Source organism: Squalius cephalus (assembly GCF_949319135.1).
Source record: "Squalius cephalus genome assembly, chromosome: 3".
Lineage (NCBI taxonomy): Eukaryota > Metazoa > Chordata > Actinopteri > Cypriniformes > Leuciscidae > Squalius > Squalius cephalus.
Window position 1 is genome coordinate 49,638,936 of NC_137124.1, and position 288,358 is coordinate 49,927,293.

General features: G+C 37.9%; 1 protein-coding gene and 3 long non-coding RNA genes across 4 annotated transcripts; 2 read left to right on the plus strand and 2 right to left on the minus strand.

Moving 5' to 3' along the window:
* Positions 1 to 23,210: 23,210 nt before the first annotated feature.
* Positions 23,211 to 232,046, minus strand: LOC307155611 (phospholipid-transporting ATPase ABCA1). The gene is made up of 49 exons (XM_079866407.1): positions 231,967 to 232,046; positions 212,505 to 212,598; positions 211,834 to 211,975; positions 208,675 to 208,802; positions 204,248 to 204,375; positions 203,064 to 203,258; positions 197,233 to 197,319; positions 192,112 to 192,325; positions 175,994 to 176,133; positions 173,795 to 173,911; positions 156,027 to 156,224; positions 153,136 to 153,344; positions 147,528 to 147,704; positions 142,503 to 142,725; positions 137,998 to 138,219; positions 133,750 to 133,954; positions 132,832 to 132,948; positions 132,581 to 132,752; positions 126,441 to 126,572; positions 121,860 to 121,999; positions 121,607 to 121,744; positions 111,488 to 111,690; positions 110,724 to 110,787; positions 110,428 to 110,630; positions 109,627 to 109,675; positions 107,557 to 107,664; positions 107,352 to 107,384; positions 104,422 to 104,561; positions 101,129 to 101,256; positions 100,512 to 100,610; positions 100,234 to 100,426; positions 90,785 to 90,879; positions 90,593 to 90,698; positions 76,070 to 76,144; positions 74,353 to 74,522; positions 71,527 to 71,704; positions 70,078 to 70,193; positions 69,844 to 69,988; positions 61,022 to 61,145; positions 60,807 to 60,936; positions 58,701 to 58,821; positions 56,513 to 56,575; positions 55,966 to 56,072; positions 53,127 to 53,268; positions 46,609 to 46,743; positions 36,962 to 37,065; positions 35,236 to 35,328; positions 25,082 to 25,325; positions 23,211 to 23,364 (listed from the first exon to the last, which is right to left on the minus strand). Exons 1-49 carry the CDS (start codon positions 232,030 to 232,032, stop codon positions 23,266 to 23,268), a joined length of 6,711 nt encoding a protein of 2,236 aa, XP_079722533.1. The 5' UTR covers positions 232,033 to 232,046; the 3' UTR covers positions 23,211 to 23,265.
* LOC307155616 lies at positions 162,107 to 163,554 on the plus strand. The gene is made up of 4 exons (XR_013820535.1): positions 162,107 to 162,294; positions 162,549 to 162,606; positions 162,862 to 162,980; positions 163,319 to 163,554. It is a non-coding gene; the product is annotated as an uncharacterized lncRNA (long non-coding RNA).
* On the plus strand, positions 205,204 to 212,598 carry LOC307155627. The gene is made up of 3 exons (XR_013820545.1): positions 205,204 to 205,238; positions 208,700 to 208,812; positions 212,523 to 212,598. It is a non-coding gene; the product is annotated as an uncharacterized lncRNA (long non-coding RNA).
* Positions 232,047 to 278,067: 46,021 nt separating the features above from the next.
* LOC307155722 lies at positions 278,068 to 278,907 on the minus strand. Its single transcript, XR_013820557.1, has 3 exons — positions 278,535 to 278,907; positions 278,189 to 278,247; positions 278,068 to 278,096 (listed from the first exon to the last, which is right to left on the minus strand). It is a non-coding gene; the product is annotated as an uncharacterized lncRNA (long non-coding RNA).
* Between the last annotated feature and the right edge of the window lie 9,451 nt (positions 278,908 to 288,358).

Genomic DNA, 288,358 nt, shown 5'->3' on the forward strand with positions numbered 1-288,358 from the left:
TATGTGTAGAACAGCTTTCTCAAGCAGTTTGTGATGCATTTTGGAAACAGGAGATGAGCCCCTGGTCTAATGCGCCACCTGGCTTGAGAAACCCGTTCTCAAAGACTTTTATAGTCATTATTTGGGTAGCACACATATTCTGATTGCCTTCGGCAGAATTCAAATGAGCCATTTTAATCTAGATTAATCTAGATTAATTTCAAAATTAATCTAGATTAATCTAGATTAAAAAAATTAATCTATGCCCACCTCTAATATATATATATATATATATATATGCACACACACACACACACACACACACACACACACACACACACACACACACACACACATATTACCATGTGGGCTCCATACACCTGGGCTCTTGACAATAGAAGAAATACTGAAAATGCAAGACCCCAAGGTTCCTGAATATTATTTGACAAACTTAATGCATCAACACTGCATTTGAATATAATTATATTCTGATAATTGTACATGAAAACATGAAATCTCTGTGTAGAGGGCATTTACAAAAATCATACACTTTTTTGGGATTCTCTTCTAATTAAAGCTACAATACGTACGAATTTTGTAATAAAATTCCCAAAAGTTCCCAAAGATTTTTAATTTCAGAGAAATTCCAATTTTGAATAATGGCTCGTCCCTGACTCCCGGTTCACTTGTCGCCTGTCAATGAAGTCATATCCGCGTTGTCCCTGGTTTCCGCTTGTACTGCCATAGTAACCATGGCGACAGACGTGGACAACTGCGTTACGTCTATAGTGCACGCTTGCGCTGTTGTTGTTTCGTTCAAACATTATGGACCATGGCAAGCAGACTTTGGGACAAAAGGAGAACTAAAACGAGGATCAATATTAGTGTGGCGTTTTCGAGATGCCGAGAGCTCCACGTCCGTGACAAACTTCGACTTGACAGAGACGCCACTCTTGTATGTACTTTATTAGACAGGTGAGCAAATGTACATAAAACTAATCAATGTTATATAGCTCAACATAATATATATAATATATATATATCTACAGTCTTTCTTTATATCCAACAATTACGCGTCCCACAAGGATTACTGCACACTGCGCTACCTTAATCGATAACATATTCACAAATATTCAGAATACTAATATATCAAGTGGATTGCTGGTTAATGATATCAGCGATCACTTACCAATTTTTATATCCTATGAAAAAAGAATAAAAACGAAAAAGATAAGTAAAACAATAACAAAGAAAATCAGACTAAGATCAGAACAGTCAATAAATACTCTTAACCAAAGCCTGTCCAAACAAAATTAGCCGCGTTTCCACTGTCGGGCCAGGGCCGGGCCAGGGCTTTAAACGGGCCGTGCCGGGCTAATAGCCTCGGGCCAATAGCACCGGGCCTGCGTTTCCACTGTCGGGCCAGAAGCTCCACAGCGCTTCACTAAAACACGCCCGTAACACGCCTCTCTGGAACAACGTCACACTAACCTATCCTTTCACCAACAAATGGAAGTTTTATCAGAAAACTAATCAGAAATCACTGGAAACAGCGTTGAAAACAAACACGATAAAAGCGGCCGTTTGCTAGCATTTTTTTTGTTTGTTTACTTGAATATTAAAAACCCATGCATCGATGTTTTACCACAGATTTACAATAAAAAGTGATACATTGATAATAATGAATTAATTTATGTCAAAATTGCACATTAGTCACTCAGAAATAAATTACCGTTAGGTCTATTTCACAAAAGAAAGAGGACACACTTACTTTTTCAGTCGCGTCTGTTTCTTTATCATATTTACATCACATTTAGAAAAAAATGATAATTTCTACAACTTTATGCCACGACCTGAGGAGCTTTAGCAATCTCTCGACTCCCATACAGATATTTCAGTCAGAGAAACAGAGGAAGCTCCCGAAAAAAAAGTTACTTTATTTTATGATAGTCCGGTTTAAAGAGACGAGACGTAGGCTATGACAGATAAAATAAAAACATGACTGTCATAGCCTTTAATGTTGGTCTGATTTCTTCAAGCGTTCGCTATGTTTTTTTTTATATGCGTATCTTCAAGCGTTTACTATGTTTACTATGGTAACGGTTAGCGCGCATAGTCTTTTGCATCACAAACAGAAGGCATTCAAACATGAACGCGAGTTAAATTATTTTATTTTTAAGTCTTTAATGCTGACAGAATCATCCGGCGCTGGTAAACTCCTCCTCTGTTGGTAACCACTCCTCTAGCCCGAGCTGGCCCGCTTTGGCCCAAGGTATTCGACGGGCCAGAAATCCTGGCCGTTGGCCTCGAGTAAGCCCCGATCCAGCCCCGGAAGTGACAGTGGAAACGCGACTGGCCCTGGCACGCACTAGCACGGCCCGGCCCTGGCCCGACAGTGGAAACGCGGCTATTGGGATGATGTTCTTGGAGAAAATGATGTAAACAAAGCATACTATAGTTTTGTTAATACATTTAATAACTTATATGATCAACACTGCCCTGTAAAAACGTATACAGATGAATAAAACAAGTCCATGGATGACAAAGGGATTGTTAAATGCGTGTAAAAAAAAAACAACCTTATATAAAAATTTTATACGGAAAAGGACGAAAGAATCGGAAGTAAAATATAAAAAGTACAAAAATAAATTAATAAGTATTATAAAAACTTGTAAGAAACTGTACTACAGAAATCTGATTGAGAAAAATAAAAATAATATGTGACCAGATCCGGCGAAATGAGTCGGAAGTCGCAACGTTCCATTTTAAGATATGGGCCGATTATGTGGGAAAACAATGAAATAATAGATTTAAAAAAAAAAAATTTTTTTTTGCTAAATCCAAAGAACAGACATCCAAAAGTAATCTCCTAAAGTTTCGTAGTCCAGATAATTGAGTAAAGGTATTTAAATGACTATTAAAGTTTACAAAGTTTTACTAAATTCGCTGAAAATGAATATTGCTTTTCTCAACTCCTCTCGTCACCTCTGAGCATTTCCCGGGAATCCCCTCAAACGTCTCTGCTCTCCAAATATGGTGTTTCACGTTGTATAGAACCAATCAAAGAGCTTAGAAATGTACACAAACGCTGATCATTTGTCAATGGGAAGCCCCGTTTCGACTGACCGGCACGCGATTGGTCGAGCCATCCTCCTGTCAGACTCGTAGCGCTATGTGTAAACAAGCTAGCAGATCTCCTCAGAAAGATTAAATATTATTAATTTGAGAAATGTCGCTGTCAAAAGAGAGCAAAGTCTATGGTACTCTTTGAGCTAGACAGTTTCAGAAAATAAAAACATTTCTACAAACAGTTTTTTAGTATCAGTTGGTTTCTCAATCTGTCTAGAAACCTTCCCTTAAGTTGGCTGTGATGATTTGGATTGAATAATATATATATTTTGCCATTTTTACCTGACAGTCCAAGAAAACAGTCATTTCCATCACATAGCAAAACATGTGTTTTGAAGAGAAAATAATAAAATATATTCTGTTATAAATATATTTGATTAAATAGCACACAAATCTCTGATCAAATTTGTAATTAATTTATTTTTCAGAAATGTAATTGTAAAGATTTTACAATGTTTACACTAAAAAACACCTAAAACTAGATCACTCGAACATTTCATTTACTTGTCATAGCTCAAAATCATGTATTTCTCAAAGTGTATACACATATCTTACCCCTAACTGCACAATTATCAACACCACTGAATATAGTTGTTTTGATTGTATGTTTTTTATATGTTTTACTTTAAAATATGTGTTGTGGTGGAAATGACATGGCGTGGCGGAAGAGACAGTGTGTGGCGGAAATGACATAGGCAACTTCCAATTAAAAACTATTTTTCTACTGCTCTATGTGGTGAACCAGAGCAAATCAATAAGCAACAGCATTAGTGAACAAACAAATATAATCAATATTTTTAAATGAAAATCCAAAAAAAACAAAAACATAAATATGTGTTAAAAATCAGCAAATAATTTCTTCACTGCTTACATGCTGAACTAGAGCAAACTAAAGCAAACCCTTTATGTCATCATTGCCTTAATATAACCTTAATATAACCAGTTGAATATAATGTTGAATAACAGATAAAATAGGCAATATTTTGAAATGAACACCTTGTTGCTTTTTCTTCAGGTATCTTTATCTGTCCTTCTTGAGGGGCTCTGCATATTTAAGTGGATCTGATTTTATTCTTTCTCTATATGATCTTGACCTCTGTGCTGTGGTATTGCTTGCCATCTTAAAGAAAGAGCCAAGACATCATGTCAAACTTATCTATTGTTCTCTTATTTACCAACAATATTGTAACAATAATAAATAATAAAATATTTCCTTACTACCTTAACTTAACCTTTTCATGCATGAATTATGATAACCTCAGTCAGGATTTTTTTCCTATGTGTTTTTATTGCTCTTAGGGCATGAAAAACAAGATTTGAATTGTTTTTTTGGGTTTTTTTTTTAACACATTTTTCAAAGAGATTTTCAGATGTCCACTTGAGTGGACAGCATGCCTTTATAGTTTAAACTGAAGAGATACTGTGTTAAACATACCGTAATACAATAATCAAACAGATAACGTATGTGTATTTAACAAACTAATCAATAAAATTATATCAAATCATGTGAAAACTATAAAATATATACAAAAAATATAAATGTGAAATATTGCAAAGGCAATTGAACTTCATACAAGTTGCACTTCGCGTGTCTTTTATATCAGACAGAGGTGGACACTTTTTGAGTATCTGTACTTTACTTGAGTATTATTTTTTGTACTTTGTACTTTAACTTCGCTACATTTGAAAGACAAATATCATACTTTTTACTCCACTACAATTTTGTCAAGGTCCTTGAGTAGAAAGTAACATCAGTCAGGGATGATTTTGGTTGCAGGGTTGCATTTTGGTTGGAAATGAAAGTCGGGTTGACATCAGAACCCTGCATCTTATTAACATCAGAACCCGACGTCAGATTGACGATGGATATTAATTGAAAATAAAAGACGCGTTGACGTCAGAACCCGACTGATGTTGGTTTCTGACGTCAACCCGATTTTCATTTTCAACCACAATACAATGTCTATCCAACGTTGGAGATCAATGTCAATCTGACATTGGATTCTGACATACACCTGATTTTCATTTTCAATGCTGGGTTTGGTCTTCTAAATGCAAATTTTGTCACTTTTTTGGAGCACACTAGCTTATAGATAACAGTAAGGCTAACATATTCATACTAAAAGCCAAAAAAAAATTAAATAGGGCACTATTTGAGGGAACAGCCATTTGGGTGTCGGAAACCATTGTGGACATTATTGAGCGATCAATCTCACATTCAATCCCACTACTGGAACTGTGTTCTAGAAATAAATTTGATATTGATATGAGGGTAGCATAGATTTAGAGGCATACGGTCCTTTAAGTATTACATACAACAATAAAACAATGCATTGACATTTACTTTTTACTTTTGATACTTAAGTACTTTTAAAAACGAGTACTTTTGTATTTTACTTAAGTAAAAATAGGTCTTTACAACTTTTACTTGTAACGGAGTAATATTTGACCAGTATCTATACTTTCACTCAAGTAAGGAAGTTGTGTACTTCGTCCACCTCTGATATCAGAACATGAGGACGTGATTCCATCAGAGATCTCTACAAGGTACAACTGTGGAAACCACTCAGATGCTCCCTCCAGTGTACCAGAGTATGGAGATTTACCCTTATTAGCTGATAATTCTGATTATGTTCAAGACGGACCGACCTGATCTCACAGGAAAATGTACAAATTCTACGAGGTGGCTAATTCGTACGAATTCATACGACTTCAATTGTACCTCAATCGTACGATTTTTGCAAAACCGTACATATTTTACAAATTGAATTATACGAATTCATACGAATGACCTACCCCTGACCCTGCGCCTAAACCTACCCATCACGTGGGTTTAGATAAATTAGCCACCTTTTTATAATTTGTACAAATTCGTACGAATAGGTCGTGAGATAGTGTTAGATGAAAACATTTCTAGCATAGCCCTCCTCTGAGAAAACCTAGCGATACGTTTTTATCAATCTCATCTTGAATGAGCAGGGTTGGGGGTAACGTATTACAAGTAACATGCATAATGCATTCAGATTACTTTTTGATGTTACAAGTAATGTATTACAAGTAACATGCATTACAAAATCAGATTACCTTATGATGTTAAGAGTAAAGAAAAGCATTACAATAATGTGCATTACGTAATCAGATTACTTTTTGATCTAACAAGTAAAGTAATGCATTACAAGTCACATACATTATTTAATCACATAACTTTTTTGATGTCAATGAAAATTACATTCTAATAATACAAATACATTTATTTACAGTCAAAAAAAGCCACTGCATGTATTTTGTATTTTCAAAAACAATATTCGCAGTATAAGTATGAATTGTAGCTGAAATATAGCCATTGATGCATGAGGTTCACTAGTGGACAGATGATTAATCAGATTTTTCTCTCAATCTAAAATCAAAACTTGGAAAAGTTTACTGTGATATGACTCATTAGATATTGCTTGATGCTGCAATATTTTTTTTACCTACAAGAGTCTCCTAGGATAGAAGGAAAGGGTGGATATTACGGAGCAACTTGGCATTTCTGACTGACCATTGGCAATCTTGGTTTGGAGGGGGAAAAAATCGAAACACAAAGGCTTGCCACTTGGTTGCAATGTATAGGATGATGCACCAGGGACCAATGAAGAGGCTTGATGTGCAACTAAGCCATCAAAACCCGTGCAAATTCAAGAAAATGTTAGCTGTCCACTGTAGTGACCACTATGCATGAAAGGGTTAATTAATTATATGTTTTTTTATATTAAAGTTTTAGTATTATAGCCCAAATAATTTGCTGTTTAGCACGAACAATGTCATTTCCACCACAACCTGTCTTTACCACCACAATGAACACCGTGGTGGAAATGACTGTGGTGGAAATGACATTTCCCCCCTTTTCTCTCTAAAATATCTCTCTAAAATATCATGCTAATATTAATTTTAGAGTTAGCATTAAATATACACAAATTACACATTATTAAATTAAATTAATCTAGTTATTTGTACGTCCATGTGAAATATGAGCCGTTTGGAAATGACGACTAATAAACATACTCTCAGTTTTAGTCATATTTACCTTGATTTTTCTTCTTTTCATTACCCACTAAAGAGGTCACCCTTTCACCCAGCCGTGTGTTCCACTGTGGAGTTTCTGTTGCTATGATTACTAAGTATACAACCCTAAAACAATGATCCCAGGATTCTATTTTGTACAGTGTGGTGGAAATGACAGTGAACCCAAGGGACAAGGGTTCTACTTATGAAAAATATAGGAAAATGTGAATAAATATTGCAATATATATTATGTATAATTGAATTAGACATTATTTTATCATTTGTACTTGAAATCTACATTATTTAAATATTTAATTTAGAATTAAGCGAGGTTGAAGGTATAAAGTCTGGCTTAGGGACAGAGGGAAAACAGTAAAAACCTTGCATAAAATGACTCATATTATATAATAAAAAAAATGATTGAGCCATGATACATTTTTTATAAGTTCCCCTTTGGGTGAAGTAAGTGTGGCAAAAACAAAAAAGAAGAAATGTTTTTTAGTTTTTATTATTTCATCCAGGGACAAGAAAAGTACCATAGTTAAAGAATCACCCATGCGTATCTTCAAGCGTTTACTATGTTTACTATGGTAACGGTTAGCGCGCATAGTCTTTTGCATCACAAACAGAAGGCATTCAAACATGAACGCGAGTTAAATTATTTTATTTTTAAGTCTTTAATGCTGACAGAATCATCCGGCGCTGGTAAACTCCTCCTCTGTTGGTAACCACTCCTCTAGCCCGAGCTGGCCCGCTTTGGCCCAAGGTATTCGACGGGCCAGAAATCCTGGCCGTTGGCCTCGAGTAAGCCCCGATCCAGCCCCGGAAGTGACAGTGGAAACGCGACTGGCCCTGGCACGCACTAGCACGGCCCGGCCCTGGCCCGACAGTGGAAACGCGGCTATTGGGATGATGTTCTTGGAGAAAATGATGTAAACAAAGCATACTATAGTTTTGTTAATACATTTAATAACTTATATGATCAACACTGCCCTGTAAAAACGTATACAGATGAATAAAACAAGTCCATGGATGACAAAGGGATTGTTAAATGCGTGTAAAAAAAAACAACCTTATATAAAAATTTTATACGGAAAAGGACGAAAGAATCGGAAGTAAAATATAAAAAGTACAAAAATAAATTAATAAGTATTATAAAAACTTGTAAGAAACTGTACTACAGAAATCTGATTGAGAAAAATAAAAATAATAAAGGTCTTTGGGGAGTATTGAATAATGTAATAAATAAAGATTATAAATATGCCACGTTTCCTGATTACATGATAAAAATGACCAAAAAGTAACAAATATGGATAAACTTGTTAACGCATTCAATGATTTTTTTGTTAACATCGGCCCAGAACTTGCATCAAAGATTGCCACCACAGATTATAATTATGCTGGCTGCACAAATAAAATTGTACACTCAATGTTTCTGACTGCAACAAATGAGAATGAAATCATCAAGATAGTCAATGATTGTAAAAATAAAAAGTCTACAGATTGGAATGACCTTGATATGGCCATAATCAAGAAAGTAATATGTAATATAGCAACACCTCTAACCTATATCTGCAACACATCTTTTCTAAATGGAGAAGTTCCTCAGCTCATGAAAATCGCAAAGGTCATTCCAATTTACAAAAACGGGGATAGTCATCAGTTCACAAACTATCGACCTATTTCTATACTTTCTCAATTATCAAAAATATTGGAAAAACTTTTTGTTGCACGCCTGAATGGCTTTATTAGTAGCCATAGCTTACTTCACGATAGTCAATACAGTTTTAGAAAAAATAGGTCAACTGCTCATGCATTAATTGATCTAATAGAATATATAAGTGGCAAAATTGACAGCAAAGTGTACTCGGTGGGTATATTCATTGATCTCCAAAAAGCGTTCGATACTATAGACCATGAAATACTTTTACAGAAACTACAACAAAATGGGATAAGGGGTCTTGCATATAACTGGGTGAAGTCTTACTTAACTGATAGACAGCAATTTGTACAGGTAGGTGAGCAAAGGTCAAGATGGAGGAGCATTACTTGTGGAGTCCCCCAGGGTTCGGTATTGGGACCAATATTGTTCCTGTTGTACATTAATGATCTATGCTATGTATCGCCTAAACTTAAATTTATATTATTTGCCGACGACACCACAATCTTATACTCAGGCAAAAATCTTCAGCTAATTGTGAATGAGATCACAGTGGAGTTAGAAAAACTTAAAAGATGGTTCAATCAAAACAAATTATCACTAAATATAATGAAAACAAAAGTGATGTTATTTGGTAAACGTAAGGAGGATGTACAGTTTCAAATCAAAATTAACAAAGTTGAAATAGAAAGAGTAAAAGAGTATAAATTCTTAGGAGTGATTCTTAGACACAATATTAGCTGGAGACCACAAATAAACAGCATACGTACTAAATTAGCAAAAAATATTGCTATTATGGGCAGGTGTAGATATCTATTGGACCAACAAGCTCTCCTTATCTTGTACTATTTGCTTATACTACCTTACCTCAGTTACTGCACGGAGATTTGGGGAAATACCTACAGTAGCCATCTAGAGACTGTATTTAAACTACAAAAAAAAAAGCTATTAGGATAGTGCACAACGTTGATTTCAGGGACCATACCAACACACTGTTTATAAAATCTAACCTTCTAAAACTTGAAGATTTAATAAAACTAAAAGTGCTTTTAATTGTATTTAAAGCTAGAGCTAACCAACTTCCTAGCAACATCCAACAATTATTTACCAACAGAGAAGGCGGATATAATTTGCGGGGAACGCTTAATTTTAAGGTGCAGTGTGTTCGTACTACCCTCAGGAGCCAATGTGTCACTCGAAGAGGTGTGAACTTATGGAATGACTGTAAATGAGCTGTAAATTTTCATCAATTCAAAAAACAATTTAAGATAAGTATCTTAAGGCAATATGTCAAATGTAATCACTAAGCAGGATTTCTGTCACTATCTATTAAAATGAGTATAATATATCATATCGTGCTGATACAGCTATTGTCACCAATGTCTCCACATGATCTGTCATAATTAAAATGAGGAAATTGAGTTAAAATAATGCTGTTTATTACCATTGTCATTACTATCGCGACACACAATAGACAAAAGAGAATTAGGGAAGACGAGACATGGACCCGTCGGGTGAAGGGCTCCCTCCTCCAGACTGGCTCATGAAACATCGTCTTTTTAAATGCATCACACAACAAAGGTTATAAACATCGCCCGTTAAGACAATTATTTAGGGTAGCTGGGCGGGCCTGCTGGACGGGGCTGAGATCCACTTCCAACGAGCCCATGCCCTGGCTTCTTAATGCACAACACAAGACAGGGTACACATCATCATCATCATCAAAATGAATGCTGTAAATGTACACCCAGTTGCTATGGAGATGGTAATGATAACAAGGTAATAACAAGACAAAATATGTATAAGAAAAAGTTCTTCTACACAATACTGTTAATAATGTGATACTATTGAATCTAATACTTGCATTATAGAATTGATAAAAATTATAATGAACATATGGTTAACCAAAATTACTATAATAATAATAATAATAATAATTGAAAGAAGTGAATAATGTGGAGACTGGTCATGTCAGTTGTGCCAGTTATGATTGGTTTTTGTTAACAGTGGGTGGACATTTTCTAGTAGTATACAGGATTCTGTATTAATGTTATCCTTCACGACATAATGCCTTATGGAAGAACTTATTAATGCAGATGTAGTCATGCTGCTTGTACAATAGATGTATCCTGTAACTCAAACATTGTACAGTTATCTCTATAAGCTTGTGACAATATTCATTGGATGTGGAATGTAGCTACAAGCTCTAACCATTTCAAATGCTGCAATTTGTAACGTCCATATTACTGATTGGTTGGAAATGTAACTCATAAACAGGTGCACACTCGTGGTGGTGTGTGCCTGGGTATGAAAATTATATACTTGAATTTTGCACATTTTACAGTAACCTTATCAATGTAATATATATTGTTAAATGCAGTGTTATTTATTGAGTACAATTGGGAATACAAATGTGAAATCCATGGGTACTGAGAGTATTGTACATAGGGGTAGGCGCATATAAGCTTCCTTGCTTCAGCCTACTCCTTTTGAGCTTCCATTACTGTGTAAGTTTATGACTTCTGTAACAACCAAGATTGTGAATAGCTCAAATAAACTAAACTAAAAAAAAAAAAAAAAAAAAATTAAAAGTTAGAATATTATCAGCAGTATGTTATTCTAATGTTGATCTAGCTTACTGCTAGTCTCATACAGACAAACTAACACATACAGTAGAATAACATTATAACACACTCAAATGCACTTTAGTGTGATAGTGTGAAAAATGTGTAATTTTTTAGTGTGAAAAAATTACACATTGTAGCTTTATATAAGATTTTTTATAAGATATATATATTAATTCTTTCTCATTCACTTGTGAAACATTCACACCCCTCTGGCAAATTTTTATTGTATTGCATTCCCCTGAGAGACTTCACTCACAAAAGGATTAAAATAGTTTCCCCTCTCATTTCATATTATTCCCATCCCATGCAATTTTATTAATCTCTTCTAGTCGAGACTTGAGTGCTTTTACATAAAAGAGAACTTTTTCTCACTAATGGGTAAGTTAAATGCAACCTCAACATTTAACATCAGTTTACAGGAGCTACAAACATTCTTTGTGCAATTATAGGCCTGTGTGAGTGACTTCACAAAGGCTCTTCTTGATGGCATACACCACAGGCATATACAGTTTTTTTTTTTATTTTAATTTTTATTTACAGAGTAAAAAGGTACTACATTACAGGAATAAACCAGCTCCTAGTTAGGGCCCGAGCACCGATGGTGTGAGGACCCTCTTGGAATTGCTCTGTTTATTAGGGCCCAAGCCCTGAAAGGGCGAAGGCCCTATTGTTTTCGGTAGGATTATTTATTATTATTATTATTATTCTTATTTTTCTGTCAACCTTTCGGGCACTTTTGAGACCCTTAACGAGCTCGAAAACTCTTGAAACTTTGCACACGGGTCAGAACCCGTGGCCATCAGGGCTGGGCTGAAGCTGGTACCCGGGCGTGGCAGGGTGGCTCGACAGCGCCCCCTTGAACGGGGTCCGAAAACTTGGTCCATAAATCAGACACGCTTGCATGTAATAATATGAAACTCGGTACACATATAGATCTCATCGGGCCGAACAACTTTCGTACTTTTACTTTTTACGCCAGCCCAACAGGAAGTCGGCTATTATGGGTTGTTTTGAAACGCATGCTGTGGAATTTAATGTACTCCTCCTAGAGAATTCATCCAATCGCCTCCAAACTCGGTCAGCATGAAGTCAAGACATTGAGGATGCTAAATTGCGGACGGATTTTTGATATCTCGAACGGTTTGGCCGTGGCAAGGAAACGAATTTATGGCGAATAAGGGACACAGGAAGTGTGTTATAACTTCAGCATACATTATCTGATCTTGATGAAACTTCAGCAGTGTGTTCGTTTTCAGAGGCCGAACACAAGGATGTGATTATTGTGAGTCAAAGTTATAGTGCCACCAACTGGCAGAAGAAAGTGTGTCACTTTCAAAATGCTTTGAAATCCCCCTCTTATATTTACCCGATTTGCTTCAAACTTTATGTGTATGATGTAGACACACGGCAGATGTAGACCTGTGAAAGGATTATTGATATCTTAGATACTGTTGCCATGGCAACGCATCAAACTTTAATATTCTTTTTTGATGCTTTTGAGACTCTTAACATACTTGAAATTGCATGAAACTCGACAGACACATCACACTTATTATCCAGTAGACATGGGCAAAGTTTCAGAAACGGGCGTGGTGAGGGGCTCAGTAGCGCCACCTTTAGTCAAAAATGGGGGCTTAGTTTTACCTAGAATCACAAAACTTGGTATGTATATTGTTCTTATCGAGCCGGACAACTTTCTAATTTACACTTATTAGCTCAAAGCAACAGAAAGTCAGATATTTTGGTTTGAATGTGATTTTTTGGAGAAATTTCTCTCTCTCTCTGTCCCTGAGTGTGTGAGGGGTGGGGGTGATTTGTCAGTTGAGTGAGATTTACTTTTTCATTTGTTTTTCAAGGTTTCTGGGGCTTTTGGGTCCCTAAACGTGCTCGAAAACTCTTGAAACTTTGCACACAGGTCAGAACCCGCGGCCATCAGGGCGGGGCTGAATCTGGTAGCCGGGCGTGGCAGGGGGGCTCAGCAGCGCCCCCTTGAACGGGGTTCTAAAACTTGGTCCATATATCAAACACGCTTGCATGAATTAATTTGAAACTCGGTACACATATAGATCTCATCGGGCCGAACAACTTTCGTGCTCTAAGTTTTACGCCAGCCCAACAGGAAGTCGGCTATTTAGGGTTGTTTGGAAACGCTTGCTGTGGAATTTAATGTACTCCTCCTAGGAAATACATCGATTCGCCTCCAAAGTCGGTCAGCGTGAAGTCAAGACATTGATGATGCTAAATTGCGGACGGATTTTTGATATCTCGAACGGTTTGGCTGTGGCGAGGAAACGAATTAATGGCGAGAAAAGAGAAACACGAAGTGTTATAACTAATGCATACATTAACTGATCTTGATGAAACTTCAGCAGTTTGTTCATGGTAAGAGGCCGATCAGATGGATGTAACTATTGTGTGTCAAAGTTATAGCGCCACCAACTGGCAGCAGGAAATGTGTCACTTTCAAAATGCTTTTGACAAAAGTTGGGGGGGTTGTTTTACCTACAGTAGCACAACTCAGTACGTATGTTGATCTCATCGACCCGGACAACTTTCTAATTTAAAGTCATTAACTCCGACCATCAGGAAGTCAGATATTTTGGTTTGAATGTGGATTTTTTGCAAAATCAGCCTCCAAAAGGCACTAAAAGCCTCAAATCTTCTAAAAATGTAATTTTATACCATTTATTTCTATATAAAAGTATACAAATATCACAACTAAACCCATTTTATTCTGTTTTTAAAAAGAATTTTATTCTAATTTTATTCTAAATTTTAAAACAGTAAAGTAAAAAATAAAATTCAAGTCATACATAGGGCTATACTGCCCTCTTGTGTCCAAAAGGACATCAAAATAATATATAAAACTTTTTACCAGCTAGGCCAATAATGTATTTAAATATACATTTATTAGGTATGTGTCTGAGGATATTTTCCCACCGGTTAATCGACGTGTGTGACACGAGCGGGTGCTTTTGTATCGCTAATATAAAAGTGAAAGAAAAATACGGACGTCCGCACGGACATTTATAATGGTGCACACACAAATCACACACACGTTGGAAAGAATTATGCTTTTAAACAACACTAAACCGCCATTAGATGTCGCCAAGTGACCGTCTTAATGAGCGAGTCATTGATTCATTCGTTCAAATGATTCGTAATCCATAACATACAGATCCATAAACATGGATCCATAAACATCCAATCCATAAACATAAACAGATGTTTATGGATTGATCATTCAATCTTTGAGTCAACCAATTCGTTCAAAATGCTGAATCATTCAGTTATGAGAAAACACGTTCCTGTGAGATGCGTTCTTCTGTGATCTTTGTTTAACTATTTCCGCTGCTGAAACAGAACAAAAACAGTCAATATTGCATCTAAAATGTAAATGACTTCATTTTAACTGTTAATAACCTGTTGTATGAAATCAATATCACAGTTTCAATAGTGATTGTATTCAGGAAAAGTTAGGTACGGAGAGCGAGCGATTTCAACGAAATCAGAACTAAACCCATTTTATTCTTTTATTATTATTATTATTCAATTTAAGAATTATGTTTGAGTTTAAAAAAAGCCAGAATGTTTTAGTCCAAAAAATAAATAAATCATGCCATGGATTGCTTGAAATTAAATTTTTTTATTATATTTATTTTTTCGTTTTGGCTTTGTTTATAGTTTATTTTTAAGTTTTTATTCTTGTTCCGTTCTGAATATCATTACATTTAAAGGATTTGTTGTGGAATATTTTGAGTGTATCATAAAATCAGAATAATTCTCTCGATTTAGTGATCCCCTACTTATTATTTTATTTTATTTTTTTCTTTGTTCTAATTAGGTCAGGCAAGTAAAATTATCTGTGTCTTGTCCCTTAAATTTATTTATTTATATATATATATATATATATATATATATATGTATGTATGTGTGTGTGTGTATATATATATATATATATATATATATATATATGTGTGTGTGTGTGTGTATATATATATATATATATATATATATATATATATATATATAAATATAAATATAGCTGCGAGCAGCGATTACGGGCCAAAGCCGCCGGCACCGCCACCCTGGCACCAGGATTGCGGTGCCACCGGCTTGGGCCCGTAATCGCTGCTCGCAGCTATATTTAGGGCCCGAGCACCGATGGTGAGAGGACCCTATTGTTTTTGCTCCGTTTATTATTATTCTTCTTCTCCAAAGTGAATCGCTTTTTAGAGGGCCTAAACATGCTCGAAAACTCATGAAACTTTGCACACGCTTCAGAAGTGGTGAAAATTTACGTGTGATATGGTTTTCAGAATTGGGGGGGGCAAATTCGGTAAATTATTGCCCCCACATTTTGCCCCGGCTCCTGGTTTCACGTACAGGTATGAAATTTGGTACATACATGTAATGACCCAATACCTACAGAAAAGTCTCTTGGAGCATAGCCCTAAACACAACAGGAAGTGAGCTATTTTGAACTTCCTCCTGGATTTTGGGCATTTTTCGTAATTTCCTGATGTTGTACTTTAACGAACTCCTCCTACAGATTTGATCCGATACTCTTCAAATTTGGTGAGTGTAATCTTAAGGCCTTTGTGACGTTAAATTGCGAAGATCTAGAGTTTTCGTCGAAGGGTGTGCCCTCGGCGGCCTGACAAACATCTATCTATAAATTACAGGAACGTCTGTCTGTCTGTCTGTCTGTGTGTGTGTGTGTCTGTTCCTCGCATATCTCTCGAACCGTTAGTCCGATTGATTTCAAACTCGACAGGTGTCTCGCCACGGGCACGAGTAAGTGCAGTGCCAAGTTTGACATTGTTTGGATGAGAAATGCAAAAGATATCGTTAAATATATCATTTTTAGAAGGTTGTGGTTTAAAAATAAACATTCTGACATTAGAGAGTTGTATCGGTCAAAGAAGCCCCAAGAAGGCTGTGGTTTAAAAATAAACATTCTGACATAAACACTCAGTCAGCTACACTGTTTACTTCTGAATATTATAGTTTGGTTCCCGAACGTGATAAATCCATCTATCTATAAATTACAGAAACGTCCGTCTGTCTGTCTGTGTGTTATTCGCATATCTCTCGAATGTGAGATAACCACTAAATGTGTGAAAACCACTATTTTCTGTTTCAAACTTTCACATAGAATCTTTAGGTTATAACAACATTGAAAATCAAAATCTGGATTTGAATTTTTTAAGATTTATTATAAAAACGGATTATTTTTTCCCAAAAATGCAATAAATTCATGACTTTTTTTTTTTTTTTCAAAATGCTATTAATCCATTGAATCAATATAAAGTTATTTTTGATCATATTGCCATCGCAAGAAATATCTCCTGAACTTTTTTGACGGCGATCAGCTCACAAAAACTGATTTTGCACGGGCACTTTGCACTGCTCCCTGAATCGAGGTGCTTATTCATTTGTGGATGTAAACTGAATCTGTATGTCAGCTATGCTGTTAGTGTTTACTTCTGAATATTATATTTCATTCTGGTGCGCTTAACGTTGTCGCTACTGTGTAATAATAGCCTATGCTATTCACCAACTAAACATATCCTATTCAATGCGTTCACAGTCTCTTTCACGGGCATCATTTGTAGTTGCCTATTCACAAACTGTTTGCTCAAGCATAGCGTTTTCTCGGAGTTCACTGTGTGCTTTTTACCATGCACAAATAAAAATGTCACTGAACTTTTGCTGTGTAATTGTAACAATGAGCACACACCAAACCAACAATTACTAAAAACACACACAAAAACTGATTTTGCACGGGCATTTTTTGCACTAGTTCACCCAATTTCGGCCTTTTGGTGATATATGCATGATCAGATAAGTTCAATATTAATGTTGCTTGCAGTTCTGATGTTGCTAGGCAACCACAGACAGCCTGCAGTAACTCAGGCATACAATTTTCAATCTGCCACAAACTTCACATGTTTGATAAGACTCCTGTCCTGAACACATGCCAATGCTCATTATGATTATAGCAATAGCACCACCTGCTGGTAGCAGGAAGTGTGGCAAATACAAAACGTGCTCGAAAAATCATGAAACTTTGCACACGCTTCAGAAGTGGTGACAATTTACGTGTGATGTGGTTTTAAAAATTGGGTGGGGCAAAATGGCTTACTTATTGCCCCTACATTTTGCCCCGGCTCGACGTTTCACGTACAGGTATGAAATTTGGTACACACATGTAAAGACCCAATACCTACAAAAAAGTCTCTTGGAGCATAGCCCTAAACACAACAGGAAGTCAGTTATTTTGAACTTCCTGTCAGATTTTGGGCAGTTTTTGCCATTTCCTGATGTTGTACTTTAACAAACTCCTCCTACAGTTTTGATCTGATCCTCTTCAAATTTGGTGAGTGTAATCTTAAGGCCTTTCCTAAAGGTGCCGGGTGGCGGTGGCAGGGGTGCGAGGGCCCTTTTCATCGCTGCTTGCAGCTTTAATTATTATTATTATTATTATTCTCCGCATTGAATTGCATTTTTGAGGGCCTAAACATGCGCGAAAACTCACGAAACTTTGCACACGCGTCAGAACTGGCGAAAATTTACATCTGATATAGGTTTCAGAATTGGACGGGGCAAAATGGCTCGATAGCGCCACCTATAAAAGTTCAACGGAGTGCGCCTCCTGCAACGTTCCACGTACGTGCACGAAATTCGGTACATACGTGTAATGACCTAATACCTACAAAAAAGTCTCTTGGAGCATAGCCCTAAACACAACAGGAAGTCAGCCATTTTGAACTTCCTCTCAGATTTTTGTGCAGTTTTTGCCATTTTCAGGCCTCGTACTTTAACGAACTCCTCCTACAGTTTTAATCTGATCATCTTCAAATTTGGTGAGTGTAATCTTAAGGCCTTTGCGACGTTAAATTGCGAAGATCTTGAGTTTTCGTCGAAGGGCGGGTCCTCGGCGGCCTTACAAATTTCGATGTTTCGCCATGAAACAGGAAGTTGCTGTAACTCAGGCATGGAATGTCCAATCTCCCCCAAACTTCACACGTTTGATAAGAGTTCTGTCCTGAACACATGGCCATGCTCATATTCAGTTATAGTCATAGCGCCACCTGCTGGCAACAGGAAGTGACATGTTTAACACTGTTATGGACTCCTAATAACATATAAAAAAGTGCCAGCAAGTGCGAAACATGCTAACAACATACTAGAAGCATGCTAAAACATGCTAGCAAACTCTTAGCTAAGTGCTAAAGCATGCTATTATTGCAATTAAATAGGAATTTGCTGTAACTCAGGCATGGAATGTCCAATCTGCCCCAAACTTCACACTTTTGATAAGCGTTCTGTCCTGAACACATCTACATGATAATATTCAGTTATAGTAATAGCGCCACCTACTGGCAACAGGAAGTGTCATGTTTAACACGTTGATGCCATTCTAGCAACATGTTAAAAATGCCATTGAGGTCTAAACATGCTAGAAACATGTTAAAACATGCTAGCAATACTTAGCTAAGTGCTAAAGCATGCTAATTCAATGAAACAGGATGTTGTTGTTACTCAAGAAGGCAATGTCCAATATGCGCCAAACTTCACACTTTTAATAAACGTTCTGTCCTGAACACATGACCATGCTCATATTCAGTTACAGTCATAGTGCCACCTGCTGGCAACAGGAAGTGACATGTTAAACACTGTTGTGGACATATAAAAACATATAAAAAAAGTGCCAGCAAGTGCTAAACATGCTAACAACATACTAGAAACATGCTAAAACATGCTAGCAAACACTTAGCTAAGTGCTAAAGCATGCTATTGCTGCAATTAAATAGGAATTTGCTGTAACACAGGCATGGAATGTCCAATCTGCCCCAAACTTCACACGTTTGATAAGAGTCATGGCCTGAACACATCTACATGAGAATATTCAGTTATAGTAATAGCGCCACCTGCTGTCAACAGGAAGTGACATGTTTAACACTGTTGTGGTCTCCTAATAACATATATAAAAGAGCCAGCAAGTGCTAAACAGGTTAGCAACATACTAGAAACATGCTAGCAAACACTTAGCTAAGTGATAAAGCATGCTATTACTGCAATTAAATAGGAATTTGCTGTAACTCAGGCATGGAACGTCCAATCTGCCCCAAACTTCACATGTTTGATAAGAATCATGGCCTGAACGCATGCCTATGCTCAAATTCAGTTATAGTAATAGCGCCACCTACTGGCAACAGGAAGTGACATGTTTAACACGTTGATGCCGTTCTAGCAACACGTTAAAAATGCCATTGAGTTCTAAACATGCTAGAAACATATTAAAACATGCTAGCAATACTTAGCTAAGTGCTAAAGCATGCTAATTCAATGAAACAGGACTTTGTTGTTACTCAAGAAGGCAATGTACAATCTACCCCAAACGTCACACGTTTGATAAGAGTTATCTCTTGAACACATGTCCATGCTCATATTTAGTTATAGTCATAGCGCCACCTGCTGGCAACAGGAAGTGACGTTTAACACTGTTCTTGACTCCTAATAACATATAAAAAAATGCCAGTAGGTGCTAAACATCCTACCAACATACTAGAGACATGCTAAAACATAATAGCAAACACTTAGCTAAGTGCTAAAGAATGATATTACTGCAATTAAATATGAATTTGCTGTAACTCAGGCATGGAATGTCCAATCTGCCCCAAACTTCACACTTTTGATAAGCGTTCTGTCCTGAACACATGACCATGCTTATATTCAGTTACAGTCATAGCGCCACCTGCTGGCAACAGGAAGTGACATGTTTAACACTGTTGTGGACTCCTAATAACATATAAAAAAGTGCCAGCAAGTGTTAAACATGCTAACAACATACTAGAAACATGCTAAAACATGCTAGCAAACTCTTAGCCAAGTGCTAAAGCATGCTATTATTGCAATTAAATAGGAATTTGCTGTAACTCAGGCATGGAATGTCCAATCTGCCCCAAACTTCACACTTTTGATAAGAGTCATGGCCTGAACACATCTACATGAGAATGTTCAGTTATAGTAATAGCGCCACCAACTGGCAACAGGAAGTGACATGTTTAACACGTTGATGCCGTTCTAGCAACATGTTAAAACATGCTAACAATGCTTAGCTAAGTTCTAAAGAATGCTAATTCAATGAAACATGACTTTGTTGTTACTCAAGAAGGCAATGTCCAATTTGCACCAAACTTCACATGTTTGATAAGAGTTCTGTCCTGAACACACATCCATGCTCATATTCAGTTATAGTCATAACGCCACCTACTGGCAACAGAAACTGACATGGTTAACACAGTAATGCAGTACTAACCACATAATTATTGTGTACTAAGCATGCTAGAAACAGACTGAACATGCTAGCAACACTTAGCTGAGTCATGAAGCATGCTATTATCACCATTATACAAAACATTTTGTAACTGACTTTGACATACTCTTACTATATATACCTCCTTAAATGTACATTTCCCAACCATGCTCTGCCTTCCTAAAGCCACCGAGTGTTGATGGCACGGGTGCGAGGGCCCTTTCATCGCTGCTTGCAGCTTTAATTGGAAGTTGTAATAGTGTGGAACTTCAATGAAATGATGTTCAAGAACAACAGTGAGAAATGGAGAGAAACAGCTGAAGTGAGTGTCTTTGGATATGACTGCAGTCGGAAAGGTTGGATCTGTGAAATGAAACTCGGAGGCTCTGCAGAGTGTGCAAATGTTTAATGCATGTCAGTGCATAAAGCAGTAAGAACACAGATCTTAGCAGCAGACTCATAGGATCATATGAATGCAGAATAAATGGCATGATTAAGAGCGGATAAGTGCTGAGATCTTCTGTGTGTTTGAGGTAAAAAAAAATTCCTGTTGCATTTTATGTTGCATATATCACAGCCCTCTCTGTCCTACAAAAAGAGTGTTTCCTACAGACACATCAAACAATCAATCCTAACCACAGGTACATGTACCCTTAAAGGACAAAACTGATTTTGATAATTGCTTGTACAAACCGGTGACACTTTACAATACGGTTCCATTTGGTAACATTAGTTAACTACATTAGTTAACATGAACTCACAATGAGAAATACTTCTAAAGAATTTATTAATCTCAGTTAATGTTGATTTGGTAACACTTTATAATAAGTATAGTGTAATAAAGTTCTTACAAATCATTTGCAAACTATTTATAGTTAATCAATAGTTTATAAACTTTAGTTAAAAGTTCAAAACATTAATAGACTATATAGAAATAGTGAGTTCTTCATTCATTGTTCCTGTAATTAATGCTTTGTTAACAACTTATTAACAGTAAATAGTTCTCACTTCAGATTAGATCAGGGAAAATGACATTAAGTGCTTTAAACCAACCTTTATTAGAGATTAATTGCATTCATATTCAGTGTTTCTTAAAATGTTTACAAATACATAAAGCACACACACATTGGGTTTCCATGTTTAATAGGGACTTTCCATAGAAATGTTTTATACTGTATATTCTTCCCCCTAAACCAACTCCTAATCCTGACACTTTGTTAGTTACAGTGACAATGAATGAATAACTCAATATTTGTATATAGTTTATTAATGTATTTAAGTACAGTTTATAAACTATTAATTAACTATTTTCAAATGATTTGTAAATACTTTATTACACTATACTTAATATAAAGTGTTACCGTTAATTTAAGCATTTACTAATACATTATTAAAATCAAAAGTTGTATCTGTTAATATTATTTAATGGACCAGCTACTGTAGCATGAACTAACAATGAACAGTTGTGTTGTATTTTTTTTAACTAATGTTTAGATAACTAACACTTAAGATTGGGGTCCAATTATCACTATTAACTATGATTTTTGCCTCAATAAGCTCCAAATGACTAATTATACATTTTAGTAAGGTAGTTGTTAAGTTTAGGTATTGCGTAGGATTAAGATATGTAGAATATGGTCATGAAGAATAAGACATTAATATGTGCTTTATAAGTACTAATAAACAGCCAATATCCTAGTAATATCATGCTAATAAGCAATAGTTAAAATTGAGAATTGAACCCCTAAACTAAAGTGTTAATTGAACCCCTAAACTAAAGTGTTACCAGAAATACTTAAGCAAATGTGTTGCTTAATGCATTAACTAATGGGACCTTATTGTAAAGTGTTACCTACAAATCTATAAAACAGAAAATATGACTTACAGTATAAAATAAATATACTTGAGCCTTACTGACGTGGTAGTATGGGTACATAAGACTTAAAAGGTTGGGAAATGCTGCTCTAAAGTGCATGACATTTTATCCTGAGATACAAAAGAAAAAAATCAATGCATATGGTCTTTCAATAAGTATAACTGACAACTAGAAAATAAGTTGACAATAAAGCTGAAATTTCTCTCCGTTCTTCCTCTAATAAACCCCAAAATCACCAAAAAACAAACTAAAAAAACTGTGTGAATTATTAGTTCTTTAGTATATTGCAACAGTACACAATGCAATTTTACATATATAATCTCGTAGCATATGACAAAAATATAATGTTTGTGGAAATACGTCATTCAGTCTTATCAGTAAAAATATGGAGTATTTAATGTTACGTAGTGCAAATTAAGCAGATATTTCATTATAAATTCTTTGGATAAAAATATTGCATAAAAACGACCCCTGAGTTTTTCTGAAGGTTTTCTCTCTATTTTTGGAGAGTTTTCTCTGTTTTAAACTAAATCATCAAATCTTGATGGCCTACATGATGTAAAATGAAAAAAATAACCGTGATAAAGTGCCTGTAACGGCTGATTTCTGCTGATTGATGTTTGATTCATGTTGCTGATGTTTGCATTTCATCACTCAGATCCACAACGTTCTCAAACACACCGTCCTCTTCATCACGCTGCTGCCGCGCAAAATTCACAAAAACCTTAGAGAAACAGAGAGAAACGTATCAAATGAGTTAGATTCAATATTTAAATGTCATGATCTCAGTGTCCTTATGGTAGGGTTATTATCGTAAACTAAAACAAACTATTAATACATTAAAACAACATTTCTATAAATTGAAATGAAGCTGGAATAAAATAAAATATAAATATTAGTGGAAAAACTAAAATTTGAAATGTTGCCAAGTTTAATCACCAAAATTATTAACTGGAAACAAATAAGAACTACAGTATAACTAAAATGGAAATAAAATAAAATTAGACCTTTCAGTCTTTTTCTGCTGTGACATTTCTACCCAATACAAATAGTGGCTTGATCTATCTGACATCATAGCATCATTTCTTTCAAATGCATTGCTTTTAATGTACTACAACGGAATCAATTCTGTGCAGTGAAAGTCACTGAGAATTTTGTTTTTGTTTCATTTAGCAGCCATACTGGCTGGTGAGAGAAACCCTGCTAGTAACCCATCAAGGGTCGTACTGCCATCGTCCTCAGCGTCAGTTCATTATGTCTCAGTTGCCAGCAATATTGGCATGTGATTCATTCTCAAAAGATGTCGGATGGCAGTAAGGGACCTGCTGCATATGAAAACCACGGAAGAAATGCACTCGGATAGATAAGGAAGTGTTAGGGATCATAATCAGAGTTATAAAGATTGACGTTAATGGATAGTCTGGACTTCCAGGGTCTAGAGTGTGTTTTCTGGATATACTAGCCGTTACTACCAGAAACAAACAGTATGAGCAGAAACTGCAGATAATATCTAAGATAAAGTGAAGCATTTTCACACTGACAGGACGGCCAAATGATGATTTACTGGAGTCGACGAGCGTTTACTGTAATGTGTGTGGTGAGTCTGAGGACGGCAGATCAAGGAGTTGAAGAGAAGCTGGAGGCCCGGGAAAAGAGATGTCAAGTGTGTCAGTCAAATACACACATGCTTAGTACTTTCCCGAAAAGGAAAAAAAAAAAAAAACCTGCAATTTCATATATATTTTTGATAACCAAACAGTTTAAATGATAAATGACTTCTATTGTGTGTTTTCAACAGAAAAAATAAAGTTATACAGGACAGGTTTGGAATGACATAAGGCAGACCATCCAGTTTTTCCAAAATCCACAAAATTATAATAATTCGCCATTTCACCACAAAATAATAACACAAGTGAAAAGGTCTCACAAAAAAAAAAAAAAAAAAAAAAAGATAATTTATCCAATTGAATTATTCCTAATTTATTGAAAGTTGTAATGGATTATTTTCATGAGGATACAGATGTCAGTGAGGGGTCTGTGTGAAACACTTTCTCAACCGGCCGTCTCATATATAAGTTCCAAGAACCGGCCGAAGCAATAAAAAAACGCAGTATACCACAAAAGAGAACTCAATTCGGTACTGACATACTGACTGATGTCAGACTGGCTGCAGATTTAGGCTTATTGCGCTTGAACGGTCAAATACACGCATGATTATGTAAAAATGTCTATCTTGGCAGTTATATCTTGAGTGAACAAATAAAAAAAAAAACTAAAGTAGAATCATTATGATATGATTCCCATCCTTACTTGCAGCTACTTTATATTATTAAAGAAGAATGTTGAATGACACGTGCATGCCTGTATTTTCTTTTTTGTGTGATTTTTTTGTCATGTTTAAATCAGAGATCTAATCCTCATACGTCAGATGTGTGTTTTACCTGGTCCAGTGTGGTCTGTGACACAGAGTAATCCTCCACCTGCAGCATCTGCTGGTGTTTGGTGAGCTGGCTGAAGATGTGCGCAAGGGTTCCCTCTCCCTGCGGTATCTGATACTGCAGTGTGTTGTGATGTTTCTCTTTCAAAGTGCTGCCAGGAAACGTGTCCCGCACAAATGTCTCCACCACGCACATGTCGGCCTGATCGGCACACACACGAACGATCAGTGTGTAACCTTCCCCGAACCTGCAACACACACGAGCATGGAGTCAAAGCATTAACTTTATTCACAACATGGAATCAAATAACATAGTATCCATCACAAATCATTTCATGCAGGTTCAACAAGATTGCCACAAACTTCAAAGAAAAAAAACGTTCCTGGGATGTGCCTGCACAAGGTCTGATAAAACAGGACTATTTTTTTATACTTTTACTTTCTGTATGGATGCAATGTGTTCAGCGCTGAACTCTCACACTTCTGACTTTTATTCTCGAAATTCTAAGTTACCATCTAGCAATTATGACATTTATTCACAAAATTCAAACTTTACATTTTGCAATTATGACTTTTTTCCTCAGAACTGCGAGTTGATCCTTTAATCCATAAAACTAGGCTTCCTTTAAAAGAAAAATAAGTCAGAATTGTGAGATATCGTCAGAATTGCAAGCTGATGGCTCAATATTGTGAGAAATAAATAATTGTAATAAACTCACAATTTTTGCGAGATATTAACTCAAAATGACGAAAAATAAAAAGAATTGTGAGATAAGAAGTTTCAACTCAGAGAAAAAAATTCAGAATTACAAAATGCTAATTCAGAATTGTGAGAAATAGTCGCAATTACTCTTTTTTTTTATTTTGTGGCCTAAACTGACTCCCATTTATGGCTTCAGAAGACATGTAGACAGCATAATTTGAGAATAATTTAAGAATATAACATAAACTTACAGTAGTTCTACAGAAGTTGTACTTCTTTAGTTCACATTTACTTAAAAAATGGCATCTTTTTTCAACATCCCTCCTTTTCCATTGCATAAAACAAATAGTCATATGGGTTTGCACGCGTTACACAGGCTCCTCTAACGCAGCAGAGAGAAACAGCGTCTACATTTTCATCCTTCAAAACAGTGAATCTGTGAAAAGTAGATGCAGATTTATAGTCTGTGTAAAGTGTGCAGCAGTAGATTGTTGCAAATTGTCGCTGGCCTTATAAAAACTTCCTCCGCTCTTAACATCACTGACGTACATTAGAAGCACTCTAGTGCTTTCATCCTTCTTGTTAAAGAACAGACACACAAATGTGTGAGATCAATACACACGCAGACAGACTGTGTGAATTGTATGAAAAACTCACTCACTAAGCACGGTGACTCTAGTAATGGAGCGATTTGATTGGTGACTGACAGGCTTACAGGTGCTTTTATTGGACAGCTGTTTAATTGTGTTTGTTTTGGAGCTGATGAAGGTGTAGAGGTGTGTTTGTGTGTGTGTGTGGGTTTACTCTAGGGTTTGCGTTTATGAACACACTCAGCATCAATATGATTTTATCGGAGTAACCACTCGCTCTCAAAATAATAAAATAAAAGCACACTATAATAATGGCCGGTGTGTGTGTATGTCTGTGTTTGTGGGGAGCGAAGTGTGTATATGTGAAGAGAAGTTTTTGGCCATTTTTAGTGAGATTCCTTAATGCTCACTTGGCCGATTACGGGAAGTGAACATCATATATCACCCCAAAAGAAGAAATTTAGCCATCAGTCATTGCACACATGACATGTACTACACAACATCACGTAGGGAAAGACCTTTTTTGGACTAATACATATTGCATATTACACTAATAGGGGTGTAACGATTCATCAACTACATCGATGTATCGATTTATATTCCTATGATCCAACTACATCGATCTGTGCACGGCAAGTTGGCCTTCCGGACGACATATATCGAACTAACATCGTTTTAAAAGGTAATGACTCGTTGCATTGGATTTAAGCACGTCAGACTTTATATGGATGTTTTTTCTTAGCACTTTTAATGATAAAGGCGTTAAACGTTACTCGATTCAGTCTGCCTATCTGTGACGTCGCCGCCATGCGTGACACGCCAGCAGCAGCGCTAAGACAACAAGCAGCGCAAAGTCTCTCACCTCAGAAAAACGGACTTTCCTGTCCTCTCAGCCGCTATACTGCAGTAGTGCGCACTCTTCAATTGCACGCGCAAATGAGCCGGCGCGCGCTGTATCACTTCAATAAAGCGCAAAAGAAATATGAGCATGCAACGTCATGAATTAGTAAGTTAAGAAATAAAAGTAAAATACCAATAAATCACGTTATTGGTACGTCGTGTGTTGCTATTTATCAGGAGCAGTTTCCATGTTTCTTTACCAGTTCTTCTAAGTATTGTGTATCACCATGGTAGCCTAATTGTTGTTTGTTTCCATAACAAAATGCCACTTACTGGTTATTTTGTATATTTTTATATGACTGTGGTGGCTCATACCAAGATTGTATTAACAAAAACTAGTTTGGGACTGATATTTAATAGCTTAACCTCGCAGTGCCTACTGTTTATCAGAATTTGACATATTCGTACAATTTTTTTTTGTATGTTAAGTAAAGGGGGACAGAACTTGTGTGTCAACAATTTTTGTGTAAACAATGTATTAATAGGCCTATATAATTCCTAAAAAGGTGGGTCGCGGCTTGATGACCATGGGGAAATGTGGGTCCCATGGCCAAACTATTCAAAACATCATTCAATGTTGTGATAATCGTAATTAATAATCACAATTACAATTTCAAGGGAATAATCGACAATTATATTTTTTGTCATAATTGTGCAGTCCTACTTTATTCAAATAAAATGTGAATGCATTTGACATTACTTGTTGTTTACTTGTTTGTTTATATCCATAATTAATTGATACCTGATTCCCTAGTCACTGAATCGTTTCGGATCGTATCGTTCTAAATGAACCAATATCATCCTTGAATCATATCGACAGCCACGAATTGCGATACGAATAGAATCGTTGTTAAAACGAATTGTTACACCCCTATACGCTAATTTATTTTAATAATAAACAAACAGTCATTTATCATTAAATAAACCACTTTGAGTATGACAATCTGCATTACTAAAATATATAAGTTAAAAAAAAATCGAATTAATGTATATATAGTTATTCTTCAATTATGGGCTCTTTCTAAATATATGAAATCTTGATATGAAATATATGAAATCTTGATATATGAAATCTTGATGAATAAACATATAATTCATTACTGTCTCTGCCTTGATCAACATTCAAGTGAATTTTGATTAAATGTTCAATGGTATTTTTGATATGTGTTTTGGTAATAATAACTTTTTTGGACACATTTTTTTTAAATCAAAATATTCTCAAAATCAGCTCTCAAAATCTTATCTTTAAACTATATTTACACATCCGTTCAAAGGTCTGGGGACAGTAAGATTTGAAAGAAATTAATATTCTTATTTTAAGCAAAGACACGACATTTAAGCAAAGACACGGCAAAAGACATTTATAATGTCCAGTTTCAAATAAATTCTGTTGTTTTAAACCTTCTATTCATCAAATAATTCTGAACAAAATGATGATTTCCACAAAAATATGAAGCAGCACTGGTTTCAACATTGATAATAAAGGAATGTTTCTTGAGCAGCAAATCAGCATATTAGAATGATTTCTGAAGGATCATGTGTCACTGAGGACTGGACTAATGATGCTGAAAATTCAGCTTTACATCACGGAAAAATTACATTTTAAAATCTATTCAGGGTTTTTTTTTTTTTTTTTCTGTTTTTTTTCTGTTTTTTTTCTTTACTATGAATTTTGCTCTGTTCTCTGTTTTCTTTGGTTCCTTCCTGCTTCTGGTTAGTCTCATTGGTTAGTTATGTCAGCTATGTCTCATTATGTTAATTAGATTGATCTGTATATAAACCCTGTGTTTAATTATTGGTCTGTTCTCATCTTATTATGTTTGGTTGTTCTGTTCCAATGGTTCAAAACAGTGATTATTTTGTTTTGATTAATAAAGAGAAGACTGCTGCAATTAAATCATGCACTTTTGTCTCATTTTGCTGCAACCAGACGTGACAGCAATAATATTTCACAATATTACTGTTTTTACTGCATTTGGAGCCTTGGCGAGAACAAGAGATTTTACAAAAAGATATTACCAACCCCAAATTTTGAACTTTACACTATACCTGTATGTGTAGTAGAATAACATTCACCTTTTCGACAAACTAATAGATACGATTTTGACTTGCTAACAAAACAAGTTTGTATTTTTTTTTTAATAAAATGAAACATTCTCGAAATCAGCTCTGTCATCTCATCTTCAAACTGGCCCTGTATTTGTTTTTGTTTTTTTAATGATGGTGGGAAGAGCAAGACGAGCATAACTCATCCACTTACAACACCTACAGCACACTCACTATAAAGAGGAATCAACATTAAAATGTCAGTGGAGACAAAGACAAAGTTATCCTCACTTTACTGTATCAATCATGTGAAGAGTGGAGACAATAAAGATCAGCACTTAAACAGCAGCACTGACACCAACAACACGGATTGCTTTAGGAAAATACACGTAGCAAATATTCTAGTGGTCGAGTGATATGAATTTTTTATGGTTGATGTTGTAAGACTGATGCCAAACTGTCTGGACCAAGAGAGGACTACTCTCCGAGAAAACAATGGAAATTAACATTTGAACTCTCTCTTGCAAAATTAGCATCCCCATCCAAGGCACAATCACACTGTGTCAATCACCTCAGTATTGTCTTACATTCTACATCTACATTTCCTTCCCTTCGCCTCCTCTTCCCCCATCTCTTCTCTCCACATGCTGAGATCACCTGAAATTCACCCACAAATCTAGTGTATACCTCAGTGCGACTGGCACAATGGTCTCATCCCCACAGAAGTAAAGCAAAAAGTAAGAGATTCTAAAAGTTTAGAGATATCTTGCTTACAGAGGAGGGTGGATTCTCTGCCAAGGTTTTCATGCAAATTACCTTTTGTCCCCAAAAGGTGTAAACTACCCATCAATTAATGGAAATTCCTATTGTAAGTTCCCGTCTCACTTAGATGTTTTGTCTTGGTCTTGAAGTATTTAAAGAAATGTTGCAAGAGGCTCAAGGTGATTTGTCGGCAGATCCGCCCATAATGCTGAGTGTCCTTCAGACACTGGTTTTGCATCTGGTTCAAGTGTACTTAGACTATAAAGTCTAATAAAGGGAATTTCCATTCAGGACAACAGAATGTTGCTCGACTAACCTAAATAGGGTGAGCCTTAACTCTGTTTATTGTAATATTACTCTAACTAAGTGTACATGGGAAACCATGGCATGACCAAACCAAAGCTAAAATCAGAGAAAGAAATGTTGGTCAGCTTACATCTGTAGTAGTGGCCATGACCTCTGACTAGAGAGAGTGTTACTTTCATTCAAGTGTATACAGGTCTATGGGAACGAAACAAAATACTTTCAGAGAGAGCAAGCATGAGTGCGCGTATAGTCAATTACCCCTGCCCAGTGACCAAGACTGGTGAATTTGTGATCGTGGAATCTGTGGTAAATGGCCGGCGCGAGAAGCAACATTGGTTTCCAAATGAACAAGTGTAATTTCAACAAAGTTAAATAGAATAATGAAGTGTCTAGATAAATTATCATCTAAATTACCAATTACCAATAACTAAGGTTGCGATAAAATGGAGTCAGATAGAAGTAAATTGGAATTAAACTACTTTGCCATGCTGAAAAGAAAGAACGCGCAGTACTCCTTCACCTGCTTATCGGAAACTGTTGTTGGCCTTACAACCAATATCGTGGCTAATATAAAATTACACTTACATGAACTAACAATAGAAAATACTTCTAAAGCATTTATTAATCTTAGTTAGTGTTAATTTCAACATTTACTAATACATCATTAAAACCAAAAGTTTTGTTTGTTAATATTATTTAATGAACCTGAGTTAACATAAACTAAAAATGTACAGTAGCAGTTGCATTTTTATTAACTAATGTTAACAAAGATTAACAAACACTGTAACAAATGTATTGTTCATTGTTAGTTAATGAGTTAATAACTAACGTTTACTAATGGGACCTTATTGTAAATGTAAGTGTAATTTGTAAGTTTAATGATTAATTAGAAGTTAATATATTGTAGTCTATACATTGTTAGTATAAAAACCATTACGCCTGTGGAGAGTCATATGTTGCACAACATATGGCAACATATAATGTGTGTGTTTAATGTATTTGTAAACATTTTAAGGAACACTGAATATGAATTCAAGTAATGTCTAATAAAGGTTGGTTTGAAGCACTTAATTAATGACATTTTCCCATTTTCAAGTGAGAACTATTTACTCATAATAACCAATTAACATTTCCTTTTCTATGAGCTAATTAAACAATATTAATTGTGTTAATTACAGTGACAAATAATAAAGAACTCACTATTTGTATATAGCCTATTCATGTATTAATGTAGATAATAACTTTGAATTAACTATAAACTAATCAATTGTTAATGATTTGTAAGTAATTTATAACTGTATACTTGTTATAAAGTTGTTACCCATTTTTTTTTAAATAATAATAATAATAATAATTTGAACTTTGATTAAAAAAATATCAGCCCATGCATAATATAAAAATGCCAAATATCATGATATTATCGCCCTTGGCAATAATATATCCAGAGAAATGTATTCCTAAATGCTGTTCATGTCAAATTCATCCAGTTATATTTATTTACTAAAGCACATCATGCACTGAAAACCTTCAATGTGTGCAACTCAAGCGTTGTCTGTGTTTGACAACATGAAGTGAAGTGTGTTTCCTGCTGAGTGTGTAGAGAGAAGTGAACACTGTGACCCGCGAACGCAGCGTGAGTGACGGCGTCCTACAGATGGCAGCAGAAACACGCCACAGGAGGAAGAACACGATGAAGAAAGGGAAAGCGACAGAACAGGGGAAGGACTAAATAAAGAATGGCTGCAGACGGAGTGAGAATCGTTGGCTGATGGAGAGGTGTAGATCTTGTCCCACTGCTTTGCTCCATTAGACGGCACGGAAAGAAAAGATAAAGGAGAGAGAGGGAGGAGGTCGATCAAGGGAGCAGCTCTTAATTGCCTTTTCACTCATTAATGCCCACACCTCCACAATCATTAATTACAACAAAGAGAGCGAGAGAACAGCTAAATTCAGACACATAATAAATGTAAGGCCTGAATTATGTTGGTATTTTAACTTTTGAATGATTCATTTAATAAGTATGAAAATGTATTATGAATATTAATATTATCAGGACAGTTTGTGCAGCAAAATGTTTGTGGTCAGTAAGATTTGCAATGTTTTTGAAAGAAGTCTCTTCTGTTTACCAAGGCAGCATTTATTTCAGTGGTTCTCAAACTTTTCCAGCGTAAGGCCCCCTTTGTGTAGGGTGCATCGCTTTGGGGCCCCCCCAAATACATTACATGACACAAAACAGCCTCAAACTTACAATTTTAATTAAAGTAAAAGCATATTAAATTATTATAATTAAATTATGTTAGTTGGTAGCCTTATTTCTCTAATGTTTGATTACACAATGCATGATAAATTTCATAAAATGGAACAAATTGTCATGAAACTGTTTTGACAGTTAGAAATGGTATTGCGTTGAAACTGATGCTTTCAGAAATTTTTGTTTTGGAAAAATGCAACAAAATGACAGTGAAGGTGGTATTTATTTTTTTATTTTTTACCACCGCTGTGGTAAAGGGCCAACCACCGACGGTTATGCATAAAAGTGCATTAAAAAAGAACAATAGGCAAAGTCCTTGAACATGGAAAGACATAGAAATAACATGAAATTTTGGAAGCAAGCCAAGTTTAATTATATTTGCCCACAAAGATAAATGTTTCGTCATATCCTGCTCTGCGCTTTGAGAAGACTGTGGGACACGAGCAGGACAGAACCCTTCAAGCACAAATTGTGTTAAAATGTACGAAACTAACGAGATACAGTGTTTTTCTCTTTTGCCATAGTAAAGGATGCAAATACAGGGATTAAAAGTGAATGAAAGAAAGTAACATTTATAATCCCATCCAAAAAGAGACGTGACTTAGGATTTGAGAAAAAAAAACAAGAGATTCCATGTCCAGAGGAACAGAATAGGTTACTGTTAGTTTGTGGAATATTGCAAAACAGAATACACAGCCCTTAACAAAAATAATTCATATTTAACATTAATTTACCATTCACAGTAAATGCAGATGAACATTTAATTGACATATTTTTGTACTACCATCCCTAGTCAAGGGACTACCATCATTGCACTATTTTGAAAAGGTTACTTTTTTTAAGTTTTAATAATTTTGTATTTTATACTGATGTGTGCCTGATGTACAAAACTATTCATAATCTTGCTCCACCCCCTCTTCAGGGATGCGTGACCCATAACGGAAGTGCAGGTAGGACTAGAGCATCTGCCAGGGGAGATTTGGTACCGCAGTACAGAAAAACAGCCTTTGGGCAAAAAGCTTTTTCAGTTAGAGTAGTGCGGTTGTGGAATTCCTTACCTACAGACATTCGAAGCCTCGATAGCTTCTCAATTTTTAAAAATAAGCTTAAGTACTGGCTCCTATCACAACAGATCTGCAACCACTTATGACTATGTTGTACATTATGTCATGGTTCTGCCTTCTTGTCCTTGATTTTCCCTAGTCTTGAGGCAGGATCATGACAGACCCATGTTTTGTGTACAAGCACATGGCCATTTGTTTGGGCCATGTGCTTGTGTTGTCTCGTTACTTAACCCCACCCCCTTGTTATCCTCGTTTTGTCATTATTGCTTTACCTGTGTCACCTGTTATGTTATCATTAGTCTCCCTATTTAGTCCCCTTGTGTTTGCTGTCCTGTGCCGGTTCATTATTACACATTATGATTCATTGTGAAACCTTGTTGAGCTCTGTGAGTACTCTGTCAAGATTATCGTCTTAAGAAAGTTCTGATTTTGAATTAGCTGTTTGTTTATCGTCTAGTTATATGTCAAGTCATAGTCTAGTGTAGTCACTCCTTGTCTTGTCCATGTTTTGCCCCCTCGTGGGTTTTGTTTTCCCCATTATTGTCATCAATAAACCTTGTGTGTAGTGCATTCTGTCTGCGCTTGGGTTCATCTCTGCATCCTCATAACACATTATCTGTTTTATATTCTGGTTTTAAATTTTATATTCCTGGACCTGTATGTATTGTGATGTTTTATGTGGTGTATATGTAATGTATGTTGTTTTATTTGTTTACCTGCCCAGGGACAGCAGATGTAAACTAGCTATTAGCTAATTCTGGTGCAATTACTTTTAATTGTGCATTGTCCCTGGAAAAATAAACAATAAAATGAAAATTAAATTTTTAATTCAATTCTTAAAAAAAATGTTCAAGAACTTTTGTCTAGAACTCCCTCCCTCTCTCTCTCTCTCTCTCTCTCTCTCTCTCTCTCTCTCTCTCTCTCTCTCTCTCTCTCTCTCTCTCTCTCTCTCTCTCTCTCTCTCTCTCTCTCTCTCTCTCTCTCTCTCTCTCTCTCTCTCTCTCTCTCTCTCTCTCTCTCTCTCTCTCACACACACACACCTCACACATTTTGTAAGTCCAGATGTATTTACCTTAAATTATTTTTAATTTTTTTTATTAACAAATATTAAACTAATTATTTAAAACTATGTTTTAAGTGCAATTCAAAGTTTGTCAATTCAAATGCACAAAATCAAAAGGGAGCCTTAATTTCTCAAATTCAGAATTTTGGCCAACCTGACACGCGCACACGCACACACACTGGGTTTCCATGTTTTATGGGGACATTCCATAGGCATAATGATTTTGTATACTATTCTGTCCCCCTACACTACCACATACCCATAAACCCATCACAAAAAACTTTGTTATTTTAGATTTTCAAAAAAGATAATTCTGTATGATTTATTAGCTGTCTTCTCATGGGGACCAAAAATATTTGCCCACAAGGTCAACATTTACTGGTATTAGCATTACTATACTTGTGGGGACATTTGGTCCCCATAACGTAGGGAATACCAGGACCACACACAGACACACACACCACCCCCCTCACCTGCTCTTAAGGTGCTGGATGCTGCCCAGGCATTTGAACTGTCCGTTCACCATGATGGCCATACGCGTGCAGAGCGCTTCACACTCCTCCATACTGAAAGCAGACAGACACACACATATTTCAACACATGGCAGCATTAGGAAAGGTTTCCACTGACTGTTTTCATCTAAATCTGGCCGTTCCTCAGCATGAATCTCTGGAGAAACACCATCAAAGCATCAGAAACCCCAGAGCTCAGGATTCGCTTCCAACCAGATTCAAATGAGACTCATTATGAAGCACATGAAAGCCTTTCACCTGCACAGCCAGCCAATGAGACAGAGTCAGAAAAACAAACTGATTTGCTGCCAAATCGTGGGACAAGCGTACATTAGCTCAATCTCTAAACTGTCATATTGCCAGGGAGCGACACATTGCATCAATTAGCGAAAGATGTGACCTTCCCTTTACATACAAACATATCAGTAACTGACATAATAAAGGTTCACATATGAGACGGAAGTCATACATGCTCTGTACATTAGACATGAAGATCTGAACTTTATGAAATATGCTCATAAGTAATGTTTATTAAAAAGTTAGACCAGGAACAAGCTAGAGCGGAGGTGAAATGCACAGAAGAGGATTTTAATTAGTTTTGTGTTATATAATATTGTGTGCGATTTACATGTATGTATTAATATGTATATGTAATTTACAATAACGTTTGATTATATGATTTATCTGTTTTTAATTCATGTTGGCTAAACTGAGAACTAAATTTAGATTAATGTCATATCCAAATAACTAGGTAAGAGATTTGACATATTTAAAAAAGGGAATTAATATTACATAATAATGAAAATATACAGTGTTTTGTTATCCCATAGCAAACCGTTGGTAGAAGTAAACTCTTTTTATATAATCAATATGACACAAGTAGGATTGCGATATGGCTCAGCCGTAGGTAATCCCAGCCGTGCTGATATAGAGCCATATCGCACGACTACAAGAGTGATATTGCGTTTATACAACAGTTTGACGGCACTGTCAAGTGTGGAAGTGTGGAAATAAATAAGAAACAACGGGGTGTATTAAAAACCCCTCTTGTGTGTGGAGCTACTTCCTTTTGCTACAGATTCAAATCTCCAGTTGACAGTTTAACAGTTGAGCCCAAGACTCCGTAACTAATTCGAAAATGTCACTTTAGAACTTAGAACAAAGGAACACTGAGTTGCTTTATTGAAGCTATTATATTATTTCTTATTCCATGGTTTATCTGAATACTTGATTCTGATTGGCTGGAAGTGTGCAATAAAACAGACGCCTGCATTGACGGGCACTTGTGTGAGGGGGTTATGAGACATTAGTTTAAAAGAATACAAAGACATTTTATCGGTCATAACTTCAGGAGACACTGGACAAATTTGAAACTTGTATCTACCACATGGGGTTCGTGCAAGCTATCAAATGAAGTATACTTTGATAGGCTTTGATAGGATACTTTGGGCTTAAAGGTGTGTTCTGTACCTATTTAACCACATTCCGACAATTGTATACCTAGTAAGCTGACTTTGAAAAAAAAAAAACTTTTGGGGACATCCTCATTTGTAAAAAAATGCTAAAAATAATATATAATAATATAAAAATGCAGGAAGATTTCATGTTATAGTTGCTGCATTTAAAACCAACAGCAGTCTATGGAACAGCCCATTTAGACAGCTGAGTAAAGGTGTATGCTAGTTACCTGTGTGAGGTGAGAATTACAGATCTCCCCTCCTTGATCACACTGAGGATACAGTCCCACAAAAAACGGCGGGCCTTGGGGTCCATACCTGTGGTGGGTTCATCCTGCACACACACGCACACACACACATGACAATGTAGTCAGTGAAACAGTATGCATTATGCAGTGAGAAAGATTTCAAACAGCAGTTTACTACAGTGCAGTGCTGTCACATGACCTTATTATGTTGCATATTTAAAGTCAAGTCACATTGATGGGTAACACTTTACAATAAGGTTTCATTTGTTAACATTAGTTAACTACATTAGTTAACATGAACTAACAATGAACAATACTATACAGCAGTTATTACTCTTAGTTAATGCACATTTTTAATTGTAATAACATGTACTTACTATATAATCCAGGGTTAGGGTTTGGTTTTGGGTTAGTTTCATGTAATTATGCACAATTTATGGTTTTTACTACAGTAAGTACATATAACGAGTAACAAAGACACTGTAAAATAAAGTGTTACCAAAATGTGCATATTATACACAGAACATAATAAGATAAGCGTGTTAGTATGCAATTCCAAACAAGATGTACATTGGATAACGTAGAAATGGATAACGTGACCTTAGACCCTGAATCAGAGAATCATTACATGACGACATCCCTCCGTCCTCTGCAGTGATTCAGAGCGGGACGGACACGCTGCGAGCACCTGCCTCATAATTCCGCCTTTAATTAGCATCCGCAGAGAGTGAATCAGGAGTTATTCTGCAGGTTATGAACGTGGATTACTTCATATGAGCCTCCGTCAGGCAGAATGAGATTTTAATGCCAGCAAACAGAGGCGCCAGTATGAGGTGCGGAATGTAAAATCTCGCTTGGAAATACATTAAAAATGTCCCAAGAGTGACCTGGAGTGCTGTGTTCTTTTCTTCTTTAATCTTTTCTATCGTTATTCCTCTATTCATTTTATCTTTAATCCTCAAGGACGTTCTCTCCCGTCTGTGTGCGTGTGAGTGTTTATTCTGTGGATAAAACGGTCCCTAGAAGTGAGCTATATTTGAAAGAAAAATGTCCTTTCAGAGACAAGGTAAAAATGAATAACGAACTTCATACAGCTCAAATCATAGTTTCATTAATGTTTTTGGTCACAATTTACAATAGGTTCCATTTGTTAACATTAGGTAACGCATTAGAAGATGAACAAACAATGAAAATACTTCTAAAGCATTTATTAATCTTGTAAATTTTAGCAGACTTGATATTATTTAAGGTCAAGGTCAAAAGTTTATTTACATAGCACCTTTAGACAACACGAATGTTGACTAAAGTGCTTCACAAGAAGAGCAAAATACACACATAGTAAAACAGAACATATCAAAATTCCAACCAAAAAACAAAAAAAATTAAAACAGAAAAATGTATAATAAGCAAAAGATAGTCATAACCTGGTACATCACAAAAACTGCAACCCTATAAGTTGCAGTTTAATGTTAATTTTAACATGTACCAATACATTATTAAACTCAGTTAATATTAATACTGCTGAGCTAGCATGAACAGTCGTATTTGTATTAACTGATGTTAACAAAGATTAATAAACACTGTAACAAATGTATTTCTCATTGTTAATATTAGTTACAGTAATACATCAACTAATATTAACTAATGGGACCTTATTGAAAAGTGTTACAAAGTTTTCTTCTAGGTGTAGAGTTATGGGTGAGAATAGTTTCAAATCCACAAATAAATGTATGGTGCCTCAAGAAAACAAAATGAGATTTGCATATATATAATGAGGTTTACTTTTGTGGAACCACATGCACTTATTATTATTTATAGACCTTATGTACTGTAGCGCTGCACTCATTGTGTTCTGTCTTCCAGCTAGTATTTCCACAGCATGAAGAAAAGATCTTACAGATTTATGAATAAACAGCTTGTTTTAAAATCTCCCCGGTCTACTGGTATTTGTTATGACATCCACTTCAAACATTGCAATGTTTTCGTTAATTCGTTAACTCTGCAATAAGTAAATCCACCAGTGTTACTCCAAGTTACTCTTCGACAGTGAAGCCATAGAAATATACAGAGAATATATAGAGGTACATAAGGTCTATAGATTCTGAAATGTTCCTGCACATTCATTCATAAACGGAAAGGCTCCACCCACTTTCTCCTCCAGCCAATCAGAACAGAGCTTTGCGCTAATACCCACATGACTCTGACAATATAAAGCGACAGGAGAGTTTGGAACTTCAAATCAGACTGAATATCAAGGTTTGTTTTGTTTACAGTCTGCTGTTAGATGTGTTTGCACTGTTAGCACTTACACACGCCAGAATCTGTAAATTCTCTGGAGTCATATAATCATTTCTGTGGGTGTGAATAAACATTAATCGGTGTCAACAAACAAACTAGAGAAACTGAATAGGTATCATATCTTGATAATGGCTGAAGCTTTTATTATTGTACTATGCAGCATTAAAACAGGCTGAAAGATTTTTGTTTGTTTTTTAGTTTGTATTCTTTTTATTTGTTAACAAGATGTCAGCGAAATTACATTTCTCAGGATGTTGGAAAAAGTCTATCGTAAATACACTGCAAACTGTTTTATTCTTTCTGTATGATTTCTGCTCTACTGTGCATCACATCACTAGAATATATAATCAGCCCATTAGAGAGAATGATCATTGTGCTGCTATATGTCATCTGTGTCTTTAATTCCTGTCTAATAATAGCTAAAGGTGAAACCTGAAATAGAAAGACATTTATGTCCTTTGTTGAAGACAGAACATATAATTATTTTAGAGTGGGAAAAATAAAAAGACTGACACTGGGTGTTAAACAGACCACTTGTGTAGTTATCACTGTGCCATTTATTATGCTTTTATGCATTCATAGCATAAAATCCTGTATGACATGCAGCCGTACTGAAAGCAAAATGAGCTGCACATTAGCTGAAGCCCAGGCTATGTCTGAAATCGCCCCCTATACCCTTAAATAGGACACTTTAGATCTAATATTGTCACATGGTATCAATGCTGATGCTGTTGAAATTCTGCAGCAGAGCGATGACATCTCAGGTCATTATCTAGTTTTGTGTATACTCCATTTAGCCAAGGCAGCAAAGCCAACTACCTGTTACAAATATGGTAGAACTATCACTTATACCACTAAAAATTGCTTTAGAAATAATCTTCCTGATCGGTTTAATCTCCTCAGCATCCCAGATAGCTTAGAACTCAATTTTGCAACAGAAACTATTGACTCCAGTGCATTAGACACAGTTGCTCCTTTGCGCTTACATAAGATTAAATAAAATAGTCCAATGCCGTGGTAAAACGAGCACACTCCGGCCCTTAAGAATGCAGCCCCAAAAATGTAATGCAATTGGAAGTAAACAAAACATTGGGATTTTTTTGCATACAGAAAGGCCTTAAAAACCGCAAGTTCTGCTTATTTTTTGACTTTCTTAGAAGAAAACAAACACAACCCTAGGTATTTATTTGATACAGTGGCTAAATTAACAAGAAATAAAGCTTCAACTTATGACGCTTCCAAACAACACAGCAGTAATGACTTTATGAACTTCTTCACTTGCAAGATTGATAATATTAAAAAGAAAATTATAACCATGCAACCGTCTACCACAGTATCACATCAGACAGTGCATTGTAGTGTCCATGAGGAAAAATTCCATTCATTCATTGCTATAGGAGAGGAAGAATTATCTTAACTCATTGAATCATCTAAATCAACAACATGTACATGTAAGTTAGACCCTATACTGACTAAGCTACTGAAAGAGATGCTTTCAGAGGTCATAGATCCTTTTCTTAAACTCATTAATTCATCTTTGTCATTAGGATATGTACCTAAAACTTTTAAGCTGGCTAGTATTAAACCTCTTATTAAAAAACGCAACTTGATCCTAGAGAATTAGTCAATTACAGGCCTATCTCGAATCTACCCTTTCTGTCAAAAATACTAAAAAAGGTAGTATCCTCACATCTATGTTCTATTTTAGAAAAAATAAATGATATCAGTGAGAATTTCTAGTCAGAATTTAGACCATATAATAGTACTGAGACTGCTCTTATTAGAGTTACAAATTATTTGCTCTTATCATCTGATCTTGGTTGTTTCTCTCTATTAGTGTTATTGGATCTTAATGCTGCATTTGACACTATCGACCACAACATTCTTTTGACTTGAAAATTATGTTGGCATTTGTGGAATTGCATTGGCATGGTTTAAATCATACTTATCTGACCGGTATCAGTTTGTAGCAGTGTATGAACAGGAGTCATACCGATCGCAAGTTCAGTATGGAGTACCTCAAGGCTCAGTACTAGAACTGTTGCTTTTCACCCAGTACATGCAGCAATATGATATATCATTAGCAAGCATGGTGTTAGTATTCACTGTTATGCTGATGAAACTCAGCTCTATATTTCTACACGCCCCGACGAAACATACCAATTCACAAAATTAACGGAATGCATAGCTGATATAAAAAAATGGATGACTAGTATTTTCCTATTACTTAATTCTGAGAAAAAAAAAAAAAAAAAAGAGTTTCAAAACCTCCCATATGTAATAACCTAGAATACTATCAAACACTTTTTAAAGTCTTTTTTGTCAGTTAGGAACCTGGGAATGCTCTTTGATACCAATCTTTCATTTAAAAGCCACATTTCTAGCATCTGTAAAACCGCATTCTTCCATCTTAAAAATATATCTAAACTACGAAATATACTCTCAATGACAATTGCGGAACAGTTAGTCCATGCGTTCATGACCTCAAGGCTAGATTATTGTAATGCTCTACTGGGTGGTTGCCCTGCACGCTTAATAAACAGACTCCAGCTGGTCCAAAACGCAGCAGCCAACGAGTTCTTACTAGAACCAAGAATACCCCTTTTCCACCAACAAGAACCGGGTGCTGGTTCAGAGCCAGAGCCAGAGCTGGTTCAGAGTTGGTTCGACTGACGAGCTTACTAAGAACCATATTGCCTTTCCACCGGCTAGAGAGCCACAACAGAGCCAGATCTTACGTCACTGTATACGTCTCATGTTGCCCAGCAACCGCTAGTGCGGTAGCGCCAAACACAAACACGCCAGGCTTGTTCGAGATGCATCGGCTTCTCGCAGATCGATCGCCGCATGACATCAGAGCACTGCGATAGCGATCTAAAAGCACAAGGAGTCTATGCTCTCCAAACACTCCCGCAGCTCCGATCGCTCCGATGCATCTCGAACAAGCCATCAACAATAACGGACGTTGCAATACTATGGATGCTCATGGGTTTGCAAAAATACATCGGAATCCAACGCGTTCGTGCAGATCGCCGTAACTTACATAGACGGATATTATAATCGAGCTGCTATTAGCTCGACTAGCTGCTATTTAAAAATGGCGGTCACAAGTTTCTATTCGTCTTGTTGGTCACGGTAACCCCGCCCCCAGCCCCTGACGCAAGCGGTTCTTTCTTGGCTCCGTTCTAGACCCTGCAATGATTTGGTGCTACTTAAGAACCAGTTTTACTGGTTCGGAGCTGGTGCTTTGGCGGTGGAAAAACAAAGAACCGATTTGAAACTAGGCTCTGGCTCCGAACCAGCACCAGCTCTGCCTTGGTGGAAAAGGGGTAGAAGTATGACCATATTAGCCCGGTTCTGTCAACACTGCATTGGCTCCCTATTAAACATTGTATACATTTTTAAATCTATCTAATTACTTACAGCACTAATATAGCACTAAATGGTTTAGCTCCCCAGTATTTGAGCGAACTCTTAACACATTATAGTCCTTCACGTCTATTGCGATCTAAAAATTCTGGCCAGTGGATAATACCTAGAATATCAAAATCAACTGCAGGTGGTAGATCCTTTTCGTATTTAGCACCTAAACTTTGGAACAGTCTTCCTAGCATTGTTCGAGAAGCAGACACACTCTGTCAGCTTAAATCTATACTGAAAAGACATCTCTTTAACCTGGAATACACATAGCACATTATCAATTTCTATTATTCAAATCAGTTATATTAAGTGATTGTTAGGCTGCATAAACTAGGTCAGCTGGAACCGGGAACACGTCCTATAACACCTGATATACTTGTTACATCATACGAAGAATGGCATCTTTGCTCTCTGTTTATTCCAAGGTAGTGTTGTCAAAAGTACCGACTTCGGTACCAAGTCGGTACTGAAATTTAAAAAATGTGACGCTTTGAGCGCTGTTGAGCGGAATTGTAAACACCTCTGATTGCCCATTGTACTCATCGAATATGTCTGTGATTGGCTACAATGATCAGCGCTTCAAATACATGTTGTAAATATACATCAATGACGCTCTTCACCGAGCGCTTACACAGATACACACGGGCACATTTGAAAACAGCCGTCTATCAGCGGACCGGTTCGCTGATAGACGTCTGCTTGTGCTTTCAAACGCTCCCGCTCCCGTTTTTTAAAACACTTTCAAACACTTCTGTGTGCTCTCAAACACTCCCGTGCATTGATCATTTGTAGCCAATCACAGACATATCCGATGAGCGCATGAACACATTGGCCAATCAGAGGGGTTTACGATTTCCGCTCAACAGCGCTCAAAGCGTCACATTTAAAAAATTTCAGTACCGAGTTGGTACAGAAGTCTGTACTTTTGACAACACTATTCCAAGGTTTACTGAAGTCAGCCGGATCCGGGCCGTATCCAGATCAGATGGAGGACCTGCGCTTAGACACGACCACAACGCATCCCTGAAGTGTAGTGGTGTAATGTAACGAAGTAATAATACTTTGTTACAGTACTTAATTTTTTTTTTGGGAGAATCTGTACTTTACTTGAGTTTTTATGTTACTTTCAACTTTCACTTTTACTCCACTACCTTTCCTAAATACAATTTATACTTTTACTTCAATACATTTCCCCACATCATATTCGTTCCATACTACAAAATAAAGTAGGAAGAACACAGACTGCAAGCAAGCATGTTCTGTGTGTGCGACTGCTTTCAAACGCCTGTGGCGTGCAAGGGTTTCTATTTCCAACATGTTTTTGTAGCGTTGAGGATTGTAGCCAATCACAGGCATCTCTGTTAAAAGCAATGGCCAATCAGAGGTGATTACTGTAGGTAAGTCAGAATCCACTCTGAACAAGTTTTTTTTTTTAACGCAAGTTCACTGGCTGCTTTCTACACAATCTTAAATCCTCTCATTATAACACCAAAGCGTAGGCACGATGTAAATAAGAGAGTCGTTGTGCAGTGTGTAGCTAGATTCATTGATTATAACAAGGAATTTTCGCATGATTGAGTAAGCTCTTTGCCTGCTTTCTGTATATAAATAGGCTAAATCCATAATCCATTCACAATTTGAAGACAAGTTTCGGTTGTCATGCTTTCAAGAGGACCAATGTCCACGTATACTGCAAAGTCTCAGGAGTGAGTGACAAACACATTTAATTATGCGAGTGAATCCGCTAAATTTTTCCACGAGTTCCGCTCAACGGTTAGAGAATACCCAAAATGCACTGTGAGGGTCGTGTCGAATGAATTCCCACAAAATAAATTTTGTCTGTTTCCCTTGTATCTATACACAATCATTCAAAAGTTTGGGGTCAGCAAAAAAATGTTTTTTTTTTTTTTGTTATAAAGAAAGAAAATCTTACCGACCCCAAATTTTTTGAATGGCAGTGTATCTACTTAGTTATACTCCCATGTTAGTCTGTAAGTTTCTGAGTCAGCCTGTTTTCTGACTGTGAGTCAGATTCTGATTCTGAAACACTCACCTGCTTTATTGATTTGTGTTGGAGGCTTTACTCCTTTGAACCGATCTGTCTGAATTCTTCTGTTTGATTTCGGTCTCTGCGGCTCAGACTGAGTTTTCTTTTTGGGATTTTCACTTTCAAATAAATCTCATCTCATTGTCTTCCCATATTTTTCTAGTCATGCCAAGCTCCTAAATATATTTTTGGGTAGAAATTAAAAAATCTTTATCCAATAAATCCTAAAATATTTTATCAGGTAGAAATTGTGAGAAAATATATATTTAAAAATACTTATTCAGTAAATCCCAAACAAATGGAAAAATATTTTCAAGTGGCCCAAGGCTGATTGAGACTGGTCAGTACCGGGATGGGAGACCTCCTGGAAAAACCAAGTTGCTGCTGGAAGAGTTGTTAGTGAGGTCAGCAGGGGTGCTCATCCTGTGGTCTGTGTGGGTCCTAATGCCCCAGTAAAGTGACGGGGACACTATACTGTAACAACCACCGTCCTTCAAATGAGACGTTAAACAGAGGTCTTGACTCTCTGTGGTCAATAAAAATCCCATGGCACTTCTCGTAAAGAGTAGTAGTGTAACCCTGATGTCTTGGGTCAAATTCCTTGCATTTGCCCAGATCAATCATGGTGTCCAAATAAACCCCATTCACTGAATTGGCTTGATCACTCTCTCTCCTCTCTCCACCTAGCTGGTGTGTGGTGAGCGCATTGGTGCAATTGTGGCTGCCATCATCCAAGTGGATGTTACACACTGGTGGTGGTTGAGGAGTAGGGTAGTAATGATATTCAAAACGAACCATAAAACCGCCCAGCCCTAGCCCAATGTTGAGGTTGACCTCACTTTACCTTATGTCACAAAACGAATTTCTCTTCCTTGACATTTGATTAAATAGTAATTGGGGTGTAACAGTACACATATTAGTCCCGCAAATTTTCATGTGTCTTTCAGTGTCCACGGCTTGGTAGTCAGCTAAATATATGCACTATATTAGCCTATATATTCATTTTATTTTACTTAACCTGTTAGTGATGTTTTGATTATTTAATGTATGTTTAAAATATCTGTCATTGAAAATGACAGCCAGTGTGTAAATTATTGTATTTCAACAACGAATTGGAGTAAAAACATATAATTAAATCTATAAGTTAGTTAATGCAAAAACTGCCTTATGTGCAGCTTACATGTTTGCATACAATTTGTTATTTGAGTGTTGATTATTATTTCTAAAAATAAATAGCAACTTAATTTAGGATAACAGTTTGGGCTCCCTATATATTTTACAGCATTAGCAGAGATAATATTTTTTATCCTTAAGAAACTTTAAATTATAACTGAATTAATTTAAAGAAAGAGACACAATTTGTTCAGTAAACCACTGTTTAAAAATAAAAAAAGAAATTTTATGTTTAGTTTTCTCTCCCCTGCTGTACCAAACCATACTGAACCGTGACGTCAAACCCGAACCGGCAGTTTTGTATACCGTTACACCCCTATTGAGGTGAGACCCCCGATATGATTGTAAAGCACTTTGGGTGTACAGTAGTACATAAGAAAAGCATTTATATAATGTATAAAAAATATAAAAAGTATTGTGTATCCATTGGCACAACGATACTCAATTCTGTAGACACTGTACATTTACACAGATTCACAATCAAAAAATAGAAAGATTGAACACAAGAACACATCCCAGCTTCTATTGAGCTTCTATTGTAGCTTATGCTGGATGTGTGTATTTGAGCGCAGACAGAAATAAAGACACGTTTATCGACTTGCTCAGATGAATCGGTGCTGATTGTCTGAATTTTGATGGGACGGTGAAGTGATCTGGAGTGCCAGGTGTGTGTGTGATGAGCGTGTCTTACCAGGAAGACCAGAGGAGGGCAGCCAATCAGAGCCATGGCAGTGGAGAGTTTGCGCTTGTTGCCGCCGCTGTACGTTCCTGCAGATTTCTCTGAGTATTTCACAAGGCCGAGCTTCTGAACACCCCACTCAGCCACCTTGAAAGAGAGAGAATATCACTGCATATACATCCATTCAAATAAACATCCACCCATTCAACACTAAAACTAAGATGAAACTATTGATTTAAAACCCAAAATAACATAAAATAAAATAAAACCAACATATGGCAATATGTGACACGATACTGATACAACGTTAACGATGTATGAAACAAAACGAAATAACCAATTGCTGAAACCAACTAAAACTATAATGAAATTAAAGGATCATTTTTTTGATATTATATTTTTTTCTCGCAATTGTGACTTGTGAGAATTGCAAGAAAAAAGTCAGAATTCTTTTTTTTTTTCTCGCATTTGCTACTCAATTTCTCTGTAACACTTTATAATAAGTATACAGTAATAAAGTACTTACAAATCATTTGGAAACTATTAGTTTATAGTTAATTCAAGGTTTACATATTGTAGTTTCTACATTGTTAATATATTAAGGTGGGATCAGTAGTTTTTGAAAAACACTTTTGAAAACTGTGTTTGGACCAACTACCAAAACACACTTGTAACCAATCAGCAGTAAGGGGCGTGTCTACTAATGATGGGGAGGAGAGAGCGATCAGTGCACACAGCACAGGTGTGTTCAAGTCCTCCTGGGAAGTTCGTACTTACGAGGTGGGATGTTGTGTTTAACGGCAGGTGCATTCAAGTCACTTTCATCGGAGTAAGATGGCGGTGTACTTTTTCTTAATTAATTACACAAAAATACAGCAAGGTTCTTAAACTCTAGCTCTAGAAAATGAAGAACAAAGATTTGCATAAGGTGTGCTTTGCTTTTTTATGTTTTTAGTTCATTTATGAAGCCACTGCAAACTTTATTGTTACATATTACATTGTTATTTTTATAATGCTATCATACTCTGTGCAGCCAATTAGCTTGCTGCGCTGCAAATAGAAAAGCCTGACAATATCACAACTAAATACCTTGAATACCATGTTTCTCAATGACACGCCCCCAACTCGTAAAGATCGGGGCTTAAAGAAAATCCCGAGCTCCTCACTCGTATTTACAACACTGTGGTGGCATTCAACTCGTAAATACGATCTATACGAGATGACTTGAACGCACCATTAGCCGAATGACTACAGAAAGAGATGGCCGATAAAAAAAACAAAAGAGGAAAATGTCTGCGGAACTTAAAATTAAAAAGAAGGCCTACAATCAGGCAAGAGGTAGAACTCGTGTTAATATCTGAGAAGCTTACCAGCGCTGGAGAGAACTCAAGGAGTGGAAAGGCCTAACATCGGATGCCGAGTTTACTTTATTTCTTCTTGATAGGTGAGTAAGTTAACATTGTTTAGATTTGTTTCACAGAACTAATACATGCTGGCCATTGCTTGAATATGCTTGTGTGGCATCTTTGCTTGTTTTTTTCATTTGCGATATTATTGTTGTTCGATTCAGCTATGAAAAAGACACATATAAGCCTGGAGCGTCTAAACCACGTCCACTGTCTGTTTCAAGCGTCGGCTCCCAAAGTGTGTCTGTAAAGTAAGATAATATACTCGTGATGTTTATTTCCTTTGGTTCCTCACTTAGTGATCAATGTGATATAACCCCATCATCTTGTTATAGTTGTAATATATTCGTTACTATGACTGTCGTAGTCGTGCTATCGAGTTGATCATGATAACTTTGTTGAGCGTCGTCTTCCACGTGAAACGGAGCTGAACCATTGACGCGTTAAAACACACATTACTACTAAAACACATTAGACATTGATTACACCAGAGTAACACATTGCTTTCACTTACCCTCGGCCTGATCCCACCTTTAATAGGCTATATACAAATAGTGAGTTTATCGTCACTGTAATTAATACAATTATTATTGTTTAATTAGCTCATATGTAAAGATTTAGAGTTATATCATGTTTCTTTATGCTTTATTAACAATTTAAGCATAAATAGTTCTCCTGTTAGACTAGGAAAAATCAGAAAATATAATTAAGTGCTTTAAACCAATCTTTATTGGACTTTAATTGCATTAGTATTAAGTGTTCCTTTAGCCTGGTCTAAAACAGTTTCTGGCCAATTAAAATAATGAATGAACAGTCAAACTCTTCTTCCATTATTGTTTCAATTGCAACCGTTAATTCTTTGCCAAAAAGGTATTTTTCGGGCAGGCGCTAAAAACATGAAAATGATTAGCCATTGAGGTTCATTGACTCCAAACAAAAGACTCTGTGTGCCTGTGTTTAGTGCAGTTAATTTAAGAGTTATATAGAATCATACAACATTCTTCCAGTTTGTATTATTTGCCTGTGTCACACATAAATCTGTCCAGTCTTCCTCTGTTATTTGAGATTCAGACTGCTTCCCCATTTGTGTTTAATGTATTTTGACGGATGGTTCTTAGGCCTCGTTTACACTGCAGGTCTTGATGCCCAATTCTGATTTGTTGCCTATATCCGATTTTTTAGACCGTCCGTTTACACGTTCTTTCAATTGAGACTCATATCCAATTTATGGGTTTACACTTGCCATACTATCTGAAACATCATGCATGCTTATTAAGTGTTCAGAAAATCAGATCTGCCTGTTTACATGACAGTCGCATTGGCACATATCTGATTTATTTCCACATATGAATGAGCCCTGAAACCGATCTCGAAATATCCAAATGCATGCGTTTTTTTCCTGTTTACACGGTCATAGAACACATCTGATCTTTGTCACATATGAGCAAAAAATCGGAATTGGGTCACATTTCACTGCCTTAGAGGCTTGTATACATCCATATAAACTTGAAACCAGCTTTGTGTTATCTTCTAATATATATCTGCATTTGAAAATAATGTAACCAAATTATAATCTTCTGTCAATATACTTTGAACTTTTTTTTTGTTAAAATAATCAAATTTGCAGGAATCTATAGAAATCCTGCTTTTCTTGTCCACATGTCTCTAAAAAATTCTGTAGTCTAAATCTGTAGTCTAGCATAGCAGGTTCAAAACCTGGGTCAAAATCTATCCAACATAATACTCAAGCTTGGTATACACCAGCATACTAAATGTTTCAACTGTGCGGTATAATAATAATCCTAAAGACATGGTAGAGCTCTATCTTTCTTCTCTTTCGCCAATGGCAATGTCTTAAACCATATCCTAGGTCTTCTACTATTCCAGACAAAACTTGAAATCGATATATATATAATTAAAGCAGCATATTTGTTTTTTGGGGTCTAAATATTTTGCATCATTCAGACGTATAATCTTCTGCGCCCAGTGCCTTATTTGCTTTCAACTTTGATATAGCACTATTCAATTCTTCTATCATTATTTCAGCCACCAGTGCTTTATTCTGTTGTTCCCCTATTGATGGCAATAGCAATGAGAATAAGGTATACCCCTGGGTGGTCATTACAGTTTTTGATCCTATGCCTATCTGAATTATAATTCTTGATAGAATGGCATGCTGAATAAAAAGTAAATTGTTTTTCCCCTGGGGTGAAATTCTCTCCATATATCAATATACCCAATTATTTAAATGGTTCTTTGAACCACTTTGGCATTTGAATCCTTCTTTTTGGAAGGATTAGACGTATCCGGTCTTAAAGGTGCAATTGGTGATCTGGGAAATGCGAACTTTAGCCTGCTAGCATTGAAAGCATACGATCCCACCCTACCTGCAAATCGCCATCCAAAGCCATGCCTCCTCCAAAACACATGAACGTGCACAGACCAGAAGCGAAACAACTAGAGACAACGCTATTGGATTACATCATGTGTTATTCACATGATGTTATACAGTGAGGGGAGAAACAGAAGCACTTGCTTGCATACATAAGTATGTGATTGTGAAATGACTACAGTTCAGAAGTTGACCTGTTGACATAAAGGAAAGAATGTACTTCTTCAGGTCTTTAGCATCATCTGCCACATTCTCGTAGATTTGGGTACCATTTTCGAAAAACATTCAATTCAATTTAGCTGGATTTGGTGTTTGTAACCAAATCCCCTTGGTTTTGAGCTCCTTACGTGACATTAAAGAAGAGAAAGACATACGTGGGGATTCTGGAGGATAGTCCAGATCAAAATAAATCCTCTTCTCTTCAAATCAAACTTATTTATTTTTCCATGCTGTGTGCAGCACCTGTGATCTGGGTGGTGCATCGTGGGGAGGCTTTTGAGTAAGTGTTCTATGGCAACGCTGTATTCCAAGCTCGGTGTCCATTAAGAGCCAAGCTCCCATTTTATAATCCTCGTAACAAAGTCCAGTAGGTTGCTTCTCTTGGATCCCTCCGGGACCTCCAGAACCTCTAGGTTGTTCCATCTTGAGCGAGCTTCTAGGTCGGTTGACTGTTTGCAAAGCCTTCAAGGAGTGCATCACTTGCCACTACGTTTTATTCCTCGATATGGGCTATGCGCTGTTCTGCTTTCATCATTTGGGCGTTAGTAGTTTGCATGTCGCTTGAAAAGTCTTTACATTTCTGGTTAATTTCTTCTTTAAACTCATTCACTTCTGCTACTTCCGCTTATCATCATGAAGAGAGAGACAAAATTCACCCATATCACTTTTAAAATCCAATCTGAGCACTCGGATCTCGTCTCAAATGGCCCGTATACCAGAGTTAGCTTTGCCTGTGCAAATGTTGTAGTCTTTGACAAAAAATATGATTTTCTCAGGGTTTTTTTTCAAAATGTTGCATTTTTTTTATGAGACTTACCCAAATTTAAGTGTTGCTAAAAAGGAATGCATGAAGCTGGAATAATTGTTTTTGTTGTGTCTTTGTTTTGTTTAAAAGCAGAGGCTTTGTTCTTTCTTTTGATATATTGCATATTCAGATATTCATACAATAATATGGGGGCCATGAAACTTTTGAAAAAACGATCAAAAATGCTGGCGGTGGCTGGCAACTTAAAAAATAAATAAATAAATAAATAAAGGGGAAAGAGTTAAATATGTTGCATACATACTATTTAAGTACTATTTGCAATAACACGAACATGAAGGAAATAATATTAGGCAATTTTAAATCTTTTTACAATTTATTATTATTTAATATTAGGGTTCTTTTCTTTCTTTTTTTTTAAGTTGGTAGACAGAGCCAGCTTTTTTGATTATTTTCACAAAATTTTCATGGCCCCCAGACTATTTTGTTGTATGAATATCTGAACATGCAATATATAAAACGTACGAACAGTCTCAGCATAAAAAAAATAAATAAAAAAAAACCTTCCTTCATGCATTCTTTTTTTTTTTTTTATCAACACTTGTATGTGGGTGTTTCATAAAACAAGCAACATTTTGAAACTGCAGATCAGATTCAGAATGATGATCAAAACATAGATGGAACAAATTGCTTATCAACACCCCCAAAGCTTGTACAGTCCTATTATACCTCTTCATGGGTTCAACAGTTCATTCAGTTACGTTAGGTTGATTTATATGCTCTTTAATGTTTGATGATCATGTTATTTTACATGTGCAGAAGCAATGCTTGTTTCTGTTTCTTCTGAAGTTTGCGCAGAGATAACTTTTTTTTTTCTCAAAATCTTTCAAGGCTTTTTCCTTGGAACCTATTTCATGGTTTGTGTTCTGGAGCCACCAGGCACTGTTTTGTGCAAATGAGCGGCCGGAGCGCATTAAGGGTTTTCTGTTAGAACAGTGTCGTGTAAGCGGCCCCTAAGTTAATAACTAATGATCGTTGCGACGGAAGTGAATCAATCAAAACTAACCTTAGCTAGACAATAACTTTATTATAGAGCTGCTGTAAAGCCCAAACTACCTCTGTTACTTTAATTTCATATTATCACTGTAAAGCTGCTTTGAAACAATCTTGTTAACAGCGCTATATAAATGAAGGTGACTTGACTTGACTGTATGAGCTACACCAGCCACTTCCACCCTGTGTCTGCTGCTTCTGTTCTGAAACTTGTGGCGTTACAATTCTGCAGCTGTTTACTGCCTATCTAGAATGCACAGAAACAAGTGGAATGATATAAACGCTGATACGGGTGTAATATCGCACTCCTGGAAGGCCCCAATCAGATTCGATGACCAGAACTAACTTTTAGTTTTAGAAATATGTATAATCTAATAAAAATAGTATTGTATATTAATATTTTAATATTATGTTATATATATAATCTAAAAATATATATTAATATAATTCAATATAATATATTGAAAATTTAAAACACAATAACCTTGGTGTGTGTGATGTTGCACAAGCTAACCAGTTGTAATGGATCAAAGACTTGTGAGACCACAGACACACACACACTTTGATGGTTTTGCTGCTGAAAGGTCTACAGAATGAACCAAACACACACGCAGAAGAGAGAGAGAGAGAGAGAGAGATTCCATGGACAGAGAGTGAATTTTAGGGTCTACAAAACAAAGACCGCAGGCTCTGTTACCATGGAAACCTCCTTTTCCGGAACCCCTCGGAGTCGAGCGTAGAACTCCAGGTGTTCTCTTCCCGTCAAAAGGTCATCTATCGCATCAAACTGCGGACAGTAACCCATATTCTGCTGCACCAACTGCATTTCAGAGCGGATGCTGAAAAGTTAAACAAGAAATCACTCTTAACTCCTTAGCAACTGCATAACACCACTTTTTAGCTGGAACAAGCAGTGTTATTTTAGTATCATTGAGATACTATTACACTTTTTTTTTAGGGGGGGGGGGATTTTTGTATTTTCCATTTTAATTTTAGTTTTTGCAATTGTGTTATTGTCATTTAATTTGTTTTTCTTTAAATGTATATAGTTTTTATACATTTTTATTTAGTTATTTTAGTACATCAAGTTAAACTAAATAAGAAATGTCACTTTGGCAACTAACTAAAATAAGTTTTGAAATTTTATTTCAGTTAACATTGATTTTGTAAAAGAGGTCCTATTAAGCTTTTTTACATGTTCAACTTTCTTTAGTCTGCAATGTTGCTGTTTGAACATGATAAAGGTCTGCAAAGATCACAAAGAGCACAAAGTCACTCCAAAGGTGTTATTCTCTATATCAGTAAGCACTGTTTCTGAACTCCCTTAAACGCCTCGATAGTAGTCTTGAGTTTTCTTCCAGATCACAATATTCCTCATTTAAATAATTCCCACCCAAGGTAGATGCAAAATAAAGGGGTGAGACATGGTTGAGTTGCGTTAATAGTGTTATGAAACTTGTGGTCATGGTAAGGGACGCAGTGTTGGGGGTAACGAATTACAAGTAACAATTACTTTTTTTAAAAGTAACGAGTAAAGTAAGACATTATTTTTAAGTTTTTAAAGTTTTTCTTTCTCCTATTTATTTACCTCTACTGTACGGGGGTTAATTTGCATTTCCTAATTCATCACCTCACTTTTGGCATGAAAGGACCTTTGTCCTATGTATATAACCTTTACATTTGCCAAAATTAGACCCTTTTTATTTGTTACGCATTACTTTCCAAGGCAATTAGTTACTTTTTTAGGGAGTAACACAATATTTTAACTTTTCCCAACACTGAAGGGGGGTAACATTTCCCAAACACGCTCGAAGCGGTTGAGCAATCACAACACTGGTCCAGCCGATCAATTAGAACACATTGTGCTTTTCGGAAAGAGACATGAACTAAATAGAGTGGTGCAGGTATGACATCACTTTGTAGGCCAACCGGCAGTTATCATCACGCTGGTTCCCTCGACAGAAATCCAATAGGATTTTCCCATAGGCTTTTGGATTATCGCTAAAAACAAGCTCTATGATCAACAAAAGTTTATGATACAAAAAATAGGTCCCAGGCACTCAGTCAAACTTTAAATAAGGAGAAGGATAGAATAATTGTCTTTATTGGATTTTTGTTATTTTCACTTGCTTTGTTGCTTATTACGTTGGGTTCCCCAATCCTGTAGACCTGATTGCCTTATTGGGTTAATTGATTGTATTAGGCCTCATTAGGTTAATTGAATTCTCTTTGAGTATGGGTGGGACTTAACTTATAATTTGTTGTCGTTCTCATTCTCTGTGTTACCTTGCCCTGAGGCTCGTGTACTGTTTTTTTAATGACTTAAGCCATATCAAAATAAAGGCTTTTTATTCTATCCTTCTCCTTATTTAAAGTTTGACTGAGTGCCTGGGACCTATTTTTTGTTTCTTTGGATTTTTTTCCCTACCCCAAGAGCACCTATCACGGACCTTTTAACTTTACCTGAGCGCCTGGTTGAACCTCTTACAGTTCAAAAGTTTATGATACTTGCATGAATTTTGAAGCCAAAATGCAGTCGCCAGCAGTAAAAAGCTAAAGGTAGGCTATAAATTAACTACACCACGGTCCTATGACTTCAACGTCACCACCACTAACAGCATAACGATGCTGTAAAAGCAGACTGAGTTTACCTTTTTCGGCGTGATGACATTTAATCTCCCCGACAGCCCCTGTAGTCCCATTTAGCCACTTGTTAGCAACCACCTTTTTCAAGACACGTAACAGCTTAAAAAAATCACGAGTGGGGTAATATTGATGTATTTTATGAATAAAAAGTGAAAGTGTCTTGAGCTTGTGTTCACTGCCTAATTTCAGTCATTTAACCAAAACCCCATTCAAAATTGGGTCATTGACTTCAGAACGATGGAACCGGAAGTGCTAAAATGCTAACTCGCTTCCGTGCTGTGGCCTACAAAGTGATGTCATACCTGTACCACTCTATAAAGTGTTACTGGCAGACTGGGAAAAGAGGTGCTGGAACAATGTAAAATCTGCGGAAAATTATTTTGAACATTTAAGCATGAAAACCTATTCTAGTAAACCCTAAAACCAAAATCAAGACTTTGAAAAAGGGCATAATAGGTCTCCTTTTAGGTTACCCAGCTTACTGTGGGAAATTAATGATAAAAATGTTTTCCCTTTAATTTATGGGAAATATAATTGATCAAAACCAACATTTGGCAAACTAGATAGACTCAACTGAGTGAAGTCAATTTGCTACCCATTCTGATGTATTTCTTTGATTTTTATTATTTTATGTTAAATTTAGATAAAGCTCATCAAAAAATGATTAGAAAATAAAACTCATACACACAAAGCTCATACACAGTAATATTTAGTTTGACCTCCCGAGTTTGACAATGAATATTTGAAGATTAAGCACCTCTTTTCCCCTGACCAATTAAGCATAATAAATTTGCTGAACTTTAGTGTTTTTTTTTACCCTCTTTAGTAAGACTTAAGTACAGCTTTATACATAATTTCATAATTACTTCTATTGCTTTTATACAGTGTACCTGTATCCGTTTACGAAGGCATCTCCTGCTGTCGGGCTGATGTCTCCAGTCAGCATTTTAAAAGTTGTAGTTTTACCTGCACCATTTATCCCCAACAAACCAAAACACTGCAAACCAAACACACACAATGATTTAGTGACAAATGCATTAACAGAAAAAACAAACAAAAAAAACAATACCTCAACGACCCAATGAGAAACACGATTTTCAAGCCAGTGTTGACACATTTAACAACAGTTAGTAGCTTTCAAAGAGTATCACAGCAATGAATCAATATTTGTTTCTTACTAATAATAGAGGGTGGCAGGTGGTATCAGGGGAAAAAGACTGTTATAAAATATTAGAATTTTTTTTTATTTTTTTTATTGCTGCCAAAAATTAAATGCATCTCTGCAAAAAGTAATTCCATGGGGTCTTTAGAGGCTAAAGTTATTTAAAGACCTTTGGCATTATACTCTTATTAAAAAATAATGAAATTCGTTTAGACACTTTCTTCTTATTAGTGCTTAAAATAAGTTTCCATTTTATATGAGTGTGTGTCATTTACCTCTGCAGCAGGAACACCCACACAGATTTTATCCACGGCTGGAGTGAGCTTCACCCGGTACATCTGAAGAAAATAATAAAAATAATAATAATAATAATAATAAATAAATAAAAAATCACCTGTTTAGAGCTTTTTTTTGTTTGTTAACACTTTATTTTGATGTTCCACTTTAGACATTCTACTAACTAGAAGTAACTTTGCATCTACATGTCAACTTATTCTACTAACCCGAACCCAGACATCTAACCCTAACCTAACAGTCTACTAATATTCAAATGAGTTAGTTGACATATATTTGCAAAGTTGCATAGTTAGTAGAATGTCTAAATTGGACCGTCGAAATAAAGTGTAACAATTTTTTGTTTGTTTTGCAAATATATAACTGTTTTCTGTGTAGAAAACATTATGTGATCCTCTAAGAACTAGTGCTGGGCAACGATTAATCGCATCCAAAATAAAAGAATGTGTTTACATAATATATTTAAGAAATATGATATACTCTGTATAAATTTATACATAATTTATATTATATATAAATATACATATTTTATATATAAATAAAAAAAAATTCTTAAATGTATACATGCATGTGTGTGTATTTATTTAAACCAAATAATTATACACAGTACACACACATATATTATGTAAACACAAACTTTTATTTCGGATGCGATTAATAGTTGTCCAGCACTACTAAGAACATATTAACCCTGTAAAGTCTGACATCTGAAATAATAGATTAGTAGTAGATTATTATAGATTATCAAAGCTCTGTAGCTTTAAAACATATAATGCAATGCAATACAAAGATGATTGAGAGATGAACAAATAAACGTTCCTCAAAAGCCTGATGGATCATATTTGACAAACATTTGAACATGATTTTTCTAAAAAATTATATATGGATAATCAAGTAAACCACTGCCACTGCCACTGTTGCCTTTGGCTTGCTCAGTTGGGGATATTATGGGGATATTTAATTTAATTTTATCAATCAATAAATTCCACTAGAAACAAACCTTGTTGTATTATTTTAATTTAATACTGTGAAGCTGCTTTGATACAATCTGTATTGTGAAAAGCGCTATATAAATATACTTGACTTAAACCTAAACAGCTTCCAGTAAATGTTCATCTTGAAATATTACTAACAATATAAAAGTTATTCTGTGAATAGCATCTGTACATCATCACAGAAAAGAATTTCAACTTAAAGTGCAGTGATGCAGTCCATAAAAAGTGGTGTTTGAGCTGTGTGAATGTTGAGAACTGTACATTCTCCTAGAATATTCTTTCAGGAATATTCAATATGAGGACTGGGAAAGAAGTGGTGAGGATCTCCTACATTAACACCTGTCCACACTCAGCCGCAGATTCATGAAGAACGGCGCGTGATTCATGTCACACAAACGGTGTCTCTTGAGTAGAGACAGCTGCTCTCTGCAAGTCTAGCTCAGCGTTGAGAGACATCTGATTACAGAACAGGACCAATCAAACTCTCACTCTTAATCACTGGACACTCCTGTGCACATCTGTACACTCGCACGCCTGGAACCACGAGCCTCTGCCCTGAATATTCAAAGTCTATCCTTGTGAAACAAGAAGCATTACTTATAACATAAATAATATAATTTAAAAGAATATACTTAAGAGTAAACTGAATGTAATGTTTTCAGACACCTAACTGCATGTTAATTGTAATTAAACGAAAATGTACTATAGTTTAATTTGATATCAAATGCAATAAGCAGAACTTTAGAGTGTTTTGACCCACTTAATTAGGACTAAAGTACATCTTTATATGTAATTTCATAATTGCTTCTATTTACAGGCTTTGAATTATGGTTAAAGTGTACTGCCGCATATACTGACAAGCATTTATGGTAATTTAAACTTTACTTTAATGTCATTTCTAATGAAACTCATTTTTAATAGAGTAAGCACAAAAAAAAAAATCTGGTGTTTCTTCTGAGCCTTTTTGATTATTAAATAATCAAGTGGGGAAAAACGGTATTGATCAGAATAACCCTGCTGTGAAAAAAAAAAAAAAAAACCCGACTGTTCACCCGACTTTTCACAAGTGTCCACAACTATGGCACTTTTCAAGGTATGAAGCTGGTAATTCATCATCCCTGAATGAATGTAATGAAACACTGCACCTCACTGATGCCACAGGAACAGGAAATACCTTAGTAAGGTCACATATTTGGAGCAGGTCATTCTGAGCTCCACCCTGGTGCACACGTTCACGCTCCCGAGCAACATCTTCATCCTCTCCTCCTGATGATGTAGGCAGTGACTTTATCGACCTGTGAGTAAAGATGTGTGAATTTCACCGCAGATCAGACAACATGATCATGTGTGTGTATATTTGAGAGCTGCACGATTACTCCTTAAAAGACCGCGATCTCGATTCAAACACCCACTCGATCTTAATCCTAAATGACAGCTATTCGCTTGTGTCTATTAAACCTTTGACAAAATTACTCCGGAACATTCAAATCTGTCTTTGCACTGCCGCTGACCTAGAGAGAGAGCAGTTGTCATGTATAGGTATAGGCTTCACAAACAGTCACAACCCACACAAAGAATCATTATTTCTGTGTTACAAATATTCAAATAATCACAGCAGTACTGGGATAAAAGCTTATAGTTCGTAAATAAACATTGATGTCTATGGTAGTGACCAAAGTACAGAAAAGCACCTGTTGAAAGTAACTTGGCACTTCTAATAACGATTGTATCAATTACATCATCACGCCACTAGGTGGGTGAGTCACTGAATCTAGTGAGCTACTAGAATGAGCATTTTTATCAAGCTCGTATATTTAAGTTCAGTAATTTCACTTAAATGGCAATGCAAATTACCTATTAATGGTCATTTAAGTGAAATTACTTAACTTAAATATGCAAGCTTTATAAAAATGATCATTCTAGAAGAAAATTTCAGATGGCACTTAGAGGCTTTTGCATCTGAACTCTTCATTCATACATACATACATATATATATATATATATATATATATATATATATATATATATACACACACACATATATATATATTTAGGGTTGCCAACTTCAGAAAAGAAAAATGTGGGACAATCGTGGTTCTTTACAGGAAAATAAGGGACACTCAAAATATTTGTAGCTACTGTATCACACAGTATATGTCATTTCAGGTTCGTATGTGTTTAACATTTTCTCAGATATAAACACTTTTGTTTTGCCTAACCTATTTATGTACAATTTAATTCTAAAACGAATTTTAAGGTCACACAAAAAAGTCACATTAGGCCTACACACAAACCATAGTTCAAAATAATAGCATTTATCTGAAATAGAAAGCTTTTGTAACATTATAGACTATTTTAAATAAATTAAATAAAGTAATAGCATACTTTCATGTTTTCTTGTGTGGCTGGATGTTGGACTCATGAACAAAAATCACGTTGTTTGAATTCACCAAAACTGATTTGCCGAAATCAAAACCCGGCCGGACAGTGAAAGGGATTTGCCGTTAGCGCGAGTCCGGATCGAACCGGAAGCAAATCAAACAATAATTTGTCCCAAAAGAATAATTAAATCTCAATTTAGAGTTTGTTATTCGTATGGCCTGATGTGCGTGAGTGTGGGCTGTGATTGGATGATGCGGTGTCGTGATCATTCTCAAGTGTCGTGTTGCTGTTGTATCAGTCAGTGGTTAGATCAGCGTAGCAGTCTATTTAATCGGGACAAGGGAGGTCCCGTATGGGACAAATAAATTAGACCCAAAATACGGGACGTCCCGGCTAATTCGGGACAGTTGGCAACCCTATATATATATATATATATATTACATATTGTAATATAATATATGTAATTTATTCCTGTGATGCAAATCAGCATCATTACTCCAGTCTTCAGTGTCACATTATCATCCACAAATCATTTTAATATGTTGATTGGTTGCTCAAGTAACATTTCTGATAACTATCAATGTTGAAAACAGTTGTGCTGCTTCATATTTTTTATGGAAACTTCCGTAACTTTATTTTACAGTGTTCCTTTTACACATCTTACATTAAAATACTATAGTAATAACAGTAAATTATTTTTAATTAGAAGCAACTAACCCTAAACCAAACACCAACACTAATCATATAGTAAGTACATGTTGTTAATATATTTGTATAATGACACTGTAACAAGGGCAACATAAAAGAAGGTGTAATTAAGAAAATGTTCATTATTACAAACTTTAGACTAGTACTGTAGGTGCCAACCAATTTTTGTAAAGAAGTGTGTTTCTCTTACCTTGGTTTGCAGAAGAACTTGTACTGTATGAGAAGGGTCAGGCCGAACATAACTGCCCCCTGAATGGACATGGCAAACAGATTCTTGCCCACCAAGTTCCAGTTGAGAGGATTTTCAAAGCGGTCTTCACCTGAAAACAGAGAACTCACTTACTTTACCACAAATATCAGCTTTCAACACTGAACTACAAGCTTCCGCATGCGTCAATGTCTTACCCAGGTTTTTGTAGAGGGTGGCCATTGCCTGGTTTTTGGCCATGTCCATCAGGCCTCTTCCCAAACAGAAATGAGGAAACACCAGCAGAGCCTGTTTCACTATGTCATTGATGCGAGTTATATTCTGGACATAAAGACAGATGAGACAGAGAATGGCAATGTTAGATTGGAAACACATGATTCTTCAAAATGAGTGAATTTAAATACACATTGTTTCACTGATTGTGTCATATGGATGTTTTTATAGTTATTTTCTGATCTTTTAATTGATAATGACTTCTCACTATGCACATTCCAGTGTTATTTTAGTATTTTATATATATATATATATATATTAGAATATGTATTAACATTTTGAATTATCTTTTATTTTAGTTTTAAGTTATTTTGTGCTTAGTCATTTTTAATATTTGTTTTTAGCTTTATATTTTATTTTATGGTTTAGTTTTTAGTCATTTTAGTACTTCAGCCCAAACTTCAGCTCTAACTTTTTTAAGTCTAAGTTTTTCATGTAATATTTATATTTAATTTGATTTAAATTATTATTATTTTTTTTTAAAGCCTTAGTGTTAGTTAACAATAACACTTTGCTAGGAAAAGAGCAACATGCATGTTCTGTTGAACTTCTCCTTTTGTTTTTCACATAAGAGCATACAGGTTTAGAAGTGATTAAATGATGACAGAATATTTATTTTTGGGAAACTATATTCCATTAAATGTTTTTTTTTCTTTTTTTGTATAAGGTCATAACTATTTGAAGCAAACCCCGACACACCTAGATTTTGCTTTGCATTTTATATAATAAGTCTAAATGTGAAAAATATGTCAAAAGAACATTCATTGTATCATTCTATGTGGAGTCTATCATTATATATTATATACATTTGAACCGAATACAAATGTCTACCCACAATTTTTAAAACAAAACAAAAAATTACCCAATACCAACGAATAAGAAAATGATCAATACTTCCAGCTCGCACCTCTGAAATGTAATTTGTTTTGTATGCTTTTGAAATCCATAATGTCAACAAGTAATGACAACATTGTTTTGTGGTGACACAACGAGTGATTAGAAAAAGACCCCAAAACCACCTTCCATTTATTTTCACATTTTAATCCACTTAGTGGATGGAAAGTTGTAGCATTTGACCAGCTATGTAATGCTAAGCGTATTAAAAACTGTCTACTGGGCAGTTGGGTCCTTCGGTTTTCAACAAAAATGAAAGCTTCCGGGTTTATAGGCGAGCTATGCCACATTACTGCATTAAATAATTTAAATATTGTTCAAATATACATATATCCTTGTGTGAATGAAGTGAAACTGTATCCTCAATCTCAAGCTAAAATCTAAAGTTGATGAAACATCGTTCTGATGATAGTCAAGCCATCTTCAGCAGCGTGCGATTCATCAAACACACTCTCACAGAGCTGAAGAAATCATGCAACAGTTTTCTTGCCAACTATTGTACGAGCCTCATGCTCATTCATCATCACAAACACCAGAGACGGTGAAATCACACAGGATTTACACTGACCCGTATTCTCCAAGACACACGCCCCCCCCCCATAAAAATATCTGAGTGCCTTAATTCTGCTCCATTCAACAAACTAACTGGGGCATCTAGTCAATGGATTCACCAATTTATGGCATCAACACTTTGGAATACAGCAGTTAAGAGAAGCTAACAGGACTAAACAGCTAATTTTACTGACTTCTTTACAAGGTTTCATGAAGATGGCTGCACTGTTATTTTAACTAATTATTAGCACACTTATTTATTATTTAGTACAATTTAAAAGTTACATTTTAATTGGACTAAAACAGTACATCGACCTAAGCATTAATCTGACTAAAATATTTGCACATTTTGTTTTTGGAAAATCAGACTAACAGCCCTGGAAAATTTAATTAATTCAATTCAATTCACATTTATGATTACAGCTTGACTTCATCCAGCATTTACCCAAGCAAACAAAGAACATTTTCACAATGTTATATTTTGGTTGCAATTAGGTAATGTTGCAGTTCAACATCTTAAAAATGTTTTAGAAACCACATCTAAAACGTTATAACCAAAATAATGTTTTAGAAACATTGTAAAAAAAACACACCTTTCTGGTATGCTATTAAATAGTCCCAAAAAAAAAAGTGTAAATATCATGTGTGTTTATTACGAAACCAAAACCAGACCAAACGGCAACTTTTGTGAAATGTTAAAATACCGTAATCTGTATAACAATATTAGCGTCCACACCAACAAATGTTATGTTTATTGTAATCACACGCTGCCGTTACTTTAAAGTCGAAAAGACGTTAACACTGTCATCTCACATCAAGACAGTGATCCGTGACTCAATCTATAATAGGATCTGAACCAAAAGTTGTGATCCGTTGCATCCCTAGTTCCCTATCGTCCGGTCACTACGACGTACGTCGTGGTGAACGACGAATAGGAATCTCGCTAGAGAGGCCAATCTACTTCGAGTGAAACTAAACGAGCCAATGCATATTGGCGTGCAATCATTTGCATCAGCTGTGCAGCCTCGCAGCGCGGGTATTTAACGAGCAGCTGGTGCGATTGCACTTCAGCTTTTTGCTTCGGAGCCGAGCGTTTCGATGCTGTTTAATCTACTGAGTGATCAAACAACGAGCAAGCTCTTCAAGATGATCTCTCGTGTCTGGTGCGGGCGATACAGCGCAGCAGCGGGGTCGACTTTCTTTTTCTCTCTTTGTTTATGTGTTACTGAGCAAAACAAAAAAGCTGTTTTCACAGCTGGTAACGGTGCGCCAAGAGCGCCGAATAGCCGTTCTTATGGCTGGTAAGACTGCCGTGAAGAGAGACAGCGCACGACAGGTGCATATTCCTGTCTGTGTCCGCTGCGACCGTTCCCCTGCGTGCTTCAGTACCAAGGAGAGTATTTCCCTGAAAGAGCTTACATGGGTGTGAGTTGCGTCTTTCTAAAGATGACATTCCACCCGTGTGTTTCTGGTTGCGGTCGTTTCCTGTCCTCACTGACGGCCACGATCACTGTCTTGCATGCCTGGGAAACATGTGAGATTGTGTTCGTGGGTGGTTCATGTTCTCGCGGGAACATGACCACGTCGGCACGCCGGTCAACTCTTCTTTCTCCGGAAAGTTGAGTCCCCTCTGTTGTTGGCCAGCCGCTGCTTGTGTGTAAAGCACAGCTGCAGGTCTGCTCGACACTCTGGGGGACCGTGGAGATCGGCGAGAGCTTCCGCGGGGAAAACCCGACGGATCTCTCGCTCCTCAGCGTGTCGTGTGCCGTCGAGCTGCCGGGCTGCAGCGCGGGTTGTCACGGCAACCCAGCGCTCGCTCGGCGCTCTAGGTGCGCGGTCTCCTTGTCTATTCTCCGTTGTAGCGCCCTCCCTGGTGGCCACCAGGAGAGGTCTACTTCAGTAGAATGGCTTGGGTGATCTGAGAGCTGAGGGCTTCTCCTTCGGGGAACCAACCCCCTAGGGCCCCTCCCTCTCTAGCGCATCACAAGTTGTGCAGCTTCTGGATGGGATTGCTGGTCCTTCAAAATTGGAGGAACCTAGCGTTTCATTCAGGGCTCCAGCTGAGGGCAGATGTCGATTGCTGCGTCGGAGAGAGGGCCTGTTTTGTTCTGGAAATGAGGGTATGCTGAGTCCCACTGTAATAGTGTGTGTGCTTATGCTGCATCAGATTCAGAACTGACAGCCATGCTTTCCCGGGGTTTTCTCGGATGTGCATTGAAAACTTAGGAGTATGGAGCTATATTGGTGCCAAAATATGGAACGCCAAAAGTGCCAAATTCTGCATAAGTTTTCACCTCTCTCACTACCCTCGAGGGTGGGGTGGCTGTGCCCCTGGCGAGCCACCTCTGCCCTGCATGCGAGGCCAAGGCACTCTTATTGCACGAGGGTAGTTCTGAGCCGGAGTTGAGCTGCGCTTGTCGACTGACCGTGTTCAAGTCACAGCGCAGGCCCTCGGCCAGACGATGTCCACCTTGGTGGTCCAGAAGCTCCCCTGGCTGTCCTTGCAGAGGTGTGAGACGTCGTCAAAGTACGCTTTCTTGATGCTCCCATCTCACAAGGTGGCCTTTTCGGCGACACTGTTGAGAATTGGCCCAGCAGTTCTCCGCAGTTAGCAGCAGACTGAAGCGCTTCCCCGATGTACCACCAGAGTGCCTCGTTGGCTGCCCCTCAGTCTACTCGTCGCCAAGGGTGTCATCCCCTGCAAAAAAAAAAAAAAACACTCCGGCACAGCCTGCTCTACTGTGTCCGCTGCAGGAGGATGACACCGCCCGTCTCAGCCACTGTTTAAGTGGTCGGTGAAACAATCACCCCTGAGATGGGTGACCCGGAGATGGGTGGAGCTGCTCTCACCCGGTGAGGGCCGGGGTACGAATCTTTTGAGTGTTCCACCACTGGAGTCACAGTGGTACCTAAATTCTCAAAAAAAAAAAAAAACAAGAGCAGTTCTTCTATCCCTGGGTCTGAAGAGGACCAGGAGAGCAGTGGGAGGAGAGAATCCTCACCACTCTCATCCGCCTCTTCTATCGCCAGCAGGCAACAGTGTGCGGTTCGAGAACGCAACCAAGCCGCCTCCTGCACCTCCTGCCTTGTGGAACCAGGTAAGTGTTGCACAGCACACTCAGACTCCGCTACGGGGCGCCTCCCAGAGAGAGCCTTCCGAGCCGAGCCCCTGTGTTCCACCTCGCTGCCCCGCTCCGGGTACGCCTACGGTCCCTTTGGTCCCGCTTGTACGGTCTCTGCGAGCCTGGCTAGCGCTCCCCAGTCCGTCTCGCTGTCTCATTCGGACCATCAGGCTCGGCTATGCGATTCAGTTCGCCCGGCGTCCCCCCAAGTTTCGGGCCATCCACTCCACTACAGTGAGAGCAGCCGATGCCCATGTCTTGTGTGTGGAGATCGCAGTCCTACTGGCGAAGGACGCGAGAGAGCCGGTCCCTCCAGCCGATATGAGGTCAGGGCACTACAGTCCCTACTTCATTGTACCCAAGAAAGGTGGTGGGTTACGACCGATCTTGGACCAGTGAGTTTTGAATCGGAGCCTTCACAAGCTACCGCTCAAAATGCTCACGCAGAATTGCATTTTCGAATGCATCCGTCCCCGAGATTGGTTTGCAGCGATCGACCTGATGGACACGTACTTTCATGTCTCGATTCTTCCTCGACACAGGCCGTTTCTGTGCTTTGTGTTCGAGGGTCGAGCATATCAGTACAAGGTCCTGCCCTTCGGGCTGGCCCTGTCTCCCCGTGTCTTCACGAAAGTCACGGAGGGGGCCCTTGTTCCCATGAGAGAACAGGGCGTTCGCATCCTCAACTATCTCGACGACTGGCTCATACTGGCACACTCTCGAGATCAGTCATGCGAACACAGGGACCTTGTGCTCAGGCACCTCAGCCAGTTGGGCCTTCAGGTCACCTGGGAAAAGAGCAAACTCGCCCCCGTGCAGAGGATCTCTTTTCTCGGTATGGAGTTGGATTCGGTCGCTCAGACAGCGCGCCTCACAGAGCAGCGCGCTCAGTCGGTGTTGAACTGCTTGAACACGTTCAAGGGCAGGACGGCGGTCACACTGAAATTCTTTCAGAGGCTCCTGGGGCATTTGGCAGCGGCTGCAGCGGTAACTCCGTTCGGTCTGCTCCATATGAGACCGCTTCAGCACTGGCTTCACGGCCGAGTCCCGAGATGGGCGTGGCATCACGGCACTCACCGGGTGGCAATCACACCGGAGTGCCGCCAGACCTTCAGTCCGTGGTCAGACCCCTCGTTCCTCCGGGCAGGAGTCCCCTTGGAACAGGTGTCCAGGCATGCTGTGGTTTTCACAGACGCCTCTGCCACCGGCTGGGGTGCCACGTACAACGGGCATGCAGTGTCAGGGGTGTGGACGGGCCCCCAACTGCACTGGCACATCAACTGCCTCGAGTTGCTAGCAGTACGTCTCGCTCTGAGCCGCTTAAAAAGGCCGCTACAGGGCAGAGACGTGCTGGTCCGTACGGACAACACTGCGACCGTTGCGTACATCAACCGTCAAGGTGGTCTACGCTCCCGTCACATGTCGCAACTCGCCCGCCATCTCCTCCTTTGGAGTCAGAAGCATCTGAGGTCGCTTCGAGCCATGTATGTCCCCGGTGTGCTCAACCGTGTGGCCGACGAGCTATCATGAGCCGTGCTCCCGGGAGAATGGCGACTCCAGCCCCAGGTGGTTCAGCTGATCTGAAGAGAGTTCGGAGAGGCTCAGGTAGACCTGTTTGCCTCCTCAGAAACCTCCCACTGCCGGTTGTTTTACTCCCTGACCGAGGGAACACTCGGCACGGATGCACAGGCACACAGCTGGCCCCGGGGCCTCCGCAAATATGCATTTCCCCAGTGAGCCTACTTGCACAGACCCTGTGCAAAGTCAGGGAGGACGAGGAGCAGGTCCTTCTGGTGGCTCCCTATTGGCCCACCCGGACTTGGTTCCCAGAACTCATGCTCCTCGTGACAGTCCCTCCCTGGCCCATTCCTCTGAGGAAGGATCTTCTGACTCAGAGACGGGGCACCCTTTGGCATCCGCGTCCGGATCTCTGGAAACTCCATGTCTGGTCCCTGGACGGGACGCGGAGGTTCTAGGTGACTTACCCCCAGAGGTACTTAACACCATCACTTCTGCGCTAGCACCGTCTACGAGACGTGCGTACGCCTTGAAGTGGAACCTGTTCGTCGAGTGGTGTTCCTCTCGCAGAGAGGACCCCCGAAGATGTTCGATAGGGTCAGTGCTTTCCTTCTTGCAGCAAGGGTTGGAGCAAAGGCTGTCTCTCTCCACCCTCAAAATACACGCTGCCGCTATTTCAGCTTATCATGACCACATAGATGGCAAAACAGTTGGAAAGCACGACCTGGTCGTCAGGTTCCTTAGGGGGGCGAGACGATTAAATCCTCCTCGTCCCCCCTCCATACCCTCTTGGGACCTTTCCCTGGTGCTCCGAGCACTTCAGGATGCTCCCTTGAGCCTTTGCAGTCAGCAGACTTAAAGCTTCTCTCCTTGAAGACTTTGCTGCTGATTGCACTGGCCTCGATCAAGAGGGTAGGGGACCTGCAAGCATTTTCGGTCGACGAGTCGTGCCTAGAGTTCGGGCCAGGTGACAACCATGTTGTACTGAGACCCCGGCCTGGCTATGTGCCCAAGGTTCCTACCACTCCCTTTAGAGATCAGGTAGTGAACCTGCAAGCGCTGCCCCTGGAGGAGGCAGACCCAGCCCTGGCTTTGCTCTGTCCCGTTCGCGCTCTGCGTATGTACGTGGACAGAACTCAAAGCGTCAGGACCTCAGACCAGCTCTTTGTCTGTTACGGAGGCCAGCAGAAGGGAAAGGCTGTCTCCAAGCAGAGGATGGCCCACTGGATAGTGGATGCCATTGCCTTGGCTTACCAAGCCCAAGGCGTGCCCTGCCCGCTCAGGTTGCATGCACACTCCACAAGAGGCGTTGCATCCTCCTGGGCGCTGGCACGTGGCTCCTCGCTAACAGATATCTGTAGAGCTGCGGGTTGGGCGACACTTAACACGTTCGCTAGATACTGTAGCCTACGTGTAGAGCTGGTGTCCTCCCGTGTTCTCGCCCTAAACGGGTAGAAGCACTGTGAGTACCGGCTCTGTCGGCTTGCTGCACCCTACTGTGCACCCTTATTGCTCCAGAGTCAAAACCTGTCGAGTCCTCCAAACACCCTCGGCCCGGACGTGGCGGAGCGTCCGGTGCCAGGCCTTTATCCGCTGAATCCTTGAGAACCGGGTCTAGGCTGGGTCCCATATGTGTGACCCTACGGGGATCCCATATGTGTATATCTTCCACGGCTGCTCCTAAACGGAAGCCCGTGTCTTCCCTTGGGCTTAGTCACCCACTATTCATATGCAGTACAACCCTTGGGTTAGTCCATATGTTTTTTCCCACATAACTCTTCTTAAGAATGTGGCTCCCGCAGCGTTCCCCTCCCTCAGATCGGGCACGCTTCCCAGTGTTATCCAATTATCTCACTGTATGGGTTATCACGGAACAACAGTGACGGATACTCTCGGTGTAAGCCCTCTCCTATCGTCCTTCCAGGCAAGAAGGTGTAGAGGCTTGCTCTGGGCGCTGGATGGGGTGCAGCAGCTGTGGCACTTTAGTAGGGATTCCTATTCGTCGTGCACCACGACGTACGTCGTAGTGACCGGACGATAGGGAACGTCTCGGTTACATATGGTAACCCTCGTTCCCTGAGGGAGGGAACGGAGACGTACGTCCCGTCGCCACATCTGCTGCGACCCGCCGGGGCAGCCAGCTCACCGGCTCGGCTCCTCAGCAAAAAACTGAAGTGCAATCGCACCAGCTGCTCGTTAAATACCCGCGCTGCGAGGCTGCACAGCTGATGCAAATGATTGCACGCCAATATGCATTGGCTCGTTTAGTTTCACTCGAAGTAGATTGGCCTCTCTAGCGAGATTCCTATTCGTCGTTCACCACGACGTACGTCTCCGTTCCCTCCCTCAGGGAACGAGGGTTACCATATGTAACCGAGACGTTATCAATATAGTTATTGTTCTTGGTGTGAACAGATCCTAAGCATCAGGAAGGGCTGAAAGAAAGCTTTGTGCTTTGTAAGTCACAGATGATAAGAATGACACACTCTTCAGAAGAAATAATATACCCATCATGCTCATATGGCACACCTTATGCCTCAAAAAGAAACTGTCAAATTGTCAGTAAATAAAATAAATAAATCGAAATAACAGACACAATGTCTGTTTTTCACTGCAGGCTTTAAGTAAATTGTGTGTGTGTGTGTGTGCTGGAGTCTCACCGGGTCGTCAAAGAGCTCCATGACGAATGTGGCTACGCTGCCATTGATGCCGATGAAGAGGTTGATGCAGGTCAGAACCACATACGCTGTGCTGGGAACGCTGAACAGGAAGGAGGCGGGATACATCATCGGAGTGATGGACCACCTGTGAGACAAAAACACACAATGCAAACACTCACAAACACATTTAAACTCCAGGCGAAGAAAAAACAAACAACCACCACACACACTCACCCGTAAAGCAACAGCAGCAGTATGAGTGCAGGCAGGTTGGGTGGAGAGACGTAAGATTTTTGTTGGAAACACAGGAAGATGACGATGACGATGATACACGGGACGACATAATTACACTGAAACACAACAGAATCAAACGTAATACTTAAAGACACACGAGAACAATAACAACAAAAGAAATACAATAGATTAAATGTGTTAAGTAATATGAATTAATCTATTATCACAACACAATTTTGTTTGCTTAACAATTGATAAAAAAATCCTAATTTAAATAAGTATATGCACTGCACATTCCAGAGTAAGCGCTACACCGTGTTCATTTACACACGAGCAGATCATGATTTGCAGTAAATGCTGCTTCACATGAACTCCATATCTGCAAGTGCTGTGAGTTCGTCACTTATAACGTGCATTTGAAAATGCAACATGCTAAATATTAGACCAGATTTCAAAGAGACGAGTTCATAAACCTGCTGCCAACAAAGGAGAAGTGTTAAACTTTATTGCTAAAATAAAAGCTCAATGATTTAATTTAGAAAAATTAAGAAATTAGGACACAAATATAAGTATTGTAAATTTACAAATGTACAGTAAAATAAAACTAGTATAATTATTTTCCTACATTTTTTTTATTCCATAGTGAAATGCTCTTGTAGTAATATTTATTTTGGTTTGATATTTTATTTTATAACAATAAATATAATTATTATTTTATAGTGATATCAAAACACAATCTCAAAACTTAGGGTCAAATTGTGCAGTCTTTCAAATAAACACAGCAAACCTGGATTCTTTTTTTTTTTTATCTTACTTTAAATTGCAATTTCAATATTTTTCAGAAAATTTCAATTATATATTTTCCCCCCAAATCATGTAGCCCTTTGGTTATTTCAAAAACTTGCATCCTATTTACTAACCATATACTATCAGTTTTTACAGATATAGCTATTTCATATATGATATCATGCAGCTAGATTATACATACAAATAAACAGTGTTGTCCACAGGTGCAACTAGTCATTCATGGGTTTAGTTTGCAACACAAATGTTGGCAAAATAAAAATTATGGCACATCATTATGTAGCATTTCTTTATTCATGTAGCAGTTTTTAAAATGGTATAGGGTAAGACTTTTTTTTTTTTTTTTTTTGTGCTGCATAGGTTGCAAACCCATTTTATCTCTCTTGACACTAATTAATTTATTAGCAATTTATTAGTGAAGGTGAATTTATCTCTCTCCACTGAGAATGTAACATATGACATAGAACAATGGAGGCTGTGAACCGTATTCAGCGGTAAATTGATAGAGTTTTAATAGAGTTTTAATTAGCTATCTCAGCTCCTCTTTTTAGTTCTCGTGCACCCTTCCACTTTTCATCCATCTTTTAGAGCAGAAGGAACATTATAGGCACAGCAACGACAAAATGTGAAGTGTTTCACATGTACCATGTCCCAGGCGAAGTTGGCCAGCCAGTAGATGGTAGGATTCACGCCGCTCACAAACTGCAGGTGTTTGGATTTACTGACGCGCTCCTGGATAAGGAAGAGGACGAAGCTGGCGGGGATGAAGGACATGGCGAAGATCACACAAATCGACACCACCACATCCGTAGAGGTCGTGGCCCTGTAAGAAAGGAAAACATGATGTGAGGTTATGACTATGGTTAATTTACACATGCACGTTTACAGCATATATAAAATGGCCGATATTTGGCTTTTTTTTTTAAATCATCTGCATCGGCCAATAGATGAAGTGTCATAAGTATGACTTTTATTTTGACAGAATCCATCTTTGTTTAACAGTTCTGTTTATAATTCTGCATTCATTTCAAGATTTTTTTTTTTTTCTCATTTCCTTGATACATTTTCAAATAATTTATTTCCAATTATTTCAGTAAATATGTAAATATAATAAATAAATATAATGCAGTAACTGTAATGCTTGTGTTATTTACTACTGTTAAATTAAACAGTGTGATATCATATATAACAGCTTTACATTGGCCAAAACTGTTTGGTAACATGTTACATTTCTGGGAAAATAACCAACAAATCCCAAACCAACACAATATTCAGAGAAACATGTTTACAAACAGATGCTGGTCTTGTAACATCGGATAAATAGGTAGTTATGTAGTATTAAATCGAGATGTCATGTGGGTTTCTGAGAAAGATCTCTTTCTTGGTCTTTTTCAAAACTTGGTCTTTAAGGTGTCAAAATTTACTTGGGATTAAAACTTTAACAAACTCTGACTTCACAACATCCACCTCACGCAGGGCATTCTGGGAAATCGTTTCATGTTTCCTAATTTTTTTGACACCCTGCTGTTTATGCCTAATAGATTCAATATCTTACTTTCTCTTCACTGACGTTCAGGTGAGACCTGATGCTGAACACACAATCTCTCACATGGTGAAGGTGATTGAGTTTCAGGAATGTATTATTCATGATTAGAGGGAACCTGACGACCTCATTACAGACAAGAAGATGGTCATTTAACCTGCGCGCACACGCACACGCACGCGCACACACACACACACACACACACACACACACAAATTGTGTGTCAGTATGATGCTTCAATGCGCTCTCACCCCCTCACCCCCCCCCCCCACCCCCACATGCACACACACACACACAAATTGTGTGTCAGTGATCAGTATGATGCTTCAATGCTCTTACTGTGGTCCATTTTTGACCCCTTGTTTCAAACCATTCATCTTCATACAAATATTTTGCGATCATCATGCCTTCACAAGCTAATTTTAATTATAAAAACCCTACATACACACACAAACACAGGTGTGCGCACACACACAAACACGTTCAGACAGGGAATGCATCCCAGTTTTGCAAGGGAACTGCATTCATCATATTGAGCTGCAAGTTTTTTTTTTTTTATGCTTTTGAAATAAGTCTCTTCTGCTCACCAAGGATGCATCTATTTGATCAAAAAATACAGTAAGAACACTGAAATATTAGTATAATTTAAAATACTGTTTTCTATTGTAATATATTGTAAAATGTAATTTATTCCTGTGATGCAAAGTTGAATTTGAATCAACATCAACGCTCCAGTCTGCAGTGTCACATGATCCTTCAGAAATCCTTCTAATCTGCTGATTTGCTGCTCAAGAAACATTTCTTATTATGATCAATGTTGAAAACAGTTGCGCTGCTTCACATTTTTCTGGAAACGGATACACTTTTTTTCAGGATTATTTGATGAAAAGAAAGTACAAAAGAACAGCATTTATTTCAAATCTTCTGTAACGTCTTTACTGTCATTTTTAATTAGCGCATCCTTGCTGAATAAAAAAGTTTATTTTCAATAACATTTAATACTACTAATAATAACAGTAATGTGATTTATTAATACAAAATACACTATATGGACAACAATATTGGGACACCTGACCATTACACCAACAGGGACTGTTATGACATCGCAATATAAATACATAGACATTAGCAACCCTGTTTTTCAGCAACCCCTGAAAAAACAGCCCCAGCATACCATTATTCCTCCACCAAACTTTACAGTAGGCACAATCATGCAGGTAATGTTCTCCTGGCATCCGCAAAACCCACACTTGCCAATCAAACTGCCAAACAGAGAAGCATGATTCATCACTTCAGACTAGAGAACATGTTTCCACTGCTCCAGAGTCCAGAGGCGGTGTGCTTTACACCACTCCATCCGGTGCTTGGCACTGTACTTGTGGACGTGAGGCTTGCATGGAGCTGCTTGGCCATGGAAACCCAATCTATGAAGCTCCTGCCGCACAGTTTTTGTGCTGATATTAATGCCAGTGGACGTTTGGAACTCTTTGGAACGCCATGGAATTAGCAGAGAGTTGACAACTTTTACATACCATGCCCTTCAGCACTTGGTGACCCCGCTCTGTTTACGTGGTCTTCCACTTCCAGTAGCTGCAGTTCCAAAATGACCCCACTTTACAATAATACCACTTACAGTTGACTGTTAAATATCTAGCAGGAATGAAATTTCACAAACTGACTTGTTGCAAAGGTGGCATCTTATCACAGTCCTATGCAGTAATTCACTAAGCTCTTCAGAAGTGTAGAATGCATGGTCAAGAAATCAAGAATGCTTGATTTTATACAACTGTGGCAATAGGTCTGATTGAAAAATCTGAATTCAAGAATGTCCAATTCTTTTGTCCATATAGTTTACATGTGTTGTATTATTTAAATGCTCTAATCGTGTGTTGTAGTCATTGTGTATGTGTGTGTTGTGTGATACTTACAGTGATGCAAACGAGAGCTGTTCTTTAGTGAGATTAAGCGGGTGGTTGAATGTTGTGATGCCGTATTCATTTGCGCTGCGTCCCGCTGGCAGGTTTCCTCTCAGAATGCCATTACTGGCCACGTTCAGGAACGATACGAGTGAATGCCAACCCTGATTATAGAACCACACCTACACACACACACACACAATTGTTCAAATACATGTCCATCATGTTCCCACTAAACTAACAATCAGTTTTGTTAATTAAAATAAATAAAAATATAAATATTAGATAAAAAAAACTTGAAAAAGCTGCAGTCGTAACTACCTAAAATAATAATAGGTTGAAGTACTAACATTACTAATACTAAAATAAAACAAAACAGAATTTATAAAAATGTATACATGTTCAACAGAATTTAAAACTTAAATTAAATCCAAACTAAAATTAAAATAAAAGCTAATTCAAAAAATAATAAATATACTATATAAATAATACTAAAACAACACTAGTTCTTCCAAATAACAATAAACTGTAATATCACACTAACAATAACAATAAACTGTAATATCCTCCTATATACAATGATTTACTCATTGTACAATGCGGATGCTTTTGTGTTTCACTAAATAACTCAATATGTGAATAACTTAATAAATAGTTAATGTCAAATGTTATGTGTTATTACAAGCATTTTTATACAAATAGATACAAACCTAGCAACTTATATTTTTTATTTACATATTCGTAAATAAGTATTTATTTATATTTATAGTTTTTTGTTTTTGTCCATAAACATGCAAGTGTGTTTATGTATAGGTTTAGATGTTTATTTAATTTTTATTTTACATGTTTATTTTTTATTTTTTAAAGGTTACGCCTCAGGTTACGCTTAAACCCTGTTACCATCATAATGCCCCATTATCAAAATGACATCACTCTTTAAGGAAGCAAACTTTGAATGAATGAATAAATGTCTCTACATGATAAATTGATTAAAAAGGAAGATCATTAGACATTAGACAAAATACATTATTGTTAAAAGCAAATCAGTGATGAGACATCAAGACCTTTTGAAATCAATATTTACTTTGTTTTATTTCTATCTCACTGATCATCAGTCTATCACTAGCCTGCAGTGAACACAATCACAATTGCCAATCTGTGACCTTCATACGGTAGACGTTCTCACATTCCATCTGTGCTCTTTTTAAAGTGGACATATTATGCCCTGTTACAAAGTCTTGATTTTATTTTTAGGGTCTACTAGAATAGGTTTTCATGCTTTAATGTTCAAAAAGCACCTTTGTTTCATATTTTACATTGTTGCAGCACCTCTCTTCCCTGTCTGTCAGAAACGCTCTGTTTAACTCTATGAAACCCATCCTTCTGAAAAGGACAATGCGCTCTGTTTCAGAAATGTCACACCCCTTACCATAACTGCGAGTTTCAACACATTACTAACACAACTCTAACAGGCTTCACCCCTTTATTTTGTATATACAGTATGTCTTGGACGGGAATTATTTAAATGAGGAATATGTGATGTGTATGTTCCTAGAAGAAAACTCAAGACTACAGTCGAGGCATTTCAGGGAGTTCAGAAACTTTAAAAATCTCCCTGTCAAAATGGTAAAGTCTGGTTCAAATGATGTACTTCTGATCTGTACTCTGATCTCTTCTGATATTGGATACTGTAGATATTATCTAAATACGGCCACTTCCCGCTGCTTACCTTCACATTGTCTCTGGTGCCCATCTCCAATAGAACCAACCGAATGGCCTGGAAAATGTGTTCGGTCTGGTTATTCTGCACACACACAGAGAGAGAGAGAGAGAGAGAGAGAGAGAGAGAGAGAGAGAGAGAGAGAGAGAGAGAGAGAGAGAGAGAGAGAGAGAGAGAGAGAGAGAGAGAGAGAGAGAGAGAGAGAGAGAGTTCCATTGTTGTATATAGAAAGAAACATTCTGTTCGAAAGTTTGGCGTCAGTAACCTTATTTTAAGGAAATTAATAGTTTTATTAAGCTAGGACATATTAAATTGATCAAAAGTGACAGTAAAGACATTTATAATGTTACAAAGATTTCTATTTCAAATAAATGCTTTTCTATTGAGCTTTCTATTAATCAAAGAATCCTGATATAAATGTATCATGTTTTTCACAAAATGACGAAGCAGCACAACTGTTTTCAACATTGAGTATAATCAGAAATGTTTCTTGTGCAGCAAATCAGCTGCAAGGATCATGTGACACTGAAGCCTGGAGCAATGATGCTGAAAACTCAGCTTTGAATCACAGGAATAAATTACATTTTACAATATATTCAGATAGCAAACACTTTTTGAAATTCTAATAATATTTATAATATTTTATTTAATATTATATTTAATATTTTTACTGTATTTTTGATCAAATAAATGCAGCCCTGGGGCCTCATTTATAAACGTTGCGTACGCACAAAAGAAGGCGTATGCCGCTCTCTACGCAATAATTGGTATTTATAAAAGGCAAACTTGACAGGAAAATGTGCGGTCCTTCACGCAAACTCTGACCCAGGCGTACGCACAAAAACGGGTGAAATGAGAAATGGCGACACCGTCGGCAGATGGAAGAAACACGTGAAAGTGTGTGAAACTGTAGACCGTTGTGTAAAAGAAATTGCAATACTTCCTCTCATAAATAACATGAAGACTTCACAAAGCAAGTCTTACAATTAACAGCCTACACAAACACCCGTTTGATCGATCTGCAGTGTAAAACAAACAAAATCAAGCGAAGATTACAACGGAAATGCAAATTAACACATATTTGAGTGAAATATGTTCTGCAATAATATTGGCATGTTATGAAATTCATCCTCATAACACATCTGTAGCTTGTCAGATGCAATCAAATGGATGGTAATAAAATGCCATGATGCCATCACAATGCGTAATGACGCACAATGGCTGATCTTGCCCTCTTAGAAGATGTGGCAAATGGAAGGATTCGGAGTGAACGCATCTTCAGACAGATTAGTAATGCCCACACTGTGCCCTCCAAACAACATTTTACTCCTCTTTTCCACCTCGTCAACGATGATTTCTACTTCACATTGAATGAAGTTACGTTTCTTGGTTTTCCTCTCTGTGTTTGCCATGATTTTGCAATCGATGAATATTAACTTGTGACTATTTATGGGCAACCAAGGGGCGTGACATGAAGCCGCAAAAGCTGTGCTACATTTCGAATTTATTGTGATTTATTAAGGGAAAACTGCGTAGGATGTGCGTGTGCACGGTTTTATAAATCCGAATATTTCTGTGCGTACACACGTCCTATGTTTCATCCGTACGCCACTTCTGACGCAAATCCTACGCACAGTTTTATAAATGAGGCCCCTGGTGAGCTTAATGTAAACAATCTCACATACCCCAAACTTTGGAACGGTAGTGTATTTTACATATTTTTCACCGTTTCACTTCCCTTTTACATAATAAAATACCCAGTTTTTGAATCATAATTACTTGTAACTTCAGCATACAAATTAACTAATACAATGTTAATGTTACTCCCTCCAAACCATTACACCAACAAAGGGCCATAACAACTGGAAAGCACTTTCTCACTGTATTATATTCTAATTTTATTGACTGGACTTCACACAACTTCTGAAAATACGACCATATAAGTGCTTTTATCAGTCCGCCTAAAAGCAGTCATATTTATGAGGTATACAAATCAGGTAAATTCCACTTCAGACAAAACAATAGAGACTGACAGATATCAGACACAAATGATAATGTCCGCTGCTCTCCAGGCGACACTGTAAATACACGATGAACACTAATAACTCAAAGTGAAGGTGCCAAAAACTCTCCAGTGCCTGTAAGGGAGTCCTAACATCCTGCTATTAGCATTACATCCGTCCATCACAGAGCTAAGCAGCATTAAATTCCCATTAGACGACACAGACACTGGCACGATGCCAGAGAGACTCGCTCGCGCTCTTAAGTACAAACTCTGCTCATCCTCAAGGATTCAACAGCATTACATTTTGTGTAATAATTAGGGTTGCTAGTCCTAATGCTAAATATAAATAATAATAAAACACAACTGCCCATAAAATTATGCATTGTTAGGAGAGCAAAAAAAAAAAAAAAAAAACCTCCAGCTTGAGAAAGCATTCATTTTATGTTAGAATATTTGTTCATTATTAATATCAATGCGGCCACCGTTCATCTGAGCATCAAACAGACATTCTGTGTGAGATGGCTTCCTCCCTAGCGGGAGTTATTCTACTGAGGCCACCGCTCTGTCAGCTCCAGATAGAACTAGAGTGTCAAGCATTTGGCCCATGTCGGGCTACCTTGATTGCCACCTTATACTTATACTAGAGAAGCAGGTCCCCTCTCATTTTGAGAGTAGTTGTGAGATTATAGCTCTGAACTTCAGTCATATGCTATTCGTGTGTCGGCCGCCTCAATATCTGTATTAGGCTTAGTAACTAGGAAAATGGTGGCGGTCCGCTGAGCATTCTCGCCTTGAGCCTCTCAGTATCTGAGTGTAGGTTCCTTAGAGCTAGATCCCATCAGGAGATTTTTTTTCCTGTAAATCTAGTTTTACCTAGTACTGGCCTCCTCTTACTACAAGAGTTGTCTAGCCAAGGCCCGCCTTTTGCACTAGATGTAAAAATGCTAGTGGTGTTACAGGGTAGATAGTAGCATGGGTAGCAGGCTATCTTCAAAAAAGCCTCCCATGCAGATAACCCATGGGCGTTGTTAGGCCTTTCTCTCTAGAAAGTAAGAAACAGTATGCTCAGGCCTTAACACTTAAAAATTATTTATTTCCACTGAGCCCCTTGAATAAAAGAATTCAAGTCATAAGGTTGAATGTCGTTGGCCACTTACTATGGCCTCCATTTCCTTGGGTTTAGTAGAGAATGTAAAATCTGTCTTGTGTTACATTCCTCAGGGTCATACTGATAGTACTCCCCTTGTTAGGGTCATTATTTAGAGTACTTTGCTCCCCATAGCTCGCATGTTATCACCCTTCACCACCCAGGCTCAGGTAGAGAGAGATTAGTTACTCCCTCCCATTTGGGATAGTTGAGTATGCTCCCTTAGAGCCGAAGCACTGCCCGGACTGATACCCATGACATTCGGAGCTGTAGGCCTTATAGTAGGCCTCCTCGATAGTCCGGTAGCATAAGACTGTACTGCTCTTGCATTAAAGGGTCGATAGACCTTCTGCTGAGTACACTGCATGTTGGCAATGTAAACCTTAGATCTGGAGGTGCTGCCCTTATCAGGGTCCCTTCCAGAGTGCCCAGTCTCCACAGGGCCCTGAAGCATTGTGTAGATCCAGGATTGAGTAGAGTCAATCCCCTTGTTTGCAGAGGGTTAGAATGGGCTATGTTGAGTTCTACTCTCCAGGATGCCCGTCTCTATGATCCGGTCTGTGAGTGATTACTGCCACTATCTGCAGTCCTGCCTATCGGATGCCTCCACAAGTGAGGCAAGTAATGTTAGAGACTCTGTTTAGGAAACAGACAGGTTGTTGGCAAGACTAGGTCAGAAAATTGTACCAGTTCAGCTTCCCTGGTGGCATGTGAGGTTGACTTCATGTCCCCCTCAGAAAGTGACTGGACGGTACTACTTTGGACCCCCTGGCCATATTCCCTTAAAGGAACTCCTTCCACGGAAGTTGTTGGCTCCAAAGCCTTTGAGCAGCCTTGGTAGGCCTTCATTGCATCAGAGGCCTCTTTGAGGCTTATAGCTTGGGCAGTGGCCGTAGGGAATACTGTCACTGACAGCCTGTATGTGACCAGTATGTGTTTTTGGCATTTCAGTGAAACTGGCGTTTTTTGACATTTTTTGTCACAGTTGTGATTTGGCATGCACTCCCCTCAGCATGGTGGCGTTGGTATATCGTTCCCCATAGCATCATCGACGCTGTGCAAGGTCCCTTTCGAAAGGGAATGTCTAGGTTACGATGGTAACCTCTGTTCTCTGTTCCCGCGGCGGTAACCTCTGTTCTCCGTTCCCGCGGCGGTAAATTGCGGGTGTGTATTTGCAACCTCTTACCGCTAAGAGGCGCTACAATCACAGACCTTGCAAAGTGTCAGTTTATTCTCTCTATTGCGTAATCTGCCGCCGCACCGCGGCTCATTGAGAGCGATTGAAAGCTGGTAGCAGATCAATTCAAATGAAACATTTAACGAATTCATAATCACAATACTGAAATTACTGGAATTGAATTGAATAAATTTAAAAATGAAAACATTTTCAACATAAAACATTGCAATAGAAAAAGATTAGGCTACATCAATGAGGCTTTGCACGACCATAAGACGTTATCTTAACAGCATGCAGACGATAGCTCTGTGGTCAACGCATTAACATGAGCCTCGCGTCGCTTCAACCGATCCAAGATCGAATCTCAGAGTAGCCGACAGCGTGTATGTTTTACCATTCTTGATGCTTAAATATGTAACTGTTTATTAAAGTCAAACGTTTTGTTTAATTATCGATTGTAGGCTACACTACAACATACATGTTCTACATTCCAGTAGAGCCTCACAAACGACAAAACTTATGAAGGAAGATTGTCAGCCGATCACACCAGAAAATGAAGATTATGAAGCTCGTCTTTAATCTGCTAAGTTATTGTTTTGTGAATCATTCTGAATCGCCGGGTCTTTCTCGAAATTAAACATTTCAGGGTAAAAACACATCATACAGCTGATAATACTGTATATGTCGCTGCATGTCATCCACACAAATCACGAAAGAAAAAACTGTAAGAAAAATACCTTGTTGCTTCAAAGACACAGCATGCCTTGCTGAATTCACCTTACAATAAAACGAGGTTGATCGCGAATTAAAGAGCTCTGTATCTGCTAAATTGAAATTGTGTGTGGAAAACCTTTAAATACAATAAATAAAACTACAATATTTATAATTTAATAAGATATAGGGCCTACATATGGACTTTTGGAGATTTTGAGATTTATCCTTAAAAGAATTTTGCCTTTGCCTGCTCATCAGGCTGGCTATCCGACACTCTCCATATGAAAGACGGAACATTAACACCTCCTGCACCCCCACGATAAAGCAACTATACTGCCTTCTCCAAACCCCCCACAGGCTAGTTTGAGACTGACTTAAAACAAAGAGTTTGCAATTCGCACTTTAGCTATTCTAGACATTAGCAATAGGCTATTAAAGTGTTGATAATGAAGGAACTAAATAATTTAGGCTATGTAGTAATATTTCTGTCATATATTTATTACTAAATATTTAATTATTTCAATAATTGAAGAATTAAAACGGTAAAACGGCCAGCTTTTTAAGCAAAACTAAATACAATCTTCAAACGCATGCTCATTTGTTGTCATGAACAAAATGTTCAACTCAATATTAAATTCCACAGTGATCTTTGAATCCTTACAACCAGGGTGCAATTTGTGAATAGAGTTTTTTATTTTTTATTTTTTTATTCAAATAAATCTCGAACCACAGTGCTTCGTGCTGCTGTTAAACTAAATAACATTTATAGAATAATTATGAACTTAAATTAAACAATATCGCAACATTGACAAATACATTTATTTGATCTGTTTTTACAATTTAATTCAGGGCGATTTAGCCTAGATTTAATTACAGCGAGATTTTCACCCTTTCCTTGTCCTTTCCTCATTGGGAAGCACTCACATGATAACTACTGTAAACATGTTTGAGTAGATCCTCTGTACCTCTCGGTTTCATATGTATTTCATAATCAGCCTTTAGACATAGCCGATTTCGTATCATGACTGAGCTGAGGCAAGTGGCTTTCGGTTCATTTTTGTGATGCGCAGTTTCCGGAGACAGAGACGACAGACAAACTTGTCGTTAGCCTAATATGAATAAAAGTTTACAGTTTTGAACGATGTAGTCTATAGTCTACTCTTATCTGTATGACCAAAAAATTACAGAGTAGCCTATTAAGTTATTTTGGTAACACTTTATAATAACTGCACGCTATTAATCATTAGTTAAGCATTAGTAAACACTTAATTCGTCATTTATAAAGCATTAACAGACATTAATAAGCAGTTTATAAATGCAGCTATAAATGCTTTGTTCTTGATTTATAAGCATATCTATAATGTGTTTAATGATTGTATTTTCATACTTTATTAATGATCAACTTATCATTTCTAAATGAAGTATAGCATTATTTACAAACCGGTTATTTAGGAGTTGTCGTGGTTCATAAGATCACTTAGAAAGTGTAAGTAAATGATTAATAAACTGTTTAAATACATATAGTAATAGTTACTTAGTGTGTTAATAAATGGTTTATTAACATGTATTTCTACTGTAATTCAGGGTTAATTCAGGTAGTTATAAAGCATTTAGTAGTGGTCAGTTAACTATTTCTGTGAGCTCATCTAAAGTGAGGACTAGTTATGCCTTGTAAAGCGTTTATAAAGGAGATTTAAAGACTCAGTTTAATATTTATATGTTCTCTATCGCTGTGTGTGTTTGTTTCCTTTTTTTGTTTAGAAGAAAACTGAGTCTATAAATCTCCTTTATATATGCTTTACAAGGCATAACTAGTCCTCACTTTAGATGAGCTCACAAACATAGTGAACTGACCACTACTAAATGCTTTATAACTCCTTGAATCTACTACATTTACTTACACTTTCTAAGTGATCTAATTAATCAATGACAACACCTAGTTTGTAAATAATGCTATACTTCATTTAGAAATGATAAATTGATTAATAAAGTATGAAAATACAATAATTAAACACATTATAGATATGCTTATAAATCAAGAATAAAGCATTTATAGCTGTATTTCTGAACTGTTTATTAATGTCTATTAATGCTTTATAAATGATGAATTAACTGTTTACTAATGCTTAACTAATGATTAATAACGTGCAGTTATTATAAAGTGTTACCGTTATTTGAGCTGTAAAGAGTAAAATAAATTCAAATGAACGCGCCGCCGCGTTTGTCGAACACTAATTCAACATGCCAGAATAAAACTTGGCTTTAGAACAATGCATAGCGCCACTCGTCGTGGTGTGCCAAAACACTTAATTATAAACTTCAACATTTCATTCAAAACAATCTCAAACCGCTTTGTGACATTTTGAAAAGCTGTGCATGCATTACGGCCACTGAAACCATGAATGTAACAGAATACTGGTTCTGATTTTATTGTTTGTCGTTTAAACGAGCCTGTTGCATATCTTTATTTTATATATTTTATATGGTTTATTGGTGAAGTAGCAATATATATATATATGCACTCACCTAAAGGATTATTAGGAACACCATACTAATACTGTGTCAGAACTGCCTTAATTCTACGTGGCATTGATTCAACAAGGTGTTGAAAGCATTCTTTAGAAATGTTGGCCCATATTGATAGGATAGCATCTTGCAGTTGATGGAGATTTGTGGGTTGCACATCCAGGGCACGAAGCTCCCGTTCCACCACATCCCAAAGATGGTTGAGATCTGGTGACTGTGGGGGCCATTTTAGTACAGTTAACTCATTGTCATGTTCAAGAAACCAATTTGAAATGATTCGAGCTTTGTGACATTATCCTAGCATTATCCTGCTGGAAGTAGCCATCAGAGGATGGGTACATGGTGGTCATAAAGGGATGGACATGGTCAGAAACAATGCTCAGGTAGGCCGTGGCATTTAAACGATGCCCAATTGGCACTAAGGGGCCTAAAGTGTGCCAAGAAAACATCCCCCACACCATTACACCACCACCACCAGCCTGCACAGTGGTAACAAGGCATGATGGATCCATGTTCTCATTCTGTTTACGCCAAATTCTGACTCTACCATCTGAATGTCTCAACAGAAATCGAGACTCATCAGACCAGGCAACATTTTTCCAGTCTTCAACTGTCCAATTTTGGTGAGCTCGTGCAAATTGTAGCCTCTTTTTCCTATTTGTAGTGGAGATGAGTGGTACCCGGTGGGGTCTTCTGCTGTTGTAGCCCATCCGCCTCAAGGTTGTGCGTGTTGTGGCTTCACAAATGCTTTGCTGCATACCTCGGTTGTAACGAGTGGTTATTTCAGTCAAAGTTGCTCTTCTATCAGCTTGAATCAGTCGGCCCATTCTCCTCTGACCTCTAGCATCAACAAGGCATTTTCGCCCACAGGACTGCCACATACTGGATGTTTTTCCCTTTTCACACCATTCTTTGTAAACCCTAGAAATGGTTGTGCGTGAAAATCCAAGTAACTGAGCAGATTGTGAAATACCGGCCCGTCTGGCACCAACAACCATGCCACGCTCAAAATTGCTTAAATCACCTTTCTTTCCCATTCTGACATTCAGTTTGGAGTTCAGGAGATTGTCTTGACCAGGACCACACCCCTAAATGCATTGAAGCAACTGCCATATGATTGGTTGATTAGATAATTGCATTAATGAGAAATTGAACAGGTGTTCCTAATAATCCTTTAGGTGAGTGTATATATATATATATATATATATATATATATATATATATATAACAGAACTGCTTTTGAAATTACGATTGGAATTATTATAGGCTACAGATGTAAAGTCATTGCATAATATTTGTTCCTTAGTGTAAAATGGAAATGCATGGTAATTTTATTTTATAAATATAAGCAAAAAATTATGGTGTAACTATGGTGAGTTTTAGAACTAGACAAATCTCTCTGCATCAATAATAAAATGCATTAATAGGCTAATATAAAAATTACAATAGTCCAAGTTGGTTCAGGATTTGAACCCGTGTCATCTAAATGATCGAAACGTAAGTTCTACCACTCGGCCATGACTTCACTCGCTGCGAAATGCCCAAACGTTCCAATGTGTGTTCGCTCACACGAGCGAGCCGAGAAGCGCTCTTTGTTCATCTCATTCCTCAATAGAATAGTACAAATAATCAGCTTCATTACACATAATTTACTTTTGTTTGTTATTTTTGGTATTCAATTTGTTTTTGTGTGTGTGTGTGTGTGTGTGTGTGTGTGTGTGTGTGTGTGTGTGTGTGTGTGTGTTTTATCGCACTGCTCCCCGGGGAATAGGCTTGTCGCCCATCGAAATATAGGTGAAATATAGTATATAATATGAAATATAGGTTTTGTTATCGTCTCTATTTTTTATTTGTTATTCTATTTTTCTGGCCTTATAAAAATGTTCTATTCTGTTTACCATAGTTGTAGTATTTCATCCTTACTGTAAATTGACATTAACCCCACTTAAGGCAATTGAAATAAATGCAGCAATTGCTGCTGTTTTGCACAATATCCCTTTGCGCCACCTGGCGGTCATTTCGCGAATGACTTTGAAATGCGACTGGTTTATTTTTGCCGCGGTAGTTTTGCCGCGGTGGCTGGCGCGGCGGTAATAGGCATTCTGGTTGAGTACCATTTGTACTTCCAGGTAGCACTAGTAGTGATGTCATAGGCTGTCGCCGGCCAATAGGATTGCCGTGATTAGATAAGCGTTTCAGACACCAGTTCACGCAGAGGCGTTCCCCATAGCGTCATCGACACAGTGCGAGTTCCCTGTTCTCAGGGAACAGAGGTTACAGTCATAACCTAGACGTTTTACAGGCCGTTTTGTAGTCAATTACAGGCCGATCTCGAATCTAGCTTTTCTGTCAAAGATACTAGAAAAGGCAGTATCCTCACAACTATGTTCCTTTTTAGAAAGAAATTATATCTGTCAGGATTTAGACCGTACCATAGTACTGAGACTGCTCTCATTAGTTACAAATGATTTGCTCTAATCATCCGATCGTGGTTGTATTTCGCTATTAGTGTTACTCGATCTTAGTGCTGCATTTGATTCTATTGACCACAACATTCTTTTAAATAGACTCGAAAATTATGTTGACATTAGTGGAATTGCATTAGCATGGTTTAAATCATACTTATCTGACCATTATCAGTTTGTAGCAGTAAATGAAGAGATGTCTCATCGATCACAAGTTCAGTATGGCGTACCAAAAGGCTCAGTACTAGGACCATTGCTGTTCACTCTGTACATGCTACCCTTGGGAGATATCATTAGGAAGCATGGAATTAGTTTTCACTGTTATGCTGATGATACTCAGCTCTATATTTCTTCACGCCCTGACGAAACTTACGAATTCACAAAATTAACGGAATGCATAGCTGATATAAAAAATTGGATGACTAGTAATTTCCTACTACTGAAAAAAACATATATTCTAAATATTGGAAAAAAAACTTCCTCACGTAATAACCTAGAATACTGTCTAACACTTGTTGGCTGCTCTGTCAATTCTTCGTCGTCGGTTAGGAATCTGGATGTGCTCTTTGATACCAATCTTTCATTTGAAAGTCACGCGTCTAGTATCTGTAAAACCGCATTTTTCCATCTTAAAAATATATCTAAATTACGTCATATGCTGTCATTGACAAATGCGGAACAATTAGTTCATGCGTTCATGACATCAAGGCTAGATTATTGTAATGCTCTTATGGGTGGTTGCCCTGCACGCTTAATAAACAAATTACAGTTGGTCCAAAACGCCGCAGCTTGAGTTCTTACCAGAACCAGGAAGTATGACCATATTAGCCCCGTTCTGTCAACACTGCATTGGCTCCCTATTAAACATTGTATACATTTTTAAATATTGCTGATTACTTACAAAGCACTAAATGGCTTAGCTCTGCAGTACTTGAGCGAGCTCTTAACGCATTATAGTCCTACACGTCTATTGCGATATCAAAATTCCGGCCAGTTGATAATACCTAGAACGTCAAAATCGACTGCTGGCGGTAGATCCTTTTCCTATTTAGCACCAAAACTTTGGAACAGTCTTCCTAACATTGTCCGGGAAGCAGACACACTCTGTCAGTTCAAAGCTTGACTAAAAACACATCTCTCTGACCTAGCATACACATAACACATTATAGATATTTTATAATTCAATGTTAGGCTGCATAGATTAGGTCAGCCGGAACCGGGAACACTTACCATAAATCCTGATGTACTCGTTACATCATAAGAAGACTGGCGTCTACGCTAATATTAGTCTCTCTGTTTATCCCGAGGTTTACCGCAGTCCGCCGTATCCAGGCCATATCCAGATCTGATGAAGGACCTGCGCCTGGACGCGACGACAGCACAGTCCTGAAGTGTCAACTAGTCTCTCCCCTGTGAAGGCCTCCCTCCCCTCCCTTTACCTCTCTACAGATAAAGCGTTGTAGGGATAATTCCGGTTTGCGTGGCCTATATAGCCTATATAGACTGAACTCGTAATACGCATGTGCACGCCATCAGCGTTCTCACAGGTTCGCGTTCTTAAAGTTTGCGCAGAGAGAACTTAAGAGTTTTCTGTTAAAACGGTGTCGTGTTAGCGGCCCCTATAAGTTAATAACTAATGATCAATCAAAACTAACTTTAGCTGGACAATAACTTTATTCTAGAGCTGCTATAAAGCCAAAACAATCTCTGTTACTTTAATTTCTTATTATCACTGTAAAACCGCTTTGGAACAATCTACATTGTTAAAAGCGCAATATAAATTAAGATGACTTGACTTGACTTGACTTGACATTTTCATTGCTAGTTCATGTTAACTAATGCAGTTAACTAATGTTAACAAATGGAAACTTATTGTAAAGTGTTACCAAAAAATCACAGACTGAGATAAATATTGCACATAGACAAACAAAATGCGACACAGTCTTAGTCTATGCATGCAGATATGCATGTTAATAAAAAGGATATTCATATTAAATGCTTAAAAGCATTTGAGGTGTAATCACTTTGATTCTGACATCTGAATATTTTATGAAAAAAAATAAAAAAAGACATACTAGGGTGGCACAGACCATTACACACATCATTTTAGCTTCTACCTGGGTAAATTATGATATGAGAGAATTGTGGAGATGAATAGACTAACTGTTTATTGTATTTTAGATATTTTAATTAACACCAAACCCATGGGAAGATCTTTCCATGGGAAAGAATTGACGTTATTCTTCTTCAGTATTGAACCAGTTTACAAACTGCAATGAGCAACTTATGTACATATTTGATTCGATTGCAACAACTCACTTAATGAGTCAATACAATTATGAAAGGCATGCACTGGAGATGTGACGGCTTTTAGTATATTTTTATATAAACTAAAATCATATTTTAGTTACAATGACTATAAAATATTCATTAACAAGCTGGTTATATAGTAAGGTCAAAAACATTTTATACAGAATGCAATTCTCTATTATACAGGACGGTTGGCAGCCTTATTCAGACCAGTTTTTACTCACTATTTAAAAAGGACAAGAGTATATGAAGGAATATATTCATGGGAATAAACAGTTATCTGAATTTAAGGAGAGCAACAGATTTCCTTTTCTAAGTATTAAAAAATTCAACACAATTGCACCGAGGGAAAAACATTATCTCCATATTTGATAAGCAAATGCTAAGTGAAGACCTGGTGGGAATTTTCACTTCATTTAAATGGTTTCAAAGGCCTGAAAAGCTTTGCATGCCATTAAAAAAAAACAGTAAATAAAGTTAAACTTCATATCTCTGACACGTGCTCAAGCTTCTCATGCATATTTAAATGGAGATTTTCCACCATGTTTTGATAAACATACTGTATATGCAAATGGAACAAATTATTTGATGCAGCAAATGTAAAAATGGTAGCTGCAACTTGTTAATGAAAATTAATATGATGTTACCAACACCCGGATAAAATATAGCTGCAAGCAGTCATGGTATTATGGCTGGGAGCGTCAGACCAACTGCTACAACGAGCAATTAAATACATTTTATGATTATTTTAGGCACAGCAAATGAAAAATCATAAATACATTCACAAGTAATATGATTTAATGGTTTATCAGTTTTGACCAATAGGTCATGTGGTGTAGTCAGAGTATGGTGACAATGACACTTACAATGTTTGGTGTCAATGGGCCCTATTTTAACGATCTGAAACGCAAATATCAAACGCGAAATGCAAGTAACTTTGTGGGTGGATCTCGGACGCTGTTGCTATTATACCGGCGGGATAAATGACTCTTGCGGCCGACGCAAATCTAAAGTGGGTTGGTCTGAGTTAGAGACTCCAAAATTGCTATGGTGACTATGGGCTGCCACAGACTCAAGAGAAGAAGAAGAAGATTTGATAATTTGGCTTTAATCACCACTGTTATCAAAAACAAATTAAACTAATATTCTGAAGCTTATTTAACTGATTCTGATCACTTATGTCTGTAGTATGTAAGTGGTACACCTTTGTATTTTCAAACTACATAGACCAGTGTTTTTGCTTTTTTTATGAAAGCAACATACTTTAACTTCATTAATTCACCCTTACATTCTCAAACAAAATAGCCAAACCAAAAACAGCTAATTGTTTAGAGGTTGCTACCTAACTAACCTCAACTGCCGAATCATCAGAAATGTACTGTGACTTATATAATGATATTATTGTCAAGCACGCAAAATAGAATATGGACGGAAAAAACACACAAATACACAAAAAACTAATCAGTTCTAGCATTGTTAATCTGACATCAAAGCCTCTTCCTCATAACACTAAAATGCAGTCAACGGAAAACAGGAAAAGTTGAAAATAGTTTAAAATTGACTACATTATGCAAAGGAAAACTGCAATTGTGCTATTGTTTTGTAAATCTGTTTAGGTTTGGCATTTAATAAATATTGTTTGAATGAACACCACTATAAATTATATTAAGCACTGCTATTTTATATTATTTATGAAATAAATTAAATTTTATTAAATAAAATTTGACTTATCTGTTTTTTTGTTTTGTTATTTATTGTTTGTTTGTTTTGTGTTTGTTTTTCTTAACAATGCGATTTTGCTAAGGTGCAACTTATTTTCTGGAAAATATAGTAATTACAGCATGATTCAACATTACAACAAAGGGATTTTGCAACTTCTCTGTAAATAACACTGAAATCAGGTAACATGTAAGTGGTGCAACAGTGAATATATTTAGGACACCTAAAATACCAAACTATCATAATTAGAAAAAAATCAGTAAACATCTTGCCAGAAGCCAGATCCCTGTGGTTTGTAGAATGCAATGAGTTGTAAGGTTTTGGAATCACATCAATCAGAAACTTATCTCCTCAGACGGATGAAAAAACTAAGACTGTGATCAGTCAAAAATGCCCATAATGCCACTCTTGACCAGTCATTTCTGGAGGGCAGGATGTCAGTAATGTCCTAATGCGGCAGCACTCTAACCTGTGAGATGTTGAAGAATGATTTGAGATTGCTGATCACTGCTGTAATGTCAGACTCATTCAGATTGACCTGCGAGTTCACACCACCTACAGAGATTCCTCCATACCTGCATGCATACACAAACACACCAAATTATGCTTGTTTGATCATATTTCATTCTGCACATGCTGTGAAATGAGTGTGCGCCATTACCGTATTTTGCCTGATTTCTGGTAGTTCTTGAGCAGGAAGTCGGTCATGTTTCGGGCCGTGACGTTCTGAAGGGTGTCTGTGGTGTTCTGAGTTCTCTACAAAAAACACACCAAATAAAACAATTACGAACCCACATACACTGTAAAATGTCTTGTCAGGTAACATAAAATGTGGATCATCTGTTGACATCAGGGTTATTATATTAAACTAAAACCATAAAAAAAACTTCAAGTTATGCATGTAACCATGATTCCATGAGAGGGGAACGAGACCCTACATCCCAGCTGACGCTTTGGGGAACACCTTCAGCGTGACTGGGTCTGAAGCACTGGGTCTCTTGCATCACCTCGTGACGTGTGCCGGAAGCTTTGCAGAAGCAAGCAGATCCCAGGTATGCAGGAAGTATGGCAAGGGGACGCAGAATCTCGTTCTCCTCTCAGGGAACCATGGTTAAATGCATAACCTGAGACGTTCCCTTTCGAGGGTACTCGTGCCGCATCCCAGCTGGCGCTTTGGAGAACGAAATGCCCACTTTGCCATGCTGACAAATGCCTGTCCTGGTGTGAAGTTGTCCCGGCACAACTCAGGACGAAAGAACTTGGGACCCCGGGGTGACCGGAAGGTCCAGGCTATAAAACCTTATAAATGTTTTCAATTGTTTTTCTACTTTTTTAGTTTTAGTTTAACTAGTAATATAGTAAAAATACAGCTGTGTGGACCGTTTGTAGTACTTTTTGTCATTTTAGAGCTTGACAGTCCTAATTCATTTGGTATTTTCTCCAAAATGTCCACTTCCATGTTCATTTCATGTGTGGCTTTGGGATGAATAGTCTGAGTAAATACAGATAGAATTCACATTTTAGATGAACTATCCCTTTAAATGCAACAACTGCACAATTTCATTCCTAACAGTGCATGAGATTGATACATGTACACACACACAGATTCTTCCAGAATGACAAATCAAAACAATAAAACCACCCACATGCTGTGTTTCTTTGATTCACTATCAGTGTGACGCTAATGACGCTGACTCAGATCCACACAGAAACTGGCCTAAATGAAAGAGCTCTGACACACACACACACAAAGGCACAGGGTTACACTGTTGAAGCCTTGTGATATTGAACATCTATTATATGCTGATTCACAGAGAGGGAACAGAATGACTCTAATATTGCCTTTTCCTTGAAATCAGAACTGTGGTTTTGTGGCTTTTAGTCCATGTTTGTCAAATCAAAATTGTCCCCTTTTCCATGAACAAAAATGGTTGCAATAGAAGATGTTGAATGTGAATATTTTATGTTTATTGCAAAATATGCTTTTATATACAAATATTTAAGTAGTTTGAGAGTGTAGAGAGACTATATTACATCATTCGCATTGCTTCATGGTAGTGGAGCATTGGAGCTACCGTATTTTCCGGACTATAAGTCGCACTTTTTTTCATAGTTTGGCTGGTCCTGCGACTTATATTCAGGTGCGACTTATATATCAAAATTAATTCAGACTGAGATGAACCAAGAGAAAACATTACCGTCTACAGCCGTGAGAGGGCGCTCTAGATGGCGGAGTTGTTCAAAAGCGACACCAAGGATGAAGAAAATGATGTGGAATGAGATTGCGGGAGCTTGGTGAACTTGTTTATTGGTAACTTGCTTGTTGGGCTCGCTGGCTTATGTTAATTTAGCCTATTTAGCCTCCCAGGTATATGTTCTTAATGTTATCGTGTAGCTGAATAACTGTTAATGTGTTGCGTTAACATACCGGACACCTAACGTTATTCAGCCTGTTGTTCTGTGTAGTTGAATAACATGCCTTTCCAGATTAAATGTCTGTTCTTGGTCTTGGATTTTGTGAAATAAATTTCTAAATAAATGCGACTTATAGTCCAGTGCGACTTATATATGTTTTTTTCCTCTTCATGACGCATTTTTTGACTGATGCGACTTATACTCCGGAGCGACTTATAGTCCGGAAAATACGGTAAATAATTATTCTGGCAGGATTTGCTTATTGTAATTCTCTGATTGGTGGAGATTTATTTGCAGAATCGTGGGTAATGTAGTTTTCATCAGGAATTTGTTGAAATAAGCTGAAATAATGCATACTAATAGCTTTAACGAAATCAAATACCATCAATTAATAACCTTGGGGCTAGTGGGGTAGTGCTGTCTTTAAATGTTTTATAATTTAAAGTTAAAAATCAATTCCCCTATGGGGGAAATGAAAGGGATGTTTGGGTTCTATTATCAGACTAGCATCAAGTAGTATATAGTAACATAAAAGCTACTGAATATTTAAAATAAAAGGACAATACATTTGATATGTCCTGCATCACATCTCAATAGGAAATAGAGTGTCAACAAAGGGACAAAAATTACCATCAAATCATTTAATGGAGTCTTTGTTCTCACCAATTTGCGCTATTTCTCAGCCCTTGCAAATGACTGCAGCCTGCTAGATATCACATCAAATCTTCATCATCTGTCATTTACTACTGCTCTCCTCTCCGCAAAATTAAACTGGAGCTTTGCCAACAAATCTCCCAGCCAAATATTAGACAGAAGCTGGACTACCATAGCAATGTGGATGTTAATAAATGCAAATACATGCATGATATTGTCAGAAATTAACTAATTACATGTACATTATCCACAGTATGTAAAAGAATAATACAAAGTGGAGGGTTTGTTTATTTAGCTTACTGCACATTATCCTGCTTATTACATGGCATAGTGCTGTATGTGCGTATGACAAAAAAACTCTTCATAGCACATGCATCTTCTTGCTGTGAAATCTTTACTGAATTTTAAGAATAACTTGGTGACACTTTACAATACGGGTGCACTAATAAGCATTAATTCATGCTTAACTAATGCACAGATAATCATGTGTTAATGTATGACTCATGAAGAACTAAACCATTAATTAATGATTACTGCATCAGCAACTAATAAAGATTCTAAATGATTAATAGATTAAGTAATATATGAATTGTTATTAATTAAATGTGTCATACTGTATTAATTCCTTAATAACTTATTTTATTAACTAAAAGTGTAAATTAATGCATTAATTACCACAGTTGGTCAAAGCAATGTACTTCAACTTCCAGTTGTCTGCTTTAATTAATCATTGTTATGACTTTAACTAATTAACTAATAGTTAAGTAATATGCCATTTTGGTTTTGACATCCACACTAAGCCATGGATTTATTAATTTCCAACCATGTACAACCAAGATTTCACTGAGTCCGATGAACCTTGTTGTTCATGGCACAGGACTATGTCAGGTTAAGCTTGAGGTCGTGGAACACTGAGAACATGCGGTCGAGCGCTGCTATTTCATAACACTGTGTCTGGACAAAGACAACAGAATGTCCATTATAGTCAGTGATACTACACTGGATGCGGCGCGACGCTACACGACAAAACCCTGACAGTAAACCGTTGCCACACTCTATTTCTGACGTACTCCGAGCTCTTGTGCTAGTTCTGTTACGAAGGACAAATGGACTTGCGATGGTCTGTCATGTCCAGTGTAGACAGCTGGTCTCGTCCAGTTTAAACACCGTGTAACAGGGGTCAGGAGTTCAGATTGTGGTGTGCTGATATTTGTATGCACCCCAACTTACCCATCCTTCAAACACATTCTTTGACATTACATTCACTGCATGTGCAAACTGTCAAAACCCATAAATGGCATATTACTTAACAATTAGTTAATAGTCATGTGCCTCAACAAGTAAAGTCATAACTTAATGATACATTTGCAAATCATTAGTTAATGATTAGTTAAAGCAGACAACTGGAAGTTGAAGTACATTGCTTTGACCAACTGTGGTAATTAATTCATTAATTTACACTTTTAGTTAATAAATTAAGTTAAGGAATTAATACATTATGACACATTTAATTAATAACAATTCATATATTACTTAATATATTAATCATTTAGAATCTTTATTAGTTGCTGATGCAGTAATCATTAACTAATGGTTTAGTTCTTCATGAGTCATACATTAACACATCATTATCTGTGCATTAGTTAAGCATGAATTAATGCAGATTAGTGCACCCGTATTGTAAAGTGTTACCAATAACTTTTATATTGTTAGAAATATTTCAAGATGAACACTTACTAGACTGAATCCACTTAGGGTTACTTTATTATCCATTACTTAAACCATATTACTTCTATTTCACTGTTTTGGCAAATCTCCACTTGTTTTCTATGGGACGATGTGTAAAGCTGTCATAACTGAAACCAGTCTATATTCAAATTATTCAGGGGTTCGCTTTTGTGTTGGATCACAAACGCAGTTGTGTATATGAGTCAAGTTATATGGGTAAAAAAAAACCTTTTTTGTGGGTTTCATACAAATAATCAAGTTAACAACACCAATGACATGTCATCGCCACGGAAACCAGTGTTTCATTAAGAAACCAATGCAAAGCGTCAGCCTCCTCTCTTTCACTTATCAAGGACACAAATATAAAGAGATTAAACTGAAGAATGGGCCTTTCCTGACTGTGTCTGAAAGCTGATCATAGAAACTGCTTGTGCTTGTGTCCTGTTAGAAACTGCTTGTGCTACAGCTGACGTCTCCAAGACCAGACGGGTCCGTTTGCAGTGAAATACAGTTTACAACAACATTGTGTTTAAAAAGGTCAGTGGGCTAATTTCATGCCATTTAGCATTTTACTGTAGTGTAGGTTCAGACGAACAAACATACGTAATTAACGGGCACAATCTGGACATTAACTACTGAAAAAAAATTGCTTAAATTTTTGTTCCACACAAAGCTATGGCTCCCAAAAACTTGCAATATAGTGCACATCGACTAATTTTTGGGGAATTTCATGGGAGCTTCCATGAAGTAACAGACTGTCCTTGAATAGTATCTTAAAGTGCCCCTATTATGCTATTTTAAAGATTCCCAATTTTGTGTTAGAGGTCTCCTACAATAGGTTTACATGCATCCAAGATAAATAAAATAAAATAAAAACACTTACATTTTCACATAATATACATTGCAGTTCAATCAAGGTTCGATCAGGGACTTGGGTCTTTCTAAACCCCTCCTTTACAAGAGCTGACTCTGCTCTGATTGGTCAGATGGCCCAGTCCATTGTGATTAGTCTAGCGTGTGTCGGAAACCAAACTGCAATTTCCATATCTAAATTTCAGCTCCAGATCTTCCTCAGCCCTTGAAACAGCGACACAAACAGTAAAGGTGGCATCGGCTTTACCGTATCAATTTCAAGCTGAGTCCTCATTCTATGGAATCCTTTGGTCTTGCTTTGACAGCGCAGAAAGCAGTTGTCTCGACATGTCGACATCACAAAACAAACTCTCCAGTCATCAGCCACAACTTCAATGTTTAAGGGCAGGTCAAAGTAATGTTGTTCGTGGGCAGCCAGTGAAGACTATAGGCTGGCACTTTGCAACTTTGTTACAAACATACAGTACGTAGGTTCGTGGAGGAAGAACTTTAAGCAACTTTTAGGGTACCATCTAAAAGTTAATTATTGAAAGAAAAAGATTTTCACAAAACGTCTGTTAAATGTCTGTTCCACACAAAGCAATAGTATGGCTTCAGAAGACTTGCAATATAGTGCACAAGTCACATGGACAATTTTTTGGGAATCTAATGGGAGCTTTCATGAAGTGCCACATTTTCATTTAATAATCACTTGAATTGCAGTCTTTTCCTCACTCAAAGCATCATATGACACAAGAAGACAAACTGTATAAATCTTTTAATGACGCAACATTTCTCCTTTTAAATTCCTCAAAAAGCACCATATGATCATGGAACTACAAAAGTTAATAGTTCACACTTTTACTTTTAAAACCAGTGTTGTGAAAAATGTAGTGAAGGAACTGTATGATTACTATCAACAACCAAGAATGAAACCTAAAAAGCATGTCTAAAAAATTAGATTTTGGGGTACAACAACATCTATTTATAATAAATAAATACATTTATGTTGTTGTTGATAGAGCAGCATTCATCTGGATCTCTACATATGTTTCTGTTTTCGTTCAGATCATATGAAAAGTACCTATGAAAGCCTGGCATGATTTATTTATTTTTTGTCTTCTTGTCTATTTTTTCATAAAAGTCTATTTGTTTATAATTTTCCCTGCTTTATCAAAACAGAACATCATATTGCTTTGACCAAATTTATATATATACTGTATAGGCCTCTAAATTGAGAACATGATCAAAACTTTGCTTAACAACCTGTTGCACACAATCTACTACATCATCTGATTGATAGTTTATGGCAGAGGTCAGGAACCCATGCTCTTCTTTGGCAAAAATCTTTGACTGTGGTTCGCCAGGTCTCTCACCCTTTACCAACTAATGATCGATACAATTTAGACACATCACTGAGATCAGCTTTCTGCAGAAAAAAACAGCCAATTAAAAATACTTTTTTTGTACAGCATACCGAATTTTATGAGAAGTTTATAATAATAATTTCAAGTTGTACCGGCCAAAGTGCGTGTTCAGTGCTGTTCGCAAGTGTCACAACAGCAATCAACGGCAAACCACTTACGTTTCTAAGGTAACCTAGAGCTCCTGCACTCAGATTCAAGCAGATATATAGCTTGCATGTGGTAACGGCAAAAAGATTTTTAGAACAGCAGCAAAAATGTAAAAGTATATAAAAAAGCGACTAGACTGAAACTGGTGCAACTACCTAAATACAAAAAACAACAACAACAAAAAAATCAACTGCATTTTCTACTAAACGTAAAATGTAAATTATAAGAACATAATTTGTTAATTTTTTCCACACCTATTTAAAATATTTAACGACAAAAGTTGATTTTTTTCATACTGTTTTTTCATTGATCTTCGAAACACTTTGATTACATGAAATGAAAACAATAAGCATATATATATATATATATATATATATATATATATATATATATATATATATATATATAAGCATATATAAGCATATGTTAAAAAAATGAAAGTTTAGAAACTTAGTAGATAAATAAATAACATTGAAATAGTTCAGAAATTATTTTTTTCCCACACCTAACCCTTCAGGGTATTCTTGTGTGTGTGTGTGTGTGTGTGTTTGCTGCTGGTCTAATTAAGCAGCATTTAATGCACAGTATCTGAAACCCTGAGGCAGTATATAAGATTCATCCAGCCTCCATTATCTGAACACATCCATGATTATGTTTCAAGACAAAAAATCTCCTGTGTGTATAGGACTTTTCTTATGAAGCTTAAAAATCAAGAGTTCAGTAAAATGTAAATGTTTGCAAACTGGGTCAGCTCAGTGTGTGTGTGTTTGTGTGTTTTCAGCAGTATACTCAGAGAAAACTTGTTTACCGAGAGAGAGAACCTCAGAAGAACTCAGCGTTGTGGAGGAGTGATTTGCATATCTGCTGATATGACACAGTCACACAGAGAACTGTGTAGTCTGTGAGATGTTACAAACTAAATGTATACATATGATAATGAATGCATGTGTCATGAGATCACCAGGATGTTTAATGCTGTAAAACTGTTGGAAATGATCATGTACTTTTGGGTCATTATCTTCTGTTTGGAGTGGTTGGACAAACCATTTCTCTATGACAATCCACACATAATAAATGTACAGGTAACACCATATAATACGGTTGTATATGTCAATATTAGAAAAAAATGCACTTCCATTTGATTGGTTAGAATGATAGTGAAAATAAAAATAAAAGATCTAAAAAATTAAAATTCAAAACAACATTAGACCCCATTCCAGTAAATGTTTATCTTGAAATATTACTAACAATATAATGTTATTCTTACATAGACAACAGAAGGCATGTAGTAGATTGCGTGCAACTGATTTTTTTTCAGCAAAGTTTTGATCATGTTGATAATTTTGAGGTCTTGTACACATAATGTATACACATTGCATTACCACAGTCCAAAAAAATTGCAGTTGACCATGTAAACTTTAAAATCAAGCAGAAACCTTTGGCATAAAGCAGCATCGAATATAAGCAAGCCATGATTGGCAATACAATCTGAATATGGCCAATACTCTGCCTTTCACGTCACCTAATTAAAGTGCCCCTATTATGCTTTTTGGAATATCACCTTTCATGTAGTGTGTAATATAGCTGTTTGATAATGTAAAATATCTGCAAAGTGCATGACAGTGGAGATATTGTCTCCCAAAAAAGAAAGAAGTGATGCTGAACTGCATAAAACGAGTCGTCAGTTATTTTAGTCTTTCTTCCTGCACAAACCTACGTAGGTTTGTAACAAATCTGCATAGCGCAAGCCTATGGTCTTCATTGGCCGCTCGCAAACAACATACTCTGACCATCAAACACTGTAGTTGTAGCTGAGACATCGTGCTGTGGTTCGTTTTGCCAACATGCCGAGAAGACTTTGTTTTTTTTGCGCTGCCAAAGCAAGTCTAATTTGATGTGCATCATTTTTGTTCATATCAACTATGTATCAAATGCTGAGGAAGAGCTGAAATTCAGATATGGTAATTGGCATTTGGTTTCCGACACACGCTTTAAGCGGTCGACCAATCACAACAGACTGTGCCATCTGACCAATCAGAGCAGAGGAGTCTCTTGTAAAGGAGGGGCTTGCATTTACATTTACATTTAGTCATTTAGCAGCTGGCCCGGATCTACCATACGGGCAATCTGGGCACGTGCTCAGGGGCCCTTGCGCAGAGAGGGTCCCTCCGTGTTGGGAGTTTTTTTTATTTATATACAAATATAAAGGTGAATGAAAATACCTTATATTTATAAAGGTATATCTTGAGAACCCCTCGCTCAATATTTCCCAAATTCTAATCGATAGTGCTGGCTGAGGCCTTTCGAACGAGCCCACCCACGATGTCCAACTCGCCCGGGTCCCCAAGTTATAGCCGTTCAAATTCGGGGGTCCCAACGAACAGCGATCTGGTAGGGGGCGTCCCAGAGGCCCACCACTCTCGCGTTCGAGCAAGGGTCCCCGTGGGACCTACTCACCCGAATTTGAGCTCTCTGGGCCTTCGCGTTGCCGAGATACGAGCGATTTTCTTCTGAGATCGTGAAGTCACCGGCGGCCCGCTGGCAGCCGCCATTTTTAAGCGCGCCCGGTGGTTTTCCACTAATATCTCTGCGAAAACACCACCAAAAATTCTGAAATTCTGGTGCCTCCTTTGGAGGGTGTGGTTGTCAGGTAGGGGAGGGGGGCCCATGAGCTTCAGTGCCCAGGGGCCCCTGGGGGTACTAATCCAGCCTTGTTTAGCAGACGCCTTTATCCAAAGTTTTAGAGACCGAATCCTTGATCCAATCGTTTCAGACACTGTGAGAAAAAAGCTGATACTGCAGTGTATATGATGAGAAAATTAAAGTGCTTTTTGATCTTGGATGCATGTTAAATGCAGGCCGATACATTTAATAATGTGTGGCTGACCTGTGGTGGTGGTAAACCCCCGGCTCCGAGCGGGCAGTCTGGCAGCATGATGCTCCGTTGCGGTGTGCTGCACTGGCATTCAGGCGACGGGTTCTCTAAGCTCCAGTTACCCTTCTCAAATATCTCACTGATGGATGGATCCACCGCAGGAGTGAACCAATCAGTGCCTCCCGCAGGGTTACAGGGTAATTTACTGAAGGAGGAACAGAAAGCACATGGTCAGCTGCTACACCACACCACCCGTGTGTCTAATAACCGTGTGTGTTTGTGTTGCTCACGGTATGGGGTTGGAGCTCATGCAGCGCGTTCCAAATCCTGGTGAACTGAGCAGAGCTTTCGTCACTTTCTCCACCTGATCTACACCAGGACCATCAAAACTACAACATACAGACACAAGATTTGTCATCGACCAAGAAAAAAATAGTGCGTCGAATGTAGTCACTATAATTAGCTCTAAAAGTTTGTGGCCGGTAAGATTAGGTTTCTTATGTTCACCAAGGCTGCATTTTTTGATCAAAAATAGAGTAAAAACAGTACTATTGGGTCAATGTCATTACAATTTAAAATAACAGTTTTCTATTTGAATTTATTTGAAAATGTAATTTATTCCTGTGATCAAAGCTGAATATGCATAATTACTCTAGTCTTCAGTCACATGATTCTTCAGAAATCACTCTAATATGCTGGTTTGCTGCTTAAGAAACATTTATTATTAATGTTAAAAACAGCATTTGCTGTTTTATATTTTTGTGGAAACAGTGATTTTTTTCTCAAGACTCTGATGAATAGAAACTTTAGAAGAACTACAGTACATTTATTTAAAATGGAAATTGTTTGTAACATTATAAATGTCTTTACTGTCACTTGAAATTCAGCTAAGTTAACATGTGCACACCTGTAGAAGGTATTCTGTGGAGCTCCATACATCCAGGGCTGAAGCTCCAGATTGGGATATTCCACAAACGGAGGAACAATCAGAGAGAAGATGAGAGCCAGACACACAAAGAATGCCGGCATCACGACCTGATACACACACACACACACACATATATGCACTTAAAGGTGAAGTATACACAATTTTGTTAATACTTGAGTTTGGGTACTCGAGCTCGGACTCAAGCCCAACATTTAACTGACTTGCACTTGTCACAAACTCTTGACTCGGACTCAAGCCTTTAGGAAATGTTTCCGAGTGTAACAGAGTCCAGCACTGTCTGTGAAATTCGCTCGGCACAGTTGACGGGAATGTCAACTGCACTGTGACAAAAATCTATCATTTGCATGTGTTTTGAGTCTTGGCAGTTTAAACGCACAAGCGATTTGAAATTGTCTGAGCACAATAAGATGTAAAAAGAGAATTAAATTCGGTACTTGCATGCTGTCTGGGATGGCGCATACACCCAAAGTGTGCGCTCCTTTCTTGTCTAAAAATGAATAGTTCGCCCAAAAAAGAAAATTATCCCATAAATTACTCACCCTCAAGCCATGTACAGTATATGGCATTCTTTTTTTTTTAATCCAAACACAATCATTATATGAAATAGTACCCTGGCTCTTCCCAGCTTTGTAATGGCATTGAATAGAGAAAAATATCCATATTTAAAACTTTATAAACTATAATCACTGGCTTCAGACAACAGCCGTAATCAAGTTCACGAGAGTACAGTAGTAGTATTTATTTGGACTCGGACTCAGCTCAGACTCTACCATTTTGGACTCTGACTCCGACTCTGCCCCTTTTGGACTAAAATAAGGTGGTCTCTAACCCAACACTAGTTAAAATACATTATTTTAGCCCAGTTTATTGTTCATTGAAAACTATTAGTTATAGAAAACTATAACCAAAAAACCCATCTCAAAACATTGAGAGTAGTCCACTCAGATCTCTCAATCACTTTCCAGCTCAACCAATAGAGTGAGTTTGGGGCGTGGGTACTTTAGCAGGTAGAGCCAGACTGGTGTTTAGTTGGTGTGAGACCATCGTTGAAGCGTTACATGAGAAAAGACATTCTATGGAAGCTTAAGCATGCAATTCTAAGAAAAAAGGTCAGAATTGCGAGATGTAAACTCACAATTGCAAGAAAAAAAGTCAAAATTGTGAGATAAAAAGTCGCAATTACCTTTTTTTTATTCAGTGGCTGAAAAAAGCTTCCATAACATTCAACTTCGTGTACAGGAATGCAAGCCAAATTTCACTGCTTAGACCTTTAAAGATTAACATGTCATGAACACGTCAAAGTGATTGGTACAATACAATATCATCATGCGCCCGTTTCTAAAGACAAACATACCAGATTATAATGTCTAATTGATGTGTCCAGAGTTAAAAACCTTGAGGCGTGTCAATTCAAAAACTGCGGCCAGTGCAGATATGCCGGATGGGTTTATTATAAGCGAGATGCTTGTGTTCGCAGACAAAGTGTTAGCCTACTCAGTTGTTTTCATGACACATAGCAACACAGTTAAAGGAACTCCTAATATGTTGGACCTTTTATTTACCTGTTGAGACCAGGCGCGGATTTATGGGTGGGCCTGATTGACCAGTGGTCCACTCAATCAGATTAATAAAAACAATTAATTTCGTTGCGGAGACTCTCTATTCGTTCTGGTGAAATAACAAAACATAATACACAAACGTGTCACTGCTTGATATACAACCACTGATGAACATAATCGGTTTTGATGAGAGGAGAAAAAAAAAAAAAAAAACTATACGAGTGCGGATTTGAACCCAGAACCTCTGAGACGGTTGCCGAAAGTTCTACCACTGGACCATTAAGGTATAAGGCAAATCTATGTATTTAGTCACAAAAAATTTTCAGCACTGACAACATATATTAGGCTACATCTCATTAAACGACAACTTAAACCCCATGTAGCCTACTATTTAAATCGATTGCTGGACATCGTAATGTTATTGTACATATATCTGATTTAGCAAAGTTACGCCACTGGGCGTGTATAAGCTTAAAAAAACGAGGCCCCTCCCTATATTCACCAGGCCCACCCATTAATGACGTTCTGTATCCGCCACTGGTTGAGACATGCCTTCACAACCCGTAAGAGCTGTGTTTGTGATGTTTGAGTTGTGGGAGGCACGCAAGGTGTGAAAGGCGCGTTTCAAGGTTGTTTGAAAGTATACTTTTAATTTGAAAGTATACATTTTTAATTCCACTAGGTGCCACTAGTGCCGCAGAAAGCTGCAGGTTTGCGTGCGGAAGTGGCGCAAGTTTTTAGTGAATTGTCCCTCTCCCCGATCTCTCTTTGTCAGACAAGTGTCATGTGCTTGTGTTGGCTTAGTTAAATGTGTAAAAGGGTTCAATTAAACACTTTCAAAAACTGGCACTGTCACCCTTCATTCCCAGCATAATTAATTTCTCTCTATTCTTCCACTCTGCTATCTCTCCAAATGTTCTCCTTTCATTCCATTTCTCCGCTGACAGACGAAGCGTAACCAGTGCACACAAAATCTCAGCGAGAGAGAGAGAGAGAGAGACATGCTGCATAGGAGTCGACGACACGGCTTCACTCCAGCTGATTAATTACAATCCATGATTGTCCAATTAATTCAAACACCCAATTCAAACACTCTCTGTTTACACTGAGGAGAATGTAAATGTGCCGGAGACGGAGAACGCACCGGGAATAATGAAGGAGAAAACAATGGAACATCTTTCCCCAGAGAGAACCAGGGTGACGAGCATCAGCCAATACAGAAAAATGGAAAATGAGCACAATGATGGTAGTTACTTGACCAAGAGCTGAGAACATGGCCTGTATTTACATACTGTACAGCCTTCATAAAATCCTGAGGTAACTGATATAAATTTGTAGCTGAAATATTTTATTCAGTTTTTGTCTTAGTCATGGAAAGTAGTTATAGTTGTGTCCATTTAATGCATGAAATTAATTGCATACACCTCTTTACTCTCTAACCAAAAATGACAATCTCATGCTAAAGAACATATTCATGAGCGCTATATTTTTTGTATTTTGATTTTCAATGCATTTGGTGCTAAACAATTTAGCTTGGATTCACGCTGCAGCTCAGAACTTCCTAAACCTATAAAACCTATTCAATTCACACACCTGCAGAATGTAAAATATAGTGAGATTGACTTAAAGGAAGAAAAGGAGTGGAAGAGGGTATTTACAGTGTATTTGTTTTGACATCTCTGTTAGCATTACCTGAGCGATGATTCCTCTCCTGCTTCTACGGGCATGGTGAAATCGTTTGATAAAAAGAGCTAAAAACTGCTGTTTGATCAGTGACCAACCCATGATGACGTATGACCCTTTTCCATTTGCACACATGGGGCGCTGGATGTCTGTAACGTAAACAATAAATTCACATGGATTATTACAACTATTACAACTACTTCACTGTTACAATTGTGTCAACTATTATAGCTACCTCAGTGATACACCTTCCTTATTGTAACAACTGCCTCACTGGTGCTTTACCTAATTGTTACAGCTGCCTCACTGTTTCAGTCACTTCACTATTACAGCCACCTCACCATTACAGCTACCTTACATCCACCTCACTGTTACAGCCTTCTCACTATTACAGCCGCTTTACTGTTACAGCTACCCTAACTATTACTGCTGCCTCACAATAGGGGCTTTCGCACCGGAGGAACCTTTTCATAGTTCCTAGAACTATTGGCGGAAGTACCCGGATTTTGGCATGTTCGCAACGCAGGAACTAGAAACGATTTTAGTTATACAGTAGGAACTCCTTTTGGAGGAACTAATTTAGCTCCTACTTCAGAGTAGGGTCTAAACCAGCACTATAGGAAGTATCCGTGATGTTAGTGTACGCTGATTGGCCGAACGCACGCGAAACACCAGCACCCGCCATTTTTAAAAAACTGTGTAAACACACAGATTATAGCCTATATATTTACTCCACAAACTAACTCTACGAACATGGAAAACAGTGATAGATGAGCCTCTTAACCTTTACGCAACGGAGAAAATCCAACGCAACTTTGAGGGGACTAAGCCAAACATGATTATGTATTTCTGCTCATCTAGTGACACTGGATATCAACCACATGGCATACGCTAATACCTTTCCATAAACTGTCTACTTTTACGACAGTTCTATCTAATAACGTATTAGACAGGACTGTAAGACAGATCGTAAACTAATGACCATGGAGAATGCGAGCACTGTGTGCTCAGGCTCTGGCTGACGTTCTCAGCGCCGTCAAAATAAAAGTCACAACAACATGCACGGCTTACATCACTTCAGAGTTCCTTCTGGCGGTGTGAATGCAACCAGGAAAACTTTCCAAAGGGAACCATTAGTTTTTCGGGAACCACTGTGGTGGCTAGTTCCAAGAACTAAGTTCGCAGAACTACCTGGTGCGAAAGCCCCTTATTACAGCCATCTCACTATTACCTGACTGTTACAGCTGCATGACTGTTACTGCTAGGTTTTTATTTATTTATTTTCATATTATTGTTATTATTATTTTTTTTAAATACCTAAATTATGACTCATTTGATAACAGCAAAAGTACCATGATAATAAGTAGTATTGTAGTAGCACTTATAGGGCCCTATTTTAACGATCTGAAACGCAAGTATCAAATGCGAAACGCAAGTAACTTTGTGGGCGGGGCTTGGGCGCTGTTGCTATTATACCGGCGGGATAAATGACTCTTGCGCCCGACGCAAATCTAAAATGGGTTGGTCTGAAGTAGCTTTATTATTCATAGGTGTGGTTTGGGCGTAACGTGAAATAAACCAATCAGAGCGTCATCTCACATTCCCTTTAAGAGTAGGCGCGCTTGTTACATGGCGGATTGCTATTATAACGGCGGATTTGCCAGGCGCACGCCAGGAGCGGTTCACAGCCGAGGAGACCAACGTTCTCGTCAGGGCCGTAAAACACAGAGAAGTGACATTGTATATGGGGATGGGAGAAACCCACCCAAATTAACTACGGTTAAACAGGCGTATGATAATTTGGGTAAATGTGTAAGCTAGATTTATGCCTATTTTTTCACATCTTCATGGACACAACAATGATTCCCCTCGTGTGTTAATATTTTTCCTTGTAATAATGTAGCCTATGATTTGCAAAAATGAAAACTGCTGCTTCTGTGTAGATGAGAGAATCAAAGTGAATGCGCGTTGTGCACACGCTACATTATGGCCAAGCATGCACCCTTAAAATAGCATATGAATAACATGCGCAACGCGCCACTGACTTTAGACTAGGTTTTTCCTGGTCAGTGGCGGAATTGTTAATTTCCTAATTTACCGACATGCGTCTGTGGAGGGAATAGTCCGCTGTGCGCGGGTGCAAAATAGGAATGATACATGCGTCGGTGTACAAAGTCAATTGCGCTGGGTGCAAGATAGGGCCCATATTGTTTGAATGTGTTGCTATTTCAGGGCCTGTTGTGTTGTATTAATACTTTAAAATGTATGCATTTTCACAGTAAACTGAAGGAAGAATTTCATTTGTGTCAAAGTTATGTCTACAATGACAAATGTGAGCACTCCAAATGAACCCAGGCCCCACTAAAATCCACTGAACCATCACAGCATGCGCTCATGTGCCCATTAAGGGGCAGTTTTCTTCTTATATTCCATGTGTTATTTTGTTATAATTGGTCAAATGTAGACATGCATCAGACAGACATTATGGCTGCTCTCACATCTTATTGTTTTTTCGATGTATAGCACCATGCAATTTACATTTTAAGATGCAGCCAAGAGTTCATCTTTAGAAAAGTTGTCTCAACATTTACATGTTCTGTTCCATTCCATTGTGCTCTATCTAGTGTCCTATGATAATGGCTCCAGATGCAGCACTGGCCTCAAAAAAATATGCCAATGCCGCAAAAAAAAACATTAGTTTGAAGCTAGAGTACCATGATATTACTGTAGCACCACTAAACTGCGCAGTTACAGTTAACTTTTAACTCACTTTTAAGCCCACCTCACTATTACAGCTTACAGCAACCTTTATTAAAGCTGCCTCACTACTACAGCTAGCTCACCACTACAGCTAGCTCACCACTACAGCTAGCTCACCACTACAGCTGCCAGACGCCGATCATGTTTACAGATGGAAAAATGGAAGAACTTTTACTCACCTTCTACACGACTAGTGTGTCTAACCTTCACCTCTGTTTCAAAACAAGGGGAAAACAATATAGAGCAGAGATATTAAACAAAGTCATTATTTTCTTAGTACCACTTACATTTTTCAAAAGATTGGTTTGTAAATGAACAGGTCGGTATGTTTTTTTTTTTTTTTTTTTTAACACGTACAGTATAAGTGTTTATGTTTTAGCGTACCATTTTTCACAGTGTTTTCATCTTTGGATTCCAATACTGAGCTGATAGTCTGTATTGCTGATATCCTTGAGCTGCTTCTGGGCCTTTGTTCAAAATTTCCTTTCTTATCTGTGAGACATTAACAGACACACACAGCAGAGGTTATACTGGAGGAGTGGGGGTGCGATACTTCCAGCTTATTCATCTGGCCTGTTCTTATCTGAGGGAGCATTAACACACGTTTACACACAATCACACACACTCCAAGGTGAGACAGGAGAGTACAATTGCAACACTTCATCCCAGCTCTTATTCGAGTGGACCGTTCTTATCTGAGAGGAACCGTAAGGCTCTTAAATAGAAAGAATATCACTCTGAAGGATCCCACTGTTAGAAACGAGAGGTTTACAATTATTTTTAAGGAGATCCCAGATAATTTCAGTCTGATCTTATCAGTTTGAGTGGCACATTTCAGTACAGTTGTTTGATGTAACTGCCACCATGTTGTACAGTTTTGCAAAGAGGCTGTTTTTTAAGGATAAGACAGCTAAAAACTATATCGAACTGAACAGCAAACTTATAGATTGTGTGTGAGCGCAGCTAAGAGGGAAGAGGGTATGCACTCAAAAATATTTAGTCCTAAATTTAAGAAAATTAAAGCAATTGATTTGAATTGCATAAAAAAATTAAATTCATTTGGATTACACAGTTTTAACAAACTAATAAAATTAATGTGGCCATATTTTGTCATTATGGCTGTCATTTGTCATTATTTTGTCATTTTAAATGTCTATATAAATAAGAGTTTATTATTAACTATTTGCATCTATTTAATTTTATATAAATAATCATTTTTAAAAAGCATTTACTCAAATTCAATAAAGCATGAACATGGTTAAAATATGTCTAGTTGTGGAACAAGATATATTAATTTAGTTAAAATACATGTGATTGAAACAAATTTGACTTATTGATGATACAAATATAAACCTGGTAATTGTGTATTTAAAAAAATCAGTTATTAGTATGATCAGAAATCGTACCTGTTTCATATGCATGACTGACAAATATGCATAACAATAAGTTTATTAGATTGTTTATGTTTAAACTGTGTAATCCAAATTGATGGAAATTTTTATATGCAATTCAAATACAAAAATCTTAAATTAGGCCTGAATATCAGAATTGTTGGTTATGTCTGGACACGCACTTCTTATTTGATCACTTGCAATTAATAGAGCGAACAGTCTGCCTGAAAATATCTGATTTGAGAAAAAAATCCAATTTGTCTGCAGTCTGAACATAGCCAAAGAAAGGCTGGAAAATGGTCTACGCCTCGTTCAGACTATCAGTCCAAATCCGATTTTTGTACATATCCGATTGGAATCCGATCATATTTAGCAAGTGTAAACTGCAAAAAATCATTACATTCATAAGTGGTTTGAAATCCTATTAAAATCGAATTCCTGGAAATCTGTTTCAGTCTGACCGCTCTAATTGGATTTTGCGTGATTTGTGTCATTTTCTCAGGCCACGTAAAACGTAAACATGTCAGACAGTGTTATAGGGAACATGCTGAAAATTGCTGCAGAAACTTGTTGCAAAGTGGCGGTCGAGCAAAAAATTACAATAGAAATGGAGACATGTTGAATTATGAGACCAGTGGAAAGGCGAATAAAACCATGCACGCGTTTCTGCCGCTGCCTCATAAGACACAGTAATCCAGCGCGCCGGCTACACATTGTCATGTTGTAAACAAGACAACATCTGTATTGTATACCTCTCCATGTTGCGTTTGTTGTTGTTTTTGCATATTCCTACCAACGCAACATCATTGCCATCGAAACCAATGCAGATATTCCGGAAAACGAAAGAGAACCACGGGACACACAAATCAGATCTGAACAGTTGCGATACACAGTGTGGACAGTCATTAATTTAGATCAGATTCCAATCGGACACACAAATAATCGGATTTGGACTGACAGTGTGAACAATGTACATAGCCTAAAATATGTCTTAGATAAACTTACTGGAGATGGTGATACTGTATAAGTGTAAAATGGAGTGAATATTCAGAAAGGATGTTACCATTAGATTCCACGTCAACACCTGTGTCTTTAGCCACCTTCAGAAAGATCTGTCAAATTAAACACGTTTCGTTATTTCACAGTTTCATCTGGACAATTTCACAACTGTTTACAAGTTGTCAGTAATATTTTTTATTTAATTTTAAGAAATGAGTCATTTTATTAAAACAAGAATGCAATAAATTGATCAAAAGAGACAGTAAAGACATTTATGAATCTATTAAAAAAAAAAAATCTTTTGAACTTTCTATTCATCAAAGGATCCTGAAAATAAAATAAAAAATGATATATATATATTCACATAAAAATCAGTTATTTTACATTTTAATAATATTTCCCAATATTACTGTTTTTGCCAGCGCTATGATTTTTGAAATCATAATAACAATCACAATAAATCTGGGATATTTCTTTAAATATCCTAAATAAGTGCAACTTAACAGACTGGTTTGCTGGTCTCTTGTTAAAAACCCTTTTGATAAAGTGAACTGAAAATATCACATAACTTATGTGTTTACAGTAACACAAAACAGAGCGACAGAAGAGAGGAATGGGAAACTGAAGGCATGAATTGGATAATGATCTTTGATATATCATAATTAAATAGTCTGTGATACATTGATCCGGAGCCAAGTATCTGTAGCTAAAGTAAGCATTTTCTCATCAAAGTCAAATGTGAAATGTAAACAGAAAGATATCAGATGCATTGGTGAAACTTCCTCTGTATTAGATATATCCCTATTGCATAAAGTGTTGGCCACATGAGTAAATGTCACCTATGTGACCCCTATATGTACAGTACCTCCTCCAGGCTTGTGTCTGATATCCCGTAGCTGGTGACGCCCAGAGTGCTTTTCTCCAGGTCCAGCTCTTTAAACAGGGAAGCAAAGCTCCCGTCTCTGGCGCCCGTGTAGGGCAGCACATACACCAGCTCTTGACCTACGACCTCCAGAAACTCGGCCTCCGGCACGTGCCGTCGCACCAGTCGACTTAGATCCGCCACATCTGATCAGGAGCAACATAAAAATACATTTATACAGAAACATAATGACACTGTGTGTGTGTGTTTATTAGAGTGTATGTGTGCGAGCTTTAAACCTGGTGGGTCCAGACTGCTGATGCTGTCACTGCAAATTCCCTCATCCACACTGAATTTATCACACTACAAAATATGAAATGCAAAATTAAAAACTTACATTTTTGACCAAGCAAAACTCTACTCTACTAAAATGCTAGAGTTGCTAGTAGCGATGGGATATGACCCGTCAACTAGTTCATCTAGATTTTATTTGATTTTTTTGTTATTTTTATGTTATTTCAAGGGGAAACATGCCATTGAAGCATATCTTCATTTCTAATTAATCTTTTTGTTTTAATGTTTTTTGTTGTTGTTGTTTCCACATTGAAATACAGAGAAAATAAGTGATTTTTTCAACCATTTTAATACAATATAGTTTGATATAATGTGAAACGTTTGCCCAAATATAACATTAACATTTCTATTTTCTAACATTTCAAATATTACAATTACTAAAACTGAAATGAAATAAACCTAAACAGAAAGTTTTAAAAAGAATAAAAAGTTTTAATACATAAAATGTATTTATTTATTACATGATGTATTGTTATTTTAATAAATAAACTAACAAATACTAAATAATTGTTTTCTTTTTCTTGTTGGACCGTATGGAGTTCTTCGAACATAGAAACTCAGTGTTCAAACAAAACAAAACCTAAGAAAAGAATGCACCTAAGGAATTTTATACTTTAAATGTGTGAAATAGCACTAATAAGGAATATGTAGGCGTGTCCAAACATTTGACTGGTGGTGTGAATTGTGAGTGTTGCCTTGGCCAGTTTACCTCTTTAATTGATGGGAACCGTGGCGTGGTGACTTGATCCTGATTGGCCCGTGCGAGCGTGAGGTAATAACCTCTACCGTATTTTTTCTTGAGGAAGAGTGAGGAACCACAGCAGCAGACGTGCCCATGCGAGATGATGGCAATACGATCGCCCAGAATATCCGCTTCATCCATGTGATGGGTAGACAGAATTATAGTACGACCTAGAAGACGGAAACACACATTCAGTGCGAAAACCATCAAAGTTCAGCTGCAAACGTGGATTTCTGAAGGGCTCTTTCACATTTGAATGGGATAGGATGTGTTTGAAGTGCAGGTGCACTGGAAAACAGGGTGCACTATATATAGGCGCTTTTATATGTGTGTGCCACTCAGATCTCACTCTTTCGCTCCCTGTATAGAAAAGTTTCCTCTCTTTTGTATTTGCTGGAGCTCGCAGTGAAGCTAGACACCCGTGGGGTTCTGCACCGGCATTATTTTTGCTCTGTCTGTATGACGAGAAAGTGGGAGTTCAAGGCATCTGTCCTTTGACTTGCCAAGAGCAGAAATATCATGAAATATCATGCATCTGTGCTTCTCAAAGGCAGGGAAGGCAATAATCTGGCAAATAAACTTGTGTTTATATTGAGAGATGCTGATGTTGGACCTTGTAAAGCAACGATCTGGACACTGTGAGTGACTTGACTATAAAACCTGACTGGTTTGAAATGTAAAACATGTTTTACTCTTTTTTTTTTTTTTTTTAGAGAGTTGTATTTACAGTAGTGGCCAAAAGTGATGTCTGGCCTAGGAAAATTGATATCTTCACCCTTATTAAATATTTGGTAAGCATTTTACATCGTTGTGCTTTAAGTCAATAGTTTTATTTGTGATAATGCAATTTCTTGTGAGATTTTTGTTTTTCTATGCATTTGTTTTTGATAGTAATATCAAAAATATTGCTGTAGTTTGCCTTTTTTGCCAAATAATTTGATCAGATTAATACTTTGACCAAGTTTAGTGTTATGTTCTTCCCTCGTGTTTAAAATATTGAAAAAATATCAAATATTTTCCTCATATTTTGATGGTTTAATTGAACTTTTAGAGTTAAATATAAAACAAAAATCCCCTCCGGACATCACTTTTGGCGACTACTGTGTGTGAAGGCTCAAAGAAATGCACACCTTTTTGGTTTTACAGGCACAAATACACACAAATCACACTGTATAGTCAGATGGATCTGTGCCAACGCACCCATTCAGTGTGACATTCAGCTCCAGATAATAAACAGCACTAGAGACCGATAGATATAGATACATAGATAGAAAGAGAGAAGTAGAAATATAAAGATAAATGACTGGTTTGATTTGTGTTGCTTTGTATTAGGGAACAGATATCCATCAAAGAAGGCAAAATGGCTCAACAAACTATGAAACAGAAAATAACAAAGTTCTGTGGAACTAAAGCAGTAACTAGCCGTTTTAAAATGTCACGTAAATTCTTTTGCTCTGTGTACCACACTATTACATCCACTGTAAACGTTTCTATTTGTTAGCTTTGGTTAGAGGTGGCTGAAATGCACAACTGCCAGCCTGCTTGGAGAGGTTCTTGAGACTCCAGTGACACCAGCAGCTTCAAATACATGTTTGCTGTTCAACAGTGGCTTTTGCTGCCCTTTTAATACATTTTCCTGAAGGGGAGACACGGCAGGCAAAAACATTTACATTTAACTCTAAAAGTGAAATCTCATTGGCTGATGTCAATTTCCAATTTGTGTGTGTTTTTGACTGTTTTTTTTTAACTTGGGTTCTGTTCAGTTGAAGGCCATAAATGCTGTGTTATAAGTTTTGATGTGTTTTAGGTGGTTTGTATAGTTGTCGCTAATGATTTGATAAGATATTGTGTCAGTAAATAAATAAAGTATAAAACTAAAAAAGTATGAATTTTTACAATACACATCTTTAAAGGCAGTTTTCTCAAAATGTTTTTTTTTTTCTCATATATACTCTGAGCCAGAAATCTCCACTTCAGCACCACTTACATACACCAAACTTCCCAGTTGTATTCCTATCTATATTCTTTATAAGGTTTTTAAAGAGGGGTTTGTTCATATATCATTCCGATTCTGAATTATACAACATTTTATACCTAAAAATGGGGCGAAAATGATAAAAAGAAATATCCAAAATCCCCTCTGTAAAAACCTTTGACTCTAATATGTCAACAAAATGAAACAAGAACTTTGAATCTGGCTTTATCCAATGTTCAGATTTCTCTTCAGGAAATATATGCAAATTAGTGCATTATTTTATGAGATAATACATAATTTGCATATTTAAGCATAAATATTCGAAAAACTTGTAATACAAAAGATATTTGTCTTAATGTCAGCAATCAACTGGGGAAGTTTCATGCTGATATCTATTATCATCGTTTTTTTCCTATTCACCTGGAGTATCTCCCCTTAATAAGCCTTTATCTGACCGAGTTCTCTTGTGCTGCAAATTACTCACAAATCTTATGATAGTTTGATAATCTCCATTCAATTTTAGCAAAATATTAGTTGTTTCCTTTTGCATAAAATTGCACCATTTGTATTGAAATCCTACTGATATGTCACTAGCATAATAATTTGGAACACAATGTTATCGGTACAACTCCACAAATATCCGTATTATTTCAGTTAGATTACACTGTATTCCAAATGATTATGTACTCTAATGGACTGTATTGTACACTCGCTTCCCAAAGAGAAATGTATTTGATTATTACACTAAAATTCAAACGTTTCAAACGGTCCCTAAAGAAATGAATACTTTTATTCAGCAAGGATGTATTCAATTGATCAAACATGACAGTAAAGTTATTTATAATGTGAACAAAATAATAATTCCATGTCAAATAAATGCTGTTCTTTTGAACTTTCTATTCATCAAAGAATCCTGAAAATAAATAAATAAATAATAATCTTATTATTATCAACATTGATAATAATAAGAAATGTTTCTTGAGCAGCAAATCAGCATATTAGAATGATTTTAGAAGGATCACGTAACACTGAATAATGATGAAAATTCAGCTTTGCATCACAGGATTAAAGTACATTTTAAAATATATTACAATAGCAGCTATTTCACAATTTTTATATTTTTACACTATTTTTGTCACAGTTATGTTCTAGTTTCACTTTCATGGATTTTTAGTCTTCAGTTACCCATTTCCTTTGTTCTAGTTTCCCGCCAGTCATTGGCTGTCATGGACATTCATTGACGAGCAGAGCTGTCTGTATTTAGTTAATCACTTCCTTAGTAAAACATTTCCTTTCTTTTCTTGTCTGGTATTATGTGTCCCATGCACTCTGTCTTGTGTTGTTTGCTCTTGTTAAAGTCCCCGTGAACCGGAAGTTGCAAACGACTTTTCTCCAGTGTTATGACGTATTTCCAAGTGAAACGGAATATTGAACAGAGGGCAGGGTTTTACTTAGCGCTCCTCCTCTCAATCTCTCGCTCATAGCAGACTAAAGGTGATGATACACAGGGCAACTTTTTGAGCAATGTTGCTGGGCAATGTTGCTGTCAACGGGCAACCAGATGAGACACAGGGCCCACGACCGATCAAAATTATCCAGATAGAAATGTATTGCCCATTTTCAATGGGAAAGTGCCCAAGCAACAATCGCTCGGCAAGATTGCCCAGCAACATTGCTCAAAACGTTGCCCTGTGTATCATCACCTTAACGGTTTGAGGGGAGTGGTTAAGCGTTTTCAAACCAAGCCGTCAAACCTACGTCATCAGAAAAAGACGCCATTCCAGACCGGAAGAAACTTTTCAGATTTTGATTAAAGATTACCATGGTAAAAACAATTTTTTTTAATATTTACTTGCACGGATTAATTGTTCACCACAAGACTAGTAATATGCGCTAACAAAGTAAATAGGGTCAATTTTGATTTCATGGGGAATTTAAATAAACCTTGTTGTTATTTTGAACTGCTTAATCTGCCTTCCTCATCATCATTGGACTTGATTCGTGACAGAATACCAGAACCTAAAATAATATGGATATCGCATCTATCAACGTTGTGCCAAGGAAGGGTAGCAAGGACTGTAAGGGAGGAAAGATTATTTTTATTTTCCAGGCTGGCCATAGTTTGGACTTTGTGGAGGAGTATCTAAACATCTGCCACCATGTGACATGCAATGACGTCACCCTCATGAATGGTTTTTGGTGTGGGCCTGATGACAACATCTGCTTCCTGATGCCCAAGGGGGACACCTGCTGGAGTTCAGAGGATTACATCAACTTCGCTCTGTGATGGATCCTCCCTCACTGTAGGCAAAGCAGAAGAAAAGAAGATCGGCATCATCCAGCCCCACCCAATATCCATCGTCACATTGCTGAATCCAGAGCCCAGCCAGCCATTACCCCCTTTGTATGGAGACCAAGTCAGAGCCCACCTCAGACAGGGAGCCTGCACCTGCCGCGATGGATGAGGCAGAGCCTGACAGGAGGACAGCGTCGACCAAAACCCCCCGAAGCCTGAGCCCCAAAGTGAGTCTGACCTGGTGTGTGAGCCGGCAACATCCGTGACAGGGGGCATTAGTTGAGCTGGAAACTGACGAGTGGTCGATTGACTGGGAAATGGAGGTAATGCTTCCAACTCTGCCCTGCCCTGTATCTTCTGTACCTTCACCATCGCCGCTGGACCTGCCCAACATAATGCCCATTTCGTCGTCCTGTACAGAGGTTGTGTTCTCACTGACTCCATCCAGCCTCCCTCTCCCGCCTCCTCTTCCTCATTCAGCTAGTCTGTCAGCTCTGCCTTCGCTGGATCCCATCAGCCCCTTGCCTTCTCCCCCATCGCAATGCTATGTGGATGAGCATCAGGTCTTGCGGTCTTCAGCTTTGCCCAAATGAGTGGATTTCCTGGCTCCGCCTCAGAGGCTGATCCCGTCATTCAATCTTGGCTCGTTTCCCTGACTCCTCCGCCTTGGCTCCTCCCTCCCTCAGCTCCACCAGAGATCTTCTGCCTTACGGCTCCAGGCACCCTCGTTCCACCGGCTCTACCTCGGTCAGAGGTTGCCCATCCTATGCCATGGACTTACAATACGTCCACTGTGATTGGTCTCTCCACCCCTGCGTCTTCATCTTGCTCTGGCCCTCCCTTCGACTTCACTTCGGCCCTCAGTCTGTGCTTTAGCCCTCCAGTACCACTGTTCCACCTCGGGGGGTTGTCGCTGTGGCTCCATCACAGCCTTCGAGGCCATTGGTCTCGCTAGGTCCCATCTGCTATCCATCTATGCCTAGGGCTCCACTGTCAATGGCTTCTTCTCCTTCGGTCATTCCCCGGATGTCGTCAGCCAAGACTTCACCATGGCTCCTCCCTCCGTCGACTCCATCATGGGCTTTCAGCCTGGCTGTGCTCTGGATCACCACCTGACTCCTCCTTCTGTCCTCACCTCCCTGGCTCCTCCCACCATCATCGCCACCCTGGTTCCTTCCACTGGAGCCTCCTCCTTCACCAGCCTCTCGTCCACCTCCAGAACCACCTCCTCAGTCACTTTACAAAACGAGGACGTGCCTTGCCGGAGGCGGGCGTTATGTCACAGTTTTGTTCTGTTTAGTTTCACTTTCATGGATTTTTAGTTAGTTTCTCTTCAGTTTCCAGTTTCCTTTGTTCTAGTTTCCCGCCAGTTATTTGTTGGCATGGACGTTCATTAACAAGCACACCTGTCTGTATTTAGTTCATCACCTTGTCTATTTAAGTTCCATATTTCCTTTTTTTTCCTTGTCCGGTACTCTCGTGTTGTTTGCTCTTGTTAAATAAACCTTGTTGTTATTTTGAACCGCTTAATCTACCTTACTCATCATCATTGGACTTGATTTGTGACAATATTTACATAAGCAAATGTAAAAGACTTTTCAAAAAATATCCACCACCTGTGAATGTGGTCAGTACAGCAGCAACCAGCTGAACTCAAACACCACAGCACTGTACAATCCACATGTCAACACTACACTCTTTACATTACACAGCAAAAGCCAAAAACTCCTTATTCGATTTGTGTGTGTGTGACAAAGGGCCACTCTCAGCCCAATTAACTGCACTAGTACACATCATTTCATTTGACTAAATTATTAATCAGACAATAATCGCCTTCACTAATCAAATAATCATCAGCTGCTCTCTAATTACACATGCAATCCAGCTGGAATGGGCTGAATATGCTATTTCAGTCCCCTGAGGACTGCAGGACTTATTAGTATTGACAATAATTATAAATTGAATGTTTCACATTTTTATCACTGATTAAACAAGCTTCTGCTATGCATAATTTTTTTTACAATGACTTATGATCTGTAACCACCTAAATAAGGGAAATAAGACACTATCTGAAAACAATAGGACAAATGAACAACAGAACAATGACACAAATTAAATAAACTGTAATTTAATATCTAACAAAAGTAAGCCGTCCACACTAGCGTTTTAAAATAAAATTCAAAAGTCTCTCATCTACACTGAAACATCGTACATAGCAGGCACATGTCGGTAAAAACATATATACAGTATGTACTATAGGTGCAATATGTGTCACATGATTAATGTGCATTATTCTTTTCGAATACCTTCGTTTTCACACTACAATGCGAAAACTGCTTTTTAAAAATGTTCCACTTTGGAGAATGTCTGCAAAAAGCTCTGGTGAAAAATGCTGTCTCGGTGTGGGTGGAAGGACAAAACACAGAGAAAAAAAAAAAATCTGTTTTTAAATGTATCCATATTAATGTAGATGGAGACCCAGGTGAGTTTGCTGGAGCAAAACTCTGCAGGACATTTGCACTCCAGAAGCAGGATTGGACTCCAATTTAAGAACAAAAAGACATTTTCATAGCCTCACCAGTAAAGTATGTGGGGACCAAATCATTCCTCAAAACTGGAACGAACACTGTCACAATTTATAAGAGAAAGTGTTACAGGCAAAAACAGCTGTGGCATCTCAGACTGACGAAAGGTACTGACGAAAGTCATGATGTTCTGCTCCGGTGGTCTAACCCCATATATCCTGAAAGCATCTTCAGAATAGATTGTTCTACCTCTGACAGACACAAGGAATGAATGTAGACGGGCTCATTGCTTTTATTGACCTAGCAAAACCTTTGACACCATTGATCACCATGTTCCCTGGACTGTGATGGAAAGTGTTGCCAAAGTTCTTCACATCCTGCAGCAGATTCAAAGTTGAATTGCATTCAAGCTTGTACAGTTGAAAGTGAGATTCAACATCTCTCTTTCACATGTGTAACAGCTCCCATGGCCTTTGATCTCTTTCTGACAGCTGTAACAATGTTAATCACCTCTTAATACCTCTTAAGGCTGGAATACGCACAACATTTGTACAGATTTTTGCCTGATTTGCAGTCTGGACTACGTCTGAAAGTCAGAGCAAGTGTGCAGATTTCAGTTGACAGATTTCAATTTGTAAAAAAAAAAAAAAAAAAGTTGTGTATTTTTGTGTGATTGTTGTGTTTGGAATGACATGAACGTGACTGCATTAAAAAAATAGGGGCATAATGAAAATATTTTAAATAATGTGTTTTTCCTTAATAAAGGGGTAAAAAAAGACATTTACAAGCAAAATTATTTAAATTAATTATAATAAAAAAAGTAAACCAAATCAACATTTCTGCTTCAAACTGTATTTGATACAGTAATAACTGATGAAATTATTTATAGGCCTAATTTTAACTGTATAAACTATACACTCATGAGCCAAAATATTATGACCACCTGCCTACCAAAACAGCGCTGACCTAAAATAATAACATAAAATAAAAATACCCCTGAAGGTGTCCTGTGGTCTCTGGCACCAAGACATTAGCAGCAGATCCTTTAAGTCCTGTAGGTCGCGGTGTGGAGCCACCATGGATTGAACTTGCTGGTCCACCACATCCCACAGACACTCAATTGGATTGAGATCTGGAGAATTTGGAGGCCAGGGCAACACTTTGAACTCTTCATCATGTTCCTCAAACCATTTTTGTGTGTGCAGTGTGCATTATCCTGCTGAAAGAGGCCACTTTCACTAGGGTACACTATTGTCATTGAGGAGTGTACCTGGTCTGCAACAATGTTTAGGTAGGTGGCGCGTGTCAAATGTATGTCCACATGAATGGCCGGACTCAGGATTTTCTCAGCAGAACATTGCTCAGAGCAAAACACTCCCTCCACTGACTTGTCATTGTCCCACAGTGCATCCTGGTACCATCACTTCCCCAGGTAAACAGTTCACATACATGGCCATCCACATGATGTAAAAGAAAATGGGACTCATTGGACCAGACAACCTTCTTCCAATACACAAAATGTTCATTTCCAACACATTGTAGCTGCTTTCAACAGTGGACAGGGTTCATCATAGGCACTCTGACTGGTCTGAGGAAACGCAGCCCCATATGCAGCATAGTGTGATGCACTGTGTCTTATGACACATTCCTCCCTTAACCATCATTAAAATTTTGTGTGAGTGGCTCAGACCAGATGGGATAGTCTTTGTTGCCCTTGTTCATCGATAAGACTTGGGCAGCCAACACCCCGTCGCGGGTTTGTCCCTCCTCTAACCACTATTGGTAAATTCTTACCATTGCTGACCGGGAGCAACCCACAAGTCTTGACCTTTCAGAGATATTAGTATATAAATATTAGAGATATAGTATAATAAATATTAGTAGCCTATTATAAATAAAATATAAGTAAAATATCATTAGAATAAATAAGTATAATACAAATATAGTTAATGAAATAGCTAATGCAAATTGATGACTTTAACAAACGCATATACCCCTTTTCCACCAACAAGAACCGGGTGCTGGTTCAGAGCCAGAGCCAGAGCTGGTTCAGAGTTGGTTCGACTGACGAGCTTACTAAGAACCGGTTTGCCTTTCCACCGGCTAGAGAGCCACAACAGAGCCAGATCTTACGTCACTGTATACGTCTCATGTTGCCCAGCAACCGCTAGTGCGGTAGCGCCAAACACAAACACGCCAGGCTTGTTCGAGATGCATCGGCTTCTCGCAGATCGATCGCCGCATGACATCAAAGCACTGCGATAGCGATCTAAAAGCACAAGGAGTCGTATGCTCTCCAAACACTCCCGCAGCTCCGATCGGTCCTTGCCGCTCCGATGCATCTCGAACAAGCCATCAACAATAACGGACGTTGCAATACTATGGATGCTCATGGGTTTGCAAAAATACATCGGAATCCAACGCGTTCGTGCAGCTCGCCGTAACTTACATAGACGAATATTATAATCGAGCTGCTATTAGCTCGACTAGCTGCTATTTAAAAATGGCGGTCACAAGTTTCTATTCGTCTTGTTGGTCACGGTAACCCCGCCCCCAGCCTCTGACGCAAGCGGTTCTTTCTTGGCTCCGTTCTAGACCCTGCAATGATTTGGTGCTACTTAAGAACCAGTTTTACTGGTTCGGAGCTGGTGCTTTGGCGGTGGAAAAACAAAGAACCGATTTGAAACTAGGCTCTGGCTCCGAACCAGCACCAGCTCTGCCTTGGTGGAAAAGGGGTAATAGACTATGATTAACAGCCTCGGATAGTTACAGGTCTGCTTAAGTCTGTCTTTAACAGTTTATACGGTTTTGTTAAAATTAAATGTCCCTATGGAGAAAATGAAATACTATGAAAATTATTTCAGTTATGACTTTTTTTTCCACTTGATTTAGTGCAGTTAGTCTTGTATCAGACTATGCAGCCCAGACATAAGCTACAAACATTTAAGTTGAATTAAATGACGGACACAGTTTATTGTGTAACCAAAATACCAATTATAACAACATAGTTATTCATATTCATAACTGCAGTTTTCATTATAAACAAGCCTGAAATACACCAGTCCTTTTAATTTGGACATTTCTATGATTTACTATTGCTGCTCTTCCAAAAAGATGAGGGAGATCAAATATGCACTCTTTAAGGAGCCACAGGGCCTTTTTTTCCTACTGTACTGCACACTGCTAAATACATTTAACAGTTAGCACAAATAAATTTTTTTGTTGCAAATGTGAGTGAAATACTGCACTGTCGAGCCCTGTGTTTACATTTGTTTATTCATTTCTGTTACCTTTCTTGTATTTGAGCAGCAACTCCCAGATGCCTCTGCGTGCATAGGGATCAACTCCTGCTGTTGGCTCATCCAAAATCACAACATTCGACCCGCCCACAAATGCGATAGCAACAGACAGCTTCCTCTGCATCCCACCTGAATGCACACAACAGAAATTTGCCAAATATCCAGTGTCTGTAAGCATTATAAGCATAGTATGAATGCTGCTGATGCACGCTGATTTCACACACACACACACACACACACACACCTGAGAGGTTCTTGGCGAGGTCTTTGCGTTTATGAGGCAGACCCACGTCGTTAATCATTTGATCAATTTCCTTCTTCACCTCTTTAGAGCTCCGTCCCTTCAGACGGGCATAGAAATAAATGTGTTCTTCCACTGTCATGCTGAAACAAACAAACGGAACATGAATATACACACATTTCTAATTTCCGTTACAGTTTTACATGTAATATTTAAATTTTATTTTAGCTTTATTTAAATTAAAACAAATAACTACTCTTAAGTTTTAGTTAACAACAACAACAGGTTAATTCATCACTATTTGGGTAATAATGAAGCTGTTGGGTTAATAACTACAAATACTCAAATTCACAGGTTATTCACATGAAGAAAGCCTTTGTCATGCATGATGTATATCTTATGTTTCTTATGTTTCATGGTGCATCGTGCCAGATCAATGTCACAGTTTTAGAATAAAACTCAACTGAATCTGTGATCATTTCATCATTGAAATACAAATGCAGGGAAAAGAAAGGAGCTCTAAAATCAAGGGCAACGCCTTTGGCGGTTCAAGTGAGTCCTAATTTCAGTAGCATGACAGTGTTGAAAAAGAGCTTGAATTTCACTCTTAAAAGCCTGTATGCACCTGTCTTCTGTCAGAATGAATTGAATTTGACTGTGATTGCCTGCAGCTTTGAAATCTTTTGTATGTCAAACATTTTTTAGTTGAACTGTGATTACCTCTAGTTTTTGAATATTTGTTTTGATGTTTTTGAGTTGAACTCAGCTGTTTTCCTGTTGTTTTTTTATTCTTGATTGAGAACTGAACTGCTCTCATCAGCTGTTTTTGTAGAATTGTTACTTATCTTGTTAGACTTTCATTAGTTGTCAAACCTTTTTGTTAAGGGTACTCAGATCAGGATTTTGAGGGGATCACAGGAAGCAGTATTGACAAATACCGATAACCGACATCGATCATGGGGTCTATTTAAAGCGTTAATTTTATGATGTAGCATTATTTATAGGGATGCCCTGATCAGGATTTTACAGGCATTACTTCAGTGCTTGAATTTTGTTTTGGAAAATGGTGGAAATTTCCACCTTATGTGACCCTTTTGTAACTTATATTATATATATATATATATATATATATATATATATATATATATATATATATATATATATATATATATATATATATATATATATAACATTTTTGCTTTTACATTGGGGGGATTTTGTTGCACAATTCAAACTTTGAATTTTAAAAAAGACAAGTAAACAGTCAGTAATAATTTATTTATTTTTTAGGTAGGTCTGACAGTAGTATTCAGGTAAGAAATAATACTGAAATTGAATAAGGAATCAAATGTAAAATAACACTGGATAGTCTTCCCTGAAAAATAGAAATGAATCCTTACATTTAAAGTTACAAAAGTTATTCAGTCAAGAGCAGTGAGTGCTTTTCTCTTTGTCTTTTGTTGTTCCATTGTCTAATGACACAGACAGCAACAGATATTTAGAGGCTGCTGTCACTTAGGGTGACCACCTGCTAATAAGCCCAAGGGGGGACAAGGGGTATGTTTCTGAGGGACAATGTGGGACACTGCCTGGCGCGGCGGTGCCCCCACCCCACGGGCAGACTCACTGATAGTGGTTTAGGGGGAGAGTGGGGTGATTTGTGCCAGGGGGGAAGTAGTTCCACCCTTGTTTCTGAAAAACCGTAGAAGAAATTGGTCATATGACCACATCATTTTGAAAAGCAATCACTTTTACTCGTCCTCCAAAGAAGGGAGACACATGGCATGAGAGTTAAGCATATTTTAGTGCAAAAAACTGTTTTTTCCCTTTCAAAGTAAAATTTCTATGATTAAGGTTTTTTGATTGTAGTGTCTGAAAAATTATAGACAAGTTTGAAAACATTTCACACATGTTTTAGTGCTTTAGTAGGCTACACAATGAGTCTATACAGTTAGCATGATGTTAGCTCTTAATTGCTGGATCATGCTTGTTTTTCAAACTTGTGGGTCTGGGGTGATTTGTGCCAAAGGGCCTGGGTTAAGTTGTGCCAGATCCAGACCACCTAGACCTACATACTCACAGGGGATAATCTTGAGAAGTGAGGAGATGGGCATGCCTCATCATTGTTTGACTTAGGCCTGCCTGTTATTTGTTTAATTTAGCTAACACTGATTTCAATTTTGAGTTTGCACTATGTTATTAAAGAGAAGTTTTATTCAGTTTTTAAGTGGCCTATGTCACAATAGGATGTTTAGAAATTAGCCTAGTCACTTTATTCTTATATGTTACATAATTGACAGACAGCGCTATGTCAACAGGCATCTATTGCCAAAGCCTTTTTGCCTGAAATGATTCACAAATATCATATATTGTGTTGCTATGGTGCTCTAAATGGTTGCTAGGGCGTAGCTTGATAGCTTCACAATGATCCTGAGAGACTGATTGGTCGTCTGAGTAAAATGAGCCCGCCCCCTTGTCTCTATGACACTGTGATCCAGAGTTATGTTCAACACAAAATCCCTATGCAATTGACCATAGTAGGAAAAACGCATGCTATGGTATTCCAGGGTGACAATATCTAAATAAACCTTAAATTAGTCATTTTGTATTGAATTTATCTTGCTTTCATATAGCATTATGGTTCATAACATTAAAATGTTCTGTTTTACTTCAGAAATCACTGGCACAATTTACCCCCAATGTATTCCCCCAAAGGCACAACTTCCCCCGCACCAGGGGCAAGTTGTGCCATGAGACCACTTTTTTTCCAAGAGCTATATTTCTGAGACAATTTATTTCAGATCCAAAGTTATTGTTCTCAGGGATGCACCACATCCTGAAATATATGTACGTCCTTAAGTCGAAGGCATTACTGCCATGGCCTCACTTTAAAGTCACTTTGAGTAAAAACTGGCACAACTCACCCCACTCTCCCCCTACCCATTTCTAGCAAATACCACCTTACATGGTAATAATGCCCTATTCCCCTAAACATGAGTAATTGCTGATGTATGCTCATGAATAGGCCAACCAATGTGTATTTTTTTTCTAAATAAAGATTCATAATATTTTGAACATTCAATGAATTGACAGATGTACTTCCACTTAAGATTTACTATTTAATTTTATTTATTTTTCATTACAATTTATTCACTTTAAATAAATTATAATATAAAATTATAGGATTAACAGGAATTGTAGTTGCTCAACACCACAGGAACAGTAAAAAAAAAAAAAAAGTATTTAAAAAAACTACGATTGACATCGTATTCCCCTCCATGTCCGATTGAGAAGGACGTTTTGCAAAGGTCACAAAAAGCCCTCTCGGTATCCCCCTCAACACCTTTCAGCCACAAATATTCATTTTCCCAGTCTTTCTTGTACCCACACCTTCTCTTTTTAATTGATGATGACGGTGCCTCTCAGTCTCTTTCTCGAATTTTTCGAATTGGAAAGCGCGCATCTAAAAGTTCCTTCCTTCCCAGTGTGTCTGGTATGCGCGTGCGTGCGCTGTCATGACAACAACGAAAAAGTTGACAACAACCTAGTCAGCAGTTCAACTGAGGGGTGGGTGTGGCAACAATAGCGTGCTGAAATGTCAAGTAATGTTCGTTTGTCTGCTTGGGGCTCGAGGATATAGAGCGACCAACTTTTTTTTGAGCAAGCATAGATTATGCGTGACACGGTCTCAATTTGCGGGACGCATGAATTGGGCTTCAAACGCTGTGCGCGCACGCGCTACGCGGGACGGGTGGTCACCCTACTGTCACTTTAAGAGCTGATGCACAGATCCAATACACTTTCATATGCGTTTGCGTTCAGTTAGATCATAACTGCCTGTCTTTACGAGAACATTCGCCGAAACGATAGTTTTGTACATACGCTGATTTATGTGCATTTGACCATTTAAGAGCAATTAGCCGTGAAAAGAACTATTTTTGGTACTCGCAAGCTGTTTGTGAGGGGGCTTTATGTGTGCGATCTTTGAGTGTGCATGAGCGCACCGTCTCTCAGAGAGTGCACCAGTGCTGAATGGTTTAAAAACGCTTGAATGTTTAAACTGACAAGACTTAAAAAAAAATGTAAATTATAAACTTTAGTGATGATACAACAACAAGTGACAATTCCCTCATCTGTGCAGTGCGCAGCTCGCTTATAGTGCAGACACGATGTGGTGATGTGAAGCCAGAGAGAGTGCGTGCTGATTCACTCATGGTGTTTGTCAAATCACTTCTCATAGAAAGTTTTCAAATGACTGATTTCTAAAAAGATGTATGAAGTGTAGGCCTACTTCACCTTCAGCATTATAATTTTTTTCCCTGTGCCGGACAGAGATTGAGATGCTGCCGCTGCAAGCATGTCTTGCAATATCTCTCAAGGCAGACACGAGATCGGCAAATTGAGAGATCACCGATCGAGTAGTGATTATCGGCCAATAGTGATCTATAGCCAATCAATCGGAGCACCCCTACTTTTTGTCAGTTCAGATGTGCCAGTATTCAGGGATAGTGAACAAATACACTAAATTTGATCTGTGTTTGTGGACCCTGTGATAGAGAGAAAGGAGATGAAATGAGGTTTTACTCATTGAAGAGGACGTTGTGTTGTGGACACATTCCCAGGTGTGTCCTGATGGTGTCCATGTCAGTGCGGATGTCGTAGCCATTAATATAAGCGGTACCAGAGGTGGGAGCAAAAAGACCCGTCAGTATTGACCTGATGAAACAACAAGAAAAACATTAGAAAAATACTTGAAAATAAACCACCTCATGAACTCAATATTGTCATACATGTCTCTTTTTACTCTGCATTATTTAGATATGAACTGTAGTATGATTGTGTAGTATAGAGTATACAGTGGCCCCAATAACATATTTGCACACTTGAGCTACAATTTGCATTGCACAATTAAGCATGTCTTTGCATTGTAAATATAATACAAAAACAAACAGGATTTAAAGGGGACATAACACACACAGTTTCTGCCAATCTCATGTTAATCTTGAGTAAAGCGTCTTTAGTTTGATTTACAATAAACAGATACAGATGTACCACTTCTTTCCGAAAACGTTAGAGCTCCTGGAGGCGTGCCGTGCAGCGCTGCCGACGACTTCCTCATTCGAACGAAGCACGTTGATGGGCTTCGATGGGCTTGCTTTTGCTCTGGCAGAAGTGCCCATACAAGGAATTCCGGCCATTATGACATCATACATAGCAATACTCGAAAAGAAATTCCAAAACTTATAGAACCCTGAAGGGGTGTATTTGGCACAGAAATACTCTGTCATGCGTCCAACTCGTTTTTTGAAACTTTGGCCATGTTTAGCATGAGAATCCAACTCTTTAACAGTGTAAATGAGTCAGAATGCATGAAATAGCATTAGACATCCCCTTTAAGTTTTAAGAAATAAAGCACAATCATATTTTCAATTAAAACATTTCAAACAATGAAGTTTGTTAGATTTCAAAATGTGTAAAAATAAATATATTATTCAAAATGAAAATGAGTCTTGGACATTGTTTTTTTTTTTTTATGTTGTTTAATTTTAGATGTTTTTTTGTTTGTCTTTTACATTGAAAATGGATATTTGTTAAATTCTTGTTTTAAGAAGGATCTTGTAGTTCCCTTTCGAGGGAACTTGTGCTGCATCAACGCTGCAGTCCAATGGCATAACGGAACGTCACAGGCTGGGTGACGTCAGGACCAGGAAGCTATAAACCCAGACCAAACACTGTCAGCTTCTGGGCCTCAAGAAGCACTCTGTGTGAATTGTCCGTCTTATTTAGTGTTGTTTGTCCAAGTCACAAAATCACAAGACAATAATGGCAAGCAAACAAGCATTTAAATTGTGTGTTCCTTCCTGTCCTTGCTACATCATGGGCAAGGATACACACGATTTGTGTGGGGTTTGTTTGGGAGCAGAGCATGCATGGTCAGCTTGCGTGCATTACGAGAGATTACCGCTCGCTCCCTCCTGTCACTCTTCAAGGAGTATGATCAGGCTGGCATTCCACCCTGGTGGCCCTGCCACCGCAAATGCACGATCCCCTCTACGTTTGAGTCTATTGCGAGGGACTACTAGCAGAGCCTGTTCGTAGGATCTTAGGCTTCTGGAAAGAGTGTAGTGACGAAGAAGTTCAGAGAGATGCAGGAGCTAAGTTATGAAGAGATTTAAAAACAAAGAGTATAATTTTGAAATCTATTCTCTGTCGAACTGGCAGCCAGTGTAGAGATTTGAGAATTGGAGAGATGTGGTCATATTTGCGACACTTATGCATAAGTCTGGCCGAAGCATTTTGGACTAACTGAAGACGAGCAATTTGAAAACGTGATATACCGCAATATAAGGAATTGCAGTAATTTAGCCTACACGTAATAAATGCATGAACAGCCATTTCCAGAGTTTTCGGGGTGAGAAAGCCTTTGATATTAGCCAACAGATGAAGTTGGTAGAAACTGGAAATAAAAACTTCCCGAACAGGAATGCACTATCGGGAGTTTTAGCTCCACCTCTGTTGACATTTGTTCTCGAGGGAATAAAGTTTTATGCAATAAAGAATCTAGTGGCTCAGATCTCGCGTTTGCCGAAGCAACACATAGATAAAGAGAATAGAGAATATAACGGAGGGAACAGAGCAGACGGGAGACTCCTTTCTTTTGTTCCTATTTTAGCGTGCTAACGAATTATGTGAATGTCTATGAAATTATGATTTTTTTTTGTATATTAAAACTATTCAGCCTTTCATTAAGTCCGTGTTTATTTGTCTGGTTAATTTTGAGGAATTAAGTGATAAATACTTATCTGACTTTTAGAAGTTGGATTTATGTATTAGTTCAGCCTTTCATCCAGATGGTGTTAACTTGTCTGGTTGATTTTTGGCTGCTTTTAATTTTGAGGAATTAAATGATAAATACTAGGGCTGAACTATATTCTGTTTTAACATCGACATCGCGATGTGCGAATGAGCGATAGTCACATCGCCGGAACATGCGATGTGAAGGGTAGTAGCACCCATAGTGTATTAAGAGAACGGTAGCACCAGGGTAGCACACAGTAAACACGAGTTTGTTGTATGGCTTTTTGCTGGGGTGACATACACGTTCCGAGTGCCTGCACAGTGATTGGTTCGCTGTGCCGCAGCTCACCGCGCTCACCGCTCACAGCCAACATTCACTGGCAATCCTATAGCTAAAAACGGGCGACGATGGGCGATTTTTAAAAAATAAAAAAATAAATAAAAAAAAGTCAAAATCAGCTATTTGGGACTGTTTCGTCTACAAAAAGGAGGATGCTGACCAAAAAGAGGTACTTTGCTGGAGTGTTATAAAGTTGTGGATGGTTGTCTTTTTTAAAAAGTCTTTTATTTTTCGTGTTCGCATTTATCAGGAAAAAAAAAATTTAGGTGACAGTTCTCAATTACGGACGCGACCGTTATGAAAGCGGCACTAAAAGACTGCTTTAAAACTTTCACAGAGACCTCTAACAGAAAGCACAAAGCCTTTCTTTAAAGCGAATTTCGTTTTGTATTAATTGTATCTTAATTTTAATCAGTGTTTCATTATCCAATTTCCTGGATTTAATAAATAAAAAGTAAATATAGCAGACATAATCACAACACGGAGGCGCCAGTGCCTGAACTGGAGCTTAAGCTATCATCCATGAACCGAAACTCAGCGTATAAAGTAGCCTACTCGCCTCACACACCTAAAAAATAAAATAAAATAGAAATATATCTATTATCTACAGAAATCTCTACTTTTAAACAGAACCATTCAAAACAAAATAAAACTATGTAATCCGTATTAAAAGTGCATTTCTCTCCTGCACGATCACTACTGTGAAATTAAAATGTCTCAATAGCCACGTTTCCATTACAGATTTGCGCAAATGTTTTGCGCTATTATCTAAATATCGATAAAAAACTATTGCGAAATGACGGCGTTTCCATTAAACGATGTTATGCGACTAAAACGTCTTTTTTTCTCTCGCGATAAGTCATTCCTAAAATCACGGCAACGGACGTTGGTTATAATATCACAGCCACCGCATTAGACATTATTATTATTATTAATGGAAGGAGACGTGGCGTGTTATCCAAGCATTAATGGCAGGGAAAGACCCCCGAACGACACAAATAAGGAGTTTCTGGGTGTTTCGCCCTCATTTCTGCTCCGATTTGGCATTTCTTTGAGATTTAGAATCCAGTATTCCTATAGGCTAATTATTGTTTCTTTTATGAATTTAATAAAGAATTCTGTCTCGTATTCTGTCCAAACGATCCATGTAGGCTACTTTTGTGTCTATTTGTTTTTCCTTTTTTAACCCCTAATTGAAAAACGAAAAATGAACGGTTGTTGTCTTTTTAAAACGCAAAGTTGAACACCAAAATTTTAATTTGAACTGGCTACACACAACTGCTGTGCTTTGTTTATGACTTTTTGCCCCTTTATTAAACATTTAAAATATTCACAAATTAATATGGAAAACATGTTGATTTTACTGGTTTTCTAAGGCCAAATTAGAAACTGGTATTGATGTCTTTCCCGCAGTGCTGAATGAGAAGAGCCATTAATATAATTAATAAACTATTGTTTTCTAAGTGTAGGCTAAAATCACATCTCCATCTCCGCTGTTAAGCAGATGCGCTTTTAGAGAGAAATGCAACTTTCATACGGATTAGCCTACATAATCAGAAGGTATTAGCTTTTAATTCGAATTTGTTAGTTTTAAAGTGGACATTTCAAGCTTTAGCCTACATAGGCTATATTTTGTTTCAGTTCTCGTGCTCCAGTTTACTGAGATCATGAAAGTGCGTCTGATTGTTTCTTTTATTTTACAAAAGCACAGCGTTTTCTTGTTATTGTGAGTTTACACATATAAAAGTGGTTGAGAATAATGTATTATTATTTTCTGTCTGACCAGAAATGATGGAGTATTTTAAGTTGTTTCCACTGTTGATAGGAAAATGCAAGTGTTTGCGGCCGCGCCTCCGTGTCATGCAGTGCGCGCTCCACGCTCAGCTTTGTTCCTTTTTTGCATAAAAGCGTCTTCTAAATATAGCCTATTAAATGTTATAATAAAATAATATAACATTATTATTTGCGTAGCTATACATGGACTTCAAACACACTGCGTCTTCTAAGTCAGGTGACTGTAAATGCGCAAAAACTGTTTCCATTGCAGTTTTGCGAAATATTCCTTTTTCGAATTGACTGAAAAACCACCTCATGAGAGCGTAAAAACTTTTTTGCGATAAATGGGAGTTTTTGCGAAATTGACGTGTTTCCATTAAGCGTATTTTCAATTCGCAATTTCAATTTGCGCAATTTGAAGGGTAATGGAAACGCGGCTATTGTAATATTTTACATATTCATAATCATTACTTTTGCTGGTTCTTTGTGACAGCTTTTAGGTGCCGTTTACATGAACGCGTCACTGCATCAGCACCGAAGACACACACACAGAGAGAGAGAGAGAGAGAGAGAGAGAGAGAGAGAGAGAGAGAGAGAATAATTTTTTTTTTTTTTACTTATTTTGAGGAATTATAGCCTAATGAACAACAAACATCTGTTAAGAGCGCCGTCACGTTGGATTGCGTAGAACGTTCACCGAATTCTGACAGAAATATGTACTAATTTTGGAATAAAATATTAAGTGGCCTTTTTGTCACTTGTAATGAAGCTTGCTTATTAGTGAAATTATTAATATCATGGAATGGTAATTATTGACTTTTGCCTGGATTGATGGCTCGCAATATCGCAATATATATATCGTTGGGAAAAAATATCGCAATGTAATTTTTTTTCCAATATCGTGCAGCCCTAATAAATACTTATCTGACTTTGAGGAGTTAGATTCATGTATTAGTTCAGCCTTTCATCCAGACCGTGTTATCTTGTCTGGTTGTTCTTTGGCTGCATTTAATTTTGAGGAATTAAATGGTATAATACGGTGCTGCAGCTGTCCAGCTCCTTGGAGGTGGATGTGCTGAGCTTCGAGTCGGGGGAATTTTAAGATTCGCCATCTCAATCCCCTGCGTATGAGGAGCATGTGGAGGTTTTAACCTGTGCTGTTAAACATCGATTGGCCCGAGAGACAGGGCGCTCTGCGTCCCTGTGATCGACTTGCTTCAGCCAATTAAAAGCTGACAATGTTTGGTCCTCACGTCACCCCGCCTATGATGTTCCGTCATGCTACTGGACTGATTTCACACATGTGCCTCAGACGCAATCACACAGAGGTGTTCCAAAAGAGTCAATGACGATGACGCAGCGACCCGTTCGCTTCTCAGGGAACAAGGGTTACAGTCGTAACCAGAGACGTTTCACAATCTCAAGGCTTGTAATGTCTGTAAACTGTAACTGTAAAACTTGAAACTCTATATTATTATTGCAAGTGATGTGAAAAATGCTTGCCACTGCTGAGTAGACAAGAAATAAGAAATGCATAATGCTATAATATGCAAATTATACATTATAGTATCTGACTGCAAGTTTAGTCAGGCTGCATTCAAAGCAACTGCGATTGCATCTCCAGAAAACGGTTTGCACAGTGAACTTTCAACCAAATAAACTGAACTTTGATTATGTCCACACCAAAAGTGTTTTGTTGCATAGGGCCATTGCTAAAGATGTATGAATTATGTATGTGCATGTTAATATGTTAGAGTATGTGACTTCATAGATGAGAATTATACACATGCATACACTTGTGAAAACTCACATGGTGGTGGTTTTTCCGGCTCCGTTATGTCCTAAAAACGAGGTGATATGATCTTGATAGAAGTCCAAGCTGAGTCCGTCCACAGCCAGTTTATTACCCGTCTTATAGATCTTTACCAGGTTGCGGATACACACACCTGCCTTCATTCCAGACGGAGACTTTTCCAAGTAACCTGCATCACACACATTCGTTTAGAAGTTTTGATAAAGAATCATTATACATATCTGTATGCGGTGTGTGTGTATTTGTACCGTTCTGGTCCTCGATCTCATTAAGCAGGTCGGGTTCAGCATCAGATCCCACCAGAGTTCCACACCAGTACGAGGAAGTAAAGGGAAAATACCAGGGCTTTGGGATACCATACTGACCTAAAGAAAGACGCAAACAACTGTTCACACGCTGATAAATCAAAGTAAAAGCAGGCTACATTCTGGATATATAAATATGTCCAATTTTATCAGCATACATAAAGTCCGGTATACTATTTACACAATACCAAGTTTGGAATAATCAAGATTTTTTAAATGTTTTTGAAGGAAGTCTCTTATGCTCACCAAGGTTGCATTTATTTGATCAAAAATACAGTTAAAAACAAAAAAAATGAATATTGTGAAATATTATAATTAAAGAAATGCTGTTTTCTATTGTAATATATTGTAAAATGTAATTTATTCCTGATGCAAAGCTGAATTTTTGAAGCAGCACAACTCGTTTCAACATTGATAATAATAAGAAATGTTTCTTGAGCAGCAAATCAGCATATTATAATGATTTCAGAAGGATCATGTGACATTGAAGACTGGTGCAATGATGCTGAAAATTCAGCTTTGCATCACGGAAATAAATGACATTTTACAACATATTCAAATATAAAAGTTATTTTAAATTACAATAATATTTTATTTAACTGTTTTTACTGTATTTTTGGCTAAACAAATGCAGCCTCAGTCAGCAGAAGAGACTTGTTTCAGAAACATTGAAGAATCTTACCGACCTCAAACTTTTGATCAGAACTGTATGTCATATTAAACTTTTTTTAAAATCTCAAAACATCAATAGCTTCTTTTTTTTAGTCTCAAAACAGCAAGAAAAACAAAATAAAATCAAAAACAAAATGATGAAAACGCGTAATATTTTCTAGGTGTATCTATGCTGTCAGACTGTCGTACCTGGAAAAACGTTCTCGATGTACCAGGTCATTATCCAGTAAATGAGAGCGTCAAACAGCATCATGAAGATGGAAACGATGAAGGAGTAGCGGTCGTTCTCCTGTGGACTGACCCGGATGTTGCTCCACTGAATCCCAATGCCTTGCTCTTCATAACGGGCGAAATTCTCACAGCCATATCCAAACGCCACACATGATAGCAGGCTCTATTGGGACAGAGACGGAGAGGTCAGAGACTGGCTGGGCCCTCCTGCCTGCTCCATGCCATTAATGCAAATGCTTCCCTCCTGTGTGCATTTTTACTCCGGTATGAATATGAGATCAAATCAGCAGCATTGCCACGATCCACAATTTCAAAGTAAACAGTACTGCTCACATTAATGGGCCTGTAGGCTCATTCATCTAGCCTAGACAGCGGCGCCTGAATGTCAAGACGCTCACACACACTCACACACACACACACACACACACACACACACACACACACACACACACACACACACACACTTCTGATAAGAGGAAGACATCCACACACTGCTGAATAGAGCGAATATCTTTGCGTGAGATAAAGGTCACTCTGATTGGTCACAATGACGGAAATGCAGCTGTAAGTCATTAAGTTGGTCTTTCTCTTTCTCAAAGGGCAAAAGTGCTCCTCCATTGCTCTTCTCTTCAGGTGTGGGGTCACTGCTATAACTCTCTCACTAATGCACATCCTCACTGGAGATGAATGGAGCTCCAGGATGAGCTTCTCCAGAGATCGGAATCTGCTTCTGTGGATTTGTACCTTAAGAGGACTTGAGTGTTTCATTCACTGTGTGAATTAAATGAATGTACAGTTCAAATGACACATCATTTCTCATTCTTTTCTTTCCTCTCGTTATGTTTATAACTCTGCCTCATCCTCTCCTTCTGCTTGTTCTTATGAAAAAGAGCCACACTTTGACATACTTTTAAAAAAGTACTAATCATGGAAAAATATAAATCAAAATAATATAATTAAGTGGGAACTGAATGTAAAGTTTTTGGACTCTTAATTGTAGCTTAACAACAATTAAATGAAAATGTATTTTAGTTTGATTATATCTTTATATGTAATTCCATTAATACTACTGTCTTTGAAATAGGTTAAAGGAACATGCTGACTTTTTGGGACTTTAGCTTATTCACCGTGTCCCCCAGAGTTAGATAAGTCCATACATTCCCTTTTCATCTCTGTGGGTGCCGTTGAAACTAGTACTGTATGTCATGCACTTAAGTATATTTGTAATTACGCATTTGTAATGATGAAGCTGCTTTTTATTCCTCTTGTTTTTTGGCATATAAAAAAAAAAGTATAATAAAAAAGTAGTACAGCATAATTAAAAAAAACTCATTACATAAATAATATAGGCTACTTTAAAGGAGCAGTGGCGTGCACAGACCTCCTCAGGGGCAGGGGCGGAAGGACCAAAAAGGGCACTTTTTTAAAAAAACATTTATTTTTAAAATAAATCACCTGTATAAAGCAGTACCCGTCTGTCTGTTGTGTTTTATCTATTTTAATGACTTCCTCACAATTATTTGGAATATCTCACTCGATGGAGAGCAGCAGTAGGTCAGAGAGCCTCTCTCGGAAATGATGATAATATAACTAATTATTATTTACATTACCAAACAAAACAGAGAATCAAGTCGGTAATTATGAGGAATTCATGTTTAGTTATGTTGATGTTATAAATTGTAGGCCTATGTATTCAATAAAGTGTTAGCTATCATGAAATCAGTAACAATTTACAATAAGGTTTCATTAGTTAAATTTGTTAACATGAACTAATAATGAACTACACTTCTACACAATTTATTCATCTTAATTAATATTAATTTCAGCCTTTACTAAAACATTATTAAAATCAAAAGTTGTATTTGTTAACATTAGTTAATGCACTGACTGTGACATAACATGAACAAACAATTAAAAGTTGTATTATTAACTAAGATTAACAAAGGCCTACAGTAGCCTAACAAATGTTTAGTTTAGTTTCAGACACAGTTGAGCTAACAAACAACAGCACAGTCTGAAACAGGTGTAGGCTGAAGCTCTTGCTTATAATGCCTACCTTTTTAAAACATCTCATATTTGAATAAAAAATAAAACTAAAAATAATTATTGTCTTACATCATTATAATGTTGACAAACAAATATAAACAGAATACAAAAACATTAGTATTTCCTATGCAATACCATTGCACAATCCAAATACAACAAAAGCAGCTTGTTCATTTAACATTCTTTAAATGGTTTCATATAGTTTCAGTGCATTATTTTTTAAATAGTTTCTTTAACTTATTAAGTGCCCCACATATTTTTTTTTAGTTCCTCATGACAGCTATTCCATAGATTTACACCTTTAACTGAAATGCAATGGTATTTTGCATTGGTCCTATGTTCTTTTTGAATATACAAGTTCCCCTTAAGTCATGTTGGCATTCTCTTTCTGTGAACAACCCTTGGATACTTTCTGGCAATTGATGATTTTTTACTTTGTACATGATCTGTAATGTTTTTAGTTGTTTTGCATGATTAGTTAATGTTAGTTAATATGAATAATAAACAAATAAACCTCATTGTAAAGTGTAGGCCTACTATGAAATCAAAGATATAAATTCCTTACAATTTAGAGCTGGACATGGACTTTTCCTTGGACATGAAATTTCCTTTCACTAGATGTATTTCCCCAAGCTAAGAACACTTGCTATGGCCTGGACAAAAACGAATGACATTGTCAGACTCAGAATGCGGCTGAAATTGAGTAATACTTTTATGATTGTTAAGCATAACTCACATGCTGCCGCAACTTTTACAGTAGCATGGTAGGATAAATGAAACTTTTCCGTATTAGCTTAATGTTACCTGCTGCCGTGCAGTTTGAAGACTCGCGGCGAACTGCTGCGTACATAGCGCGGAAAAAAAGAACTCCGCCTACTGCCACTTCACCTCCGCCAAATACTTCCGCCAAAAAAATAATATTTAATATTTGTTTGTATTATTATTGTTCGTGGCAATGGTGTATAAGTGTATTGTTATTTATTATAATATTTATTTTAATAATAATTATTATTTACATTTATCAGAGAGGGGCACAATACATTTTGAGACAAAAGGGGCAGGGGCTTGAGCCCCCCCGCCCCCCCCCCCCCCCTGTGCACGCCACTGTAAAGGAGTATACTTAAGGGTTAACTGAAAGTAATTTTTCCAGACACTTAATTGCATGTGAAATGCAATTAAATGAAAATCGTGAGCTTAGAATTATAAGGTTCTATCTCCACTTTTGGTCGAAATTGAGTTTTTGACATAATCTGATCCATTAGGTGTTTATTAATGCCTGTGTGGTGTTATTTTTGTAAAAAAATATTTTGTTAGTAGTTATTAATAAAATAAAAAGGTTCCATCTCAGTTTTGCCAGCTGGGATGTAAAAACTTTGATGCTCAATATCTCGGAACTACCCTAAACGGAGAGAGAACCTTATAATTCTAAGCTCACGAAATGTATTATATTAATTAAATGAATATTAATTGTAATTAGCTGAAATTTAGTGTTTTTTATTCCCTTAGTTAACACTTAAAGGGTTAGTTTATCATGTCATAATTTACCCCCCTTCAAGCCGCAACAAACTCGTAAGGCTCATCTTCGGAACACAAATTAATATATTTTTTATGAAATTAAAAAATTTAAATTTAACTTCAATCCCTCCATTGACAGTCTACGCAACTACCACTTCGATGCTTCAAAAAGTTAAAAAAAGTCAAAAATATGGTTAAAGTGTACTTATAAAATACATTTTCAATAAAACATTTGCAAAGTAGTAACACACTGCAGGTACAATTATGATCAAGTACATGTGCTTTAGTATGTTAGTCAACATCAAAACAAGTGTACTTATTTAGAACATGACAAAATATTACTAAAACACAGATTTAAAAAATGCACTTTTCCTTTGAACTTGACATTGTACTTAAGTCTGTTAAGAATAAAAGTGTACTCTCTTCAAGTGCACTTAAGTGACCTTATATTTTACTGATATTACATTATCTGCAAGTAGTTATTTTTAAAATATACTTTTAAGATTTGAAGTACACTACAACAAAAGTACACTACTTTTTTGACAAGTCTAAACTCTACTGTGGATCTACGTTCAGCATTTGATGATTTGATGTATTAAGACATTAATTCTCCAGGCTGGTGTAGAGGTGTGTTGAATGTCTCACCGTGGCAATCTTGGCGCCAAAGCCCAGGACGTCCCTCCAGGCATAGCAAAGCACATGAGGGAGGTAGAGCAGGAAGTAGATGAGACCCCCACAGGCGGCTGCCAGATTTGCCCGAGAGAAAAACACACTGATGAAAAAGCACTGCATGACAGTTGCCACGCAGAAGACCAGGAGGAAGACAAAGATCACAGAGGGGTCACTGTATCGCAGAATCTTTCCATACTAAAAGAAAGAAAGAGAGATAGAAGAGAAAAGAAAAGAAACATGATGGAGCCACATTCTTGTAGTTATGTCTTGTCACACAGTTGTTGAGACACATTCAGCCATAACTGCGTGAAAGCTTTACGGAGCCTTTAATGAATGCTGTGTTTGAGCTTCCATGGATGCATCAATAATGCAACCTGATAATTACAAAGCAGAACAACACACATTGAAAACCCACTTGTCTAAAAGAAGGGATTAGATCTGTCAAGAGCAGAGAGAGAGAGAGAGAGAGAGAGAGAGAGAGAGAGAGAGAGAGAGAGAGAGAGAGCTGATTAAAAGGCAGGTCTGTGATTGAATAAGCGATAAGCTTCATGGCTCTGGTGGGTTGAGGTAAACAAATCATGTATGATTTTGAATATACAGCAAAGAGACATAACAGAAGCTCATTTGCCATGTGCTCAAACCTGCTGAACCCACACAGAGTCACGCTGCCCACTGCAAAACCGTCCATTCGCAAACACTGCACCATCTGATCCTACACCAGCTTTTACTCTGAGAGCAGTGGTTCGCCGCAAGTTGCGGATAATTGGATAATTAATGAAGAAAATGATCGTTGTTATTAATTTCATGGTAAGTGCTTCAGTTGTCTCACTTTTTTTCATAGTAATTTTTTATAACTGCTGTGAATTATCCTAAACTGAAAAAATGTAACATTTAAATGAACTGGTTTTATTCAAGTTAAATAGATTATTTAGTATCACTGAATCAACCTAAATACAACAATTTATACAAACAAAACGTTTGTTTGTTAAGTTTATGAACCACTAATAGAGCAAAGCTGATCAAGCTCACTGATCCAGTTTATTTCAGATCAGATCTTGGATCCAGTGTTCCGCAGTGTTTGTAAATGGCAGTTAATCAGCATTAATCACCTTGAGAATGATAGTGAGGAGCGCAGCGCTGACAGCCAGAGGCAATGTGCTGCTGATGGCCCAACTCAGCCAGTAGGTTGAACTCTTCAATCCCATCATCATCACAGTCTCCTTCAGACGTGCCTCCTTCTCTTGAACAACACCCTTTACTATCAACGCAACCGAGAAGATCCACGCTAACGTCATATATAGAGGCAGGGAGCGCGTCAAAGATCGCAGAAACCTACACATGCACACACAAGACAAGCATTAAAACTTAATCCCACACTTCTTTAAAAGAGTTATACAACAAGAGTAATACACACACACAAACAACTTCCCAAAACAACACGTGTTCTCGAAAGCATTTAAACATGTTTTCTTTAAAGCATTTAACATGGACACTACATAGAATGTGCTATCTGTCACTCAAGCCCTGCGGCAGGCAAGAGTTACCCCCAGATCATCTGTCCTCATTTGACTAGATCTATCTGCAGTCTAAATCACTAGGAAATTTTGTCCATAGGGCATCACAGGAACTTCACCCCACTAGCTTGAGATCTGCTTCACAGCTAGATGCTTCAGGGTATTTTGTAAAGAAAGGGAGTCTCAGTCGCATCAGCTGATAACTGATGTACCCCAGGGTTCGGTCCTTGGCCTGCTTCTCTTCTCGATTTGCACAACATTGCTGGAAACAATCATCCTTTCTCATGGATTTCTTACCACTGCTATTTCTTGTATTGGCCTGACAACCAGTCAGCAGGTGTACAGAACAAAAAGAGTACAAACACAAAGAGGCACAAGAACTTTCCTGAACCTTCATTGTTGCTGTACCTCAATAGTGGAATAATCTGTCATTTCTCCATTTTAACAGAGTTTTGCAAGACAAAACTCTGCAAGACCTAATCCTACCCATCATTGTAACCTTAACCAATGAAATTAGCTGCAGGGCGGTATTTCCGCTGAACTGGTTTGCGGGGGGAATCACGTACTTGCGACATATAGTAAATATCCTATTTCTGTTACATTACATTAAATGTATATGTAAATTGGAACTACCTTTACTTTGATCATGTATGATTCAGCAGTATGGACTGAATCAGATCAGGATTTTTAGCCCTTACAACTTTTCAATGATGGACAAAGCATAACTCCAACAGCTTATCTATTCGTGGTAAAAATGTCAGTTTTTTCAAAGGTCAGTTCATCTATTTGGGGAAGCACTAAGTAATGCATTTTAGACAACGTGTTTCATTAACACATTACTGCAATTAACAAAGTCTCAAATCACTTTACACCATGCAGCTAAATTGTAAATTCCACACTATTCTGCTGATTCCCTGCACATTATATTAGTTTTTACCATGGAAACGAAGGAACAATGAAATAGTTTTAGAGTGTAAAAGGCTGAGAAAGTTGAATAATCACACCACTGATTATAAAGACGACTCCTATAATGGGTCTATAACAGGCCAGCTGTCACTCTTCTCTTCTTGTGCTCAGAGAGGCACAGAATTGATCCGTTTCACAGGAATCAGAAATACACTACTGCAGGGTAAAGTGGCTTCATTATATAATGTACATAAAAATGAATTTACATTGGTAAAAACCAATTGGGTTCCCAGCACAGATGCACAAATGGTTTCCAAGAAGAGTGAAATTCAACCCAATGCAAATTCGATGTTTTTTATTGAAGACAAAAAAGTGCAATGTTCTGTATGTACTAAATCATTTAAGGTTATATATTTACAGATTTTAAGATGATGATGATGAGTTTTATAATACTGTTAAGAGCATGTAAATGAAAGTGTGAAAATGCAGAGCGAACCGAACAGACAGAGAATAAATTAAATGAACTGACAAAGAGAACGACATGACTGAGCAGTTTAGTTTAGCATGAGACCAAAATCGCCTGTGGCAGTCTGAAGCTTCCTTATAGCAAAAGTGCTGTTGTGTGAGTGTGATGTTGCTTTTAAAAAAGTTCAAATATTCACACACAATTTAATTCATAAAGAGAAAAAGATTTCAGATCTTGGCCTCTATTGGAACTCATTGGAAATAAGCTTACCCTGTGACAACCAATGTGGAAGCGAAAAACCTAGTGTAAAACAGGCTAATCCTCAAAGAAGAGAATAATCACTATCTCACTGCAGATGAACACAAAATGCTCTGGAAACAGAAAAAAAAACTCTTTAAAAAGACGATGGAGGGAGGCAGCGAGCGATACGTAGGAGGCCGGCTCTAAATCATCAACAATTTGATACTGTGCATAACAAATTAGCATAATAACCCAATTTAGAGGAATCAAAGTTCAATCCGTTTCTGCTTGATTTGCTTCAATTTTGGAATAATCATTTCCCTGTAATTATTTCCACTGTAATCATGAGCATTAAAACCACAAAGCACTTTGACTTTATGAATGTGCAACCTCTCAACACAAGCACCTTAATTTCTTCTATGTTAAATAGATCATGGTGCCTTTTAACATTACATTTGAGCTTTTCTAACCATTTTTCTTAATGACTTTAAATCTATTGTAGCAAACAAACAGTTATGAAACATATAGCAAATCTGTTGAATTTAAAGCTCAAACTGAAGTAATCTGTCAATAAACATATTTGTATGGTTAGGCGACTATACAGTTCACACTCTTTCCCATGAGCTGACGGCTTACAGGATATAAATATTGATCCATTTTGATTTCATGTTGACTTTAAAGAGAATGTGACTTGTGTGTTCTCAAAATGCTTTGTGATGATGTGATGATGTTGAGTGATTTCTGTTTAGTATAATCTTTCGGTCTGATTGCGGTTTTGATTATTAGGCCCGATTTTTGATTTGTTTGATTATTCGGTTTGTTTCTCAAGGATGCATACTTATCTGTGCGAGAAAGGTGCAAAGGTAAACATTTAACAAATTAATAAAGAAGTATATCATTTTAGTAATAATAATACTGTACTGTAAAATAATGTTAAATTAAATTACAATACTAATATTTAGGCTATGGCTCTCTTATTTTCTTTGCTTTTAAACGTTAAACTGCAGGAAGACCTTAAAGCTTCTTTTTTATTGACAGAATATTTAATATACGAAATACACATTAATACGCAACACAAACTCACATCACATGCAGAGATGGAGGTTGTGTGGAGCTGCAGCAGCAATTATTGTGAACCGAGACACTCTGAGACACTGAAAACTCCGGATCATGAGCTTTTCGTGTGTAAATGAACACAGTGCTGTGCTTTATTTTCCGTGACTCCTTGCAGAACCCTGAAAATGAATGCCGGTTTTCACCAAAAGGTGACAAGTTTGCATCCTTGACTTTTTTTGTCTGTTCATTCGGTCAGATTTCGGTTTCTGATTTTTCAGTGTTTCGGCGACACTAACCTTCACCATCAAAGAGATCAAAGCACAGGGAATGGTCATCAGAACCATGTTCTCTATGAACCAGCAGAACCATATTGAACCATTCCGAACACCGACAACCCGCAGAACCTCCTTCAGGCGGAGCTCCTTCTCGAGAACCAGGCCTTTGATGGTCTGGCAGGCCGTGTAGATGAACGCTAGCACCAGGAACATGGGCAACATGGTGCCAATGGATGAAACAAAGCTGTAGGAATGACCAGAACTGATCTCAGAACACCCAAAAATCAACATGACTTCATTCACTCACATACGTTTCCAGAAAAAAAAGAATGAAGAAGAAAAAAAATTCCAGGTTTGGATTGAGTAGCTGAATAAATGAAAGAATTTACATGTGTGTGCGTGCCGTGAACTATAGTGTTATTTTAGTATCATTGATATACTATTATAGTTTTTGTTAATATTTTAAATTAGATTGTATTTTCATATTTTATGTTTTCATTTTAATTTTAGTTAGTTTTAGTTATTTTGTTGTGTTTATTTCAAAGCAGCTTTACTGAAAATCATGATGTCGATGTTTATAATACCATAATTTATACTAGTCACATTTATCAGATTGGAGCAGTGCAATAATATAGTTTACACTTCGGGACAATACAAGCAGTTGAGTTTTGATATATAGTATTTATCGCCCTACACATACTGTATGTATGCGAATAAAGTTGGACATACGTACTCGTCCAAATTTATATAAACAGTTAAGTGGGAATATAATAAAGTTATATTTTGGAACAAAATAAAAGTTAGGCAGCTGAGATTTGCTATATGATATATATATACATACATACATATATCAATTTATGTGAGTATATTGTATGTGTGTGGATAAAGTTGGATGTATATTATTATAATATACATCCAACTTTATAACTTTGCTATTTTTATTAGTTTCTTTTTGGTAACACTTTATTTAAATCCTTTATGTATAATGCATTACAGCTTTTACTAAATAGATGTAAGCAAGGTTAACATGCATTATAATATTTGCAGATTCATTGTTACATCTGAAATTGGTTGTTTGTCATGTTTTAATGGATTGTACTTTCTAAAGGTGCAACAATGAATAGATCAGTGTGTATTAAGGCATTAAAAATATTTTATAATGCATTATATAAGCCTTTAAGTAAATTGTTACATTTTTTCAATATGTCAATATAGTAACTTAGCTTGTTTAGTTTTAGTTATTTTTGAACTTAAACTAAACCAAAGTGAGAAATGTTGCCTTGGCAACTGGTTTCAGTTAAAGCTTATTTCATGGTTTTAGTGTTAGTTAACTATAATAACCCGGGGTGAACTAACAAGATATGTACTGTAAAATGACTTCTGCTCATCAAGGTGCTGCTGATATGGTTCTGAATGAATCCTGCTGTGCTGGATGATCTTTACACCACACACAGAGCTCAGCATCAGTATGATTCATCATTCGGTGACGGTTTGATAATACAGTAAGCCTGTATTAAAGTACTCTCATAAGGCCAGTAAAATGTCATGTCAATATCGGAGCAGAAGGTTCCGGAAACAAAGTGCTGTCTGTGCTCAATTAGCAAGCAGCTCAAATATATCATGTGCTCTCAAAATATGACAAGCTATAGATTTCTCATATCAGTTCTGCTTACCTTTCATAAATACAGTCAAGGAGAGGCGCCGCAATACAATTAGAGCTGACACCAGAAACAGTCAGGGGACGGCGATAACAAACTCTTTAAAACGCATTAATTTACCATCACATCTCACTCAACTCTCTTCGGTTTCATTCACACAGCAGCACAAACGGTTGCCCGTCCTGATGTAAACGGCTAAGTATGGTAACATTAACAAACGTTGGTTATAAATAAGAATGACGAGTACATTCTGTAGCCATTAAGATTGATTAGCACCTGATGAAATTTGTTCAGACATTGCATCTGTGTTGTTTTAGCATCCGATTCATTGATGGAATAAAATAAAATAAAATAAAATAAAATAAAATAAAATAAAATAAAATAAAATAAAATAAAATAAAATAAAATAAAATAAAATAAAATAAAATAAAATAAAATAAAATAAGGTAACTATATGCAGATAATTTAGCACTGAACATAACTTTAATTGCACAATTATTTTTACTAGCAACTTACCCTAGTTCCAATGTAAATTCGCACTTAAGTTACAACTTGAAAATGTAATTGTTATTAGTTTTTTATTATTATTTAATGTCTGTATATTTTTTATTACATTTTAGTATGTAGTTTTAGTTTATTTCATTTTTAGTACTTCAATAATAATGTTATGTTTTTTGTATCAGTATTTATTTATGGCTCCTTATTAATTTCAAATACAGTTTCTAAATGTTACTTACATATCTTAAGCTTTTATTGTTTTTACGTAAAATTTGAAGGCTGCTATTGGATCATTAAAGGATTGATATTATAAATCCTTGAGATACAGAGATTCCCTTCAAGAACATGCGGCTTTTCTTATGCATCTTTTAGAAATAAAAGGTAAATTGTATGAATTTATGGCTGTAGATAAGCTGTTCTTATCCAGTCAGGCCAGAATCTTCTGGAAGATTTGCCTAGGCATTTACAACGTGAAACTCTTTTGCCCCTTACATTTAAAATTCAGATTTAGGCTTTTGGTGTGGTGAAAAACAGCTCAACACAGACACATACACTGGAAAGCAAATTAGCATTCTCTCCATTCTCTGTCCCTCTAATGCTGAATAGAATTGGAGTTTTGGGAGTTTTCAAGTGGAAATAAATGATGCAGGTCTGACTGATTCTGCCAGGAGGCTGAACAGCGCTTCAGGATTAAGAGATTTATGACCTTAGAACACACACACACACACACACACACACACACACACACACACACACACACACACACACACACACACACACACACAAAACGCCTAACAAAAAAACACATTATTTGTTACATGCATAAACAATTAGAAGCAATACAAAAAAATAGAATGTACACTTCCGTTTCAAAAGTTTTGGATCGGTAATATTATTTCATGTTCATGTTCAAGTCTCTTGTGCTAACAAAGTACAAAAGTACAATACAGTAAAAGCAGAGAAATATTATTATAATTTTTAATTTTAATATATTTTTAAATTTAATTTATTTCTGTGACGCAAAGCTGAATTTTCAGCATCATTACTCCAGTCTTCAGTGTAACATGATCCTTCAGAAATCATTCTAATATGCTGATTTGCTCCTCAAGAAACATTTCTTACTATTACCAATGTTGAAAACAGTTGTGCTGCTTCATATTTTTTTGGGAAACCATTATACATTTTAATTTTCAGGGTTCTTTGAATCGAAAGTTCAAAAGATCAGCATTTATTTAAAATCTAAATATTTTTTTAACATTATAAAAGTCTTCCTTGTCACTTTTGATCAATTAAATGCATCCTTGCCGAATAAAAGCTGTTTTGTTCCTCCTGAAAACCAGAGATGTTGTTATAATAGTGGATAATTGCAGTGCAAGCCAGATCACTGCAATGTTGACTAGTTTTTTGAGTGCGTTTTGTGGGGGTTTTTTCCTGCTTTTTGCATTGTATTGTCCATTGCATTGCATTGCAAGCTTTGTCCTAATGAACTTCTTCCTGACAATGGGCATGATTTATTTATTTTAGACTTTTGTTCACATATAAACATTCATCAATGCACACATGCTTGATGTGCGAGAACCAATGAGTTTTTTTTTTCTCAGTTTAAGCTTCTGTAAGAACCAATGAGGTTTGTTCTCACGTGTCAAAGATTATCCTTGTTGCTATTTTGTTTTGCTTAGCTTTAACTCTCTTTAGCTCTCTTTAGTTTTAGAATTTTCTTCTAAAACAGTTCTTATTTTCCCTGTCAAGTGGAAGTTTTGCTTCTCTTTAGCAACTTAGCAAAGTTTTTTACTTTTTTTTTATTAGTTTACTTTTATTTATTTCTCTACCTTTTTGTTTCTCTATCTTTGATCTTATCAGTTTAGTTTTGATTCTTTATTGTTGCTTTTATCTTGTCTGTTTTGTCTTGAGTCTCGTCTTGTATGTTATTCTGTGTGTTCCTGCCCTGTATCCCGAGTTCCCTGGCCACGGACTCTTAACTTCCTGGCAGCCTGACTGGTGCAGCTATCTAATTCCTGTTTCAAGCCTCTGGTTCTGTGAGTCTCTACCTGGCGGCAAGACTGGTGCAACATCTGAGACCTACATCGAGCTACGAGTTCCTTGTGTTCCTGTTTTTGTCTGGTCTTCGGAGCTGCCTCTATTGCATTAAAGTCATTACCATCTGGCGTCTCAGTGGTCACCCATTCTGCCTGTCGTTGTGTCGTCTGCCCTGCCCTACTGTTTGAACTGTGTTTCACGCTTCACTCTCCCTGTTGTCTCAAGTCTTCAGCCTTGTTAATAAAAACCCTGGTCTGCTCATTTGCGTCTGGATCCTATCTCTTGCAGAACTTGACATGTTGTACATGGTACCAAATTAAGATACATGGTAGCAAAAACACTTATATTTGAGACTTATATTATATCACCTGGCTAGAGTTTGAGACCCCAGGCATGATGTCTCAGTTTCATGAAAGCAGCCTCATTCAAATCTATAAAACACAGCTTTTCACACGAATCAATAAACACTTTAAAACAACACAGTGGCGCTCAGCAGTGGCTCTGACGTTCACGTCACCACGAATAAACAAATGCACACAATCCCCCGCTGATGGATTTTTCAGTCCGATGGAGAGAGAGAGAAAACCAATCAAGGCCAATATTAATTTGACATTTACTTCAACCATGAATCACAGCCGTTGATTATGCGGTAAGATCGACTGAAAAACATCCCTTTCCTCTCTGCATGGTCTACCATCCCACTCTCAACACCAAAATAGCATATGAAAACACAGACCATCAGTGTCTATATAATTTCTCATATTTCACAGTAACGGACAAAACGCCCAAACGGCAGTTTTGCTGAAGTCACTCATAAACACACACACACACACACACACACAGTTTTGCTTACACGTCGTCCATGTAACATGGGTACGGCATCTGTTGTGCGAATACTCCGAGCGGCTGATTGACTCCGGTCTGGACCTTAGTGATTCCTCGATCCACCATGTCCTGCAGGTACACAAACCCTCCTCTCACGTACCGCAGGTCATTAAATGGGTTGTCGCGGGCCGTTGGGGACCAGGACCTAAAACACACATGAACACAAAACCACAAATCTCCAGTAAACCCGCTGCAGTAGCAGCACATGCTTACTGATCAGTTTTTACAGTATGTGTGGTATGGTACAACTGCACTGTAATGGGAAAATTACTTTTCATTTTAGTTTAAAGACCCACTGAAGTGCCTTGGAACGCACAGCTTTGTATGATGCGTTGACGTCATTTCCACTGAATTGGCATATTAAAAAATATTGAATGGCTCCTCCCCCTTTTCAAATAGCCAATAGCATTTAGTTTACCTCACAGACTGCAAGTCGTACTTGACAGCACCATGGAAGTGAATCCGAGCGCTGGTGATACGTTAGATTCAATAGTAGAGGCGTGAATAAATTCTAGTCATTTCATTCCTAACCAATTTACAGTTGGGAATAAAAAAACGGAATAAAACTCGAGCAACCAAAATCCGATCACATCTCCAACCAGTAGCGTAATTTTTGATTTAAAAAGTGGTGTGTGGGGGGAGGTTACTATAAAATGCTAAGACATATGTACAATATATGTGTACAATAACAATTTTCAGAAAAAATAACATTACGATGTCAAGAAATCAATTTCAATAGTATATTGGGTTTAATTTGCAATTTAATGAGATCTACTGTACTGATATATGTTAGTGCCGAGAATTTTCATGTGAATAAATCCATAGATCCGCCACTGTAGCTTGTGTGCTTTCATGGGCAAGGGTTAATACTTTTGACAAGCCTGTCAGAGGTTCTGGGGTCTAATTTGCACTCATATAGGTTTTATTTATTTTTTTTTTATTTTTTTTTTATCAAAACCGAATATGTTTATCAGTGTTTGTATATCAAGAAGGGGCATGTTTGTGTGCATTTTGTTTTGTGATTTCACCGGCGTGAACAGAGAGTCTCACCAACGGCGATAGACTGAAGCGTGCGTCCGAGTGAAGACTGTGCGCGAGCCACAAGAGACACTGTATCCATGCAACTGATAACAGTGGCAACTCTTATTTGACAAACAAACGAAATGAAGAATATCATTGCTGATAGACAGGGAGAATTTCGACCCTGGCAAAATCACATATTGCTCCACAACGTGTCAACGAACAGTCGCTTTGGTCAGGTGTTATTTATAGCATAGGGGGCGGGACGCTTTACATTCTAGAGAGCATTTGATTGGACAGAAGATGTGATGAGAAGCTTAAGTCCATGGTGACATCATAAAAATCCGTAATCAATTTTAGCGGAAGTGAGGGACTGTAAGTTTTGAATGTTTATATCTCCTAAATGTGAATTTTGTCATTGGTTTGGCTTTTGCACAAGCCCCTCCCACGACTATTGACTGACACTGCAGTTTTAGCGTAGACCCGCCCTGAGTGAGCTGGACACAGTCCGCCATTGTTTCGACACCGGAGCAGCTGTAGACAAGAATGTCTTCTAAAGCGATTGAGGTGTTTTGTTGTAAGACTGAACAGCAGTCTTCATTGTTACTCGAGGATGGATCAGTACAACTGTTCGTGTCTCTGGATCGATAGGCCTAACGTTACTGATCACGGCAGAAATTAAAGTTAGAGTGCGCACTTTATGAGTTAGAGCGCGCACATCGAGTCGTTTTACAGATATAAAGTTTACTAGTTTATTAAGCACCCACTGAAAAGGTGTCATATATTTGTTTACTTTTAGTTGTAACAAGTGTTTTGTGTTCTTCGCTGTGTATGTTGATGATAATGAAAGGGAGAGAGAGAGAGTTTATGGATATGACTTTAATGTGCACGTGTACTGTGTTTATTCAGCTCTTACAGTGATTCTCTGGAGTAAAACTAACACTTCATCTTTTGTGTGATGTACAATATATTTGTGGCCATCATTCGGACACGGTCCGCTACAACAGGCTTGTACTAATAGTGGGTAAAAGCAAGATGAAAAATAAGTTATAACTGTAATTAAACTAGACTATACCTGTACAATTTCCATACAGCATATATTCTCTGTCTCTGTGGGCATTATTGTCCGACTCCGGGTCAAAATAAAAACCGCTACTGAGAGTTTCTGTTCTGATATTATCATTCTGTGAGATGAAATTGTCCTGACAGAGCAGTAATTGTCCGCCCTCTGTGCCGGCAGCAACAGCTCATTTGCATTTTAAAGGGATACACACTAAAACAATGCGGTTATAATTATAAAAGTATAATTCAAGTTCATTTTATTAAGTATACTACAGTAATGTTCAAGCATATTTTAAGTATACTTTATGCAGTAAGTATACTAATATCAATCTACTAGAAGTACTGTATACTTGTATTATTTCAATACTGTTTGGGACTAAATTGGCCCACTTTTTAGTATATAAAAGTATACGTTTAAGGGCCCTTTCACACCTACATTGTTTGGTCTGGATTTTCTGACTTTTCAGTTTGAGCCACATCAAAATTACAGGCGTGAAACCTCCCCCGGACCACGGTCCGAACCAAACAGATGAAATTTGGTCAGACAAAAAGAGGTAGTCTCGGTCTGGATCAAATTGAACAAAGGTTTGGTTCGTTTCTAGTGTGAAAGCATTTTCTGTATGATTCGGACTTTCAGACCATTTACAGGAAGTTCCGGTGGTTCTCGCAGGATTGCTTGCAGTCTTCTCCTCTCCTGCCAGCAACGATAAAATGTTCGCACAACGAGGACATTCATTTGGCGAATTTTAACTAGCCTCGAGTATAGTTGGTGCTGCAGGTAGTAGCCTAATGCCGTAATAATAACAGTATAGTGGCAACGATATGCGTCTGTTCATTCATTCTTGTCAAAGTTACCTGCCGAATTGACAACACGCTGACGTCAGACTCAAACGAATGTCCGTTTACAAACCAATCAATGTCAAGATGCTGCCCACATAGATGATGACGACAGGACGCAAGTATGTCATGTAAAGTTCTTTAGTGCACTCGCATAATTGCAATGTGAAACCAAACCAAAACTTACCGAATGTATAAAATGTATCAAAACATAAACTTTGGTTCGGACCTTGGTGCGGACTTTCAGGTGTGAAAACGCCCTTAGTATAGGCTACTGTAAGTGTAACAGTAATTCACAACTATGTTTCTCATTTGTGCTGCATTTGTACTACAAGTGAACTTAAAAGTATATAGTAGTTTATTATTTTAATACTTGAAGCATGTTTTTTTTAGTTTATGAAAGTAAGATCATATCAGTATTTTATTTTCTGCGATGTGTTGCATTAAAAATAGCAACAGGTAGGGCTAGTAGCTCACCGAGTGCAACCATTTGACGTCATCAACGCAGAATGCACTGTGCACCTAAAATGTGCCACCCAATGTCCAAAATATGTATAAAACTATGTGGATTTTTTAAATAATGTAAATTTTTCATGGGTTTTCTACTACATATTTCAGCAAGTCTTATGAACCCGGGGTTCCCTTTAAAGGGGTCATAGACTGGATTATTTTATTATTTTATAATGTTTAAAATAAACATTATTAAAGTTACAGTAACCTTATACAGTGCTGGGGTGCCCTTATAATGTTAGTATGATTTTAACATAAAAAATTGGAATTTTTCCAAGCCTGATTTTATCCTCTGATTTGAACACTCTGTTTGAAGGGGCGTGTCTGCTGAGAAACTTCAGTGTAAACGCCCACTGCTGTGATTGGCTGACATGTTTGCATATGAAATAGCTAGTATTACATGTGGAACTCTCTCTAAAACTTTTACTACGTTTTTACTATAACAGCTATCGAGATTAAGGAATCGTGAAAAGTATTGATCATAATGATCTATTCCCATCACATGAAAGGTTGCAGTGATGAACATTGAGCAGATGACAGACAGTCTGTTGATCGCGGATGAAATTACACCTCTGGCTTTCACCAAATAACAATGCAAACACGATGTACTGTAAATACAGTAAAAGCTTTGTTGTACTGTGCATTGTAACAGCGTCATGATTTTGTGATGATTGATTTCAATGAGTTTTAGCAAGTGTCCAAATAAACTTGCGCTGTTTGATTGACAGTTTGGGCAATTGGAAAGGGCATTATTTGGTCGCTTTCTTTATATAAATTAATCACAGTATAAGATTATTTTCATCCTACTAAGAGAAACGATGTGAAGTTGATTGTTTAGTCACTGGCTTGATTTACTCATGCATAAACAGTATTGAACGATATTTTGAGAGATATTTTTTAGCTGAACTCGAATGATTACATCAGAAATCACTGATCACAGATCAGGCGTTAGAATAAACATGACTACTTACATGTTTGTGGTGTTGCTGGCAGATTCATATCGTAAAAGTCTGTTTGCAAAGCCTCCGCCGAAATTTACCAAATAATCCAGTGAAATAAACCGAATACAAACAAATAATGCACTGCTGAGACATTCACATTGTTGGGGAAAAAACTCACTATCCTAGCAGTAGGATCGTTTGGAAGGTAATGGTATTATTGATCCTGTCGATCTTTTCTCGTTCTCATGTCACTGTTCACTAATGCTCCAGTGGGCGGGGCCAACGCTGAAGTGTGACGTCACAAGTCTCTACTTTTTAGATCCTGTCGTTTGCTGGAATTATTATCGTTATTTTGGAATAACAAGAAAGTTTTGAGTTTTGAAACTTACAGGGTATTAAGGTAAACTTATTGTATAACGAACTCTTAACTGTCAAAGGATCAAGGAACATTTGAATTCTCATTCTATGACCCCTTTAAGCAATATTATGTCACTTGTGTGGTTTCTTCTTCTTCGTCTGTGTTTTGATCCATAGATTCTGTAATCTTTCAGAAGATGAGTAATAGCGCCCCCTACCGTATATCAGTGATAACATAGATAGCCGGAAAATTTAGTCAGTGGTGGGGAAAGAGTAGATTTGATTTGAAGTCAATTCCTATGTACGCTACCAGTGGACAAGCCTACATAAAAATTCAGATACTCAGAATTAAGAACATATCTGTTTTCTTTATAAATAATTTTTTTTTTTCCCATTATTTTGATGTGATAAAATACAGCAAATATGGACCATGAATGGAACGGATAGAACCAAGCTGGGGTCCGCCATCTGAATACCACTGCTATAAAGAAAGCATCAATGATCTTAAATGTCCTTTACATCCATGAATTTGAAAAACTGCCATCAGGAAGGCGCTACATGGTACCGAGAGCAACTAAAAATGTTTTTAAGAGACATTTTGTCCCTTTGTCGATTGTTTTTTTGAATAATTGTTTAGTTTTTGGACCGAATATATGTGAATATATGTATAAGTTGTATTGTGTAAGTTATTCCACCAGTTTGGGCAAATATATATATTTCCATGCAAATGAACAATACAAATTTCATTTCATATAAAATGTCTTCACTGCCCCTCAGCTTTTTTTTTTTTCATGTTTTTTCAGCTGCCGTATGGTGATAGTGTTATCGTATAGTGTTTTTTGTTCTAACCTCTCCTTGATTTTGTCCGTTCTTTCGGTCTCCTCGATCTCCATGCGGATCTTGTATCTGATGTGGGGTGGAGGCTGGAGGTCACTGGTGTCATAGAGATCCGTGAAGACCAGTCCGGCCCAGAACCTGTCCTGATTCAGGAGCTTAAAAGACTGCTCAACCAGCACAGACTCACTGCTGACACCTTCAAACTTATCCAGATCAAAACACTGAAACACACACACACCATTTTCAGCACCTCTGTTGCATCTGAATCTGACAGTGAAGAACGGGATTCATGTGGTGTACGATGAACAGAAGCAGCAGGCAGAACAGAGAAGCATCTTCAAAGGAGAGTTTGGGATTGAGCTCAGCCATGGAGAGATTGAATAAGAGTAAACAGAGTACAGAATAAATGAAAGAGAACAGAGGAAACATCAGCATCCAATCAAGCTGAACAATAAAGAACCATAAAACATGTCAAGACTGGACAACTTCAACTGACAAAATGCCATGACTTTGAATGGTAAAAGAGCCAAACATCTTATTAGAAAACACATAATCTGCTCTTCACAACAGTCTTTAATCTTGTGCACATGCATTCAGTGGAACAACCCAAATACATCATTTGAGCTCTTTTTGAGACAAGATTTAATTTGTTAGCATTATTTAATGAATTAGGTATCATGAACTAATATAAAACGTTTTTTTTTTTTTTTTTTATCTGCTGTTAACATTTTGGTTCATTCTAATTTATAAATATAATTCATATTTTTTTTATATAATTTATAATTCACATTTTCATGTTGAAAACCATACTTAGTAATGGTAATTACAATGTAAAATAGAAACTAAATAAGATAGTTAAGACACAAAAATTCTAACTAAACTAAATTTGGAGTAACTTGATCAAAAGCCTTTTTAAGGGTATAAACAGAATAAAACTATATTCTCAGAGGAGTAGAAATATTACAAAACCAAAAAAAATATGTAATGATGGGTGGGTTTTCTACATTAAGATTAATAAATACTGTTTAAAGATGATATACACGGTAATGTTTAATCACTTTATGATATTGTTTACAGATTTTACTGGTGATTTGATATTATTGATATACTACTAAAATGTGTTATTGAAACAATCGGTCCTTACAGGCTTTTGGTCATCCTAAAATTTACAAGAATACAAACTTCAAAAACAAGAAAACTTGCATGGTTTGTAGTGCTGCAGAAAACTGGAATAGATTTTATATTTTAATATTCTATATATTAATCTTGCGGTTTCACAAACCAGGCTTAAGCCTAGTCCTAGATTAAAATGCATGTTTGAGCTGTTTTTACTGAAAGCAACTTGCACTGGCATGTCTTCAAAATATGTGAGTGCCATTGTTTTGTCTCAAGATGCACATCAGTAATACTAATTTTTTTTTCAAAGGCATGTTTATAAAAGCTACTTAAGTGCCCTAATTGAACTAAAGCCTAATCCCGGTTTACTTTAAGCCCTGTCTGTAAAAACCAGACCAATATAGTATATTTTAATATTCGAAATGTTTTGTTCTACAATGTTTCTTGTTGGTGTAGCCAGTGTAACTATCCCTTTAGTCATTTATCAGATGATTTAAACAGACTTAAAGTAATTGTACCACATATTTAGGGCTCCATTGCTTGTGTCAACACAAATGTAATGTGCTGCTTTGATTTCCACCACACAGTATCTCTGAATGTCATGACAAGGATTCAGCATTTTGTTGTACAACTCAATGCATCTAGATACGCACAAGATCAGTCTCTCTTCTTTTGTGCTTTGATTGGTTTTGATCACAAAATGATACATCATGCAAATGAATCACTGTGATCATTGGCTGCACTTTCAGCGTTACAATGCTTGACTAGTGTGCAACAATACAGCTTGACTCTTTGCTCTATAGAGTGGGATCATATGAAAGGGCCTTTAGAGCGCACCCATTACAGTTTCAGTGTGCTTGAATCAATCAGAGGTTCAGTGCCTTCATACTGGCTCACTGATCAACCTTTGTGAGACTCAAACCTGTAACTTTTTAGTTGCCTGCCCAGATTGTTCACGCCCTAGTCTACACCATCCTGATCCTGCCTGAATTTCAGACAAATTGCGAATAAAAGAGGGAAGACAACGGTGAAGAGAGTAAAAAGAGATCAGAACAAAGGAAGGCTGAAAAAGGCTAAGAGAAAAGCAGCGATTCTGAATGAAACAAAGTTAATTGTTGTGAGAAAATCAAAAGAGACATGCAAAACAGATGGATGGATGAACCAGCAATTCAGAGTGTAGGAATTGTCTCGTTTTCGATTCATGAGATTGGCAACATGCTTCACAGGATGTTGAATTGGAATTTGAATTGTAAGAGGAATAAAGGTAATGGCATGCAGGGACATAAGGCCTATATAACATTCAAACTTTGAGTTATTTTTTTTTTTTTTAAGCCAACATTTAAAGTTTGCCATTAAGAACTTAAGAAAGCCTAATAAGAAATTACAGTTCTGGCCATTTCTTTAAATTTCAGTTTATTCTTTTTCCTTAAATTCAAATTTGAATGACAAATTCTGCATCCTGTTTGCTACCTCAGTTCAAATTCAATTCAAATTCAGGAATTGAAAGGCAAAGAAATGGCATTCTCCATTCAGTTCTGGGAAATTTAAAAGCCTACAGTACTTTCAAACAAACATTCAAAGTTTGTCCTGATTAACGTAAACTTTTAGTGGAAAAGCACATGTTTTGCCATTTCTTTGAATTTCAATTTGCAAATTTGAATTACAGTTCTGCATCCTGTTTGCTATACTTCAATATAAAATCAACAGAAATTCAGGAAATGAATGGAAATGCATTCTCCATTCAATTCTGAACAGCCCTGCAACAAACTACAGTGTAGAAAACAGACCCGTAGAATCTGAGTGAGTTGCTGTGCTATCTGGCTGATGGCGATGAAGATGTTACGCCAGTCGAAGGCTGGCATTCCTGCTGGGCGCTTGGACTCGGGACCGTTAAACAGGAAGTTGCTGATAAGCGCTGTGGACAGACTAGTATCCTCCAACCTCTGGTCCAGAACTACTGCAAGAACAGGGTTCTTCAGAAGACCCTGTAAAACACAGACCACATTCACAGGGTTACACAACACAACCGATGTATGCTGCTCACTTCACACAACATGTAAAACTACGGTTGTGACAAACCAAGATTTCAGTAGTCGACACTTGATAACAATTACACAAGAGCAGTGAATGTTTCTCTTGTTCTTGCTATTATTGTTGTTAATAATATACATCAGATATTGAACAGATCTGTTAGGCTTTATACTTCAGGGTCTTATCCAGAAATCCTGTATTTATTTTTTTATCCCACCTTTATTCAACTGTGTTTACTTTAATATGTCGATCTTTCTTTTTATGCGTTTTGGCTGTTGGTTTACACGACAACGGCTCTTTGGGTGCCTGAAAACGCAAACTTTTGAAAACGGGTTTCAAAGTGCAAGTTTTTGAAAACGGTTTGTGTAAACAACAAAAACGTGAATCTTTGAAGATGACATCATGCACATGCATGTTACGTGTTCAATCTATAGTGTTTCATCGTCATCTAATGGCCTGGCAGAAGAATACAGCATTTTTAGTCTTTTTCGCGGATCCGTGTGAATGGGGATTGTTTAGACAACGGTGCCGTCTGTTCGGGGAAAACTCAAAGTAAAAACTTCTCCGTTTTAAACATATCGTTGTCGTGTAAACGTACCCTAAAACTATTACCACTATATAACTATTAGGTTATTGAACTAAAGCTGAAATAAAATCTAATATAAATAATAGATAAAAAAACGTTATCTAATATTTAGAAATAAAATGAGAGAGTAACTAACTGAAATTTGTAACTAAAATGCAATAGCAATAAATTGAAGTCAAATAGAAATATTTAAAACTTAAAGACAAAATCACTTAAATTTAAACAAATTAAAATAAAAAAACATATATAACAAAACATTAATAAATACTATAATAGTATATAATTCAGGGTTATTATCGTTAACTAAAACTTTTTAAAAATGAAACAATTAAAAACACTTCTGTTACTGTAATTGAAATAAAGCTGAAATAAAATCTATATAGTTGAAAAACTAAACAAAAATTAGAAATGTTGCCTTGGCAATAAACTAAAATGAGTTTAAGTTGAAGTGCTAAAATTATTAACTGGAAATAAATTAAAAATAAAATAAAATCAAACCTAAATGGCAGTATAAAAATAATACAATAAATGACAAAAGTACATTCCGATATGACTAAAAATTAAACTAAAATTAAGATGACAACTAAAAGTATAAAAATAAAAGCTATTCAAAATATTAATAAAACTACAATAAAACCTAAAATAACACTGATATAAATCATTCTAAAAGAACACTGCACCAAGACAGCCATTTTGACCAGGAAGTGCATTCGAACATTTTTGCGCACAATCGCATTACCACACATGCCATGAGAAGCAAATAGCCTACGCATTCAAGTCTTCCAAAGCAGCTGCCTGTCAGTCAGACAGCCATCGGTACTGAACTGACTAACTGCTCAGCACTAACAGGAACACCCATACTGTTGCAGTTTTTGTACGTAAAAGTATTTCTCACATCTCTGTGCTAAATGCAGGACAATTGCATCCTCCAGACTTTCAGAGAGCATGTTATTCTCTGTACAGCCAGGCAATTAGTGTGTGCACTATCTTCTCTCGCTCTCTCTCTCTTCAAGCTAGGTGGCACTGTTGCTCTTCAGAGTTGTCTGGAATCAAGCTTAGCACTGCAAAAGCCTCTTTGTCTCTGCGTTTCTCTCACACGCAGACACACTCACACGTTTTTGTCATAAATTGCAGTTCCACCCCTCTCCTTTATCATTCCTTGTCCTAACCTGCAAGGATAAAATCGTGTCACTCTACACAGGGGTGCACAACAAACACATACACGAATATACAAACACACAAACAACATGTGCATGGACATGCAAATTTGCATTTTTATTCAATTTCACATGAATATTTAAACATCCACACACACACACACACACACACACACACACACACCCTCCACATTCATCTAACATGCTAACATAAGCATATTAGCGCACACAAATACACATGAATGCATCACGCGCATGCGCACACACACACACACACACACCTATAAACGTACATATGACATATTCAAACAAACACATACAAACACACACATTTGTTGAATGTCACAATTCATATGTAAATCATTATGTTGCCTTGAGTGTGGTTGTGGATTCTTTTGAAAGTGCGTGTGCGCGTGTGTGTGTGTGACGGTATGTCCATACTTAACTGTAACCCTGGGATTTCTCCTCACAGTTAAACAAAAGTATTTAGGACCCTTAATAATAATGTTTCTTGGGTACTGAATTCATAGTTCTTTACAATGTGTATATGGGTATCTACCCCTTTAAAAGCATCGTTAGTGTTATAGTTTGGTTGTAATTTACATGTGCAAAACGTGGGTTTTACCAGCAGTTAGTGTTTGTCCGTTATTCATTGGTGAATAGGATTGGTTGATTTTATTTTTCTTTGAGCAACGAAAAGTATTGAAACAGTTTATTTAGCAGTATTTGTTTTGTTTCTGCAAGGTTCGCTGGCTGTAAGCTGAAAGCTGAGTTAACTTTCTGTTTGTCAGTACACTTCCAGACGAGTTAGTGCTTACTACAAACGAAATAGTGACTGAGTAGCTAAATGCTAAAGTGGACTTTAAATATCAGCGTGAATAACGGTGATAAGGAGAAACTGCACGATCAAACATCCAGGTAGCGCCCGGAATCACCGAGAGGTTCAGGGTTCCCCTGGCAACGGGGGATCGCGAGGATCGCCAGGACGCGCATATCAGTGAGAACTGAGTGATTAAAGTTTCCTAACGAGGGAGGACTCTTCACTAAGGAGTTAAGGTATCCCATTTAATATTTATTTGGCTCTTCGGAGTGAAGCGGCCAATTATCTTTTTGTTTTTCGGCCACAACGCACGCGAGCAACGGTTTACAGGCCTGCAGCGAGGGGTGAGCGTGATTGTGTGTGTGTGTGTGTGTGTGGGCCCACGTGAGTTAATGTGTTTATCCGTCAAATTATATCTGCCATTGTATTTCCTAAGAGGAGTTTGATTTATTATTATTCCTTTTCTGTTAAAGGGAAGTTTCATATAGCCTACATGTGAATAGATGGGCATTTAAAAAAAGTGTAAAAACCATATTGAGAGACATTTGATTTATTATTGGGTAAAACAGTCATACTCAACTGCCAAATTCATATTCATCTGTAGGTTGACATACAATTCTAAAAGTACATTAATCCGAGATTGTGTTTCATATTAATATCCTAACTGCCCAGTTGTGATCATTTTAAAATAGGCAGTTAATTGTAGTTTACTGTTTATTTATTCTCCTTTTTGTTTCATATTTTATATTTTTCATTTAAATTCATATTTGTTTTAATAAACATTGTAATCGTTTACTTGAAGTGATTTCATCAAGTCTTACTGATTGGTTTGGTTGAAAGTTAAATTGAATATTTCTATTGGGTTAATTAATTCTCATAAAATGCATGGTTATAGCTAAACAGAGGAAATAGGGTGTTGTGCTAAAGGGTGTTAAGAGAGTTCCCTTATAATTAGTCGAGAGACTGCAAAGTTTGAACCCAAGTACCCGCCCTAAGAGCTCAAGTACGTCATTACTGAGAGGGAAGAGGGTGCTACATAACATTCACTCCTGCATCTCATTTGGCTGAAGCACCTAATAAAAGAGTGACATCATTATTATTAAAGTCTTATTATCAATCATTCTAATTGTATTAAAAGTGCCCAAATCTGTTTAGCACATCACTGCAAAAGGGCTGGAGGAACCAATGCAGGAAATGAACAAATTGGTGCTCGTTCTTGTCTGAAGTGAAATGTGTAGACAAATGTATGATAGATAGATAGATAGATATAAAAGAGAGACAGACAAACATATACTGTAGACATTTACATTATGTGCTGAGTGCCACATTAATACATTCTTCTTTGGATCACTATTTCAAAACCATTGGCACCCTATTTTCCAATAAAACAAAGCTCTGCTAGTTAAAATGTTTTCAAATTAAGCAGTATTAAATGAACACATTAGGGCACTGCAGCTAATGGAGGCCGCCATTAAATATTTTAGCCATTAAACATAAATCATTGTGCCAAAACACCTGACTATAAAAATGTAATTTACTCAGATATCAGACAAGAGACTCTGACAGCCAACCAAACAGTTTAAATGGAAACAGACAGAGACACTGGCTCTGTTTAATAACCCTAGTGGACTGCTGCACCATCTTCTCAAGAATCATTGTAACTGAAATGTAGGATGCATGGCTGATTTGGAACCCCTTTACATTGAGTGAAGTCATCTTCATGTGAAGTACATGTGCGACTCGACTCGACTAACTGATTAAGGATCTTTACAATCGAACTGAACCAACCGACTGTTCACTTGCCTTTAATGATGTAACTTGATCAGTTAGGTAGTTTTTGCTGTGGTATCAAAAAGTGTGCTTTATGTAACAACTGGAAAGCAAAGTAACATTTGTTACCCCCCCAGTTATTTTTTTTTCTTGCTGATACGAAAAATGATCCGAACTGTGACTCAAAACCATAATTTGATCCAAAGTGTGAGCTTTGTGATCTGTTGAACCACTATAGTTTACATAATACAGTACATAATAGTTTAGCATCCAAATACATTGCGAATATGGAAACATTTGGATTCGTGCCGTATGAGAGAGGTATGCTATATACGCGAGCCCAATGCCGGTTTCTGTTTCAGTTTCACTTTAAATTAATTCATTTTGGCTTGACGTTTATATAGCTACTTTTATTTTTCATTCTTGTTCTGTTCTGAATACAGTTAAAGGTGTAGTATGGTATTTCTCAAAGTCATTGCTGAAGATTTTTGATATTTGAAATCAACCCAAACAAACACACCCCTCTCTTCATCATCTCCAAAGCTCTCCTAAAGCTCTTTCCTGATCATAACCCTTCGTTTTCCAGTCTTATGAGCTTTTCTCTTTTGTAATGTCTCTCAGCCATCTCTCTTTCTACAGTATTTCTTCAAATCTCTCTCTTGCTCTTACGCTCTCCTCCACCGTCATACGCCCCCTAATGCTGATTGGCTACACGTTTGTTGTTGTGTCTGGCTGTGTCGGTCCAACCAACTTTCAAACAGCGTTTTTCAAATATCGCTTACCCCACCTTTAAATTGACTGGATTGGTTGTGGAGTGAGGGGAACTAAAAAGCATATAGCTAAGTTTATAGTGTTTATGTTGATAGTGTTTATAGTGTAGGCTATATTTTCACTGTCGGTTGATGGTTAACCAGTTAATTATGAGCATCCCTACAACATCATTTTTATTCAGCATCACACTACACTGTAAAAAATTTTCATAAAAATACGGTACAATGTACCATATTCATTTGAAGGAATTTTCCGTATTTGTCTTTTACAGGACTTTTACCCGTATTTTGAATTACGCGTTGCATTGTGGGAACTAGAATCTGGTCGGCGCGAAAAGTTTGAGACGCAAGCGCCATTACACACACACAGATGACGCGGCCAAAGTTGCTTTTTAGTCAGATTTCGGATGTGTGGAAGCCATTCTGACACTTCTGTGGTAAAAAACAGAAATTATATTTGGCTAAATGTCAAATAAGCTGTTTACGTAACGTTATTTAGTTGGCACCCGGCTTGTTAGGCAATGTCGGAGCCATCGCGTTTATCGTTTTATGCATATCGTCGTCACACATTGAAAGATTTATTTCACACTCATGGAAGTTCCCCTGATTGTAACGTTAGTGTTATAGTGTCCTCGTTGTAACTGGTTTATTGGCTTTTATTTTGTCGGTGATGCGGTTTATTTTGTGCCGAGCGCACCCGTTAACCAGTATAAAGTGCAGTAACGTTAATGTTAACGTTACTCGTGTTTTTGGAGCAGTTTAATGGCTTCAAACAAAAGCTACCAGATGAATCGTCAAGAAAAGGAAAGGCCATTTAAGACTTGCTTGATTTAAAAGGCATGAAGATATAACGTGAAGAGACTGTGTGTGAAGATGCAGTAACGTTACAGCTGGATCAAGGAACATTTTCTGCCAAATGAGGTACGTTCATGTTATGTTTACGTTAGACTTTTTATTGTCTTGTCTTTGTTTTAGACAACACACAGACATTATACACACACTACACATATTATTTGACTTTAAACCCCAAATAATGACCTCGAAAGATTAATTTACATTTAACATGACTGCTGTTATACTTCTGCCTGTAACGTTAACGTTAGTGCTAGTCATTCTTTACCAGCTCCCTCCTCTTTGGTTTGTTTCATAGTGTTTCTGTTGTTATCTATTGACAGGATTTTGCTGATGTAAGTTACTGTGCATCCCAAGCACCACCCTGCATGCTCCTTATGGGTTTGTATTTAGTTTTATTAGTATATATTTTTAATCATTATGAATATTCAATATTGGCAAAACACGTTTAAATTTAAAGTCTGAGGAAAAATGTTTATAGAAAAAGTTGTAGCTGAATACCCCCTTCAAAGATTTTATGCTTGTATGGTCAGTACAAGAACATTGTATAGAAAAGATGTAAACCACTATTTTTGGAGCGGCTTTCTGAAGTGATCGTGTAATGTTTTTCATTTTGTAATATCTTATTTGTTTAAGGTGATGGGCATTCAGGATTGCTGTCATTCAAGAAGTTATTATTGACCACATCTCCTACCCCATTGAGGCAGTGAGAAAAATACCCAAAGAAAATGGCACTTATCCTGGAGTTCATAATGGTAACATTTTTAATGAAAACTTATTATAGAGCATGTTGTTGTGTTACTGTTTTTATAATTGAAAATAATGAAACATATTATAAGGTATAGTTGAGCAGAGAAGACATGACATGCAATTGGAGTCCACTGGAAACAGAAGTCTTAGCATTTTATACAGTGTTTGAATTTGAAAGAATTAGGGATAGCAGTTGATAATTTAACGAACGTACAATACTGTACGATTGTTTTTCAACCTCAACCTGGTCTGTATGATACTTTGTAGTTCAATTTCCTTTATTTAATTTCTTGTGTAGCTACAAACATATATTTTTTTCTTCATATCCAACTTTCCTGTGCAGAAATCCTGAACGAAGGTCGAAAAGGCTGAGATGAAAGAAACCAAACGTCTACACATTCCTCCAAGACTGCTGAAGTTCCTGTATGAACCACTGAAAACCCATGTAAAATTTAAGCTTTTGTCAAATCTCTTAATGGACCTTTAACTGAACATACCGAAGAAGGAAAGTTTTTCACGCAAGTCGTTCACTCCAAAATGAAAATAATGTCATTAATTACTCGCCCTCCTGATGTTCCAAACCTGAAAGACTTTAGTTCATCTTCAGAACAAAAATGAAGATCTTTTTAATGAAATCTGAGAGCTTTCTCTTCCTCTGTTGACAGCTTACGCAACTACCACTTTCAAGCTCCAGAAAGGTAGAAATTACTTCATAAATTTGAGGTTAAACCACAGGAGTCACATGGATTACATTTATGTCTGTATACATTTCTGAACCTTGAAATTGGTAGTTGCGTAAGATGTCAATGGAGGGACAGAAATCTCTCAGATTTCCTCAAAAATATCTTAATTTTTGTTCTGAAGACGAATGGAAGTCTTGTGGGGTATGGAAAAACATGAGTGTGAGTAATTAATGACAATTAAAATTTTGGGGTGAACTAACCCTTTAAGGAATATGGTGTTCTCTTACAGAAAAATGGCATCAACACTAACATTTCACTCTACTATTGACTGTCTAAAGCTATTTTTAATGATAAAAGCAGCAGACCTGTATTCGTATTGCATTTGTTTTTGTTTGTTTCTTTCTGTATTGTATTTGAAAATGTTTTGAATCCTGACTTTCACAGTTTATGAAGTTTTTTTTCAAAGAATTTTGCAACACCAATATTGTGCAAGTACCTTCTCATGTTTTCTTTTTTTAATTCTGTCTCTTTGTGTAATGTCTAAAACTTATTCCACAATACAAGCACTTTTTAATGGTGCTTTGTACATGGTTTCATATATATATACCCATTGAATGTATTTAAGAATGTATGAAAAACCATGTTCAATTTGTATATCGTTCTTGAATTATTTGCCACCAAAATATATGGTATACAATTTCTATAAATATGGAAATGTCTGTATAAGGATTATCCGTTAATAGTACAGAAAATGTACTGTTAATATACAGAATTTTCCGTTTTAGAGGTGAAGGAACTGTCCGTAATTTACCGGAAAATGTCCTGGTAATTTTCTGCCAGTACATTATCCGTTTTTTTACGGAATTATTTTTTACAGTGTATAAGTGCTTTTAGATGCAGTGAAATGTTAGAATTCAACATATGGGGGCAAAAAAAAAGTCCCTGTATGAGCTAATGTATGTTTTATTTATATCATATGATATAGTTATGGAATATCACACAAGAACGAGTGCCATGTTTTATCAAATATCACCACAATTGCAAATGTGATACTGATTTTATACAACATTTCAAAAACTAGAAGTTAATTTAGTGAACAAAGTGTTGACTGTTTTTGCTCTATTTCGCCAATGGAAATAGTTCCAAACAAAACCATTGCAGAACTAATGCACATCTTAGAGCAACACACAGCAGAGTGTTTCATTACGGAATAAATGTGCATTTTTGAACAAATCGGTTGAGTAAATAATACAATGACCCATTCATTAAAGATGATCACTTTCTTGAATCGGTTGAATGGATTCAATCACTCAGTCATTATGAGATTGACTTGCTACCACCTATTGGCTGCTTTAGTTTCATACTTAAAGTATAATTTATTTTATTCATATTTTTTATTCATATTTCAACATCAATTAAAAACAATTTCATAGCATTATGCAATTGTAACTGCAGTGCAAATGCATTCATGTCACCTCAGATCTGCATTATAGAGTCAGATTAAATGCACTAAATGTAACTTCAGATGCAACTTTTTATTTTTTTGTTAATGTCACACAACCCTAGTTGTGAGCGAATCTATGCTGCCTGCATAGGTATCTTGCAATATATTGGACAGGTATAATGGCCTGTGCATCTGTGTAAAGGTCCTGCACAAGGTTATGAGAGAGTAAAAACAAAGTTCACCATTCCTCAATCCACAATCATCTTCTCATCCTCCTTTACTCAATAACCTCATTCAAAGTGACACTGATGCAATGCGGGAATGGGGGAAATGGAGTGATAGTGGGTTTGTCTGAAGGTGTGCCGCTGGTTAATCCCTTTCCTTCTGCTGGTGAAAATGATCCTGCACTTATCCATAATTACCTTCTCCTTTTATGCACCCTATCACAGAGGAGGGGCAATAAACTCTCTCTCTCTCTCTCTCTCTCTCTCTCTCTCTCTCTCTCTCTCTCTCTCTCTCTCTCTCTCTCTCTCTCTCTCTCTCTCTCTCTCTCTCTCTCTCTCTCTCTCTCTCTCTCGCACACACACACACACACACACACACATTGCAAGCGAGATGGAAGGTTTAAGAGCTTTCGTCTCTGTCTTCATTCGTGAGGGGTGTGTGTGACTCTTTCATTTTCTCAGCTGAGGTGAGTCATCCATAACAATAATGGACACTGAACTACATTCAAAATAGAAGATAAGTCCTCTGTATCTGTCAACTCACTAATAAAGCACTTCCTGATAAAATACTTCATATTAACTAGGGCTGAATGCTTAATTGCATTTGCAATAATATCGCGGTATGATAAAACAAGATTTGGCTGCAATTACACTCTGGTCATGTGACATGCGAGAGCGTGTTGTAAAGTAGTCTGCAGAGGAAGCATCAACTTGGCATGCTACGCATATAGCCCTAGCCTACAGGAAATAACATTTTATGTTTAATCAATCTAATATTGTGTTGGTCTGTCATACTATTCAATAGGAGTGGGAGAAAAGATTCTCTCTCCAACGATTCTGGGCTTAGTTTTTAACCACAGATGCGCGTGTATGTTTTAGAAACACCCTATTCTGCTTGCTTCCAATTCCTCACACACACACACACCACTCGAACATTCAGCAAAATAATCTTTCATGAAGTTCGGAAAGGTTGAAGCGAATTACAATGACATTCGCGCGTGTTGCTCAATGTTACGCTTGCAGTGCACAGTCTCACCCGCCGGTATTTTCCTTACAAATGCTCTACGAAGGCATAATTTATGTCGTTTGGAATGCTGTTGGCTTATTTGTATTAAAAATATGAAACTCACTGACAGAAGGCTGCTTTCAATTTCAAATACTGACACACGCTTTGAGTGCTCGTGCATGCGGCCGTGCTGGACTCGCATGATGTAGCCTATTTGCATCTCAAAATAGTTTTACGCTAAATTAATGTAAACGCAGTCTGTGCTGTCTTAAAGGGTTACTTCAGGATTTAGCATTAAGCTTTGTATTAGTAGAAAACCTGTAGTATTTTCGAATTACCATGCTTTCCATCCTCATATCCCCCTTAGACAAGAGATTTATGTATTTTTTGTCTGGAAAAAATCCTCCGATGACGCAAATATCGTCATTTTGCGTCATCGGAGGATTTTCTGGACAGAGGCTAAAGACTACAGCCAGTAGATGGCGTTGTTCCGCATGTTTTCAGCCCGCCCATACAGGGTGGGTGGGATCTCACTCACAGAATGTACACAGTGTCAGCCGTCTTTCTTTGGAAGCTAAGCTAGCAGGCTCTTGTTCTGTGGAGAAAGCTGAATAGTAGGAGAAAGCTGAGTAAGTAACCATCCTCCTTTCCCCGGACTTGTCCGGCGGGCGAGATCGTTCAAAATGTACGGGATTCAGCTTTTGCTTTCTGCGGTCGCCATTCATTGTTTAACGTTACATGCACACCTTTCAATCTAACTGAATTCATTCCGATTGGTGAATTTGAATGTAGTGTTTACATGAACGCTAAACAAGTGATCGGTTGATGTGCGTTTTACCATTGTTAAGAAAAATTCCCGCTCCTCCGTGAGAGATGCGAGACCCGGCGCGTCTCAGAAATCATTGCACCGGCCTCGCGCTTTTCTCCCGCGGCCGTCAGCCTCGTCCTGCTCGCCACTGTAAACATGAATGAATGGCGACTGTAGAACGCAAAAGCCGAATCCCAGACATTTTGGACGATCTCTAATCCCTCGCAAACTCATCACGTAGGCTAGATATTGTTGTTGCTAGCCTACGTACTCTTACCGGTAGGCGTGGCCTCCTAAGGCAGCGAAGCAAGTGCATTCTGGGAGTTGTTGTCTTTCATCCACATAAGCCAAAAATACATTTTCTGGCTTTTCTCAGTCTAGAAAGCTCCAAATTCAAAAATTTCTTCACATTTCTTCTACTTAAATGACCTATTTTAAATACACATTCATCTTCCCAGAGGTGAAGTATCCCTTTAAGGGATTAAACAGCAGGACAAACCACATCTTATTTCAAAAGAGATCTGTGCATTAGTGTAAATTAAGCTTATTAGATCTCTCGCTGTCTATGATGTCATCATTAATAATCAAACGACATAAAGCTGAGAAAGAGAAAAATCAAGGTGCAGCCATTTTATTTTTTTGCTAAATGTTATAAGCATGTATTTGTTAGAAGTCACAAGATATAGATGATTTATCGACAGGTGTGATTTACTTTCGAAGACCCTTCAGAGTGTCCAGAATGGTAAGGATAAGGATAAATATGGTCTCATATTGGCAAAGTTTGAGCAAGTACTTCATATCAAGCCCAACCAGATAAATGAGATGTATGTTTCCTCTTTTGGTGAACTGCAAATTGTGAACTTGGTGGCAAGACAGGCAAGGACATTCACCACCATTTAGAGGTCAGAATAAGAGCCACAAGACTTTCAAATGAGGGCTTAATATTGCCTGAGACACATTTAGAGGAAATAAGAAATGCATGCTAGTTTGTAAACTCTGGAAATGCCAAGTGAGCTCATCCAGCAAGTCACGAATAGAACTCCCAAAAGACATGCACACATAAGAAGGGGCAATGCAGTCAGCAATGCAAACTCAAGAATCACTAGAAACCAGCAATATAAATGTGATAAAAGAGGACACTGACAGCACTGAAAGTGGGAGAAATCACAGGACAAGTTCTTATGTGCAGTTAACAAGGAAACAAGGCAAGTGCACTGGACTGACTGCACAATTGAAAATAGGTCAGACACCACTTTCAGAGTGATACAGGAGCTGAAGCATGTGTGACAAGTGAGGAGACATTCAAACAGACGTCACCAAAGAAAGAACAGCTCCAGCTGAGGCTTCATATTCAGAGGCCTGAGGTTGTGAAAGTACTGTTGTTGTAGGTGAGATCAGCTCATTCGAGTCCGAGTCCAGGCCAAGAGACGGTGTTACTTTTTATCTCACAATTCTGACTTTTTTTCTCACAATTGCGTGATATAAAGTCACGATTGCAAGTTATAAAGTCAGAATTGCTGGATATAGATTATGACTTTATAACAAGCAATTGGGAGATATATAGTTAGAATTGCATGATAAAAAGTCGCAATTGCGTGTTATCAAGTCAGAATTGTGAGATCTAAACTCACAATTCTGAGGAGAAAAGTCAATCTTTTTTACCTTAGAATTGGACTTTATAACTCACAATTGTGAGTTTATATCTCACAATTCTGAGAAAAGATGTCTTTTAAAAAAAAAAGGCAGAATTGCGAGTTTATTTCTCTAAATTGTGTTTATATCTCGCAATTCTGACTTTATAACATGCAATTGCAACTTTATATCTCACCGTTCTGAGAAATAAAGTCATAATTGTGAGATGTAAAGTCATAATTGTGAGATAAAAAGTCGCAATTACCTTTCAAAATGTTTTATTCTGTGGTGGAAACAAGCTTCCATACTGAGCAGATCATATGAGTCGATATATACCACAAAACATATTTGTGTCTCACTGTCATATTCAAATGCTCCAGAGTGCATGAAAATATGGTCTTGGTCTCAGACTGTAGATGGACTTGAGACAGAGACAGCTTTAGAGAATTACAACACAAGAATGTACTTTCAGGGAACGGAGCCTTCTGAGTCAGGCAGCAGCTACAGAGATGGCACTAGTTGAAATGAATTAAACGATGCGTATCAGCAGGGTGGAGAGATGATAACAGTTAAAAGAGGAGGCGAGCTCTATGCCACACATGCAGCACATCAAGTAGCCCTCTTTCTGCTACCCAAAGTGAAAGCTGAACTAAACGGTATGGAGCAAGAATACCCCCTTGATGAAGTAACAAGTCATGGTGGTGTGCAGCCATGGTGTTGGTAATCAAGTCCCGCAGAGATGCCCCCATCCGTGTCAATTTAGGCAGCAAAGAGGGTGAAATTCATTCTTCCCACTGCAGAGGATTTAATCGTTAAACTCTCCAGCGCTTGTGTATTTAGCTCCTTACACAATCAAGTGGGTTTCATCAGATTCCTCTTGATGAAGTAACAAGCTGACCACTTAATGATCACTTCTAATGTTTCCCATTTTGAATTATCACCAGTCCAGAAAATTGTCAAAGAAAAACAACAGAGCAGGCATGTGATCAGTTAAAGGAGAACTCCGGTCAATTTTAACATTGAGCTCATTTTTTTGTACATTTGGAGTGCTGTCAATACAGAGAACAACGACAAAAATCGGTGTTGCCTACACCGAGTTATTCTATTTTTAAAATTTGCACCCTGTTGACTTCAATGGGGCAAGTACTAAACCTGCTTTTAGCCTCTTAACATCCTTGATGTGTCATTACAACTACAAGTGCACAGAAAATGTGAGTGATTCCTTCAGAGTGAACACGAGTGAGTCTGACTGCAGTAGATGTGAAAGATATGTATAAAAATGATGTTATTTAAGCCAGCGCAAATACCTTTGTTTACATCCTGTTTTTCGGTTGAAGTCCAAAGTAGTCGATTGCCGAGTTCACGCGCGTGATCATAGGTATTAAACCCTGAAGCAGGTTTAGTACTTGCCCCATTGAAGTCAACAGGGTGCAAATTTTAAAAATAGAATAACTCGGTGTAGGCAACACCGATTTTTCTCGTTGTTCTCTGTATTGACAGCACTCCAAATGTACAAAAAAATTAGCTCAATGTTAAAATTGACCGGAGTTCTCCTTTAAGGACAAAAAAAAAAAAAAAAGGAAAACCTGACCCACCCATTTAATATCATTACATAATATTATTATTATTTTTATTACTATTACATACTCATTTTTATTTTACAAATAAAAAAAGAAAATATTCTGAATAATGTTCTAATTTTGAAGAATCAATATTGATTCTTAAATCCCAAGAATCCCATCTCTTCCATTTTACAACTATTACAGCACAAAATAAACATGAAGATATGTTGAAAAATGCAGCAGAACTTACCGAAATCGATATCATGTCACAATGTAATCGCTCAGTGTTTTAACCATGGAAAGTAATTCAAAATGTATTATAACTTTATTGTTATAAAAATTCCCTTAGGTGTAATCTAAAAGTAAGTAGCCAACAAATCAGTAAATTTTAACCTTTAATATTGTAGTAATGTACAAACACAGCTTGCTGTATAGTTTACAGCATTAGTTATTTATTGTTATAGATATTGTTTCCTTGAGGGAATTCACCATGTACTGCTGTACCTGATTGGCCCCAATTAATCAATATTGAATAAAACTGTATCGGAAACTAATCGCAAGCTTGTGAATCGATATCAAATCGAATCGTGAAATTTGTGTCAATGCCCATCCCTATTTTACAAGGATAAAGTTATTGTCTTTCCTGAAAGAGAAAAAGACCTCCTGAATAATAAAGACCTTGATAACACGCTCCTGATCAAGTTCATGCAGTTCAGTTGCAATGCAGAGCTTGATCCTGAGAAGAGACTGGCTATAGCTGAGGAACTCTCATGGGGCCCAGATCACAGCGGAAAGCACTGCAAGCCACGGTGAGATAACTACACAGGCTGCTTCTGTGGTCAATAAGTCCTCCGAAAATGAAGCTCACCAGGGTGAACAGTCAATTAGATGCCACGCTGCAGCCAGGATTCAGATTCATCAGAAATGGGTGGCCAGAATATACAGCGAGTACATATTCAAGGTCGGGAACATTGTCAGAACTTTGGCTAACGTTCTGGCAAGGTTCTCTTAAAGTTATAAACAAACACGTTTGCCGTAACGTTAATTGAATGTGTTCAAAGTTATCTGGTCTTTAATTACTTTAGCACAAAAACATTATTTACACTTTTTTTTTTTTTTTTTTAATGCTAATATTACAGAGAACAGTTGAAAGGAACGTTCCCATAATGTTTGCAGAATGATAAAATGTAATGTTTCCTTAACATCTGCATAACCAAGAACATTTAAAAAAAAAAATTAAAACATTAAAAATACTGGCCGTTCTGAACGTTCAGGGAACATTCAGAAATAAAATTTTCTTAACTTAATGGGAACGTTAGCAAAAAGTTCTTAGAACATATTTAGCTGGGGTAGTCCTTGACAAAATTCACTATAGACATCAAGGCTTACGCAGGTGTCATGAAAGAGCTTGGTGGCCGTTATTTCACAGGACATTAAATTTTGTGTGCAGGCGCGTTCATGCTGCAGTGAGACAAGGGCAGCACCACTGATCTCAAGAGAATTACCCTGTGGACCGGGGGAGAAAATAGTGATAGATCTGTGTGAACTAGTAAGATTAGATTACAATTCCAGATACATTGAGATCCTGACACTCACTACTTTCTCCAGAATCCAGGTCACTGAAAACACATTTGCTCTTTTGGCATTGTATGCACGTTTTCTACTTAGCCCACAGAACCCACATCCACTATAAAACATTACTTTTCGAAGTTGTAAATAAAACAAAGGTTATGGAGAATGTTTTAGAAGAAAATACTTTTTCTGTCTTCTACTTCAAAATTTCACATTTAATTTAATGTTCAAATATTTGTGAAATGTACTAGCAATTTCTAAATAAAAATGTTTCAAAGAAAATACAACACAGATCCAGATCACACTATACACGTTAGAAACATTTGAAACCAGCCTGGCCAAGAGCAATAGTCATAATTAAAAACAACAACAACAACAAAAAAAAACAATTCAGCCATTTTGGCCTGCAAAAAATCAGAAGAAAAAAATTCTCATGGGAATAATAAGTGATAATTGTGCTTTATTAGCCTGTGTTATAAAACTTAATTCATGTTGACTCATGTTAAAGAGCCCCTGTGGTGAAAATCAAGTTTTTATTTTTGTTTATATGTCTATGTGGTGTTTTAAATATGCTTTAAGGCAAACCATGTGCAAATTCATAAGTCAACACAATTGCTGAGTATTTTCTCCTTAAAACTGCAGTAAAAAAAAAGACAGTCTCTCTCAAAAATGCAGTTTGAAATCGCCGGTGTTGACCAATCCCGTCAACATGCGGGCAGTCTTTAACATATCATTCACTGCTGTGAAGCAGTGGAATCTGAAGTGAAGTCAGGTTATCCAAGTATATTGTTTTCTGTTGATATGAAAAATTGTTTACACTTATATAGCGGATGAATTGTGTATATGATATATATCACGATGTTATGATGAAATATATGCCTTTCTCCACTGACGTTCTGAGTTGTTCAAAGCGTCTAAGGATGCTGAATTTTTAGAAGGCAGCTGTCTGACTCTGAGATGGCGTACGGGAACATTATTAGCTGTTTGATAACGTAGTCGAGCTAATCATATTAATTACCATTATGTGTAGAGTGTAGAATATGAAGTAGCTTAAGGCATGATATTTTGTCACAGGAAAACAAACGTTTAAATATGTCATTTTGGTGATCAAAGAAGAGTTTAAAGGAATAAAATGATTGACTACAGGGGGACTTTAATTTGTGTTTGATGTAATTCATAATTTATGGTAACAAGATGTTTTTATTGGAAACATACAGAGCATAACTTCAAAAATGTTTCTGTATTCACTTAGATCTGCCTCTATTTAGTTTGTCCACAATGCCCATTTTTTTACGATCCAATAATTTCCTGATGGACAAAATCAAGTCCCATCCAGACCTGGCTTCCTTGTTAGATAAATAAAATTAATTCATATATATATATATATATATATATATATCTTCTGTAGCTGTCTAACATTTCATAAAAAAAGTTAACATCACGTTTGTTCACGGGGTCGAGGGCCATGAGAGGGCGTGATTACTGATGAGCGCCACCTCCGCGACGCACCGGTCTCGTATTTCTCTCATGGAGGAGCTACGAAGCATAAAAGGAGGAGCGACGACAGTGAAGGAAGAGAGAGGACCAGGCCTGGACTGTTTTGTGTTTGTTTTATTTTTGGTTTGTCTTTAAATTTTCGCCAGTTCCCACCTCCTTCCCATAACAACTAACCTCATTACAACGTTAAAGGGATAGTTCGCCCAAAAATGAAAATTCTGTTATCATTTACTAAATCATTTTTAGGTGAACTATCCCTTTGAGCCACAGTGCTCAAACAGGTGACACAGGCAAATTGCATCATTTTGCAAATTGCTCTTCTGCCTGATGCATTTGCCCTCTTTACAGTTCAGACTGTGAATAAAAAGGCCCAAAAGAGAAATGATCTCACCCGTAGCGTGTTGATCTGTGTGCTGCTGTTGAAAAAATTCCAGATCAAATCTTTATTCTGCAGCCATGCCTCTGCCAGTTCGCCAGCTTTAGCCACAGCGTCAAAGGTGCGGTTGGCCTGGTGACAAACAGATTGCATTGTGGAACACTGTTCAGTACACTTAGTGTAGGCACTTCATCTCATTGAAATACTTGGATTTGGTTGGCCAATTACTGCATTGAATGGTATGTTATGTCAAATATGTTATATACACCATTATATACCGTTATACCACTGTATATATTTTAGCATTGCTCATGGCAAAATACAGGTGCTATTTTAATATCTCTTGAATCAGTATCCAGTCATGCATAAAAAAAAAACTAAAAAAACACTAGATTACATCATCACAGGGTTATAGTCTCTTCAGGTGTGTAGTTCTCTTTAAAGGTCTCCTTCCATGGGCCAGATTCATGAAACATTCTTAAAAAGTTCTCCTTAACAGCTATAAACTAATTTCTATCTTAGGAATAATAATGTTAAAAATAATTTGTATACCCAAAAACATTTCTTAAAGTGGCACTATGCAGATCTTTCAGTTAATGCTTGTAAACACAACATTCAAATTTGGCCCCTCCTTGCCGGCGGATCTGTAAGAACCCTCTGTCGATCTGACTGTCCGTGGGCAGGGTTACAAAAATGCAGAAGTATAATCTGTAGTTTTCACGAAAGCCCTTGCTGACAAATAAATTGAATTTAAAGTGAATTTCTCAATCCAGGTAACACATAGAATGAGTAAACATTGTAACGTATACTACTGACATCGTAACAAAGCAGCATGAAAATCGGCGAAGTTACACTTTCATGAATCCAGCAGCAGCTCATCCCTGTACAGCACCATTGCGTGCTAAAACATGACCCGGGCCCTATGATAACTTAGGTCCTCCGTTTCAAGCATACATAATCCAATGGATGTTCTTTCAATATCCCATGAACAGGAAACAGATTAATACAGAGAAAAATCTGTACAATCACTGATTCATTTCTCTGTGGATTTCTCTTTTCTCTTCTGGAGTGTCAAAGCGCACAGACAAGCATAAACACATTTGCGATTCTGAGCTTGTTAAGTGCACATTCATCCTCGTTACACCAATTTACATCTCACGCAATATGAGTCTATGTTCTCTTTATTCAGGCTAAACCATGGCCATGTTTTTAAAAGATGCAGTGCATTAACTTTCCACTTCTCTTCTGTGCGTATGTGTGGCGAGCAGGACGAGGCCGAGGGCTGTGAGAGAACTGCGTGAGGCCGGTGGCATGATTAACGATGATTGACACCTGCGCGAGGCACCGGTCTCGTATCTCTCACGGAGGAGCGGAAGCATAAAAGGAGGAGCGATGACAGTGAAGGACGAGAGAGGACAGGCCTGGACTATTTTTGTTATGTTTCTGTTTTATTATATGTGGCAGCAGTCGTCCGTGAGGGCCTGCTGCCTTTACTTTTGTTTTGTTGTTTGTTTATTTTACATTATTAAAGCCACCCCTTAAAGGCTCATGAAACCCTAAACCAAATTTTCTGAGATTTTAACAGAGGTATGTGTGTTGAACACCATTGAAGACAATGTTAGCATCTGTTAGATTTAATAGTTGGGGGAAAATGGTTAAATGTTATTTTTTTCCGCTATTTTCGTCTTCCGGGTTTAAAATCTTCATCGTGTCTACGTCACAGGCTGTGAGGTGGCAGAGCACTGTAGCCACTGATCTATACATAGATTGACTATTTTTGACAGTCAAAATGCCGGCGGACACAGCTACAGTGAGTTGTTCAAAATCTTTATTTTTAGTAAACTCTGTGTACACAAACAATGTTCTCAAAGCTCGAGTTCATGTGTAGAGCCCCGGTGATACTTCCAGCAAAGTTTCATGTTGTGTCGAGCCTTCTTAGTGTTTTAAAAATAGCGATTTTGATGCTATCATAGAAGTGCCCCAAGCACTCCCATTCAAAAGGCAATTTGACCGAAAAACGAAAATACGGTCAAACTTAAAAGTGGCGTTTCCATTCTAATTATGCTTTTTAAACGGAAGTTTGCCTCGGGTAGATTATCAAAAAACCTTAGATTGCATTTTGGCGAGAGTTACCCTTTAAGGTTTACCGGTTCCCGCCTCCTTCTTCCCATAACAACGAACTTTGCTATAGTATGTTTTTGTTTGTGTGCATACCTCTGTAACGATGCTCCGAGTAACATTTGTGTCGGGCGTGTAGAGGATTTTTCCTTGCAGAAAGGGCCTGAAGGTTCTCCAGAACAGACGCAGGCTGAACGAGCTCTCCAGTGTGTCCGTCAAGTTTTTACAGAACTCACCTGCAAAGAAAGAAGAGTGGATATACATTAAAAAAACATTACTGAAGAAGCAGATTCAGATGCACACAAGCTCAGACTCAAGCTTTGACTCCAATAATGTTCTCGAGCATCAAGCAAGTACAGTTTCTATTTATCATATTTGATGAGCTCTCTGTATGTTTGTTGATCAGTGTGATCATAATGGAATAATAAAATCTGAGCATTGTATTAAGTGACTGTGTCTCTTTAGGAGACTTGGATTGAATAGCTTGATTCATATGGATTAGTTTTACGATGCATTCAACATTTTAAATTTGTCATGGATGCATGGGAAAATGATAAGAGAATAACCATAAAAAGTACTTTTATTAGTTGAAATTAAATAAACTTTAACTGAAATAAAATAAAATATAAAAAAAACGTTTAGCTGGTTGCCAAGGCAGCATTTCTCATTTTCATGTAACTTAACTTGAAGTACTAAAATAACTAAAACTAAAATTTATAAAAACTATATAAACAAAAACACAATAACTAAAATTAAAATAAATTTTATATAAAAATAAATAAAAATAAAAAATATAAAATAAAAATATATATATATATGTATGTATGTATGTATGTATGTATATATATATATACTATAGGCTGTCAAAATCGCGATTAATCGCATCCAAAATAAAAGTTTGTGTTTAAATAATATATGTGTGTGTACTGTGTATAATTAAATGTGTATATATAAATACACACACATGCTTGTATATATTTAAGAAAAATGTGTAATTTATATATAAAAAAAAAATATTTATATATAATATAAATTATATATAAATATATACAGTATATGTATGCAAATATTTCTTAAATATATACATGCATGTGTGTGTATTTATATATACAAAATAATTATACACAGTACACACACATATATTATGTGAACACAAACTTTTATTTTGGATGCGATTAATCACGATTAATCTTTTGACTTTCCCTAATATATATATATATATATATATATATATTCATCAGTTCTTCATAAGCTCATTGTTCACTACCTCAAATGCTCACCGACAACCAGCAACAATTTCACCTACAAACAATTTAGATTTCATCTTAAAATTCTGGCACAGATTCATACTGAAAATCAAGATTAGACTCAGATTTAACCCTCAAACCTCTGCACTTCAGTGCCTTCATGTATAGAGAAAGCAGAACAGGCATATAAAGGCATTTCTGCCCAGTCAGATACACTCTTGCATGTTTTCCCAATAGAAAAGCAATAACCACTCTGTGCTCTAGCTGTGCCACAAAATCATTGCTTTAATTTGATTGAGCGAATGTGCAGCCCTTCGGTGAGACCTCATTCCAGGTAGGACATTTCAGTGTAAAATTCTCCTTTTTTTTTGCTAGTGCTGAAAATCTGCAGTGATGTAATGATCAGGGAAAGGATTGATAAAAACAACAAGAGCACAATTTTCACATAAAATATGCCAAAATAAAAGTAACTATACTCTTATTCTCACAATTAAGAATGAGTGTTATGCATAAATGCTCGTAAGTGTTAAGACCTGGTCTCAGTTCATAAATTATTTAGAGCTAACACTAATAACCTAGTTAGGAGTTGCAAAATGGCTTAGCATGGATGTGTTGAATGCAGTTGAATTTGATTTTAAAGAAATAGTTCATAGTTGAGTAATACTGTACAATGGCTTATTTTTATTTTATTTTTTTTGCATAACATTTTTCATTTGATAAGAGTATTTTGCAGTTGTAAAATGTGATTGTTAATCTATAAAAATCACTAATGAGAGTTGGGGGGGGGGGGGGGGGTAATGCATTACGAAAAACGTGTTTTTTGGGGCAGTTGTAGTCTTAGCCTCAGACTAGTGACGCCCACGGACCGTTGGCGTAGTACCCCAGAGTGCAGTCTGGACGATGGGGAGGGGCGACACTTTTAGGCGGGGCGACACGTGTAACTCCGCCCACACCCAATTTAATTGGTTTATAATACCGCAATCTTATTGGTGTAGACTATTCAGGTCTGAGCATGCGCATTCCTTTCAGTACGATTTTATGAATGATTTGGCTGTATTAAAGAAATATTAAATGCTAACTTTAATCGTAGGCTATATGTTGTCGGTTTACCATGGTAATTTTAGTTAAGATCTATTGGCTAATGTTTTATTGTACTTAAGAAACAGAATGGATGAAGTTATTGTTTAAAAACGAACGCAGGCCTACTTCAAGGAGATGTTTTACAAACTCGGGATTTTACGCAAAGGATGGTAATTCACTGTAAGAATGTAAAAGCAGCTGATTTTAATTTTTAAAGCACGACCGTTTTTTGTTGTCATTTTTTTTAACGAGATGTTGTCCAATGCGTGCGTTATTTGGTAGGCTACAGTGCAAATAAAATGTTTAATGCAAACTCACGTTTCTTTGTTAATAAAATGAGGGCCTGTTGGTTCTGTAAATCCCTATGTTATAGTTTTAAAGATTCATGTTTTCTATAAGTGTCGACCGTAGGCTACAATTCGACTATCTGTTACTGTGACATCAGGCCATTGGGTTTTGTGCGTTGGCTACAATAGAATTAAAACCGTGTAGTGCTGAAATGTGAAAATAAATAAATATGTATTTACTAAAACAGATTTATTATATCGATCTGGGCTTGTATACTATTTGGTAGGCTAGCCTATTATTGTCTTATTTGTCACTGTGGTTTTGCTTTAAAATAAAATAAAACAAACTTTCGGATTTATCCGATGTTTTACTGAAATACAGTGAATTATCATCATTTGTGTAAAATTCCAAGTTTGTGTTTATTCACTGATCCTAATGGAAAAATGAAGAAGCATTTACGAATGATTTGAAATTCCGGAGCCCTGCATGACATGCGGAAAAATATTGTCTAGCCTATATCAGCCTATAGAAATGATCTCTCCTTTGATAGCCTATATGCCAGTAATTTCATGCTGTCATGATCATTGGTCACTAAAAGTGGCACTGACTTATCTGCAGGGTAAATTAATAAATATAAGAGTAGGCTATCTAAATTTCAAACAGTAATTTATCAGCAACATATTTCGTGATATTGCCTAGCCCTAAAACTGCTCAATATTAGCCTAAAGCTTACAATATGATTTGTTGTAAAGCTGCTTTGAGACGATGTGAATTGAGCGCTATACGAATACATTTTGACAGTAACTTCATCTAACTTGATTCGTAAATTCAGCAAAATATTATCCAATTGATCATTAGGCTACTGAAATCGGAAATCCCCATGGTTATCATCAGTTAATATTTCTGTAGTATGGCCAAACAGCGTCGTAGTCGTAGATCATTCATAAACTCCTACCATACTCGTACATAAAGGAATGCGTATGCTCATGCCTCAAGCGGCTACGCCAATTAGATTGCTGTATTATAAACCAATAAAATCGGGTGTGGGCGGAGCGACACGTGTCGCCCCGCCTAAAAGTGTCGCCCCGCCCCATCGTCCAGACTGCACTCTGGGGTTACTCCCGTTGGCTGATGCATATGGCCAGAGAATGTCTAATAGGAAGAGAATAGGGTATATGTCGAACGTCGCATGACGAAACCGGAAACCTGGTCTCATCGCATCCGCTTGTCATAGAAAGTGTTAACAGCCGTATGAACTGACGCCGATATCTATGGAATTTTAAGGTAATCAGCTAACCTACCTATCTCACTTTGTTATTGGCGTTTTATTCTATTTAAATATTAATAATATATTTTTTTTTTTTACTTTTAAATATCGATCTTCACATGCGAGGGACATTGGTTATGATCATCTTTGCTCGCTCCTTTTAAGTTATCTTGAGTAAAACAGTAAAAAAATGCAAGAAGCACATACAAAAGACCTGAACCGGAAGCGATGCGTTCTGTTTTCCGGTTTCGTAATGCGACGTTCGACATGTACCCTATTTGCACTCTCTGCTTACTTCCGGTTTCTGGACTGGCTGCAGTAACACGTCTCTGTCCATGCGGGGGCGCTCGCAGGCGAGTGCAGAATGAATGGAGGTCTATGGCGAAAAACCCTCAAAATCCACTTTTCTCAGGATATAATTTTTTGTCTAGTAATTTGAATGTTGTATTCGAAAGGAGATGCAAAGAAATTACACATTGCTGGGTGTTAGATTTTTTAGAGTCACTTATTTGGTTTAAAAAGTCTTTTAAAATGTCAATGTCATTAGCAGAATGCTAGCGTGTTATGGGCAACAAAAACTCAACCTGTAAGAAATCGAAAAGAAATAAGTACTCGTTCATTCAACTTTCAACCTATAACCCATGTTGAACTTGCAAAACCTACAATAAAATCTGAGATTTCTCAACGGCAATAGGGTGAAAGAGACACATTTAGCCGTCTAGCCCCATAGACTCCATTCAGTCTGCACTCGCCCGCGATCACCTCCAGTGGAATTCTAATGGAACTGCAACCAAGATCGATACAATGGGGCTAATAGGAAGTGCCAAGGCTCTCCGTAGACGGGCTCTGATATGGCATAATGGCACACTTTTCTGGAAACACTTCAGGAGTTTCGAAGTCGTGATCTGATTGGTTGAATTCTACAGGCTGTCCAGGAGACGTGTGTGTCGCGTTCTTCAACAGTCCGCCTGGAAACAAATGCTGTGATGACAAAACCCCTCGTGGAAGAGGAACACCGTAGTGTTTATAACTGTGACAATTGAGCGCTTACCAGGATCAACTAAATGCTGGATTTTCAAAAGTATGTGAAGTTCACGGCTCCACTGTTGCAATAAACTTGAACAACCTTCTTGAATGGATAATTTATTAGATGCACGCCGGTCTGTTATTGCAGGGACATCGACATTATATTGTCACGCCACTAATCATGACGCAGAACAAAACAACTGTCACACTGTGTCCTAACTACACAAGATGCGCGATAAAAGGTATCTTTAACATGTTAGTCAGAGTTTTTATACTAACCAGCCACGATGGCGACACGCGACAATTGGTTTCTATTTTTCTGCAACGTACGTCGTGGCTGGAACAACAAACACAAAGTGTTGCAATGATATTCTCAGGTAGGCTACTGTTAATGTGCTTTATTTAATGTTAAAAGCATGCATTGTGACTTTGAATATCATTTAGTGCTATATCATATGTAGCTGTAAAAGCAACAATGGATATTTCATCTCATATCTTGAAATTAAACAATTGGAAGCAAGAACGTTCAAACTGTGAACGAACAAACAAGTGTATTCTTTGACAAAGATTGTTTTAGTAACTCAGTAGCCTATGTATTTTTAATAATGTTTAAATTATGGCTGTAATCAACCAAAGACAAATTTTGGTCGACTGAAGTCCTGAAATTTTCGACTAAAAATCAACTAAAAACATTAACTTAATTAGCTGCGCACTGTGCGCAGTACTTGGTAGCCTTATTGTCCGCCTAAATGAATTATAAATAAAACTAGTAGGCTATTTTCAGTATATTAAATCGTTTTTGACCTAATTATTTTGCACTGAAATGAGTCTGACACCGAATCTGTCGGCTCTGCAGCGTTGCATCACGTGCTGTGCGCAATATCATAGCCTGTGATTTCCGAAAATAGTAGGCTACTATGTTGTCAACTAGTGATATCATCACAAGAACTTTTGAGGAATGTGCAACATAATTTAGACAATTGTTTTTGTCATATGTATGACAGACATCATTTCAGCCGCTTTGTGCAGCTCGCACAGAGCGAGGCTGAACATAGGAGCTCAGCTTCGCGGCTGAGACCGGAATAGACTATTAACTTAAAGCTTTTACTCTTAAACACAAAAGGCACGTCCACTTCAATAAAAAAAGAATATTTATTAAACAAACCAGATCAAGTAATAATATTCAGCAAACCTTCTAGTAGCCTACTTTCTTCAATCTGTCTCTCTTCTCCAGTGGGTTGGGCTAATCCAAATGAAGTGAAAACAAGGGGGGTGTTCTGAAGACAGACTCTTACCTGTGAAACAGGGGTGCTCTGAAAACACCCCCATTATCAATTAGTGCTTTCCACCTGATGAAATGAACGCGGCAAAACTGATGAAATGAACGCGGCACAAAAATCGACCAATCAGAATTTTGGTCGAGCCAGAACTTGTCGACCAATAATCGACTGGGAGATTACAGCCCTAGTTTAAATGGTGTAATATTTGTGAATCTGATTATGTAGCCTACTTATCCATTCTTGCTATTCATACTTTGCACGTGACGTCACAAGTACTGGCTGGCGGGCAAGAACGTCGTTCTCCAGCAACGAAACCCAGTAAACTAATCAAGGATCTTGCCAGGACGTCGCCAGTTTTACTACACAAAAGTTGGTGTTTTGAGGTGTAAACGACATAGTTGTTGTGCGATTGGATGCACTAAGCGCAGATGAGATAAGCAACCTTCACAGTATACACGTCTGTGCAGTGATCATTCCATCACTATGTAATCACTATGGTAATTTCAACATTTGTTTGAATACAATGGGTGTATGATCATGTAATTAATCGTGTCTTTAAGTTACCCTGTAGTTTCGTCAATCAACACCACCAGCTGGTTCGGTAAGTCATCTTTTTGTGTTATGAGTCTAAGATAGGCTAACTGTACGTTCACACCGCCGCCGGTGAGAGCGGCAAAATTCGTTGAAAATGAATGACTTCTGGGCACTTTGACGCTCTCGCCGGTGGCGGTGTGAACTCACAGTAACAGCTGTCGTCTTTTGCTAACAACAACAAAAGTGTGTGATGGGTTGTTTTGAGGTTTGTGATATCTATGGTTTATAATGAGAACCAGAGATGACCCAACAGTAGAGCTAGATTATTTACGGAGGAAGTTTGCACACCTGGGATCCCCCGCGAAACGGTTCTCATTCGCGCTTGAATAAGGCCGGCGACACACTGGCTGCGGCGTGAGCGTCTCAGTTGCGTGGCATGTCCGTTTTTATTTCGGCTCCCATGTTAACAGGTTGGAGTTTGCACACTGCCTGCGTGAGACACGCGTCTCAGGCGCGGCTCGAGCCACGCGGAAAACGCGTGCATGCTACAAATAGAACCGATGCCTATGTTCCTGCAATGGGAGTGTTCTCTGGCTAGAGCGCAGAACAGCGGAGTTTGTATGGACCGAAGTGCATGCCTGAGCTTGTGTTTTGGGTTAAGCTGCGTTGCTTTGTGGAAAATAGAATAATAGAAAAAAATGTATTAATCTTTTTACCTGTTATTATCAATCTAAATGAATCTAACTTTTTAATTTTTTTTAATTTCGTTTTTCTTTATTTAAATTTCGTTTTTTCTTTATTTAAATTTCGTTTTTCTTTATTTAAATTGTTTTTCTTTATTTAAATTTAGTTTTTCTTTATTTAAATTTCGTTTTTCCTTATTTAAATCTACCCTTTACTGTATCAGTAATTTGTTAGTCAGAAAAATATTAGACTACCTTAAAAGTATTGCTTAATTTAACAGACCTGTGTGTGTGCGCGTTATATCACTAGTGCAATGTCCGTTCTCGGAGCATATAGCCTAAGCCCTGCCGCGCTGTTCTGTAGTTTATGAAAAGTTTATTAATTCTGAATGTGTCCGCGTGTCCATCTATATTGCACCAAATGCAACACTGCACTCCCTTGTGAAGTCGATTGGATGAACGGTTCTCGAAATAATCAAAATGCAAACGGACATACAGACACATAGAGAATACTGCCTTTATTAGAGAGAAGATAATAAAGCCCCCTCTCTCCGAAGCTTCGAATATTCGATGTTCATTACTTCCGAAGCTTCGAAGCTCAAAAAATGGTATTCGGACCAGCCCTACTCTCTAGTGCTGTGCTCTTACCGCGAGACTGCCCACACGATGTTCTGATTGGCTGTGGGTTTTGATTGATTTTAACGCATCTCGCATTCGAGTCTAGTGTGGACCAAGCGGCAACCTCCCTGTCTCTCTCTTGAAACCAACACGTAAGTGAATTCAACGGCAATTCATCGACTGGCCACTTGAGGCTGGGTGCAGAAGTGAGTCAAATCTGTATCTCCCCCATGTTAAAATACCCAACTTTACAGCAGAAAAAGACACGTTTACAGCCTGGTGCAAAAAGTGGCTTTGGTATATATAGCTTATTTTTCCCTTCATGACAACTGTGAGGGGGGTGAATTTTGTTATAACTCATCCGTTTACATTATATTAAGCCTTAAAGTTCTGCATAATTAAGGGTGTCCACTTTTGAGTGACAGGTGGATTCCCGCTGCTGTGGTCATTAGTCATCATTAGCCGTTTGTCTGCTGTTTGTTAGCAGTCACGTTACCTCAGCTAATTGTCTGACAGTAAAAATAAATAAATTCGGGAGTGACGCGCTACCAAGATGGCGACGTTCGGCCACGCCCACTTTAGGCTTCAAAAACGGTCTTCAGAAACCTACGGGTGACGTCACGGACATTACGTCCATATTTTTTTTACAGTTTATGGTGTGGACGGACAAATTATTTGTCGCTGGAATCTTATCGCATCACTGGTTTTGCTCCTTTATTTAACGTCCCAAAAAGGTAGTTCTTAAACCAGACGTTAATTTTGCACTGCTCTTGTGTTGGTCACAATGGAAATAATCCGGCTGCGTCTGTGTTTTTAATTTGCACATCGTCAGTAGATTACGCGCAAAACTTTCCACTCCCATCGGCTCTTTTTTGATGTAGCAAGTAAAGTTTCTAATTTATAAATTTACAAATGAATATTCAAGTTACTAAAAAAAAAAAAGTTACTTTTTAAGTTTAATTAATTTTAGTGATCGACCGATATATCGGTCGGCCGATAAATCGGGCCGATATTTGCGGGTTTGACGTGTATTGGCATCAGCCGATACACGGCTGCTGCGTTCGCCGATAGTTTTTTCCCGGCATTATTTACAGACAGGCGTCCGCGCACGGGCAGCTCTGTGTTGCTGGAGACGCTGCAGTTCACGTGCAGCCCATGCACTGCCCCTCCCACACAGTGCTGGAAGCCTCTTCAAGACAACGGCAAGTTTTAAACTTTCAAAGCATCTTTTAACTGTTTGTTTTAGCTGAAATATTGCCATACACTTTGAAAGTGGAAACACGTTGCTCTATATGTGCGTGCAACTAAGCAAGTTTGTGGGTCCAAATGGAAAACGCGAATGCCGAATGCCTCATCTATAAAACTGCTTGTCATTGTATTTAGGGAGCTGCAAATAGCTAAGTTTTGAGGCTATCCATATGCAGCTGTTACGAACATTGGTCATAGGATTAAATAATGCTGACGTTGTTCCATGATTCCGTGATATTTGTGGGAGTTTTATTCAGCGACCACCTGGCTGAGGTTTGGACGTGTGCTCATAAAAGAAGCGACGCGGTTGCGACACGCATGCGATGCAGCACGCTCATTTGTCCAGGCGCTCCTATGCCGTGGTGAGATGAAAACATCTAAACTTTTCAGAATGCCGCAAGCGCACGCAGGTCATGTGACAAAAAACAACTGACCTTTCCATGACAACATCGAAAGCTTGGCCGCACAGCTGATCATAGCTGGACAGGGCGGGTTTTTATTTCTCATCTCCATAAATATATGTAGTTGTAAAGGGCTAGAAATAAATGAATCCTTACTTCCTCGTCATCATGGAGAGCGCAGTTCATGGTTGCATAGCAATGACAGACGTTTATTATGCTGCTTGCTTGTTGCTACTGTGTGCAATAGTGTAATTATTTTATTTATGCTTAAATATTTATTTTCAGAATTTATTTTCAGAATTTGAATTATGCTTAAATATTTATTTTCAGTATTTTCAGCACAGAACTTTTTTTTTTACTTGTTCTACCTCACATGTTTTTAATATTTGTCAAATATTGTTTTTTTAAGTTCAATAAATGTTCCTTTTTTAAATTGAGACTTTAAACATTTGTTATCATCATTGTGTCATTTTTATGATGTAAATTGAGTGAGCAAAAGCAGTATCGGCTCCAAATATAGGCCCAAGAAAATCGGCAGCCCGTATCGGTCATCGGCTAAGGCTGATGAAAAAATAATGTTACTTTTTGATAAAAAGAAACTAAGTAACATAATTAGGTAGCCTACTTTTTTTAAGGAGTAACTCGATACTGTAACGCATTACTTTTAAAGGTAATTTTCCCCAACAATAGTCAACAACAAATTTCATTATCGATTAGTTTGCACAACTCAACTCATATTGCAACTACGAACTAGGTTAAAGGTCCCATGGCATGAAAATTTCACTTTATGAGTTTTTTTTTTTACATTAATATGAGTTCCCCTAGCCTGCCTATGGTCCCCCAGTGGCTAGAAATGGCGATAGGTGTAAACCAAGCCCTGGGTATATCCCTGGGTATATATATATATATATATGGGCCTATCTTCCTTAAATGTCCTCATATGGGGAAAGGTTACCTCCCCTTTCTCTGCTTTGCCCGCCCAGAGAATTTGGCCCACCCATGAGAAATTGAGCAGACCATGCGAGCGCGATATTGTTTTTTCCCCGAGAGACATCATGGCTTGCAAACGAGCAAAGCATGGCAGTTGCTCAGTGTTTGGATGTACAAATGAACACAAAAGTATTTTTTTAGTTCCTTCATCCGAGCCTCTGAAGAACCAGTGGGGAACCAATTTTATTTTCTCTGGAAATGCGCCAGAGTACAGTCTTCTCTAAACTACAAAGATTACTGATATAGATGCTAATACAGCCAACAACATAGGCTAGCGTTAGCTGCATGATAATAACTGTAACAGCATACATAAACAAACCAACTTAAGTTATTATTACTACCAGTTATCATCATGTAGCTAACGCTAGCCTACATTGTTGGCTGTATTAGCATCTATATCAGTCTATGCGTTCAAGTTGAATGAGTTGTTTTGTTGAATGAGCATATTTCATTCAATGAGCAAGTTGAATGAGCATATTTCTATGCGTTCAAGTTGAATGAGTGTACAATAGTCAATTATGATTAGGAAAGCAGAAATACAAAGTAATACAAGGTATACCGTATCCAGACACAATATTTTAAACTAACCATTCGGAGACGTCCTGCTGTAAAAAGTGAATATTGGTGTAAGTTGGATTACTAGAACTATTTGAGTCTATTTACTTTGTATTTCTGCTTTCCTAATCATAATTGACTATTGTACACTCATTCAACTTGAACGCATAGAAATTCACAGACACTCAAATATCTCACTTTCACCCAAAGTATAATTTCCCTTTAAGGACCCCCGTGTCAGACGTTTTTTTCTGACGTCATGACGCACGAGTCTGTCTTGAAATTCTGCTCAACCGCCATTTTCTTTTTCTCTCTGGACGCGGATGAAGGTAGGTTGGAAGTTTGTTTTAATTAATATACTCAAAAATGCAACTTTTGGACGTGTGTTTTAGTCGTTTATGAGTTAATTAATGTTGTTTGTGAACCTGAATACTAACGAAATCGTAATTAACTGAATTTTTTAACGTACGTTTGCAATATAGCGTTACTGAATATGTTCTATGTATACAAGATGTTATATTTACTCGTTTGTTTTATAAAAATGTGTTCAGTTTGGATCTTGGGAGTAAGTTATGTGTATAAAATAATTTTAAAATTGATGCCCCCTTAACCGTCTGTGCCGCGCGAGATATTGGAAATGCTTTGGGCGGGAAGTGCTCGGGCAGTGGGACAAAATGCTTGAATTTGAATTCCTGCAGTATAATATTGAGTTTGCTTTTAAAGTAATGTTTGTCTGTTCTTTTATTTGTCTTTGAAACATTAGCTCTGATTTATTCATCGACTTTTTTGCCCAAAATGATGATGAAAGTCTGTGATGAAAGTCATTGGTTGCGTCTCAATCAGCTCCCTAGTTCAGTAATCAGGGCATTGATCAGGGAGTCAGCCCATTGACTGATTCCCTGATCAGTGCCCTGACTACTGAATTAGGGAGGTGATTGAGACGCACCCATTGTGCGTAACGCTAGCTTCATTTGCTTAGCTCGAGGCGTTTCATCCAGGAAAAAAATTCAGGGTTTTCTTCAGTAGAAAATTATGATTTTTCTTTTTTAGAAATAGTAGTATTTTCACAACTAATTAATTACTTGACCTGTAGCAAACCATTTTCTGCCACTTAAATACTACAACATTTTTCTCCCCTTAGGACCGAAAACTTTTTTAATGTTTGACGACTGAGGACACTTTGCTATAACGTTACATGGTAAGTAATTTTTATTAATTTAAGTAATTTCTAATTTCTTCTCTAATTGATAATAGAGTCACAGTTGACGATACCCATTGACTTCCAGTATTTTATTTTTTTTTCCTGCTATGGAAGTCAATGGGTACCGTCAACTGTCTGGTTACCAACATTCTTCAACACATCTTCTTTTGTGTTCAGCAGAAGAAAGAAACTCATACAGGTTTGGAACAACTTGAACCATTTTTGTTTGAACCATTCCTTTAATTGTTTTTAGGTGGCTCATTTAAGGGCATAACCACTATGTTTTTATATTTATTTTTATAAATATATTAGTGGCTCAGTTTTGAGCATAATGCAGTGCAAAGACAACTTTGCAAAAAGACTGTTAATGGAATGGATGTTAAGTGTGTCAGTAAATGAAATTTCATTGGCACAACAAATATGAACAGTTTGTAATGATTTCTCAAAGTTTGTAATGTGGAAAATACGTTAGCGTATAAAATGAATTAATGTTAATAAATATTTCTAAAGCAATTTGAGTCTTGTGTGATTGACTTAACAAAATATAATAATTTAAGTTGAGAAAACGTTTTTTTTTTAGGTGTTACCAATTGAAGTAATTTTTTTAAGTTGATCCAACTGTAGGAAAAATTAATACATTCAAGTTGGAATGCAGTGAAATTAAGTTAGACTAAATTAAATAATAGGATTGAATGACTCAAATAATATAAGTGTGATTGACCTAGTGAAATGAAGTTGATAAAATGTGATAATTTAAGTTGAGAAAACTTAATTTTTTTAGATGTTACCAATTGAAGTAATTTTTTTAAGTTGATCCAACTGTTCACTTTATATGGCTATAGCCGCTGAGTTGCAACTTCTTCAGGTGCTTCTCCATCCGGATCAGATTCTGGGTCAAACTGGAAAGCTTGAACGACTGCGTGTCTACGAGCCATTGCAATACATCCACTCACTGTAAACATTAGCGCATGGTACTGTGGCCGCAAGCTGGTCAAGGCCACACCCCCACCTCCACCTTGCCCCTCTCCTCCTTATTAGCATTTAAAGCTACAGACACAGAAATAACACGTCCTAAGGAAAGCTCATTGTGGCACTGGCTCGTAGTGGTTAATTCTGCACCAAGGCTTCAGATCAGGACCACTAAGGCCTATATAAAAGCATCCAAAAAGCAGAATTTCATAGGACCTTTAAGATCCCTGCTGAACTACTTAACTAATTTATGAGCTGAGACAGAGTCTTACTTTTATTTATGCATTTTATTAATAAATAATATTTATGCATGAATCTTGTTCTTAACTGTAAAAAGAGTGAAAAGTTCATTCTTTGAATTTTGAGAAACTTGAGGATAAAATTGAAGTGTCTCAAAGTGGCTTTATAAATGTCACCCTATGTGAATAAAACAAACAATTTGCTTGTTTTGTATTTTATGTATTGAGTTCTACACTATTTTACCTTTTCAAGTGCTTTTCTTTTGTCTGTTCATTGCACATTGCTGAACTCGCTCACAGAAAAGCCTTGATCTCAGTGGGCCTAAACCTCTTGAAATAAATGCAAAACAAATGAAATGCATCACAGGATGACAAATCACCACCTTCACTCTCATGCACAGCTACATCATGACATTCCCAAACCACTGAGAGTGATGTGAGCACAGACTCAATCCCTGGGCTACTGACTATAATGAAATCAGTTCTCCTCAAAACTATATGATGTAACATTAGCCTGAGCATCAGCACAAACAAAAGTACAAAACCACCCAGCAGACACAAACACCTAAGGAATATCAAGGCCACACTTTTTTTTTTTTTTTTTAGATTTATGTATATACTACTATAGTATTTATTAACATTTTGAGCTTTTATTTATACATTTTCAGTTTTCATTTGATTTTAAGTTTTAATAATTTAGTTTATTTTGTTTTTATACAATAAGGGACACTCTTAATATCTCTAAACTACACACCAATTGCAATGTAAATAAAACACTGGCTGCATAAGATAAATATTTCACAGTCCCAGTGTATGCCTGCAGGTATATGTATCTGAATGAAAAAGATAATTACTGCTTGACTGAAATAAGTGCATTTGAGAATTAGACAGCATCTGAGATGCAATCACTTTGATTCCAGACAATATGACTTCCATGGCACTTACTGGTTCTTTTTTTTTTTCATAGTGTAAGAGCATCCAACGACACACCAGAGGAACGTTCTGCAGATTTACTGAAAGATCAACTGTGTAACTGAATCTCATAACGGAGTTAAATTCCCCATTATGTACAGCAGATGCACAAACGCACAATCTGTGTTTCATAATGCATCTGTTTGCACTCCCACTAGAGCGACGCCAACGTGCCTCATCGACTGACACATTCACTGTCTGGATTCCCAACGACGCTCGTGTACAATCCCGGCACACCAAATTCAGAGAGAAAGTACAATCCCATTAGCATGCAAACAGGGCCGGAAAGCCATCAAAACAGAATACAGCACAATGCAACACGGTTTTTGTGATTTGTAGTGTCAGAACAACAGAAAGCCACAGCAGGCCGAGGCAGAGCTCGGGGAGAAACAGCCAATCCTATTTACTGGAGTTTCAAAGAGAAGGTAATTAACGGAACAACCCAACAGTGTCACTAATTAACTCAGTCCTCCTGATATTCAGCCACACAGAAGCGCTCTGTACAAACACACCAGCACTGCGAGAGCCGAGGCATTGTAAACAAACAAACAGCATCACGGAAGAAACATCTACAGCCTCTGCGCTGATGTGACTCTCGCCTTCTGCTGAGTCAGAAAGTACTGCGGATCCAGTTGATCCGGTTCTCAAATTGACCTAAAATGATCTGCCGGGAATGGTTAGCAGCTCAGTGGAGTGGAAAATGATCCCTGAATAATGACTTCAATTTTGGTTCTTACATAAAACTTCACAATCACGTATGTTTAAAGTAAAGAAGTACACTTTAGCATACTTCTAATATACTTAAGTGTGAACTGAATGATGTTTTCAGGCACATGATTGCATGTTAATTGCAATTTAATTTTATAGTTCAAATTTATATTAAATGGAATTAGCTGAAGTTAAGAGTTCTTAAGTGCATCTTAATATGTAATTTCAAAATAACTTCAATTGTCTTTGAATTATGATTAAAGTTTACTGCTGAATGTACTGACAAGCATTTATGGTACACCAAAATATACTTTAATGCCATTTCTGTTTCTATTTTACTGTAATTTAAAGTTTTTGATTTTGATGTTGCAATTTAGTTTTCTTTTTAAATATATTCATTTTAAATGTAATATTGAATAAGTAGATGTGCTTTTGTATGTTAGTCAACACATCAAAATAAATGTACTTCTTCAAAGCACAAGAAAATATTTTTGAACCAAAATGTGAAATGCACGATAAAGTAGAACCTTTAGTTTGACATGATTACAAATTGCACATTTTACGCATTATGTGCGTGTAAAGAAACAGCCATGAAAGTGGACTCTCTTTAAGTACATTTAAGTGGCTTTTATTTAATTTATATTATATTATCTGCAAGTACAGTTTTAAAAAAAAAACATTTAAGATTTGAAGATCACTACACGTGCACATTAAATACAATTAAGTTCACTTATTTTTCGCAAGGGATTAAATAATAATATCATAAAAGCCCAGTTGAATAATATCAAGTTCCATTATTTTCCTTTGAATATTCCATTTCACAAAGAAGTATGTCACACAATGATCGTTACTGGTAAATGCGTTATCGGATTTAAACTGTCCTATTAGATTCAAAAATCAGCTCTTACTGGTGTTAGTGCTGGTTGCATTGGTGTTGTCGGCTGTTGCAGCCCGTGTGTTCTGTTGGTCTGATTCTGTTGACACGGTCCTCACAACAGCTCTGCTGGTGTTATTGGTGTCATCTGTTCCACACATCAGCTGACTGAGGCTTCCAAATGGATCGGACCTGAAGTCCAAAGTGTCTACAGCACTTAACAGCGCTGAAGACCCAAACTTAGACATCTGAGTGAAAAAAAAAAAAAAAAAAAACATCTCACAGGAAAATCTCCACATATACACATTCAGAAATGACTCTTATGTTCACCAAGACAGCATTTGTTTGAACAGAAAATACAGTAAAAATGGTAATAATACAGTTTGAATGTAATGTATTCCTGTGATGCAAAGCTGAATTTTCAGCATCATTCCTAAAGTCTTCAGTCACATGATCTTCCAGAAATCATTCCAATATGCTGATTTTCTGCTCAAGAAAGCAGTTGCGTGGCTGCATATTTTTGTGGAAACCGTGATACATTTCTTTCAGGATTCTTTGATGAATAGAAAGTTCAAAAGAACAGCATTTATTTATATAAAAGTATTAATTTATTTTAAGAAAAAAAAAAAAAAAAATCACACACAAACACACACACACGCTTTTGAACAGTAGTGTACTTAGTTTGCTTTATTATCTGCATGAAGCATTTGCATTACACTATCTGTGACCCATAAGCAGAACAGACCTGAACCATTGTTTCTTTGGAACACTGTTTTTGTCTTTTTGTCTGGACAAGAAGATGCAATAAAAACTATCTTTAGAAAACATACTGCATGCACACTTCTGGTGAACATTTGTCCATCCCATAACTGAATATTATGGTGTAATGTCATTAATTAATGCCATTAATGTCTTGTTCACGGCATGTCTGCGTAATACAAGTCCATCTGTGCTTTGCATCTGTTGGCCTGGCGGCTAAGCCGGCTAATGCCAAACCATGAAAAGGTGAAATGGTTTTTGGTACGTGATCAAGACACCACCTTCATAATCTAAACAAAAAGTGTAAACTGTATTTCAGTCTCACTCAACGAGCATAACAGACATAAAGCCTGTTCACTCAGAACGAAGGTGACAGCTGTTGTGTTAATACCAAATGACACGGTATATTACTTTCCAGCAAACTTCCAGCTGATTTTATTTATATAGCCATGCAAACAGTAATGGACTGCACAGAAGCATGGGTAATAGAGCACAACAGTGACGGCCCACTTTTTCAGTGCCCTTGGTTCCTGAATTATTTTCCCATTTATTTTCTCCACATTCAGAAACGTATTCACTACAGAGCTCTAATCCTTGGACCAAACCAACCAGCTCTCAGATGAATAGCACAATATATTACTATTAAAATGTATTCAGTATAATGTTATATACTAATATGCAAAAAAATATTGCAAACAAAAAAAGTAGCTTGAGAGTGTACAGAGATCCGATTACATCATTTGCAATGCTATATGCAAATGGCAGTCACATTGATTTGCAACAAAGAAAGTAAAGTATGGTACCATACAAGACAACTTCAGTTCTTTTGCGAGGAAATGAACAACTCTTCCTATGAAGCCTTGCAAATGACGCAACTGATTCTGAAACAGAGAGTACAATACCAAACCCTTAACATTGACATCCGTACTCAAGTTCGGAGGCCAAGAGGGCTGCATTTAAACCACATTAAATGCAAAGGGCCACAAATTACAATTTGTATCATAAGACTTTTATTTAGGCCTCCTTAAGACAATATTTGTAGTTTTACTGAGTATTTACAAGTGCAGTTTATTATCTAGCTAAGTCTTACTAGTCCTACATGGATTGTTAAATGTTGTCCCATATAAAATGTCACTGAACATGAAAAAAAAAATGGCATTTAAAAAAAAAAAAGGATTAATAGTTTGTCTTACTGTATTCTTAATGCAAAAGTGAAAAAAATGCCAAAATGCATAAAGAAAAACATTCTTGAGCAAATAAACTTAACAAGAACTGATGAAAAGAAGTGAATAGTCCTGGTGAAAAGTCTGCATTGTTTTCACAAGTAATGTCAGGTCTGGCAGTTGATCACTGGCTGATCTGAGACAGTCTGTCAGCAAGACGAAAACGTTGCACCTTTTTACAGTCTTCTTTTTTTATGCTCCATTGCACATTGACATTGAGAATACAAGTTTTGTTTTTCATGTTGCTAAGAGGACCATCGGCCACTTACACACTGCAAAGTTTCAGGAGTGTCAAACGCATTAAATGGCACAAAAATAAAGTTGTTTTTTTAAAGGTGCAGTCCGTAACTTTTGGTGCTCTAGCAGTTAATAAACAGAACTGCATGCAACCTTTTTTCAACTGTAAAGAACCTTTAGAGCAATGAAAAGGTTCTATGGATGTTAAAGGTTCTTCATGGAACCATAGATGCCAATAAAGAACCTTTATTTTTTTAAAGTGCAGTTTATAAGACGTAAAACATATGTAAACATAAACAAACTGTTCATGTGTGCAAGTTTTGTTCGAATCCGATACATGCTTATTTATTTCAGGTCTACACCACCCCTTCCAATCCAATTGAAACATTATTCGCTTCAAGCTCAAGAGGTGTTTAGATGATGGTTTCCCAGTCTGATTGAGCCATCAGTCTGATAATAAACAGATTATTTGGGTGCATGTAAACGTAGCTAGACGACCTCACGGGCAGATCGCATTTTGTGAGACTGCAGGGTTTAGCAAAACTTGAAATACAGGTCATCTGCAGAAACTATCAGACAGCTCTGCGCTTTAAGATTGTAAGATGCTTCAAATGTTGTAGCAGTCTGTTGCTGCATGCGAGTTGTTCTCTTGTAGATGCCAACAGATGAACGAGCTCTTCAGGAAAACTGGAGCACACACTGGCAATCATCTGAACCCAATGGAGGTTGTGCTATTCCATTAAGTGAAGTCATTCGCAATGGATTATGGGAGTGCAGAATTTGCTGAGCTCTTCATGCACAATTCCTGTATTCAAGGTAACCACAAATAGTGGATTTCTCTTCAGAATTATTTTCATTAGAAATATAACAATATATATTGACTTCTACAGGAGAATGTGCTATTGATTAAAGGGTAACTAAACCCCTGGTCAGAGCCTGACTCCACCCACTGGCAATATTTGAAAAATGCTGGAAAAGTGGGCAGACCCCAAGGGAGATAGAGGGGACGAACCGAGGGCGGGGCTGAGCGGGGGGGCGTCCAACTGAGACCCGCAGTGACGGATTAATTGACAGCTGCTGTCAGACTCTAAAATGGACAGTGACTCACAGGGTCGCAAGACAACGTAAAGTACATGCATCTGATACTGCATCATGCATCGCGCACTCTCTGTAGGCATATTCATATTTTGCCGCTATGTGAAAAAATCCAGCAAAATGCGCCAGCGCTTTTGTCGACCCCAGAGGATTAACTTTAGCCTAACCATAAATTGTGATTATATATATGATCACTCACATCAGCAGGAGGAGCAGCATTTGGCACTGCATCGCTTTTCAGCGTGAGCTGTGTGGAGAAGCCCATTTCCACCTCTACTGCGTTGGAGAAGCAATCCCGCGAAAAATTCAGGTTGCACACTTGAGCTCCACTGACGCCTAATTTCCAAGTCTGCTGGAAAGCTATGCAGTCCAGCAGTGCTGTTGCAACCAGCAACACTACACCTACGTACCCTCCCGACCACTGTACTAAATACAGATAAATCTACGCTAACTTGAAGCTATCCTAACTGATGCAATACTATGCGTGGTAGCTCGTACCAAGGGATGGCATAGTGAGCTCGTACCAAGGGAGGGCGTGGTGAGCTGGAACCTGCTTACGTCACGTAGTACCGCTTACGTCACGTAGTACCGCTTACGTCACGCAGTACCGTAAGCATCCAATAGGAAAATTCAACTGCAGTAGCCACCATTCAACCTGAAGAGGGCAGCATGTTTTTACACCATATATTGTAGAATTAAAACACTTTACACCCAAATGTCAAAAAAGTTACTCGAATCAATGAACAGCACTAATAAAGCCCCATTCTTACAAATCATTAACTAAAAAAAAGTTGGTTTAGGGTTTAGTTACCCTTCAACAGCCTCAGAGCTCATGATAAATTGTTTAATGGTTTTAAACTATTTATGCAAACTATTTCTGTATGGAGAAAATAAATGGGATAATTTCATAACCTGAATGTTGTGCTCTATAGCAATGGAAATAACATAATACATAGTTATTATAAACGGTACCAAAAAAAAAAAAAGAAAAAAAAAGAGAGATAATCAAAGAATCCACTTTTTTTTAATCAGTTTCCACAAAAATATGAAATGGTACAATTGTTTTTAAAATTGATAATAAGAAGAAATTTATTTATTGATTTATTTTTTACATTTGTTTATTGAGCAGCAAATCAGCATATTAGAATGATTACTGAAGGATCATGTGACACTTAAGACTGGAGTAATGATGCTGAAAATTCAGCTTTACATCACAGGAATAAATTATATTTAAAAAAATATTCACATAGAAAACACGTATTTTGGATTACAATAATATTTCACAATATTACTGTTTTTGTATCTAATATATGCAGCCAAGAGATTTAAAAACACTTAAAACTTTTGAAACTTTTGTATTTCAGAAAATCCTCAGGATGTCAAACTACAAGGAGTATATAAGCTGTTTTATTTTCTATAAATTATATATGAGCTTTACAATTTTAGCAAATCCTGTTAGCAAACTTTAGGATGTCTAAATAGGTGTAATTTTGTTACTTTTTATATTATATTTTTTTATTAATCAAACAATAAAAGTATTTATTATTCTTAAAATAAATAAATATTCTTATAATAAATACAAAAATACTTATGATAACATTAATAACAGTGGAAATGGAAAGTGATTACAGTATCTACTTATCTTCCAAATAAGGTTTAGTTGGTGTGAAGATATGTTTGTTTATCCAACATATCTAATAGGTTTTGCAAGACAAAACATGGGATTTGTGCCTCTAATTTGAAACCTCATGGGACACAGTATTGTATCCTATTCCTGGATAACATTTTACATTTGTAAAAGATGGAAAGCATAGACCATTCATCCAAAACTGAAAACTCACCGCTGTCATTAGTGGAGCGATATGAACGCTGGTTTTTGCCATCAGTAGGCCCGTCTCGAGCCGGTTCAGACCCAATGCTAATGGAAGCTGAATCAGAAAAAAAAAGAAGAAAAAAAACCCTCATTTTAGTATTACTGATTTTTTCTGAGCTTAATTGTGTATTACATGGGTTCTGCCTCAGAGAGCCAAAGATTAAGACAGTATTACTGAACTGAAGCGAAGTACAGTTCAATCTATAAAGATCATTAGATTTTCAGAGTTTATTCTCAGAGCCTGGGATGTCAGGCAGTTAAAACAACCTTAATAAACTCCCGTTCACTGGCCTCTTAGCCAGCACTATCTCTGTGTCTATCTCTTTGACCTTCACACATTCAATAGCGATTACTTTAGAAGGAAAGGGAGGTTCAGAAAAAGGCAAAAGGGAAGGGGGAGAGGGGAAGAGAGAGAGAGAGAGAGAGAGAGAGAGAGAGAGAGAGAGAGAGAGAGAGAGAGAGAGAGAGAGAGAGAGAGAGAGAGAGAGAGAGAGAGAGTGTGTGTGTGTGTGTGTGTGTGTGTGTGTGTGTGTGTGTGTGTGTGTGTGTGTGTGTGTGTGTGTGTGTGTGTGTGCGTGCGTGCGTGTGTGTGTTTTGAAGTATTTATCTGCACAGGGGATTACGTGGCAAATGGCTTTTTCTTCATTCAGTCTGGAGAACATTTATGCTCCCAACCTCTCATCCGCAAAACCAAACCCGAAGCCCTTCAGGATGAGAGTGGATTATAAATGTCTTAAACGTGAATTTAAGAACAAATGGTTGAACATATATGAAAGGCCAAGGGCAGTTGTAACCTTCCCATATTTTCCTTCATAACTCACAAACTGCTACATCTGACATATTTTGGTAAACACATAACATAGCACCACTGAAAATATTTAAGAGATCATAATGTTGAATTTAACAGCCTTGTTATATGTGATAATTATAAGAATTTATGTTATCCCAAATAAGAGCACACCTCAGTTGCTTTAATACTTTTTTAGTTGCCATAATGTGTTTAGGCAAAAGTCTAAGTGATATCTATATTATAATTATTTGAAGTTCTCTCTAAAAGCAGGTGAGCTAGATATTCCCCTTTGTTTTCTGGGTTGTCAGTAAAATATGTCTGCCTTGATTTGATTATCTCTGTTTTAGATAATAAATTTGTATCAAATCATAAATCCAGAAAAATGTAAACGGACAACACGGAACTCACATAATTTCATATGGCCCTATTACTGTAATAAATAAATAAATAAATAGTTAAAGTTGTATGAATTCAATTGATTAGATGTGCTTTTTAATTATTAAAAGGTAAATAAATCATTAAAACGGAATACAAAGAATTTGGAAAAAAAATATAGAATAAAAAAAAAAAGGGCCCTAAAAATTAAATTAACCATATCTAAACACCCATATAAAAAACAAAAAACAATTTACTTTACTAGATATTAAAGGGGTCATATAATGGTACATGTACTTTTACAAGTTGATTGTACTGAAATGTGTGTTGGCAGTGCCTGTACACAACCATCATAAAATGATAAAAATCCAATCTCAAAAAGTCTCAAATCAAGCCGTTCGACCTTGTGACGTCACACGGTCGGACGCCCCTCCCATGATTGTTGATTGACAGCAGCGTTTCAACACAGACCCGCCCTCGCTTGTGAGCGAGCTGTCATCATAGTCCGCATTGTTGATACGCTGGAGCAGAATGGTGTCTAATCGATTGTGCTGTTCTGTTCTTGGGTGTAATAACGAACACAGCAGTCATTTTGATGTTCCTAAATCCGAACCGCTGAAGACGCAGTGGCTGAGTTTTGTTTTCGAAGGGAATATTCCCCACGATCAACGTCAATGCTTTCATGTTTGCGCAAATCATTTCACACACCAGACTGCTTTACGGGGTCAGCTGGTTTAGCTAAGAAGCTGCTCCTAAAAAAAAGGATTGGTACCAACTATTCGTGTTCCTGCTGCACTTCCAGAAGAACTGAAGTGAGTGTAACGTTTTATTGACCTTTATATTAATCTTTATATTAATCTTTGCAAATCGCTAGCACGCTTCACGATGAATGCGGCTAAGGTTTACACTCAGGGTTTACACTTTTCTATGTACGACGTTCTCAATATAATTCATAATCCCACGTTTATAATGAACAACGCATTATGGTTGTTGTGTTATTATTACAAACCGTGTACGCACAGAACAGAGGGGCGGGGTGAGCAAAGCTCATTATCATTTAAAGACACATGCACTTAAACGGCGTGCAGAAAACAGAGCTGTTTTTGACCAGGTAAAATTAGTGTTTTCTTACAATAATAATGAGAATTTTTAATTAAAGTATATTACAAACTTTTAATTTAAACCCTAAAGAATCATATTAGCTTGTACAAAAATGGCATTATATGACCCCTTTAAGAAAAGAGCTGCCCTGGACATGACCTTGTTTCATCGTTCGACCTAAAGCACATGTTCAAGTGTTCATACTGTATACTTCTGTAACAGTAAGTGGCTGCCCTTCATTGAGCTCAGAGTATATCGGACACCTATTGTGTCCATGCGCTCCTTTCAGTGCCGCATCCCATATAGTCCCATTTCTAGCTGCAGAGCTTCACATCTGTTAATAGTTTTATTCTGTAAGAGGCTAAGAGCTGCTGAGAGCTTTGTGTACTATATGTCCCTATCTCTCTCTAAGATGTGTACAAAGGTTATGAGGAGAGATTTCTGAATGTTCAAAAAACATTCTGCACTGCTGAAAACACAGACACACTCGTGGATACAATCACATGTTTAATAATCAACACTAATAAATAAAAACTTATAAACTTAAATTACATGTAAGTCTGTTTTATATCAACTTTTAAATTATTTAATTATGTTTATACAACAATTTGTTGCTGAAACACATAAATAGGGACTGTCATAAAAACTTGTTTCATGACAGATTTAAACATGTTTAAACGCGAAGACAACAGATTAAGTATATGTATATAAAATATAATGAATATGTAATAGCAAAATGCCCCACTTTAGTTATTTATCTAGCTAAATAACAAGTTTATGAACATTGACTTGCTTATAGGTAAATGTAACATTACGTGACATTCTTTACAAGCTGTTTTAATGACGTCTTTCCGCGGTTGAAACACTGATTGTTTACAAGAGACGTGATATGGATTTTGGTAAGTTGCACTGTCTTTTTCAACTTATGATGTTCAAAAAGTTTATTTTGTGCTGTAACTTGTAGTAAAGAACTTAGGCGATACAGCGCCTGATCTGTCACACAATAAAGAGCGGCAAAATTTATTTGTTATAACATTTTGCTTCAAGTAAATATATGGGTCATTCTATGGAAATGTCCATTTTTCTGTCCCTAGCCTTCACAGAAATATTACACTTAAAAAACTCTTTAGGATTACAATTTCTTTACAGTTTAAAATAAAACAATACGTTATTTGAACATAGAAGTGCTCAGAAGTGCCACAGAAGTGCTCGTCCCCACAGTCATGTACAGAGGGAAAATGCTTTATTTTGAGGTCAAAAACAGGTTTTTACACCATTTAAAATATAATAATGATAATAATGTCACTGGTGTTACCATTAAACAAAAATCTCTGATTTTGAAATAAAAATCACACTGATGACATCACTTGACTTCCTTCTTCCAAATTCCTGAATATCTATGAAGAAAGGCCCATAGTAAATCCACTGTCTCTTTTCAGTTATCAGATATTTTCTCATTTATCTCATGATTTCATATGAAGCTTTTAGTTGAACTCACTGGTATGACCTACTTTATTATTAGGGAATTGTAAAAAAAAAACTAGAATACAAATGGAATAAACTACTTAATTTAGTTAGTATACCATGATTGACAACATGTGGTTTGATACCTTGCAGCAGCCATTTTGTAAAATAAGTTTTTCATGAAAATTGTCACTGGTGTTACTGTCACTGGTGTCACCTTTCTTATGGGTAACACCAGTGATTCCTATTTATAGTTATCTATTTATAGTCAACTTATCTCAATTCTGAACTTTATTCAAAGCTATTCATTTAGATTGTATGCCAAATGTAACAATTTAGTCTCATCTACTTAATTATAGTTGAAGAATAATGATCTTTGGTCTAATGCATATCATTGGTGATTCATTGTGTCACTGGTGTTACTGTCTTTTTTTTTCTGTCACATTAAATACAATGTTACATGTGACATGATAAAAATTTTACATCCATTTAATTCTGCTACACTCAAAAGTTAAGATTTAAAGGATTGCATCATTACTTGATTTGAACTGGTTTTCAAATATTTTCATTGTTATAGCAAATACATGATTGTGCAAACAAACTAACCTCATTCAAGCACACTTTTAACAAACCTGATTAAATAAATAAAATATAATCTCCTTATTTGTTGCACTATTATTATTTTTCGGTAATTCTAACTACATGTGCTGAAAAAAATTACAAATAATATTTCATAAAAACCTTTAAAGCTACACTGTGTAACTTTTTTAGTTGATTCTTAGCAAAAAACACTTAGTTCTTTCAAAAATATATGTGCTCATTAATGTATATTTACTTCTTTCAAGTAATAAAGTATTCTCTTAAGTTTATAATCTGCCATTGAAAGTACATACGGGTGAGGGGTTCGAATGCCGGTCGCCATGTTGCCCCTCCATCTTGAAACTACATTAGCCAAAGAGGGACATGCCTGTAAATTCAAGCTTCGCCTTTTGCGTTTTTCACTCAGTGACACCGTGACGAATGCGAGGGGGAGATTACTCGCGAGCTCGCGAGTGCCGGCAGATTTGAAAGATAGTGTGGTGTGTGTGTGTGTGTGTGTGTGTGTGTGCGTGCGTGCGTACTCACATTTGAAAGAGAGAATTAAAACGTCAACGCGACAGACAAATCAGCAAGACCATAGTCAATATTGGAGTAACTTTTCCCAGATGGAAAGAGCTCATGAGGAGAAAAGATTTTAAAACGGACGCCGAGGTTGCCTGCTTTCTTCTCGACAGGTAATTCAGCCTGTTGTAATTCATTTGTGTAAATTCGAAGTTTTATAGTTGCTTGTCTAACCATAGCATGGTTGTGCATAACGCCAGAACGACCTCTAGTATAACTTCATCCTCGCGTCAATGGTGAAAAAGTATTGTTTACCTTGTAACATAAATCTGTGCTGCGACGGATCACAGGTGATGAATAGTTTTAAAGGCGCAATTTTTTAAGCTATATATAAAAAAGGACACTGTAAATTTTAGTTATTTTTAATTGCTTTTACTTTGTACACATTGTAACGTTAGCCTAATCTGATTATGCTGGGATAGCCGATTCCAAGGGTGACGTTTACCTCCTGACATCTGTCCGGTAGTTTTATTCATTTTAGACGTATTGTTTATTATTGTCATGGACGAAGTCGATAACTGGAAGCCATGTTAATCTTGGAATAATACGGCCACCGTAGGAGTTAAAACGCCCTCGGAATTGAGAGGAACAGAAACTAATATTCACTGGGTAGTCATATACAATTTCACCGCTAGATGGGGGTAAAAATCACACAGTGTAGCTTTAATATTGCCAAAGAAGTAAGGTAACACCAGTGACAAAAAAAATGGTACATGCAGTCTTTAAAGCTGAACCACGGCTTGTGTAGGCTACAGGATTTTGTGAACGTTTCTGTAGAATGACCCATATCATGGTTTAATGATAATTATTTTTACTAGAAAATACAAAAATACTGATTTAATTTATTTTAAATGTAGTCATAAAATGTTTAAAAGTCCCACTCACAGAAATAAAGGAGGTTTACTCACTGCATTTTGAAGTTTCATGTTGTCAACATTCTGCATGAACGCTTGTCTGGTTTGAAGAAGCTTATTGGCTGTCAAGGAGCATGTGATGTTCTGAAACTCTGCCTTCTGATTGGATGAATTAAACTCCAGGACGCCATCGACTGATTCACTGCAGAGCACAGAGCGCAGATCTCCCTCACCTGAGAGCGCAGGCAACTACACAACAGAGCAGCAAACAGTTAGGAGATCAAAACAAAACTCAGATGAACATCAGAGACACACCTGGAGGGTATTCCAGAAAGCAAGATTAATTTACATTAGCATATACCCTGGCCTGAACTCTCGGCTCATTAACCCAAACTATGCTTACTCGATTGTATGCAGGTTCCAAAACCGGGGTCTGGAGTAAGTTCATTCTGACATTTTTTTTACCAATTGCGAGTTATAAACTCGCAGTTGCATGTTATAATGTCAGACCTGTGAGATATAAACTCAAAATTCTGACTTTTTTCTCGCAATTGCGAGTTTATATCAGGCAAATCTGAGAAAAAAAAAGTCAGAATTCCGAGATGAAAACTTGCAATTAGGAGAAAAAAAAAGTCTGAATTGTGAGACAAAAAGTTAAGTTGCAATTACCTTTTTTTATTTTTTATTCTGAGGCAAAAACAAGTACTTATTTAATTAAATCGCAATAATAAGCGATTTAATTAAATGAGTAGGTTTTCAGCACTTTTATCAGTATTATGTCAAAATAAAAGCTTGAGGATTTGAATGTTTGAAAGTGAGACATTTAAGACTAATATAATATTAGTATTGTAATTTGCAGTGTGAAATAAATCATATTTTTAGGCCTTTAATTATCAAAGTTTCTTTTGTCATTTTACATGACAATTGTAATTTACAACAGCAATATTTTTATTTCTTAATTTTTATAATTAGAGTTAAAACATTGTCCTCTAATTATTTATTAGAGTTCAAATGACATGTGTTTGACATTTTACCGCCATGTGAATCTAGCTTTAACAACAAGCTTTATTGCTGAGGTAAAACACATGGCTTTGGTGTTGTGATTGAGTTCCTGTAGAAGCGTCTGGACTCTCGGCTGATTTTTCATTAAGGGATATTGGATCTCCTCCAGTCTGCACTAAAATATACAGCGTCTCTTTATCTTTCTGGCTCTCCATCTGTCTTTGTAGATGACGTACCTGGCCAAGCCGAACTTTCACCTTCATCAGGCTCGTGGCTGTTGTGCTTGGCACAGAAAGGCTGTTCGTCAGATATTCTGAAAACGTCTCGTTGGTTCTCAGCAAACTGCGAAGCGGAATGGACTGACCTAACAGAGAAATTGAACAGGGAATATTAACATATTGCTCTTACTGTAGCTTACATAGGTTTCATTCAGACAGACAGAAAATATACCATTTTTAAAATCTTATATATTTTTTGTAGTCTAAACAGCAAAAATAAATAAAGAAAAGTATTCATTTCTTTTTACATTTATCTTAGAAAATGTAACGTTTTCAAGTGGAGGTCGAGGTGTATTGCGGTGGGCGGCTATGCAAACGCTTCGGGTAAATTGAGGCCGTGATTGAAGGAGAGGATGTGGCTTATTAAACACGTGTTAGCCCGTTAAAGACTCATTTAGCTATAAGGCAACACGCTGTTTTGTCATCATGTAACTGCAAATTCCTCCCACACGCTCGCACAAAGACCATGAAAGCCAATTAGGCATATGAAAGCTTGTGTGTTTAGACATCAAGGGTGGATGGAGGTCTGACTGTGCCCTAGAGAGAGCTGCTGTAATTCTCATGAATGGGCGGTTGTGTTTGGGAACGTAAAAAAAAAAACTTGACCCGGCTAATATGTATAGAGCCGTGCTAATTAGCGGCCCAGCGCTCGAAGAGTATCAGACAGCAGCGCTGATTACAGAGGGCACGTCATTACACTCTGAATCTTATCTGCGTCTTTGTTGTCATCTCGACAATCCTCTTCAACACCAATCAGGTAGGTCGCAGACAGACCGGCTTACGCACAAACACGTGTGCGTGGATAAGCTCTATTCGAGAGAGATTGGAGTCGTCACCCCGCACCTTAATCATCTCCGGCTGCCATGGCGTCACCCTGCGCTCCCATTGGGCGCTTTATTCCACGCTCGCTCTGATTGGCCGCTTTTATCGGCGAGTCTCTGGCAGCGCTGTGAGTTAATTACTCTCTCTTAGATCTGCTGATGAATTTAATCTTGTATAATAGAAGTTCATGGCCCCAGAATGCAAATAGGCTTGCAGCGGTGACCACGTCCTGACAACACGGCCTATTTGCAAATGAGCTTCCTCAGAAATCTGAATATCATTAGACTAAACGGTATGAACAAACAACAGCAGAGCGGCAAGATATACGACCTGCACCTAACAACCAACAACTGCAGCTGTAAATTGCACAGTGCCTCTGTAGTCAATTCAAGTGCGCGTCCATTCTAATTCTGCACGTCATTGTGTAAGAACAGCAAGGGCAATAGTAGTTATAGTATAGATTTGAATGCCATTGCATTTGAGGATATCTTCATGCCAAGCCAAAAAATATAGATATTTTCATGCCAAAAAAGATATATAATTTGCATAAAAACAACAATAAAAACCAAACAAAAATAAAAATACAGCCGTTAAGATCACACAAGATGTTTTAAATTTACATATTATACAAACTCCAAAGCTTTTTCTGGTAAAATATTACTTAACAAGTCCTTAAAGGAACACGCCACCGGTTTTTGAAATAGGGGTTATTCACCGTCTCCCCTACATTTAGAAAAGTGGACAAACGCATTTTTGTCTCAGTGCATGCATTGTTTTAGGCCTCGTTTACACTGCAGGTGTTGATGCCCAATTCTGATTTGTTGCCTATATCTGATTTTTTTGACCGTCCGTTTACACGTTCTTTCAATTGTGACCATATCCGATTCATGTGTTTACACTTGCCATACTATCTGAAACATCACGCATGTTTAAAGGGTTAAATTATCTTGCACAGATGGACAAATGCAAAATATGATTGATGCTAGCTCTGCAATATATGTGAAGTTCGCCAAACATCACCATGATTATGAGGCGGAGGAGGACGAAAAGTGCTTTCTTTAAATGCAAATGTTTTTTGAGTATTTCATTTGTGAAGGTAAAGCATACTCACTATACTCCTAATTACAAGAAGAAGAAAAAACTGCTCTTAAACTGGGTGTGTGACAGGCTGTGGAATGGGGTTTGGTCGAGGAAAATTTTTCAGTCAAAAGATTTTTTTTTGCTTTAACTCCTATCGGCTGATAACGATCAGTGCCAGATCAATCGCACCCTTAATTTCAGCATTCTTGCCTTTTTAGCCTGCCTTTCTTTTTCAGCTGTCATGAGCAGCTGAAATGAATGTCTTATGATTGTGTTGCTGTCTTATTCTAAACAATTTGCTAAATTATGACCTCCTTTGTTTGCATATAATAATAGATTCTTTGCACACACAATCTTAGGCATAAAAAAATATCTTTTTTTTTATTTATTTATGATGTTATAGTGCTATTCAAATGTAATTTAGTTAAACTATTCAGCTTAACATGGTCAGTATGTGTAACCCTAATCAAAATAATGAAATACCAAATTTCATAATAAAATGTTTTATTTATTTATTATTAATGTTTTGCATTAAAGACTAAATCGAGTCTATCAAATAAAAATGAAATAAAATACGGTTAGGTGAAGTGTCCTGTTAATTTAATCAGCAGTAATCATTGCAGCCTGTGCATATCTCAGGACTGGTGGGAGCGTATTGTGGCGAGCTTTAACGAGAAGCAGTGGGTCCTAAATTTTAGGATGAGCAAGCCAACCTTTGATATGTTGTGTCAACGTTTGTCCACATTCCTCTCCTACGACGACACAAAGTTTCGTCATAGAACACATCTGATCTGTATCACGTCACATTTCACTGACAGTGTAAACGAGGCCTTAGTCTGGCAGTGCCGCCGCTAGCTTAGCATAATGAATGGAATCCTTTGTTGCCAGATAGCATGTTTGAGTAAAAGTGCTAAAAAAAAAAAAAAATTTACTTCTTGTGGCCTGTATACTCACAACGAGTACAAATAGCAAGGCAGATTAAGACTAGGTGATTTCCTAGGCAGATATTGACTTGGGACTATATTGGGGTGAAGCACAGGCGCAGCACTGCGACTTGGGTGCTACTCTACTTGCATTAAAAATCTAATTTTATTAAAAATAAAATAAAATAGATTTTGTTGCCTGAGATTGGTGGAAACAAACACACAGCTGAACTGGGATGTCTGAAGTGTTCATAACAGCAGTTCTACCTAGACAAAACTGTAAATCGATTTCTGATAATCTTGTTAAGAAAAATTGCCAGCAGGCAAATCTATGGAAGCTTGTTTACGCCACAGAATAAAACATTTTAAAACCCCTTAACGCCTACTGTCGCGAATTCGCAACAAACCCCTTCCACTCAGACTGCAGGCGAGATAGCGTGTGCTTTCCCCCAATGCCTGTTTGTGCACATTCGATACATACCTAGGAACCTTTTGCACGCACTGGTTTCTCGTAGGAGCGGTCGGAGTGGGAACTACATCCGGTTCACGGAAGCTAATATTTTGGTTTGCAAAATCCGCATATCAAGCGATATCAAGGGCGCAAATGTGGAGAAATTGCCCAAAATGAGTTAAGTTGTGCTAAGATAAAAATATGTACCAGCTTATTGATTGCTTCTATAGCTATGTTATTCATATAGACTTCATGTGACGAATATTTTTTACGTACTTTGTAGATTTCTGTTTGTAGCAAATTCGCGACATTCGTCCATAACGGCTGGATTGGGCTATAATGGCTACATATAACAATGCTGTATTTAGATGGTTTCAGCCAAAAAAATATCTATATATTTTTTTTTTTTCACAAAAAATAGCATGTTAGGTTATAACACTATAAGAATATATAATGTATGCACTGGAGAAACAAGGAAAGAGTTAAACAGAGTGTAACATGGAATGTATAAAAACTACTGTCAATGTTAGGGAGTAGGAGAGTGTTTTGTTTCTTGCTGTTGTCAAGATTCATTAATATGTCAATTAAAGTTTATAAGTTCTAAAAACTTTGTGCCATGAATAAAATCTACATACCTGAGATGGGAAAATGTGTTTTATTAATTTTACCATTTTGTAAAAAAAATTACCCTAAATGCCTGTTGTCGCTAATTTGCAACATACCTAAATTTATATCTATTCTATATGGTATAGACAAATTAACAATCTCAACTTAATTTAGCATCAGCTTGGAGCCAGAAACACACATAATAATTTTTTTTATTTAATTGTAAATAAATTCAGGCGTCAAGGGGAGATAATTGTGACTTTTTATCTCACAATTGCGAGTTTACATCAAAAAGTCTGATTTGCGAGATATGAACTCACAATTGCGTGCTATAAAGTCAGAATTTCAAGATATAAACTTGCAATTGTGAGAAATAAAGTAATAATTGAGAGATAGAAAGTTTTTTATTTTTTATTCTATGGTGGAAACAGTTTTCCATTCAAATCCACTGAGATTTTATTTAAAATAATATCAGCTTTAGAAAAGGAAACAGAGACATTTACCTCCAGCTGGGTTTGCATTCTGCAGGACGGACGCCCATTGGCCGATATCATCAGAGATCAGTTGAACGTTGCTGAAGAGGGCAGGATCTGCCAGGAGCGACTGAACTTCAATCAAAATCTTTGTTACTCTAAATAAAAGTAAGAAAGAAGTATAAGATGCAAACAGAGCCAAACAAAGTTGTGAGTGTGTGTGTGTGTGTGTGTGTCAGTCAGTGATGCGCGGGTCAATGTATAAACAACCCGCACCCGACCAACGTTTTCAACTAACCCGCCCGCAACTCGGACCGCAAAAAAAGAAAAAGAAAATATTGTACCCGACCCGCTTCCTAACCCGCATTTTTTAAAAGTAGTAAATGCTCATCGTAGCGTCATTGGGCCATGTAGGAACTAGGGGTCAATGAGCTCATAATTTGTACTAAAATAGTCTAAATGTTTAGTTTTAAAAACAATTTAAAAAAGCTGGCTATGTCTATTTTGATGTTTCTGCGCAAGTTCAGCAGACAGTGAGGTTCGGGTTTTTTTCTGATCAGAGCTCGTGAGCGGAGAGCGCATTTCTGAATATTCCGCTCCGCTCACTCATTCCGTAGGGTCGCTCGCTCAACCCAGAATGGCCTGCTGGTTCGAAAATATGTGGAATAAGGGCTGCCTCCGACTTATTTTTTTTTCCTAGTCGACTATAGTTGTTCATTTAAGCCATTCGTGGACAAATCGCCCCTTTATATTAATTTAATTACTTAAATAGGCTATAGCCTACAGGATAATAAGCGTTATGACCGCACGCATACAGATTGTCACAAAGAACCGGTTAAAGTAATGATTATGAATGTGTCTAAATTAGCAAGGAGACATTTAATTGTTTAGTAATAAACTGGTGTTTTCTGTGTCGCTGCAAAGATGAAGTTGACGATGCGGACTCCCCATGAACGCCAGAGAGAAATGCACATTTCATATGGATTACATAATCAGAGAGTAGCCTATTTATTTTGGTTTGAATATTTTCGTTTAATAGTAGACATTTCAAGCTTTCTGTAATATGTATCCTATATTTTTTCAAATCTGTGAGGCACAAGCTGAGTTTCGGTGCCCTCCAGTTCACGTGAAATGCAAGTGATCGTGCCGGCACCTTATTACATTGTCTGCTATATATTTGCTTCTTATTTATTAAATACGGGCAATTGATTGATAAAACATTGATCAAAATTAAGATACAATTTATACAAAACGAAAATCTTTTAAAAAGAGTTTTCTATAAAACAAAACTTAATGAAGTGTCAAAATCATGTTTTACCAAAAACAGCGCTGTTGCTAGGAGGGCGCCTAGCCCACCCACAATTGGTCTGGCCCATCCAAAACTGGAATCCTGGCTGGTCGTGCCAGTTTTGTGGCTATCTAATGTGTAAATAGCATTGCAAGAAGTACACATGACAAAGCCAGCACTTTGGTCATCATCTTTCATTATTTCGGCAAATGTCTCCCACACTTTGCTCTTTCTATTTGTGTATTTGCGGAGCTTCCACTCCCCAGTCTTCACCTTTTCTCTTGCCGCCTCCATCTCTACCTGCAGACTGAGCTTGTGCGTCATCTTCGCGCCAGTTATTCAGCCAATAAAGTATAGGCCTATGTATTTCATAGGTACTATATAAATTACAAAGATTTAATTAGCATCTTTATTTAAAACGACCCGACCGACCGCGACCCAAATATCATTAAAAATATTTTTGGATGACTCGGAACTGCGGGTGACCGCAGGCACCCGCTCATTTTGGATCAACCCACGCATCACTGGTGTGTGTATATACAGGTGCTGGTCATATAATTAGAATATCATCAAAAAGTTGATTTATTTCAGTAATTCCATTCAAAAAGTGAAACTTGTATATTATATAGACTCATTACATGCAAAGTGAGATATTTCAAGCCTTTATTTGTTATAATTTTGATGATTATGGCTTACAGCTTGTGAAAACCACAAAATCAAAATCTCAGAAAATTTGAATATTACATGAAATCACACAGTAATTACACAGTGATACCATGGTCATTGAACAAGGTTTTGGTTATTTTGGCAGTGTGGGCAGGTGCAAATCCTGCTGGAAAATGAAGTCAGCATCTCCATAAAGCTTGTCTGCTGAAGGAAGCATGAAGTGCTCTGGAAATGTCCTGGTAGACGGCTGCGTTGAGTGGACAGCACAGTGGACCAACACCAGCCGATAACGATAAACCAACACAGACTGTGGAAACTTCACACTGGACTTCAAGCATCTTGGGTTGTGTGCCTCTCCATTCTTCCTCCAGACTCTGGGACCTTGGTTTCCAAATGAGATGCAAAATTGGCTCTCATCAGAAAAGAGGACTTTGGTCCACTGTGCTTTATTAAATCCAGAGTCAACGCAGCCGTCTACCAGGACATTTTCAGAGCACTTCATGCTTCCTTCATTTTCCAGCAGGATTTGCACCTGCCCACACTGCCAAAAGATCCAAAACCTGGTTCAATGACCATGGTATCACTGTGTAATTACTGTGTGATTTCATGTAATATTCTAATTTTCTGGGATTTTGATTTTGTGGTTTTCACAAGCTGTAAGCCATAATCATCAAAATTATAACAAATAAAGGCTTGAGATATCTCACTTTGCATGTAATGAGTCTATATAATATAAAAGTTACACTTTTTTAACGGAATTACTGAAATAAATCAACTTTTTGATGATATTCTAATTATATGACCAGCACCTGTATATATATATATATATATATATATATATATATATATATATATATATATATATATATATATATATATATATATATATATATATATGCTTGAATAAATGAAGAATGAATAAAAAATTTTAAAGCAATTTAAAGAAATGTTTTGTTAACATTTGTTCACATTAGTTAATGCATTAACTTACATAAAGCCTATCTAATATATTAACTATGTATTTAACTAATGATAACAAATGAAACCTTATTGTAAAGTGTTTTCCAATATTATTATGGTTTATTATTAAAAGTATTGTTTTAAATTCCTTTAAATTCCTTCCTCTAAGTTGGGTCTGCATTCATTTGGGGATTCATTGTGTAAATCTATTCATGTTAAGAAAACAGAAAACGCTGCATTTGCATGAATAGTCATTTTGTTGTTCTGACACTCACGTGGAGTCGTTGAAGTTGTTCACCTGTCCGGGTGCTTCACCAGGTGTGGGATAACTGACACACGGGTTCTGTATGTTACACAACATGCCCTGTAGCCATGGCAACACACCTGCTGATGGGAGGGGCTTATTGGGGTAGTGGCCTGAGAAGAAGAAATTATTCACAATTCAATTAGTGTTTTCAGCTTTATGCATCCAACTTGTGGTTTAAGTAATTTTGGTATTTTCAAAATTTTCTAATTTTCACTCAAGAAGCTTACAGTATTTAGCTCTAATGTAACTAAATTAAATGAAAAGAAAATAATTTGCATTAGGTCCTTAACGGATCAAATTATTTTAACATTCCTGTGCTGCCATGATCTCACAAACCCACTAAACAAGTATTTTCTGTCAAGCTGTATCGCTGTTCTTCAAAACAATTTTACAAACTACAGCTGTCAATTTAACTTAGAAGGCCAGTATGCAGCTAATGAGCATATCACGTAGTTCATTCAGTTATCAAATGCAAACGTATGATTAATACCAATTTGCTTTCAACGTGATTCTCAGTAACTCCCACACATAAATACATTTATTTTATTAGAACATTTAGAAGATGTTTGGCGTAAAAAACATGCGCATACTGTTTGAGAGTGAGGATTCTGGGAATAACTGAAGTTGAGCAATACTTACACTGGCTTTTATAAACAGGCTGATTGGTCGATCTGACCGACACAAGAATGAAGAACAGAAACAGAGGCCAAATCAGCTCAACCACCAACCGCACCTGAGAGAGAGAGAGAGAGAGAGAGAGAGAGAGAGAGAGAGAGAGAGAGAGAGAGAGAGAGAGAGACTTTTCACAACATTGATCTCAATAGCAACACAATTCATCTCACATCGTCTGCCCTCCATTAGCTTCAGCTCGCTTGCCCTGAGCAGAGGTTGTGCTTTTATGCATCTTTGATTCTGTTACTGCACCTCATCAAACTGTCTGATGTATAACTTTCTCAATATGGAAAGCTCCAAACAATAGAATAAAAAGATTTAAAAAATAAAAAAAGTCTATCTATTTGCTCTGCTCTATTGTATTTGTGCTATTGCTTGGAGTTTGATTATTTGTTTTTATTTTTATTTTATTTTTATTTGACAGTACAGTCCTTTTTTTCCTTAACATAGCACATACCGAACTGTATCAAAACCGTGACCCTAAAATTGTGATACAAACTGCACCATGAGTCATTTGAACCGTTACACCCCTAAACCTTGCTGTGTTTACACTTGGCATTAACATGAGATCAACGTGATCTAACCAAGCTGATCAGATCATGAGTGCGTTTACACTTGTCAACAACAAGTGGCTTCTGAATCTAGTTAACTTATTGGATCTGTTTCCCACACAATATTTAAAATAAGTCTGTAATGGAAAAAATGCTGTTGCAAAGTTGACCTGAAGTGGCACGGTTTCTTTTAAAAAGTGTTTTCAGTCACTAAGATACACATTTCAAACCTCACAAAATGAGGTGGAAGATGTTGCAAATAATAGCCTACATTGCATATGTCGTGATCAAAATGGTAAAAAGAGAATTATGGGCCTAAAATCATTGGCAGATGTGATGTGATAATTGTGAATTCTTTACAGACAATGATTGGCTGAGCAACTTTTGGGTGCAAAAGCAAACTTACTGCATTCTGCTCTTCCTGCTCTTGATTGTCTCACAAAAAAAATACAGCTAAATGACGGTGTGGTGTGGGGTTTGTGGGGTTTGTGGGGTTTTGTGTGACGTCGACCTGTGACTGCCCATACGATGACTAGATTGTCTTTACATTGCACTTTTTGAATGCTTTATTTAGTGACATAAATCACACAAGTAAATACAAATTAACAACAACAACAGTAACAGTAAATTGTCAGTAAATTAATAAATAATAATACAAATAAATAAATAAATAAAAGAACACACATAAAAAAGATCACTACATTACACTGAGATCTGCTCATAATGCGTCCTCGAGTACCTCTGTACCAGGACACACAAGTCATAACATTGCGATCACAAACACACTTGTTTTTTTAGTGTGTATGTGGACAACCTCCGGATACAGGTCGCATGTTAACGGCAGGTGTAAAACGAGCCCTATGACCCACACAATCTGAGTTTCAGCTCACAGCATCCAACTGGTACCATTACATTTCTGTGATAGTGGTTTTAGTAGTTATACTAATATATATATATATATGTGTGTGTGTGTGTGTGTGTGTGTGTGTGTGTGTGTGTGTGTGTGTGTTGACAGAGCTACTTGTGGTCCCGGCCAACCCAACACTTCATCACAACTTCACCATTCAGCTAGTCTCGTCATCCATAACTTCATCAAGGTCAGCCAGGAACCTTGGAGTAATAGTTGATGATCAATTGAACTTCACACAGACCACATTGCTAGCACTGCCCGGTCATGTAGATTTTCCTTGCACAACATTAGGAGGATCAGGCCCTTCCTATCAGAGCATGCTACACAACTCCTTGTCCAAGCACTTGTTCTATCCAGATTGGACTATTGTAATGCTCTCCTGGCTGGTCTCCCAGCTTGCTCTGTAAAAACCTCTGCAACTGATCCAGAATGCTGCAGCCAGAGTGGTTTTTACCAAGCCAAAGAGAGCACATGTCACAAAATTGCACTGGTTGCCAGTTGCCGCTTGCATCAAATTCAAGTGTCATCTCAAAGAGGCACAAAATCTCTTTCTCTGACCTTTACCTTGACTGTTCCCTGCTGGTGGAATGATCTGGCTAACTCAACCAGAGCTGCTGAGTCCATGGCCATTTTCAAGAAACGGCAGAATACACATCTTTTGATCACTTGATCCATTAATACTAACACTTTATCTTCTATTCTATATCTATTATCTTTATAAAAAAATGTTTAAAAGTACACATACTGCGTTAGATTAAACTGGGAAGGGTCATAGCACTTGCATATTGTTGTCCTATTGTTAGTTTAACTGCTTCTATTGTTCTCATTTGTAAGTCGCTTTGGATAAAATCGTCTGCTAAATGAATAAATGTAAATGTAAATGTAATAGCCTATATCCCTCTATGGTACGGTGTTGCCTCCAGGCCACATAGTCTATTTTAGTTTATTTTTAATAAAATGAGACACCCATTTATTGCTCAAAATGATCTGAGGAAAGAACTCAAATACTAATCAATGAAAGCACAAAAAAAAAAGTGGTCACGTGACCCACAGGGGTCCATTTTGTGTCTTGTTTCAGCACATGTGTACTGGTCACATGGCTCCATATTTTCCCCATTGAAAAGGAGAATTTTGCACTAATTTGCATCCAGTTAATCACCCACAAAAAAATAAGAGTCACCTTCACTAAAGAAGTATTTTCAAGAACTTTACATTATATATCATCAAATGTTTTAGAGGACATGACAAAAAAACTGTGTGTTGCCTTAAGGCATCATTGTACCACAATGGAATCGCATAAGGCCATACCAGGCATACTTGGAATACAAATATATCATATTTGTAAGGAAAAGAGTTTGAATTATCTAAATATATTTGCATTTTTGCATGATTTTGTAATGCACTTAAGAATAAGAATAGTTATTCACATACTATATATCTGCATATATTATGATCTGCACACTTTCTATAGCACCTTAAAAAGGTATAAAACACAACGGCCAGTTGATGAGGGTGAGGATGAGGTGTCATACTGTGATGAGGAAGATGAGGTCATAGTGACATAGTGAGGGTGAGAGTGAAGATGGAGATGAGGATGAAGATGGATATGTTAACTTGATATGATAACTTGATGAAATGATGGTTTGGTAATACTTGTGTTCCACTATGGTACAATGTTGCCTGAGAGCAACAGCTGGATATGAAATGTTACTTTTTATTAAATATGAAATTTGTAATTCATTAAAAACTGGACAAATGTGTTTGTTCAAGTGTCTGGTTAAAGACATTGATGTTTTCAATATTTGTTTTCTTTTTTTCTCCGTGAAAATGTCAAATGTTTCAATTTGTCTGTTGTCAAAAACTTTTCAAAATTAAATAAATTAGAAAATTAATGAAAATGTTTATTGATATTGTTATAGTGTCCAATTATATATATATATAAAGAATTCCATTTATATCACATTGCATACCATAGAGGGATATATATATATATATATATACTCAAAAGTAGTCTACAAACACAATGCTGATTTGGGGAGAAAGAATTCTTACATGTTTCAAATCAGCCTCTTTTAATTTCCCAAATGCTAAAACAGTGCAGCTGCATGTGTGTGAGAGTGTGTTGTGAAAGGACTTTGCAGAGTTCTGAATAGGAAAGTGTGTTATGTGACTGTCCGCTACATTATTTATACTGTAGAAGTCTGCAGGCGGAATGAGAAAGAATACTAGATCACATCAGATAGTGTGTGTCCATGTGTATTGGTTCAAGAGAGAGAATTACAAATAAGGGCTCTCTCTCTCTCTCTCTCTCTCTCTCTCTCTCTCTCTCTCTCTCTCTCTCTCTCTCTCTCTCTCTCTCTCTCTGTGTGTGTGTGCGTTTAGTAGGTGTGTGTTTACCTCAAAGTTCAAAAAAATACCCTTGAGAATTCTGAATTTTTTTAGCAAAATGGTCTGGCCTGCGTTTCCATAAAGCATTGTAAGCGTAAGTTGATCGTAGAAACCACTGGTGGTAATTGTTATACGATCAACTTAGGCTTACAATGTTTTTGGAAAACGCCGCCTAGAACCTTTTATTCTGATGAATGGCAAAGCCGTGGATCAGTTGCGCACTGCAAACGCAGCATTATGTGAAAGCACATGAGCAAACGGAGTATGTGTGAACCTGGCGTAACGCTATTGCAAGCATACAACAGTTTAATAGGCTATATGAGAAGTTAATATTGAGTTAATATGTAAGTTAATATGATAACCTACATATTGCCAGTTGTTTTTAGTCACTTATTTTGTCTGCTCCTCCAACGCAAATAGTCCAGCCATTGCAACACAGATCAACATATTCAGTTTCCTGAATCAATCAGGTGAATAATGCTGGGTACACACTAAAATCTTTTTATAATCTTATAGGATTTTAGAATCTTAACTGTTAAATCTTAACAGATTTTCAACCAGAGTCATATCTTGTCAAAAAAAAAAAAAAAAAAAAAGATTAACTATTGTATTTCTTTGGTTATACAAATCTTCAATATGCCTATAATAAAACCATGGTTCATTTTTGGTCTCTCTCTCTCGTTAAGTCCGTGAGACCGTAGGGTGTCCCATTTGTCATTTTAGGGGTCAGAAGGGTGACCGCTATGCGGTCAATTTGCACCCTCGATGCGCACTTTTGCCGAGCCCGCACTGATGCAAGCTCCGCAGCAGACTTCTTCCCGACAGTCAAAGCGACATGTCACGAAAGTGCGGACTGCGTGTGCTTAGGTGCTACACATGCAGATTGATACACCTTATGTGGACGTCCCATATTAAGCGTAATGGTTTTTATACTGAGCTAATTACATTTTCTAGCTCCTTTCCCTAACCTGCCCACCTAACCTGCCCAACACAGAAAACTTTCTGCATTTTTACATTTGAATAAATATGGGTCATCATAATGTAGGTCAAACCAGACAGACAGACAGACAGACACACACACACACACACACACACACACACACACACACACACACACACACACATCTATTCTGTTGCTATTTGGTTAGCTACCTGGCACATCCATTGCAAAAGCCATTTCTGACCAACTCTTCTCCTTGTAAAGTCTATTGTGGTATGTTTTACATGACAAGTTGTATAAACACTCGTGCTGTTGTTGCCACAAATCGACAAGCTGATCCTCCATCTCTGCTGTCCGAATCCATTGGCTGCGTTCCAGTCCAAAATTGTCATGCCCTTCACTCGCTAACTTCCCTCTGTCTCGTTCACTGAGATAGGTCTGACTGCAGAACCGCAGAACCATACGTTATGGCAGTGTGAGGACGACAGCACCAGCCTAACAGTCTGATGCCGGAACCGCATACCATACATATCCACCTTACATATACCATACCTAAACCTACCCATCTCCACCCCCTGACCCCTAAACCCACCCCTAAACCTACCCATCTCCACCCCCTGATCCCTAAACCCACCCCTAAACCTACCCATCTCCACCCCCTGATCCCTAAACCCACCCCTAAACCTACCCATCTCCACCCCCTGATCCCTAAACCTACCCATCTCCACCCCTTAGATGCTTTTACCCCGCCCATTTCCGGCATCAGACTGTTAGGCTGGCGCTGTCATCCTCACACTGCTATGACGTATGGTTCTGCAGTTCTGCAGTTGGTTAATATTGCGTTCACTCGGATGTACGTCATTGCTTACGTTGCATGAGTGCCCACTACTGGCAGAACCTTTGTGGTATATGGAGCTGCCTGAAGTACATATGAAGTGTACATATGAAGTAGACTCGCTCCCTCGGTCAAAATCGAAAGAGCGAGGGTCTGTCCATATAAACTTCCCTCGTCCACGTCACATAGTGGAACGCACTTCAAAATGGCGGCAGGGATTCCCCCGAGGGGAAGTGCTTAGGGAAGTTCACAAGTGCGTGTCTAAAAGTGGACTGGAATGCAGCCCTGGTCCTGCGCCGTTTGTTATGCTTCCGTCTTCTCTCAGCTTGCTTTTTGATTGGATATTGTTTCGTTTCACGTAATAATCCTCAGGGTCCCCCCCACACATTAGGATTTCTGATCGTAAATATTCAACATGTTGAATAATTACGATTTGCGATCGGGGTGGCTCCGATGTTCTTCCGAGCAGATTCAGTCACTCTCAACACACCTCACATTAAGGGAAAATCTGATAAAATAATCTGTAGAACCATCAAGATAATCGGGACATTACCTAGGATTGTCAGAAGGGGAGAAATCGGCCCAAAATCAGCACGATTATCTTGTGGTGTGTACCCAGCATAAGCAATTCAAACGACTCACTCATATAGCGCCACCTGCTGGAATGGAGATAAAAATCTGCAGAAAGAATCCCAACCACAAATACTGCCTTCACGCGCTATCGGAAATTTCCTACTTCCCTTTTCCGAAGTTAAGATTATATGCTGTTGCATTCAAGTGCTTTGTTGTCGGAAAGAAAAGAATCATGGAGGACACCCCATGGCCTATACCATAAAGCCGGTTTAGGTGGATAGCCAGGTATGTTTCAGTTTAGTTTGTGCCAACCCTGCGTTTTTGACAGCAGATTTGAGGCCTGGAACTAGCTGTTGCATTATTTCAATAATAGACCTTCTTTATTATTCTCAATATTGTGCCCTCTGTCTTTTGCTTGTTCAGAGTGCAATTGGAGTTTACAGAAGTTTGTCATAGCACACAAACACTGTACATACAATATTGTATGCACATTGAACTGAACTGAATCAACACTGAACTGACTTGAGCTGAATGACACTATTGGCTTGTTAGAGCTGCTTTACAGCAACAGCATTTGTTCCTATTGAAGCTTTGAAACAATCTGTATTGTAAGTACTGTACTGTACGTGCTACAGAAATAGAGGTGACTTGACTGTGCATATTCAGTATATATTTACAAAATAAACAAAAAATGCAAAGGTCAAAAATGTATTTGTTTCTCAAAACACTGAGTTTTGATTTCTAAGTTATCTATTTATGTGTTTTCACCATAGACTGTAAAAAATAGGGACAAAGCGTCTGTGACGTCACCCATTGACTTTCTGAAGAACGGGTTTGAAGCCGTTTATGGGGGGTATGGGCGGCGCCATCTTGGGAAATCTTGGGAAATCCTAACCCCGCCCACCTTCTGACACAGCGCGCGTCACTCAGCTCACTGTGCTACTCCGGTCATCTTTGTGTATATTTTAGGCAACGAAATATGTTATAAAACACCATACTAACTCTTTTCGTTTTCATTTAAAGAAATCTTAAACATTATAGCCACACAAATGTGGTTCAGGCAACGCGTATTGATTATATTCACTGCACATAACGTTTGCCTATTTATAAAAAAACAAAATATAAAACACAAACCTGCCTCTTTTCGTTTTAAATATAATATAAAAATATTAAACATTTTAATATGGTCCAGGCAATATGTGCATTTGTACTAAACAACAGATTTTGCAGTAAACAACATTATAGATCATCTTCGTTGTATTAAAATTTAAAATGACAAAACTCAACCCAGTCTCTTTTTGTTAAATTTCAGTTTTATCAATATTAGCCATTATAAAAGTATAAGTAAAAGGTATAAGAAGCTATACAAATAAAGCAAACAATTCAGTCAAACATACAAAGTCAGCGCTCTAGTCTAACCATACATCGGTAAAGTTAAATACTTATAAAGTTATGAAACTTCCCCTCAGCCAAAACGATTGGCCAGGGAACAAGTTATAGATTCACAAAACCAAAAATCGCCCATTAGATATACACAAGACGAATTATACCTCATGTTTAACCACTACAGAGACGCCAGGGTCAGCGGCGAACGACTAGCCGAGGAAAAGCTGTTGCAGGCGGGGTAAGTTACATGCGCCGAGCGCCCGGTCATCATCGCTGGATCTCACAACTGGATAAAATTTTCATAAATCTTTAAATAAACCACAGATTTGAGCTTTAAACAACTACATTCTCGACTGAAAAACTCTTAAAACTACATTTCATGATACAGAAACAGTAGTATTATATTTCAAATGTGTTAAAAAATGGCGCTTCTTATGTTGTCATTCTCCAGTTGGCGCAGTCTAAGCTGTCAATCAAGCTGTCAATCAAAGTTAACCACGCCCTTATTTGTCATACATTTTATATCTAAATACTATCTAAACTAACGAGTTAGAAAAAAATTCACTACCCTCGCCGTTGTCAGGCACTCGGAACCTATCGAAAAATACAATAAAAGTCCATGGGACCAACCTGTAAAAACATTAATTTATGCTGTGAAAACGGACATTTTAACATGGGGGCTATGGAGATTTGCTCCCTTTTGGGACCTTCCCCTAGCGGATTTTCGATGTATTGCAGTTTTTCGCACTTCCGGGTAGGCTTCATTTTTCAGATGAGAATGTTGCCCCTTGGTTTTCACTCATGATTGTTGGGTGTAGGTTAAGGGAAATGACTGTGGTATTTAAATGGCAGTGTTTTCTAAATCAAACACAAGAGCTTTTAGTTTTGAATGATGTGTCTAATGTAGAGAACTGTGTTTAGCATTTTGCAAAAAGTTTGTTTTACAAATGCAAAGTACCATTTGTAGTGTAAGCATTTTTAAAAAACTGTAATGTGAGTTTGAAAGTTTGAATGTCTGCAAATGAAGTGGTTCAAGTTGAAGTTGAACGAATTACTTACTGTAAGTAAATGATGTTTAATATTTAGGGGGTTGGATCCAACTCGACCCAGACTGTCTGAGGAATAACAATAAAGTGCTGCATTGAAATTAACTGGTTTGCAAACTCTGTGTCAATCAATTTGACCAAATAAATAGAATAAATTAAAAAGAATCACTGTGTGAATCACTGAATCACAATCCAGTGCAGGGGTTGGTTGTGTGTGTGTTATTTTCACATCCTTATCTAAGAGGAAAAATAATATATATAATCCTTTCACATTTTTGCCGCCCTCCTCTTTTGTTCTAGGACTTAGGAGCAAAAATAGAGGAGAGGAATACAAAGATGGATAAAGAGATACTCCTCTACTTTATCTGAGATATAGTCACTCAATGACTGTCTGCTGGAGGATTTACCTCAGTTATCAAAGGGAAAATCCAGCTGAAGATGACAAGCTCTCCCTCTCTGGTAAGATGACCTGCTCATGACTCAGCGTATACTGTAAGGGCTCAGTGATTCTATTAAAGGGTTAGTTTAACTTGCCGGCCCAGAAAGTTAGTAAAGACAATGTTTAAAATAGTCCAAGTGACTACACTGGCTCAACCATAAGTTTATCAAGCGACAAGAATAGTTTTTGTGTGCAAAACCCCCCCAAAAATAACAACTTTATTCAACTATTTGTTTTCTTCTGCGTGGGCCTCTGAGTGAGTTCACGTAGTGTAACAGCGCAGCCAGCATCACACGCATCACACACACATCACACACATGACCAGCGTCGGCCAATAGTGAGCCTACGTTTTGACGTACAACCCAGAAGCGCTGCACTGTTACACTACGTGAACTTGTTATTTTTGTTTGTTTTTTCGCACAAAAAGTATTCCCGTCGCTTTATAAACTTATGGTGGAGCCACTGTAGTCACTTGGACTATTTTAAACATTGTCTTTACTAAATTCTGGGCAGGCAAGTTTCAACAAAGAAGCCTATGGAGGAGTGAGACAGCTCTCAGATTTAATAACAAATATCTTAATTTGTGTTCCGAAGATGAACGAAAGTCTTACGGGGTTGGAACAACATGAGGATGAGTAATTACTGACAGAATTTTCACTTTTGGGTGAACTAACCCTTTAAACCCTCTTGTGTTCAAGAACCCACTTGAACTGTAAGGGCTCAGTGATTCAATTAAACCTTCTTGTGTTCAAGATCCCACTTGATTGCCCCTTTTTCATCAGCAAGATGCTTTCTGTGCATTTTGGGGGGACAAACTGGCTCCACACTGACCTGTTTTTTCTTGTAGTATAGGAGCCACCAACGTTAGAGCAGGGGAATAATATCCTCACCACATGAGGGGATTAGACCAACAAAAACTCGGTATGGAAAGACTAAGTTTAACTTTAACTTTATGCAAACAAGCACATGCGATGTGGCAACTACCAGTGCAAGTCGAGATTAGTGTAGCACGAGATTTCTACAAAATGATTGAAAATTGTCAGTTTTATTAGTGCATTGATAATCATTTATCTTGTTCATGAATAATATGCTATGATTTATATTCAAACAATTCCACCGAATATTTGTATACACTGTAAGAAAAAGTCTGAAGAAAACCGATAGATCCAGAGTTTTTTTTTTTTGCCAGGACATTATAACTATGGAAGCTTGTTTCTGCCACAGAATAAAAAAATAAAAAAGGTATTTGTGACTTTTTATCTCACAATCCTGACTTTTTTTCTCACAATTGCGAGTTTACATCAGAAATGCATGATATAAAGTCGCCATTGCAAGTTATAAAGTCAGAATTGCGTGATATAAAGTCGCAATTGTGTGTTATAAAGTCAGAATTGTAATGATATAAACTGGCAATTGTGAGATAAAAAGTCACAAATACCTTTTAAAATGTTTTATTCTTTGGCGAAAATAAGCTTTCATAGATAACACACAATGCAATGCGTTATTCAAAATATGGGTAAAACATCTGTGAAAAATCAATACGGAACGTTTTTTTTTACTTCAGTGAAATGTACTATATTTTATTTCGATAATGTTTTTTATTTAAGATTTTGTATTATTAGGGGATTTTATGGTACAAAAGTATATTTATGGAATAGTTATGATCCATTTATTACGGTTGTTTATAAGTTTGTAAACAAACTTCCCATTTTTGACTGTGAACAGTACAAGTGTCACTGTTTTTTTTTTCAGGACCATTTAATCTTTTTGAATCATGTCCATGATTTTGTGAAAATGTAAAATTGTTCAGATAAAAATGACCGAACAGCACCAGAGGGTTAAAAATATTTTCTAAAGAGCGTCACATTAAAATATTATTTGTTGTTTTAAATATACTGTATTTTATCACAGAGGATATCATTTCAATGCTGTTTTCTTATTGTTTGTAAAATAGTAAAATAAGAGAATAGTTCAGTCTCATATTTAAGCAATGCATCCTGTTTATAATGATTTTCAAGCAAGTAACAAGAGAATGAATGAATCACCAGTTGGCTCCCCAAATGATGTATTCGTGTATTAAAATTTGCATACCTTTTATTGTAGGTTTAATGCATTTTTATGGCAATTATGTTGCATTTAGTTTGGATTTATATAACAAAATTGGAGAGCGATATCACAGCTCTGATTAAAGTGCTCTCTACCGCTGAACTGACTTCATGTGCTCGGAAATGCAAATTCTGAACATTTATTTTCCATCAAAACTTTGATGTTGTGAAGTTTGGCTCAGGATCAGATGAAGTCTGAAGTTACTGTACGCAGTGAGTTGCTCTGTCTGCCAGTCAACTGTGTGAGTCAATTTAAACGAGACCCAGAAACAGAGTTTGGCAACATGACAAGATTCTCAACTAAATAATCTGTAAGATCTCTGTTTTCGCTAGAAACTGCACAATGGAAGACTGTTTGAACAACAGCATGATGTGTTCACTGCTGTAAACAGTAGCACAACACAGACATACAGATGTAATCTCTGTTCCTAAACCGAGTGAACTGCACTGCTGTCTACTAAACAGTTGCCTTCTAAAGCAGCATCCAACTGCCACCGAAGCCTCATAAATGACTGATTTGAAAGGTTCTACATCGCCAGTGGCTCTTTAAATGACAGCTTTGTTTTTGTCACTGAAAAGTATTGAGGTTGCAAAAAGTGGTGATTTACTTTCTTTAAAAGTGAGCAGTGCAACAACAAAGCTATTGAGCATGAACAAGTCTCACTGCATTTATTTGATCAATAATAGAGTAAAATAATTATATTGTTTTTATATTATTACAATATAATTCTGTTAATATTATTACAATTCAAAATATGAATTGTTTTCTATGTGAATATAGAAAACTTATATTGTAAAATGTAATTTATTCCTGTGATGAAAAGCTGAATTTTCAGCATCATTACTTCAATCTTCAGAAATCAATCTAATATGCTGATTTACTGCTCAAGAAACATTTATTATTATTGTCGATGTTTTCTAAGATAATTTGATGAATAGAAAGTTCAAAAGAACAGCATTTATTTAAAATATTAATATTTTGCAACATTATAAATGTCTTTCATGTCACTTATGATTCATGTGTCCTTGCTGAATAAAAGTATTAATATCTTTAAAAAGCAAAAAAAAAAAAAACATAAATGTATCCTGACTAACCCTCCAATTTTTTTTTGGTACGCATGTTTTTTTTGTTTTATTATTAAATTTCAAATACATTTATTACAACTCCTTTGACAGATTCAGCAAGTCGTTTCCATGAAGTATTCATCAGATTGATTCAAACTGGTAGTTAAGTCTATTTGAATGATTCATTAAAAGCACCAGTCATTTGTTTGCATTTGTGTTGGTGTTGTTTGCATGCAGCCCACAACTGAACAGAAAGACTTGACTGAATAGCTATCCGATTATGAAAAGGCTAAATGTCAATGCCATCCAAGACACAATGTTAATGTAATCAAAGCAGCTGCACTTACAGGGTTATTTAGCCTACACACAAACTGTGACTGTGCTTCTTAGAAAATTCACCTGTTATGTTTCATGCAATCATTTATATTGGTTTGTTTAATGGCATGAGGGTGAAAAATGAATGACTCAATTTTCAGTTTTGAGTGAACTATCCAGATTTACATGGCTATTGTCTCTGTTTTCCTCTTCACCTGCAGTCACCAGGCTCCATTAGTTTGAGCATGTCTCATTAGAAACGCATTAGACAGGTGAACATATAATGACAGGTGAAGAGTTAATGACACGGGTCTGGGGAATTGGTTAAAGGGATAGTTGCCCCAAAAATGAAAATTCTGTCATCATTTACTATTAGGGCTGTGTCGACATTAAAATATGAAGGATATTTCTCGTCGAGGTGAAAAGATGTCTCGTGATTTGGTGTGAGGGTGAAGTTAGGATAGAATATGCCACCGTATTTACATTACACCTCCACTGTCATTTTGCTTTTTATAGATATAAAAAAACATTTAATTCAGTTGGATAACGGTCACTTCAATTCCATCAAGGTCATCCAACACAAGCTGCAGTCAGAGTTTGCTGATCAAATGACGAGATGACTGACAACCATGGCAGATGATTTTTTTTGCACAACAGAACCTCGTCGGACAAATGTCTTATCTTGTAGAATGCGTGCTCAGCATCGCCACTCCCTATTTACACTTTATGCGCGATCACAAAAGCGAAAGTAAAACGTAAGCGAGCGTTCAAACGCGATTTCAATACCATTTTGAAAGCGGCTCCCTGGTGAAAATGTTTTATTTCTGGGTGAACTATACCTGTAAGCTCACTAGTTTCCATGCTAAACTTCCTAATAAGACATAAACCTCAGTGATCTCTTTTATCTAACTCGTTCATATTTCTGCTTTTTCGACACATTAATTGCTTTGTTTTCGACAGGCTGCTCTTTGATGCACATAGATGTCTCTCTATATTTATGTCTCTCTCTTGTAATTGCAGATCATCAGAGAGACCATTAGAGCTGCACAAGTGTTCCAACGGAGGCCGTTTTCAAATCAAGTCTCCGCCCACCCGGAGCAGCTCACTGAGCGCCGGCTCTTGACATGAGTGAGGCCACTTAAAGGGGGGGTGAATTGCTGTTTCATGCATACTGAGTTTTTTACACTGTTAAAGAGTTGGATTCCCATGCTAAACATGGACAAAGTTTCAAAAGTTAAGTTGTACGTTTGAAGGAGTATTTTTGTTCCAAAAATACTCCTTCCGGTTTGTCACAAGTTTCGGAAAGTTTTTTTCGAGTATACATACAACCGGCACATCCGGGAACTTAACTGTAAATTCCGTAACCGCCCCTTTTTAGGGGAAAACAAACCAGACTTCCCATAGACTTCAATACAAAATAGCGGCACAAAACAACGTCCGTACACAGCCGGCAGACGTGTATAACTTCAGAAATCACTTAGATGAAATATGTCGAGTAATTATATGTTCACCCTGCCTTCCATAGAGCGTGAACGATACGTTTATAAACTTAATTTGGGCAACTTAAAAACATGTCCCTACCAGCGTCAAATTGGTCTAACAACCGCAGTGGCCAGAAGTGTCTTACCCGGACATACTCGTACCTCATCGAGTCACCAGGTAGCCAGTGAATGATTTTACTTCGGTTTTAAGAAGTAAACATCTTTAAATGTATAATATTATGTCTTTATATTCAGAGTGGCTACTGAGTGCACTTTTCTGTCCAGCCATACAACTAGCCTGATTTAGCTTTCGATAGCATCATCCGTAATTCATGATATTTCCATAACAGCAAGATATTGATGATGGCAGGCAGAGATGGGCATAAATACATGGAAATGTATTTAAAATAAAATAAAAATACAAAATACTGTGTGGAAAAATTTAAATAAATACAAATACATAATAGGGGTAGCCTACTGTGTGAAAAAAAAATGTTTAAATACAAATTACATGTTTGTAAGGGTTAGTACACGTCCTCAATCCGATACTGTGTATGGTACTCGCCGGTTTGTTTTCCCCTAAAAGTGGGCGTGAACCTTTTCAGAGACGTTCTATGACGCTACGCCGGTTGTATGTATGGCTCTGTCTTACGTAAGATAGAGCGGAATTTCCTTATATGGGTCCTAAGGGCACTTCTCCGCGGCCGCGCGCGCACTCGCAGACCAGAGAGAGAAGAGAGCGAAAGCAGTACGTTACCTCAAAGCAGTGGCGGCTGGTGCTAAAATTTTTTGGGGGGGCACAACAAACTGAATTTTTAATTCAGGACTGAATGTAGGCTTATTGTTAAATAACAATTTAACAGTGATAATGTAGCTATCATAAGCCTAAAGTTTAGCTAAAACTTCAGCCGGTAGGGTTTGGAAATAGCCAATTGCCAAATAAATCTGAATTTTTGGGCTAAATGGCGATGTATGGTATAATCTGAGTATTTAATTATTATTTTTCTATTTGAATAAAAAAAAAAAAACCTGTATTTAATTTTTTTTTTTAAATATTTAATATCCTGATCGATATTGTCCTACAAACAATGTTTATATTGAAGGTTATAAAAACAAACATAGTGTAACCTTGCTGTCTATCTGCAGTCTATCCAAAAAAAGGGGTCAAATGAATCACATTACATTTATATTTATAATTTAGTGCTAATGTATATTTTAGTCAGAATAATTGCGCTCCTGTATTGCGCTCCGTCTGTTCGGCGCGCATGCACGCGGGGGCGCTCGTTCACGGAAGTATAGCTTGCAGAAAGCTCGCCCACTCATGACAGCAAACTGGACTTTCTAACATTTACAGATGGAGAATATGTCCGTGAAATGTAAGTTATGCACTGAGGAAATTATTGGATGTCACTTCAGCTTATGGCTAAATACTAATAGAGGTACATTTGTTTCCACCAATCGCTGCACAAGTTAAGGTTACGTATGATGACGAAAGCACGTTAGTGCGAGCCCTCCCGGAACCCATAGAGAATGCATTGCAGTGCCTGCAGTTCGAAAAAAAAAATCTTTGAATGTAAGTCTATGGGAAGACTCTGGGCGATTCTCAGCCAGAGTGAAATCGCCCAAAAAGAGGCGGTACTCCACAGAACGTGACTCGGCGCTGATTGGACCATATCCAGAGGCTATGACAACAGTGAGTGACTGCTAGCGTAACTCTGTGGTTGATGGTTGAATGAGATAGTGATAGAAAGTCCCTTTCACACTTTGGTGGTGCGTCGCCCGATCGCCCTAATGAAGAAACCGCCGCTGCCTCAAAGCGCTATGCTCGGCTTTTAGGGAAGTCAATGTCACCAAAGAAGTGGGTTTTTGGTTGGCAGGGCAAGACAACCCTGCACAGATTCCCAAAGAACCCAGCGTTAAGGGAATAGTGGATGGAGTTTGTTTTTTCGAAGCATCAACGGAGGTTGTGCACGACTCTTTGTTCCCTGCATTTCGACGATGATTGTTTTATAAACAAAGCCCAGATCGACTTATTTGCAGATCGTCTAATGCTTAAGGATCGAGCAGTCACGGTGAGTAAACTACTTCAAATGTCTCTCTGTGTTGTTGTTAGATCAGTTAGCACAGCTATAGCACACCGCCCACACGGCCCGCCCCCAGCCGCTCGTTTTTTTCCGGAAAGACTCAGTACAGCCAATCTTTAACTTATAAATATAATAAAACTAAAGACGTTTTGGAGATATGAAGGATGCAATACTACTCTATAGGTACTCAAGATTAACAGGAGATTGAGTGAAAATGAGCATTTCACCCCCCCTTTAAGTAACCAACGTTCTGCACAGAGTCAGTCAGTCTAAGTATACTCTGCTCAGAAATCAGCGATTCCAAACACATGCTCTCTCAAAATGGCCAATCCAGTGATGCACACTCTCCCAATGTCTGTCCTATCTATACCATATTTCAAAGACAACAGAAGTATTGGCAAATAAGGATTTAAGTGTATCAAGAAACAGTCATAAAAGTGTGCTCTATTTAAAGGATTAGTTCACTTCAGAATGAAATTTTCTGATAATTTACTCACCCCCCACATCATCCAAGATATTCATGTCTCTCTTTCTTAAGTCGAGAAGAAATTAGGGTTTTTGAGGAAAACATTCCAGGATTTGTCTCCATATAGTGGACTTCAATGGGGTACAACGGTCTGAAGGTCCAAACTGCAGTTTCAATGCAGCTTCAAAGGGCTTTAAACGATCCCATCCGAGGAATAAGGGTCTTATCTAGCGAAACGATCTGTCATTTTCTAAAAAAACAAACAAAAACATTTATATACTTTGTAACCACAAATGCTCATCTTGCACTAGCTGTGATGTGCCACGCATTACGTAATCACGTTGAAAGGTCACGCATGACATCGGCGGAAGTACCGACTGCGTTCCAGTCCATTATTAGACACACACTTGCGAACTTCCCTAGGCACTTCCCCTCGGGGGAATCCCTGCCTCCATTTTGAAGTGCGTTCCACTTCGTGAAGTGGACGAGGGAAGTTTATATGGACAGACCCTCGTTCCCTCGATTTTGACAGAGGGAGCGAGTCTACTTCAAATGTACACTTCAGGCACCTATTTGTCCCACAATGCAGTACGATTTTGACGTCCACACATATCTCGTCTAATCACCACCACAACAAACAACTCTATTATATATTAATTCAAATTTTTTTTATTTAAAACAACTCAAACACACCTATAAACATTTGGATGCTGCATTAAACAAATTTTTAAAGGGAAAAATAAATAAATAAATCAACTCCATAGCTGATTCCAAGTGATCAAGGGCTTAGGACGTTCCAATTAAGCCCATTGCAGTTTCCGCCAGTAGTGGGCACTGACGTAAGCAATGACGTACATCCGAGTGAACGAGACGTAGCGAGTGAAGGGCATGACAATTTTGGACTGGAACGCAGAACTAGTGTTTACAAAGTGAACGTGCAAACACTAAGTCAAATCAAGCATCGCGTTAGTTCAGGCAGGCCACGTCAGCCAAGCTCGCATCAGCTGATAGCCAGCTGTTCATAACGTATTCCAATCCAGTGTCGACATCTATCACAGCGGCACATATAAACTCCCATTCTTTCAGCATTTCCTCCATAGCATCGCTGCTCGCATTTAAACTTCCTCCTCCAACCCCAACTCCACCCAACCGAACCTTTAATCATTCTGACTATTTTGTTTTTCCTGTACAGTTTAATACATTGCAAGCTTTACTATCATGTATTTGTATTTTCTCAACTAATTGAGAATTGTAATTATGTATGGCTGCATGGACAGGCGTAGGAGTTTTGCCCAGAACAGAACCATACCGCCAACACTAACTGTATGCTATAATTGTAATAAATGTATATACTGTACTTGGCGAAGTGGTCCTGACTGAAATTCCATTTACATAAAAAAAATTATAATAATAAATAAATAATAAAAAGCAATATAAAGCAATAATGTCGGACGCTGAAGGAGAAAATGAGAGGGAGTTTTTCGCCCTACCCTACCTTTTTGAACTGGAACACGCGTGACCTTTCAAAGTGATTACGTAATGTGTGGCACATCACAGAGCTAGTGCAAGACGAGCATTTGTGGTTAAAAAGTATATAAATGTTTGGCCTATACCTCACAATTCTGACTTTATAACTCGCAATTGCGAGTTTATATCTCAAAATTCAGACTTCAAGACATGCAATTGTGAGTTTGTATCTCGCAATTATGACTTTATCTGACAAGTATCCACAGATTTTAATATCTAATCGATCATGTAATTGTAACATTATTTTGTGCATTATATGCTCTGCTTGACCACCACTATCTAATAAATAACTTCACAATACATCACTAGTTTTATGCTGCCCACCCCAGGCATGTTTATTGCTGGCATTACCATAGCAGATGATCTGAACACACCCGATAATCATCAGTGTGTGTTCTCACTCTCTCTCGTCTTGTGAGTTTCCTGTCTTTGAGAAAGTGACATTCCTCATCAATCATTTTCTCCAGAGGAGCTCTGATATGGTCCAGTTGATGAATAATCCCAAGCGTGTGTCTAGCAGCCGTTGTGAAGGTGAGACTGTTTTTCACTCTCTAAAGACCAATGAAATCTGCTCGTTCTTACGCACACCTGTTCCAGGTCAGGAAGAGCCCCCTCTTTCTCCAAAAACAACAGATCACACTGTGTATTTGGGTGTTTCTTTAATGGGGACTTTGATGTCCCTGGGCTTGATTGAACAGATTTCAACTTTTTTTTTTTTTCATCAGGCTTTTTTTATTGTTGTTGCTGTTGTTGTCATATGAAGGTCACATTAAAACTGCGTTGGAAACGTTTTACCATGCCTTCATCATTTTATTTTGGTTACTTTTCAAATACCTTTTAGAGAGATGTATTGTTTAACCCTTGTCCTACACCCTTTCAATCTTAGGAAAATTCATCATAAAAATATTAAGTACTTTTTAAAAACATGTGATAATTAAAAACAGCGATGTAAACATAACCCATTTCAAGAGTTATTTTCTAAAAAGTGTTTGAATTATACCAAAGCTTCGAAGGGCCCAAAATTTGGAAGAAAGTATGTAAAAATATATTTTATTTTATTTTATTTTATTTTATTGTTTTTACTGGTAAACCATCCCATTAGACTGAATTTACTTTTAAATTGAATTTAATTTAAGTTTATCTGTATTATATATTAATAAAACCAGCAAATGAAAGTTCATATAAATATGTATATATGTGTATATATTTATCTATGACTGACATTGAACCATAGAAAAGTAAATGTCATAATGGCCGTTGTGTCCAAACCGGTTTCATGCGGATGTACTCCCAAAATATAGTGTTTATGCCTGTGTACCTTCTGTCTTCTCCGTAGAGTAAAGTTCTTCCACAGTAACAATCTGAGTTGTGTCAGGAGACTCATTATCAGCAGTTGACACGTTGCTATGGGAATATGAACTCTGTTACCCCTCTGTTACCCCTGTAGAGAGGGAAAAAAGGAAATTTATTATCGAAAGACAGTTAATTAACAAAACACAAAACAAATCTTGGTCTTTGGTGTATATAAACTGCAGTTCCTGCTCAGGAGCCACTATAGTAAAACTAGTATTGCAACATCATCTTTTTTATTTTATTTTATTTTTATCGGAAGTGAAACTGTATCAGCTCCAGGTCCAATCTTATTTTAACTTGTCAAGACAAATAATGTCTAACAACCACCAACAGCTATTCTGATGGTAAAACCATAATCATATCATGCAGTTTGAGTGGGTGTGTGATCAATAAGTGGAGTTTCTCATTACACTGAGCCACTCTGATATCAGGTTCACATCAACATTGTTGAATTCATTGTGTCCAGTAGCAGCTATCAGACCACACATTCCGATTTCCATTACCACCCACAAATAAATGATGTGCGATGCAACAGTTTTTGTTTTCTCAGTGGGACTTGATAAAGACATCCAACTCCCTCCTCATGTCCACATAAAATAGTTTTGTGGCTTTCAGTAAATGTCTGTCAGCTCTGTTAGTTAGTGTTCTCCTAAATGTTGACTAAATAAACTTTATGACGATACAGTACATATTTAAAATGTACAGTCTTTCTCTTCCGAGAAAATAAATCATAAACAGACCATTGTCGTCAATAAAAAAAATATTTTCATTATATATATATATATATTTTTTTTTTTGGTATGAATATCTGAGCATACAATATGCCAAAAGAAAGAACAGAGCCTTAAAAAATAAATAAAAAATAAACTCTAGCTTGATGCATTCTTTTTTTTATCAACACTTAATGTGTCTAAGTTTCATTAAAAAAAGCAACATTTAAAAAAATGTGTCACATACTGTCTGAATTGGACTCAGAATGAGGATAAAAATATAGGCAGAGTAGATAAAGTCCAACGATGCCCACAAAGTTTGCACAGTCATAAACCTCTCCATGCGTTTGACATTTCATTAGGTAACTTTAGACAGATTTGATTTATTCTGTATGCTGTTTAATGTTTGATGATCATGTAAGATTACATGTGTGTAAGCACTGCTTCTATCGTTTGGTTTTGCTTCTTCTTTTCTTTTTCTTTTTTGGATCCAGAGATTCTGCACTATTTCAGAAGATGCATTATAGGACCCCCTACAGTATAACAGTGAAAACGTGTAATGCACTACAAGTCCCATCAGCCCCAGTGCTATATAAGGAAGTTGTGAGGCTTGTTTGCTCTCTCGCTTCCTTGATCTTGATTCATGGATGAATGGATGGTTCAAAGGTAGAGAGATCAGTTTGCTCTCTCGCTTCATCTCTACTTCGATTGATTGTGAGCAGGGATGGGCAAATTAAGCCTCATGAAGCACTGAGGCTTTCCCCCATAGACTGTAAAACAATATGGACATAGTGTCTGTGACGTCACCCGCAGGTTTCTGAAGAGCATTTTTGAAGCCTAACGTGGGTGGAGCCGGCCATCGCCATCTTGGCAGCGTGTCACCATGCGTCACTCCCAGAAACAGAAAATGGGCAAAGAGGTGGGATGTGGGTGGAGCTGAGGTGTCTGGATGCTGAAACCACGCCCGCCTAGCTCAACGTGATCAAGTTTGCTCAGGCTAGACTGCGCTCGCACCTCCCCAAACGGACGAGGCGTTTAAACTTGACGCGTTCGCCGTTGTACATGACAATGTTTATTTTAGTACATCACCACCAATACCACACTACAAAAAGAATCGTGTAAAATCCAGTAAACCCTGAGATTATTACTTGTGACTGTCACATACAACACCTTCACCGTCTGTCTTCTCTGCACTACACTTCCCATCATCCTCCTTGGCACTCCTGCACACCTGCACTCTATCAGCCATCATCATCACCTGCACTCCCTCGTTAACAAGCCCTATATATTCAGCACTCTCCCTTCACTCCTCGTCTGGTCTCGTTGATTCATGACACACAGACCCTCTACATTACCTACCTGCATACTCACCGTCGATCCCGATCTTCTTCAGCCTGTCTTCATTCCGTCTTCAGAGAAACTTCATCATCTTCATCTGCAAGAGAGAGATAGACTTGGTTATCATTCAGTTAAGCTTCATCTAATTATCTACTTCCTGTTTACTCACCTTTCATGCTGTATCCGATCCATTCTGCTATTAAAATATCAAACTTACCATCTTGTCTGCTTCATCTGTGCAAACCTGACAGAAGACCAGACCAAAGATGCAGCATCTTTTGGATTCCAGAACTAACCTGTTGTCCCTATTCGAAGCAGCCCCGTTCATCATCCGGTTGGTTCCTGCCGAGCCGGCATTCCAGTTCGGGTCCGGAACGCCACCGTCTCCAGCCATCTTCGCCACACCATCCATCCTCATCCATAGTCCAGCCGAGCCTGCACTTCACGCCAGTCCAGCCGAGCCCGCACTTCACGCCAGATCTGCCGAGACCAAGGTAGTATGCGTATTGGCCGCCGCCCCTGAGACTGTGAGCGTCATGCCCGCCGAGCTAGAGACTGACAGCGTCATGCCCGCAGAACTATTGTTTTTTTTTAATCCCGCCGAGCTTGAAGCTCCCTTCGCCGCTGGTTCCGTCCAGCTCAAAGCCCTCTTCACAGCTGGTCCTGCCCAGCTCAAAGCCCTCTTCATCGTTGGTCCTGCCCAGCTCAAAGCCCTCTTCGCCGCTGGTCCTGCCCAGCTCAAAGCCCTCTTCATCACTGGTCCTGTCCAGCTCAGAGCCCTCTTCACCGCTGATCCCGTCCAGCACAGAGCCTTCACCGCTGGTCCCGCCCAGCTCAAAGCCCTCTTCGCCGCTGGTTCCGTCCAGCTCAGAGCCCTTTTCGCCGCTAGTTCCGTCCAGCTCAGAGCCCTCTTCACCGCTGGTTCCGCCCAGCTCAGAGCCCTCTTCGCTGCTGGTTCAGCCCAGCTCAGAGCCCCCTTCGCTGCTGGTCCCGTCCAGCACAGAGCCTTCACCGCTGGTCCCGTCCAGCACAGAGCCTTCACCGCTGGTCCCGTCCAGCACAGAGCCTTCACCGCTGGTCCCGTCCAGCACAGAGCCCTCACCGCTGGTCCCGTCCAGTATAGAGCCCTCTCCACTCGTCCCGTCAGCCCAGCCAGAGACTGTTCATGTCCCGGTCCCAGAGCCTGTCCCAAAGGCTGGGTTTGACACCGTCACTCTCAACAGGAATTTTTTTTGGGGGGGCCATATGTCCTCGCCGTGGCCACTCAAGGGCCCACGGCCGCCCGAAGGGTCTTCACCGCCATGGCCGCCCGAAGGGTCTACACCGCCATGGCCGCCCGAAGGGTCTTCTTCGCCATGGTCACCTCCTCATCCTGCTTCGCCAAGGCCACCTCCTCATCCTGCTTCGCCCTGGCCACCTCCTCAGCATGCTTCGCCATGGTCATCTCCTCAGCCTGCTTCGCCATGGCCACCTCCTCAGCCTGCACCGCCATGGTCTCCTCCTCGTCCTGCTCCTCCGTGGTTGGCGATACCATCCTGGAGTCTCCTGTCTGTCGTCTTCCTGTCCACCCTCCGGTCACAGACTCCAGGATGCCCACCCCCCCTCCCGTGTTCTGCCTTCTACGGCGCGGTTCGCGCCTAGCGGGAGGGGGGAGTAATGTCACATTCACCACCTTCACCGTCTGTCTTCTCTGCACTACACTTCCCATCATCCTCCTTGGCACTCCTGCACACCTGCACTCTATCAGCCATCATCATCACCTGCACTCCCTCGTTAACAAGCCCTATATATTCAGCACTCTCCCTTCACTCCTCGTCTGGTCTCGTTGATTCATGACACACAGACCCTCTACATTACCTACCTGCATACTCACCGTCGATCCCGATCTTCTTCAGCCTGTCTTCATTCCGTCTTCAGAGAAACTTCATCATCTTCATCTGCAAGAGAGATAGACTTGGTTATCATTCAGTTAAGCTTCATCTGATTATCTACTTCCTGTTTACTCACCTTTCACGCTGTATCCGATCCATTCTGCTATTAAAATATCCAACTTACCATCTTGTCTGCTTCGTGTGTGCAAACCTGACAGTGACATTAGAACAAAATATGTGGATATAAAACATGTATGTAGGCTATACAACTAAATGAACAATCTCTTAAATATTTTCTAATTTCACTAAACATTTCATTAAGTTTCGTGAACATTTTATAAAACATGGACCTTTATTTTTATTAAAATGGCTTATGTCTGCTATAGGCTCCTTTTGTAAATGTAAGCAACTAATTTAAGACGCACAAACTGGGTGCCGGTACGGTGAGACGTACATGCTCAGCCAGATTTGGCTCGAAGTCGTGCATCTTGATGCGGAGCCGTGTGCACTGTTACAAAAAAGGCGTGCACACCACCAAGAGAAATGGTGTCTTGCGCACCCAACACGCACGACCGGCCACACCACAATGATGTAATTTTTGCCGCGCACACCTTCGCGTTTGTGCAGATGCGGCAAGTATAAACCTAGCTTTAGGAGCTAATGCTATATGCACTGTGTCAAGTGTGCGACCTCACAGGGCCTCGCGCTAAAGTGACAGCTGACTTGATGTAAAGTCAATAGAGTTCAATAGAGCCAATAAAGTTCATGTTTTTGCCCTTTGAAATACTATAATAGTTAAAAGACATAGCTAAAAGTGAGACTGTGTGTTATGATGCTTTATTATCCTGCTAGTTAAAAATGTATTATGCACTAACTTGTGTGTGACAGTGATTCATGTGCATACTTGTCAGTCAGCGTGGCATCGCTTGTCAAGTTCGCAGAGAGCTTTATTCAGTCCATTTTAAATTCTGATTTTGGCCACCTCTCAAATGGATCAAACCCTAGATATTACCCAAGAAGTTCAAGTAAATGCACTAGAAATCAACGCTCATTCAAGGATGTGCATTTCACGAGTTCACACTTACATCATATGAAGCAGAGTAAAGATTATGTGTATTTGGCGTGCTGTCTGGGGGAGGGCCCCGGGCTCGAAATTTGGCCAGAACCCAGAGTACTCCCCCCATATTCCTGGCTGTGAAAGAATTAGCCAAGAGTGAGGAGTCGGGGTGGTGGAGGGATGCTGAAAACTGTCAAGAAATGTTAGGTGAGTTGACAGAGTGAATTTATATATGCTTCCTCCCATGCTGATAGGGTAGACATGGTAATTGTTTGATGACAAGTTGATTGGATTGATTATTTGAACTTCCTCCTCCCGAACTTTGTTTATGAAACATCATTTAATTATCTGAACGTGCTCCTCCCGAAGTTTATTAATAAAACATAATTTATTGCATGACAGAGAAAGCACTGACACCTGCAGGATTTCATCTGACGGTACGCAAGCAAGCATATAGTCTATCTGTTCCGTGAGAGCAACGGTACCGTAGAACGAGTGTAGCCTCTATATCTATAGATGTTTTAAATCTGAAAACTCCAAAAAGCAACGAAATTGTCTGACATCTATGAGTGCATGTTCACAGAAGAAAACAACTGAAAAACAGTGCTGGTTGTTCTCTCGATACTCGACAACAACAGAATCCAACGGCATGCGCGAAGGTATGTGTGTATTAAATTGTAATAAGGTGACATGCGGCTAACAACAGACAAACTGCAGGTAGTGATAGCAGCGGCAATCCACATGTCACTCAAGTGGCCACGCCCTTAACTATGCAGAACTTTAAGGCTTAATATAATTTAAACGGATGAGTTATAAAAAAAATTCACCCCCTCACAATTGTCATGAAGGGCAAAATTAGCTATATAGATCAAAACCAATTTTTTTACCAGGCTGTAAACATATTTTTTTTCTGCTATAATGTTGGGCATTTTAACATGGGGGATATATGGAATTGACTACCTTTTGGAGCCTGTCTCTAGTGGCCAGTCGATGAACTGCAGTTTAAGTCACTTCGTTGTAGGCTTTAAGGCCAATTTATACTTCTGCGTTGAGTGTACACCATAGTGTATGATGTAGGCTACGCACATAGGCAACGCCGTCGTGAGCATTTATACTTCTGCGTTATGTCTGTGTTGCTCTGCAGTTACACCGCCGAAACGCTGGTTGGTGGGGGCGTGTTTTAATGTTCCACTGTGTTTCTAAAGATTCCTTGTGGTTGTTTTGAGTTTAGGCTACTACAAGCAATGGCGACTGAAAGAGAGTGAATCATGTTGGAGTTGGAACTTATCGAGGTGGAAAAACAGTTAATTTTAGTGAAATTACTAAAACTAAAAGACAGAAACGAGAGAAGGCGTCGGAGGAGAGGGTACGTGTGACCCGTGAACTGGTTGAGGCAGAAGGAGGGTGAATTTTCTGTGCTTGTCCAGCCACTGAGAGACATGGACGAGGAAATGCACTTCAGATATTTCAGAATGTCGGCCGGTAGATTCGACGATTTGGTTTGTTGTGTGCAGCCATTTACCGTACATCAGTGTATGCACAGTATGCCTGTAGACATTACGTAGAGACTGGCAATCACCCTTCGAATTTTAGCTTCAGATGGAAGCCAACAGACTGTAGCAGCTAGCTACAAACTGTCATCAAGCACAGTGTCTTCCATTGTGTCCGAGGTCTGTAAATCTTTGTGGAAAGCACTGCAGCCAGAGTTTCTTCCCTGCCCTTCAGTCGCCCAATGGGAAAATATTGCTGCTGATTTTTGGTGACTGTGGAACTTTCCGAACTGTGTTGGCAGTGTAGACGGAAAGCATGTCAACATAAAAGCACCACTGCACGCCGGGAGTGACTACTACAACTACAAGTGCGCACACTCCATTGTTCTGATGGCTACCTGTGACGCCAGATATCGCTTCACCATGGTGGATGTGGGAGGATACCGACGGGAAAGTGACGGTGGTGTCTTCAAGGAGAGCCGATTTGGTTCTAGGCTTCTTGAACACAAACTGAGCCTGCCCCCACCAGCCAATCTTCCTGGAACAGGAGTCAAAATCCCACATGTGATAATTGGTGATGCTGCATTCCCCCTACACAACAACCTTAGTGTCCCCCTACACTACATACCCTTTCCAGGTATGTCACAGAAAATATTTATTTAATGTAATAGTACTTTGTGTATAATATTATGTGTATATATATGGGTGAATTCAGGTTGAGGGGGACACTTTTTGCCATTGAGATAACTTGGAAAAAGTGTCCCAATCAACCTGAATTCACCGTATATATATTCCTGATCACATTGGCACACAATGATTGCCTATCAATTAATACTGTTTTGTTTTGCTACATAGGGATGAACCTGCCCATGGATAAGCAGACACGTCACTCAAGAGTCAGACGGGTGATTGAGAATGCATTTGGCATTTTGGTTGCAAGGTGGCGAATCCTTGGGCGACCTCTAGAATGTCTGCCAGACAAAGCAGTTGACATTGTGAAAGCTTGTTTGGTTTTACACAACTTCCTGGCCTACACAGATGATGTCAGCACATCTGTTAGCAGATACATCCCTGCTAATTTCACAGACGCTGACACTACAGGGTCACCTCAGCTCGGGGAGTGGCGCAGAGTGGTGTCAGGGGACACAAATCTTTTGGAACCACTAGATCCACGTCACCTTTCAAGGGCCCGCTCCACCAGAGCTGCAGTTGGTGTGCGGAATGACCTGATGGCCTTCTTTCAGTCACCTCATGGAATTGTGCCATGGCAGAACAACATAGTGTGTCGTGGTCAACTTGGTTAGTAAATTGTACTGGTGTAAAATATATGCACCAATAAATGACATGCAACCATGTAAATACAGACTAGGTTTAAAGTTTAAAGGTTTTTTTTTTTGTTTTTTTTTAAGTGCAAACTATACACACACACATGGTCAAACTATGTACAAGTGCAACATGTAAAGGTGCAATGGTCTATAATTGTTTATATTAAATATAGATGCAAAAGAGAAAACTGTACACAAATGGGTAAACTGTTATTGATCTTAATTTGCTGTAACTTGCACCATACAATATGCAAACAGCAGGAACAGACATAATTGGTGCAAACTATATACACATGGGCAAACTATACGTTAATCTTTATTTGAGTTGAGTAACCTTCACAACACAATGTGCAAACAGCAGGAACAGACAATTTTTGCGAACTACATACACAAACGGGCATACTATGTACAAGATGAAGGTGCAATGATCTACAATTATTAACAATAAAAATAGATGCACAAGAGAAAACAGTTCACAAAGATACAAACTATTTAACCTGCACAAATAGGTGCAAACAGAAACCGTCTTTCACATGAGGTGCCAGCCAAAACAGAAATAAATAAAACGCCGGGACTTTTTTCCCTCCTGGATCCCTGCTCCTTGTGGCCATTTTTTTATGGAGGTGAACGTACTTGTCCAAACCGACGTTGGAGGAAATCTCTCTCCACGAATTCGCTGCCATCTGGCAGTGTTTGTATTCTGCTGAAGACGAGTCACACAGATGGCTGTATTTCCACACCTCTTCAACCAATTGCTCGGGTACTTGGTCCATTTCCATGTTCTTCACTGAACTTTCACTGAACTTCTGAATTTAAAAAGACGGGAGGTGCAGAAGAACACACCCGAAATGCGTAGGAGGAAACGTGATGCTACCAAGCCGACCAATCACAGATCTTGCGGTCCGCATCGTCACGACATGTAGTTACATTTTTGAGGAGGTGCGAGTCAGGGTACGGCGAAGGGTATGGCGTATGGTACACGCCTATTCGTATGCTACGCCGTACCTACTGTGCGCACCCGACGCAGAAGTATAAATTGGCCTTCTGGAGAGAGACTGGAAGGTTGCCGCTCCACTTTCCCCTGTTTCGGGAATAGATTCAAAGCTTCGACAGTGTCGAAAACAGCGCCATCTGGTGTTTAGCAAAAAAAATAAAGCAGCCCAAACCCTATGAAAGAAGCTTCGTCGGATGAAGCAGCCACCATGCATTCCCTAGATAGTTTCATTTTACGTGCACAAATAAAAGCCTAACGGTGCCTGTGTGTTGAATTTCTCTCTGTGATAAATTCAATTAACCATTAAGCTGTGGCATTTAATGCCAGTAAGAATATCAATATGATGTAATAGAAGGATATTGTACATAAATTGTATGTAGCAATTTTTTTTCCTGTAATCATTTGTATATTTATATTAATTTATGACTGGGTGTTTAAAAATGTAATTGAATTAGTCTGAATGAAAACAAATGCCTTGTCCAAATACCCACACTTGCATTTGCACTTGACCACTTATCTACTTGCATGACGTATATTTGGCCCAAGTGTTCAAGTAGGCGTAAAGACTGCAAGTGTATGTAGAACTTTTGATTACTCGATGAGACACTTATAGTCTTGCAAAAATTCAATATTATATAAAATATTATAAATATTATAAAATAATATATATATATATATATATATATATAATACTTTGCATTTTAAAATAAACTTCTACGTGTCTGTTCGGTAGTCGATATTTAACTAACAGAAAACACAAATGTAAAATTGTGGTGCTTCTAATTAATAATAAAAACAGTTGCAAATATTGTACAAAATAGGCCTGCACATAACATACTCATCTTTGCATCAATAAAATGTGCAACACTTCATGTTTTTACTACCAAATTATATGTATCTAATTCATTTAAATTACAGTGGAATGTTGACATCTCGCAGTTTCGGGGCACATGAGTTCCATAACATAATGAATGCATGATGGGATACGCTTAGCTTTGAATACATCTCCGAAGCAGTATTGGAGATAGTGTGGGTTTAGTGTGAATAAAAGACACTGCACTTTTTAAGACATGGGACAGTCTTGCGCACTTACTTCCTGTCACGTGCACATGCTCTCAAGTGACCAAGATGGCAAGTGTGGGTATTTGGACAAGGCATTACTCGTAAATCTGGGGGTTCGAAAATTCCAACCATAGACTGTGAAAAAAGCAGTGTGATAAAAAAGCAGTGTGATTGCTGTGAGCTTTATTGTAGTGAGAGCATTTTTGTATGCCACTCTGTCTTCACGATATAGGTAACCCATGGCTATCTGTGGGTTTTTTTTTTGTTTTTTGTTTTTTTTTGACTAAAGCATAATACCATATGTTTGCAGAGATTTAGTAAACATGTTAAGTTCAAATACTTGTTTCTCCGAAAAACAATGCTATACAGCCAATTATTCTACTTTGAAATGTGAGTTCCACGTCGGAATCTGTTTTTGTTTCTGTCTGTGATTCCGCCTACTGCCTGTAATGATAGCTTGATACTCTGTTAGGTTATATACGGTAATATAACGAGCAACTTTTACCTGTTTGTTGCATGTGTAGCTAATGGGGAATATACGGTAGACAGAGTCGACAGACACAGGGTGCATTTATGCTGCTATATTTTGTGCAGTTGTAAATAAAGAACAGAAATGGAGCAACGCTTGTATCGCCTTATCTATACATGCCATCCTAACATTACACTGCCAATTTACCCAATATTTCGACACCCTTGGTTGCCAGCTGATGGGCAACACAGGGTATTACAGCAATAGAAGCCAGTAAACGCCTTGTCGCTTTCCATTGTCAATTGCGTTCATTCCTGTTGCATGTCCTAAATCTGGCAACCCAAGTGAGCATTGAGTCTGAGGAGGAGGGGCAGATTGAACTCTTTCCAATATTTTTTATTTGGACTGCAGTACCCATGCATTTCAACCGTTAGCTGAGCCTGTCAATAGTACATAGTGCACATTTAACTAATGATGCCATGCCATTTCAGTTAAAATAAAAATGGACTAAATGAATGGATTAATGGACTATATGCAGTGACAAAATATTGAGTGTCTAAAGGATATTTTAGTCGAAAAACAAAATATATGGCTAAAACACACTGTGCTCAATTCCCACAGGACAGTAACCTGTACAGTATGTGCTGGTTTTGACATCCTTTCAAAAAACAAATATGTGCAGACGTACAGGAAACCCGCTGGGGTTAGTGTTCACATAATAACTCTCCCCCTACCTAAACAACAATCAGTTACACATTCACACTCTACAGTGTCCACATCTTCACACCACATGGAGTCACATTCCTCAGTCACCCTAACAAGCCTTCACCGCTTCACATTGGAAACAGTTGTTAAAAGCAACAGAGAAGTGGCTATACCTTCTAATGCACTGAAGAGCTCTTTACAGAACATGTGTGTGTGTGTCTCTCTTTCTGTGTGTGTGTGTGTGTGTGTGTGTGTGTGTGTGTGTGTGTGTGTGTGTGTGTGTGTGTGTGTATGTACTGTATGTGTGTGTACCAGGGGACCTGAGTGTCTTTAGCAAAGCAGTAGAATAAACCTGACTCTGAGGGAGTTTTAATTGGTACTATTGGGAAAGGTGGGTGACAAGGTCACATATCTTTCTCTGGAAATAAGCATACAATCATCCTCAAACATGCTCTTCCAGGAAGACAATTTTCTAGATAAGAGAGAGTTCAGTAGAGTTCATGACTTTAGTTAGGAGGAGCTTTTATTTTCATTGTTACATAAAATAGTACATTATAAACTGCATACTGTATACTAACATAATCATAATTTTGGTCTAGTCTTACTTATCTGATCTCAATGGTTTGGTCTTAATGGTCTGATTTCAAAATTAAAATGTATTATAAAGCACATTTAAGCACACTTGTGTTTAACAAAGTGCTGTACAATACAGTAAAACAAATAAACACATATGATTAAAAAAACATATGACAGCTCTCATACCGAGTTAAACGTTGTAGAATAAAAATAAGATATAAGTCTAGATTTTAAAACAGATGTGTTTGGGCCTGCCTAACATTTAGAGGCAAATTATTCCAAAGTTTCAGGGCTGCAAATGCAAAAGCACAGTCTCCTCTGCTCTTCATCTTTGCTCTTGTAACAAGCAAAAGCAAAAGTAGGCCTACTCTTGATGGGGCAGGTGGTTGTATTAAATCAGAAGTATTTTGGAGCTAGCCCACTTAAATATTTAAATACAAGCAGTAAAATCTTAAATTCAATGTGACCTTGTTATTTGTACACGCTGTGACTATACAAATCACAACATGTAAATAGGAAAATGTTGGTGTTATTTTTTCACTTATTGGGAGCAGTATGCTAGATGGAGCCGTTTACCTCCAGTATTTCTGCTAAGCTAGGCTAACGGTGGGTGCGTCAGACAGAGTTACGGCACGCACGGAGATGAAAAGGGTATGTATGGACTTATCTAACTCTGGGGGATACGGTGAATAAACTAAAGTCCCAAAAAGTCAGCGTGTCCCTTTAAAGTCAGATTTTGCATATGCACAAACGTTTTCAGATTTGTTATAAACACATACTCCAGAACCTGTGCCAAGTTCCCTTTAGAAATCCTAGTCAGCGGAAGATTGTGCATACATGCAGCCCCACTCTGTCTCCACCCCAAAATAACCATATATGGAGCTTACAACCCCTACACTGTAAACACGAACAGTGAAATTAACCAAATGAAATTAGTTTATTTCACTCATATATTACTGAACGTTTATTGTACTTAGAAAAAAAGTTGAGTTAACTCAAAAACTGATTATATTAAGCTGAACTTGTCCACAGCATGTTTTGCATCAAACTGCATAAGCAGAATAAATGTTGAAATTAAGTGTTTTTGCACAAGATTAATATAGGTAGAGATGTGTTAAAGGGATAGTTCACTTTGAAATTAAATTTTGGTATGTTTTAGCTTACCAGAAGGGCATCCAAGATGTAGGTGTCTTTTTTTCCGCAGTAGTTTCAATTTTGATATTTTTAGGTCAAACCGTTCTTGTCTCTCAGTCATATTATGCAGGTATGTGGTCACTGTCTCAAAGAGCATGCACAGAGTCGAAATTAAAACAATTCCCCATCGTCCAAATTAAACAATTCCCCATCGTAAGTACACATTGATGGCCTAAGACACGAAACGAGCGGTTTGTGTGAGAAAACGAACAGTATTTATATCGTTTTTACCTCTTATACACAGCCATGTCCAAGTGATCTGAGGGTGCGCGCGCATCCTGCTGTGTGACGTGTACGCAGACTGGTGTATAAATATATACACTAGATGTCGCCTTAAAGACATTCGTTCCAATGAACTGCCGTAGACAAGGCGACATCTAGTGTATATATCTATGCACCAGTCTGCGCACACGACACACAGCAGGATGCGCGCGCGCCCTCAGATCACTTGGATGTGGTTGTTTTTTTTGTTTGTTTTTTTTGTAATTTTTTTTTTTAGTTCTGACAACTTATTAGGGTTTACGGTGTAGTTTTTTAATCATCTGTATATTATTTCCATATGCATATTCCCATCCATGTGACCATGTTTAAGGGTACAAACTCTAGAAAAATATGAGATACAGTACAGACTGTAAATGCTGTTTGTGCCATCACATTACATTTATAGGTCTTGTTTGCCCATACAGTAAAAATTTTAGGATGTTCATATTTTTTTCATTGGTTATTTTATAGGCCTTACTTGTCTAATCTCACTGTCCATACTATATCTGCAGTTAAAATGCAAAACATTTATAATATATGAAGAAAACTGATATAATAGAATGACATAGATTATCTTTTGAATGTAATATTTTTAACATTCATTGTAGTCGGATGAGGAAAAAGTTGGTCGGGTGAGAAAATGTTAAATGACACAGAGATTGCTATTGTGGGCAGGTTAAGAGAAGTTATTCGAGATCTGTCTGCCCTTACGGAATACATCTAAGTTAATTAGCTATTTGTCTTTTCCAAAGTGACTTACTGTACAATTATTATGGGGACAGTCCCACTGGAGCAACCTGAGGTTAAGTGCCTTGATCAAGGACACAATGGCAGCAAGGGAACTCAGTTACTCTCCAGGTCATGAATCATCGCTTCCAGGATTTGAACCCACAACCTTTTGGGTTACTAGCCTAGATCTTTAACCATTAGACAGATAACTTACTCTTGCTCTTCAAAGGTCATACTCCTTCTGTTAGGGTGCATATTCAGTTGTCAGAACAATTACTCCTCTTCATGTGACACATTGTCCTTTGGCGAAGGACATTTCCATTTCTAGAGTGCGTCTCCTATTATGGGAATATATAATATTATATATTTCTTTTCAGAGGACGTATCATTTTCTCTACGGAACAAATTCTTCAGGGGACATGTTCTGCTTTAAAGTGCCCAGACGGGAAATAGTTTCATGTTTAATTTCACACTACACTTTCACTTAACAAGTCTTCAAATTTGTTCATTGAAACTACAGGCTGCCTAGAAGAACACCATCCTCTCTCCCTCCCCACCATCTTCAATTTTTAAACAATTCTCCTTGAACATCTTGGGAAAAATGGCAACATCTGTGAAAACAAAACTATATTATGTCATTCTAGAATATGGATTGCCTACTAAAGTGAGGGCACCCATTTTCTGTTTGTGACCCAGAAGGAGGTTACAATGTTTCCATGGACGCACTGGCTCTGTCTTTCTCTAGTAATTGTCTCTAGTTACAGTAAATATTTCATCAGGCATCAGCCAGAACATTGTGCAGGAAAAATGACCAACACAGGAACCTTGTATGAAATATGCAGGGAGTAATTTCCTATTTATGAATCACTGTCTGTCATTGCTTTTCCATTCCATCTCAACCACAGAATTTATTTCTGTGGGAAATGGGGCTTTACACGCACACACACACACACACACACACACACACACACACACACACACACACACACACACACACACACACACACACCTCTAATTTTAGATGCCAATTACCGAAAAATGCACAAGTGGAAGGTGTGTGAACGAGTCGTAGTAAAAAGGTCAGAGAGCAAATTGAGGCTGTTATGGGATCGGCAGCATTTGCATACAATGAAAGGCCAGGAATATATTTTTCAGAGATTAAAATGTGAATGGGATATTAAAGTGTCTCACCAGGAAAGTTCGCTTCAAATTTATACATCGTGGACATTGAAGACCATAGAAAAAATGTTTATGATGATTTTGCTATACAGAAAAGAGTGCAAATGGAAACAACTCCATAAATACACTGTAAAAAATTATTGTAATTTGTGCAGAAAAATACTACAGTAAAATCCTGTTAATTGTTCAACTGAGTTATCATACCATATACAATGAAAACATCACATTATATGTACTTTTATGGTAAAATACTATGGGTTTTGCACATAAAAACTTCCCATATAATTAAAGCTACAATATGTAATTTTTTTTCGCCACTAGGCTAACCTACAATTTGTTACCTTACAATAACAAAGGCGTAGGTTGATGACACATAAGCGGAATTATGGAATTTGTCATCATGCCGATGGATCTAATAATGTTTATGAAGGAGTGAATACATTTATGTTTTTTAACATGACTGTGGTATGAAGCAGGTCGCGATTGCTAATGAGAGACAGATATCAGCACCACACACGAATCCCGCGGATATTTTTTCCAACCGAACTACACGCAAGTGCTGAATTACTACTCAGGCAGGTCAGTTTATTTGACAAATTAAACTTGTGAGGTAACACAGCGCTGTTTCACTTGGTCTACGCTATCATACTAAACTGCATTTGAGTGTGTTGAAAGTTATAATGTTATTCTATGTGTTAGTTTGTCTGTATGAGACTAGCAGTAAGCTAGATCAACATTAGAATAACATACTGCTGATCAAAGTCTAACATTTCATCGTGTTGAGCTATATAACATTAATTAGTTTATGTACATTTGCTCACCTGTCTAATAAAGTACATGCAAGAATGTCTCTGTCAAGTCCAAGTTAGTCGTGGACGTGGAGCTCTCGGCATCTCGAAAACGCCATGCCGATATTGATCCTCATTTTATTTCTCCTTTTGTCCCAAAGTCTGCTTACCATGGTCCATAATGTTTGAACGAAACAACAACAGCGTGAGCGTGCGCTAGACGTTACGCAGTTGTCCATGTCTGTCGCCGTGGTTACTATGGCAGTATGAGCGGAAACCAGGGATAACGCGGATATTGCGTCATTGACAGGCGACAATGACCAGGGACAAGCCATTATTTAAAATTGGTATTTCTCTAAAATTAAAAATCTTTGGGAACTTCTGGGATATTGTAAGTACACAACTGCAGGAAATATATCACACTGTGCAAGTGATTTTTGGATATTTTATTACAAAAATCTTGCATATTGTACCTTTAAGTGAAAAACAGTAAAATTACATTTCCAGACGTCCCTGTGTGACACATATTTTATATAAATAGTTTTTTATTTTATTTTTTTATGATCAGTAATTTGTATTTAGGTGTTTTGTGTTACATAAACAGTAAAATTACATTCCCAGAAGTCCCTGTGTGACACATATTTTATTTAAATAGTTTATTTTTATGATCACTAATGTATATTTAGGTGTTTGTGTTACATTTTCTGTTATTTAGATAATGTTTATTGCATTATTTTAGTGTCATGTGAGACACTGATGGTGTTTTTCTTTGTGTGAATGACACTGTACACCATTTATACAAGTAGTGGCCATATTTTATGAACAGGCCACTTACGATGAAGTCTGATTCAGATTAAAAAAAGAAAGAAAGGATTTTAGTACACTGTAAAAAAGTATTTGAAGTTGTAAATAAAAGTTAATTGGAGTATGTTTTACAAGAAAAATCTATTTCAATCTTTCTACCCACAATTTCACATTTTTCCAGTGTAGTTCATGTAGATAAGTTTATTATTATTAGATCACTTAATGAAATATATGGTTATTGTCACGTGTTGCTGCAGTGAAGCTCACGATTCAGGAGAATATGACAAAAGCAGCCTTTAATCCAATGATCCAGAACCATAATACACAGAAGAACTAGCAACAAAGTAAAATTTGGACGACACACAAAACCCCGCCCACTGTCATTATTCCCCCTTCTCTCTCCAGGAATGGACCACTTGCACTAAGCTTTGTGACGTACTTCCGTTTGGAAATACGCCTCACTTATTTCTGGTTATGTTTACTTTCAATGTACTGTGGTCAATGAGTTAAACAAGCGCCACCTGCGGGAATGCGAGATCCGATCTGTTAATCCAGATTCAGAAGCCACTTGATGAGGACAGGTGTAAACACACCATGTCCTTATTGGCTTATGATCCGATCTGCTTGCTTCATGTTAATGCCAAGTGTAAACGCAGCCATACGTCAGGCACAAATATCCCTTCCCTAAATAGCAGAAACATTGACACAGTACATTTTACCTTGCATATCTGGCAACCACAGCTGGGTTTTTAGCGCAATTTTCCACCGGACAAAATTGCGATTGTTAACTCATGATTTCTGTTCTGTCTGTGCGCACCAATCTTGCACTTCTATCTACTCCTCAACCAGACCACCTAGAGACTTCGGGTTTTCGGCATTATGTTAAGGAAGGTCTAATCTCGGGAACGCACAAAAAAAATCCAGGAAAAGATTTACTATCTCTTAGTGTTGTGATCCCATGACGTCAGAAAATTGCGCTAAAACACTCACTGAGTTTTTATTACTTGTTTTTCCTACTGTCAATTTAATGGAATATTTTTTACAATGTATAGGTTTACTAGAACAGTTCATTCAGGTATAAAATTTATATTAATTAATGTTATTTGCCATTTCTTTGTAAATTTACTAGCCATTTATGAGTGAAATAGTTTCAACACATTTTCTTTTTTCAGTGTGACAGTGCTCAATGTGGACTACAACATTCACGCCAACAATGCCCTAAAGCTTGGTATGAAGCACCAGAAACTCCTGTCACCCAATCCACACACTTCTCTCACTGCTATAATCAGAAAAACGATACCGGAGCATCAGGTTTCACACTAGTGGGATGCTTTTTCCTTCAAGCCATCAAGACCACCTGAACTCTAATACCAAACAACTGCCACACATTGAACCCTTCAGCACTGGACTTTATCACTCTCACACTGGACTCTTCTTGCGCTTTTATTAGTCTGCACTTGAATCTCTCAAATACACTCTGGGCTCTGACTGACAGTGGCAGCATGTAAATGCTAATGTTTTGTTTTGCCCTCCGGTACCACAAACCTGCACCAATCACTGCCCATGTGGCTGATTAACCACTGACAATAACAAGATTTTATAAGATTTAATCCTGTCTGTGCATATTAAACAGTTTTTTGACATTGAGAAAGTTAAATACTTGAGCTTTACTCTTTTGATAAATATATTTTTTTTTATTTTCTTTTATTATATATATTTTTTATAAACTGCACATAATGACATTAATGAAATAAAAGGCCACTCAGTCTGTACACTTTCATGAGTGTTCAACACACTTAAGTACACTTTCAAAAAGTGTACTTTGTAATAATGTCCAATTAATAGTTTGAATTTAAAGTTCATTTTAAATCCTTATGTTTTAATAAACGTTTGTCTTGTTTTAAAATAGTACACTTATTCCCATGTGTTGACTAACATACTAAAGCATATGTAAAGTATTTGATTATAATTTTTAACTGTAGTATTCAAAATCCGTAAACTAATATTTTATTTTTATTTTAGTTGACCATATGCTTGTCAGTACTGTACATTCAGACCATATTTCAAAGAAAATAGAAGTGATTATGAAATTACATATAAAGATGTACTTAATTAATCTTTAAGGTTGGATAATTGTATTATTGCTTAAATTTATATTAAATGCATTTAGTTGCAATTAACATGCAACTAGGTGTCCAAAAACATTACATTCAGTTTGATCTTGAGTACAGTATGTTCACTTAGAGTATATTATTCTCATAATGAGAACTCTTTTTAAAAGTATGCTAAAGTGTACTTCTTTTTCACTAGGTTAATTAAGCCTGACTTAATGTTAATATTTGGCTTCAGACAGCTTATTAAAGCTAAAGTTATCCAACCAAAAACCTGTTAGCATTGTTGATTGATTAATATTCTATGAGCACCCATTTGGTATGCAAGCTCAATTGTTTAGTCAATTGTTAAAATAGTCAATTGTTTCCCATTTTACTCCAAATTGTTTTTAATGCAGCATGACATTTAGCGAAAGCTTCTGAAGAGAATGTGTTTTAGATGTAATGCCTGCATGCATCAAGGTTTAATACTGTAAATAAAATAAAATAAAATAAAATAAAATAAAATAAAATAAAATAAAATAAAATAAAATACAAAGTCAGTAGGTGACGTTTAATTGACATTCTTGCACTACACCCTGTATGAAACCATCACTGGTCACCAGATCTTTTTAGGTACTGGCAGTGAAATCATCAGAAAAATAAACTACAGTCATTACCTGCATACAGAAATACAGTCTCACTCATTGTCCTGCAGTAGCCGCAAAATATGAAAATATACTTTCACTTTTTTCCTCTTGAAAAATAAAAAGAGACCTAAGGCAGAACGTTCAGGCTTCTGTTTTGCATACAAGAAAAGCAGACATTGATTTATACTGCCAAGCTCCAAAAAGCTGCATTAAAGTAGTCTGCATGCATTGCATGTCTTCTGAAGTCATATGGTGGCTTTGTGCGAGGAACGCTTCTAAAGGCTCCATTTATTGAAAACAAGTGTGAAAAGGGAAGCATTGTGCCTGACATCTCATTTTGAAGTTTGTAAAAGAAAGAAAATAATACTGTTGAAACAACATGAAAGTGAGAGAATATTTCTGCCTGAACTATTTCTTTAAGCCACATTTAAATGTTTGAAGGTCATCACCTAGGCTATATATCACTCTTTGAAGCAGTGCTTTCAGTCAGACGATCTCCTGTTATGATTTGAACACTTTTCATATTTTTGCATAATCTCTCGATGTATTGCTGAATGCAAAGCAAGCAAACATCAAAGCGTCCACTGAGGAAACACTTTTATAATGGGAAAATGCAGATGAAGACTAAAAGTTGAGCGAGTTCGACTTTCAACTATTTATTTTGGTCAGAGAGAACCGAGTTTTTACATTACCTCAGATTTTAGGATAAGAATATGTATAAGGTCACTCATTGGTTGTGTGGTGAATTAATTTTTGAAAGTACTAATATTTCATGTCGTCTCTCAATGAATATGATCTCATTAAAACTGCATACATAAAAACTATAGTAAGATTACAGAAATGCTGTTTAAAGTTGTTTTAGAGCAGTTTAACAAGTCACGCCGCAGGACATTTCAAGCTATTTTGACACATTGCTTCCAACATTTCGACTCCATATGCCTCATTCACACAGATAGTTATAGCTTTCACTTTTTATGCATATTAATCATGTCCCATTATGGTATCACAACACAGGACTGAATAAACGAAGATGGAAGCAGTTCCCCATCAACATTAAGTTTAATTAACTGTAGGAGGAAAAACTCTCGCTCTTCTTCGCTTCAAAGCTTGAAAATGTCTTAATTACTTCCTGTTGTGGTCCTGATTAGTTACATTAACAACGAGGATTCCCATGAGATTAGCATCAGATATTGTGACTCAATAATTAATGACAAAGTAGAATTGCCCTTTTAAATTTTTACATGACTTGTAAAATCATGCTAGTCATTTGAGTTAATGTCAATTTTTAAAAAGTAATTCTATCCACATTCGTCAGTTCGATATGCTTCTTTATTTCACAATTCATGTTAGGGAGGATCACACCACATGCAAATGTCTTCAATTTGTCTTGTTTACTGATTTGTGATCAGGTTAATGAATGTTAAATAACAGAAGGTGCATAATCTGAATCAACTTAATATGTTGTTTAGTTTGACACATAATACGTAACTTTGGAAAACCGCTAGCTACAGTGGCTAGTGAGCAAAAACGTTAATGTCAAGTCCTGGTTCTCATGTTGCAAAGTTACTTATAAATAGTAGAATGTCTAAAGTGGACTATCGAAATAAAGTATTTCTCTGTACTTTTTATATTCCATGACTAAAATCCATGATTTCTTTTAGTGTATGACAAAATTATTGGCCGTTTTCTATGAGTTCAGTAAAATGACATGTCATTTCAATTGTGTTGCCCATAATACAGCAGAATCATGCTAAAAAACATTAGCAAACACTCACCTGTGTTTTAACTGGAGTAGATGTTCCCGTCAGCTCGTCATCATTTGTGTCCAGTACGATCCAAGCACCTGCACTTATTCTACACTGCTAACAATTCAACCAGCCACACACACAAACAACCAAATCAACCAGCTGACCTGATACAGACAGTCTGTTTCTTACACTCTTTCTCTAATATACCTGTCTCTCTCTCTCTGTCTCTCGGCCTACGTAACTCCCCAAGCAATAAACTGCAAATGAGCTCTGTGTCTATGGATACAGGTGAGATGGTGTGTGTTACACAAGACAGAACACACCCACGTAAACAGCTGCACTTCTGTAATCAAAGGGTTTGTGTTTGTGATATAATTTTGCTTGACATTTTCGCAGTTCAGAATGAATCAGATTCAAGTGTGGCAAGTTAATAATCAGCTAAGACCAAGAACAGAAAATAGCGAGCGTGTATCAGCTGATGAGTTTTACAGCAGCAGTAAAACGAACCTGAGGGTGAAAGGCCTGTGACTGTGAAAGAGAAATTAATCTGCACAACTCTTAATTAAGGCTGTCAATCATTATGTATTTATTTTTAATCTTTACATGAAATACCTTCTACAGTATATCAAATGAATCACATAAATCAATATTTTCTGAGAAATTTTCCCAAATGAAGATTATTTTAAATACATTACATTATTGTGGCAGACAAGTAAATAATTGAAAAGACATTATAAAAAGTGACATTTCAGATTTGTTTTATTTCCATATCATTAAACATAAGTCACTGACCTTCAGTCCATTTTGTAGTTGTGCTCCTCTGAGGGTCGTTCAAACAGGACACATTCTTGTATTTAACTAACTAACTAACTAACTAACTAACTAACTATTTTTTAACATATATGGTTTTCCAGTGAACATCTTATCACACTTAAACTATTTAAAATAATCTCAATTAAATAGCCTCAATTATTTTGAGAGGTATTTCAACTTTCAGCATATTCTACCCCTTTTTTTCAAACTTTTTATTTTTTAAGTGTTAACATAATTATGGTTAAGTGAACTTTAACTTCAAGATAAACAATTTTGTTTCAAGAATATTGGAAGTTTGTACAGATGGGTCATTGAGTTAATGTAGGCTATGTTATAGTCATGAAAGTTTTATATATTGATTTTGCAAACACATATATTATAAAAAAAAAAAAGCTAAAGCATGTTGGAATGAATAGTTGACACAACAAATGAGCATTCAGTAGTTACATGGAATGATTTCTTAAATTGGCAGTGGGCGGGATCACATAAACCAAAACAAAAAAACATTCCAACACAGAAACACACATTTCAAAGTAGAATAACTAAGAATAATGGAGAAACCAGTTTGTGAACTTAGCATGTTTTCAAAATCTCTGCAAACACACGATGGTATTTTAATGCTATAGTACAATAAAAAAAAAAAAAACCTTTTTATTTACTGAATAGAATGCATCAGGCAAGATATTATTTTATTGAAAATGGTATGCTCCAAGGAAGCGGGTGCTACTTGGACACCGACTACATTTCCATTTTTTTCCATCTCAGAGTGAATTTCCGTGTGACCCGGGTTCCTAGCCTGGATGCCAGCCGAACTTAGCCCCACCCACAACATTTGAGGGCGGGAAGTTCGGTCTGGACTTGATCCGTTGTGGAGCAACTATGCTCGAACTAGAGATGTTCGGACCAATCAAATTGTCAGGGCGGATTTTATACGATAATGGACAGATGATCAACAGTAACGTAATCATCCATGTCACCGAAGAGCGCTTGGGTTGAATTCGTTTACAACAAAGATGACTGCCGCTGGAGAATTGAGATTTGTGTAGATTCCGCCATTGCGTCTGTTATAGAAGATATCGACAGCACATTAAGAGAACCGCGATTAAGGCATTTGTCGATCGGAAAGATGATTGAAGAATATACGTCACTTACTCCGTTGCTCTGATTGGTTGTAGGTCTATCCAACTGAATGCAGAGGCATTTTCCTTCCTGGTTCGGTTGGAACACGCCCCTTAATCACAGCCCAGTGGAGCAGTATCAGACTCATATTCTGACTAGAATCTGAGTATGACGACGTCATGCAACCGGGTTCCTATCGCTCATAATTTTTTTTGCCAAATTCTGTGACATTTCGTTTTATGCAGTCTGTGTTTTCATAGGGTCCTAATAAAGTACAGCAGCACTGCAAAAATTTAAGATTTTCATTTGTATATTTGTCTTTACCTCCCCAATTGAAGATACTAGGCCAGACTTGAAAGAAAGACTCATGAGGAAAGCTCAAACACCCTGAAATGCAAATTCAATAAGCACTGAAAGTGTCAGGGGATCAAGTTGTGAAAATGCCGTCTCGCATCACTTTCCCCAGACATGACACAGCTCTGGTGTGAATATATTTAATCGAGTGTATATTTGTTTCATCATGTGCATGATTGCGCTCTGTATTATGTTGCATTGTTGTACACAATCTTGAGAGGTAAAAGTGTAAGCTGGTTGTTGCGTGTTAAGTAAGAGACATTTAAGTGATGCATAGGACACGTACTACACACTAGCCAAAGTTTGTCCTTATATTTTATGAGAATACATAACCTGTGTCCTACATTATAAAACATCACAGTTCCTGTTATGAAGACAGTCATAATGGTTACTGAACACACAGGTGATAAACCTGGAAAACGAAGATGTGTCATAAATGCTGTAGATGTATTGTGTATACAAGAGTGTTTCAGGGACAAAAGTCAAATCACCTGCTAGCACAGTGACAACATGCTGTAGTGTGATGCAGCAAAAAAAATCATTGCGTCTACTTATACATATAGGCCTGGAAATTTATTTTTATGTATTTTTATACATTGCACTAGATTTTTCATTGAGGTATTTTGGTAACACTTTACAATAAAGTTACATTTGTGAATTTCAACATTTACTAATACATTATTAAAACCAAAAGTTGTATCTTTTAATATTATTTAATGGACCTGTGCTAACATAAACTGACAATGAACAGTTGTATTTTAATGAAATTAATAACAAAGTTTAATAAACTCTGTAACATATATATATATATATATATATATATATATATATATATATATATATATATATATATATATATATATATATATATATATATATATATAATTTTAGTTATTAACATTAAATAATGTTAAATAATGGAACCATATTGCAAAGTGTTACCAATATTTTACAAATACTTTATCTCACTCTGCTATTAAAATCATATTAAATTGCAATTAGAAGTTATTCTAATTTCACATCTCAAAGAGAGTTGAGCAAAACATAATATTTATATCATGTGTCGCTCGTTGCTTATTAGATCTATTATGCACCTATTATCAGCTGCAGTTATATTGTATGATGACATTTGTCAAAATAATTCCCCAGAATTATTATTATACCTGAAAGGGGTCCTACTATACTTTTTCAAATTTAGTTAGTGTGTAATGTTGCTGTTTGAGCATGAAAAAGTTCTGCAAGTTTACAAAACTCAAGGGATTCCCAACCATTTCCTCCCCCATAATCTTTTTTTCTTTTTCTCCTTTTTACTGCAAATCCGCGCACAGACAATTTGGAATGCAAGCGTCTTGCAGGCTATCATTTTAATAACAATTCCAGTCTCGATTGTGAAACGTAGTTTGCAGACCAGACAGAGTTCTTCCTATTAATTCTTCCTATTCTAAAGTCATGTAATGTGTAGCCCTCTGTCACCTATCCATCGTGAAATGTTTACACATCTGAATGCTACCCCAGATAGTTGTGCAGTGTGAAAAGAACAGTGATCGGACGTCTTTCAAAATCATGCAATGTGAACTCGGCATAAGTCAAGTCAAGTCAAGTCATCCTCATATAGCGCTTTTAACAATGTAGATTGTTTCAAAGCAGCTTTACAGAGACAAACGTATAATTTATGATAACAGAGATTGTTTTGGCTTTATAGAGGTTCTTTAATAAAGTTATTTTTCAGCTAAAGTTATATTTGATTGATTCGCTTCCGTCACAACGATCATTTGTTATTAAATTAGGGGCCGCTAAGATGACACCATTCTCTCTACACAGACTTTAAACACGAACCTGTGAGAAACGGCGTTCACAAGAAATGGCGTTCACGTGCGCATTAAGAATTGGTTCTATAGTTATGTGCGTTTGAATATATGTGCGCAGGTTTGTAATTCCCTACAAACCAAGCCTAAACAAAGTACTGGTCTTTCCTTATAAATTTTGATACAGAATTTAGAGTTTTGGCCAAATTGTAATAGACCATCACATGTATCCTTTGTTGCCATAATGCATTGTGATTGGTTCACTGAAAAAATAATATCCGATGGCAGACAGAGTTGAGGAAAATGTCCATTATAACCAGGGTTTATGGATAGTCCTATAGTAAAATACAAACCCAGGCACTGTATGATCCTGTATGATCTGTTTGATAGAGTAATTTCTATGTAAATCTGCATCACTACTTTGTCACCTTTCCCAGAAAAAGTGCAATTTCACATGCTGGAACGATGCAGATGGCATACAGAGATCTGAATGTATTATTATTTCTAGCAGTTTCTGTGTGTAAAAGGGTGAATATCACAAATCCTGTCAAGAAATCAAAGGAAAGAAATGAGAAATGCTATTTCATATAATAAACAAGGAAACGATTTTAAACACTTCCAATTGCCACTCATTATTTTTAGCAGCTTATAAGAAAGAATCCAACAATGCTGTACGTTAACAGCTGATTAAGAGTCATATCAAAACAGAAAATCACATCAGGGCTATAATCTCATTATTAGAATTTCTTTCATGCATATCAACACAGATGTATACACAATATACAGATAATACACACAGTTTTATATTTCACATCACAAAGCAAACATATAATGAATGAGGATATGCAAAACTAAACATTTCAAAACTGATTAGATGTTATATAGAAACCCTGCATAATTGGTAGTGGCTATGGGTTCACTTTACCCGATTATATGAAGACCCCTTAAGAATCATGTCTTTTTGTGTTAAAAAACAGCTGAACCATCTTCCATCTTATACACTGCAAAAAAAAATAATTTTTTTATTTTTATTTTTTTGTCTGGTTTTCCAATACAAATATCTAAACAATCAAGATAAATTTAATTGAGAAGGATATAAGTCTTGTCTGAGTTCATGCTTGAAGATACATTTCATGCTAATGACATAAGAAAAATAAACTTAATTTGAATTGAAAACAACATTAGTTTTTTTACAGTTTCTATATTGACATCAATGGTTCCATAAAGAGCCTTTAACATCCATGGAATCTTTACATTGCACAAAAGATTCTTTATAGTGGAAAAAAAGAGAACCATAAATGGTTCTTCTATGGCATCACTGCAAAAACGTCTAGGTTACGACTGTAACCTCTGTTCCTTGAAAACAGGGAACGAGACACTGCGTCGATTGACGATAAGGGGAACGTCTCAGGTGTGACAGGTGTCTGAAATTACAATCAAATCACGGTAATCCTATTGACCGGCAACAGCCCATGAATCAAGGGCGCCTTGCAAACATGATAATCACCTTTTTGTCAGAAGGGACTGTTTGGTATAGGCAAGGCCCCGAGGCATGGCGAAAAGACGCAGTGTCTCGTTCCCTGTTCTCAGGGAACAGAGGTTACAGTCGTAACCTAGACGTGCCCTTTCGAAAGGGAACTCGCACTGCGTCGATTGACGCTAAGGGGAACGATATACCAACGCCACCATGCTAAGGGGAGTGCATACCCATTGGCAGTGACAACTGTCAAAACCAGCAAATTCAAATGAAATGCCAGAGCCACTCACCCTCAGGTCACACTGGGCTGTCAGTGACAGCATTCCCTACGGTCATAGCCCAAGCTATACGTTACACAGAAAAAACCTCCATAAACATTGTTTAATGAAAGGCCTACATGGGCCTGCTCAAGGGTCTAGGACCACAGCTTCAAATTTAGAAGGGGTCCCTTCTAGGGAATGTGGCTAGGGAACCCGAAGGAGCCCCAGCCAATCACTATTCAGGGGAACATACTCACCAGGAAGGCCTGACCTGGCGTCACTTACATTGGACACTTCAGTCTGGCCAGCTTCCTGTCTGTCCGAAGACAGAGCCTCTGGACACTTGCCTTTAGGTAAGGCATCCAACCCGAGGGACTGCGAAGCTGACAGTGAACCACTTGGCCCAGATCTCAGAGATGGGGTATCCCGGAGAACATGACTCAGCATAGTGCTTACAACCCTTGCTAGCGAGGGGAGTTTCTCTGCTCGATCATCGGATCTACCCAATCTCAGGCCTGATTTAAGAAGCGGCTGGGAGTCAGAGAAGAGGGGAGAGGGCTGGGATATAATCATGCCCTCAGGGAAGGTGATCCATCACCGACGCTGTGTGCGTCTATGCTGGATCACCTCCCTCAGATCCCTCTTCTTGCGGGAGTCTTGCCTTCTCTGTGACCTACTCCTCCACGGAGGGGGCACACGAGAGGCGACACTGGTTCTCTGGCCCTGTCTATGGTCCTCAGACCATGAGGGGCCAGGCCCTCCCGCTTGCCTGGGCGTGGATGCGAATCTCAGCGGTATGCAGGTCCTAAATGCCGCTGAGTGCGGCTTCGCCTCTCTGAACTTTCCAACCATCGCCTCCATGGAGGTGACAAAAAGTCCAGAGGGTGAAACCGGCGAATCGAGGAGAAAGCCCTTCACAGATGTCTCTCCGTGCCCACCATCACTGCCATCGACCGGCCTATCACGGCAGCAGTTTGCTTAGTGGCCTGGAGATTAAGATCAGTGGTGCAGCGCAGCTCAGCAACCGCCTCAGGTGACATCCCTGCCCCCTGGTCAAGATCCCCCAGCAGATTGGCCTGGTAAGCCTGCAACACCGCCATGGTTGACCTGCTGCCGTGTATGCTCTGCCATTCAAATGGGATGTTGCTTTAAACGGTTTGGATGGCAGGGTTGGAGCTCTCAGTGTCAGTGCACGCCCAGATGCAAGATGCACGAACGTCTCGTCGATGGGCGGCATCGACACATACCCATGTTTCCCTATCCTCTCAACATCAGCGAAACTAGCCTGCTGATGTTGGTGGATACAGGCCGAATATGGGTTCTTCCATGCCCTCTCGATCTCTGTATGGAGATCAGGAAGGAATGGAAGGCTCACCTGAGCTGGTGGTTTATGGCCGGGGAGAAACCGATCGTCAAGCCTTCCGCGAGCGACCTCTCCCCTAACGCGCTGCCAAGGCAACCGCAGCCTGCCCGCAGAGCAATCCATCGCATCCACCAGCTCTGCATACATGGGTCAGAGTGGCTGAGAGGGTTCAGAATCTATCTGAATATCACCACCCTCATCAGCCATCTCCTGTTCATTCTGAAGAGCACTCGCTGGGCTAGGCGGAGGAGAGAAATCCTCCACCTGCAGCTCACCCTCGTCAGCCGCCGAGCCGCCTGAGAGGGTAATCCCCCTCTCAAGGCAATTGGCGAGCTCCATCTGGGAACCCCATGATGCGCGTCGCCGCTCTGCCTCAGCACAAGCGGGACCCGAACCACGAGGTCCCGACGCTGAACCCGCTTGAGAAGAGGGCCAGACGAGTGCGGAACGCTCTCAAGGGAAAACGCTCACAGTTTGCACAGGCAGCTCCCTAGAGAACTGCCTGTGCGTGCTTTTCTCACAAACAAAAAATGCACAGCTCGTGTGTGTCACCTGGCACCAGATATCTTGGGCACGGGTCCACACACTTCTGGAATCTTTTCTTCTTCTCAGTGCTTTTCATTCTCACCTTAATTCTCAAGTGCTTTACAGACAGAACAGTCCCTGAAGACAAAAAGATGATTATCATGTTTGTAAGGTGCCCTTATATACTTCCAGGTCGCACGCTAATGATTCATGGGCTGTTGCCGGTCAATAGGATTACTGTGATTTGATTGTGATTTCAGACACCTGTCACGTCTGATGCATTGCCCTCAATTGCGTCAATCGACCCAGTGTGGGTTCCCTTTCGAAAGGGAACTTCCTTTTGGAAACTTGATTTTTTAAGACGGTTCCCTACTGCATATCTCTTTTTCTAGTTTTAAGCAAAAACGCAATTTTGACAATATTTTCAGAAAACAAGACTTAATGCTTATGGTGCAAGATAATCAAAAAACAGCATTAGTTCAAATGCAACAGTATGAGGCATGATAAACCAAAGGGGAGTGTACACACCAGGTTTTGTGTCAGATGAGGGTATAGGTATAGGGGCAAGCACAGATTTGCAATAGGCAAACAATCACAGCCATGTGCTCTCACAAGACAGAGGAGCACATGGCAAGTCAACACCAAAACAGGCCATGTGTGCTCCAACATAAACTACAACACACAAGATAGACAGAACATGTACATGAATTAGGAACTCAACACGAAACTGAACCTGAACTAGACTAGCGTGTCAGAATCCAGACACCAAGCCCCGAATGCCGAAAACACAACACAGACAGGAGAGCCTGGAAAAACCTTGTTCTCACACAAAGATGAGAACAAGACAGTATAAAGGGGTGTCAGAAAATGGCCAAAGGATCCTGACATTTTATGTGTGCTTGAATAGATGCCAAAAATTGTATCACATTGACAGCATCTAAAGCATTAACGTTTTGGCATGTTCGGCACGTTGTTCATTGATACCCTGCGCTCTCTTTCTTTTCTCATAATAAAATAATTTAAATTCAAATTATTATGCCATGTTGGTTTATTTATTTGGTATGTAGCTGTGCAATACGCTTGTCCATACTTATAGCATACATACTGTATAACATATGAACAAAGGTCTTAATGATTTAAGTTTTGTTCAAGGTAATTAAAGCAAGTTTCAATAACGTAAGAATTTGTAAAAGTATGGTATTTGGGGGCAAAGGCGTCACTGCTGTTGGGGCTAAAGGTGTATGCAATTAATTTTGTGCCAATAATAAAGACTGTAACTTTTCAAGAAACTAATGAAAATATAAATTGAAACTGACAAAAATGTCTTTGAAACTGAAAAAAAATAAAAAATTGTTCAAAAAATATACTGTCATTAAAATATGTTAATAAAATACAATATATAAAAAAATACAGACACAAAATTATTTTAAAAAACAAACTAGAAGTAGATCCCATACTAAATTTAATATAGATTTACAGTAGTAACAATACATTATAATTTATTATATGAAATGATTAACTCTTTCACTGCTAGCTTTTTTTTTCTTTTTAAAGTTGTCTATGATTTTAGCTAAAGTATTTGTATAAATAACGTGTGCCTTTTTGCCCCATGCTGGTGAGCCAGCCTTGCCACCTCAAACATTTATAAAATAAAATAAAATAAAATAAAATTAACAACTTTTATAATTCATTTTTTACACAAAATCTGTTGCTCCATCAGTGTTCAATACAAACATATTTTGGCTGCAATCATACACTATGAGAGTAGTGAAAAGCAATTTTTTCTTGCTAGTGTATTCATAATTGTTCATATTCTTAATTTGCGTTGGCATTTTAGATGTTGGCATTGAGTTGATATTGTGTGTTCAGTGTGTGTAAAAGTGCTGAACCACTTGTATACTATTAAGATCGTGTTGGGCTACAAATATTTACAGCCCATCTCAGTAGGCGCACAAGGTGCTGGATTTCAGAACATCTCTTTGTAAGGGTCTCTAGCAAAGCGCTCAGAGAATAAAACTGTATAATTTGGTTCAATGGAATATATTTGAAGCCTGAACCCCAGGCCTCAAACACAAATGCTTTATGAAATGCAATAATAAAGCTTAAAGTTGCTCTGTTTTGAGTGAGAAAGGTCTAGCAGAACAACCCATCAAAACAATGATGCTTGAGTGAGGCTGAATGAGAGCGAGAGAGCTGCCAGTTCTCCTGCCATCTCCAACTTAAAACGTACTGAAATTGGTTAGATGTCTGTGGAGAATGGCGGAGTGCCACTCCACTTTTTCATCTTTCTCTCTTTCATCTGAGGAGCAGATGGCAGAAGACTTAGGCGCTTTGAAAATCGAAGATTGCAAGCCAGCGTGAGGTTGCACTTGGGGAAACGATTTGGATTTATAGTTTGTGGGGAGTCTGAAGTGATGGCTGCATAGGCATCATTCTGTTTGCGCTAATTTGCTCTTTAGTGGAGGAGCACATTCAGAGGGAGAAGTGCTGAAAAATAAAGGCCTTCCTCAAGATGCTTCTGTGACAGGGACTCTGAAATAAACGATGCATGAGCCATTTTAGAGATCTTTCAAGACTTGAGAGAACGTCCTGTACTGCATCTTCACGAAGTTCCAGATCTGAGCACACTTTAGATAAACCGTCAATCAGCTTTCAGTGTCAGTGTTGCTTTCAATTACAATTACAAATTCAATTTCTAATATACAGCAGCTCTTCAGTCTGTTCATGACCAAACCAAGGGGGTAATCCATCACCCGGAAAGCGTACCTTCCCTGGGGGCCGCCATTGATTAGCAGACCATCACCTGCTGTTAACATTCCATTGACTCCCATTCATTTTGGCGTCATTTTGACAGCGAATAACTTTACTTCTGAGGTGTTTAAAGACTCCATTTGTCCATTATTTATTTCTAATGAAACACGACAATGTATAAAAGGCTCCATTACCTTGTATCTTACGTTATGGCACCGTAGAAGCAGTTTTTGTAAAAATAGGTTAACGATTGCGTCATAACCACGCGACTCTCGGTCGCACAGTGGAGTAATTACTGTATAGACAGGAGGAGAAGCCCGCAGGAAATCGGGGGGACGTGGAGGCATAAAGTCAAGGGAGAAGCCCATAGAGCAGGGTTCCTCAAACTCGGTCCTGGAGGGCCACTGTCCTGCACAGTTTAGCTCCAACCCTGATCAAACACACCTAGCTGTGAGTTTCTAGTGATCCTGAAGACATTGATTAGCTTGCTCAGGTGTGTTTGATCAGTGTTGGAGCTAAACTCTGCAGGAAAGCAGCCATCCAGGACCGAGTTTGAGGAACCCTGCCATAGAGAGTCATAAAGTTGATCCTGCTGCTAGCTCATGGACAACTCCTACTCACGCGCTCCGTCTCTGCAAGATTCGGAAGGGAATGATTCAGATTTCTCTTGGCACAGCTACTAGAAGACAGACAGGTTGCTCACGTCACATCTACGTCGTCAAGCTCAGTTTGAGGCTGCGCAGTACGCTCAGCCATCAGGAAGTGAGTCCTTCTAATTGACTTCACTTTTCTCTGGTGAAGTCTATAGGGTTCCTATGTCCATTTCTTTTACTGACTATGGACCAAACAGGCTTTGCAAAGTATTGCCAGTTCTACTGCCTTACCAAGCTGTCTCTATCTGATTACTTTGTGTATGACCATCGCCTGCTTCCTTCGATTACTCTCTGTAGGATTTCCCTTTGGACTTGACTGCCTGTTTGGATTGTTTATGGTGTTTGATCTTCTCGCCTGCCTTCTTCACTCCTGCCTTTGGATATCCCATAGTGTGTTTGCCATTTGGATCTATAGCAGTTATTTTGACCCTTTGCCTGTTCTCTATTCTGTCTGTGGACTGTCCTTATAAACTTCAGCACATGGATTCTAATACGGCTTCTGCCTCCTCATTACAGCTGTTTCGAATTTCTGAAAAAAACTCCAATCAAACTTTGTTTTGGCCTGATTTTGACCTTTACAACAACCATTAGCCCAAAATTCTGAACGTGTTCAAACTTTTTACCAGTGAGAACTTCATATCAACTTGTGAAGTTCTTCAGATTTTTGACAGTATTTACCTCAGTTCTGTGTGGTAAATCTCTTGAGATTGAGAAGAGGTTCAGAATGCCCCTCGACTAACTGCTAGTGGGTCATACTAGAACTTAAGACACTGTCTTAACATAATGGCTATGCAACTGGCAGCAGATCAGATCTCTCACAGAACTATTTCAAATGTCTAATTGTAAGGCTGGTGGACAAGTAAAGATGTTAAATGTTTCTGGTGAAAGAGTTTGAGGTACAGTGTTGCTCAGCGGGTTCCAATCCTGTCCCTGAAGGCCACAATCCTGCAGAATTTAGCTTGAATCTTAAAAGGGGTCCTATTAAGCTTTTTTACATTTTCAACTTTCTTGTCTATGTTATGTTGCTCTTTGAGGATGAAAAAGGTCTGCAAAATTACAAAGCACAAAGGGAGTTATTCTCTATATCAGTAAGCACGGTTTGTAAAAACGGCTTGATAGTGTTCTTGAGATTTTACATGTCACAGCATTCCTCCTTTAAAAAATTCCGGCCCAAGGCACACGCAAAATAAAGGTAGGCCTGGCTGAGTTGCGTTAGTAGTGTGTTGAAACTCGCAGTTATGTTAAGAGGCGTGACAATTCCCAAACACGTTTGAAGTGGTTGGCCAGTCACAACACACTGGTCCAGCCGACCAATACGAGCACATTATGCTTTTTGAGAGGGGGTGCTTCAAAGAGACAGGAACTAAACAGGGGTGCAGACCCAAAAGCCAACTATGGTCGCAAGTTCTGTCGTTACCAATAGAGTCGATGCTTTTGGGAAAGGGAAGAGAGGTGAGGAGAGGTTTTGCAACAATGCAAAATATGTGAAAAATAATTATTTTGAGTGTAGAAGGTATAGAAATGTAAAATATATTTACTTAGATTTCTGCTGCATTATTTGAAATGGTGTGATTACATTTGTTGTACTATGGATCTAATGCATTCTTTAAGTTAAAGTATTTATGTCACTGTCTCGAAATGTATAGTTCTAGCACATTATTTAGCTAGTAATGTGAGTTAGATGGAGGAAATCACAAATGTAACAAATCAAAATAACTGATGTGTAAAGATGAGGTGTAAAGAATGGTTGATTAATGATCTAAACCTTATGGAATTAGAATAGTCACAATATAAATATTTCCAAAATAAATATATGATTTCACATTCACAGAAAGTTATTCACAAATGCAAAACATGATTGATAAAACCCAGGTGTGTTCACAAATGTTTGAATACTTTTACATTTACAAATTGATTGATGGATGCTTTTGCAAATCATCATATATTTGGACCGCTTTGGATTTGTGTGTAGATGTTGTTTTAGACTTTCCTGTCAGGTTTCCATTCCCATGCACAAAAGTTTTGGGTCTGTGAGAATTTTAAATTTTATGCTCACTTAGACTGCATTTATTTGATCCAAACTATAGTAAAAAAATAAAAAAATAAAGGCAATTTTGTGAAATATTATTAGGCCTACAATTTAAAATAATTTCTATTTGAATATATTTTACATTTACGGGGCAAACTATCAATGTCTTTCAAAAACATTTCAGCAATACGGAATAAGAACAAAAATACCACCAAAAGACAACAGAGCAGATACAAAATAACATCACATACCAATCTGATGAAATTACATCCCTTTGAGACACAGTTTTAATCAAGACAAAAATAATTTCCATAGAGAGTGTTCAGTTTAAAAAGTTATAGCTCAGCAGTTTTTTTTAATCAAATATTGCTCAACTCTATAGCTTCGTCTAAAATTGCATACTGTTAGAGTATGTACTACAATTGATAAAGAACTTCTTGACTATTGTGCACTTTACGAAAATTACTTCACGCAAACTGTCCTACTTTTAGCTTTTGAAAGTTTCGGACCATTAACCTCAGACATGCATTGAATGATGCTAAATGTGAACATATTCCCTGAAGGTTCCTATAGATAATGTATAAATCATCTGTATGCACAAAGTGTCATGTCCCTGGGCTGATCTGTCAGTTTTTTCCCTGTCTCTGTTTTGTGTTTGTTTGGAGCACAAGGGTTCGATAGTTCACCATGTGCTTTGTGTCATTGTGGCATCTTATCCCACCCCCTTGTTATTCCATTCATTACCTCATTTATGTTTCACTCCTTCGACAGGTTCTAGATCAATTAAATACTTTAGTCTCCTATTTAGTACCCTCTTCTGTGCTGTCTTGTGCCAGAACGTTGTTTGTGCTCTGTGCAAGCGATTGTTCCAGCCTCATTGTGTCGTGTTGGATTCCAGTCTCATTGTCTTGTGTTTTCCTGTGTCGTGTTGGATACTTTGACAGTTTTATTTATCTTTATCTTTTAGTTTTTGTTTTCTCTACTTCCCCTCCTTATTACAATCAGCCCTGGTCTCGCTCTTGATCTCTGATCACGGATCGCCTTTGTCTCTGCCCTGCTTCATGTGCCACCTGAGCACCGCCAGCCCCCCGCTGCGCTACAGCACCTTGTTCTGCCTCTTCAGCCGCTGCGTGCATCTCCGGAGAATGCTACCCCGGAAGTTCCACTGAAATTGTTCCTGTCTGGATATTTGACAGCCATTTGTGTTGCATTTTTTGGTGCCTGCAGACTGAGTCTTTTTCCTGATCTGACAGAATGATCTGGCCAATTATGGACTCAGCAGGTGCAGATCCCCTCAGATCAGCAGTCACTCAGTAGGGCATTCTCTTGGGCCAGCATGCCTCCCAGCTAACGGCCACATCTCAGGAGGTTGAGTTCCTAAGTTCTCAGTTGTCTGATCTCAGTGCCCAGCTACAGGAACTCCGCAGGGAGACTTCAGCTAGCAGAACAGATGCCACTGCCAGCCTTCTCTCCGTCAAGAGCAAGAGCCTCATGCTAACAACCCGCTGCCCTTTGATGGTAACCCTAACTCCTGTCGAGTATTTTTGTCTCAGTGCTCTCTGGGGTTTGCCCTGCAGCCTCGTCGGTATGCCATGGAACAGACCAAGTTTGTTTATGTCCTAACCCTGCTGACAGGAAGGGCCCATGGAGGCTCAAGCCCCTTTTTGCGCATCCTTTGTGGAGTTCCGTCAGGAGATGGTCAAGCTATTCGACTGGTCTTCTCGGGTTGAGGAGGCGGCGGCTCAGCTGGCATGGCTGCGTCAAGGAGGCAGTTCAGTGACAGAGTTTACAATTAAATTCAAGATGTTAGTGGCCTCCTGTGACTCGAACGAGGGGTTGTGCAGAGCTATGTTCTGTGCAGGACCAAGTTGAGATTGCCACCCACAAGCTCCCATACGGCTTCGATGACCTTGTTGACTTGGCTCTCCATGCGGAGAGCTGCCTTAGCCTCCGGCGCCAGTGTATGGCTGTTCGCTCCCCCTGGAGGGTGGGAGAGCTTACCAGTGACCCCAGTCCTGTTTTGCCCTCGCCTTCTCCAGCTGACCCCAAACCCATGCAGTTGGGACGACTGTGTCTCACTCTTCAGCAAAAACAAGAACGATTTATTCGAGGCCTATACTTCTACTGTGGAAGGGCCGGGCACTTCATCAACAAGTGTCTGTTAAAAGCCAGGGCCCATCGGTATTCAGGGGGATCCTGGTGGGTGCTTCTCCCCTTGTTTCCTCCACCTCGTCCCACACCCTTCTTCCTGTTACGGTCCAGTTTGGAGGATCTATTTACTCCTGCTCTGCGCTGGTGGACTCTGGGGCTGGTGGTAACTTCATGGACAGTGGTATGACGGAGAAGTGGGGTATTCCTGCTAACCCCCTTCCCAATCCCATCTCTGTTCAGTCCCTCAACGACTCTCCTATCACCATCATCACTCACGTCACCCCCCCATAAGTCTTGTTGCTTCGGGCAATCAACGACTCTCCTATCACCATCATCACTCACGTCACCCCCCCATAAGTCTTGTTGCTTCGGGCAATCACCGTGAGATCACAGAGATGTGTCTTCTGCATTCCCGAGAGCTCCAGTGGTCCTTGGGCACCCGTGGCTGGTGTAGCACGGTCCACACGTGGATTGGGTCGGGAATTCTGTCTTGTCATGGAACCAGTCTTGTCTTGCATCTTGCATGGGTGCTGCTTCATCTTCTGGCACTGTGTTTCCTGTTTTGCTGGTGGAGGCTGCTGATCTGTCCAGGGTCCAAATGAGATACCACGATGTTCGACAGGTCTTCAGCAAGTCCTGAGCCCTGTCCTTGCCTCCTCATCGGCCTTATGATTGTGCCATCAATCTCCTCTCAGGCACTTCTCCGCCCAAGGGTTGCTTGCATTCTCTGTCTGGTCCAGAAAGAGAGGTTCTGCCCCTCCTCATCTTCGGCTGGTGCAGGGTTCTTCTTCGTCAAGAAGGAGGATGGCTCCTTGCGTCCTTGTATTGTTTTTAGAGGTTTGAATGACATTACTGTTAAAAATAGATATCCCCTGCCATTAATGTCATCTGCCTTTGAACTTTGCTGGGAGCCAAGGTCTTCAGTAAGTTGGACCTTATCATCTGGTCCGGATACGAGAGGGGAATGAGTGGAAGACAGCATTCATCACTCCCTTTGAACACTTTGACTACCGGGTCCTCCCGTTTGGCATGACCAATGCCCCAGCTGCAACGACGTGCAGAGGGACATGGTTATTGTCTTATTGTTTTATATATATATATATATATATATATATATATATAGGACCCTGTGCTTTGTCATGTCTTTTATTTTGAAAATTGTCATTTGAGTACATGTTCCTTTTGTAGTTCTGTTCATGGTCTTTGTAGTTCTTTTGTTATTGCTAATTAAGTTCCGGTGTCTATTGTTATCTGATTAGTTCTCCGTAATTTTACCATGTGGTTCATTCTTACCTGGGTGGATTATTATTTGAATGTTAGTTTGTTCTAATGTTTGTGTCTTAATGGTTCATTGCTATGGTTAAGCTCTATGCACAATGTCATGCGTTCTATGCTCAAGCCATGGATTACTATCCTGTTTTGATCCATTAAACATAATTTTTTATCTACTTCTAGATCCTGATTCTGGCTTGGTTCTTGGAGTATGTTATATATATATATATATATATATATATATATATATATATATATATATACACACACTCACCTAAAGGATTATTAGGAACACCTGTTCAATTTCTCATTAATGCAATTATCTAATCAACCAATCACATGGCAGTTGCTTCAATGCATTTAGGGGTGTGGTCCTGGTCAAGACAATCTCCTGAACTCCAAACTGAATGTCAGAATGGGAAAGAAAGGTGATTTAAGCAATTTTGAGCGTGACATGGTTGTTGGTGCCAGACGGGCCGGTCTGAGTATTTCACAATCTGCTCAGTTACTGGGATTTTCACGCACAACCATTTCTAGGGTTTACAAAGAATGGTGTGAAAAGGGAAAAACATCCAGTATGCGGCAGTCCTGTGGGCGAAAATGCCTTGTTGATGCTAGAGGTCAGAGGAGAATGGGCCGACTGATTCAAGCTGATAGAAGAGCAACTTTGACTGAAATAACCACTCGTTACAACCGAGGTATGCAGCAAAGCATTTGTGAAGCCACAACACGCACAACCTTGAGGCGGATGGGCTACAACAGCAGAAGACCCCACCGGGTACCACTCATCTCCACTACAAATAGGTAAAAGAGGCTACAATTTGCACGAGCTCACCAAAATTGGACAGTTGAAGACTGGAAAAATGTTGCCTGGTCTGATGAGTCTCGATTTCTGTGTTGAGACATTCAGATGGTAGAGTCAGAATTTGGCGTAAACAGAATGAGAACATGGATCCATAATGCCTTGTTACCACTGTGCAGGCTGGTGGTGGTGGTGTAATGGTGTGGGGGATGTTTTCTTGGCACACTTTAGGCCCCTTAGTGCCAATTGGGCATCGTTTAAATGCCACGGCCTACCTGAGCATTGTTTCTGACCATGTCCATCCCTTTATGACCACCATGTACCCATCCTCTGATGGCTACTTCCAGCAGGATAATGCACCATGTCACAAAGCTCGAATCATTTCAAATTGGTTTCTTGAACATGACAATGAGTTCACTGTACTAAAATGGCCCCCACAGTCACCAGATCTCAACCCAATAGAGCATCTTTGGGATGTGGTGGAACGGGAGCTTCGTGCCCTGGATGTGCATCCCACAAATCTCCATCAACTGCAAGATGCTATCCTATCAATATGGGCCAACATTTCTAAAGAATGCTTTCAGCACCTTGTTGAATCAATGCCACGTAGAATTAAGGCAGTTCTGAAGGCGAAAGGGGGTCAAACACAGTATTAGTATGGTGTTCCTAATAATCCTTTAGGTGAGTGTATATAGCGCTTTTTACAATACAGATTGTATCAAAGCAGCTTCACAGTGATAACATGGAAATAATACAACAGAGTTTGTTTCTAGAAGAAAATTGCGTCATTGTCCACCTGAAGTAAGGCAGATCAATAATATTGTTGAATATTAAATGTCCTCAACTAAGCAAGCCAAAGGCAACAGTGGCAAGGAACCAAAACTCCATCAGGTGACAGAATGGAGAAAAAAAAACTTGGGAGAACCCAGGCTCAGTCGGGGGCCAGTTCTCCTCTGGCCAATGAACGAACAGTGTATGATTATGATTCAGGCAACATTACAGGTCAGAAGTTAAATTGGATCAGAACATTCAAAATATTTATTCACTTCCATCTGGTTGGAGGTCGGAGTCATCACACCGGTATGGAGACAGGTTTGTTGAGGTGTCCATGAGGCCTTCACAGGGCTGATGAGGCTGGCACTTCAGGGATGCACTGTGGTCGTGTCCAGGCGCAGGTTCACCGTCTGATCTGGATACGGCCCGGATCCGGCTGACTTCAGTAAACCTTGGAATAAACGGAAAGACTAACATTAGCATAGATGCCATTCTTCTTATGATGTAACGAGTACATCGGGTGTTATAGGAAGTGTCCCTGGTTCTGGCTGACCTATGCAGCCTAATAATTATTTAACTGATTTGAATAATAGAAATGTATAATGTTCTATGTGAATGCCAGGTAAAAAATATGCGTTTTTAGTCTAGATTTAAATTGACAGAGTGTGTTTGCTTCCCGGACAATGTTAGGAAGACTGTTCCAAAGTTTAGGTGCTAAATAGGAAAATGATATATCGCCAGCAGTTGATTTTGATATTCTAGGTATTATCAACTGGCTAGAATTTTGAGATCGCAATAGACATGAAGGACTATAATGGGTTAAGAGCTCAATCAAGTACTGGGGAGCTAAACCATTTAGTGCTTTGTAAGTAATCAACAATATTTTAAAATGTATACAATGTTTATTAGGGAGCTAATGCAGTGTTCACAGAACCGGGCTAATATGGTCATACTTCCTGGTTCTAGTGAGAACTCTAGCTGCTGCACTTTGTTTATTAAGCGTGCAGGGCAACCACCCAGTAAAGCATTACAATAATCTAGCCTTGAGGTCATGAACTAACTGTTCCGCATTATTCATTGAAAGCATATGTCGTAATTTAGATATATTTTTAAGATGGAAAAATGCGGTTTTATAGATACTAGACACGTGACTTTCAAATGAAAGATTGGTATCAAAGAGCACACCCAGGTTCCTAACCTAGACTTGACAGAGCAGCCATCAATTGTTAGACAGTATTCTAGGTTATTAAGTGGGGAAGTTTTTTGTCCAATAATTAGAATCTCGGTTTTTTTCAGAGTTAATTAGTAGGAAATTACTAGTCATCCAAATTTTTATATCAGCTTTGCATTCCGTCAATTTTTTGAATTGGTGCATTTCGTAGGGACGCAAAGAAATATAGAGCTGAGTATCATCAGCATAACAGTGAAAACTAATGCCATGCTTCCTAATGATATCTCCCAAGGGTAGCATGTACAGAGTGAACAGCAACGGTCCTAGTACTGAGCCATGTGGTACTCCATACTGAACTTTTGATCGATATGACTCTTCGTTTACTGCTACAAACTGATAACGGTCAGATAAATATGATTTGAACCATGCTAGTGCAATTCCACTAATGCCAACATCATTTTCGAGTCTATTCAAAAGAATGTTGTGGTCGATGGTAACAAATGCAGCACTAAGATCCAGTAACACTAATAGAGAGATACAACCAAGGTCGGATGCTAAGAGCAAATCATTTGTAACTCTAATGAGAGCGGTCTCAGTACAATGGTACTTTCTAAATCCTGACTGGAAATTCTCGCAGATACCATTTCTTTCTAAAAAAGAACATAGTTGTGAGGATACTGCCTTTTCTAGTAATTTTGACAGAAAAGGTAGATTCGAGATCGGCCTGTAATTGACTAATTCTCTAGGATCAAGTTGCATTTTTTTTAATATGAGGTTTAATAACAGCCAGCTTAAAAGTTTTTGGTACATATCCTAGTGACAAAGATGAATTAATGATATTAAGAAGAGGATCTATGACCTCTGGAAGCATCTCTTTCAATAGCTTAGTCGGTATAGGGTCTAACATACATGTTGTTTTAGATGATTTAATGAGTTTAGAAAATTCTTCCTCTCCTATAGCAAAGAATTAATGGAATTTTTCCTCAGGGAGACTACAATACAGTGTCTGATGCGATATTGTAGTAGACGGCTGCATAGTTATAATTTTCTCTCTAATATTATCAATCTTGTAAGTAAAGAAGTTCATAAAGTCATTACTGCTGTGCTGTTTGAAAACGTCTGGTGTTGAAGTTTTATTTTTCATTAATTTAGCTACTGTTTCGAATAAATACCTAGGATTGTGTATGTTTTCTTCTAAGAGTGTTGAAAAATAAGCAGATCTATGCAGCAATACCTCCCCCTTTTCCTTTTAAACAAGCCTCGTGTTTATAGTAATCTTGCGGGGTGGACTCATTTAAAGTAATGTAATTGTCTGGTTTTACCCAAGTTTCTGTCAAACACAGCACATCTAGGTTATGGTCTGTAATCAAATCATTAACAAAAAGTGCTTTTGAAGAAAGGGATCGAATATTCAGCAACCCGGGCTTTATCATTTTTATTATATTTGTTTTTTATTTGCTGAACATCAATCAAATTTTTACCCTTAAATGTGTTTGGGAGTTTTTTGTATTTCCTAGTTCGGGGAACAGACACAGTCTCTATATAATAATATCTAGGTGAAGGAGTCTCTATGTGATGGAATTTATCTGACCTCGGTGACGTGAGACAGCTAGCATACGGATGGTTTAGCCAGTCTGTCTGCTTCCTGACCTGAGCCCCAGATTGTCATGTTTGAGCTCTAAGACTATGTGCCATATTACTAGAGAGAAGAGCAGCACCATCCCAGGAGGGATGAATACCATCTCTTTTCAACAGGTCAGGTCTGCCCCAAAAAATTTTTCAATTGTCTATGAACCCTATATTATTTTGCGGACACCACTTAGACAGCCAGCCATTGAGTGAGCACAGTCTACTAACTATCTCATCACTCCTTCGAACAGGAAGGGGGCCAGAGCAAATTACAGTGCCTGACATCGTACTTGCAAGTTCACACACCTCTTTAATGTTAATTTTAGTGATCTCCGACTGGCGAAGTCTAACATCATTAGTGCCAACGTGGAGAATAATCTTAGAGAATTTATGATTAGCATTAGCCAGCACTTTTAAATTTGCTTTGATGTCAGGCGCTCTGGCTCCTGGCAAATATGTGAATATGGTGGCTGGTGTCTCTATTTTCACGTTCCGTGTAATAGAATCGCCAATAACTAGGGCACATTCAACAGGATTCTCAGTGGGTGTTTCACTGAGTGGGGAGAACCTGTTTAATGTTGTTAATGGAACGGAAGAGCGGTGTTTTGTCCCGTGACTACAGCGTCTCACTGTCACCTAGTTGCCCTGCTGCACGGGCTCTACAGCCGGAACCGAACAATGTACAGAGTTCATTAAGCTAGTCGCATCCAAAGCAGTATCTAAAGCCCTTGCATTCTTATTATCCTCGATTAAAGTTTGGATGCGTGTCTCTAGTTCTGAAATCTATCTATCAGGAATATCTCCCTGCATTTATCACATGTAAAGTCCTAGGGGCTGACAGAGAAGGCTATACTATACATGTGACGCACAGTGCAAGTGACAATAACTGGAGAAGACATTACTCATCGTGTTTGTTGACTGATCCTACTCACTACAGTTGTTTGATGAAAAAGACATGAGCGCGCAAGAGAGAGAGAAAAAAAAGACGGCAAACATGGATGGCAGAGTAACAGGCTAGCGGAAGGCTAGTGATAGTAATTTAGATTAAAGCTAGCGAAGTCAGATCAATGTGACAGACAAAATTAGATAACAACTGTTTACAAACTGTCTCAGACATCCAGAGAGCAAATGAGCTGGTTGAGAAGTTACAGTCCCATTTGAGAGATGGAGGTTTTGAAATTTGACAATGGGCAAGTTGTTCTGGTTGTGGTGGAAGATCTACCCAATGATGCAAAATCTGACTATACTGAGCTATGGTTAAGTAAGGACTGTTCAGATCCCATTGAAGTCATGCTGGTATTGATTTGGCCATCACTTCTAATGAACCATTGAAATCATATGGTCATGTTGAATTTGATGGTAATTTCATTAGGAGAGAGTTGCATGTATTTTGTGATGCCTCTGAACAAGCGTATGGGTCAGTAGCCTACCTGAGGATTGTAAGCCAGAAGAGTGAAGTACTAATCTCCTTTGTGATGACCCATTCAAGAGTTGCCCCTCATTAGTCAATTTCCATACCTCGTCTTGAATTGTTTGCTGCCCTCAGTTCAGCTGGCAAATTTGGCAGAGGGAACTTGACCTCCCCATTCAGTGCACAATACTGTGGTCTGATTCAATGACTGTACTCAACTGGATTCGTTCTGATACCAGTCGCTACACAGTATTTGTTGCCGACCGAATTACTGAAATCCTGTTCCTCACAATTTGCTCCTGAGGCAAAGAGATAATTCTTTACCTCAAGTCATCTATGCAGATTCTAATATGTTGACTAAGGGGAGATGGAGACATAGCCAGGTCCTGGCAGATCAATTTTGGACAAGTTTTATACAAGGAAATTATTTGCCAAATCTACAAGTTCACCAGAAATGGCAGCAAGATCAATGCAATTTGGAGAATTCTATTGTAGTTATGGTCTTGGACTCCTGACTCCCCCATGCTTTATGGCCCATTGGTAAAGTACTAAAAACTTTCTTGGGCAAAGATGGCAGAGTCAGAGTTGCTGAAACAGAGATCAATGAGAAATAATATTTACGACCTGTTAACCACCTAATTCCTTTACCATTTATTGAGAATGAAGATTTGAGTCTACTGTCATGTCATCAGGATTTTCTAGTGTTAAAAATATGATGTCATATTTTGCGATGGCCTTGTTGAAAATCCCTACTGTTGACAGCTTCAGCAGTTGTGTCTGTTAGTGGCCTTTAAGAAAGGCTGCTTTAGTAGAGCAGTAACCAGAGGCCGGTGTTTGGAACGCCTTTATAAACGAACTGGTCTTTTGATACATAGAGAGCTGTATAGTGAACATGTTCATCTTTACAAAGATGCTCTTTATGCTGCCAAAAATGTTTTCTATTCACATTTAATTGAGTCTGGAGATGGTAATACTAAAGCAATGTATTCAACTGTAAATCGTATTCTGAAACCTCCTGACACACTTCCCGCACACCTGTACTGCACTGCTCAATGTGATAAATTTATGTCTTTCTTCAATGACAAAATAACTACCATCCACCAACAATTGGCCTCTTTGGCTACCCCTTACTGTAGTTCGTCACACAGTGTCTCAATTAATTTGCTCCTCTTCTTCCTTTCTTCTTTCAACTTGCCATCTGAAGAAGAAATTTCTCAGTTAATTTATAAATCTAATTCTTCCACATGTTTACTTGATCCTATACCAACTCATTTGGTAAAGGCCTGTTTTCCCTCTCTATCTTCTCTTAGAACTCGTATTATTCACACTTCTCTTAGCTCCAGCATTGTTCCAACATCTTTTAAAATAGCTGCCATAACCCCTGTTCTTAAGAAACTTGGCGCAGACCCAAACAATTTAGATAATTATCATCCTATCTCAAATCTTCCATTTATTTAAAAAATTCTTGAAAAAGCAGTGGCAGCACAGGTTCATGCTCACCTTAGTAATAACAACTTGTATGAGTGTTTTCAGTCAGGGTTTCGTCCCAAGCATAGCACGGAAACTGCACTAGTGAGAGTAATGAATGATCTGTTAATGGCTGCTGATGGCAGGTTGTTATCTATTCTTGTTCTACTTGACTTGAGTGCAGCTTTCGACACAATTTCACACAGTATTCTCTTGAATCGTTTATCTGATATTGGTATCACTGGTATTCCTTATGCCTGGTTTACTTCATACCTTTCAAACCGCACACAGTTTGTACAACTAAAAAAAAATTAATTCCCAACCTACTTCTGTTAGCTGTGGTGTCCCCCAAGGTTCTGTCTTAGGCCCCCTATTGTTCCTAATTTACCTTCTCCCACTCGGCAATATCTTTTCAAAATTCGGTATTAAATTTCCCTGTTACGCCGATGATACACAGCTTTACATATCTACAAACCCTGATTCCATTCTCCCCCCTGCCTGTCTTACCAACTGCCTTCACGAAATAAATGTTTGGTTTTCTGCCAGTTTCCTCAAACTTAATGGCAGTAAGCAGAGCCGGCCCTAGACCTTTGGGGGCCCTATGCAAAATTTGGTTGGAGGCCCCTTTGATCATTTTAAGACCTAAAGAAAAGCAATGACTACCTAATAACTATACGGTACATATTATTATTATATCTACTATGTTTGATGTCTAAAAGAAAAAAATTATGATACCACTGACTGAGCTGAGTGGCAGTGCAAGACTGAACACACACTGAGGAACTTGCTGAATAAAAAGACTGATAAAGTGATTTTCACTGACCAAATATAATTTATTTGACAACAGAGTTTAAGAGCCACAAACTACAGCATATATATATAAATTAAATAGAGCAAATAGAATAACATTTAAATAAAATATTATATAATATAATAAATAGAACATTCAAATGTTTGAATTTTTCAAATAAACAAAACAATAACATCTAAAACACCACAAACAAGATCAATAGTAACAATAATAATAATAAAAACAATAAGAATAAGGTAACATTTCAATAGAACTATTCAAATCCAAACTTATTTAGTACTTATGTATTTGTGTGCGTCTCCTTGGGAAAAAGTAAGTCTATTTCTAGGTTAAAATAAAACACAGAACTTACCAACATTGTTAGCTTCTTGAGTGACATGACTGTGTTATGAACTAGGAATATATGTGGTTGATGGAGCTGCAATGACATAAAGAAAATAATTATATATAAAGGTAGAATTAATTTTTTAAATGCAGAAGGCTATCATTTTACAACCCCTTTATACTCACCAACAGCTGGTGCTTTGTTTACTGGTAGCATGTAACTTAACGTTACTTTAAAAGTGCTCCTGGACATAAGGAATAAATTAATGTTAACGTTAGCCCTTTAGTGTAGAAGCCAAACTGGGTTTATATTGCTGTTAAATGCTTTAACACCACATCGAATGATATAGGCATGATACTAAACTAATTTCATGCAGCAGCATGTTATTAGCATGTAAACACTGTAGCATAATGAAAGTTAATACAAGCACGATTTTGGCTAATGTTAATATGAAGCAATTCCTAACGACTTTTGTTAGTGCAGATAGGTTAACGTTATCCATACAGGTATCGGAAAATTAGGCTTACATACCTTTATCTTCTTGTTTCTTCTCTTCTTCCAGTCTCTTCTTTTGACGTTTTTCATGGCCAGAAAGATGTTTTCTTTTCTTGTCAGACATCGTCAACGTCGGAGTCACTGTCTGACTGACTGACCGACCAAGCGACAACGAGTGACATCATAGGGTCAAGACTCACGGTCGCGGGAAAATTGCCAATCGCCATAATAAATAAATAAATAACTACTATGCTTATGATGCCAGATAAAGAGCGCTGTAGGCCCATTTCTTTTTATTTATTTATTTTATGTTACTTTTGATGTGTGATTTTTTTTTTCACCCACTAGCTAGCAGTGACTCTATGGGGCCCTCTGCTGGTCACGGGGCCCTTTGCAATTGCAAAGGTCGCTTAGTGGCTGGGCCGGCTCTGGCAGTAAGACTGAAGTACTCCTCATTGACAGTTATTCCATTTCTCCCTCCCGCCAGGTTAGGAACTTGGGGGTCATCTTTGACTGTACCCTTTCATTTGAAGCTTACATTAATAACATAACCTGGTCTTGTTATTTTCATCTCCGCAATATTGCTCGCCTCCGTCCATTTCTCACTCCGCATAGTTCCTCTATTCTTGTTCATTCGCTTGTCACCTCCCGCATCAATTATTGTAACTCTCTATTATCTGGTTTACCACACAAATCTCTTCATAAACTCCAGCTGATTCAGAATTCTGCAGCTCGTATCATAACCCGGACTTCACCTATTCAACACATTACCCCATCACTTCAACAGCTATAGTGAGGAAAATAAGTATTTGAACACCCTGCTATTTTACAAGTTCTCCCACTTAGAAATCATGGAGGGGTCTGAAATTGTCATCGTAGGTGCATGTCCACTGTGAGAGACATAATCTAAAAAAAAAAATCCAGAAATCACAATGTATGATTTTTTAACTATTTATTTGTATGATACAGCTGCAAATAAGTATTTGAACACCTGAGAAAATCAATGTTAATATTTGGTACAGTAGCCTTTGTTTGCAATTACAGAGGTCAAACGTTTCCTGTAGTTTTTCACCAGGTTTGCACACACTGCAGGAGGGATATTGGCCCACTCCTCCACACAGATCTTCTCTAGATCAGTCAGGTTTCTGGGCTGTCGCTGAGAAACACAGAGTTTGAGCTCCCTCCAAAGATTCTCTATTGGGTTTAGGTCTGGAGACTGGCTAGGCCACGCCAGAACCTTGATATGCTTCTTACAGAGCCACTCCTTGGTTATCCTGGCTGTGTGCTTCGGGTCATTGTCATGTTGGAAGACCCAGCCTCGGCCCATCTTCAGTGCTCTAACTGAGGGAAGGAGGTTGTTCCCCAAAATCTCGCAATACATGGCCCCGGTCATCCTCTCTTTAATACAGTGCAGTCGCCCTGTCCCATGTGCAGAAAAACACCCCCAAAGCATGATGCTACCACCCCCATGCTTCACAGTAGGGATGGTGTTCTTGGGATGGTACTCATCATTCTTCTTCCTCCAAACACGTTTAGTGGAATTATGACCAAAAAGTTCTATTTTGGTCTCATCTGACCACATGACTTTCTCCCATGACTCCTCTGGATCATCCAAATGGTCATTGGCAAACTTAAGACGGGCCTTGACATGTGATGGTTTAAGCAGGGGAACCTTCCGTGCCATGCATGATTTCAAACCATGACGTCTTAGTGTATTACCAACAGTAACCTTGGAAACGGTGGTCCCAGCTCTTTTCAGGTCATTGACCAGCTCCTCTCGTGTAGTTCTGGGCTGATTTCTCACCTTTCTTAGAATCATTGAGACCCCACGAGGTGAGATCTTGCATGGAGCCCCAGTCCGAGGGAGATTGACAGTCATGTTTAGCTTCTTCCATTTTCTAATGATTGCTCCAACAGTGGACCTTTTTTCACCAAGCTGCTTGGCAATTTCCCCGTAGCCCTTTCCAGCCTTGTGGAGGTTTACAATTTTGTCTCTAGTGTCTTTGGACAGCTCTTTGGTCTTGGCCATGTTAGTAGTTGGATTCTTACTGATTGTATGGGGTGGACAGTTGTCTTTATGCAGCTAACGACCTCAAACAGGTGCATCTAATTTAGGATAATAAATGGAGTGGAGGTGGACATTTTAAAGGCAGACTAACAGGTCTTTGAGGGTCAGAATTCTAGCTGATAGACAGGTGTTCAAATACTTATTTGCAGCTGTATCATACAAATAAATAGTTAAAAAATTATATATTGTGATTTCTGGATTTTTTTTTTTAGATTATGTCTCACAGTGGACATGCACCTACGATGACAATTTCAGACCCCTCCATGATTTCCAAGTGGGAGAACTTGCAAAATAGCAGGGTGTTCAAATACTTATTTTCCTCACTGTACATTGGCTTCCTATCAACTTTCGGATTGAATTTAAAATTCTCCTCCTCACATACAAATCTCTTCATAACCTCGCTCCACCTTACCTTTCAGACCTCTTACAGCCCTACACCCCTTCTCGAACTCTCCGTTCCTCTTCATTGGGTCTCCTCCATACACCTTCTGCTCGCCTAACCACCATGGGCCATAAGGCCTTTAGTCGTGTTTCTCCTCGTCTTTGGAATTCTCTCCCAGTCAACATCCGTAATTCAGACTCGTTAGCTCAATTTAAAGTCAAACTTAACACTCATTTATTCAGAACTGCTTATCTTCCATGATTACTTTGTGCACTCAAGTCCAGTACTTTTTTATTGCTGTTTTTTATTGACATTGTTATTTACTGTTATTTTCTGTTTTAATATTGTTACTGTTGCTACTTGTTGTATGGTGACCTTGAGTGGTTTGAAAGGCGCCTTAAATAAAATGCATTATTATTATTATCATTAGTAAACTACTCTGTTTTTGTCTTTGCTGGTCAGGAATTCTCATATGGTGTTGTGGCTGTGTACAAATGTAAGTTATCTTAATTTGGAATTTTTTATATACTGTATGGTTTGAATAGTTTGTTATGCAATTTATTGTTGATTTAATTTATTTGTCTATCCATATTATTTATGTTCTTGTTCAGAAACCAGTCTGATGCACCTATGGAATGACTTATGTACTGGCAATGAAAATAAAACTTTAAAATGAATGTTGCCTCAAGATGTTTTAACTGACACCCATTGTGATGCTCCCTCTGCGAATCAGCAGTATCCTAATAATCTTTTACAACCACCATTGGCCTCATCTCTGTCAGTCATGTCCCTTGTGTTGTCAGCCATGTTTCCACCATGGCTTCTCCCCCCATTGACTCCGCCTTGGGTTTTCATCCTGGCTGCTCTCTTGGTCCCCACCTGACTACTCCTGCTCCTGAATCCTCCCACTGTCATCGCCTACCTTGGTATCTTCCACTGTCATCTCACCTGGCTTTCTGCCTTCTGCCTGCTCCACATCCTCCTCCAGAGCCCCCACCCTCCACCCTATATGCTACATATAATTATATTAGGGCTGTCAAACGATTAATCGCGATTAATCGCATCCAAAATAAAAGTTTGTGTTTACATAATATATGTGTGTGTATGGAGTATAATTATTTTCTATATATAAATACACACACATGCATATATATTTAAGAAAAATGTGTTATTTATATGTAAAATATTTATATATAATATAAATTATATATAATATAAATATATATACACAGTATATACATGCAAATTGTCACGGATCCACTCAGCACACCTCAGCCAGCGTCAACTCAACACACCTGGTCGCGATCTCACTCACCCGAATTCTGATTGTCTGCACCTGCAACTCATCACTTCACTCTGGATATAAACCCCAGTCACACCACAGCTCACTGTCCGGTCTCGTCTTCAGACACCCGTGACTCTTCAGCGCTATTCTCCATGCTCCACATTCGCAAGTATATCTCAAGTTCAAGACTCTCATTACTCTCTCTGTGTGTTCCCTGCCAGCCTCAGTATCCGGTGTTCTCCTGGAATCCCTCAAGATCCAGACCCGTCCTGTTTGTCTCAACCAGCTAAGCTTCATTTATCCAGTTCCACGCCCCGAGTGACTTCCTATGTTTCATGCATTCTAAAAGACTCTAGTTCTACGTTATATTCCCTGAGTTTGACCCTTTGTGCTTCCCAGTTATCCGGAGCTGCATACAGTGTCTAAATAAACCTTTGTTATCCTTTACTCTGTGTCCTCGTTCATACAGTGGTGTGACACAAATATTTCTTAAATATATACATGCATGTGTGTGTATTTATATATAGAAAATAATTATACACCGAACACACACATATATTATGTAAAAACAAACTTTTATTTTGGATTCGATTAATCGCGATTAATCGTTTGACAGCCCTAAATTATATTAATGCATATTGTGACTTCCTATTTATCTTTACATTTTCATAAAACAATGTTTAATTAACTGAATTGCTTATATATGAGCAACAAAAAGTTTGTATGCATAAGAACATGTGGTTACACTTTATGTCCATGTTACAGTGTAATTATACCAGGGCTTAAAAATAATACAAAAAAAAAATAAAAATTCAATCGGTTCATTCTGAGCAGAATCTGTATTTTAACGCTTCTGTTCATGCGTTAGATGGTGACCATCCTAATGACGGACAAAACACAAATCTCCAACATTCACTGGTGAAAAACCATCTAACTCCATTTGAGCTTTATTTGGGAAAAATGGAAATATTAAAATGACACACGGAACTGCGCAACGTTATGGTGATCGCGCTACAATATTTTGGTCGCACCGGCAGGAAAAATGGTCAAACTAATTGTTCGTAATGCGTACCGAACCGAAAGCCTCATACTGAATGGTTCAATATGAATATGTGTATCATTACACCCCTATATATATATATATATATATATGTATAGTGTGTATATATATGTGTGTGATGCGATCTAGGAAAACCCATCACATGGTGAAATTTTACTTATTACTTATTACATTGTTTATGTACACAGAGTTTACTAAAAAGAAAGATTTTTAACAATTCACTGTAGCTGTGTACGCCGGCATTTTGACAGTCAAAAATAGTCGATCTCCGAATGCAACGTAACAGGGAGGAGAGTAAAGATGGAAAGCTCCTAAAGCTTAGTTCCACATAAATTCACGGATAATTTGGTGTTTTGTCGTTAGTGCAAATCAATATTGACCTTGTATTTGAAAAAGGATGCTTACATAAGAAGCAATACTAAAATTCAGAGTCAGTTCATTCACATTCGGAGATCGACTATTTTTGACTGTCAAAATGCAGGCGGACACAGCGACAGTGAGTTGTTCACAATCTTTCTCTTTAGTAAACTCTGTGTACACAAACAATGTTCTCAATGCTCGAGTTCATGTGTAGAGCCCCTGGTGATATTTCGAGCAAAGTTTCATGTTGTGTCGAGCCTTCTTAGTGTTTTAAAAATAGCGACTTTTGATGCTATCATAGAAGTGCCCCAATCACTCCCATTCAAAAGGCAATTTGACCGAAAACGAAAATACAGTCAAACTTAAAAGTGGTGTTTCCATTCTAATTATACTTTTAATCGAAAGTTTGCCTCGGGTAGATTAACAAAAAGACCTTAGGTTGCATTTTGATGACAGTATCCTTAAACCTCATAACTTGAGTGGATCATCATACGTAGCTCCACCCGCCTCAACGTGAATGAAGACTGCCTCTGCTTGTTTGCAGTGCAAGGGTAAATAAAAAAACTAGTTCTTTGAATAAGTATAGTGTTTTCTTTATTCAAAACACAATGTGTGAAAAGGCTAATGCGTTATGTATTTGAGGAGCAGAGAAGAGTCTGGTATTTTCAGTCTAGTCTTAGCCAATACAGCCTGTGTGTAACACTTCGGCTTTTATAACACAAGCTTTCTGCCAGATATATTAAACAACAGTAAAAACTGGGCATCCACATAGCTACAATAACCTTTTAATAACCTTTATAACCTAAACAAGTAAGTTGATAAATACTTAATACGATGCACTTACTGCCTCAGATGCGCCCATTCTAATGACAAACAAAACACAACTCTCCGACATCACTCTCCAACATTCACTGGTGAAAAAAACATCTAACTCTATTTGAGATTTATTTGGGAAAAATGCTAATATTATAATAACACACGGAACTGTCTGACCATAAATAAAGCCAAAATATTAACTTTGACAACGAACGTTTAATCATATATGGCTATATACACATTTTCTGAATTGTAACAGTTCTACACTAACCTGCAATTTTCGCTACCCTTTACCCTTTCAAAACACCAGCTGGATATAACCTGCCATGGTAACATATCCTCGGATAAATTCCTGCGATCCAGCAGCTAATGCCAGCACATTGTGTTACGACCTACATAGGATGACTTGACAACAGAGTACGGGAATTTCACTCACATTGGATGCATCGCCATTACATTTGCATAGGCCGTACTTTGAATTCATGATTGGTTGACTGTCAAATTAACATCTTAAACAGAACAATAAAATAACATTATTAACCAGTTAGTGTTCCTTTCAAATAAGAGTTTCTGTTCAGAATGCTGAAAATTAGTTTTTGATCGCCCTTTTAATTGAATGTAGCATTAAAATATTGAAATGCAGCAAGAGTTATTGCATACAATGTTCAAAGTTTGTGGGTCATTCTTTTTTCCTTTTTTTTTAAAAGAGATTATACACCATTTCTGAATAAAAGTATTATAGTAAAAACTTTTATAATGTTCTAAAATATATCTGTTTCAAATAAATGCTGTTCTTTTGAACTTTCAATTCATCGAAGTAGTCTATCCTAAAAAAAAAAAAATATTAAGCAGCACAACTGATTTCAACATTGATAACAATGAGAAATGTTTCTTCAAATCAACATATTAGAATGATTTCTGAAGGATCATGTGACACTGAAGACCATGATGATGTAATGATGAAAAACAGATATTTTAAATTGTTATTATTTCACAAAATTAGTGTTATTTCTGTATTTTTGATCGGTCGTGGTGAGCATAAGAGAATTATAAGAATCTTACAGAACCCAAACTTCTGAATGGCAGTGTGTGCTGCATATTTTTTATTCCAGAACTCACCACTGCATCTAATTCAACATAAGTGCTTGTTGGTCTAAACCAGTTGACTCTATTTCACTGAATGGCAGGAAGGCCATTGATAGCCACAATGTCAGAAAATGGATCAAAGCCGTTTTCAAATATCCTCGTCGTCCTTAACAGGACTGCTGAAGGTCAGCTCCGTTAGACACTCAGCTCTGTTCATCGGTCTCACCGGGCAGCAAACACACTTTCAGCAGGAATGAGACACGTATTATGCAATCGCTCAAGAGCACACGTGCAGTTCTCACACGCACAGCAGTGGTTACACACACACACAAACACTTACTGGCTGGCTCAGAGAAATCTATCACATGCTCGAACACACATTGACAAAATGCAGTGAGCAGAGCCGAGACGTGGACCACAATAATTTAAGCCCAGAGGAGAGTCTGCCAGCCGTCCGAACATACTCCGACCCGGCCAATAACGAGTGTTCGCTTTCACTCTGAGAGCAGCAGTGCCGGTATGACCTTCTCTCGGTCTGTGTCAGTCTGAACCAGCTCTGCTCACCTGCGTGTTCACTGGGTCTGTGTGAGATGGTGTGGATCAGATGAGCTCTGTGCTACTTTGACCCGCCGCAGACCCATTAAGAACCCTACAACTGAACCGAACATCACCAGAATCAAGATTGACTGCGGGCCACGACCTTGTCTGGATTCTACTGTGTAGAGCACCAATTTTACAGCTCATGTAATTTTACTGATAAATAATGTCATTAATCATACATAAATAAAATGTCATTGCCTAAAAATGAACTAATTTATAGGGGAAGATGGGGGAAGAAACCCATTGAACAAGAACAATGCATTTACTTTTAAATTGTACCATTTAGAATACATTTAAATCGCATACTCTTTTGAACTTATTTTGAATTAGAATTTACTTATGAAAGCTAAAAACCTATGTTTTATAATATGAATGTGTGTATGTCACAGTGGGTTGCAGAGAGTGCACAACAAAACAAAAAGGAGTATTCAAAATAAATGAATGTCTTTAATTCAACACGCAGGAGATTTCAGGAACAAGAACATAACACAACCACATAACTGAATGAACATATGGGTTTAAATACACAGGGATAATTAACGTAACCAGAAACACACACATGAATCAATCAAAAAACATGTAGACAAACCAGCAAAGGGAACACAGACAAACAGGAACCGAAGCTTCACTGCCATTCACAAATCTTTTCACGTGGACTTATAGGGTAGTAAAGTATCCATCATACACAGCTCAGAATCTCGCCAGAAATGGTAGGTCATCCAGGTAATTTTTTGCCTACTCTTTTTATGTATGAAGGTAATATGATGTCATAAAGAATCGCATGCGCAGGGTAAGATTTGTGAAAGTGTACATAAGATTGCAAGCGTAAATTAAATTTGCATGCGCAAGAGAAGATTTGTAAAGGTGTAAATCGCCTTTCAACTGCAAGAAAAAAATATTTGCAGCATTTTACTGTTATTCGTAAGTGTTGTAACAATATTAGCTCAAAGGGGAAATATTAATAATAATCCATAATTACCAATTATGATTAATTATTAATATTTGGGTCAGTTAATTAGATTAACTTTGAGGTAAGCTAACTTAATATTACAATCAATTAATCAGTTCCAACGAACTCTTTGATTATTCATTTATTCTAAGAAAAGTGTATCTTTCATGGTCACTGAAAAATAATTATTCTTTAGCTTGTACAGCACTTAGAGCATGTGAAAAGAGACTTTGTATGCAAGCAGAGAATCAGAAAACACACACACACACACACACACGAGTGTTATGGAACCGGAAACAGGTAATAGAACTATGGAAAAGATCTATTTCAATATGAAAAGAACCATCAGCTTATGTCAGAGCACCTCATTAAATTGATACTTGCAAGTCAGTTGCAGTGGATACAATTCTTGAAGTGGTTGAAATTGGAGTGCATTGATGGGTCCCTGAGTGTCAAATGTCACTGACACTGGTGCAAGTTGCCATCATCTGGTTCCGACGCTGTTGTGGGTCGGAGCTCGCATGGTGGCTTCGATCACATGCACTCTCAGAAAAAAAGGTACAAAAGCTGTCACTGGGACAGTACCCTTCAAAAAGGTTCTAAAATGTACCATTTAGGTACTAATATGTACACTTTTGGAACTAATATGTACACTTTTGGTACCAATATGTACCTTTGAGGGACTAATATGCACTCTTTAGGTACAAAAGTGTACCTTTTGAAAAGGTACCGCCACAGTGACAGCTTTTGTACCTTTTTTTCTGAGAGTGTGGCTGTTGTGAGTCGCCTGGCCTGCTGAGGGCACGCTGGACGTCCCGTGGCATCCTGAAGTGCCGAGAAGGCCAAGAGTGGATGGTTGCCCATTCAGTGATGGTAGGTTTGCAGTTTTGCAGTCTCCCTTTTGGGAGCATGAAAGCATGGCAGGCATTGTTCAGGCCTGTTGGATCCAGGGCCCTGGGCCCCAGTGGGGGGAGTACTTGCAGATCCCGGGATGAATGAGCTGACTGGGGATCGACTTGGAAGGAATAACAGGATTAGCGGTCAAGGCAAACAGGCACATCAAACAGTTAAGTAGCAGGAAAGTGGTCTGTAACATCGAAAGAGCTGAGAGTGTCTGTGCTCTATTTATAGTCCTGGTGATGAGGTCTGATGCATGTCAGGTGTGTGTGACTGAGTGCCAGGGAGGATGATGGTAAATGTAGTCCATGTTCAGTATTCTGTTGAGTGTGACGGTTGGATGAGTGAGGGAGAGCC

Bases quoted from the DNA above. Each gene is read 5' to 3' on its own strand.
- LOC307155611 (XM_079866407.1), bottom strand. From the start codon at position 232,032: ATGAGTCTCCTGACACAACTCAGATTGTTACTGTGGAAGAACTTTACT. The intron at 192,326-197,232 runs GTGAGTTTTCAG...TTTTTCACTCAG, and splicing joins TCGCTCCACTAATGACAGCG to ATGTCTAAGTTTGGGTCTTC. The intron at 107,665-109,626 runs GTAACATCCTTT...AATGTCTCACAG, and splicing joins TGTTGACGTGGAATCTAATG to ATAAGAAAGGAAATTTTGAA.